General features: G+C 41.4%; 2 protein-coding genes across 4 annotated transcripts; one reads left to right on the top strand and one right to left on the bottom strand.

Annotated features, from left to right (window-relative positions):
• Positions 1–65,411: 65,411 nt before the first annotated feature.
• Positions 65,412–127,548, bottom strand: FGF9 (fibroblast growth factor 9). 3 transcript variants are annotated; one of them, XM_063331180.1, is made up of 4 exons: positions 97,984–98,284; positions 96,996–97,259; positions 90,306–90,409; positions 65,412–71,204 (listed from the first exon to the last, which is right to left on the bottom strand). In XM_063331180.1, exons 1-4 carry the CDS (start codon positions 98,123–98,125, stop codon positions 70,959–70,961), a joined length of 756 nt encoding a protein of 251 aa, XP_063187250.1. In that variant the 5' UTR covers positions 98,126–98,284; the 3' UTR covers positions 65,412–70,958. The 3 variants fall into 3 exon arrangements, with proteins under 3 accessions (XP_063187250.1, XP_063187262.1, XP_063187257.1); XM_063331192.1 differs by lacking the exons at positions 96,996–97,259; positions 97,984–98,284 and adding an exon at positions 127,371–127,548; XM_063331187.1 differs by having other exon boundaries at positions 96,996–98,115.
• On the top strand, positions 127,547–279,940 carry MICU2 (mitochondrial calcium uptake 2). Its single transcript, XM_063331170.1, has 12 exons — positions 127,547–127,834; positions 211,296–211,443; positions 237,706–237,737; positions 237,852–237,927; positions 242,945–242,992; positions 247,072–247,154; positions 252,986–253,048; positions 263,299–263,396; positions 272,401–272,572; positions 272,858–272,966; positions 276,710–276,867; positions 277,155–279,940. Exons 1-12 carry the CDS (start codon positions 127,547–127,549, stop codon positions 277,257–277,259), a joined length of 1,380 nt encoding a protein of 459 aa, XP_063187240.1. The 3' UTR covers positions 277,260–279,940.
• Positions 279,941–288,358: the final 8,418 nt, after the last annotated feature.

The raw sequence follows: 288,358 nt of genomic DNA, 5'->3' as shown, positions 1-288,358 counted from the left end.
GGTCTAGTGGGAGGTGTCCCTGCCCAGGGCAGGGGGTTGGAACTAAATGATCTTTAAGGTCCCTTCCAACCCGAACCATTCTGTGATTCTATGAAATAAGGCCTATATTTGAAGTTACTAACATTTACAAGGGATAATGTGAATACCTTTCTCAGCCACTTTCCACAAACTCTGGATTCCCACTGATACATAGTTTAGTGTCTTTTGTTTGCCATTTTTTGGTAAGAACAACAAGAAAAGGGTGTTTATGTAAGATAAGGCACCAAATGGCTAAAATGTAAATGGTTCTCTGTCCTGTAATGAACATTAAGTGGTGGCTAATTTTCAAAGGCTGTAAACAAAATATTCCATATTCCACAAACTGCTCTGCAAAACCCAATTCAAGCAAAAAAAAATATGATGATCATGATCATGCTGTTAGGTCCTCCAGTTTCTCCCCCCTCCCCTTTTAGATGCAAAGCATGTAATTCCTGAAAGTCAGCTGAGACACCGAGACACTTTACCCTTTGGTAAAATCTCAAAGTCCTATATGGGGAAAGTATTTCTACCTGAATATACAAACCTGGCAAACCTGTGAGTAAATTGTGAACCCTGACTCAGGGAAGCCTCATACTGGATTAATTTAATGTGATGGGATAGTACAGAAAATTAGTGAGCTTCTACTGGAAACACAGGAACCCCCATTTAATCCCGGGTTGGGTAGGTGGCCTGTGCTCCCATGTATCTAAGCCAGCAGCCACAGTCTGAAGAGAGGCGGTAACAAATACATCAGAGGCAGGTGCAGTTATTCTTATTATAAGTAGTTATGAAGCAAAAAGCCAAAGAGAACATTTCTTCGTAGCCCTGTTCATATTTGTATAACTTTAAAGACTTTAAACCACCTGAAATCCAGAGACCATGGTAATAGGGAAATACATTCTTTGTATGATATTTTTTAAGTATTTAATATTATGCAAAGATGCCAACATTCTGGAATTATTTTTACGAGTATATAGAGGTGATTACTACTTACTAGAGTCTACAGGTTTTTTCCACAAGAGGATCTTGGGCTGAGCAAATTAATTCCAAAGTCCAAAGTTTGTAATAAACAATGAAATAAACCAGTGCAATGTTACTGTGAGACCGGTGTCGGCATCAGGTTCATCACTGATAAATCCAGCTTTAACATGCTGAAAACCTCTTAAAGAAGGCAGATTGACTTGATGATTTTGCAAATATTTGCATTAAATGAACATCACTACTGACAAAATTGTTTTGTTAATTTATTCCAACTTGTAAAATCCCTTAGGTATTAAAATGTAAATATTTACCTAGCCAGAAGTGCTTTTCCTAAGTCTCTTTTCTGACAAAAAAAAAAAAAATGTGCCCTTATACATTATTGTTTCTTATAGAAAAATAGGAAGCAGGTTGGAACGTTCAGCAAACCGCTCTCAGTTACCCCACTGCAGCCCAGTAGGTTTAGCATAAAAACTTTAGACAGGAACTGGCAGGAGATATTTCATTGCATTTGTGTGACATTCTTTAACTGGTTTTCATACATTCCAGTTTCATGTAAATATATCCATGTAGAGCTAATGCTGCGGTACAGGTAAATGTTTGAGACTCCACAAAGATTAAAGGGATACCATTAACCTCACTTTTGCCTTTAGCTGGAATATTTCCTGAATTTTTGGAAGCTTTTATGTATTTTTTCTATGATTCAAGAGCAAAAATAATTAAAATTACTCTTTTTCTGGAAATGCCTTGTCATTTGAGTCCTAGAAGCCACAAACATATTATAGGAACCAAGTAGCCTTGACATTGTGATACTGAGAGTCTTAAAATAAAGGAGAAAGGAATAAAATAACCCCTTGAACCTCATTTCAATTCAAAAGAGAAACAACAAAAAAAAAATCCCAGGCTTGTTAACATAAATAGTATGTGCAAATATGCATAAGACAACAGCCCCTTGGTAACATTTTTCCCACAGGAGGGAATTCCAGCAAAATTGTAGGCTATGTGCAGATACTTTATTTTCTAAACAAAAATTGCATTACGCCAAAAGACATATACATTTCAACTACTATTAGAGTGTAATTAAATTATGCTAGTTATCTTTGTTTGTAATACAAGGAACAAGATTTCTGTTGAAAGCACAAGGCGCTCCTAAGTTAATATCCTTTCATCTCACTAAGTGTCACACTGTAGGTGGTCTGCAGTGCTTTCTTTATACAGAACTTTTCACAGGATTTGCTTGATTCAGTGCCACTTTTTAGCTTTTGGGTCAAGTGAAAAAAATAGCAGAAAAGCCACAAGAGGACAAATTCGCCTTTCACTTACACCGTGTAAATCCTGCTGAATGGGGAAAGCAGGACAAAGACTGAATACTGTGCCTTTGACATAAGGAGAAATACAAATATTCCATGAACGGGGCAACAAATGTCTTTGAAATTTGCAACAAAGTAACAATTTCAGTAAAACTGCAGAGCCTATTATTTCCTATTCATTGAAAACATATGTTGATGCTGTTGCACATCAGAAACAATCAGAAGTCATTTTATTTCTTATTTCAAAGACTAAAACAGTAGCTTACTTTTTAATACATAACCAATTGTTACAAAACATCTGGTGAGCTGTACCATTCATAGTTTATAGACAAATTCTTTCTTTAAAGGCAAATTGGAAAATTTTATGCTTTCTTTTCCCTATAAATGTAGTATTTCCTTAGCCCCTGTAGAACACCTTTGCCTTGCTTACTCACTATTTCCATGCTGCTGGTGGATATGGATATTGTATATGTCTTTAAAAAGAAAAAAACAGATTTTCTAGGGCGAACTCTTCCTCTCCGCCTCTTCGCTTCCCACCTCCCTCTTTTCCTTGCACCTCTCCATGTCACATTTTGCTCCCTCGGTTGATTGCCCAGGATGCCACACGGCAGCCTCGCCGGCGTGCACTGAACGGATATTAGCACAAAGTCTTCCACGCACAAAGAAAACTTATGCCATGCCAAACACTTCCAGTGTAAAATGTGAAACCTCTTTTCTTTAAGAAGGGGCTGCTAACTTTTATATACTTCGAGGTCATAAATGCTAAGACATGTTACCCAGGTCTCTCTTAGAAAGCTTTCTGTGATATTGCATTTGCCTCATAAATCTCATCCTGGAGCCAAGGATTCTCATATCAGATGACCCTACTGCAATTTCAAAACTCACCTGCCGACTCACTGACATACCGAATTTGAGTTTCCCGGAGGTTTACGCAACACGCTGAGGCCAGATGTGCCGAAGTAGCAGCCTCCGAAAATGCAGAGCAACCTTTTTGATTGCTAATGATGACATAAAACTAGATTATCAAGGAATAATTGAAGATGTCCGGCCAAGTCTTTACAATTGCCAAGGCCAGAAGGGCCAGGAGGTACAAAATATCAGGTGTTTCCGGACGAGAGGAGCTGCCATCGCAGTTTACTGCAGCAGTTCAGGGACCCCTGGTAGGAAAGCAGCAGGCAGGGAGCAAGGGAGAGAGCGCACACTGTACAGCATCCATCTGGCAGATAACCCAGAACAGCGCAGAGGAAAGCAGATCCACAAAGTGAGAAGTATGGGCTGGGTAATCCTCCAGCAGCAGAAAGAAAAAATCCTGAAGAAAGATGTTAAAAATTATTCCTAAACAGGAAAGTGCAAGTGGCACCAGATCCATGTTTAATTGTAACATGAGCAACGACCAGAGGATGTGGTTTTAGTAAAGACAGACGTTACGTAGAAGGATGAGGCAATGGTTATCTAAATACAGCAAAAGAATTTACATTTCCCGAAGGCACAACATACACCAAGTTGTGCCATAACCCAAAACTTTAGCAATCAGCTCAGATATGAAAGAGCCCTACTATTGACAATTTGCTCTTGGTACCATTTGAAACAGGTACACATCAAGTAATATTAATTACAAATGAGGGAAAGTAGCAATGTAATCTGGAATCCACAGACATACCACAGCTCATAAAAATATAGGTACATTTGTGGTTTGCAGGAATACGTGCTTGATAGATTTGAATGTAAAAACAATGAACATGGAAAATAACAGGAAATTATGTTATAGGCACCTTAATAGAAGAGGAAGACCTTGGAAGAGGTGGTTCAGCAGAGAAGGAAAGCATTCAACAGATGACGCCAAGAAAGGCCAAGCATTTTATGTCTTTTTGCTTTCTGTTGTCACTAAAATGGCAGCTGGCACAAATACAACAACTGACAATGAGGAATGAAAAGTACTTAGGTAACTTATAAATCAATGGGTCCTGTGAAAGTCACCAAGAGATGTCTGGAAAACTGATTCATACAATTTCTGAGACATTATCGGTTGTTTTTGGAAAGCTGTAGAGGACCAGGGATGTTCCAGGTAACTGGAAAAGGGCAAGCACAGTGCCTATTTTTCAAACAGGTGCAAAAGAGCAGCTTGGAAATAATAGGCCAGTTCAGTTTTTAAGTCCTCTTACAGTAATGAAGCAACTAATTTCCTAAAAATACACAAAAAAAAGAAAAAAATTACTAAAAAAAAAAAGATAAAGTGGTAACATCAGACGTGTTTGTAAACTTCCAACCCTAGTAACAGTAAACGTCACATAGCTTAACATTAGTTAACATATAGCTTGACAGTAGTAAACATTTTGATGCTGCCTAATATGACATTATAAGCTCAGAAATGGTCTACTCTAAGTGCTACAAGGTGAGTTCAAAACCAAACGCAGAATCAGACACAGAGCAATTTTCAGTGATTCACCACCCAAAAAAAAAAAGGTGTATTGAATATGGTCTAGTACTATCAAATATCTTCCTGAATGACTTGGATGATGGAGTAAATACACATTGCTGTATTCATATATACAGAAAAGAGAGATGCAGATACATTGATATATTATGTATGATGTGTATCTGAATTAACTGCAGGTAACAACAGTTGCAAAGAGCTGGAAGCTCAATTAGGGACAGGACTAACGTCCAGAATGATTTTTTTAGAAACTGGGTACAGATTGCAAAAGATCAGAATGTGATTAAATAAGGACAATTACAAAGTTTTACAGGTAGGTAGAAATAACTAATTACACAAGTACAAATAGTGAGTGAAAGGAAAGCATGGTTACAGGAAAGCAGAAGCGGACCATGAGCCACCATGCTGACTTTCTGCCAAAACCCAAACCTCACTCTGGACGTACCGGCGGAAGAGATCGCTCCAAGGCATCTGAAGTTCTCCCACCCTGCTTGGCACTGGGAAGAAACCAGGCAGAGTCTGTGTTTGTATCCGGTTTGGGGCACTACTTTTCAAGGAAAACATCAGCTTTTGGATAGATTATGATCAGAGATCTGCCCACAAAAGTGGAAGAATTGGTGCTATTTTATCTGAGGGAGGACACAAGACATCATAAATTTCTGCAGAGAAATTTCTGAAAAAAAATCTAATGTGGATTACTTTGAAAGGTTGCACTATCCTATCACTGGAATTACTCAACGCGTTGGACATGTATCTGCAAGAAAAATTTAAGCTAATTGGTGCTGCCTTTGAGTAAGGGAATGGACTAACTGACCTGTTGACATCCATTCCAACCCCACTGTCTGGGATTTTGGACCAGGGTTTGACGGTAACTACTTAGGTGGAATTGATACCTTCTGCCATATCTGTGAGTGAGTGTCTGATCTTGCCTGACTGTTAGTTGGCCCATCTCTTATTTTGTTAAAACCTTGGCAATTTTTTCTTTGGTATATCCATATACCATGTAGACAACCTCATGGACTCCCTTGTTCATGGAAGAGTAACATCTTTATTGACTTTTTCAGCCCTTTCCAAAAGAAGTCTGAAAAACAAACTATGTAATCCAGAGCATCCCCTGCAGGACCCATGAACATCTATCTGGTCCTCAGCCTTCATGAAGGAAGGCAGCCAGTTGTCTGATGTGCCATGAAAGCAGCTGATGGCTCCATGGTCAGTGCCCACTGCTATCCCATTTCCCTCTCACCTGCTCCTTGCCTGCGTTCGTCCACCATCTCCATTCCTGTCCAACCTGCAATGAGTTCTATGGGGTGAATCTGCGTTTTCTTCTCTTTGTTCACACAGTTGCTAGCAGGATGACTCCTGAGAGAAACTCCCATGAGCTACAACTAATTCATTATTGTTGATTGTAGTAGCATTAATATTTTCTGTTTACAATTACTCAAATGTAGTAATTACATACATTCTTATTTTCAGTTTGTACAAAATATACATTGAGAGAGAGAGGTTATATTTAATCTTTTCTAAATAATCTATTTGCAAGATTCTTTCAGATTTTCAGATACAAAATATTGTGTCCATTCTACATGAAATACAACATCGATTTGGGGAAAGCAGAGATAATGGAGAGGACAAGCCTTAGGTCATTTGTTGTCCTTCTTAAGTCTTCAGTGAACTCTTCTAGGGAAATATTACTTTGCTTGTTATTCTTATAGCAGACAGATATTAATTCTCATCTTGCATCCACCTGCTTATCTACCACATTACAGAGGGGTCCTGCCCACATTTAATCTGCTGGTTAAATGCCAGTTTAATTCTTCTATGCTGTAGGCCACAAGAAATGTGTTCAAAGGACAGCCCCTCATATACACACCACAGTATAAACATTTTAATGAAAGAGAATTTTTTGTAGGAGGAAAAAAAGTTCCTTTGCTTTGAAAATAATGAATAAGCTCTCATTGAAATGAACTCTTTATGTATATCTTTATGTTTCTGATCTGGCAGCTTTGAAGAGCTGATATCATCAGTTTTAGAACCTGGAGTCTGGCCACTATTCTCTGAAACATGCTTTACAATGGAAAAGACCATTTGAAAGCAAGTAAAACAATACAGAGCAGAAAATTCAGGTACTTTTCAAAGCTTGCAAACTTTTTATTACTTTGCAAACTTTTTTCCTAACATATGAACCGTTCAGTGTCTCTCACTTAGCCACACCACTGCCCCGCTACTCTGCAGCTGCATTTAGGATACTAGAGCTACCAACAGCAGAGTTTAACTGCAATTTTACTTTTCCATTGGAAACTGTTTGTGTAATTCCCACTGCATGATGCTGTGCGGTTGTTCTTGCCAGAGAACTGCATCGGCCCAAGCAAGTACGTACTTCTTCAGTTCCTCTCATTTGTAAGCCCAAAAGCACACTGGTGTAAGTCTGACTGCACTGAAACCAAAAGCAAACTCAGGCGTGGGCTTCAGCAGAGATGGGAAACTTGCTGTAATGGTGCTTATCATTTACACAGCACTTCTCACAGGAGCCACCTCAGTTCATAAATTTACCTCTTTTCTACAGACAGAGGAACTGAGGCAGAGGGCATAAGGATCAGCAAGCTTCAAAGGCTGACCACCGAATTCAACGGGAGCAAAGACAGTGCTTTTAAATCCTTTCCTCCCTTGACCCATGCAGTTTACTTAGCTAAAGCCACAGCAAGAATCAGAGCTGGAGTCAGGATTAAAGTACATGATCTTTCCACACACAGACTGTAAGCCATGACTTATTACATGCACCCAGAGGGCAGCTTTTCAGACTTTCAGCCTCAGCCCTTTCCAGCCCACCTCTTGTGCTGATAGTCCCCGCTGGTCCCTGGCTGGGCCGAGGGGAGCCAGCCTGCCCCCCAGTAGCCCCCCAGCACCCCTCCTCCCGTGGGAACTCAGCTTCCTACCGCCACAGGGCTCCTGTTGCTCCAAAACTGCCCCAGATGAAACCAGGGTCTCTAAACATAAGAGTAGGTTTAAACCATCCAAAAATGCACCACAAACTGAGCTGCCACTAAGGCTTAAATCATCCAAGTATTAATAAGCTTTTTGCTTATAATGAAAAATTAAAAATCAATTTCCTTCTCCTTTTTTAATCATTTCACAGGCTTCCAAAAGAGGAAAATCTTTATCAGAATTTGCTCTGGATACTCTTGCAGCAGGAACTCATTTGGAGGGTCCCAAGTCCTGAAAGGCACAGCTCCTTTTCTGTACATACTGATCAGATACATGTCAGAAGACAGACAGAAGCTTTTAAAAGTAGTCTGTAAATCTTCTGTGGAGCCAAAAGAAGACAAAAATTGGATCCGATGTCTGAAAACAAAATCACAAGAGGCTGAAGAAAAACTTCTGGGGTAATCCAAGGAGACACCACTCACTCCAGCAGCCCACATTCTCCAGTGAATCTGAAAGGCCCTGCGACATGGACCTTCTATCTCTGCCGATAAACTGCTTAGTTGCAGCAGAATTTAGGAGTACTGAAGGGCTCCTTTACTTTCCACAATCAGCCTTAGCCTTGCAAGTGGAGCTTGTGCAAGTGGGGCACAGCTCTTCTGAGCTCACACACTCATTATCCCACTCTCAGCACATCCCTTCTTCCCACTTACTCCAAGGGGGAGGGAGCAGCAGGCAGAGGAGGTGGCTCCATAAATTCAGTAGATCAGAGTATTCATCCCCATAAGTAGTGTCTGGATGTGTAATTACAAGCAGCATCTAGCCTTTGGACCATAGGAATTACTCTCCAGGGTCTGCAGTCCCCAAATTTCAGAATTTTGGTGGGTTCACTTTCATTATGCTTAGCATATAATGGACACTGGATTATTCCACTTGCAAGCAAATTTAATAACAACCCTCTAATCTTGACAGCAGAGATCACACACAGCAGATTGCAACATGTAATACTGTTCTCCTATACATGAAGTTGTTTTGTGTAACCAAGCTCGGCTCTGAGGCATCAGGCATTCTGCTGTTGCCCAATAGTTTGGTATGAACCCAGGGATGACCCAAGGATCCCCGTATTCCTTCTGTGGCACATCCCACAGCAGTTCTGAAATATGCAAAAGCATCATGTACACTGACAGAAAGGTAATAGGCCAGACATGGCTGTATTCATCTCCTATCATGGTGCTGGTCTCTCCATCTCAGCCAGTCCCATCTGCCACAGTCATAGAGAAGACCAGGCACTGCCAGAAAGCTATTCGTCTCATCCAGAAGACATCTAAAACTGGCCAGATATGTTTCTGTCTTGAACAGAAAGAGAATCAAGGCTCAGGTGCTGACATCAACATTTGACCGTATGAACCCCACACATTCTGTCTGTGCCCTGACCTCCTGAAAGCCCCATTTCCCTCCTCCCCTTTGCTCCTCCTTCACTCAACAGCTCCTGCAGCCTGTAGAAGCATCAGGCCTACAAACACTGCAGCATGAAAAACCCAAATGAACATGTAACCCCTGCATCTTGCAAGTACTTGGTGATATTTTTTTCCACCTCCCGTGGATAACTCACTGCAGGACCACTTCATGCACTGTTCAGCTCTTGCACACAATCCATGTTGCCAGAGGATTATGGCCTTTGCAGGTAGCTTGTTTGCTACATGCATCTCTATGTAGGGTGGTTGACAGGCTCCAAGCAGGGAATAAGACAGCCTGTAGTGCATCAAAGTCTGCTGGACAGCCTCCAGGGTTTTGCTTCAGCCAAAGTTCAGTGTTACTCACTCATTTATCTGAAGATCCCTTCTACATGATCATGAAGAACCAAATCAATCTCTCAGTTTGCGGTAGTGAAAACTATGTCAGTAATGGATGTGCAGTGAAAAGGACAACCAGGGCTGTGGTGCCTGCTGGAAGAGCAATCGTGTTGGCCATCCTCAGACTCCCTGCATCTCTGCTCCCTGCAAATGGGCGAGGCAGAGCAGCCCCAGAGGTAGACCCAAAAAGCAGGCGCAAGAGGGGTGCAGTCCTCCTGTTAAACATGGACTAAGCAAACATGGCCCTTCACTCCAGCAGAGAAAACATGTCTGAGAAACTGGAAGGATCTGCACAAAAAACCCATGACAAGTCAAGCTGCCTCAAAACGTCTTCTGTGATTTTCCAGAAAGAGAAATTTTAAAAGTCCATTATGATTCTGGTCAGTTATTGCTTTTTTTTTCTTCCATTGTTCCATTGGCCTCACTCAAAAAATTTCTTCTCCCAGATCTCAACTAAAAATGCTCAACCATGCTTTTCCTTTAATAATACTTACTTTCTTTTTTTTCTTTTTTTTCAGAGCAAAAGTCTGCTCTTTTTACACTTGCTTTACAAGGCAAATTTGGCATACAGTTCAGTTGCGTGTCCTGATGTTGGCTTATTGAAGGCAGGTGCACACTTTAATATATATGGGCACAGAGACCCCCTTCCAGACTATAAAAGAATACTGCGCATGTCCTCATGTGCAATATCTCTAGTTTTTTTATTCATAAACCTAAAAATATGAGCTGTTCTTTTGCCTATACGCATTACAAGTGAGTGCGAACAGGCAGGCACCATATTTCTATACTACACGGAGATGGTGTTAAAATGGCTCCATTAGCATTTTTTCCAGCTTATTGTCTTTATGTGACAGTAATGGGAAAAGGAAATGTTACTGTAAAGTTGCACTTTCATTGCTAACAAGAGAGAATCATGCAAGAAAGTATAACATGGCGAAGTAGCTTCGGCTCACCCAACTGCCATCATTTTATTTAGTCTGGAAAGAGGTGATACAGCACGCTGTCAAACAAAAATCCTTCACTTACTGGTTAGCATTCTTATTGCACTAATAATATGCACTGGACAGTAACAGAGCACAATTATTCTGTCTGTAAGGAAATAAACATGGTTCACATGACGCCATCCTCCAAAATCTTTAGTGTGGTGTCTTTTTTATTTTGATAGATCTATGTGTAAAATGAGTCCACCTGTGGATGTTAGAAGATTTTTTTATTTTCAAAGAGCCAAAGAAAATAACAGAGATCAAATGTTTTATATCATTTCATTCCCATTTACTTGTTTGTGTTCACTCAAACTTCTCTAAAGGCCAAATCTACGCAGGTTGCAACCTCATTCAGCTGGCATTGTGGCTGTGCCCTGTGCCAGGCCATCTCCTGGTCACCTAGACCTGCTGAAGCAAGGAGCTCTTTGTCTCTGAGGCACTTGCTTATGTTCCTGGCTGTGAAAAACCAATACACAAGGAAAATGCAAAGAGGCAGTGGGGCTGTGCCCACGCAGGCCTTCCTTTAGTGTGGGATTGGGCTGCAGCTGGAAACAAGGAAAGCCCCAAGCTCAGATAAATCTAAGGATATTCAGCAATATATTTCTCACCAATTCCCCGGGCATCTAAATAATTTTGTGAGCCTCTAAGGGCATCTAACCCAGTAACTGAAACAGGTCCACGGCATGTCCAGGGGCACCACAATTCAATTGTCCAACCTGCTAAATTGTTAGCATGGACTCTGATACGGATTCAGTCCATGCCACCTAGCTGTCCCCAAAAATTCCCTAAGTTTGGGAGTGAGTACGAGTCAGGGACCGTTCCCGGGAGGGAGCAGGAAAGCAGCTTCCCAGGTGTGGAAGAGAAGGGAGCAGAACCACATCTGCACCTGCCCTTCCGTGCCAGGTATCCTCAGGCCCAGAGCGTGGCCCTAAGCACAGTCACAGCCTGAGAAATTCAGGAGAATCTGTTCAAAGGTGGTTTTGTTTCTCAATATTTGTATCTAATTTTTTTTTTTTTTACTGGGGATTTGTTTGAAAGCCAGGAAGTGTGACTAACCAATAAATCCCTACCATGGAAGAAAACGCTCAGAGGACATGGGCAAGGACAACGTGCCCATGAAGCTCAGAGAATAATGCAAAGAAGCTGAGTATATCTCAACACAAAGGGGACTGGAGAGGACCTTTGTTTTAGACAAACAGCTATCAAAAGTTGAGTGGATCAACTAGTGGTGTAAATGTCTCCCTGAGTTGCCCAGACCAGCATGGGTGGAGTGAGCCCAACATAGAGTATAAAAACTAATCATCTAACAAAGGAATTTAAAAGACACCAATGGGCTCGAGCTGTCTTCAATCCACTTTTTCCTTCCCTGTGACTGGAGACACTCAGAGTTGTGACAGTGATTGTATTATAGACACGAGTAATGGGAATCATGCGGGTATTTTGACCAAACTCCATATTGCAATCGCTGTATTTCGCCACATTTGACTTACACTAGTATTGTGCTTTCAGTATAGTTTGTACCACTCTGCCAAATGAGAAATCCCATGTAACATTAACTATCTTCAAATAAGTCATTCAGTATTAAACATTACGCCCTCCACACGTGCAATATCTAAAAGAAGCTGGTCAGAGAGTATTGGACTCGGGCAGGAAGACCGTATTTTTTCCTTTCAAGTAGCAAAGACTGCAGTGCCATGGAGCATCCCCTCCGAATTTGGGCTTATTTGTATCATCTGCCAAGATGTTTACGCTCCTTAATCCTTACGTCATACTAAATAGGGAACTGGGCTTGTAAGTACCCTGTGCACAAATACAAGTTATACCTATAGTCTTTGATTCAATCATCTCCTGATTCCAGTCAGTTTGCCTATGGTGACATCAATGCCTTGTTGTGTTCTGGTTCAGATGGTGATTACTTTTTACCACTTTAGGAGGTTATTTTTCCCCTTCTCAAATCCAAACCTACCGAACAGCACATTTCTCTTAACTCATGGGTTCTAAGGGCAGCCCATTATAAAGTCCCATACTCCGTGGAAAGCACAGGGCTGTACACAGCAGACCTGCCTTGGATCTCTGCCAAAGAGCAGCAGGCCCATGCTCTGGCTTAAAATTTGTGCCTGAGCACAGACGTACACCCACGCAGGATGGACAGGAGATGAACTTGGGCTCCAGCCAGAGCTCAGACCCAAACCGGCTCCTTAGCTGAACATGCCCATGATTACCACTACATTAGATCAAAACCAATAAACTTCAGCATAAGCATTTCATCCCGTTCTTAAAAGATTTGGAGGTCATCTGGGGACTGAAAACAGGCAGAACAACCTACTCATCTAGAAAACATATGGCAAAAACTGTTGCTGTACCACTGTAAAACTTCAAGAGTGTGGCTGTGATGCATCAACTCAATTCCCTATTACATCACTTCTGTGCTTAAACCTCCTTGCCCGCTGTACAACCCTAGAACAATACTAGACTCCTCTGATAAGCCCTTGATGATACCAACTGTCAAAGAATAGGCTTCTTAAAAGAGCTATGTAGTTCAATATTTGTTCTTCCACTGAAAGCTGCAGCATTCTTGTTTATGTAGCGAACACACACAGTGAACTCCACAAAATTTTGTCCCTTGCTTCATTACTATTGCATCACAGCAGTCTGACGGGAATGTCTGACTCAAAAAGCTCCATTATACCCATATCTATTTTTTGCCTTCTTTCCTAGACCCATTTTTTTCACTGGTAACTGAATAAGCATCTGTAAACAACTTGTTAGCTGCTCCAGTGCTAAGTTCTATCACTCTTCCAGACCTTCAAGTGTAACAAAGGGAATGGCAAAGACACAGAAATTAAAAATCCTTATTTTAAACTATCGGTCTGAGGCTGACAAAATCAAGATTGGAAAACCTGTTATTCTGTACATGCATAATTCATGAGCCAGAAAAAGTTGCATCCTTGATCTCTCACCTTTGATACAAAATGCAGAAAATATTTTGTAGGCAAGGCTACCTTGTTGTTATCTGTGCTTTTTAGCCATGTTAGAAACTTGTCCTTTGAAATCCCATGAATTCTCTATTTTAAACTTTGTGCTAGGGGGGAAAATGCATTAAAGCACAATTTTACTCATAGAAATCTTGGAGTGCTGTAAAATCAGCACCTTTTCACTCTGTTTATCTTCCCCATGCAGGTATTCAGAGACATCTCTTCTTCCATTAGTGATAATGGGAGGGTTTTTCTATGCTTTCTTCCTTTTATCACTGCAGAGGTCATACTGGTAAGATAGCTATACATCATTAACAGCATTACAAAGCCAAGCACTAGCTCCCACACAGAGTAGAGAGATAGAAGTACAAACTGGAGGCAATGGGGCGACATAACCCAAGTATCTGAAAGGAGAGTTATGCCTGATCAACATATGTCCTGCAGCTGAGGAGGTTCAAGACAACAGGACTAGTTTAGCTTTCTCTCCTCTTGTTGGGTTTATAGATCATTTGTCAGAGATCTCTTGTCAGATCTTGATCTCTTGTCAGAGAGAGCAAAGGGAGCAGAGAGAGATGGGAGGGTTTTGAATTAGAAATATATGAGTTACGATAATATAAAAGCCATGAAATCCCTTTAATCATTTTTCTAATCAAAGCTGAATACTCCCAACTTAGACCCAAGACTGTCCTTGTCACCATAACGCGCTCTCTGCTTCCAGAGATGATCCCATGTCTGAGCCCGGCAAAAACATCAGGCAACAATTTCATGGGCAGCTGACCCAGTGTAACATCTCGTTTCCACTAAAAAGTGGGCATTTTGCTCTTCCTCTTTGTTCACACTCCTCTCCCTTCCCTTGTTTTACTTGAATGATTTTCCACCAGGGTTTGGTTAAATCAGTTCACAGAAGGCCCTGATGAGCTGGCACAAAGTAAACAGCAAGAAGATGACCAGGAGCGATAGAGGAGGGTGGAGGAAGGAGGGACCTTACCCTTTCAGCAACAATAAGCTGTTAAAACATTCACCACCTCCCAGGGAACCACAGCCTAAATTAGATGTGAAGAACTGGGCAGTGCCTGTCTGTTTCCATGGACTCCAGGCAGATCCTAGAGCACTGCCTTAGCTCAGACATCCAGCTTTTAGACAGCTACGCTTAGGTGAGATGTGTCCCCACCAGGAGTACTTGAACTGCCAAGGCAGGGTGGACGTGCTTCATTTTTATCACATTTCAGTCAGGGACACATCTTTGGGTCCTTTTCAGTCTGTACTCGGGAGCACCGCAGTGATGAAGAGTAAAATGTAAGTAAATATTTACAGAGGACCCTGGGATTTTAGCTTAATACTGGAGCACTCTGAGTGCAGGTACAGGCGTCTCTGGTAAAACACTCAGACCATGAACTCACATGTATTTTCAGTTATTTCTATTTTCATTTATATTTTTAAAGGAAAATTAAGTCCATACATTCAACAGAGTTAACAAGATAAGAGAAACAAGTCCACTGTTTCAAAGGAGAAGGCCAGTGCCAGGAATGAAGGCATGCTGACTGGCATAGTTTGTGGCAGAGCCAGATGTTCAACAATATTTCCTCACTGAAAGCAGGTCAGATAACCTGTGAGAGATGAAAATTTGTCCTTTTGACTTCTCCCTTCAAAACCAGTGGTCTGTGTTTACTGATCTGATTCAAGTGAAAATTCTATGAAAGTATTGGTGGAAAATAAGGGAATGAAATACAGCAGTTTTTATAAGTACAGATTCACGTTACAGACTTGGATTTCGAGAGATAGAAGAAGAAAGAACTGCATGTCAAACCTGAACCTCCTGCGGCTGCCTCAGCATAACTGCCTCTAACTTGCTGAGGATCTTGGGAACTTGGACTCATAAAAAGATGTTCAAGGCATTTTTATGCCAATACAACAGTAGATCCACAAAAAGACTAGCGTGTCGTTTTCATGAAAAGGAAAATACCAAGAGTTCAAATATGAAAGCAATGGAGTTCAAGTGAGCAGCACTAGAAAAGAAAAAAATAGGTCCAGGAAATACAACAAGCACATCTTGGAGAAATCAGTCTTTTTATTCTCCATGGTCCAAGTGCAGTTAGACTGACATTTTGAGGAGATAGACAGACACTACATGCTGAAGTGGATTGACCTGGAAAGCCTTGTGTGGTATTTTGTGTGACCCTCATATGAAAACTATTTGCAGAACACTGATTGAAAATCTTCTGTGCTGTGGAAGATAGTCCCAGGGTTCCACAATTCAGGCTGTACGCACAAAAACATTTGTGATTACCTGAATCAAAGGGGACCATTCTTTATTGAAGCTATTTGATTTGATGCTAATAAACCATCGATACTTTTGTTGTTGAACACTGCAAATATCTTTTCCTTTTAAGCACAATCTTTTAAGGGAACTGTTCACAACATGCCTCGGTAGGAAACATTTTTCTTGGGTTTTCTCCAACCATTCTTGCTAATGTGCTAAGTTCTTCCATCCATTACTTTAGGAATAGGCAACACGCTTTAATCTAGAAGGTGGTTTCCTGTCCCTTGATGATCTGGTTCTTTAGCAAATCTTTCTGTGTTAAGCTTTGTTTTTATTACTAACCGACTACATTAGGACTTAAAAATTTTGTACAGCCAAAGTAGGTGTGGTACTATTTATAAATCAAGGGCAAGTTATGCAGTTTTCATAAGGTGGTTTATATTGCATATTTGAAATCTGGAGGTGTTTCAGGAATGTATCATAAAACCACCTTCCATAAACTGTCTCTCAGGAAACAGTAATGATAACAGAGGCAGACAGATCTCACTTTAAACAAGTTACCTTGTACCCTTGATTCACTAAATTTCTGGAATTTTTTTTAACCAGATTGAAAATCTTTCCAACTTTTTGAAGTCTTATCAGCTGAGTTTTCAGAAGATTCACTTTACTACTGAGGTTTTCAAACACTCAATAATGTGAGGCTATATAGCCATATAAATCTTGCCTCATAAGTTTTACAGATTTATGAAAATCCTAATTGTATACCATGTACTGGATAAAAGTAAAAATAATTCCATATATAAAATAATAAAACTACGCATATTAATTAAGCTGCCAGACCCCAAAATGGTGAATTTATAACAGCCAGAAAAAGATTTGACATCTGTGCAATTTAGTGAACATGAACTGTAACTTTTCTGAATTTTACCTCACTTCTTATTTTCACAGAAAAATGTGTGCAAAGCTTCATGGCTGACAATGTGGGTGTCAGAAGCCTGAAAAGGGTGAAAGAAATTGGAAAAGTAGAATGAAAATATATAAAAACCTGTAAAATTACTATGTTCCCGAACTGTAGGCAAGAGCTATATTTAGATCTGGTAACCATAATGGGACATTGGTTAGAAGATGAAGGACAAATTTCAATACATGTTCATTACTTTAAAGAAATTACACCTTGGAGTAAGCCTTTTATATTGAAAAAGTACAGTAGTAAAAAAAATAAAAATACAGTAGTAAAAAAAAAAAGCTTTTTAGCAGAAAGTAGTTTATCTAGCCTATATTCTTAAGTGTTTATTTTGCTGTTATTGAATATACCTGTGTAAATAAGAAATGCCTTTCACAGCTGAGATTCTCCATCTGCTCCAACCTTCAGTGAAGTCAGTTCAGAACATAACAACCAGTTCTCATGTGAAGAAGCCCTGGAAGAGAGGCTTTTTGTTTAGCCATCCCGAAATATTTTTCTTGCTTGTTCATTACCCAAGATCTAATAAAATCTACTGAGTGCACCATCAGCAAGTTTGCCTATGACACCAACCTGTGTGGCGCGGTCGACACACTGGAGGGAAGAGATGCCATCCAGAGGGACCTAGACAGGCTTGAGAGGTGGGCCCATGTGAACCTCATGGAGCTCAACCAGGCCAAGTGCAAGGTCCTGCACAGCAATCCCAGACACAAATATAGGTTGGGTGGAGAATGGCTTGAGACCAGCCCTGAGGAGAAGGACTTGGGGGTGTTGGTGGACGAGAAGCTCAACATGAGCAGGCAATGCACACTTGCAGCCCAGAAAGCCAACAGCATCCTGGGCTGCATCAAAAGAACCGTGGACAGCAGGTCAAGGGAGGTGATTCTACCCCTCTACTCTGCTCTCATGAGACCCCACCTGGAGTACTGCGTGCAGCTCTGGAGTCCTCAGCACAGGAACGACACGGACCTCTTGGAATGGGTCCAGAGGAGGGCCACGAAGATAATCAGAGGGCTGGAGCACCTCTCCTGTGAAGACAAGCTGAGAGAGTTGGGGCTGTTCAGCTCCAAGGAGACCTTATAGCAGCCTTCCAGTACCTAAAGGGGGTCTACAGAAAGGATGGGGAGGGACCCTTTATAAGGGAGTGCATCAATAAGACAAGGGGTAACAGTTTTAAACTGAAGGAGGGGAGATTTAGATTAGGTATTAGGAAGAAATTCTTTCCTGTGAGGGTGGTGAGGCACTGGAACAGGTTGCCCAGAGAAGCTGTGGGTGCCCCATCCCTGGAAGTGTTCAAGGCCAGGCTGGATGGGGCTTTGAGCAGCCTGGTCTAGTGGGAGGTGTCCCTGCCCATGGCAGGGAGTTGGAACTAGATGATCTTTAAGGTCCCTTCCGACCCAAACCATTCGATTATTCTAAGATTCTATCTAGCAGCTGATATTTATTTCACTTGGGGTTTTTGTGGAAGACCTTGAAGGCCCAGAGGAGTGGCTAGGAGACCACAGGTAAAACACTGATTTTTCACAAAGGAGCATTTCTTATGACTGCTTCCTAAGTATTTGAGTTTAAAGAGTGTTAATTGAAACACAACACACAAATAAAGTACAAACTAAAGTATTTTATTCCTCTACACAATTCTAATTCCCTCTTTTTACACTGATGTCATAATCATACTGACTACACCAATATCTATTGAAAACTATCTGGATTTGTAACATTAAATACAAACAAATACCCATAAACCAGAAAACTAGCAGTAACAAAAATAAACCTTTCCAGATTCTTTTACAACAAACAGGAACTACTCGTTGAATGAACTCTTTCTGTGTAATCGTTTAGAGAAATGATATTATGGACTTTAGATTATAATGAGAAATGGTATTATTGACTTCAAATTGTAATATATATATATGTCAATACAGCTTGAAATTAATATGTTATGAAAGACACCATCTGATAGCTGCTTAAAAACACTAATGAGATAGAAACATAAAATAAATAAAAAATCTTCACTGGAACTGAATCTGATCCAAGAGGTTCAGTTTTCACAATGATGCACTTGACACGAAGACAGAACAAATGTCCAAAATGAGGTGGTTTGTGTCCCCGCCCCGCTGGTCTCCCTCCTCTCCCTGCTCTCAGCCCTGTCTCCCATGGATCAGCTCTGAAGTTGGTTTAGTGAATTAAACCAGAGGGGTCTGACAGGTGACAGAGCCATCTTAAGCTAAAAGTCAGGAGTGGATGGCGAAGACCAAGGGGGCAGCGAGGAGATGAACTCCTGCCTTTTGGGTAGGGTGGCCGTCCTCCCCCATGAAGCAGTATTCTCAGCTCTCTTATGCACTACTACACCAGACCTGAGGCTTCAGAGCATAGTTCCAAAGTGAAATCACAAAGACTTCTAAGATGCATAACTTAATGAAGTTAAAATGCACTTCAGTCTAAATGTGCCTTACAAAGAATTCGGTAACCTGACATCTCCTTACAGATCACAGAATCACAGAATCACAGAATCTTCATGGTTGGAAAGGACCCTAAGATCATCGAGTCCAACCAAACAACCTACAATCTCTGCCACTAGAGCATGCCCTGAAGTGCCACATCTAGATGTTTCTTAAATACCTCTAGGGATGGTGACTCAACCACCTCCCTGGGCAGGCTGTTCCAGTGCCTGACCACTCTTTCAGTAAAGTAACTCTTCCTAATATCTAACCTAAACCTCCCCTGACGCAACTTCAGACCATTTCCTCTGGTCCTGTCATTATTCACCTGGGAGAAGAGGCCAACACCCACCTCTCTACACCCTCCTTTCAGGGAGTTGTAGAGGGCAATGAGGTCTCCCCTCAGCCTCCTCTTCTCCAAGCTAAACATGCCCAGCTCCCTCAGCCTCTCCTCATGTGACCTGGTCTCCAGACTCATCACCAGCCTGGTAGCTCTCCTCTGGACACACTCCAGCACTTCAATGTCCCTCTTGTACAGAGGGGCCCAGAACTGAACACAGTACTCGAGGTGAGGCCTCACCAGTGCCGAGTACAGAGGCATGGTCCTGCTGTTGTGACAGTGAAGTTGGGTAGGGCTCCTGGTTACAGGCGAGCTTATGTGTGACTGACAGGTTCCAGCCTGATACGTTCCTCTCCTGCCTCTTACTTTTGTGCAATGAGACATCAAAAGAAACTACACAAGATCTAAAGTGATGAACAAGAACCAGGTACTCAAAACCTGGAAATCCTTTCCCAAAGTTCAGTAAAAAAAGTTGTAAGCTTCTCCAGCTTTCACATGATGGTTTGCGCTCCCTCTGGAGAGCTGAGGAGGTGGAGGAGGGAAAATCACAGCTGGATGTCTTCTCAAATCAGCAGTGCCACCCTACCACACAGCCGAGGGGACTGTGACTGCAGTCTTCCTCCTCACCCTGTAGCTATGTGGAGGACAGGTATCATGCAGCCTGTCTCTGTTGCTGCATCCTTGGCAGAGGCCACCCAAGCTCTGGGTACAGTGAAGGACTCACCCCAAGTCAGGTCCGAAGGAGCTGGGGTTCCCATAAAAAGGCTTTAGAGTATTTTCTGTCTTGACGTCTCTGTATAACTATACCGTAAGGGCTGGTTTCTTCCAAGGGGATGAGGAGCTGGGGGTTAAGGGGTGACCCTGGGACTGGCTGTACCCTCACTGGTAGGGTTCAGCCCCACAGGAGTGAACACAGAGGGCAGAGCTGCAGGCTGGTAACAGGGTCCACCAACAGCCCCCAGCCATGACCAGTGATGGCCTGACAGTCCAGTCAGGAGCAAAAGCAGATGAGGCCAGAGACAGGCTGGAGACAAGTCTTCAACATCCCATCCTATACAGTAGGTCTGAGGTCTGTGCTGGGGCAGTGCCAAGGACAAGGCTGGAGTCTGCTGTGGTGTTGCTGGGGCAGGGGCTGATGGCTCCAGAGGGGTGAAATGGGGTCCTGGGCCCTGGGTACGGCTGTGGGGAGGGACACACAGGGTGCTATTAATGAGATCTCTGTGTAGCAGACCATGGCTTGTCACCCACAGATGGGGCATTCCTGGTCACAGGAGTCATTTCAGATGAGCAGCTGATGGAAGACATAGCCGTGCACAGGGTGCTTCACTGCAGAAGCTGGTCACGGCTGGCCCTATGCGAGCTGTTGGGGCTGGGTTGAGCTACTGGTGGCTGCAGGCCTTGCAACTGCTTTCTTTTGGCTGAAAACACAGAAGAGAAAAAAGGAGGCCTCATAGACAGCTGAATATTTTCTGAAAGTTTTCAGACCTAAGGTCCCATAGGCCAGATTGGTAAACAAGAAAGGTGAGCATAAAAGCACATGATCTTGAAGTCTAGGGCAAGGAAGCAACTGAGGTAACAAAGAAAAAAAACTCTTCAAAAAAAACCCAAAACCTTTAGTTGTACAGGAAAAGCAAAGGCATAACAGGAAGAAAGAAAAGACAGGTATGCAGGGATGAAAGGAAATGTACCGTGTCTCAGTTGAAGAAACACTGGAGACCACCAGGCCCAGGAACCCCAGCAGAAAGAGGTCTGCAAGAGAGAGAAGACCAAGGAAAGGTGACAAAAAAAACAGGATGTAACACAACATGGGCAAAAAGCAGAAGCATGTGTCTGAGGACTGCTCACAAGGAAAAACCATTAATAAGCTTCTTAAGAGAATAGATCCAAAAAGCAGTGGTGTGCCAACTGCCTCGCAAGGAGCAGGGTATGACATTAGGCAGCTCTATTATTATTGTAAAAAGAAAGAATTCCAGAAGTGTGTTATAAAGCTGAAGTCAGAAGGACTTCGGCCTTCAGGTGCACACTGAAGAACAAATGTTCCCATCACCTGGAGGACTCAGATCTTCTCAAGTGAACAGTAGAGGGATTTCTTCACTAAAGAGTTACTCCACCAGCAAAGCTGATTATGTTTTAAGCCTAGAGAAGAGCTTTTCATAGACATTAGCTTGGAAAGTAGCACTCATGAGGCAATTCTGTTTTACATACAATGCGACTTTGAATGCAGGTCAACAATTCCAGTGTGGCAGTTTAAGAGGGAAGAATGATGAACCTTACATCTCATCAGTCTATAACGTTTTAATAAATGGGACGGCTATTTTCAGGTTGTGTCTAAAGGGGATGCCCTTTGGAAAAGCTGGCGTGTGAATGGACAGCAGCACAGGCAGAAGGCCAGCAAACTGCCTTAAGACAGGTCCCAAGCCACAAACTGAGAGAAGTCACATACGGAGAAAAAGCCTGCGATACAGTGAGGCCACTGCATGGAGGAGGTGCCTATGATCAGGCAAGGGCTGAGGAGGGGGAACAGCCCAACAAAGAAGCAAAGCGTTATAAGAGCAGAAGTGGCTGTTTAGGTATGTTGTGAATAAGAAAGCTGAAGATGCTGACTTTGACCCTAAAGGACTAGTGAACCCTTGACTGTATCATCCACCAGGCTTCACATTTTTGTAGGACTGGTGAAGGGATGGGGCCCCAGTGACAGAGATAACAAAAGGCAGGAATGCTAAATGCCAACACCGGGCAAGGGATTGCTTCACCTGCTGATGGAGAGTGTGAGGCATCAGGAGGATTTTAAAGAGCCAAGTTTGGGATACCAACTACACCAAAGAGGAGAGGGGGTGCATGGTCATCACAGAGATTTGGATTATCCATAAATCAAGGAGCAAAGGGAAGAATTCCCCAGAAAATGCATCCCAGCAAGTGAAAAATACCCAAAAAAAAACTGTAAAAAAATGAAGAATCACATTAGAAGGATATTATTAGGAGCAAGGAGAGTGAAAAGGAGGTACAGAAAGCCAAAAGCTCTCAGAATAACAAGGGTACTGTCAAAGTGCAAGTTGAGTTTGAGCTTGCAAAGGGAAAGAAAGCAAATGGCCAAAAAAATTATTTCTACAGTAAAGAAGAAAGAAGTAGTTGGCTCTGCATTGAGAGGACAGAGTCAAGATAATCTGTATATTGCCCAGAACTACGTATCTTGCCTTCTTTTCAGTGCAGCTGTCAGTGCAGATCTGCTCCATGATCAAATGGGGAGATGCATGTGGTCATCAAAGTGGTGGCCTCCACAAAGGACACAGTTCCAAGCACTGAAAACACCCCTTGTTATTCAGTTAGGAGCAGGGATGTGCAGAACCTGACAATCTGTCTTCTGTTAACATTTTCACTATGCTGTGAAAAGCGGAACATAAAAATGCAAACACAGCATGGGATTCTGGTAAATCCATCATACCAAAAAGTCCAAGAAAGTAGAAGGGAGGGAAAAGGAATGATCTAGACATTTGGAACCTGATAGTTTGAACTTAACACCATGCACAACTTGAAAACAAAATGTATGAAGGGAATAATTAAAGACATAGAGATAAATAGAAGATGGGATAAAAGGTTACTGAAAGTATCATACCAGATTCAGAAGAACTCTTGTTCTGAGAGGTTAAATTAAAAAAATAAATTTATGTGGAAGATGTAATCTTTCTTTGTAAAATTAATCTGGAATAAATGGGGATTAATACAAGAATTGTAAGGTGCACAAGGAACCAACTAAAGGCAACCAGTAAGTGGGGAAGTACCTTGCCACAAAAATGTTGGCTTGCTAATGAAATTTTCTGATAACAGAAATTTGGAAAGCATTCCTATTAGGGAGGAGAATCTGAATAAACAGGAAGAACTAGATGACCTTAAGGAGTGAAGCAATTGAAATGGGATAACATTTAATGGTATCAAACGGCATGCTCTGTACCTAAGGATTTATAAAACAGATTTATGCAATAAACTAGGAGCACATCAGTTAGAAAGGTGAGGAGAACACCCTGAATGTGCTAACTATCCATGGGATCTGTTGCCAACGTAATGCAACTAGGACAAAGGTAGTGCAAACCTAAAACGTACCAAAGGCAATTTCTAATATAGTCAGGAAAGTATTGATGCTACTGTTAAAACCCAGGGAGACCTATTGTATACTGTCACAGGGAAAAATTCCTCTACCCTAGATTAGGCATCTAAAAGTTAAGTATGTTAGTATGAACAAGTCATCCAAGGCTCCTTTACATACGGTGACGAGAAACCAAGAAGGCCATTAATCTCAGCCTATAGTAGTGTCTAATACAAGTCTAATGCAATGGCTTCTGGAGGTTTCTCTCTTCTCTTTCTCATCTTTGAGTACAAGGGTGGTCAAGGCTGAACACCTTAGACATGTGAAAATAGGTGAGGTGAATCCAGATCAGGAACAGAGGCTAATGAGCGCTGTCCGACCCATGGGATGAATTTCGCCAGGAACAAAAAGATATAAATTGACTCGATAAAGTCTGAAAATAAGAAGGTATAATATCACAGCCATGAGGGTTTACAGCCGTGTTCAAAAAGATCTAACAGGTTTTAAGATGAAGACCAGAGCTGAAGAAGACTAGCAGAGAAAGAAATGAGATTGACTCCATTCAGTCCCATGGTGCTACATTTAAACCTTGCTAGTTATCATTGTTTAATCAAATTTATGCTTTACCATCTATTTAGAGATAGTCATTCAATAGTATAGACAACTTTATAACTTCACAGTACTTGCAGTATATTTATAGCATACTCCTTCCTAAAGTAAAACACTACGTAAACAAAATTGTCCTAGACTAGCCTGTTTGTATTTGCCAGGGGCTGGCAAACCACAGTGTTTGTCAGTTCGCTAAAGTCATCTTTCTTTTACCACTACCTTTCTTTGTCTCTCCTCTAGTCTCAAATTGGCTAAGATTCTGGATGAAGTTAAGTATCAGTACTAAAATGTTGTGAAAAATACTGCTTAACACACTCTAAACAGACATATTGTCCATGTCAATAAACGTAATTTTTTTCCAAATAAGCAATATAAATCTTTGAAAACACCCTGCAGAGTAAATGACGGATCTTCAAATAAAAATGTCCTGCCTGGTATAAGGCTATTCCATTATTATGAATTGTGTATGAGCACATATGTTTCTCAAATACTCCATGTTTCTGCACATATGTTTCTCAAATAGTGTGTGTTTCTGCATTATTTTGCAATCCTGTGACCTAGTCTAGCATTAAATCATAACAAGTTCAGCAGCTGAGTTTTATCCTTGCCTGTAGAGTACACATACCATTACTGTTTCATAAATAGAAATAAGGCATTTAAACCTCCACATTATATATCCATACACTATTTATATTTTGCCTCTTTCTTAACTATGACATCTAACGTGTGACATTAAGAATCATCAAATTCATGTATCCTTTCAACATCTCATGATTTTTAGCAAGAATAAAGGGGGCAGTAGAAGATTTGCTTATGATCACATCCTTCCCAAGCTCTAACCACAGAACTATCCTTCTTTGGCCAAAGGACTGGGCTTGAATCTTTTACCTCCTTTACTTCTTTCTTTCTAATGCAAGAGATACAAAACCAAGGCTAAAGCTTTCTTTCTAGGTATACGGCAGAGCCCTTATGAAGACACCGGGGCAGGGGGAATTGCCAGCAAACACACAATGTATTTGTTGCAGTAGCTTCAATATTCTGCCTGAGGGTTCCCATGCCTCCCTGTAATGGCTGAAAAAAGTTTGCCAACCGCTTACAACTGACGGATAGTGGAGCTATTGCTTGACCTTAGCAGTAACAAGCTGCAAGGTATTTATCCTGATTTTTAAGAAAATCAAGCATATGTGACTGCAGTGTCAGACTCCTCTGGTAACTCCTGAAGCCACTGGCCAACTTCAGCCAAATCTGGAAGAGCTTCAAAAACAAATTAAGTTCCTGCAAGTCTGTGGGGGAGTGGTGATGAGATAGAGGAGGGAGAGCCCCAGGGTCGTCACTCTAGAAGGGCAGGAGGGCAGTGCAGAGGAGCCACAGCATTTGGTACCATTTGCTGGAGAGCAGCAACCTCCAGACAGGTCTTCTGACAAGCAAAGACCAGCATAATCTTTTATTCTTGGAAGCCAAATTTGGATCTGATCTGAAAAGATGCACAACAACTAGTGAGCCAGTGGAAAGATCTGCTTAGCTAAAATCCCCTACAAATAGCTCCAGCCCAGGCACAGTAGGCACTGGCACCTCCAGGATGGCCCGTTTCTCCTCCTCGGCAGCAGTGGAGGAAGAGCAGATAGTGACCTCCCTGTCTTAGCATTGCTTTTTGGCATGGCCACAGACCTGAACCACAGCAGGATAAATAAATAGATAATATCGTGACTGCTTTCCTCTGTTGTTTGCCAAACCAGAAACAAAATCCATGCCCTGCTGATGTGTCCCCTCAAGAAATAACTCTCACTACACTATGAAGATTGTAACTTTTTCCAAAACTGACTTCAAATGTTAGAACATATATTAGTGATACCATTTGGATAATGGCAATCATGGTAGACTTCTGTGGAGTTCTCTAAAAAAAATAAATTAAATCATCATAAATCAACAAGGTCTAAGCTTCAGTATAAATTTGGACCATAAATGCAGAAGGTGAAGCTTTCTGTACTTCTGTTTTTAATGAACAGTCACACATCTTCCCTCTTTTATGAACGACTAGGAGGCAAATGAATTGGAAAAGTTCATCATCAGTTTTCGGAAAATGTGGTACAAGATTTTTGTATTTTTGTATGTTCAAGATAACCCTGTTATACAGCATCACCAGCGAATGAGCAGATTCTGAGGAATGTTTGAAAGAAGGATCCTTAATTCCATCTCCAGCTTAATGTGACCAGCTCTTGGATGCTTATGGGTGTCTTTAAATTAAGCAGAGCACTCCAGACCTGCAATAAAGGGAATACTCTCTGAATACTTCTCTGTCAGCTGGATTCCCATATGATCAAACCAGGGAGGGAGAGAAAATCTTTCTTTCTTTGGAAACTAAACATACATGGTTTAGCAGACTGAAATTGCTATGGACACTTCCAGTTCAGGGACAGGATTGGATTGGACTCCTGAAATTTATTACAAATACCAAAGGCCAAAGGGGGATGAGCTGCACCTCAGAGGTGGAAGGAAAGAATCTCCCAAGAACAAGCCACAATCAACATGTCATCTAGACAAATTAATACCCCTACTGCCAGACAGACAACTTTTTTGCAAGGGAGGGAGAAGGGGTGCTATTTTGATTTATAGGGATACTTCATAATTCAGGGCTTAATTGTACTTTAGCCATGCAAGCTTGTTTAAGATATCACTTCGTTCAAATATTTCAGACCTTCCTTCCTTGAAAGCTCCCATCTTCAACATGACACCTGGTGATGTCCATAAAGTACACAAGAACAAACTGAGATAGAAGTCCAGGCTGCAAACACTGAGATCAAGATCATTAACACGAAAGAAAACATAAAGCGTGTTCCGCTCCCAAACAAACCATTTATCCTTTTTACTTCCTGATTCAGCTATCGAATATAACTGGGGGAGGGGGGGTGTGGTGTGTGAAAACAGCCCTGTTTATACCTCCACACTGTATGCCGCCCTCTGGGCGAAGGCCCGGCACCTTCCCACAGGTGCCACTTTCCTGGACCCGTGTCAGACCCTGGGAGTCAAAAGGAAACCCTGGGGGAGAGGCAGGGACGGGGCTGGCACTGGCACCCGTCTCTGCGCCCGCCTCGTACCCCGGCACCTCTCCTGCTCCTGCCCTTTGCGCGCCCCAGGCGTGACTGGCAGGGGTGGTTTTCTGAGCAGGTTGTACCATCAGCGTTGGAGGCAGAGATTATTTTTTTCCCCGACGCCCGTTTGCACAGCACCCAGCAGATGGGGTCTCTCTATCAGTAGGGCTACTGGAATAAAAACTTGAGAATCACAAGTAGCAATAGAGCTGCCGATACTCATCCAGCGCATTTGCCTCCTGAGGCCGGCAATGCTGAAAGTTCATTGTGTTACCAGAGAGTTCCTTGAATGTCACAGCTCCTTGCTCTGATAAATTAGTGTCTAATCCTAAAGGTGGCTCATTGGTTTTCAGTATTAGCCCCTTAATCTCCTTCCCTAGCTCAGGAATCTTCTCACCCTGCACCCAGAGAGATCATCAGTCATTCCTTTGCCCAGAGTTACCAAACAACATCCAATTTTTTAGTAAAAATGTCAAAATGTCTGTCTAAACATCTTCTGGTTTTGGCCCGAGACTGATACGGGTTGAAAGTCTCCAGCTCTTCCCTAAATCCTGACAGTTAGCTAACAACAAATAAAAAACAGCCCAGTGATTTACTGTGTCGATCCCACATTGTTGTGCTCTGTGTTTCTTTAAGAAAGGTGTGAGTATATGTGTAAGAGTCTTGAAATACAGTGGTTGCCATGGCAATTATCTGTGTTTAGAGAGCGGAGGGGAGTAAAGTTCCATGTAAGTGGCCAGAGTAGAGTGCAAGTTAAACATGCCTCTTTGCAGGTCTAAATTATGTACTTTTCTCCACCACCACCACCCCCCCCTAAAAATATTTGTGAAAATATGCATAGATCGTCTGATGAGCTCCAAACTATTCTTGCAACGATGCCAGCTTTTTTTTTTCCCCCTCACTATTCCCACTCGCCTGTAAATCCTGGGAGAATAAAGCATAAGCCCGTGGGGCAGGGGAAGGAGGAGTTTGTCTGAGCACAGACTTTGCAGAATTGCCCGACCGCGCTCCCATCCAGGAGTTTGCTTATCTGGTTCATTTCTCCCTAATGGGACTGAGTGCATTACTCTTACAAAACTAACAGATCAAAAATATAGGTATAGCTAAATGGCTGTAAATGTAATTGGAAGGGAATGTCATATATGTATAAATCATCAGGACAAATATCCCTTAGCATTTATATTGTGCTTTACGTTTTCTAACTACTCCGCGGATTTGCTGCTTTTGAACAAATGTGCATTGTGCCTGGACCTGGAAAGGCTGTACTTCATAAATCTTTGTCCTCGCGTTCTCTCTTATTTTCTTTTATCAACCTAGATTTTTCCCCCTTTCCTCACCTTCACAATAAGGGTGAGATTCCCATCCTCCACATGCATGCGTGCAGTTTGTGTATTTATTTGCCAGGTGTTCAACTCTCAATGCTGGCCTAGGGCCCCACGCGGGGCTCTTTTGCTTTCGCATTAGAATACTCTAATACTTAAGGACAGAGATCATGAACAGAAATCGCGCAGTCTGATGGCTGCCTGCTTTGATTTCACAGGGATAGTGTTCACCTTGGACCCCACAAAATGAATGGTGATTTTCAAATTAGCCACAGGCAAGACTCCACTTTCTTACTTCCTGCATGCCACTTCTCCCAAAAATGGGCTGTGGTGGACACTGGCTGGCTAACGAAACTCGAGCACACGCTTTGCAGTAGGCCTGTGTAAAGAGCAATGGTAACACTAGGAATAAGTCATTTGTTAATGCTTATTGAGGACTCACATACAACACGTACATGCTCCACTTGTGTACCTAGCAAATTCAGCAAAGGAATTGATACCATGACAGTTTGACACAGCTGCTCTTGAAAATGTGTTGCTAGGGGCTTCTTTAAATATTAATGGGTAAATTCCAAGGTGGAAAAACATTATTAGGTGATTTTGAAAAAATGGATCCTGAGGCTCTGCTGGTTTCCAAGCAGCTGTCTGTACAGGAGCCATGGGTTCCAGCAGCTCTGAACTAAGGGAGGGGGCTGTATTTACTCCTAGATCCAGCGGTGGCGTGTTGGATGACACTGAGGTCATTTCATCCCTCTGTTCTCTCCTTTACCAGTGTTTTAAAAGTTATAATAATCTTCCTCTGCAAAAAAAATGGTGAGTATTTAGTGAGCTCAGGACTACACTTTACCAAAGAACCAGAAATTATTTGGTCCTTGCCTCACTGTGTTTAGTCTTCAGCTTTACACATGAGGCAATTGGTGGCATTGATAAACAATTCAGCTGATGAGGCAAAGAAAGCCAAAGATTACCAAAACACGATCACAGTTAATTAAGGTGCATGACCGGCATGATGGGTCCACAGCAAGGTGGTTGGTTTGGTAAATATACTCCCTTCTGGTAGGCAATGTGGAAGGGTGGCATTTTAGGAGGGATCTTGGCAAGAAGAGGGTGGTGAACAGGTGGAGAATAGATGTGGGAAAGGTCTTTCATGATTACAGATGTACTACCGTCAGCGGTAGTACAGAGGTACTACCATCAGCGGGTTAATTGTGTCCTTTGCCACTACAATAGGTACTGTATTTCCAGACCCTGAAGAGTGGCAGATCACAAGCGTCACACCATCTACTCACTTGGAAAGAAAGCACTGCGCCAATATGAACTTCCCTCTGAGCTAAAGTGATCCAGTAATACCCAATGGAAAGGCTCTCCCAAAACCGCAATGTCAAAAAAATCACATTTTACAACTAGGCAATGTGCTCTCTTCACTACCGTCTGATTTACTGCTCAGCTATTGCTCTTCAGATTATTCTTTTGATATATCTAGCTGATTCAATGAGTGTGGAAGCATGACATAGATTCACTGGACAGTCCCAATGAGGCTGGGGCTCATTGCTCAGAGTATCTCAAAGCATGTTAGATGTTTCTCAGCCTTGATAAAGACCCTGCCCAGTAGATCCTGCTGCCTAATTGTTCTATAATTATGGTAACCTTTATGAAAGCTTAGCAATAAATAGCATTTTCCATGAGGCTAGTTCTGTTTCAAAAAGTAATCGCTTGCATATGCACGGTATGACTGCTTTCTCCATACGCCGAAGTCACATCGTCTCCTCCGCTTTGTTCCCGTAGCAGTGCAGCGCAAGCAGCCGTACGCTACTCTGTGGTTTAACCCACTTTCTGAGGACACGGGCTAAATCTGTATTGTTCTGCTCATGTATATGCACAGGGTCTGAAAATATTCGAAGAAAAAAGTGCAAGAGCATAAGATCGGTAGAAAAAAACAGTGTGGCAGAGAATAAAATGGGAAAACTGTCCTGGTAACCAGGCAGTCCCCCTCCCATTGCCTGGGGGTACCTCAGACTTACCAGTTCCATTTTAAAGAGGCAAGCTAGAAATGCAGAAGGTATCTTGGAGAGGGAAAAAAGTCCATCTCATCTCAAAAGTATTCTGCACATTAGTGTGATTCAGTGAAAACATGTATAGCCACTGTCCTCTTAGACTCAGGAAAGAAGGTTTATGAAACTCCAGATGACCACGTTAGCACAGGGCCGTGTGTGGTCTGGCCCCTTCCACCACGTGCCTCCCGGGAACGCCATCCTGCCACGCTTGCCAGGACTGTGGGTCAATTTTAACTTTAGTTTACCCTCGCACCTTCGCAGCACACCCGAGGCAGGGATTAACCCTCCTGTGGGTGCTGTGTTGGCAGGATGACCCTGTTAGATGGACTCCGAGGTTTCCTTGCTCCTGGGGGAGCCTTGGGAGCATTTCTTATGGGCGGTTCAGCCCTCCCTACTCCTCCAGACATGAAGTGATGCACAGACTGAGATATGGCCCATGTGCTCCTCCTTCCTAGACCTCAACACTGCTTTAGCTTTATGGAAACTACTAGCTATTACAAAATAACCTGCAGATGAGACCATGACATAAAGAATCTCATAGTATTTCATTAACTATCGGTTTCATAAAATCCTGAGCATTTTGGCCCAATCTTGCAAAATACCTACAGTGAGTTCTGCAAAAGACTTGCAGCCTTGCAGGATAACCTTTTTTTTTTCAAGACTATTTGCATGCTTGCAAAGTGCTTTGCTGGATTGGGCCCCAGACACTCAGGTGCTCTTTAGCTCATTCACGCGCTATAATGAGGTAGTTTGTACTAGACTTACAATTTAGTTGTAGATCTTGGTCCGTTTCAGTAAACTTTCTTTATGAAATAGGTTATATAAAGCGAGAAGCATTACAATACCGTGACCATGAAACACCGAGTACCTGCATTTCAGTCTACTTTAGAAAAGAAATAGCTTCTGTCAATTGTAAATTTTAAAATAAATTAACTACAGTGAGGAAGGTATTAAAGAGAAATGCCTTAAAAACAAGTGGGGAAACTCAGTCGTCTTCATTCTGTGAAGAGAGTGTGACAGCATATGGTACATAGTGGGTGGTTGTTCTAAACATAACATGTATGTGTTCGACCTAAAATGTTTTATTGGTTCCTACTTATGAGACCAGCAGCTAAAAATGACTGATGACTGTTCTTTCTATATCAGCAGTGTGTAAAGGCCCAAGGAAAAAAAAATTCAGTCTTTATATTCATAAACTTTTTTAAACAGACACAAAACTCTGTTTAACATAATGTTTTCTCCAAGGTACCCCAAGTGTAATGTTTCCTCTTTGTGAAACCGTAACACTACAGTATTATTAATTATTACTATTATTTCTTGATCATCCTAAAATATGTCCAAAAAAGGGGGAATAATCCTCCCTTCCCCCAGAGTTACTGTAGCTCTCATGGGGACAATATCCTTTGAGAGTATAGGTATCTAGCACTACATAACCAGATAAGCTTAATACAAGGGAAAATGCAAGTCACAACTACAAGTCTCCAGATCTATGGGAGAAAACAATTGCATCCCCATCATCACTGTGACCAAGCACCTTATAAATGTTAAAAGTTGCGCAGAGAGCAAAATCTCACCATTGTCCCCTCCTTTCTGCCCTCTGAGAGTTATTATCATGGAAGGAACTGAAGCTGAAACTGGGAAATCGTACACTCTGCTCCAAATAAGGCCTGTTTGTTACTAACCTGTCCTCCTGTGGCAGCGATTCCTGCGTCTGAGGCCAGCTGCCAAGCATGCTCCCTCTTCCTCCCACGCGAGTTTCATCCTTGTGGTCAGCTGTTTCTTGGAAGCTGAGGAGCATAATTGATATTGCAACTATCAAGCTGCGCGCAGAATGAGCTTACACAACTTTGTGAACATGCTTTTCTTGCCCTCTCCACCCACCTTTCTCTAAAGCTGTGTGTTTGTTGGTAAAAACAGGATTCAGGTGTCAGTTTTATGGGTGGAGCTCAGGTTCTTCTGCAGAAGTGTGTCCTAATCCCACTCCGGGAATCGAACTGTGCCCGGGTGACTCTCTGCTTTGTGTGAGCTCAACCCAACGTCACGAGGGGCCCGATCCTTGCGCCCTGCACCATCAGCAACACCAGTGTTACTGGCTGGCAGGGACCTCTCAGTCTAAAGGGAGTCTCAGCAGGTAGCCCGCTTGGTGGGAAAGCAGAGATGATGTTGGACACGTGCCTTCTGAACCTGTCTTGTCTCTGAATTTCACCTCCCATGTAGCGGTCCCAGTGTCTATAGAGTCCCTTGGATTACTTGGGGTTCAGAAAGCCAAGTCTGCCCCAGCGGGTGCGGGATAATTCCCTAAAGCGCTGGCTGTGACAGAGATGAAGCACGTTCTGTGACTTTGTCCCAAAGCGGCACAGCAAATTTAGGAGGGGCATGGGCTTTGGAACAAATTCAAAATTGTCTGTTTGGGTTTTGTGGCTGGTTTTGTGGGGCGTTTTTTCAGTTGGGTGTGGGGGGGGGGGTGTTGTTTTTCACCGACATGACACATCTGCAAGCCTTTCCAAGGAAAGGAGTGCAGAGCCGACTAGCAGACGGTGCTTCACCCTGGGTAGGACCGGCCCCTGAGAGCTGTGCAAAAGGATTCTGGGGGAAAAAATCTGCTTTGTGTTTGCACAGTCCTACTCCTGAGAAAGGAGAAAACTCACCCAACCTGCTGTAGTAATGAATTTTATCAGAATTAGAGCATGAGAAAATCATTCTGGTCTACCCTACTGTGATTCATCCAAGTCTGGAAAAGGAGACACCGCTGAGATATTATGTCCTTTAAACGTTACTGTCACAAGAACCTCAAATCTTCGTATTCATATACAAACATATGCAGCCCCACATTTAAACGCCTGTGCATGGTGCTTGAAATGCCTGAGAGATTCTTGCCCCAGAAGATGCTAATCTATGTAATCCACAAATCTCTGAGGGAAGATATGCAGATTGTTGTGGGAGCAAAAGCAAAAGAAAAACAGTCACAACAAAGACAAGTGTGGGAATTTGGTTGCAATAACATTATGTGATCCCTGGTAAGACACACATCCTCTTATGTACTTCCCCCAAATGAATTAAATAAGGTTAGGTTTATTATAACCTTTCAATTATTTTACTGATGCTAAATATGTTTACACAGGGGATGTCTACAGAGCTACTTGGGAAACTTTACATAGCATTGCGGTACACTGGGGAGATAAATCCTGAGTATACAGGGCCAGCATTATCCCGGCCTATCGCAGCGCTGGGAAATGAAGTCACTTATGATGTAGAAGGAAGGACCAGGTCACAGAACACCTCAAAAGACTGAGGAGACAAGAAAGCTTGTTAAAGAGTATTCATCAACTTAGAAACTAATCCCCCAGGCTATATAATACTCAGTGATAGTAAAAAGAATCTTTTTTTTATAAAATACACTATATTAAGGCCCTTGGTAGTGCAATCATGAAAACAGACAGAATTCAGACTCACTTTATTATAACTCAAGGCGGTTAATGACAAAATTTCCAGTAGTGTTTCAGAGATGTTGTCTGAGAGTATTTCTGGCAAAGAGTTTCCTCCAGTGCTTTTCTTTAGTGGGATTAAAGGAGTTCTTCCATATTAAAAGTTTTATATTTTGATTAATACTAAAATTAAAGTCATACTTTATTTAATCACTGTAATATAGTAAATGTAATGAAACATGTTTTACACTAAATGGTTTGGAAGGAAAATCTGTGTAACCATTGTCAAACAACTTTCTTTTCAAAAGCAAAACTGCAGTTTAAATATACAGTTCTTTCTGAGCATTACATGAATAATCCAATTTTTCTGTATGAAAATAATGAAGAAAGCTTAGAAAGTGCTCAGGTGGAAAGTATTCTCTTTCGTTGTTTTTAAAGCATTTTTGTCTAACTAGTTCAAATACTAATTTAAACTGCATAAAACTGAGAGAAAATCATTGAACATCTGCAAACAGGGAAGAACTTGATAGGTGACATTTGTTGGATGTCCTCAATAAAACACAATTATATTTTTCAATGGAAAAGATTATGAAGCAGCTGAAATTGCCCACTGAGTGAATGCAGTCCGCTTCTCTTGAACCACTCACAGTGGATGAGGCCTGACGTAGATGTTTGTTTTCTTTTAATAGGTTTCTCCAGGATCTAATCATGATTTATTTCAAGTGGGAGTACTGAGAGCAGTTAAAATGAGAGAAAAATCATTTCACAGTTTTATTGAATGGACTCCATCAATAACATTGGGAGAAACAAATTAATACAACAGGCATTTAAATCTAGTGAAAACAAACTATGCACCAAATCACAAATTTAATGATTATTTAACGATACACTGCACAAACAAAATGTGCTGTATTTCTTCTGCCTGGTTTCCACTGGGGAACCTGGTGTAGTGCCACACTGGAGATGCTACACAGATGGGGATGAGCACAAAGCCCTTGAGATGGGTGGAGAAGAGGCTTATGGAGGTGTCAGTGGGTTATGCAGGTCAAGGAAGCTGCAGACCCAAAGGATGAGGAGATGAGGAGTGGAGCTTTGCTAGAGCTTCTTTTGGGACGTATCTTGGTGCAGCAGTGCCAAGGATGGCTTCAGCATAGAAAGGAAGAGCATGTTAATGAAATTCACTGCTGACATGATGCTGGGAGGCATCTCACGTGCATAGGAGACTTCCTCCTTAAAGAGGTGGGGACCGCTCAGCAGGCCTTGTCTCCAGCTGTGACAAACATGGGCACCAGCATTTATAGCAGGCACTGTGGCTGTGTCAGTGGCTCCACACTTCCAAAATGTGACTAACTGCTGCCCCGGGGATGAGCTACCTCCTGCTTGTGCTTCTTTCTTCGGGACCCTCTGTGATAGACTCTGTCTATCACAACACCAATTCTTCCTCTCATCTTTGCAGCCTGTTCGGTCAAACAGCTCTCGGACATAACTGACGCACACTTAGAGGAGTGTTTGTGTCAGTACTTCCCAAGCCCTCTCCTTTATCAGGTACTCAAACTTAAGCACATGCTTAAATATTTTGCTGGATCCGGGCCCATTCTCACGCACATGAAAGTGGTCAAGAAGTGATGGGACGGTGCTCACCAGGAAAGCACATGAATTGCCATTAAACAGGGGATAAATTGCAAGAATTTTAAAGAACACTGATACCGTAATCCAGCTGTTGAGTGACCAGGTTCCCAGTGTGCACAGAATTCCAAGAAAAATTATAATATGGACATGAGGCAAGCAGTTGCCTAGTGGACTGCTGAGTGCACGGGATTTATGTCTGAGTAGTTAGTATTATATTACACTCACAAAGTAGTATCCAAATATCAGCAGCTGTGTCTTGTATCCATTATTTCCCTTCTCCCCCAAATATAAACCTTCCTCACCTTTTTAATTAGAAAAGCTGTTTATTGACTATGACATGGAAATATTTTACGTGTTGTTGTCCAAAAATGCCATTATTAAGTAAGCAGGAAAATATGTTCAGTGGTAAATAGAGATGACCTTTAAAACAATGTCAAGCCCACACACCCCATGATTTGTGCGTAGGTATGTGTTACTTTAAGTCACTGTATATTACCAGTAACGTGACATGGAAGGCTGCTATGGAAAGTATCTTCGGTTAAAGAACTGTAGGGTAAATAAATAATTAAAAGCTAAAATGCATAGCCAATTTACCTAGTAAACTACCAAATACAAACATGTTCATGGGAGGCCTGCCTTTATATTCACAGTAACATGGATAAAGATTGATTTGGTTTTTTATCTTGAAAAATATTTTATAGCAGTTAACTGAGGTCAGGACATCTCTTACTTTCTTGGCTGACTCATTCATCACTCACGCAGCAGCCTTCTCACGTGTAACAGAGAAGCACCGGTGTCACGCAAGGAGAGAAGTGGCACTGAGAAACCGAGGAAGAGAGGCTGAATTCACCTCTGTAAAATAATGTCATTTTTCAGAAAAAGTCTACAGAAGAAAAATTAATTAGGCATGAGTGCACCCTATCCTTCCCCCATGCCATTCTAGTGAAATGCAGGGGCTGGGTGGTTCTATTCCAGGAAATCAGCAAAGATTTTTGCATTTATTATTGTTGCTGTTTACATTTGTTTCCATTTTGGTTTGTATTTGGAGGGAAGGGAGACGACACAGAGAAGGAAGAGAAAGGAAAGCTGTCTTTATATAAGACAACAGGGCAAAACACTTAACTGTGAGTGGCAAATTATTTCAAAAGTACTGTGAACTTTTACCGAGAAGCATCAGTAATTTGCTTTAATATAGACACAAATCTGACTGGGTAAGAGACCCTGAGTCTCACTTCTCACGTTCTGGTGGCAGCCTGGGTCTATAAGAGTTTTCCAGGAGTCACCGCAAGGATATCCAACCACAAAGTCTATGCTGCTAGGCATCTCTGGCAGCACATATTTCTATCATTATCAAGAACACACTCATGTAACTTCATGGGCATCTTATTTTATTATTTGCAATTTACATTACCTCTTTCAAAAAGCAGTGGCTGGGTGGGAGAAGCAAGGTGGCTTTTTGCCTTGGTCTGTGTAGGGCTCAGGTGAGGAAGAGGACCTCGTGCCTTCCCAGGAGCATGGGGAAGGCAAAGGGATGAAGCTGCAGGAGTGTGGGTCAGATTGACCTCCAGCATGCTTGGGAGCTAACCAGACCCTTGTTTAAGGAAAGGAGTGCCGGGGTGTGCAGGTCCTCACAGACAGACTTTGAGCTTGGCACAACTGTGATGCAACAGCTGAACGTTTCACAGGATACTTGTACCATGGGAACTGCACATGGAAGGCAAGGGTTGATAGAAAGAGGCAGCAAGATATAAATAAATAAATGCTCTTCTTTTGTAAACATGAGAGGTCTGTGGAAAGAGGGGCGGGAGGACTCTCTCACAAGGGATAAAGTGGAGGGCAGTGCAGGTCTGTAAAGGCAGCCCCTCTCAGGTACTTACCCAGAGATTTGGTGGAGAAATTTCCAACTGAGCAATTCTTTACTGGAAAATAGTGATTCAGCAAAATCACCAGTTTTCATGGAAACTTACCTGTTCTGATCAAAGTTTATTCAGAAAGGGTCTCTGAAGCACTAGATGAAATATGGGGACAAAGAAAAGAAAAGAGCCCTTGCAACATGTTGGTATTCAAAGCATCCAGTTAGGAGGGAAAAAAGATTTCGCTTAGTCTAGAGCAGAAGTTTGAGCATAAGTTTTCCTCCTCTTGAGTGAGTCCAGTGCCGACCATGAGATCCAGGAGAGCTCTTTTTCTGTGCTTTTCCCAAGGAAAGCAACAATATATCTTGAGGATATGTCAAACTGGAACTTCTTTTAAATCTCAGAGCTTCACAGGGTAAGAAGATAATTTCCCAGAAAAGATATCTGATCTCTGGTAGTTTTCTTTCCACACTGCAGTGTGAGCATCTCTGAGCGGGTATCCGAAAGCCACAAACTGCCTGTTCCCATGCGAGAGCGTGCTGTCTGGGGGGAGGCCACGCAGACGTTCCTGAGGTGCGTGTCCCCAGGTGCCTGCTAGTCTCCAGGTGCAAACATAGTGACAGGAAATTTCCCAACAGCTCTAATTGGGCATTTTTGACTGGCTGCAGGTCATGAGGGATTAAGGAGAAAGAGTTTTAAGCTATAGGCTGCATCTCAGCACAAGGGACAAGGGAGCTGCTGGTACTAACCCTGAGACAATGCAAAATTGCTCCATCTTTCCCAAACTCAGAAGGGAGTTTGGGGGGGTGGTTTCTTGGTCCCACAAATGGCCTGCATTTTGAACTGCCCAGTTCTCTCGGTGAGTATCGTGAACTACACTTAGATGTGGATGAGATGAGCAGAAATGAGCCATCAGCACTTGCTGTGCCACTCTCCTGCTGAACGGCTGTTGCAGTGAGAATCGCCAGCTCAGGAAAGGGCAGAGACATGGGAGCAAAGGCCGGGAGCAAAGGCCATACCCTCCAATGCACAGCTCATGGGAAATCCAGCAACAATACAGGAGTAAAGACCAAACTTTGGACTCCTTCAACAGCACAGACTGTGAACAACGACACAAGGATGACAATCCGTCCTCCTGTGTCTGTGTGGCTGTTAGTCCTTCACTTACCTGAAATGAGTTTCAAGCAGCCCTGCGGTCAGACCATCGTGGTCTTCAGTTGATAAATAGAAAAGACAGAGATCCCACAAAAGAGATAGAGATTTAAAATATTGAAAACCAACTGGACTTAAATCCTTCGTCCGCTCCCCATCCTCCTGGGCACTTGGTTCTTCATCATATTTCTTGTCTCAGTCACCCCACAGATCCTGGACAACCCAACCATGTCCTCCTACCACCTTTGTTGCCTTTGTTCAGGACTTTACTCCTTCTGCCTCCCACCCTGCCACCCCCACCCACTTCCAAACACCCCAGTCTTGGTCATCCTTTCCAAGCTCCACTTCCCAGAGAACAGCCCCACCCAGCCACTGAATATCATTGCTTTTCATCTAGAAAAACGACCTCCTCTGCAAGTCCTTCACATCTTTGTTTCTTCACCACTGCTACTTCCACACCTGAATTTTTCACCCGTTTTGCCTCTGCCTGTACTGAATTACACACTCTACAGTGAACAAGGCCTCATTTTATTTGCTTTGTAAAACATCCACATACATGGATGGAGCTGTATAAATAATTAATACATGCCTTAATTTAAAGATTATGAAGAAGAAGGTGGTGATTGCTGCATAAAGATTAATGCGAATGAAATAACTCGACCAGACTATAATTTTCTCTGGCGACCCATGAAAGAATTAACCCAAAGGAGGCCCCCTTAAGTACTTTTGCAGATAGCCCAATGAATTCCAGGTATGACTTCGCTTTGCATTTTTCATTTTCCTCTTTCTTCCAAGATATATCTGCCTATCTTTTATGCAAGCATACACATATCCTTGCCTGCTCCTCTGTGGGTAGTTTCTCCAGGTCATTTCATGCTGTGGCTCCTCCTAAACAGTGTAATTCTTTTCATGGTGCAGGCAGGGTAGCTGAAGAGCAGGAGGGACAGTTACTTACACACGTTACGGCAGAGATCTCAAGTCGTGCAGTATATAGCTCTTGAAACAAGGACTCAGAGCTGGAAGCTGGGTGCAGAAATGCTTTTTGGTCCTAGGCTTCTCATTTTCTAAATATATCGTCGACCCTTGAGGTCAGTTCCTGGGAAGCAGGACAGGCAGAGGTCTGTCAGAAAGCTGCACAGACCTCCCCAGGATCGTTTGGTCAGCCCAGCATTTTGCCCAAGGTAATGAATCTTGCAGAGGGATTCATTAACAAGGAGTAGCATGGTGCTAGCAAAGCTACACTGCTCCCCAGATCCCAAACTCAGTACTCCTGTACCTACCAGCTTATTTGGATTCAGCTCAGATGTGCCTGGCCCTTAGGAGACTTGAGACCCCTTGAGTGGGTGGGAGGGATGTGTGTATCAGTGTTTTACCACCCAGCAAGTAAACCTCCAAGAACCCCCAGCACGACTGCCCAGCGAACACCAACGGCAGCAGAAGCCCAAGCCTTGCTTTTTTCCTGGGATCAGCCCAGTGTTTCTTTTGCAGGCCTCCCGTTCTCTCTGTCCTTTCCTCCAAGAAGCTGCGCGAGCGGAGGAGGCTGGATGGTCTGAGGGGACTGTGAAGAGGGAGGGGGACACAGAAAGGAAGCACCGGCAGCTGGGGCAGCTGAGCCCGAATCCATCCAGTCTGATGCAGCTGTGAGGGGAAAGGTCTCTTTTCACCCTTCTGCCTTTCTAGCAATGCCTTAGAGGGAGAAAGTAATTTTATAATGGCTGGAGCTTTCTGATGCCAAAGAGGAATGAAGGAAAGTTACTTAAAAGCCAAAAGCAGGCTTGCACCAGACTTCATGGTAGGAGCAGCCGACTGGAGGATGGATACTTTCCACCCATGGAAAAGCCTTCACAAGGAGCAGGACAGGAGTGGTTTGGGTCCTCAGAGCTGGCAAAAGAAGCTGAGCACATACAAGTCTGAGGTTTTACGCCTAGGGTGGGATCTCGGTCCTGTTAAGGACTGCAAGGTGGGAACCTGGGGAGAGTGTACGCAGCTAGATTAGGTGTCTCGGTGAGACACAGCTGAGTGTCATCTGATCACGATGATGAAATGCAGAGGTCAGGTGAAGCTGGCACAGAGAAGGACCAAGTCTGAAAGGCTTTTAGGTATCCCACCAGACACTTGCACCTCTGGGTCCCTACATGAGCACATCACTGCCAGCTCCTGCCTTTCTCTCCACCAGTGCCAGCTTATGCCATCTGGAATAGTGAAATGTGAAACTAGATGCAATCGGGGACCACAGAGAATAATGCAAAACATTGTGGGCTGCTTCCAGCTTTGCTTAAATTCATTTATCTGCTTTTTTCAGGGTGAGACATTCTGCAAACTCTGCACCATGTGGCATTTGCCCACCTTCTTGGGCAGAAGCGGGGAGCAGATCTTGCTCTAGGACAGGCATCTGCCCACCTACTGGGGACATCGTCACCACAAATCTGTCCCTTTCCTGGTCTTTGTGAGGACAGGGAGGAAGCCCAGAGACGCCACAGTGTGGTTCCTGCAAACCCTCCTTCAACTGGGCGTCTGGTAACTCACCCTCTCCCTTCCTGTCCTTTTGAAGCTCTCGTTGCTCAAATGTCACACCTTGCTTTTTGTCTCACAAAATTTTGATTTTCCTTCCAGATCTTTCTAGAACTTTCCTCTGATGTCATAAAAACACCTGCGCTATTATGAATACAATAAATTACCTAAGCTTGCTGACTCAGCTTTTTGCAGAAGACATTCAATTTCCACTGATTTCAGTGGGAGCTGAGGTTATTCAGTGCTTTCCAAGATCAAACCTTAAAAGCAGACTTAATGGTAGTCCCTCAAGCTCAGCTTTCCCCTTTGGTTTACATCAAGTGATGGTTACCATTTGTTCTCGTTATCTATAAATTTACAACTCTTCACCAAAGATGCTGATTTTCTTGCAATCTACCACATTCCGTTTATCAACCTATTAAAAAAAACAGATGGGTACAGTAATTTCTTATAAGGATTAGGTGTCTCAGATAATTCCCAGATACTGCTTTTCTATTTTGCAGATTTCTGTGCTCACCTGCAAGCTCTGCCTTGATTCTTGTCTCTGCTTGGCTCCTGCACATAAAAAGGGAGACTCAATTGCCCGAACACACATTCCTCAGTAACGGTTTACATTAACGTCTCTCTGCTTATCCTGTAATTGCAGTGTACGTACTCTGGCTCTTTGCATTCATGTTTGTGGAAGTAGATGTATCTCGTGTGTATCTGTTTTATCTATCATAACACCAAGAAAACAGAAACGCTTTTAAGTACGCATTTGGAAAGTGAACAACCAAACTGTTCATAAATATGCTGGTTAATCACTTCATCCGTGGGTGAAAAAGGCTGTGTTAGTCTTGAGAAATGTTGGGTGTGGGGAGCATTCTGTGTTACTACTTTTCAAGGTCCAGAAGACAGATTTAGCTGTAAAGATTGTTCTTATGTATAATTTTGGCCTTCTGGTTTACAATCAATGCCTGGGGTACAAAAGAGTCGCCAGCAGTAACAGTTTCTGATGACACAATTAAGCTCTCATGACTATACAACAGCTGAACCGTGTTGCAGTTTCAATTAACATGATGTTCTCTGTCTCCAATCCAAATATTTTGTCTAAATAGTGGTGCATTAAGTTAACTAAATTGAACAAATAGATAATGGCATTAAATAACTGCTCAGGTGAATAAAACGCCTTTTAAATGAAATGAGGGGATCGATGCTGCCTATGCGTTTGGCTACGCTGTGCACTGCAGCATGTCTATAGAACAGTTTAGGATGGGAAGGTTCAATCCTGCAATGTGCTATGTGTTCTGGATGCTCTCCAGAAAAGCCCTAAACGCAGTCTTGATTTCAACAAAATTAATAGGCCCCCAAAAAATACAGCTATGTGTGTGCTCTTAAGGATGAAGGCCACGGTTCCCACAGCATTGCAGGATCCAACCCTTGGGAAGGAGAAATTCAATATGCAGCAATAAGCACCACAGGCAAACATCACAGGGAGCCGGGGAGCGGGAGGGAGGGAGGGACCTGCTCCCAGAAACAGCCTGTGCGCAGGCTCCCGTTGAAGTCAGTGATTCGGGATCAGATCAAAAGGGATTTAAGCTATAGCTGAAAAACAGATGGGGAGCTGGTGAGGTGGAAAGAGAGAGCGAGCAATTAATCCAGACAGCTGGCACGGCAGCGAGGCGGGCCTGACCACCAGCGGTGGAAGGGAGCGAGGGGAGAGCCAAGGGACGGCTGGCGTGGGAGGTGCTGGGCAGCACGGATGGGCTTGCACAAGCATGCAGGGTACGGACACGAGAGGCTTCAGAGCGAGATTTTTAGAGTAGAAAATGAAATTGCTAAAGCTTATACTAATTCTGCAAACCTTGTCGCACTGGCAGTGGGAACCTCAGAAACCAGTGATCCCCCTAACCAATGTGGGGAGCCGCCGCTTGGGCGAGCGGGGAGGGATCCAGCAGCATCCGCAGCAGCCTGGCGTTTGTGGGGCTCTGGAAAAGTGCCCGGGGAAGGAGCAGGAGTTACGAAAGCATGAAGCGTCCAGCGTTCACGAGTGATCAGCAGAGCATGCTTCCAAGCCAGGGAGCTGGACCTGCAGAAAGGCAGCTTGCTTTGCAGAAAACGAGTCCGTCAGTCAAAGCATCCTGCTGTCACCTGTGTGCTGGCGCTTGCACAAGTGCCACGGACACTGCAGCGGGGACATACAAGCAGAATATATGTTAAGTCCGTGCTGACATAGGGATACAAAACACTGGGACCAAAATCTCGTGCAAGAACCTCTCTGCCTCAGGGAGCTGCCTGGTGTGCCAGGAAGCCTGTGGTCTTTCCTGGCCTTCTTGGGATAAGCTTTACGTCCTGACACCTGGAGTAGTTTTTATACATTAGAGTCTCAGCCTTCACTTTCATAAAGAAGACAGTCTGGAGCCCTACTAGTTACGGAGAAAAGCTTGAAAACTCCACATGAAGAGCTTCAGAATCCAAATCAAAAAATGGAAATATTTACTTGTATTTGATGACGCTATGGGGCTTGTGGCAGTGTGGGAGTGCTTGGGACGGGCGATACAGCAGCAGCAGCAGGAGGCTGAACCACAACCTCCTACCGCAGGCGTGTGGGCAGCGCGGCTGCGCTCCAGGGACGGTGCCTGGTCATCTGTGCACAGCACGGGTCTGCGAAGTAGCTCCTGTCTTTGGCTGTCCTGGGCAACAGAGCAAGCTCTGATTAACCACGTTTTAGTGGGTGGAATGATGGTTTCGGCTATTCAGTAAATATTAACTTCAGTCAGCGAGGACTTTACTGGTGGTTTGGTTTTTTTTTTTCTCCCTCTCTTTTTAATCAGGAATGTATATGCTATACAATTAGGCTGTATTCGATATCAAAGGCCCTGCAGAGAGGAGAATGCTTTCTGAAGACTTATGAATCCCTTTTGAAGGGGACCCTGTGATGTGGTTGCCTGTGGTAGCAAAGACTGGATTCGGTGACCTTAGAGGTCCCCTCTGGCCCTATCCATTCCTTCCTCCCTCCACACAGCTTCATTCTGGGGTATTTTATTTTAAAATACCAATTCTTAAGAAGTTTTTGTGCAACATTTGAAAGCTGCTGAAAAAAATCTATGAAACTGCAGATTGTGATCTAATTTGTGAAGCGGACTTCAAAATATGCACTGATCCACTGATCATCTGATCTGCTAAACCAACCCAGCTAATTCCAGTCCTTCAGCGGTAGCAGCAGAGCACTATGACACTGTAAAGGCATTAAAAGGTATCTTCTTGCCTCATAAAATGACGTGCCAAAGCTACAGAGAGTTGGGAGACAACAGTACCACGAGGTTGCAGTTAAGCACAACTTTGCCTCTCTAGCACTTTTTGCAGCAACACTATAGTGAATGTTAGATCCAAAAACTTCAGCAAAATAAAACCAAACTACCTGTTCAAGCTTCTGGTTTCATATGGCTGCTTTTGATAAAACTCTCTGGAATTTCAGGGTCCAAACACAGCTAATTCCATTCTAACTAAGGTTTTTACTGGCTGAAATTCACCACATAAATCTAAATGTTTGGTTACATGTTATTTTAGCATTCTGCAGTAAAAATAATTTTTTGGAAATAAATTAAACAAAACAAACCCCATGAGTCTAAATTATTAATGGTTTATGCCAGTACAATTGCTGAAAGCAGTACAATTAATCAAATTTTCAGCAGTTGTATGGTGTGAAGCAAAGCATATATTCTAAGCCGTAAAATCCTTTTTAGTAGCATAAAAATTAAACTTAAGGAAATTTTCTTTTGTGCCACCTCGATGTAGAAATGCTTATTTTAAATTAAAGCAGCTAAATTCAACATTGGAGGTTTTTTGATATGTAACTTAATTCCAATAAATTATAATGGCTGTTACTTTTCATACATAGCATGTGGAACTTGTTAATTAAAAGCTACTTCCTTGTGTTAGCTCTTGATCATGTTCCAGAATCTCATACTTAATGTGCTATTAAAATCACTCTTTGACAGCCCAGACCTGGGAGGCACCAAATACCATCAACTCCCAGTGAACTTTCTAGGTTGCTTTGCACTTTGGAGGTTTTCCGTGAGTTAAAAGTCAGGCTGGACTGTTGTGATGTCCCAGCTGGCTGAACATCTACCCCCTGGCTCTGCAAAGCCCGGGGGACCTCAAGTCCAGGGCTGTTCCCTCACCAAATTTAGATTTTGAGTAGTTAGGAGTGGGCATAAAGCACACACAAGTTAGCTACACTTAGCTGATGGCTCCCTGTTTTGCTCAGGGACTCCTAACGGAAGAACTGAACTCGGACCTCGGAGCTTTCAAAAATAAAAGTATTATTTTATTAACTGTGGAGAAAAGCTTGGGGGGAAACAGGATACAAAGAAATGCAGTTCCCCTACCTTTCTCCACTGGTAGTCTGAGAACATTTATTTCCTTTGTCTCTTGCAGTGTCTTATTGACATTTTCTTGGTACCCTCTGCCCATGTACGTGTAGGTCCCCAGCAACTGCTCCTCCTCTGCAGAGACAGGGACTCTCTGGTCAGAGTCTCCTGACATTGGCAATTCAGATTTAAGTCCTGACTGCACAAGCCAATGAAGGGGACTCAACGTAAAGTCTAAACAGGTTCCCAAGATGCCTCTACTCCATCGCTGCCTTTCCAGCACTCACTGCGGCTTCTGCTCTTTTTGCATCCTTTCCTTTCAGCTAGCCCAAGGCTCTGCCAGAGGCAGAGGCAAAGTCAGGCTCAGGAATTAGCACGGCCAGGGCAGTGTACAGTGTTCCCAGACCATGCCAGAGTAGCCCCAGCTCTACCGCGCTGGACGTCTAGCTGGAGTCCCTGTGTAAAGCTCACCACAGAATTTACCCCGATGTTTCCTCAGTCAAGAGCAGTATCTTCCTAGGAAGACCACAGACAGTGTTTTAAGGTTTCTAGTCTTGATTAAAAGCCTTCAAGTGATGCATTCTACTACATGTCCTTCATGAGCTTTTCCAATGATTAATTGCCCGTGCCATTAAGATGCTCATCATGTGTATGTGTTGCCTAACAGTTTTCGTCTTTCCATTTCTCAACTCTGCAACCTTTAATAATGTTTTTGTTGTATTTTTCTATATGGCTTCCTTGCCATTTGAAAAAGGAAAATCAAGTAGTTCTTTATCTCATGCAGCTTCTTCCACTTCTCATTCACCCTTGAGGATTTTCATGTTTCATCTTCTCTATTGACCCTCAGCCATTCTCCTTTCACCATCCCAAGTAGTTTTCACCTCCCCTTTTTTCACTGCAAACTGAGAGCTCGGGGTGTTCATACACAGTACTTTCATCCTCAGGTCCCATCTTGAACTTACAGGTACTACCAGTGGGGCAGTGAGCGCTTGATGTGCAGATGTCTGAAATACGACTTTCCAGTCCTGCCTCATACAGCTACTCCATCCTGTATAGTCTAGTTATTCCTCGGGCTGGAGAAGTGTGGTTATGACCCTGCAACCTGGACTTAGTGCCCTTGGAAGCATCGAAAGCTAGATTCAGTTTCTGCTCTGGTGCTACCTAATGTAAAGCTATGGAATAGCGAAACAGAAATTCAGATCTTTCTCTCAAATGTCTTCCTGCACAGGTAAATAGCTTCCTCTCTAAGGAGAGAAATGCTGCGTGAAATCTTCTTTAATTACCTCAAAGTTGGAGGTAATCTCAATTCATACCAAGGACTGAATTAAAGACTCTTTGCCCTTGCAATTTGAGGAGAGGGGGGGTCGATCAGCATCTCCTCCCTCATTCCTGCCTTCCCTCGCTTCTGAGCGGCTTGGCTTTGTTTAGCCAGATACTCGCAGAGCTGGAAGACCAGCAGCACCCGGCATGGCCAGATACATTTTGTAAAAGCCCAGATCTGCGTGTGGTGGTCCTCGGCAGCTGGCACCATCCCTGGGTGGGTGCCTGCTGGCCTCTGCGCAGCTCGGGAGAGAGTCTGCTGCAATGAACTTCTTAGAGTCAAACCTGCGGATGAGTGCTAAAGGTCAGGATGCTGGCAGGGACAACATATAGCAAAGCATAAAGGAGCTTTTCTGCGGAAGTGCTCTTGGATAAATATGCTTAGTTCTGAGGAAATGCCGGAGTAGGCAGCGAGGGGATTGAAAGCCATCCCATTAACCAGGGAAGAGGCAGCAGCCACGCGCCTGCCTCCTGACCTGCCCTGCGCCGGCAGCACCCAGCTGCCCCCATCGGCACAAGGATAAAAACTATCAGGAGAGCTTGAAAGTGCCAGTGGGATCATCAGGGATGTGCTAGCAAGTGAGCTCCCAGGACGGACTCGTTTTGCTCCAGCCACTTAGCAAGTGTCATCAGATAGCAATGATATGTGCTTACTACTGAGCTGTGGTGGATTCAGACCCTCCTCCCAGCGCCTGCGGGCGCTTCCCCCCACCCGAGATCATTTTTTTAAAAAGGAAAGTAGTTACCAAGATGTATTACACGTGGCAGGTTAAGATTAACGCTATCGTTTTTACCAAACAAATAGCCATGCATTGCTAAAGGTCAATAAACTGGCAAAGGAAAATGTACAGCCAGTCATAAAGAAGCTTTTCTGTGAAAGTGTTCTTGGATAAATAAACATGAGTTCTTGTAAACACTATGTACTCTCCAGATGTAAATATTCAGAAGGTGTGCTCAAAAAGCCTGAGATGGTTCCAGCTCGGCATTTTATTAATAGGAGATGGTGAATTTTTGGTCAGCTATTAAGTACAACTTAATGTGAAAAAGTGTTTGCTTGCCTAGCAAGACTTACTGCTTACACCAAACTGCCTCCAAGATTTTGATAAGAGTATTCAGAACAGTAAAAGATACTTTGGATGTTAGCAAACACCTTGTGCAATATAGAGAGATTAGATACGGAGCAGGTTGCAGGACGTGGGCTGGGACGGAGAACGGGGGGGGCGGCGGCAGTTTACAGAGTCCAAACAGGGGTAGGAAGGGTTTGGTTCTGTGATATTGTTTCATATTCTTAGAAAATTACAGGCTAATTTTCTGTCTTTTCCATTTGAATTTGAGCTTTACTCAAGCCTGGGAGTTGTTTGAACCCAGGCTTTATACTTGCTGTACGAAAGATGGAAAATTTGTTCCCAGGACAGTAACCCTGCTGGGCTGGGAGGGTGAGGTGAGGTGTTGTTCCAGTTCAAACGCACACCTGAGGGGACAGGTTTAAAAACACTGGGCATAGAGGAGGTCTGAGGCATCACCGGAGCAGACCAGCCCCTGCTATCGAAGCAGCCGCCTCTCAAGGGCTGGCACCCTCGCCACGGCCCCATGGGGAGTTTCAGGAGGCGATGCTGCCCCATGGGCAGAAGCACAGTCCAGCCTTATTAAACCCTGCAGTTGTTTTCCTAACTTGTCCTCAGAGTCTTAATTGCTGTTGCTCTAAGCACACCACCACCCTCCTTCCATGAAAGCTGGACAGAAAGCACCTGCTGGGGTCAGGCAGTTCACCTCCCTCCTGGTTTGGGATTACTCCTACTGTACCCTTTCTGGCTTTTTTTCCCCCCAGAATAACTCCAAAACCTCTAAGCAGCCAGGCTTCTGCTCCCTCCTCCACAGCCTGATGCTGGGGGCTGGGAGGGCGCACTGCCCTTCTCTCCCCATGCAGAAGCTGGGATTGCCCATCCTGTGCACTCTCAGCTCAAAAGTGTATCATGTCTCCTTCTCCGACAGGAGGAAATCAGCACACACGACACTGGGCTCACCCTGGGACCTGGAGCCTACTTTTCCTCGCTGAGGAACACACAGTGGTTCCCAGCAAAGGCGCTGCTGAAGGGCTGAGTCTCAAAGGGGTGGGTTTTGGTGGGGCGTGAGCCCCTGGGGAGAGTCCAGCTGTGCCCAAAGCCCTTTAAAGGGGCTGGATCGGGTGTCATAGAGCAACATATCCTAAGGCAACTGCCTCAATGCCTCTGACCCCTCTGCTCTGGCCCCCATCGTAGCTGCTCTCCAAGCCATGCACAAGTCTTGGAAACCAGAAATAAAGAGGTCATTATCCTGTGCTGTAGAAAGCTCTGACAAAAGACCAACACACTGTGTAACCCGGTGCCGAGGACAGCCCAGAACAAGACTCTGAAGATAAGGGTCCCACTGATGCCCTTGGTGCCCACTATCCAGTTTGGCTCCTGCCAACACCAAGCTGTGCCACGGCCCTGCTGCTCCTGCAGCAGCAGCTCAGGTGTTGCCTCAGGCCCCTTGCTCCCATCCATGTGTCCCCAGGTGTCCCCAGGTGTCCCCACATCCATCCCCCAGGTGTCCCCACATGCCCCCATACTGCCCGTCCCCATACCCATGCCGGGGCAGAGCCAAATGGCAGCAGTCTCCCCACCGAGCTCCCAGATGCTGTACTGCTGCATCCTGTGAGCATCCACACCCGGACGGGTGCTGCTCCTGCTGCTTGTTAGCTGAGGTGTGCTCCGCCACTTCTCTCTTTATTTCCTAAAAAAATAGGGAAGGAGGAAACTAGTACAATTTTAGCCACAGCGTGAAGGGTTTTGTAACGTTGTTTCAGAGTCCAGGAATTTCCCCCAAACACACTTCCACACGGAGGAGTCCAGGTAGGGAAAGCATGCCTGGGCAGAGGAGGCTGAGCCAGCGTCCCGGAACAGCAGCCTGAGATCCCCATCATGGGTGCCACAGGAGACACAGGAACGCACCCTGCATGGGTGTCCAGCGGGGAGGCCAGGGGTTGCTGCGCACAGCTCTGAAGTCCTCGACCATCGTTCCTGCTTAGTGCTGCAGCAGAGCAGTGTGGCTCTGGGGTACCTGACGTGCTGCAAAGGGCACATACTTGCCAGGAAAGGTCTGAAACCATCTTCCACTCCTGCGGCATAGGCCAGGTCTCCTTTGCAGTCATGGTCGATCTTGGAGGATGGAAGTAGGAGGAAAACTTGATAGACGTGAGATGGGCTTGCTTTTCTTCTTGCCATGCACCAGAGTGACTTCTTAAGTTTTTTAGTTCTGTTTTATACCAGCCAGAATGGAGATTATTTCCTTACTGCTTCTCTGCTGTAAGAAAAACTTCTCTCTTCTCTTCGTTTTAGTCAGAGACCAAAAATATTCACCAAAATCTAAGAAGAAACTCACTGTACTGTTTGATAGAAACGCGTATCTCTAGCTTATGAAGGCTCATGCTACCAGGGGTCCCTCTTCAAGGTAGGATGAATGTGTGATACTGTCCCATTTGTTCCCATCTTTGTTCCTAAGATGAGAGGTCTTCAGCCTCAAGGCAGGCTCAGCATAGGAAACTGCTGAAAAACGGAACTCTAGCTCGATCTGAAGACTTAATGTATTTGCAGAAGTCCTCTTTCGCTCACAAGCTCACATTTGAATTGAAATTAATTATTCCTCTCTCTTTTCCAAGACTAAAGCTGAATTTAGGGAAAGCCTGAAGCGAAAGTGTAAAATGAAAGAAGTAGAAGCAGAGAAAGCACAGTCCTCACAAAGAACAGCGAAAGCTGGAGAGAAAAACGGATCATTTCTGAAAGCCAGATAGCCTTCATGCACTGGTTATACATTTGGTCCCTTTATCGATAGCTACCCCCATCCAGCTCACGGCTGTTCACCGCCCACCTGCGCATTATCCTCCCCCTCGATCTGGGGGACATTCTGTTTCTTCCTCGCCAGCACAGTGACATGACCTTTCATCGCCAGGACGAGCTGCCTTCCTCCATCTCACTGCAGACAGAAACCACCGGGGATATCATCCATTAGCCGAGTCTCTCCTCCCCTCCTCCTCCCCAGAAAGCTGGCAGGGACGGCTGCCTCCATCCCTTTCTCCAAAGCAGGGCTGTTCTCCAGAAAGGGTCTCCATCTCACTTCGGGCGTGCCCTGGAGGTACCTGCCTGGAGCAGACTGAATTGCACCTCAGTCTGAAGCCTGACATAGCCTAAAGCAGACAGCGTGAGCCACCTCCCTCCTATTTTTTCCCCTGGATCATATATTGGTAAACTCCAGACAACCCTTATTATACTACTTTAAATCATAGCATTCAAGATTTTTTAGTTTATTGACTGCTGCCACAAATCCTTTATATACTGTGGCATTAGAGGCAGTTTTTGGCTCATTCCTCACTTCTTTATGTTTAGAGCAGAGAAACAAAGGAAGGGGAGGGTGGAGTAATCTTTACACCATCTATTTAAAGGCAGTGATGGCTGCGTGTAAACCAAAGCACACAGCAATGGGAATTACATGGCTGGAGAAAACAGTTGGATGGGTGTCTTCTATGACGGTTTTTTTCCTAACGCGTAGTGAAGGAAAAGAGGCGCAGAATTCGCACATCATGCAAACTACAAAAATTGTCGAGAATGTACTAATGAGAATTAAATGCTGGTAGGTGCTCTCAGATGTCATCTGAGAAACTGAAGTGGTGAGTACCAGAAATAGGTTGCCAGCTGTCTCTGGTCATATTCTTTGTACAAGAATGCTAACAGTTCCCCCTCCTATACGCCCAGGGACAAACTCTGCCATCGTGTAAATCCATGCAAGCCTCCAGCTTCTCCAGGACTGCACAGCTGTAAAAGGAATCTCACAGTTTTATTAAAGGCTGAGAAATAACACTTGGCACTGCTGCCTGCTGTCAGCTACCACCTTTCTGGGAAGCACTAGCAGTCCAGCCCGGCTTGCAGCATCTCACCCCCCACGGCAGGATTAGTACATTCAGCATGTCAGGATGGCAGTATTTTAACCCACCACGATATGGGCGAAAATGCCCCGCACAGGGGGAAAAGCGAGATGGGTGCCAGGTAAGCTGAGTGTAAGTCAACCGGGTCACTCGCAGGTGCGTTTTCCCTGTGCTTGCTCTCACCCTGGCTGGTGCAGCCTTCCCTGTGCTGCACTGCAGCTCTCTGCTGCGCTTTGCTGCTGCATGGGGGAACCCATCCAGCTCCGGCAGAGCGCAGACCCCGCTGCTGCCTTCCCCGCGACGCCCGGCACAGCGGACGGAGCTGTCTCGAGCTGGGCATCCGCGGGACCTACACCCACACGCGTCTGAGAAAGTTCTTTCCAAAAGCCCCATCGTTCTCTGTGATGACAGTGCCAGCTCGACTCTCACTGTGACAGGCCACATATTTCATTCTGGAAAAGAATACGCTCTGATTGAAGGCAGAGCTAATTATCTTATGAACACCATTTTTTCTTACAGACTTACAAATGTCTCCACAATAATTGTATCTGTGGTTTGAAAACCGGCTAACTGGAATATCCTCTTGCCAATAGCTTGGTCACAGCTCTCCTCTGTGTACAAAAGATACAGGAATGATTTTCAATTTTACTTTATGGTTAACAGTTACTGGAAAAAATTCCCCTTCCTCCCCCGTAGATTCACTATTTCTGCTTCACACCCCATTTCTAAAGAATTTGCCATCTCTGAATATCCCCTTTCCCTCCGCTGTTGTTTTGTACCCAGCCTTTTTGCAACCCAAGTAAGTAGCCAAATTTCAGCATCCTGCATGTTGTTTCCATTGGGAGGAGAATGACGCAAACAAGGATTTATTTTATTTTCTGCTGTAATCCTGTTTATTTAAAGACTGTCCATAAGCCCTGCTGCCCTGAACCCAGCAGGACTCAAACCTCAGGAACTGGTTTCTTTGGTCACTGACCCAGTGATTGTTCCATCCCCCAAACCACCCCAAAGTGTGTCTTGCCCCGGTCCCTCGAAGGCTTCCCCACTCACCCACAGCCCTTGCTCCCTTCTCCACTTGCTCCCCTCCAGTTTCCATTCCTTGTCCCATACAGAGAGCTCCCAGCACACAGGTTTGCCTAACGTCAGCCCCTTCCCACCAGCCCAACAGGGACGTGGAGCCTCTTGGGCAGCTCCTGGTACTTTAGCAATCTGTAAGGCAAAAGCGACTTCGTTCTCACGTTAAGCTTGAATTACACCATGTTACACCCACCAGGAGCAATGAGGCTTCTCCCAGGTTATCAATCTAAAAAATATTAAACTGGACTGTTCGCCCACATTTCTCTGGTGGCTCTTGGCTGCTTTTACAGGAGCCCTAATGAAGTTCTCAATACTTCAGTATTTATGGCAAAGGGGATGGTGTTACTGCAGCTGGGTACAGGCCGACACTCTGGATGCTGTGTCAGCTCCCCTGGAGTCAATCTGACATTTTTAGAGGCAATGAAGGAAGCTTGTACTGGGCAAGCTGTGCACAACAAGCAGGAACCTTTTCTTTGATAAAAACCTCTAACAAATGGGAATTGGAGGAAACGTTGCGGAGATGCTCTTTTGAAGGTGGAAATTGCTGCCTCCTAAAATTGAATTACACAAAGCTGGACAAAGAAAGATAGCAAACCACGTGCCAGACAAACTGCCACTCGGCTAATACATTACTTTCTAAATATAAAAACAACCTACTGCTTACACTGACAGGTCAGCACATAAGCAAGAAGGGAATGATGTATAACACCAGACTGAGCTGATGCTGCAGAAGCACATACTCATCTTAGTTTCCTTTCTGTAATTATTTATGAAAGCGTGCTGAGGAGATAGGGGAAAGCCTGTCCAAAGAAGAGGAGCAGCAGCACAGAGGTTGCTCAGCTGAGCCCCTTTTACCTGCAGGGGTTGTCCAAACCCACAGCTGACACCGGTGGCAGAGGGACTTCTACTCCATTCCCTCCCCCCCAGGATGATTTCTTGCCTTGTTTCTTTATGCAGCTGCTTAGAAACACTTAGGGAAAAAAAGTGCCTACAAACCACTGCAGTAGCTTCTGACATGCTTGGCCACAAAGACAACACTGGGCTCTCCCCAAAGTCATCCTGGAACCCATTGTGGAGAAAAGCAGGATGTAAAATGCTCAGATGTTCGTACCCTTCGTTATCCCACTCGGCTCATTCAGCACTGCAGATAAACCTCTTCAGTCTTAACCAATGTCAAGTATAGGACACCCTGCAGATTGACAGGTTTCTCATTTTATTCCAATTCCCTAGTCTCATGCAGCCAGAGAGTAAGACAGTGAGGAGAAGAAAGGAGATGATAATTTTCTTACTCTTGGTTCTGTAACCTTAATTTCTCATCTGGCCAGCCCCACCAGAATGCCATTCCTACACTGGGCTTCTCTTTCCTTTTCAAATTATAACACCATCAATTCACTTGTGTATGAAGTTATTTTTAGATCTAGTTAAAAAAATAAAAATCCATCTGTAGCACTTCTTTGTAGCTGAATTTTATTTAAAAACAGCTTTCTGAGAGACCATGATTCATGATACTGAAGCTCACATATAAAATTCTACGGATTACCTAAAAACTTATGGAATTATATGCACTTTTGTTTGAAATTTAAAGCGAAAATTCAGACCTTGGGAAACCTTGAAGATCTCTGATCAGCTATAAGTAAGTTGATGCAAAATGAAATCTTTCAGTGGAGAAAATGGATTCACTTTGGCCAGCAGTTCATGAACTACCAGTTTTTACCCTAATCCTGCTCCAGCATCATCGTGCTTTCTCCTCCAAGCTTCAGATCTCAATACATTTCCAAGGCTGCACCCTGAAACTCCGAACTAGAAGCATCGTGGTCAGTCCTCAGCTTCAGAGCTGCTGCGGCAGCTAAAGTGGAGTTAAACTGAGAACGGGAGCTGAGAGCATTAAGGGAGCTTGGAGGAGTCCTACTTTAAAGTGTACGCTCTTAACAAAGGAATACATTAAAATAGATTTTACATGGTGCAGACGGTTAGTGTTATAAACATCCGTAGTTCACAAAACCTAAATTAGGAAGGTTCCTATTTGTCCTTTTTTGTGTCCCTATGCCAGTCAAGCACAAAAACCCAGGTTCCTGTGAACTTGAAGAAGCTGAACATAAAAGTTCTCGCCATGCCTGCACTTCAGTGGCCATTTGCACAGGCAGGTTCTGCCTGCAACGGGGTCTCGGTAAAGCCACTTAGATTTGGAGTGAGAGGAAACATGGCAGCTTTCTTGAATATTAATCTTTCTAAATTCCAGGAAATTGTTGATACTTGACACAATTTAACACGACAAAAATGTTGAGAAATTATTTTGATTAATTAGATATCTCCTGCATTTTGAGGTTCAGCATTGCATAACCTGTCTGGGCTAGAAATATTTTGGTACATTGGGACAGATAACTTTCATGATCAGTTTTGACAGAGTAGAAATGAAAAATCTGCAGCACTGACTTTCTAGAACTTTGTCTAGTGAACAAATCTGAAAAAAAACCAGTTTGGTTTCATGGGTCCTTTCAGCAGCTGGATCCCCAGCCAGCGTGAGTGCTTTGTATTAATTTCAAACGCCTGCATCATGATTCGAACGTGTTCCTATGCCAAGTGGTTTCCACTAAGTTAATAAACAGAAGTATTCAGCCCCGTGCTGGAAATCTATTCACATTCCAGAGGACTTGAGTAGATGGGCATCGGGTTGTCACTCACATACTCTGTCTAGCAAAACAACGTTCCCAGCTTACTTACACAGAGCAAAAGTGTTCTAGGAATTTGCAAGTGTGGTGTTCTTAGAAACAGCGACCTGCCGCCACTTCTCCTGAAAGCATAAGTGTTACTGGTGGTTCGGGGACAGATACTCTCTAGGAGGAACACTTGCATTGGAAAGGTCAAATAAGTAAGGGGTGAATAGCTTCAGGAAAGTCATCGAGCTACTCTTCCCCTGGGGAAAATCTCACAGTGCTGTAAGCAGTGGGTGCAGGAAAGCTTTCTTGATTCATATCAGGATGAGGCAGGGGGAACTCCCACCCCAGGTGTCCATCTTTCTGTCCGTCTAGCTGGAGGTAGTAGGTGAACAGAGGTAAAACTTGATGATCCCATAGAGGAAATACCACATCTATGCTAACAATAATCTAAAGGTAGAAAGATGCTGTCAAATGGAAAAATGAAAGAAGATAAATCAATCTCTTCCAGGGAGCTGGAAGGAATGAACTGTTTGTAGCACTGAACTCTTTGTGTAACTCAGGCTCCAGACGGGCAGGTATCAGCTCCCTGCATTTCCGTTTTTGCATCAGAAAAGGAATTTCCTTTTTTGCCTTTGAAATGGCATCAAAGTAGGACACATCAGATGCGCCGCTGCCATGTTCAGATGGTTCCCATCTTAACATAACTGTTCAGCCTGTGAGGGGGAAATGCCACCTCCTGTTTCCTCCAGTTTTAAAATAACATCGCTCAGCAGCAACAAGAGTTATCAGACTCATAGATTTGCACAGTAACTCACTCTGGTCTGCCATGATAAGAATGACAAAACGATTCAACATTTTGCCACTCAGTCCTTTGGGCCTCCCTGTGGGCTGCAGGAGCTCCCTAAATCATGCCTTGAATTTCTCCATCTTGTTTTGTCCCCTGTGGAAGAAAAAGGTATGTAAAATGGGAGTAGTGTGCATGGCCTTCCATGAGCTCAGACTCCAGTCTTACTGAAAATGTCTAACTTAAATATCATCCAAATGTTACGTATCCAAAATCTATTTTCCACACAGGACTCTCTTCTTGAACTGTCTAGCTGTGCTGAAGTTTCCCCATGGAAGATTTCGGTTACTGTTGTTCTTCCACGAATAGCAAATGAGGACTCCATTGCCTCTGAGATGGAGCTTTTTCATTTTAGAGGGTTTTAAATGTAAAAAATGTAAGAAATAATCCTAGTTGCTGCACAATGTCCTAAGAAGTTTTTTCACATCTGTGGTACGCATTTTCAGATATAGTGCGTCAAGTTCAAAAAATATATGCACCAGTTTGAAATAACAGCCTGACCTCTGTGTATATTTATAATGAAAGTATTTAGTAAAGTAACCTGTACAGCTTCCCTCTTTTTAGACACAAAAGGAGAAACTCAGACCCTGCTGAAGCCAACAGCAAAATTCTGATTGGCATAAACAGCAAAAGGCGATTACCCGTAATCTGTATCATAAAACCATAACTGGCCGTCCCCATTAGGACTAAAGTAAGAGGAATGCTGTAGGTCAGGACGAAGGTGTATTTGCAGCCTGCATAGTTTCTGCACACATTAATAGTCCTTCATGAGTATTATGTTCACATTTTTCAGAATGTATTTGTGGTATTTTATTTGCTAAAGCCTGCTCGGGTGGTCACTGCTGTCTGAGGCATAGAATTATGACAGTCCCCGGCCTAATCAACAAAACTAAACAGTGGCTGAGCTCGCCCGGGTTGCCTGATAAGCTGTACCCAGTCAGGAGCGGTGCTGCCCCTCGAGTATGTTTCTCTATCTGTCTTGGTTAGGACACCAGGAATTAGAGAGGAGAAAAAACTCTTTGGGGAGGATGAGAAATGCTGAAAACACACAGTACCTACAGCAGCAGAACTTTTTGCTTAATTTTCCTCTTCCTCTGTCCCAGCAGGAGAGGAAGCTGAGTTTATAGAACGGCAACTACCTAACAGCGGGGAACTTGCTTAGTTGAATCCCGATTCACGCTGCTGGTCCTTCTCGGGGTCAGGAGCTCTGCTTTTGCTTACTCACTGCAGCAGCAGTCAAAGAAAAATCAAACCTGGCGCATCAAACAAGACCCAGTGTTATGCCTGGCAGCTGTCACAATGTTTGACCTCCAGGGCCAAATCATCAGCCTTGGTAGGTAGTTTTTGGCAGCCAAAAGAAAGGCAAGCAAAGGGTGAAGCCCATCTCCAAGCCTGAGGGACCTTTCCCAATGCCCCCACGATGCCACAGCTGCGTCCCTACCACAGGAGCTGCCGGCTCTGCCTCGGTGCTCCTCTGGGACTGCTGGTCCAGGGGGGCTGGGTGTTGGGGACCACTTTGCGTGCTGGCCTTCCCTGCATACCAGTGAGCCTGTTTCACTCCAGCAGGCTCTGAGAGCAGCAGCGTTGCCCACCTCGGTGCCACGCGCTCAGGCTCACAGCTACTGCCTCCCCACCAGCTGCAGTGTGGAGCGAGCAAGTTTCTGTAGCATTAAAGCAGTAAATGTCACATGAAGGGAAATTATATTTTGATCTATTTCTCTGTACTTTGCTTTTCAGATACATTTTCATGCAATTCAGACAGGTCAGTCGACAAAGCAGCACTTCAAAAACTCCAGTAAAACCAAGGCAAGTGAAATAAAATGGGAAAAATCCCCCTAAAATCCCCCTGGTCCAGTTTCCACGGTAAGTATGGACCCTTTTTCAACTGCTTCTCCTCCAATATGTGTTGTCATAAACACAAATTAAAACCAAGCCTGCTAGCTGTAGATTAATTAAAATTCCAAATGAATGTTTTTTGTTTTCAGAGAAAGGATTTTGCTACTGAAGGTCACTTTGCTCTGAAGGGGCTGGGAAGAACACACTCTGCTGCACCACGCTCTGCAGCAAGTGCAGAGATTTAGTCCTGTCAACCAAGCACTTCTAGCAGATCTCCACCTTTTGATATGCTTAAATAACTGGACATGATGCTCTAATCTAATACTTTAAAGCAGGGACAAGGAGGAGGATGAGGGTTCAATAATTGCATCTCGTGGTATGAAAGGGACTTGGCTCATTGGAGCCCTTTTATTTTTAATAAAGGAGACAGGGCATGTCTGCAGTGCGTAAAAAATGAGAAATGCTGTGCCCAGTTTTGCACCACACACATACAGTTCAAGAGAGATAGCAAGAAACCAGAGAAGGTCTAAACTGGAGAGTTACCAAGACAGTTACAACAAATGACCTGCAAGGGCAGATGAGCATCCTACAGCGACCTGAAGGACAGGGATGATGAGACCTGAGCCAAGATGGGTGCAGAAAATAAATCAAGGAGAAGCCAAGGGGTTTCCAAGACTGTGTAAATAAAATAGCTACTTAGTGAGCTGAAGCGGAAAGGTCCAAATGGCAGAGTCGCTGTCATTCAGACCCTTCCACTTCAGCTCACTAAGTAGCTATTCATTTTACTGGTTGCGGTTTAAGTCAATTTTCCAATGACTTAGAGACTTCAGGAGCAAGTGAGCTGTTTTTTACGGATCTTACAAGAGGTTTGGCACTGAATGCTCAGCCCCTAAAAGATTAGGGAAAATTTCAAAGCCAAAACTTTGAAAGGGCAATAACTCTTTCCAGCACTTCTTTATTTCAGTACCATAGTTTGGGGTGAATTTTTTAGATTTATTTTCAGAGAATCACAGAATGGTTCGGGTTGGAAGGGACCTTAAAGATCATCTAGTTCCAACCCCCTGCCCTGGGCAGGGACACCTCCCACTAGACCAGGCTGCTCAAAGCCCCATCCAGCCTGGCCTTGAACACTTCCAGGGATGGGGCATCCACAGCTTCTCTGGGCAACCTGTTCCAGTGTCTCACCACCCTCACAGTAAAGAATTTCTTCATGATATCCAATCTAAATCTCCCCTCTTTCAGTTTGAAACCGTTACCCCTTGTCCTATCATTACACTCCCTGATAAAGAGTCCCTCCCCATCCTTCCTGTAGACCCCAATTTTGTTTAGCTTCAGAAATTGAATAAGTTTTCATTAAGCATATAATGTTTTTTTCACATTTTCATTAAGCATATAGTCAAACACGGACTGTGTGGTTGCAGTTTTAAACAGCTGCCTCCCAAAATTACAATACGCATTCAGGTACTGGCTCATCAACTGCTGTTCCAGTTGCCTTGCAACGATTCGGTTTGCGCAGGCTATTTCCAAAACTCCTGTATAACTCACTAGTCACGAAATGGGAACTACTTGTGTGTTTTCACACTTTTTGGAGATGCCCCCATCCATGTCTTTCCGGAACCAATGACTAGTGCAATCCTTCCTCCTCGAAGTGAAATGGAGCAGGCAGTTGCATGTGGTTCCCTGTGATTTTCAAAGCAATTCAGGGCCAAGTTCTGCTCCAAATCTCACAGTCTGATATACTTAAGATTGCTATCAAAACAAATGTTTACTATTAGAGATCAAGGGCCCTTCAGCTCTGTTGCTACACAAAGAGCCTTAGCCTATTTAGGCAGGGTGACAATCATCTATTTTCAAGCGTATTCACGTGGGGCAGTTTGGTGGCTGCATTGTGACTTCGCTTCCCAAGAACGGCTGCAGGTGAGCTGCTAAAGCACTGCCAGTTCAGCCGAGCTGTGTAGAAGACACAGAGCCAATCCCAGCCTTTGAGTTTGATTTATCCTGCTGTTACCTCAGCGGAGTGAGTTTGTATTTCCACCAGTTTAAATGTCAGACTCTTGGCCCAGGCTTTCTTTGGATATTGGGGAAAGGGAAGAAGAAGGTTCTTGTGCATCTCAACAGGAGCCGTTCTGTTTGGATGAGCAACATCTTTGCCTGCGTCATGGAGAACACACACCTTTTAGCCAGGGCAGGAACACAGCGTGAAGCTTCATGGTCAGAGCATGAGCAGCAACATAAGGTTCAATAGATGAATTGCCTGCTCTTACAGGAGGTGAACAGAGGGGCAGTGAGTACTACTAGATCGATGTAAGCTGTGGCTCCTGATGAGGAAACAATACCAGAAATGCGACTTTTCAGCTAATATCTAAAGGTAGTTTCTTTGTTTGCTTTGGCCAGGAGCATCAATTTAAGAAAGGTGAATTCATTGTCTGGATCTTCTATAAAACACAACAGGTGACAAGCTCTGTGCTTCTGATATTTCCCAGCATCATAGAAAACACCTCTGGGAAGAAGAGGTGAAAGCAGAAGCATTTTCCTTCCAGCTCAATAGCCAGTTACCACCTCAAGTGATAAGACACTGATGTACTTGATAGTCAGTGTTTGGAGATTATAAAGGGACTCTTTCTGCCCTTTTGGGAGGCAGAAGCAAGTCAAAGTGCCAGCTTTTTTCCTTAACCTCTCATCTTCTGCCTTGTTCCTAGAAGAACCACACTGCAATGGACTTCTGTTAAAGGCCCTAATTTCGGCATTAGTCTTATGGACTTGATTAAAGCCCTGTCCACCCTAATTACCTGCAGACACACATTTTCAGTTTGAGACTGGTAAGGAGAAGAGGCAGAGACAGTTCATGGAAAGCTGCTGTTTGGCTGGTTTTCACTAGGAAGGGTAAGATACAAAGAAAAGAGGAAACAACTCCTTGGTCTGGAGACATGCCTGATAGCTTGAAAAAATAACAATGATGTGACATAAAATTGCCTATTTTTCTTAATCAAATTTTAACTCTAAGAGAAACCCTCATTTTAAAACTGGATGTTAATTCTAAAATCTAGGGAACTTTTGCTGAGAGAGAGCTCAGGCATTGATGCCAGCATTGAAATGGCCTTGGTCCTGCCCACCAGTGCCACTCCAGTGCATGGAGGCTGGGAGAGCTGGTCCTTGGTTCCTCTGATGCACAGGTCCACCGCGTCCCTTCTGTACCAGCCAATACCCCCAGCACACCAGGAGGGGTGAGTCAAGGGCAGGGAGAGTGTCCCCCTCTCTGCTGCTGCCCACAGAGACAAGCAGCAGGTCCCAACATCAGCAGTGGTGGAAGAAGCCTGAGGTTACTAAGATGTCCTACTTCAGATATTTGATTTTTGATTCAGGCCAATCTAGAACTAACTGTATATTATTTTTATGTTATTTTCACCCTATGTGATGTTCACAATGTTGTTTTCATCCTGTGTATTTATTTCTACAGCAGACTATAGCTCAAATAATACATCTTAACTGGCTGCTGGAGACCAAGCACTGAATGAGCATGACCCTAGCAAGAGGAACACCTCTCCAAAAACCATTGATTCATGTCTGTGATGAGCAGTACTATGGAATAAAGGAAAACTTCAAGGCTATCCTACCTTCTCTCACTATTAAACCTGACTCCTTAGTTGCATCAGTTATACTGATCGTACAGATTTTTGTTTCTTCCAAGCCAGGGCTTAGCTCTAAACTCGTTTATCTGACGATAAATTAAGAACAGATTGCCCGCACCTTCAGTAGCTGCCTTTGGCCACTTGAGGATTTTTCAAAGAAGGAGCACAGATGCGTCCTGACATCAGGCATGGCCCCTGTTCAGCAGACACCTTTGTTGCCACCACCACTGCCCAGCACACACCTCCGCAGACCAGGCTCTGCAGTACCCGTTGGTGTCAACTGCGAGGCTGCTACAGACCTCGGCATATGGAGGAAGGGCCTTTTAACCCCCTAACCCCCAATGCCAGCAAGGCAGGCCTGCTTGCAAACCAAACCCTCTTCCGTGTTCTGAATCCTTTTAGTGCCACTTGAATTATGGAACTAACCCTTAAGATGGATCACTCATGAAAGGTGCGCAATGCATGACCTCAAGTTGCATCAGTTACTTCAACTACAACTCATGATAGCTGGAAAGTGAAGAAGAGTGGGTGCGCTTAGGGGAAAAGGGGCAGCACACAGGCAAAGCAGGGAGAAGAAACAGAAAAATCTGTATTTCTGTGTTATGTATGTCTGTGCCCCTGCTTCCAGCCTGCTAATTTTCCCCTGGCACACCCAGGACCTTCCTTGCACCCCTTCTTAGATGAACCCTGCTTTCTCCACTTCTCTCTTTGCTGCCTCTCTCTCCTCTCCAGAGGGACGTGGCTTCCCCTGTTTCAGAGAGGCTTTCCCTGCATGCAGACAAGTGCCTCAGCCTGTCGGAGCAAGCACTTTGCCCCGGTGGAAGTTCAACCCTGCAGCTGGGCGACAGGCAGCTGAGGGGAACGTTTAATGGGCATCTGTAGCAGGTGGGTAGTAAGCACTTTTACTGTGCATTAGAGGCTCTACATACCCATGTAACAGCTGAATATGGTCTCCAAGACTACATTTCTGCGAACAAATCACATTTTCCATCAAGAAAAACATGGGTGTTCAGCGGCACATTGCTTCATGAGCTGTGGAGCAGTAACCTGATTATTATCAAAACTGAAACTATGACTACAAGTAACACGGCTTCGAATTCAGATTTTCAGCTCAAGACTATCTATCTCAGCTGATTTTTAATTCGTTATTTAAGTAATGCAAAAGAAGAACTGGAAATAAACTGGTTTGCAGTTACTCTCAAGCCTGTTGTTCATCTAGATTTTTTTTATTTTCTTTTTAACATGTCACAGCCACCAGGTTTGTATAATGAAGAGAGTTACTGACAACTGAGACAAGAACTTTGCCTGTTTTCCCTGATGCTGCTGCAGGAGACTGGGGATACTCCTGGGATGGGGTATCCTACCTTAATCTAACCAAGCAGGCCTGTTTGTCTTAAAGAGAAGGAACACTACGAGATGCTTCTAGCCATCCTTGGGAGAAGATGCAGTGTACCTGTGTGTGTATGTACCACCACGAAGATAGCCCAGGAGGAAAACACCAGTCTGCTCAGAACAGCCTTCTGGCATACACCAGCAGTGCAGTTTTCAGATAGATAATAAGGCCATAAAAATAGAAACATTAATTAAGTGCGTGGAATATGGGCTGAGGTGGGAAAGATAAGAGGTGCAAATTCTACTGAAGCCAAATATGAATTCCTTCATGTAGTCCCAGAACAAGGAACATGGTCTCTCCCTGAAGAAACTCCTTGTGAAGAAAAACAAACCAAGAGACAGCATCTTCCTTTCTATAGCAAGCGGCAGCCTGGCAGGCACACTGTTATGGAGGCTGAAACAAGCAGGAGACATTTGGCTTGGAAAAGAGCAGGCTGATCTCAAGAAACAGAAGTTGTCAGTGGCCATGGCAGTGTGTAAGAACATGCTCTTAGCAGAGCATTCAAGGAGTTTATTGTACATGAACTTCATAGACATTGAAAAAAGCTTTTGCTAGGATGGCAGATAATATCACTTGGAAAATAACAGGACATTACAGAACCCCAGAAAGACAGTTAAGAGTATGGAAATCTCTTAAGAGGGATCTCAGCATGAGCAGGTTCGCATTATGTGTCCTTCAAACCCACTTGAGATAAGGGATAACAACATGCAGTTTTCTTTTCCTTCACAGTCTCTTCCAATTTTTTATTTTTTTTTTACTGGATAAAGACTGCCTTGATTAGTAATGAGAGTACACTGGACCTAATCACAACAATTACAAAATACCGGTTTCATTGACAGTATCTGCCTCAACACCCAAATACCACAAAATGATATCAGGGAGATTAAGGTGATAGGAAGAACCAGCTAAAAGAAAAATGGTTGGAAGAGGGGTTTTTTTATTAAAAGGAAAAGAGCTAATACAGGAGAGCAGGTGATACAGCAGGCCATTTGGGAGCAATTACCATGCACATTAAGGAGGCCAAAAGAACTGCTTTCCTCTGAAGGACAGTGAGGTGGGCTGGCACCAGTGAGGAAAATATCCTTACTGGAACTGGGGACATGTATGTGACTTTCCTTCTTCAGAGAACAGTTCAGGTCTTACAGCAAAAGTGATTGACAACCAAACTGCACCTTTAACACACATGTCAAATCATTATGATTAAATGAGTTGCAAACATGAAGTAATACAAAGCGGCGGATGAAGAGAATTCAGGTTAATCAGGTGATGTCTATGATGGACTATAGATATTAACTGATCGTAATGGATAGCAATGAATAACTCTGTGGAAGGAGAAATGGAAATGGATATGCCACATCTGAATAAACTGAGATCATATACGGAATAACCTTCTAATTATCCTATTGGGAAAATGGGGGAGATACAGACCCAAACACCCAAACCATCCTGAAGAGGAAGATACGAGCACTGATCCCATCTGGAACCCAGACAATGTCTCAAGGACAAAAATGCACAGAGGATCATTACCAACAAGTCTTCTGCTTCTCTGGAATGAAGATAAGACAGGATGCACAGCCTTACCGTGCAGGTTCTTTGTGAAGGTTTGTGAAGATAACTACAGTCCATAAATAAAAAAGACTGACTGCGGCATGAAGAAGGGAAAAAAAAAAATAAGGACCCTAGCTGAGAAGTTACTGCCTTGCCTGCCAAAACATAAGAGATCCAGAAAGACAAAATTGGCTTGACCAAAGAAGACAGAGGTACATAATTCAGCTGTAACCAAGTCGATGTTTGTAGGACATTCATAACAAGCATAAAGATTTCTAAAAGGCAATATAAATTATATTACATAAAAAATATAAAAGAAAGAAGTATGTATTCAAGAGCACAGCTGTGAGGGAATACTTGAAGACACTGTTTCAATGTTTACATCTACTCTCTCAACAAGGGTATTATTATTAACAATAATAATTTTAACTAAAGCTACACTTTGCAGGGGGAGGGGGATGTTGTCAATAAAATGAATGAGTTACCATATTACAGAAATGCTCTTTTCACCTAGACTTACTGCCTCCAACAGTAAGATATACCTAAATTCAGGCCCTCTGGACATGGAAAAAAAAATCTACAGGGCATTTTTTGCATATCACCATAATTTGATGGTCTGCGATTTCTCAAGAAAACAGAAATGTGAGAAACATGTTGACAGTTCAGTCTAATTCCAGAATTCTTTTCACTATGTTGTAGTTGCTACTTGTGAGTACTGCACATAAAAATAACTTCCCTCGTCCTAAGGGAAAAGGGAATTATTTTATTGTTATTACTATTTTTTCTATGAGGTGAAACCCCTCTGCGTCATCAATGGAGCTAAAATTTACTTTATACACTGCTCAGCAGAATATTTGTGAGCGTGTGTTCAACAGGCAGATGTGGGTTTAATAAAGCCAGCATGAGTTGAGAATAATTTGAAAAGGATCTCTCCCATGATAACAACAACATACAATGTGTTAAGGCACAAATAATGTTGCAGGCCTCCGTGTGGCAGCTACAATAAGACAAGGTCGTCCTATGGACTACACCAGCTATGCTGAGCACAACAGCGGCATTTTTGTAACACGTGCGATCCTCTGCCCGAACCCAGGATCACATGGCAACTTTCCTGTCCCGGGGTTCAGACCAGAATAACTCTGAAAAATTATACAAAGACAGCTGGACTTCAGAAATAATGAATGAAAAACAAAAGAATCTTTTCCAATATCGTCAGGTAGAAGAAAATGCACACAAGCTATTAAAGATATATAACCATTGGGGAAAAAGGCAACAAGACTGGGTTTTATAAACTCCTTTGCAGGTGGAACTTGATTATTATTCTCATTTTACATTTCCTGAACACCAAGAAACATTTTCTGCTTTCAAACTTCATGCAACTGATCTGCCAAGACACCTTCCGCAATATGTGCATTCTTTGTAACCACTAATTGTCTTTCTTATCCTTGACGGACAAATTTTATAAATCCTAAATTTAAGATGCTAATTAGCCGTGCCCTGCTCACTTCACAATGCCAGACTGTTCCACAACACACTCTAGGGCAGGCTCTTCCAGCTTCCTGACAAAAGGAGACGAGGTTATACTACTGGTACTTACTTAGGGGCCGGATGGCAAAGCCATCTTGTAGTGTTTTGGTAAGGTGAAAGATAACAGCAAGGCAGGACAGAACTGACCTGTGAGCAACCCATGCAGAGCTCTAACAGTTTAAGAACAGAGATAAAAGTCTGGAAAACAAAGATTTCCTGCTTTCTATTCTCAGATGAGCGAATGATGTACCGTGTGGAAAAAAATTCAGGGTAACATTGTTGGTTACTTCTTCCCCCGGATTCCCTACCTAGAAGTACGGCTGCCTACACATACACAGCTACTTGAGCAAGGGCTGGGTCTCAAAGATTTCATCGACATTTCAAAGAATCCCAAACCTCTCATTTCTGCAAAAGAAACACCAGTTGTTAGGAGCTTGTCCATATCCCCATCTCCATGTTTGTTAACGTACCTCTTGGGGACCTTGTGAGAATTCACTAGCTGGGACAGGAGTCCACACAAAAAGGCATTCAGCGTGGCACTCAGACCATCTATTTCTACTCCTATAACCATGGGTAACAGAGACGGGCCTTATATTCACTTTTTTACTTTACACAAAAGTGTGCAGAGTGGAGAATAAGCTAAGAAGCTGATGCAAGGGAGCCTGAAAGACATGCTACAGATGCATCTTCTCTTACCTCCTGCCATATTCTGTCTCCCAAGAAACATAGAGACTGCCTTGGAAGCAACTCCCTCCTATTCGTATGTTTATTAAACACATATTTATCTTTTTCCAGGGGGAGAATAGCAATGCCTAACTTTTTACACCAAACAGTCCCATTTTCAGCCTCCACATGTTACACCCAATCATTTACAAAAAGCATCTTTTTTTCCTTCCAGCTGGCAGGCAGGCAGTTTAAGTTCTGCACTGATTGGTGACAATTTAAGACAATTTAAGACAATTTTTCCTCTGATTTTTCTCTTTCCACTCTCCGCACTGCCCAGTTTTGCCAGGTTTCATGCACCTCACCTAAGTTTGGGAGCGCTGCCTGACACGTTACCAGATGCAGCTCAAAATCAGCCCATACAATAACACTGCTCTGGATCTCCATCACCTTTTTGCCCACGCTGCTTGCCCAGACAGATCTGCTTCAGGTGAAATGCTAATGCAATTCTTGCCAAAAAGCTATCCCCCTGTTTTTTTCCAATTTAGCAAAAAGACATAGAAAATATTGATGGTTCTGGTCTTTCTGGAATTTTCTCACACTCTTTCTAGGAATGAGAAAGGACATCTTTTTGCAATCCCGTTATTACACACGTGCATGGTTATAAGAAGATGCTCTGAAGGGACATCAAGCAAATAATACCAATTTTCAAAATTCTATAGCAATGTATTTATACAAATTACAGAATTCTGTATGTATTTACACACCATTACAGAATATCAAGTAAATAACACCAATTATTCTTTTGTTTTTCCCTCAGATCTTTCTTCAAGTGAATTTTAGTGCTCGAGGACACTAGATGGACAGCACTAGATGCACAGCACTAGAAAATGAAGACTTCTGTTTGTCCACAGCACGGTAGGAGCGGCACTGCAAGCCTTCCGGCTCTGCCGGGTCAGCTCTCTCCGGCCCTGTTTTAGCAGGATCACATAAGGAGCGGGATGGCATCCGTACCCCTTCACGCCCTGGCAAAGGAGCTAAGCAGCACCCAAGTGACGATGGCTTTGCCCATCCCCCACCAGAAAACAAACAGAAATAACTCATTTTACACAAGTGACTGAACAGAATCTGTTGTTCGCTACCCAAAACAGGCTGAATTTGACCCAGTGAACCTGCAGGGAGTGGCAAACTGCCAGCTCCTGGACCATCCAGTCTTGCAATAATGCCTATGTTAAATTACACGTTTCTATATTTACATAAAGTCAGTATTTACACACCATTATGGGTTATTTGAGTAAATCGGTTACAGTTTATTTATATGGACTGCCATAAAGTCATAACATTTTTCTTGGGTTTAATCCTTTCTTTAGAAAAATACAAAAAAATAAATTAAATAAAACATGTTAACTAGTAGTAATGATTTGCCTATGACTAAAAATCCAAGTCGATTCAACGTTAAGACTCAAACCGTGGCCTAGTATCGTGGCCTCAACTCATAGTATTTTTAACCTTTGTGGTTAATTTCCCGGTGTATGTCAGATTTACTGAAAAAAAAAAAAAAAAAAAAAAAGCTGTAACCTCCCTTCCTCTGCGGTAGGTTTGATCTGTTTAACACTGAGCAATGAACCCTAGTCCTCCCCAGAAGCTCGCTTTCTTCTCCTGTGTTCCAGCACGGCTCTGTACTGCCCAGACAGATGGTTCGGCACCCGGTTGACCCGCAGCAGCCAAACCAGCCGCAGGTCTCAGCGGCTCCGAAGGGTTAAAAACAAACTCATGGTCTGCAGTCGAAGGCTGTAAATTCCCAGGCAATAACAGTCCCTAGACAAGTATGTCTAACTGTATCCTACAACTCGACTAATGTAATTTACGTATCTTTATCATCCATAAACAATTATAATAAAATGCCACATTTTATTTAAGATTACTGATATCGCCGGTTGAGACGTGGCCCCTCCTACCCGCCCGAGTACGGAAAGGTCACGTTTGTTCAGGACACCAAGCCACAGGTTATTCCAGAACAGAATTACGTTTCAAATAATATATATCACATGGACAAGAGTGTCTTAGAGCAAAGATTACTTAATTACGAAAGGGCGACAAACTTTTACGTGTAGCTGCTCCAAAGTCTGTCGGCACTGAGCCTCCCTGCCTGTGCGGACAGCCGGGGGAGTCAGGACCAGCCACGCTCCCGACACATCCAATGGCAAAGGCTACACTCAACTTAATGGCGCTGAATTCAAATCCTAAGGGATAAAACAACTACAAAACGCATTTGTCATATGGACCTTACGTCATTTTTCTCTCTTTTTTCCTTCAGGGTACTGGGGAAAAATGCGTCTTTCTAAGGGTTAATTCCCAAACGGTAACTGCTAATCAACATGTTTGTGTGTTTAACATAACATTCCTTAATATTATTAATTCAATTCCTTAAATATTACATCACTGTCAGCTCACTTACAGTTCATGAATATTTGAACGTATTTTAGGGAAAAAAAAAAAAAAGTCTAATACTGTCCCCCTCATTGTCATTATTGATAGAGATTTATTAGTTTCATTTTGCAAGTTTTACTTTAGGAAGGGTGCTAATATGTATTATGACAGTTCACACTGAAAGCAATTTTCCATAAAAGATGTTACAATGACCCCTATGGAACTTGTATATTTTCATAGTAGATAGTCAAGTGCACAAATAAACATGTTTACAAGAGTGATCCTGTTAACCTGGTTCTTGCCCTCTGAAACCATTGTGTCCTATTTGTGGAATCGTAAAATTAGTACATTTGTTGATATTACTTATGTTGTTTCTGTCATTCTGCTTTAGGAAAAAAAGAAAAAAAAAAGCATATTTATCATTTAGCTTTGGTATAATCTGCAATAAGTTTTAACAAGTAGAATATATTCCAACCCCTATATTTTCCACAGCTGTGAAGTTTACAACAATGTAAGAAGTCACATTATCAGAGAGGAAATATTACAGACACAGAAAAAAAGTTGAAGACCCAGTTTTCTCTTTAATCCTCTGGGGGGTAAGCTATGAAACAAGCAGTCAGAAGAGTGAGGACTCAGTGTCATGAGTGGTGTGCATACTTGTACAATAAAACGGGCACAAAAGAGATTGTCACCTTTAGTACATGAGGGTCACTAGAATTTATTATTATTACCTTTTTATTGTTGGTTTTTTTTTTTTTATCCATGCACCTTTATATTTACTTGCATGAATTTACCACAGGTTCATAGTGGCCTTTGCCATTTTAATGCTTACAGAGCCTAAAGCTTCCAAAATGCCTATCTGGCCTGTACATATTTCATTAAAAATAAACTCTATATAATAAATAAATATATAAAATAAATAAAATGTTGCCTTTGGAATTTCTATAAATAAATTTAACTTTTTATTTTTATTTTTTTACTAAGAGGTCTTTGCTTTAAACTCAGTGGGGCGAGACCCAGAGAGCGATTAACTGAAAAGTCTCTTGTTTAAGTAAGACTGCACCCTCCATGCCTTTGTAAATGCAGCGTACACTTGAGCAGGCCACCAGCCAAAAATCCTGATGAATCAAAGTATGGCAGCTATGCTGATATATGACGAAGTACAACTGATCAAAAATTTAAAAGCGTGTCTATTCCCCAGCATGCATCAGGCCTTCCTCCTCCTCCTCCTCCTCTTGGCTCCTCTCTCTCGCGCTCTCACTCCCATTCATCCCCTCCCTTTCTCTCTCTCTCTCTCGCACTCATTCTCTCGCGCTCCCTCTCGTACTAAATCAAGCGAGTGGGCATAGGCTCTCCTCCAGGAGGACAAACCTTTAAGTGCAGAACAAAATCAGCATGTTCCATCCAAGCCTCCATCATACATTATGCATGCGACAAAGTTTGGCAACAGTGGAGCTGATGTGATGACACAGCTAATCAATAAGAACCCACCGCATGAAACCTTTATAGTGGTTACTTTTTAAGGGCTCAAGTGAAGGAATTGTCTTTGTCAACTTTGGCTTAAAATATCCTTATATAGTTCCGGTACTTTCTCAGGGTCCACTGGTCTAGGTAAAAAATGTGTAAATTTTTGATGCCGTTTAGTCCTAGTCCCTTCTCTTGGAGTCCCATCTTTATTTAACGCAACGTAGTATCGTCTTCCAGTGTCCACGTGTTTATATAGATTTGATGAATATGTGTTATACCAGTTTTCTTCAAATTGCTCTCTGAATACACACTCCTGGGTTAATTTTTCCTATGGAAAGAAAAGAAAAAGCAGTAAGAAGATAGATAGACACAAAAATAATTTTTAAAATATTTTATAATTCATATTGTGTTATATATAATACATAATTTTAAATATTTTTCGAAGAATTACTATTTTCACAACTTGAAATCAGTACCTCCTTTTTCAATTAGCAAAATGAACCGTTTCAATAATCCCAGTTTTAGCTAAGTAAATGTATTGCTGGGTATTTCATTAATCAGTCCCGAGGGTGGATAACTCTATGTGAAGCCAAAACGATTATCCAAAAGCCTTGTTGCCCAAATCAAAACAGCAATGGGGCTTTGAGCAACCTGGAGGCGGAAGATATCCCTGCCCATGGTAGAGGGGTTGGAACTAGAGGCCTAGAATCTTTGAGGTCCCTTCCAACCCAAACCATCCTATGATTCTAAAACTGAAAACAGATATTTTAATTTCTGATCATTCCCAAGCAGCTCACAAGATATTACGGGACTTAAATCACTAATTCAAACCAAGAGACATAAATAAAGAAAACTAGAACTGGTTTGCAGGGCTGTAATGCAATTTAGGGCCTTAAAATCTCTATGTCCTTTCATTGAATGGAGAACTTGATGCATTTCACTAATTTAAAAAGATACGATTTACTACCCTTTGTTTGGTTCATTATTTGTATCACAGAACCACAACCCAAGAGAGCTTCAAAGAGGAACACAAACCCTACGTGCTGAGATGAAGTTAGGCAAGGAAACTCCTCCAGGCTTGCTTTACTAGGGTTGTCCTTGTGCCTTGTCCTACTGACAGGACCCACTGAAGAATCATAGAATAGTTTGGGTTGGAAGGGACCTTTAAAGGTCATCTATTCCAACCACCCTGCAATAAGCAGGGACATCTTCAACTAGATCATGTTGCTCAGAGCCCCATCCAACCTGACCTTGAATGTCTCCAGGGATGGGGCACCTACCACGTCTCTGGGCAACCTGTGCCAGTGTTTCACCACCCTCATTGTAAAAAATTTCTTCCTTATATCTAGCCTAAGTCTTCCGTCTTTTAGTCTAAAGACATTAAAGACATCAACTATTCATCAAATCCTCCTGCCACAGACTCCCACTCCTTCCAGTTCACCCACTCATTCAGTCTGTCTGTACTCCTCTACATCCGTTTGGTCTAAATAGACGGCATTTGCTTAAAAAGCAGCCACTTGATAACCATATTCATTTCAGGAAGGAGTGCACAAGTGACTGAGCAAGAAGACTGGAAAAAAGGTGGTGAGCTCTAGCATGGAACAGCTGATGGAAAGCTGGGAAAAATAAGCCTGGAAATAGTCTTTTCAGCTGGCACCAAAAAAAATTTATAATGATAATTTAATACATTTTTTTGTAACAACAGTTCTGACTTGACTAGCACTCATACCAACCAAACTCAGCTTCTAGGTGAGGATCGTTTTCTAATTATTACAAAGCTCTACACAACGCAGACTTCTGTGCATGTGTTTTACAGACTTTAAATCTTAAGAGAGTCCTTTTCGATAGATACACAGAGAAGGGAAAGCAGAGACCAAGGCCCAAATGCAGAAAAGCATTTACAGCACCTAAGTTGTAAAGGTGTGCCTGAACACAACTAAAGAGACACAGCTTAAGCCCCAGTGCCCCCAAGAAGCCACCATCCATGGCTTAATCCAGGAGCTTCCCAAAACCCACCATGGCCAAAGCTTGCACCTTGCCCTGGGGCTGCAGGTGCCTTTGAGGCCACCTCTGCTGCTCAGGACTCAGCTCACGGCCCTTTCCCAAAGCAACGTGCTTCAACCCAGCTCTTTTGCTGCTGCTTTGCACGGCAAGCATGCTGCTCTCAGGGCAGAGCTCTGCAGCCTGATGGGGTTGGGGTCCAGGGTCCCAGCCAGGTCCAAGGAGCCCTACGCACCTTACAGGAGTCACCCAGGAACCATCCCACGTGGGGAGAGCAACCCTTGTGCAAGTGGCAAGAGCAAGACAGCAACCCTCTGCACCCCTACAAACTGGGCACTGGGCTGCAAAGCCAGGGTCCTCCTCGGTACCTCGAGGTTTGGCATTTAGAGGTTTCTTCTAAATTCAACCTCTGCCAATTCCAGTAGGCAAGGCAGGCAGCAAGTAAGCAGCTCCTGACTTTCCCTTTGATGGGCATTGGGAACCTCATCACCCCTCAAGAAGGAGAAAACCCCAACAGGATCAGGTTTCGGATGTTGGACATTTGAGTATTCACTACGGCAGCGGCCATGTCCCTTTGTGGACCCGGGTGGCTGCGGCTTGCACAGCGGCAGAAGGAGCCTGTGGTGGAGGAGAAGATGGCTGTGCCATCTCTCACACCCTCTCCTGCGGTTCGACCAGGAGACTTCCCTCCCTGCGGGTCCAGCTGAGCCGCACGTGTGGAAACACGAGCACATGCACAGGCGGGCTGTACATAACAATTTATTTTAGAGGCGTTCCTGATTACCACATTGTTAATGTGCGAAGAGGCTCAAACATAGCAACACTCCATACTGGCTACAGGGAAAAGCAGCACAAATCTGTTTGCATTAAACCCTTACCTATGGGCAGCCTCCTATCGATAATCACCTTTATGTCCTTTGACAGCTGGAAACTGCAGCAGCAATGAATGTTACCGGACCTCAGCAGCAGTCGAAAGTTACACACATTGCAGTAGCCCCCTTGTACAGCCTCAGAGCGCAAACTATTATAACTATTCAGCTGCTGTCAAGGTTGTCTTTAAGTACAGCTTTCGTTAGTGTTTTATTTTGCATGAGGTTTAAAATCACTTTGTTTGCTTTAAGGCAGAAACAGATGCTAAGATGTATTATATGCCAGGCCTATAGGTCCATGGGGAAAGAGAAACTAATTCAAATTGTTTTCCTGCTCTCAGAAGGCAATAGGATCACATGACAAGCACTGCAGAAGCACTCCCTGCTAAAAATAGCAACATTTTAGGAAGATATTTCAGTCCTGTCTTGAGTTCATTAATTATTCACTTCATCTGCATTTTTTTTAGCATCATCATAAATTTCTATCTTTGCAAGAACAGTACTTCCCCATGCCCTGAAGGAGAAATTTTTAAATAGCCTCTCTTTATCCGGCAGGTTTGATGGATCACGACAGTGCTGTGGTACACTTAACTAGCAGACCCTGAATAAGGGGGTTTGCATTGTGCTGTGCTCCGGATGAGTTCAGTGGATTTCAAGCTTACAAATTCAATCTTTATTTGAAAAGCTTATCCCGTTTTTATTTTTCATCCTCTCACAACACAGCTACATCTCTCTCGTCCTTCAGCAAAATTCTCAGAAATTCAGGCAAATACTTCAACATGAACTTGACAGAGCAATCGGGATGCGGGTTCAGATATGTAGGGGCACTAACAACCACACTTTCAGACAAGTGAAATAATTTCTTTATAAATTCATCAAACCGTTTCCTTCCAGGACACCTAGAAGTTCTGGTTGTAGACAGAGACTCCTGCAGTAAATCCGTGTCGGTGACCTTGGATCAGGCCCTGTAAATAATGTGGGGACCAAAACCCCAGCATATCCTTCTTCCCAGGCCCTGGGAGATCCTTACGACAGTGGCTCATCAAGTACCAGGATGGACAGAAACCAATATCCACCAGGACAGTCATCTATGTAGAATCACAGAATCGTTTAGGTTGAAAAAGACCTTTAAGATCCCAGAGTCCAACCGTTAACACTGCCAAGTCCACCACTAAACCACGTAATACCACAACACTACTTAACACTAGCTTACACTCATGTTTTGAGCACACGTGCCTTTTTTCAAGCCAGAAATGAGCATAATACAGGGGTGAGGCTGGTCCATCCTGCCAACAAGTACCTTGTTGCCTCACCAGCTCAGGATGGGAAAGTCTTGCTGAAAGCCAGCTCTCCCAGTATGGGAATGAGATGGTGTTTCCTGATCACAAGTGGCTTACATTTCCCCTTCTGGCTATGACTTTAGAAAGTCCCTGTACACCCAATCGAAAAGCAAGATATCGCCCTAGAATACAGCATTTTTTGCATACTTTTATTCTAGCAACTGACTTCTCTATCATTTTTCCAGTGACAATATTCCCTTGCACCATACTTCATGTCACTAGACATCTTTGTTGATGGCCGACACAAATACCAAACATACCCAACTGGAACAGCTGTGGAAAGTAACCTGCATTCCTTTGAAAGGGGAGGCTGCCTGTCTTAATCAAATCAGTTAATTCAGGGGCCAAATAAGGAGGTGACCTCAAAATGATATAAATTATATGCTGCACCACATACCACATGTTTTCTGTGAGGACTGTTCATGGAGTATTCCACTACAAAGTGATTGATTCTCATTTTATGACATTTCCACACATTACCTGTTGGGTTTTTTTAACCTGTTATTTATCCTGGAACATACAAGTAATTGAACTGTGAGAAGATGCACATATCACAAGGGTGGAAAACCCAAGGCAGATTTAGTTCAGAAGTCTGCTAATTCCTGGTCAGTGTTGGCAAACCCAGAATCCCTTTCCCTTTCGACTTTCTCCAGCATTTAACCAGGGAGAAAAATAGTTATGTTAACCTATTTCCAGGCAGATCAATTAAAAGTGAGATTGTAAATTAATCAAGTAGGTAGTTACAGCCATCACAACAAAAAATTTGCCAGCTTGTTTAAAAATAGAGATCCCTGTGAAGCAGCTAACGGGAAATAAGTGGAAACAGGCAAAATACAGGTGCGCTGCCCAGAGAATGGTTTCATGACTCTGAAGAATGGTAAGACATTTGTGCTGCAAAGTAGTTGAAAGCACACTACAATGTCCTATATAAAACACATCAATATTCTTTTTTTCTTTTAAATAACCTTACAGAGCTAAAACTCCAATTTATTTTGTAACCTGACTATCATTCCTAAAATCACAACAAATACATTTCACGTCTAGCAAACTATTCTGTTCTATGCCACGTATAGCTTTCGCTTTTGCAAACGGCTACACTGGTTTAATGGAGACGCTGCACAAGAAAACACCTACTTGTGAAGTCCAAACAACAAGTTACAAGAAGTATATCTGATGTAGTCAGCACTTCCTACATACCTGCTGCACGTTATCACTGTGTTAATCCACCCTGTCTTGACAAAATCCTGTTTAAGTATACAGTCTCCTAAATAAGTTCATGCAAATCCCTCATTATGGCTACATGACGTTAATAAAAACTGCATATGTAGTGAAGAGAAACAACCGAAAGAAAATGCTACTCCCTTCCAAAGTGGTTTTCTTTGCTGTTCTGCCTACAAACACGCACATTTTACATGCAGTTGGCCCTTCCCATGCTGTAATGCAAACAGCTTCTAGAACATACTACGTTCAGCTAATAATTAACACTCATCCAGAGTTGTCATAAATAAAGGTGTAGTTTAGCGTTTGCTGTGGTGTTGTCTGATCTCCCATGCTGAGCCTGTTTGTCTCTGGCTGAGCGGGCAACCTCCAGCCACAACGAGAAGCCGAACACTGGTGTTGGCATCCGAGCAGTGCCATTTTCCTTTCCACGTTAGACAGCAGTGCCAGGCAAGCCCTGCACACCCAGTATCTGACTTGCTGAATGTCACAGAGTTTTCTTTGAAGAGTTTCTCCAAGCAGTGGTTTTTTTTTCAGAGGGCTTTGTTTAATAATTTGACAGAACATGGAAAAAAAAAAGAAGGGTGAAGGAAAAAAAAAAGTCTGCCAAAAGGACTAGCTGGTTGGTTTTTTTGTGTTTGTGTCAGTGTTTCTCCATGAGCACTGCAGAAAGACAGCAGGAAACCCTGCAGGGCCAGAAGAGAGACCAAGCAAATAGCCAGGCACCCACGCTGCCACCCACGCTGCCACTCACATGCATTTGATATTCCATGGCACTTTTTATAAGAGGAGGGAAATTAGGCACGGTGTCCTGGCAAAAACACAGTTGGGCAATTGCATTTTCCCCACTTGAGGTCACCTTGTACTTTCACAGAGATGAAGTATTCATCTTAGTTTCTCCTCCTAAACTTCTAATTAATTTGTATAAAGTTTTTATTATACATAAATCCCCACTTGCCAAAAAAAAAAAAAACACCACAACTGTGACTGTTCTGTACTGCTGCCACAGAGCAGTTATGAGAGTGCTTAAAGATTACTATCTTTCATACAAAAAGCCTGTTAAGCTCCCAAGACCTGGCAGAACCTGGTCTCCTTGGGAGCATTATCACCAAAAGCCGCAATAGCTACACAGATACAGCCACGGTGGTGCTTCCACGTCCCGATGGAGGCAACAGAAAAGCAGAGCTTCCTGAACAAAGCAAGCAGACTCCAGCATCAACAATAGAAATCCCCAGAGGGTGTCAGTGCAACAAGGATTTCATTGCTTCGCCCTTTTGCCCCTCTTTTCCCACCCCATGCCCTCCACACCATCATGGACCTTCTTTGGAGGCACCAGACTGGGATCCAGCACTGTGCTGTCCCAGGGTTGTTTACAGAGCTCTTCTGACATGAGCCACAGGAGGATGAGATGCCAATTAGGCCTCCATCCATTTTTTTTGCCACTGCCAAATCCACAGCTCTTGCTTTTACTGATATCCACTCCTCTGAGATTTCAAGTTTGCAGCATCTGTCAAGCTTTAAGCATGCCCTCCTTGGACATGAAATCATTATAGAAAGAGCAACCCCACTGTGCCTGAGCTCGCATCTGCCAGCACAGGCTGCCTACCAGCAGCCATGCTTATGTCCATAAAGGTTTGATTTAGATCTGCCCAGCCAAGTGCATTAGAGGAAAACTCATTTTCACCTAAACACCCAGGGTCTGCTCGTGCTGCGGCTGGAAGTCGTGACAAAGCTCCAGAGACAGGCCTCGGGCCACGTAAGCTGTCACAGCGCCATTTCTCTGGAAGCTGAAGAGCTTCCTTCTCCACGCCACAACGGAGCAGGACCGGGACGAAGTCAACTCTTAAAAACCAAGCAAATAAGAAGCAGGTGTGTTCCCCTCCCTTCCGCGCCAGCGGGACCGGGCTCATACTGTGCCATTTACTAGTCACACTTCTGACCTCTATTTTATTTTTGGTTTCCCTGGCACAATCAAGAACTGCAGTCATCAATGTTATCTAAGCATCTAATTCATAACGCTTGGCTGAACCCTTCCAAGAATCAGAAAGCAAGGTGGTATGCAATCTGATACGGGGGCCGGAGCCAATTTTTAAAGAAGACAGGAGAAAAGTTCCCATCAGCTTAAATGGAACTTGGATCAGGCTTGCAATGATAAAAAGGCAACAAATATTTTAAGACACTAAAAGAACCATTTCAGGCACGCTCAGATTTACTGAAAGCTGTAACTTGACCTACCCCGGCTCCCCACTCCACAGATTCTCTTCTATCAAAAGACAACATGTATGTCAAACCAGGGCTGTTATCCTACAGTTACACACGCACTCTATAGCCTGAAATACTAGTTAAGCTTTTTTTTAACCAAATAGAGATTTTTAAATAAAACATGCTTTCCTTAAATACAACTGAGATGGAGCATAGCACCAAAGTGTTTTGTCAGTATTCTTTAATTTGGTTTGTGGTTCTCTAAGCACAGAGTGCAGGTTCAAAGGAAAGATAGTCCTCCTTCAGCAGAAAGTGCTGCCTTTTGCAGGAGCAGTTAAGCTTAAACTCTGTAAGACATTGTAAAGTGGATGATAAAAATTACTTAATCTGCATGAGTCTCTACACTCTGTGAGTACCCCCCAAACTGGATTTATCCATCACTAGAGAAGCACCTTATTCCTCAACTAGAAGGTGTCATCATAAAACCAGCAGAATGCTCAGGGCCCTTCATAAAACACTTTGTAATTATAATACATATGTAATGATAAAAATGTACACTGTAGAAGTACTTCATGTTCTGTTCTTTCAGCAAGATGATTTGGTCAAGGACTGATGAACAAAAGCCTGTCTCTATATTTTGTAATTGATTTTATGTGAAGCTACCTGCTAGTTACTGTCTCAGAGGACAGGGACATTACTGACCACATTGTCGTTCTGGATGGGGGTCTCCAAACAAACAATGCATCACAGGCCATTGCATTTTGGAAAGATCCAGTCCTCCTCGCTGAAATGCCAAACAGCCACTGGAGTCTTGGAAACCAATAAATTTGCCAGAGGGATTTTAAAATCTACAGTGCTTTGGCGAGCAGTACAGCAAAGGACTGATGGTGCTCTAAGGCCTTTACCCAGCAGGACTTCATTGCATATTCAGTTTAAGTTGTTTAAAAATGTGGCCTTTTAATTTCCCACCTCTTTTGGTCACAAAGGAAGGCCAGCATTTCAAAGAGCTGCTGCTGAAGAAAAGATGTCACGTTTGCCCTTTTAGACAGCAGTGCTCCTCTGTTGGCAAACACTCCTTTTAAGTGGTCTCTCCAGAGATGACTATTTGGGCATTTCCCCCATTCCTTTTCCTAGAGGCAATCCCACCATAAAGTAATGGATCTAGACACAAAATTTTTGGTATTTCACTTTCTAAGTAGGACAAAAAAGATTTCGCTAAGATTCCTCAGAAAATCCGCGTATCTTTGGTGCTGCTATGCCCTGAGTTAGGTTTTCAGTGACACAGCTGACCCAGCCTTTGGAAAACACCGGAGGAAGTCGTGTGGCTCTGCTCCTCCGCGAGCCCCCTACTCCTCACACACACATCAGTGGAGCCTGTCTTTCAATGGGTCAAACTTTAGCCATGCAGTTAATTTCAGCTTTGATGAAAGAAGTTGTCAATCTGCCTGAAAAAAAAAAAAAGATATATAATAACCACTTCAACGGAATTGGTGATTGAAGAGCTCAAAGACCCGGCAGTTGGTCTACCAGGTACCAGCTGCACACGGACCTTCCAAAGAATTCAGATTTTTAAAGTATAAAGGAGAAAAAAACCCCAATGATTTGAGTTAAGCTTCACAGCATTTGTATTTTCTAAAATGACTCAAAGGATTTTCCTGAATTCTTCCCCAGTAAATTTTCTGTTCTGAGTCCAAATTATGCACTAGATGCTGTCCCTAACGAAGGCATCAGCAGGCAAAAATTCCCTTGCTATTCAAAGGTAATAAACACTTACATGTTAAAAGACTGTCTTTAGATTGCGGACTCTTATGAGCAGAAACCCTGTCTAGATTTAGGTTTTTAAAATGATGAATACAGTAGAGCTCTTATCTTGATCGGGGTCTGCTGACACAACCATAAAATTAATAGGTGGTTTTACAGGAGCAGGCCCAATCCTCCTTCCAGTAAAGTCAATGGCGTTCCAACTGTAATAGAATCAAGTCAAAATTTCTCCTGAGTCACAGTTACAGTGTCTCCATAATTGTGTTGAATTCAAAGTGTAAATTTTAGCAGATTAAACATGCACAGCCTGGCCCAGACCTCAAAAGCATGCAGCATCCACACCAGGAGCCAAGTTTTTCCTCAGCAGCAGTCGTGGAACACAGATATAAAGATCTTCAAACCAAAGTAACAGTAGAGGTTTGCCTTTGTGAAAGGAATGAAAAAGAAACCAAAGGGCTTTATAAAAGGGAAAAAATGGATTTGCACTGTAACAAGCTTTATTTCTTAAGCTTTTTGAATGTGACACAAATTAACTGTGTTACTGCACATCACCAAATCAGCCTGGGCACATTCAAACTGCAAAGCAAATCTCAACCTAGACAAAATCCCTAATGAAGTCCCCGCAGGGCAGACTTTTTCTACTCTGTCTTTGAAAATGATGAATGGGAAAGTGGGAAAGAGTGCCACGTTCACATCCCACTGGCTCCTGAGTCAGAAACAGAGCACATCAGATCTTTATCTGATGCAGCGAATAATCCCCAAGCATATCTCAGTATGTCACTGCTGATGATGCTCTTTTAGCATGTCACTTCAATATACTATTCTCAGATCAACTGAAGACACCGAACCTTTTCACACCTCCGTATGGTTAACACGGCTAGCTCCAGAAACGCTCAGGGCTGCGGCGACTGGGGAGCTACACAACCACAAAGAAGTGAATCTGAAGATATCCAAGATGAACGTGCCCCATGCTTGCTCACTGGGTAGGATTTGGGTTTAGGATGCAGTGATGCCACTGTAACAACCACCTGCTGCCGGCGGCGCCGTACTCAGCCCGTCTCCCATCCCACACTGCAGCTGACTCCCCCACTGAGTGCTTGCCCAAACAGGAAACAAGCCCGTTCAGGGAGTAAACTGGCAAAGAAGCAACCCGACAGGAAAAAAAAAAAAAAGCCAAGTTTTCTTCCGTGGCTTTAGATCCCTAAATTAGCCTCCTGATGGGTCAGATGAGTGCTGGTGTCGGAGCAAGGAAGGAAGCAGAAGCACGCAGCGGAGGCAGGGAACCAAGACTGCCCTTTCTGGAAGGGGGTTTCTGCAAGGTGTTAGATCTCCCATTTTTCTAAGAATAGAAAATTCCATGCGTCTTTAATTAGGGTTCAATATAAAGGTTCAAGTAAGATCTTGCTTTAACAAAGTTTAGCAATATGTATATATATATAAAAGGTATGTAGGAGATATTCTAACATTTTCCTGTCCCAGGCATGTGGTGAGAATCCAGGTTGAGCGCAGAATCACAGAGACCAAGGTAAGGAGATCACTGTGGGTTTTCTCTCTTATAAAATTATCCACAGACCTAGTAAACATCTGGAATGAAGTCCTCTGAGGAAAATCAAAGACATGAGGAGTCGTGTAGTATCTATCCCACAGGACACTACTAATAGGTGTTCCTCTTTGGTGACAGGTGTTGTAATCTGTGAAATTCTGATCTAAAAAACAGACTGAAGTCTTAGTTTAATAAGAATCACGGTAGTTTCAGTTTCACCCAGCTTTCTCCCACATTACCTGTGCTAAGCGTATGGATTCATCTATCAATTCTTCCCACAGCAGTACTCACATCTCAAAAGACCTTTCTTTTCTACAGAGTCCTTCATACCTTGCTGTCATTTTACTGACTGGTTCGCGGTTTCTGGTACCCACGAGGAACATCATTTAACAGTTCCCAGCTTTCAGCAAGGCTGCCCATCCAAATTCAGAGGCAGGCTATCAGCAAAGGTGAAGCAGACGGGGTTGCAGACAAATCTTGCCAAGGAACTAACTAACGTTTCAGGGCTTTTCTCAGACCTACGCTTTCCACAAAGAACACATCCACAATTACAAAGCTGTTCCTGTGCAGAAAGAAGTTGATGCTTCATTTCCCCCCTCCCTGAAAAAATTGTTCAGATCAGCTCAAAATCTCACTTTCTCATGATCTGAAACTTCCTAATTATCCAGCCTGAGCTTTCGTGTGTCCCATTCAAACCAATTTGTTCTTGTCCTCTATTTCAAGGACGCTTTTTTCTCTCCTTGGTGTTAAACCTCAATGTATTTACAGAGACCAAGCACGTACCCTCTCAGTTTTCATTCTAGATAAGCCAATGTCTTTAGACTCTGTCATTTTATAGTCTTTTCATCCCTTTGATCATCCCAGTAAGCCCTTTCTGGACCTGTTCCAGTTTCAATTCACCTTCTGTAACACAAGTGACCATAACTGCATTTTGCATTCGGACTAGATCCTACCGGTGCCATACGCAGTGGCACCAACAGAGCTCTCCATAAGCCCCATGCATAAACATTTTGGGGCACTTTAGATCATCAAATCCCTTCTGCAAGACAGCCTTCTATGCTGAAAATACTTCCCAACTTTGCAACATCTGCAAATTTCAATAACACACTACTACCTTTTTTATGACAAGATGTTTAATGTCCCTAATAAAAACAGGGAATAAAACCGGCCCAAGGACCAATCCATAAAAACTCTACTAATAGCTTCACTCCAGTCTGATGCTTTTCAACACTCCCCATTGCTGTCTTCTCTTCAGTTCTTTCGCCATCTATCATACAAGCCAACTACTAGCACCCACTTTACCTCCTGTAGCAAATACTCTCTTCTGATGGGTCATACCTAATGCAGCCCTGCGGATCAGTACAACCATGATTCCCATTTCTAGAAAAAGAAATTCCTACCAAAAATAAAATACTAGGCTTGCCTGAAACTATTCATCCAGCTTCAGTACACTCATCTTGCATGTACTTACAGACCCTCCCCTATTCCTTCATACAAAAGCACGTTCCTATGTCCCAAGCACAGCCCAGATCAGACTGGCAGCCCTGCTGCTTCCCAGGTTGTGCTCCCGGCCAAACACAAACCACACGGCCAGAGGTCCACAAACACTCAAGGCTGGCAAACACCTGCATTGCCTCAGAAAGAAGCACTCCCTCCCTCACCCGGGCTTGCTCCCACCTTTGCACCACGTCTTGCAGTGACCTGGAGGGGAACCACTGTGGCTGAAGACAGCCCTTTTGCTTGGCCAGGTTGTTTTCCAGTTCCCTGCTTCAATTCACCGGGAGCAACAGAAGCTTGTGCCAGCAAAAGGGAGGTGATGGATGGTTGGAGGGAAAATAGCCACTTCTTTTCGCAGTGGCGTCAGCTGCCCCCACTCCCTTTGTTCATCACACGACAGGGAATGCCCCAGCCCCGTGGTACCACCCCAAGGAGTCTGTCAGGAATACTGGCTAGCCCAGTTAGCACGTTGTGCAGCCACATTCAGGCTATATTACATTTACACTCCCACTTGAATACATGGTGTTTATAAAGACTCTTGTTCCCTTTTCATTTATACAGCTTTAAAAATTTTTGCCTTATATTTTAGTATACATTTCAGGGCCCCAGTCAGCTTCATTGCAGCAATTTCCATTTTATCCCCGTGCTTCTACGCCGCTAAGACACGTGCTCTTCTGCAACCTGCCCTTCTCCCATTCCTTGCAGACCCTCTGCCAAGCACCCACAACCCATTAGACTACAAGTCCTTCCTGGTGGTTTCACCCTTGCTGGGGTACCATTTCCACAGGATTTCCATATCTCTGACAAAGTTTTGAGTTTCCTTCACATTCAGAGCCATAAGTACTTTTATGAACTGGTTCTCTTCAGATCGCAAAATTTGCCCTTTCAAATTAGTTCCAGGCCTGCTTCTTGCAACTTTTCTGCTTAAAGTGGATTTACTCAGGAAGATGCAAGTTGCTGTTACTGCTAAAAGACACCATTGGGGTTTTTATCAGGGGAATGCAAGGTTTTTCAGAGCAATGCTGCTCATGTGGAAAGCCTGACTGCTCCTCACAACTCAGCCACCCCAGCAACTGCCCTCTGCCTTCCTACCATTGGTACCATTGAGCAAAAGGCACATTATTATTTTACACACAACAGCAGGGTGTTAAGCCTGCCACCATAGCCGTTACTCCTCCTGGGATTTGACCACTCTCATCCCAGAAGTCTGCGCCTTCACTCACAGAAATTGCATTTAATTCTCCCTCCAGAAATTGTTCTGGGCTGCAACTTTCCTGTTTCCAGGCTCACCTCAACCACAGACGCCTGCATGTACACTGACGGACAGATAATACAGATTATTAAAAAAAAAAAAAAAAATCAATCTGAAGCCTATGGAATTCCTTTAGATTGGAGGTGTTTAACACTAACAGGAAAGTGTGAATGATACTGCAGGGTAATCTATTTAGGTATCCTATTCTCAGATATCTGCAATGACCACATATTTGACCCAAATGCTGTTCCCAACATGCACCTTCAACCTGTTTTTTTTCTTCACATTGCTTCCGTGCACCTTGACCTACCATTTGAAGGGCTGAGCAATTCCCTTCCCTTATTTGCACGGAAACATAAAAGATATTTTTAGAATACAGCAAAACAAATCCTTACCTACACCAAGCAATTTTCAGTAAGCTACAAAAAATTGTCCCTTTTTCCTCAAAAAAATTCTGTTCTCTCGTCTTTATAGCTGCATAGTCCTTGCAGGACTGCGGAGACCCAAACAAAAGCACAAAACACTGCAGGTGCAGCCCTGCTGGGACAATAAAGAGGCATATCGTCACCTCCCCACACACTTACTGGGAAAACATGTTTCTTCAAGGACAGTAGTCTCTCTCCCTCCTCCCTCAACCTCTCCCCACTAGTTTTAGGAGCAAAAGGCAAGTTTAGTGTCCCAAAAACATTGGGACAAACAACCTTTCAGGTAATTCTTTGAAGGACAGCAATTTATTACCCTGTTATAAGCAGTCCTAAACCTCACTTTGCTGCACACACCCTGTAAGTCTGAAACCCAGAGGTGAGGAGCCTCCCTCCCTGGCTCCAGATCTTCCCTCTTCAGCTCTGTCCCGGCTGCTCTGTGGGCACACGAAGCCCTTCTCTCTTCCTGCCTCTCTCCTTCCAAACACTCCTAGCCCTCTCCCCCTTCCTCAACAACTCCACCATCTCCCTCCTGCCTTCCTCCAACCCCTGCACAGCTCCCCTTGTAGCTGCTCCAGATCTTCCAATTCCCAATTTTCCTCCTGAGCATCCAACCTGAACTGCCTTTTGCCACCTGCCAAGGACACAAGGAACAATGAAGACACCAACATTTCATAGAGTCGTAGAATGGCTTGTGTTGGAAGGGACCTTTAAATGTCATCTAGTCCAACTACCCTGCAATTAGCAGGGACATGTTCAACTAGATCAGGTTGCTGAAAGCCCCGTCTGACCTGACCTTGAATGTTTCCAGGAATGAGGCAGCTACAACCTCTCTGGACAATCTGTTCCAGTGATTCACCACCCTCATCATGAAAAATTTCTTTCTTATAGCTAGCCTGAGGAGTGGGGCAGGTCCGTGCCGATGGGAGATATGTGGGGCAGGGATGCCAGCAGTGGAATGTAGCACACCTCTCTGCTGCAGGAGAGCCGGGAACAGTGAGGGCAGCTGAGGTGAGGGTGTCCCATGGTCCTGCTGTGCTCAAGGTAGCACTGGACTGACTCAGATGACAGCCTGGGGTGGGAATGATGGGCACCCCATGGTGTGGGTGCTCGTCACTGCCTGCCATGTGGGTGCCGACTGTTGATATTCCCAAGGGCAGAGATGCAGGGCAGCATGAGGGTGGGGACAGCCCATGAAGGCATGAAGGTCGTACAACTGATCAGAAAGGTCTCCCTCAGCATGGCACTGAGGAGCACAGCTAAGACACATTTGCTAACACTCTTGCCAGAAGTGTTGGCAAGAGCCGTTTAGCGCTTGGGAAGGAATAAGGTCTTCGTGTCTCATCTTAACACCCTTCGGGACCTGTCTGTAGTTTGGATTTTTGCTCCTCTCCAGTGACAAGCACAGTAGCTGCTGTGAAACACGATGAGTCATAGCTGCAGGCTGCAAGGGGAAACCAAGGTAAAGGGAGAGCAGGAACAGAGCAAGACGGAAGGGAAAGCTGCTGTCACTCACCAGCCTCCAAGTCATCGCTACGTAGCTACCACTGGCTTCTCCACAGTACCACACACATATATCTTCAGCTTTCCCTGGCTAAATCTGTGCGATGAGGAGGAACTTCAGAACAGCCACCCTATGCTATACGTTGCTGCCTGAGAGCAGCATGAGCGTCACTGGGCTTTTTTAACCCGAAGATGCAGTGGGAGCTGCTCCCTGTAATAGTGGCAAGTTGGGAAGAGTGTTTGTCAGGCAGCTAATCCAGGAGGAAAGCAGCACGTTGAGAAGGCCAAGAGGAACATGTCTGGATCAAGATACGCTGAAACTGCCTTTACCGTTGCCTTTCATGAAAATTGGCAGCGATCACCCATCCTGGCTGCTCTGCTTCACCATATGTCCCATCTCCAGTGGCACCACAAATACGCTGGGAAAGATCTTCCTGTGCCAAATGTTTCAAACACAAATTTAGAAGGATATAAGTCTTTTAGGTCGCTGATTTGATTCACACCTAATGTATTTTTCATGCAGTAATTTGAATATAAATACGATACTGTCATAGACACGGGGCATCTATTCCGGCAGTGCTGCAGTACTGATGCTTGCAGAAATATGCCTGCTTCGGTCCACAATGCTGATGCAGAGCAGGACCAGGTATTTCTTAGGTTGCTATTCAGTTGTGTGTGGGAAACAGTTTTCCCACCTTAGAAAACACATTTGCAGCCTCATAAGTGTACCTGCTCCATGACAAAGACAATGCTATTCACAGCCCTGAGTGAAGAAACCAAGACAGAGGGACCCACCTTCCAGCACAGGCAATGCAAGGACAACCTCCTGGTGCTACAGAACAGTCCAACTCCAGTGACCACCCCGTTTAATTCAGGTGAAAAACTTGAACCTCGGTCTGTCACGTATCAGCCTCAAAACTAATTTCAGTTAAACTGATCTTCTCTTTCACCAGAAAGATAATTCTGTGATGGATTATGACTGACTTCTGGTTCAAATTGTGACATTTATTCCCAACAGAGAACTTCATTTTCGATTAATTGTGCTTTTTTAACCAAAAGCAAAATGCTGTCACTTAAAAATGCCCAGCCAATTCTACACAAAAATCTGTTCTGAGTCCTGCTTATCTCAGTGTTTCTACCAGAGCTGACAGTTGCTGAAATATAGGCACTAGGATTGCTAGTGTTGACAAGGCTTTAAAGCATCATCACACTGAGTAGCCATTAGAGGCTGTATTTCATTGGAAGTAATGTAATTCAATTACCATCACTCTTTAGTATGTGCCATCTCTGGAGGCTGACAGTAAGCCATATCATCCATCAGATTTTAACCTGAACTTCGCATTCTGGCCCTATAGATTGCCAGTTCTCCATTATGGATGGCTTCATATTTTTAGTGTCATTTCTTAGGGAAAAGAGGTTATCCAATTATACTGTACATCCATCTGCCTGCCTGTCCGTCCTTCCTTAGCTTTTCAACCGGTTTCAATCAGGAGGCAAAGGTCTTCAAGAAAATTAAGTTCCTATCAGTTTTGCAACTAATCAGAGGCAGGGTAAAGAAGAGAAATCATTTGCACGTCCCACTTGGGAGTGGTGAGCTATGTAATCCCTGCAAACTGACAATCCAGTGAGCACGGACAGATAACACCGTCTCTTTTTCCATGCAAGAAACACAAAAGGCCAGGGAATTTGTGTTACTGAAGGGACAGAAGGTCAGGGAGACCCATGTCTTGGACTGTGAGACACAAACCCCCAGGAAAGCAGGCTTCTTTAGAACTGCTGTTCAACTATTTTATCAACGCAGCGAGCTTAGTAATTTACAAAGAATTTCTTGTGCATATTTCTTCAGCAAAGAATGTTTTGAGAAACTCACTCTGACAGTCAAACATATTGCAAACACAACATATAAATTGCACAGAAAAGTGATGTAACATTTGCGTTCCCAAGTCTATGCATTATCAATAACCACATTTTCTTTTCCTGAATATCTGAAGTGTAGAGTAACTGATTCACTATGTTTATCTGTTTAAACGATTACTTTTACTGATGATTACCAACATTACTGATTCATATTATTGTTGTTGTTCTGCCTTTTTGCTGCCTAACTGAACCATAAAAGTACTCATGACTTGCCCAGTTCTGTACATCATACATCAGCTGCGCAAGTACTGGGACTTACAACAACTTACTCACTCCTCACAGGCAAGTTGTTTACACCTGTCATTGCATCCCTTCCCTTTCCCTCTTCCTCGCCATCCTTCCAACCTTTTCCTCCCAGTATTGCCATTTATGCTAAAATCCTTTCCTTTGGCCGTTCCCACTCACTGTTTCTCACCATCTCTGCATCTCCCGTTCTCCTCCACGTTGATGTATTGTCCATCTCAGCCTTGCCCCTCATTCTACCACCTCCTTTTTCTGCCTCCCACATACACTGTCGTGATCTGTACCTTCTGGCTTCCTCACCTAGCCTGCTCTTTACTCAGAAGATAGTCACCTTCCCCTCTTTACCTTCCCTCTCTCACACAAAATGTTACTAGAAAGGGTTCAGTGAACCTGGACCTCCTCCAGAAAAACACTTCCACTGAACCTTCCCAGTCTTGCTTCCTCACACTCCTCTATGGATCCTGTATTGGGAAGGCAGACTTCCCTCTTACTCTCCTGTTTTCACCTGCACACTCACCACCGTCTTCTCACGTTTCCTCCCACTCTCACTGTTGTCCCACTCACTTCCCTCCTCACCCTTTTCCCAGTCACCATTACTCCCCCCTGACACAGGTATTTTCAGCTACACCCAAAGCCACACGCTATCACTTTAACTCCTTTTTGAGTGTCTCTCTTTGCAACGTTTGTGCCAGCGGTTGATTACTGCCATCCTCTCCTCCATGCTTCTAACGAACCCCAGTGAATACACAGCCTCTCTTCACATCAGACATTTGCTTTCCCTTCAAACCTGCCATCCTCTTCCTCAGAGACCACTCCTTCTCTAGACCTTGTCACCTTTGGAGGTTGATACTTTACTGCTAGAAGAGGTTGCCTTCTACTATATGGGGAGTTACCTGCTCTATCTCAGGTACCCTGCCCACAATCTACCCAGCATGTGAACCCCAGTGTCCACCAGATGTCTGAAGTATTCCCAGGTAAGGGCCACATCATGTGCGCGCACACACACACAGAGTCCTCTGCTGCAAGACAGCCCATGTTGCCGAGGACGGTCACCCACCAGCTGCAGGCAGGCTGGTTTGCCAGCCTAACTCCCACATCTGAAATACCAAGTTTTACCCCTCCCTCACACCCGTTACTCACTGCTGCTGCCATGCCGCAGAGGGCACCAGATGAACCTTCAGGATAAGACCACCAAGCCTCTTGCCCTCATTCCCGTACCTTTTATAACTGTTATCCGCTCCTGTGTCTCATTTCCTCATCCACATATGCCACCATTTACCTCCTCCTCTACTTTCTTTTGTCAATTCCTAGAAAGCTCTCTGCCTACGCACAAAAGGCAGCAACTTTGTCTCATTTTGTGTCTCTCCTGAAAGGAAAGGCTTTACAAATCCTACAGTACATCCTTTAGCCTTCAGTGACCACCTCTGGCCATCAATCTCCATTGCTTGTATCTAAATTTTCCATCTGCATTATTACCGATTCCTGATTTTGTCACCTTTTCCCTCTCCTGTATTCGTTATAGCACCCATAGGGTCTTGTTTCCAATTCGACTGCAAGATATTTAAAGCAGAAACAGTGCAACAGGGGCTTGTAGGAGCTAGCAAGTATTTTTCCCACAGAACATTAAGGATCATGACTGCCCAAGGCAAGTGGGAACTTACCGAGCCGTACAGTTCCCCTTTCTCATTCATTCCAAGGTAGAGTCCACTGTCGACTCCTCGGATGCTGACCAAGCCCACTGCTATACTGATAAATTCCAGTATACCTATAAAATGCAGGAAAAAACAAACAATGTACATATTGTTTCCATTGAAAGGTGTTTTTTTTTCAGATGTGACTGATTCCTGAGCAACAGGCAACTATTTTCAAAGGTGCTTTTCCATTTCCAGAGTTGTTTAGAGGAAGGTGAGGAACAAATGAATATATCTTAAAGTACAATACTTCAACAGTGAAGTTGCTGCTAGAATGATGCATTGCAGACAGCATTAACATACCAAATTAAAAGATCGCTCTCAATCTTCCTTGTCATTTCTAAATACAAATCTAAAGCTCGGTCATATTCTGATTTGCACAACAAATATTCAAAGAAAATATTCAAACATTCAAAGAAAAAAAAAAAAACCAAGTTTTCAGGTTGCCAAAATTAGCGGTACAGTATTAAAGAACTTAAGAAATTTCTCTCACAAAATAAATTTGGAAAAACCACACTTGAATCTGAATTGTGAGATGAAAACAATGTTACACATGGAAGCAGAAGATCTGCTTCCAGGCGTCAATGAATCAGGAATATGGGGAAAGATTTACTCACAGTATGATCTTCCAGAGGCTCAAGAAATGAAAATCATTAGTATAGGCCAGTGTCTCACACATTTCTGTCTAGATATTAACGCTTCTGTCCTATGTGTTATTTCTTACTCATCTCAAATTTGCAAATGAAAATATCCTAAAGCTAAGTAATAGGGTGTAATTGATTCCGTCTTCCTGTGCACATAACAGCAAGCTCACACAGACATTTGTGCCCTAGAAATACGAACATTTTGCAGAGAAGCACTGCTTCTGCAAAGCTCCCAGGATCAGCGTCAATGGGCACGGTACAGCAAAGATCCGTATCAAATATCAGCTCGTCTGGTTCTGAGGGGTTGGGGTTATTTTTGGCAGCCTTCCCTGCAAAGTGCTTACCTCTTCAATGAGGATGCTACCAGCCAAACCTCGCATAAACCTACAAGTCTTGTGTTAAAAATGGAAATTGCTTCCTCTTTGGGAGCACTCGTGTAAGACTGTAATGATCTCACAGGAGTAACCCAGCACCGTTCACTTGCACGCTGCTGCGTTATGCTACTTTCTGAGCCCCAAAATAAAGCACAGAGTAGCATTTTCAATATATTGGGTGAATTTTCATGTCTAAGCACTTCATGTAACTATTTTTAAAGCCTATTGGAAACTGTATTTACATTAAATAATAAAATAACAGTATAGTATGTGTCGAGCCTCACGTGGCCAATAAAAAAGCACTTTCATGGATTTTTTGAACAATTAATTTGGCATCTCCTGCAAAATAGTTGTGCACTAATCAATAACAGGCATGAATCACATAAATCTAACACAGCACAAGTTGAAGCCAATAGGGAAAATTTATAGCCAAGCTAATGTAAAGATGAAATGTATTCCCTGTAAGGGACTATTGATCATTACCTTATATATTATTCAGCACTACAAACACCATAGTCTTATTGTTTTGATAACCCTGTTTTAAGGCCTGGGCATCTTAAATTATTCTCTACATACGCACAAATAAAAAATACTGGGAGGAAATATTTAGTAACTATGGAAAAAATTTTTAAGTAATAAAAAGGGGTAGCATGCTGTTTATCTGGTATATTTTAGTATCTCAAATACAATTGATCCATTGAAACAATTTAAACCTTCCCATTATATCTGGACATGCAATACTTCCAGATTTCTTACTCAGGCTTTTGCTGTAAAGCTTTTACCAAACTATCATATTACCTGATACATATTACCAAGCAATTTTAACTGAGGTTAAATCTTACATTAAGTGTGTATTATGCCATACTATAGCTAAGTTAGTAAGTCTGGCATCTTTCACCTCAGTATAAATGTGGACTTTAATTGCTGTCCTCATTTCAAATATTTGGGTGCATGCTGCTCAGTGCGTCAAAAGAACAAAAAAGCACTGTCACATCCTATTGTAAGTGCAGAAGATGAATTTAAGGTACTTGGCATAGAGCATCCACGTATCTGAGATCAGAAGAGAGGCTTCTTCATTTGAAATATTCAAAAGCCTATTCACAGCAACTTTTATGTGCCATGCTGTTAAGTCCTTCAAGAGATTATCTGGGGCCAAGCATGCAGTCTTACACAAGTCTTGCCAGTTTAAGGATTGCAGGATTTGGCCCAACACTCCTGTGAATATTTTCACTGTATAGTTTCTATAATATACAGATAGTACTTAGGACCTGAACCAGATATTAAAATAGACATTCCTCTTCAAAATGAGGCTGGACCAAACAAAAATCAGGACAGAGCCAAAATTTAAAAGCTAGGGCCCTATTTATAGCTAAAAATGGGGAAGAGAAGACAAGGAAAGAGGAAATAACAGTGTCAGTACATGGGATGCTGAGTATTTTCTTGACAGACATTGAACATTTTCTTTAATGAAACCACTTCAAGTCAAAGACCCACTCCTCCACAAAGAGGTTAGGGAGAAAGTTTTGGGGAAAGTTATTCCTTTACACGCCTGTATCAGCCTTCTTCCACATGATCCAACTCTGACCCTGCTGAACGGCAGCAGGACACCAGGACACTGACCGTGAAGACCAGTCCTGCTCTGCTGCCAGGCTCACAGGGGAGAGGAGGTGGGTCCTTCACACAACGTGAAATTTTAACTTTCGCCTAGTTTAGCTCTAGTGAAGAATAGACTCACAGAAGCATTTGCCTTGGCTTTAAGCAACGAACATCTCTGCAACTACACATCTTTTTGTTGATGCTGTTCCACGCCTTGCACATTTTTGTCTTTGGCTATATATAGGCTCTCTTTGTATTGCTGGGTTGAAGCAGTTTAGCTTCCACCTAGCACCCCAACACACCATCAACGAATACGGTAAACGAGCATCTCCGCCAGCCACTTCTTTGTACGAGTTCCCGGGGAAGCAGAGGGAAGGGAAGCGGCGCAGGACCCGCAGGCGGAGCGCAGGTCGCCGGGGCCGTGCCGCCGTGTATTCAGCAAGCCATCATTCGCGCAGGGACAAGCAGAAGGGTGAGGAAAGCAGAGCCATTCGTGGCTCAGAAGCTCGGTGATGGGGCGAGGGCAAGGGCTTCCCCGGCGTCCCCCGGCCCCTGACGCCTCCCGCCCGCCCGCCGGCCGGGGCTGCGGCGCTCGGCCGAGCAGAGCGCTCCGCCGGGATGCGTCCCGCCTGTCGCAGCTGTCACCGCTCCGCCCGCTCCCCCACATGATGCCAATTAAGAGACGGGAGCGCAGACAGCCACAGCCCCCCAGGAGGCAGCAGGGCCCTGCTTCGGTTTCAGGCTCTTACAGAGCCCTTGCCCACCCCCCTAACCCCCAGCCGCCCCCCGCATCCCCTCCCCTCTGCAAGGCTCGATAGCGGGGGAGATTGTGGGGGGTGCTAAAACCTGCCCGCCGATTCCCACTCCCGGGGGACAGAGCCCTCCCCATGCACCACACAACCCCCCCGCCCCGGTTTGCCGGCTCCCCCCGGAGACAGCACCGGGGGGGAACGAGCAGCGCCGGCCCCCCGGATCCAGCAGCAGAAGGGACGGGCGGCCGCCGGTGCCCCCTTCCCGCCCCCGCCGGAACCGCCCCCCGCGCCCTCCCGGGCGCTGAACCCGCCTCGCCAGCCCGGCCGCCGGAGCGGGCAGGGCGCGGTGGGGAGGCGGGAGGGCGGGCGGCTGCGCGGCTCCCGCAGATGATGAACGCAGCGGTTCCTTGTAGCAGCAGGTCCCGGGGAGCGGAGGTCACCTGCTGACAAGCTTTTTTTTTTTTCCTTTTCCTGCATGCTCCTATTTTTTTAATGCTGTGCATGCAGTACTTGTGCTGACGCACAGAGGCACGCCTCTCCGCTGTTACAGAGTTCCTGAATTTACAATGACTCCACTGTCTAGCAAATGCCCTAGACTAAAGGAGACTGCATCAAAAAAAAAAAATTCTTTTGTCACCCAGGAGAGATAAGGCTTTGATCACCTGAGATCGCATTATAGGGGGGGAGGTGGGGGGACCGAGCCGGGCTCTCCCGGGGAGCTTTTATTTTAGAGATGGACATCTTGCTGCAGGAATTGCGAAATGCCAGGGCTCCCAGAACCGGGCGAGTATAGACACACAATATGGCTCGGTTTATTGTATGCAATAGGCACACATCCAACATAGCATCACAAAAGAATTACTCTTATCTGATGTCTCTCCAGAGGTGTGTGCGTGTGTGTGTGTGTGCGGGGAGGGGGATTCCCACAGGGCAGAGCCCAGAGAGGAGTTTACGCGCAGCCCCCGGGGTTTTCTCTTTGTCCTCCTTATTCCTGGAGGAAAACTTCCTTCTGACTCGTCCCCCCACATCCACACACACAGAGGCAGGTTTTCCCTCACACGCTCAGAGGAGACCAAGTTAGCCCGCTCTCCCCCGGGCGGCTCCCGAGTTGGGATGCAGACCTTCCCAGGATCATCAGAAGACTTTACAATCACCAAAACCCTAATAGCAGCTGCTATTCGGTAACCTCCCGACAAACACCACAGCAATGTCACGGCACCGATACAAAAGCACCGAGATCCCTTCCCCACCCCCAAATAAGCTGGCGCATCCCATGGCTTTGCCGTGCCCGGTCTGCCCGACCCCGGACCGAGCAGGGGCATCACCGGTGCGCTCCATGGGAGAAGAGTTATCGCAAGGGTGCATCCTGGGGACGAGCGGGCGATCAAACCGAAAAGGGGAAAAAAAAAAAATAAATCTATTTAAAGCCCAGGCGCTGCAAGGGCTGGGAGAGCTGCCCCTCGGAATCGTCAGCTTCCTACAACTGCGGCTGGAAAGCCATTTTTAAAAATAGACGCCGCGAATAATGTGGTCACCGCCGCCTTGCGAAGGGAACAGCTGGCGGCCCTCCTCCGGGGGCGGCGGGGCCCCGCGGGCTGCCGGCCCCCCGCAGCCCCGGCTGCCGGTGCCCTACACCTGCCGGCGGCCCGCACCGCCCCGCACCCCCCCGCCGGCCCCGCACCGCGCCCGCCTCTCTGTGCCCGCAGCGGGCAGGGGGGAACCTGCGGCCGTAGTTCAGCAGCTTCGCACGGCGGCTGCCGGTGACAAGGAAAATGCCTAGATGCACAATTCCCCCCAGTCCCCGCACCGCGCGGCTGCCTAAAAACACTTTCCGCACTTTTTCTCGCTAGCAAGGGTGGAGGCTGCGCCCCCCCGGAGAGCCGCGACGCTCCCCCCCCGCCCCGTCCCCCGTGTGTGTCCTCCCCCCCCGGGGACCCCGGGCGGGCGGCGTGGGAGGGAGGCAGAGCCTGGAAGCAGCGTGAGAGTGTCAGGGAGCAGCGGCTGGCGGGGGATGGAGGATAAACCTGCGACCGTGCGAGCCTCAGCCCTCTCCCTTTCCCTCCCCCCCCCCGCCCCTTCCCTTCTGCGCCCTTTGGAGATCATCTCCTACAACACCGGTATTATCTAAACAGCTTCACAAAGCAATAAAATACAGTTTAGATATGGTTCAACATCTGGCATGAAAATACGAAGAGAGGAAAGAAAAAAAAATCACCACAGGACTTTGTTTTTACGAGCGAATTTAAGTGCTGTCAGGTTGGTTCACTCACAAGTTAACTCCTTCCAACAGCTGGGAGCGTGGCGAACTAACCTGGCATATTTTCCTCACCCCTCCTTAAAAAAAAAAAAAAAAAACAAAACCAAAAAAAACCCCCAAAGAATCGGCTCATCCAGGCTGGTTTAGTTACTTTGGTACATTCAATCTGCCGGGCCTTTAACAGTCTCCCTGGCAGCAAAGAAGCTCCAGGCCCACTTGACCCGCCTGTGCGTGTGTGCGGGCATACGCTCTTCGGAGCGGCCGGAGCCATGAGCCCTCCAGCCCCCGGCTGCTGAGTCACAAATAGCGTCCCCTGGAAATGAAATCCAGGGAATGCTCTTTCACATTCCCTGCCAGCTCGACACAGCTGGGGAAAGGCAGGTTTTGGGCGCAGGCGGGTGAGGAGGGACCCCACCTGCGCTCCCTCCTTGCCCGGGCGCCGGGCACCGGCAGCGCCCCGCGGCTGCGGCTGCGGGGCCGGGCGGGCGGCGAGCCCCGCTGCCTGGGAACCCTCCCCGAGCAGCGCGATCGGCTGGGTTTGCAATTCAGGCAGTTAGGAGGGCAGGTAAATCGTCAGAGAAAACGAAAGAAAAGCCCTCGTTAATTTGCGTACAGGACGACAGCCACTCCCTTCAGGAAACTCGGTGAATTTTAAATTGTAGTGGTTAATGATTAAAAACCCTTTAAACTCGCGAAATCAAATCATTCAGCAGAAACGTCCCGAGCAAAAATTCCACCACCGCCACCACCACCTCCCAGTACGTGTCTGCTCTGAAGCAGAACTTGGGGCTACACAAACGTCGCTACCGAACACCCGGCGACTTCGGCGAGGGCTCCTGGCCGCTGCGGTGGTGCCGCTTGTGTCCATCTGCAGTCCCGGACACATGCATTTTTTTTCCCTCGGCAGATCAGCCATCGGCACAAACCCCCCTCCCCTCCCCTCCCGCCTCGCACCCCCCACCCCCCCCACCCCCCGCCCGCAGTTCTGCCCCATTATTTCATCACATGACCACTAAAGGGTTAAGGATAATACCTACCAAATCTGCTGTGGTCTTGCCTGGTTCCCTGGATAGTACCATTGGGGAAGATTTCTAAATGAAATCCAGTCCTGCAGTATAGCTGCCTCCGCCTGAGGATCCCCTTTAAATGGTCCAAGTCCGTGACCGCAGGCCCCCTGGGTAGCCCACCTGCCTCAGACTGACCCAGGTGGTCACTTAACAAAACCGGACTATCCACCGGCAAAACGGGCACATTCCCAAAGGGTACTGCATCCTGCACACCGAAATAGTTCCCAACTTCACCTAAGGGAGCCATCAGAAGATTCTGCTTTTAGAGAATAAGAATAAACAATAATGATGGTGCCAAACCCAGGAGATATAAGATTAGGTATATTCCACTCCTCTCCCCTCCCTAGCGCAGTTACAGAGAAAATGTTCTTTCTTCAATCCATTAAATGCATAAATAAAAGTAATATTCTGTTTTGACTGGTACAGGTTCAAGGTCAAACCAGTTAGTCTACGAAACCACCACTTTATACTCACACACTGACATATTTATAAACATATAGATGTGTATATCTATATAAATGCATATATCCCCAGCTCTTAGCAAGCAATACGGTCTTCAGCCCATCCAACTGTAATAAAGAAAAAAATCCGTAGTTTCTCCATTTGGTTTAAGATAAGAATGACCATAGCAACTTAAATACCTAGGCGTTATAGGGATTTTTTTTTAAGATGCACAGGCTACGTCAGGATTTATGGATTCTGACTCCAGAAAGGCATGCGCTGTTTTTACTCTATAACAGACTGCATACATCAGCATGAATCCTGCAAAGGGGGAGGGGGGAAATCTCACGTTGTTGGCTGAGATAAATCCAAAAAAAAAAAAAAAAAAGGAAAAAAGAAAAAGGTAAAAAAAAAAAACTTTTGACGTCCAAATCTATTATCCAGAATTCTCAGGAGGCTCAGCAGATGTCCACTGGTTTAGGATTATTGACGATCCACAAGCAAAGCAGCAACATACAAGTGCTTGTGCCTTTCTTGGCTGGCTCGAAACAGGTGTTGCTTCTGCAGGGCTCCCTGTGAAATGTTGTACTCCAGCACTGAGCTGCAGCTCTTGACTGTGGATCTCCATCCAGCACGCAGAGTGGCGCAGGAAGAGGCATTGGGCTGGGTTTAAGGTAGTCCTGATTGCTGCTGGAAGGATTCTCCGAGGTCCTAGCGCTCAGCCCTACCTGCTGCAATACAGAGCCGCTTCCAGCGCCAGGCACGGCGCGGAGCGGCTCTTACTGCTCTGCGGCAGCGCGCCGCACGCCGGCAAATAAATAAATAAGTGGGCGAAACTTTGGGGGAGGGAAAAAAAAAAAAAAAAGGGAGAAAAAAAAAAAAAAGCGGCGCGATGCTAAATATACCGAGCCCGCCCGCTGCGGCTGGGAAGCGGGCTGTGCTCGGGAGATGCCCGCATCGCCCGAGTCCCCCTCCCCTTGACATTGGCGGGGGGGGAACGGGGCGGGCAGCCCCCCGCCAGCCCGGCCCGGCCCCGGCCCCGCCGCAGGGGGGGCGGAGGCGCGGCCGCCCCGCAGCGCAGCCCCGGCCCCCGCCTCAGGTAACCGGGCTGCCGCTGTCCCAAGCGGGGGCTTGGAACTCCGTTCCCACCGGCGGGGTCGCGGGAAGTTTGGGAGCCGGGAGGGGAAAAGGTGGGGGGCGTCGTTATCGCCCACGCCGCATTTTTTCCCTTCTCCACTCCGGCCCCCCGCAGCCCTACCGCTCTGCCCCTGCGCTGCCTGGGGCGGGTGGATGTGGACGGGGGAGGGAGGGCAGATTCGGGGATGCCTCCGCGGGAGCGGGCAGCGCCGGGCGCCGCCGCCGCCGCCGCCCGGGGCGCTCCGGGGGCGAACCGCGGCTCCCCGCGCCCGGGATCGGCCCAAGTTTTTAAGAGCGTGGTGGAGGGAGCGGAGGGGGGGCGCATGATGGAGGCGGGGGTGCCGATGCTGAGTACGTGTTCTGCCTCCCCCCCCCCCCAAAAAAAAATAAGAAGTTATTTCACACCACCAGGAGAGACCCGGCGAGGGGGTGAGAGGATTTCTGTTTCTTCTTACGATGCCGAGAATTGCTGTTCTTGTGGTTTTGCCGCGCTCTGATATAGCTGCATTAATTAGCAAAGGGACAGAAGGGTCCCCCGCTTTTGCAGAAGAATTCTTGTGCAGAGTTCAAGGACCAGGCACAATGCAGAGCTTTGCATGAGGGAGAGGACGGTGCCGGCAGTCCCTTGAATTAAGTGCAAAACCTAAAGACAGGCTCTTTTTGGGGTGATGGGCGGGAGAGAGAGAGAGAGAGACAGGGAGAAAAGGAGAAGAAACATAATATCTTGGGGGCTGGGGGGAGAGAGTGCATGGTGTGAATGATGATGTGCACCGCTGAGGTGGAGGGGGCCCAGGAAGGTCATTGGTGTATGCTGGAAAAGAGCTCCGGAGAAGAATTTGGGAAGGGGGTTAATTAAAAATAATAGGGTTACCATGTCCTCCTGCCCAGTGGGCATGCAGTGGAGGGGGCGGCTCTCCTTGCCTTCCCCACCACAAAAGCCAGCCGCCCAGTTCTGACTGGTGCAGCCTTTCTGCATCCCCCCACTTGCCACCATGACTTAACACTTGAGAGGAGGGAAAGAGATTTCTAGTTTCCATGCCTAGTGGGGAAACTGCAGCAGGGAAAGGCCATGTCCTGAATCCCCATGGACCTTTAGGGAACTGACACACTCCACGCGACTGGTGCATGAACCACCTCCCTTTCATTTGACTCCATCGGGCTTTATTACTATTTGAAGGACAGGATGCAGAAGCTTCAGAGCAGTGTCCCTTGTGTCAGTTCTGTACAAACCCACATAAAGAAACAGTTGCTGCATGTTAGTCCATGCATTTCGATATCCAAGAGCAGACCAGCCCCCCAACACCAAAACAGGAAAGCCAGTGCTCTCTGGTGAATAGTTCCCATAGCATTTACCCTATATACTGGGTTTAAGGGCACTGCTCACACACACACGCTGGTTATATCAGTGTGAACAACTGCAGAATGACTTGGGAAAAACTGCAGAACTCACCATGTCAAAAATCATTATTCTTTATCAACTGGATCACGGCAGTACCCAGAGGCCCCGTTGAGGGCTCACAGTCCCATTGTGTCAGATACTGTAGACACGTGTAATAAGAGAGATGGTCTATGCCCAAAGAGCTTATGATCTTAACCCATGATGAAAGACAACAGGTGTATACTACAGACCCATGGGGGAAGGATAAGGGAAAAGCAGCCTTGAGAATAAAAAGCAACAGGCCTGGCCAATGACAAGTGTTTGGTGTCAGAAGGAAGTTTTAAGGAGATTTGAAGGAGAACAATGAAGGAGCTTTATGGTTATTAATGGGAAGGTTTTTCCATGCGTAATGGATAACTTGGAAGAGAACATAAAATTGCTTGTTAGGAAACTGGACTGCTGAAAAGTGAAGGTTTATGCCACTGGCAAAGCAGAGGGAATATTGCAGAGTGACTGAAGGGCCTGGTATCTGGTGTGCTCTCAGTCTAGAAACAACTGTGAAAGAGTCTCCCAGCTCCTTTCCAGTGCTTTAAAATCCACATTTCTAATCCCATTGAAGAGTTTTATATGGAATTTTATTTATTTTTTTTCTCTAGTCCAGGTTTTAGTATTTTCTATCTTGTACTTCACACCAGTATACCTTACGAAAAATATCTGAAGGTAAAGAAGAAAGTATTGGTATCATTGCTTTTTTTTAAAAAGGAACTTAAATGAAAGCCCACAGATTATTGGCTATAGGAAGTTTAGTGTTATAAAAGTGTTATCTAAGTTGAGGCTTTGATGTCTGAATTACTCATAAGTATCAAAGCCACACATGAATTATGCAGGACATCCCCAAAATTATACCCATCTGTGAGTAGGTGGTGTTCCAACCCTGCTTCACATAAAATCTATCTGTGATGTATAATGTCAAACTTACCCCTTACAGAAGTTTGGCTTTACTGATAGCTGGGGCTGTTTTAAAAACCTACACTTTTATCCCCAAGACACTGAGGCAGGAATATCCCTACCCCTAGCTCCCCTCTACTCGAGATTCACACCCACTTCCCTTATACCCTCCTGGAATTAAAGACTGCATCTGCCACAGTGAGTCATCAAGAGCTTACTCATCAGCTTTATGCAGGATTTTAACTCCTGCGAGCAGAGCTGGTCAGAAGGATCCTGCATTTCTTGAGGAGTTCCTGGCACACGTTCTCCTCAGACGTACCGCACTAATGTGACACCTCTGGCGGGTGTTAGACATCAGGAGTTTGTTTTTAAAAAAAACCTGTTTCACCTGTACTCTGCCGATCAGTTCGGCTTTACATGACCTTTCCATATATCAATTTTTTTAGTGTCATTTAGAAAAATAAATCAGCCTGCCATGAGAAAATGTTTGGGGTTTTTTCATTCCCCTAGATTGCATGATTTCACCAAAAGTACAGGATCCTATTCTGGACCTACAACGTATCTACCTTGTTTATTTCCCAACCTTGCAGACAAAGAACTGGAAGACTTCAACTATTAAAAAGAGAGGTGCTACAACTTTTTCATGAAACACGTGGAATTTGTCATTTTTACTAAAATGTCTTGAGTCAGCAAACTTTTAAAAGCTGCTTTTTTTATAAATCGAGAATAATATAGAAAGTAAAGCTCTTTTCAGTTTTTATACAAATAAGACTTTTTAGGGTACTTTGAAGCATGATGTAAACCCAGATATGATAAAAGTATTAACTCATCCCACCTCACTCGAGGCTGCTACAACGGAGGCATGGAGATCTAAACTACTTGTTCTTTAATGCAGAGAAATAGGAGCAATTTTAGGGCACAAATCATCTGACCTATTCTAGGCATCTACTTTAGGATGACATGACTCATGCTCTAAAGATGCTTAATTCTTCCTCGTGTATGAAGGGAGCCTATATTAGATGTAGACTTCTACATGACAGAGGTCTAGATAGGACTAGATGGATCCCACCTGCTGCACTATACATGTGATTCAGCATTTCCCCAGAATGGCTGGTGAGGGCACTAAACTATTAATATATCTGCACAAATTAATCCTCCAAAGAAAACTCATGTCATCTCACCAATGAAAAGTTACTGAAAGTCATGATTACGAAACAGTAGATTGCCTGGAAATAAAATATTTGTGAAAACCTATTAACCGTGTGATTCAGGTTGATTGGATTAACATAAGAAGTACCTGAAAGTTTAGAAAAGTTCATCTACAAGAATATATTTGCTTTCTCACTTCAAAAACTGTAGGAAAAATAGAACTATTTATGACAAAAAAGATTACCTGTAAGAATCCCAGAAGACAACACAGAAGGGACTATTTCCCAGTTCACCAAATTTTCAGACCAGAGGAGTGTAAAACATGCAGTTTAGATGGAAAATGCAAGAAACCACCAGCAGCAGTGTCACCATGCGATCACAGCCGCGGCAGTATAACCGACATGGATTTCTTACAGCGTCACGGTATTTTGCCGCATTTACAAATTAGTGAATCTACATTAAATAAGCATCGGCAGAATATGATCTTTGTGACTGTCCTAGGGAGGGAGTTATCAGGTTACATGTTTTAAGATATCTTAATTTAAGTACAACAGTAATAATGCCATTATCGGTCAGCTACAGTCGAGAGCATTGACACAGGTGTTGATACAGTCTTTTGGAATGCGCGTCCTTGTTGGTGATACTTGAAGGTAGATAGGGTGATGTAAGTGTCAAAGCTGCCAAGTATGTTTAAAATTTCTCTGCATGTATTTGTACATGGCTTATATCTGCTGTTCTTAGTAATTAACTGATTTTCCATGATGTTGCAAGTCTCTCCAGCTCAAGAGCCAAAGTGCTGTTGATTGGAAGGTGAAACGGGGAAGAAATGAGAGTTGCCATGTGTGCAGGTGACCGCAGAGGCCTCTGAATGGCAAGTGATTTGTGTGGCACGGCTCAGAGAACCGCTAACTGCGAGAATGGGCCTGCCACTGCCCACCCTTTGCCCCCTGCGCTTTTCCTGCTCAAGCACATGGTGTGTATTCGAAGAGGTTTCTGCCTTCTTCATGCTCCCATTCTGTTGGTGCGCGTTTGCGACCACAGGCTCGGCAGGCTTTGCCGGCAGGCTGCAGGGTGCCCTTGAGGTTCTTCCTTTGCCCGATAGACTTCTTTATGAGATAGTTTGCTGCCTGAAAGGCGGGGTGGCATTTGTACGCCAACCAAGGCACATACCCGACCACCAGCTGGACCCTACTTACCCGTGCTAGGCCAGAGCTGCGGCCAGCAGCCAGCTCCTCGTCACCTCCCCTGGGGCAGGGAGAAGGTGCCCAGCATGGCAGGAGCTGGGTTCGTGCCTCACTTACCACTCTGCGTGCACTGCGGCAGGCGTAGCAGCCCGGTGTGCCTCCACCCCAATGGAGAAGGTGGTCCATGACAGCTCCGTGACGGCTCCATGCCCAATTTCTGGAATGGCCAAAGGCCTCGCTAACCTTCTCGGTGGAAGTGATTACCTCTCCATCTACGGCACGGTGGCCACCCAGGACGTTTCCTCCCGCACCGCCCGGAGCCCAGGCGAAGGCCACGGGCCCGCTGGCTGTCGCCACCTCCAGAAGGCACCTCGGCGAGGGCTCCTGGCCCGGGGCGCGGGCGGCGGGGCCGCGGCTGGCTGCCCGCTGCAGCCACGCCGGGCGGCTCCCGGGGGCCGCGGCGCCGGAACCCCCCGGTGGCAGGAGCGGGGCAGGAAGGGGGCCGTGCGAGGCGGGCGCCGAGGGCTGCGGGGCAGGGGCAGCCGCCCCGCCGCGCTTGTGCGGGGCTCTCTTGCCCTCTAGCGGGCAAAGCCAGCGGGGCGGCCCCGCCGTGCCCCCCGCGGCCTCCGCCGCCGCCCCGCGCCAGCGCTGCCCGTGCGACGCTCGCCCAAGAGCTCCGGGTCCCGGAGCTGGGACAGCCCAGGCACCCCCCTCCGCCGAGCGGGCGGACGGGGCAGGGAGCCGGGGGGCGAGCCCTGCTGGTCCCCTGGCTGTGGTGGGCGGTTGTGCGGCGGGCGGTGGATGGGCTGGCTGGGGAGCGCAGCGAGAGGAGCACGCCGTGGCCCAAGATGCCAGCACCATCACTCAGCCAGCAGCGGGGAGAGGGACCCAGCGCCACGGCCCCAGCAAGTAGCATGAAGAGGTGATGAGCGAGTCCATGATGGGGCAGTCGGAGGCACCATTGGTCTCTGATGGGTGTGATCCCCACAGCTGGTCGTGGTTGCTGACTATGCCCCCATTGCTAGGACCACAGCTGGACAAGCAACAGACGGGCCCTGGGGCAACCATGGGGCTATGCACCCCCAGTTGCTGGGCAGACATCGGGTGCCCACAGCTGCTGCTGAGGAAGGGAGCAGTCGCTGAGGACAAGGGTGCCCTGGGCATGGCCCTGCCACACAAGGACCTGGAGGCAGCTCTGCAGTGAGCCCACGGCTCAGTGGGGATGGGAGTGGAGCTGGAGGCTGTGTTTGGGGAAGGGAGGGCGTCCATGCTCGGGCAGGCACTTCTGGCGTACCATAGGAAGACCAGTTCTTTAAGTTGTCCCGCCTGTGTTTACTAAAAATTCTTTTTTGCTAAAGAACTAGAAAATATTTCAGTATCGCCATCTCCATCATCTTCTTCCTTCCCCGATCCAAAACAGTAAAAACTTTGTCCTTTCCTACATTATTTTAAATGCACTCTCCATCTAACAAAAGATGGAATCATCACTAGAAATTCATCATCACTAGGAATTAATGTTTTACAAATGTTTTAGAAAATTTGCATTTCTTTTTAAACCTGCCAGTGGCTGTCTTCCTGTAGTCTTCAGCTTGACTTTACCACTTTTTCCCATTTTGTAAATCAATTTTATACTTCTGCTCTCTCCCCATTTTAAAAATTATTTTCAGTATTATATATTGCATTTTTGCTCTGACTGCTGTTGTAACCACTGAACCACAACAGGCTTAAAAGTTATCCGTTTTATGAAATATGGCTTGTTAGCCATCTAACAGAATTCAGAATTTGAGTTTGTTTTCTTCCTCTCTAAAGCTTTCCTCCTGTCACTCTCATTTATAATTTCCCGTTCTTTGGGAAACCCTGATACCTCTGGAGTGATCATCCCCTCTCATTGTGGTTTCTTGAAGCAGGGTAGTGATGAGAAACTCCTCTGTTTGCCAGGAGTGAATGTAGTTGGGTCAGTTGGAATGTAGTCACTTGGAAACCTCCACTCTGCTACAGTTACTATAATCCTTTGTAATATTTTGCATGCCTGTGTCTGTTTCATTCGCTTAAATGCTATCCAATTACTTTGTTGATAACTAACATATTTTGCATGGTTTTGCCTGTTGATTTCCTTAATCATTCTGCTGTTATTTCACCAATAACTCAACAGTATGTAACTGCACTCCGATTCAGTGATGTGAAGGGACAGAAAATAATATAACCATTTTCTTTATGTAATTACCCTGGGTCTGTACTAATGTCTTCCTTTTGACTGGCCAAAACAAAAGCATCTCTGACTAGAATCTCAGCTTGTTTCTCCTGAACTTCCTGCTTTTACAGCAAGACCGGAGATGCTCCCCTCTTGTACAGGGAGGAAAGGAGCTGCTCCGGAGAAGAGAGTAGTTGTGGGGAGCTGAGAGACTGTAAGATTACTGAACCTTTCCCCGTGGAGGACTGCTGTCTTCTGTTTAAGCTATTTTTGTTTGCCCAATCTGCAGAAGTTTACAAAGGAACTGGGCAAAAGTATGAGAATGAATGCTTTACATTTTGGAGAGGGTGGAAGGTCATGGAAAATGCACACCATCTTTTTGGTTTTGGACAGTGTCTGATCTGTTTGATTGTCCAGTTAACGTAACAACATAAAAACATGGTTATAACAGACCTGTGTACAGCTACACCACTGCCTTCTTTCTGTAAGGCACTGGCAGTGGGGAACACCATTTAGGGAGTACAGGTGTTCCTGGTCACTGTGTGCAGTCTGTTCCCCTTGTTCTCCCCCAGCAGCCACATCACTGGATGAGGGATGTCAGAGGGTGCTTCCCTGCATACTGCCTTTAGTTTCTGTCAGTTTCAAACCAATCTCCTACTAATTTCATTGAATACCGCTTAATCCTTGTGCTATAACTGTTGAATAACAGGTGAATAATAGTTGCACATTCACCTTATCCATTCCCTTCATGATTTTGTAACCTTACTCTTTGCTCTCAGCCTTCTCCTCTCCAAACTGAAGAGTCACAGTTTATGTGGCCTCTCATCAGGCACTCAGGGGTGCAAGGGTCTTACTTTCCCTTGAGGAGACGATAAACATCATAAACATTACTGGAAATGTAGGTAATCAAGCTAAACGAAGGGGTGATAGAAAATGGGCTCCTTGAGAGGGCTCATGCGACATGTTACGGGCAGCTCACAAGGCAGGCAATCAAAATCATTTCAGCCAGAAGAATCCCAGGGATGTGCTTTTATTTGCTTATTGCCAGGTCAGTTCTCCAGGAACTGGTCAAGGAACCAAAGTTTTGTATACAGTATGTCAAATGTTTTGTGGAACCAATCAATGCTAAATTCCTTGACAATATCTGCAATGTGACCATCATCACAGATACAGCAAGCAGTGGGCCTTTCATATCACAGATCTTGTAGTATACCAGAGAATTATCCAGGTGTTGACCGTTATACAGCTCTGGCAAATACAGTTTTTACCATAGAGACTACATCAGGAGCTTATTGCAAGTCTTGATTGCTTGGCTAACTGTGCTAATGCTGTGTGCAACTAAAAATGTTTATGTTTGACCCTAGTAGAAACCTAGAGTGGTGGTCAAGACAGTAACATGGTGGAGCGCTGATCTGCAGACAACAGCAACGTTACATGCCATTAAATGACATCGGTTACACTTTCTACGTTTGATGGTATTCACCATCTTGAGGCATTTCAGTGCTCCTTCATCAGTGGCCAGACTACAGTCCCAACACTGCCAACTACTACTGAACTACTACACTGATTAGGTGAAGGGGGGAAGAAGGGACTGCACTGTACAAATTGCCACCAGTGTAACCTTCTCACGTGCTGTTGTGAGCCACCAAAAGTATTTTATATATTATCCCATGTGCTGGTGAAGAATTGGAAATGTCTGTGACCCAGCAACCACTAAGGTGTTTCAGATAAGGAGTTTTTTCTCCTCTAGATCTTTGCCATGCACAGCTGCAATCGACATTTGATGTTACGCAGAGAGTTAACCAACATAACAGTGGTCTCTTCTATGTTTAAAACGTGAAAAATAGGCTTTCAAGAAAAGGAAAAAGAAACCACCAGCAGTGGTTCTGAGCTACTACACAGCCCTCAGTGTGACCCTCCCTCCCTCTCTCTGGCTCTCAAGGCACTGCTTTTATGAGGGTCACCAACGCACTTCTGAGTACCAGGCTTTATCTTTATCCCTACCCAGAATACCTCCCTACGGAGGAGCTGAACAGAAAAGAGTCTCTCCTCCTCTGCCCTCCACCTCTCAAAATTCATACTGAGTTTCCACATCCTACCCTTCATTTCTCAGAAAAACGGGACAAGGAGATGAAAAGTTCTTTACTGACAGGAGTTTGCTTCTCTGCCTTCATAGCTGCTCTTGATAAAAAACAGCTTTCCCACCCTGTTGTTTAGACATTTCATCAAGGTCTGTGAACCTGAAATCCACCGTGGGGATTCCAGTCCCCTCGCAGCAGCTGTTATTCCAAGAGAGCTTAGAAATTCACCAGAGGGTCTGAAAAATACATCAGCACCGGGAATCCACAACTAGGATTTCACACCAGAAATAGATGCCGTCTGAACGGCTTTGCTTTTTCTAGGCATTGCAGTGAAATCACTGACAGGCAATTGGGGAAGAAACCGTTCAGGAGGTTCCTGTGCTTCCTCCGCTTTAAACACTGCTCTAGGTTTGAGGAGGAGAATTACAATTACCATCAGGGATTCTCAGGGACTGGCTTTACAGCACAACCAAGCACTGAGAACTCACTTCTTCTGCAGACACGGACAAATTGGCTCTGACTACCTTCCCTTACTGCAGCAGCACTGCAGCCAACAAAACTTTGCGTGCAAATGCTGAGGCATCAGGCAGACCTCTAGTATTAGGTATCCCGTTTTTAAAGGGGGACAGACTTGTGAAGAAGCACATGGCAAAACTGAAGGAAAATTATCTTGCCAAGCCTCGTGTTACGGTATTTGTATAAATCTTGATATGAATAAGCAGAAGAAGGAATTTGCTTGAACTTTCTGGAATTCATACCTTATATTCTTGTAATTGTCTGATCGTTCCAGCTCTGTATTTGGGAACCTGGTTCTGCTGCCCTGCTGAGGGCTGCTAAGGAGAGCTCTGATACAGAGCTTGTAAGCTTGCTCCCTACTTTAAAGTACGTGTTTTCTGGTTGTGTCTTCCATTGGGTAATGGTGATGACAGTGCAAACCCCAAACCTCCAAAAAAACTGGAGCAGATTCTCAGCTTGGTAAATTGTCACAGCACCACTCCATTGCTGGAGCTCTGACAATCGATATGAACAGAAGATAAGCACACTTGGGTCTTTTATTTCCTCAGACAAAAAACTCTCTTACAGTTCTTCATTTCAAACCCTCAGAATTTGAGGCCACAGCTTCTATAATAATGGAAAACTGTGGAAGTCACCACAGAATGACAGACGAAAGCAAAGCCTGGGTACACCAAGCACAGGGAAATGAGTAAAAGATCTAACAACTGCTTAAACATTTACAGAGTCACTTTGCAAATTTCTGGAAAGGTTGTTTGCCATCCAGCTGCTCAAAATACTTGACTCTCAACTGTAAAAGTGTGAGGATTGAGTCCTTAGTAAATGTTCTTGAATAACCCTTTCTGTAGATTTGGCTGTCACTAAGTTTTTCCCATATGCAGATTTTGGTACAGTAGTCCCCGTATTTTATTCATAACTTCAGTCATATGCTGCTTTCATAATTTTTTGTCTAGTCATTTTAAACATCTTTGTACAGTATTCAGACAACAAGAGCAAATCTTGTAGCTATTATTATATTTGCAATTTCCCTTGGGTGTAAGCAAAGTCTATATAGTGCAGAGTCCATCAAATATTTTAAATTTACCGCATTTCAAAGCTATTCAAAAGTTGAGGCATTAGAGTTGTCTATTAACAGTCAGAATTGAGTTTATTTTTTAGCATTTCTGAAAGGTAAAAAATCTCTAAGACACACAAATGCAACACTTGAAAAATAAACAGCATACTGGTAATATCCTTGAAGAGAGTCGGTCATTTATAAGGATGTTTTACATGTGGAGTCTCTCCTCAGGAACAGAGAATCAAATAACTTCCATTACTTAAATTATTTGAAAGTATGCGTTTTACAAGGCCAAGGGCAAATATTCAAAAAACAGAGCTGAAATTAATACTGAAAGGCTAAGATTCTCAGAAGAGCTCTTTGGTGTCTGTTTTGGGGCAATTACATTCAAAAATTCTGAAGATGCCTCATACGAGTGCTCAGTAAGTGAACATCAGAAAGTACATACAGAAAATTAGGTCCATTAAGATCTCTTCAATATCTTTAACTATTTGCTTACTTGTGTCCTAAGTAAGGATAAGGAGTTCAGTGCCTGATTTTAAGTTCCCACTGTTTTAACTTCCTGGCCTGATCTTTCTGTAGGGAGATTACACTTCCATTTATCTGTGGCATTTTTTTCACATGTGAAAATTTAAAATACTTGCTTTACATCACTTCATACCTCCTTAGCACTTCTGAAAATTATGTCAACCAAGTCTAAAGCACTAAAGGTTTCCTATTTCATGGGATATACAGAAATCACTAAAGGTTTCCTATTTCAGAGGATATACAGCTATGATCTTTGCTTTAGAGTATTTGGGTAGTCACTGGGGTAGTCCTGGCAGGTTATGGAGAACAGACGTGAGCTGCCAAGAAGGTTGATAAGCACAGTACTTTTTTATTCACGGTACCTTTTTATTCACATGACTCTTCTTAAGCAAACTGAGAAGAAAAGCTGATGCAGGCAACAAGACAGCAGCAAGCCTGTATGCAATATATACACATGAGATAAAGAACATTAGTTTTATACTAAATTCTGCCTGTAACTGGCCTTCCAGCATGATCTTACTAGCAATTCCTTTCAAGAGTAGTCCTTAGATAAGCTACTTCTGAGTAGAAGGTTGTAAAATGACTTTTTTTTTTCCATCTTTTGAACAGCATTTAACACAGAGATCACAGTCTTTACTCCTTTCCCTGTTAAACACGGAGCAGTCTGCCTCCTCCCCCCTCGCTTTAGATGGGCAGCAGAGGCATAGGACTTGGAGCTGTTGCGTGTTCAGGGACTCTTCTGATGGGCTGAATGTGGGTGCTTTTGACCCTCAGGACTTCAGCCACCCTTGGCAGGCTGCAAATTCAAATCCTGCATCTGTCCGCTGGGCAAATATTAGGCAGCAACCTCAAACCTCCTGGAGTGAAGCTTCGCACAAGTGGCTCCAGTTGCAAGCACTCAATGGTATAGAACTCCATGAGCTTAACCAATTTCCAGTCTTACTCCACTGGAGAAGATAAACAGCTCAACCCAAGGTCAGTTATACCTAGATCATGACAAAACATGAATCAATGCTGAGCTGGAGAGGAACTGTTCCTGACGTTGCACTCCTCCTCGAATATATTCACAAATGCAGGCACCTCTGCTAGCCCTAATGCTGATATTTAGAACATTTAGAATGGCTGAGAATTAATGGTCATTACGCTATGCTTACAAAAAAGACTGTTCCAGCTTCACTGAGGACCAGACTGGGTATCCATTGACACAAAAGAAAGGAAAAGCTAAAATTCCTATCTAATAAGAGATATACGTCCCAGTCCACAAAACAAACCATCAGTTTAGACCGATAGGCAAGGATTTCTCTCACATTGCAGAATGCTGTCTCATGCTCTTCTGAGGACATCTGTTCCCAGTCACTACAGCCTAGTTGGTTCCCATCAGTTCCAGCATTTCAACAGTACTAAGTGCTGCCGCATGGCAATTACTGTTGAGTCTGCAGAAATTAATCCAATCTCTTTTTGCTGACAGCATAAGCTATAAGATTGCAATGTCATGTGAGCTGCTTTCACATCTTGTCTTCTGGGTTTTGTTTCTTCCCTCTGATTTCTTATAATTATTGAAAGGTTCTTATCCTTCTCTGCTGTTTTACCTTTCCAGGAAGGTGCAGTCAACTCAATTCAGTCATCTTTGATTTCATCTCCAGTTCTACTCTTAGTATGGAGCTATCTCATCAGCTCCACATTCCACCACAGTCTTGCCTTTCATCTTAGACATGCTTTGGTGTGGCTATTTGATGACTGGAGCAAGAAATACTCATTCATGTATGGTGTCCTCAAGCTCTTAATCACTGAGTATTTAGAGCAGAAATTGAAGCATTTTGCCCTTAATAATAATATCCAGTGACCTTGCACTGGGTATTATGACATTTCATCTTGTTCCCACCCTCTACTAAAAGTTCATTTAGTTCTTCTTGCATAACGATCTGATCCTCTTCCATTTTTCTTATCAAATTTTTCATCCTCAAACTATGAGATTCCTCACAGAACTATGCGTGAGACTAAAAGAATGTGGCATTTAGGACGAGACCCTGTGAGACTAAAAGAATACGGCATTTTAGGTTCGTACCAGCTACAGCCCCTGCGCCATAGCTTCTTTGTCAAAGCTACCTTCAGCCACAAGGGCTCTGCACTGTAGCATACGCATCTCCTGACATGCCAGAAGGAGTCATCCTCCTCCTCCCCTTCCTGATATGAACATTCTCAGCTGTGGAGGGTTAGAGTCAGGGTAGAGCCAGGTGAGCTGCTGACTTACTCTGTCCTGCCGATGACATGCCACATCCATGCAGAGACAATCCCCTCTGTGCAAAGAGCTCAGTAGCAATGCCCAAACCTCAAGCTCTTTCTTCAATTAAGCTTTTCAAAGTCAAGCAAAATTTCCTAACCCTTTTGGATTTTCTTTTTTCTATTTGCAGGACCATTATTCTAAGTGTTTGCTAGGTGACAATGTACCCTCAGGAAATAAATATTTTATGGTATCCTGGTTCTCTGGAATACTGATTTTTATTCTTCTTTAACTCCTTTGCTAGTTTTAGTACAGACAACATTCTCTAACACACAATAAATCAAAGAGAACCACAACTTCAGATTTTAAAGATATGAAAGTCAGTAGAAGTCCTTGGGAAAAACAAAAACCCTGCTTACGCTTAAATTGTGTACACAAAAGCTGGCAGCACCTTTTGGAATTAAAAATCTCCACAGTACAAACGCAACTAATGTGATCGCAAAGTAACAGGCCACATTAACATGTATCTGTAAATAAAACATGATCTATGTCACGGACTTGGTTAAGGGGGTTGGGAGACTGTGACTCAGAGGAGACTAATGTCAGCAAGAGGAAAATACTGCTTTTTGTTGGGGTTTTTTCTTTGTTTTTGAACAGGCCTTTTATTGAGCTCTTTCTGACATGAAAACCTTGATACAGAAGCCTTCCAAGCACAAACCTCCCCTAGAATTCAGCAGAAATTCTGTGGATGCAGAACTCGTGGGATGACATATACAGTGGCAAGTAGTTCATATATGCACATAAACCACAGCATCTACTTCTCTAGCAGTAATTTAGAGATTTGTAGGCAGAATTGCAGTGCTAGGTTATAAAGGCATACTTTAAGTCACAGAAAAATCTAAAAAGAGGACACTGAAGCTTTGGGCTGAGGTTGTAGCCTTCATTTCAGCTTGCATGACGTGTAAAAAATACAGAGAAAGACAAACAGAATTCCTCATCTTTCTCTCATCTTCATAACACTCTTGATCACAACATTATTAGACATTTTTCAGGCTGCTCATTCAATGCCCACTGGCAGTTCTGCTCTTTCCTCTTCAAGTACATTTTAATGGTATCTCATTTAAAATTCAAGTCTGGTAAATATAATAAATTCGATTGCAACTTAGATTCCCTAGTTATTAAATTAGCTTCTTTTCAGAAAGTGCACTGCATATAAGGGAGAAAAAGCTGCAAATTATACCTGACAGCTTTAATGCTCTTATAACTATTTTAATAAAAGATGTTGTGATTCATCATAGATAATATATCTTGTGAAAAAAATTTGGGTGAGCTGAGAACATAATGCTAACAGCTTTGCAAAACTACTTACAATTTAAAATAATTTGGGTGGCGGGGAAAATGTGCCTGATTCTGAAGACTACAAAGTGTTCCAAATTACATTAAATTTTCTCTTGCAGAGTCTCTGTTTTTGTGTGAAACAATAGCAGCAATTTCTACTTTCATAACTGCCAAGCTAATATTAAGTAAGGAGAAACCAGGCAAGATACCTTTTGTGAGTAAACATCTTACCATTTTTCTGGTTTGCTAGAATGAAAGTTGTGGTTGACGGTAAACCCTGATTTTATATTCATAAGCCTAACAGATAATATTATTACCTACATGACAATAAGGTTGTGTATTGTACAGTATCAATATTATAACTCCAGGATTCATAGGAGAAGGCAGGGCAGATGACTTTAATGACACATTGAAGGACTCAGAGAAACCAGTGGAAATTTAAAGTACAAATAATGGCATTCTTGTCCTTTGGCCCAGAACTAAATCACCTGAACCAAGCTGCATCACTTCTGTTTATGGATGTCCTTGAATTACTTACAGCACACCTAGGGGGGCAACTTTTTATTTATGCCATTTAGATAGAAAGCTTGAGATAAAAAATAAAAAAAATCATATTTATCTAGCAACAAAAAAATAATTAATATTCTAATCTTCATACTTCAAGATTTAATATAAGATATTAAACTAAGGGCTAGACTCTATCCATGAGTTTTCAAAGATATCCGAAATACCTGGAAACGATTCAGTGCTTACTTGTGGTAGTTCCTGAATTACTTCAGAAAGCAGATGCAGGAAATGTGAATGCATCTATCTTACCCAAGTATCTTCTCTTTCTTAAAAATTGTTAAATATCCAGACACCAGTAACATTTCTTCTGAGTTTTGAAGATTACCTAACATTTGAGAAGTGTTGGAAACTTTGGCTTGTCCACATGATATCCAATAACATTTATTACATGTGGACATGAAAATTAGCCAGATATGTGGTATGCTGGCTAATGAACAAGTTTACAGATTTGAAAAAAGTAAGTTACAGGACGACACTGCTTTTGCAGAAAGAAGAGAGTAACTTTATGGAATCTAAACCCACTTCTGCAGGACATTCACTATTTGTTCTGGCTAAGCTATTTCTAAGGCTAGGGGAAAACCAAAGCTGATGAATAAGGCGGGTTAAGTTTTAGGCTATCAAGTCTATGTAGAAGTACAAAAGATAAGTGCTGGAGTCCAGAATAGTTTTGCCGGTGACTTCAAGTAGATTAAAATCTTAGAGATTGTCTCAGAGTCTTAGGGAATATAAGGGACTTTTAGCTTGTGTCATTTAGATACCAAGGAACTGGAATAAGGTGCACTAAATAAGGCATAAAATTAATGGTAGAGGTTTTCACCATGCTTTAGCCATTGCGTTCTTACATCTGCTTGTTACTTGCTTTTATTGGACCATAGTCTGTCCTGTCTCTTCAAAATGTAAGTTACAACAAATTAGAATCGGTGGAGTTATGGCTAGGAAAATTTCAAAATTACGTGTAAGGTGGATGTAAGATAGTAGATGAATAGCAGCATGAGACAGACAGAGACATCCTTGGATTTAAAATCAAACATGGACCCCAAAAGTTCAGTAATGCAGAAATTTTTTTATTATTATTATTATTATTTTTTTTTTTTTTGATTTGCAATAATCAACTGGAAACCACCCAAATAATGCAATATTTTCAGAAAATATGTTACAAAGAGCTTTTGCCTTCAGGGATTATTTCTAGCTCTGTCACCACCTTGCTTTATGATCTTAGACAAGTCATTTCAGCTTACTGCGCTTCATGGTACCAAAAGAAGGCAATCAACCTCTAGTGACCCTCCACAGATACTGTAATACCTAGTTCTTGACGAGCTACGCTAACCCTTCAGAGCAGCAGAGTCCCCTGTTGCTCTCCCTGCAGGGAGCCTCGTACCTCCACAACCATCAGTGGTAGCTGAGTTTCTGGTGATCAGCAAGTAAACCTAGCTGCTGAATACACGCAATATGACTTATAGTAAAACAGAGATTATATAAAAAGAGATTAAGGAGCAAAGTAGACTAAAGAGGAGAAAAGAACAGAGATTGCATAGGCATTAAGTCATTTAGATCCTACTTATTCAGTAACTGCTAACCTACAATTTATGCAATATAAAAAATGCAATACTTATCCCTCAAACTTGCCTTCCACTTCATTCATCCAGGTCTAGTAAGAGAAGTGGGCTCTTTTGGGTGCCCAGATGTTACCAGGTGTAACAGACAGCTGTCATGGGTAGATCTGGGGTAAGTTCACACCATGGATGGTCCCCGGTTTCCAGCAGGTGGTCCATAGGCTCTGCTGGTCCTCAGTCCTCCACTGCTGCCACAGCTTCCTGGAGCTTCTCAGGGCTTATGGAGCGGGAGGCTCCAGGCTGGCCTCAGGTCCTGTGACTCAAAATGGCAGTCTCCCTGGCTGCTGTGGAGGACAATAAACAGCTTGCTTTCATCAGTTGCCCTCTCCCTACTCATAGAGCCCCAACAAGCTGAGGTTAGGGCAGCTTAGCATGGTAAGCCTAGCACTCCTAAGTGCATTCAAATACCACAGGCAAGTAGGCAAGTAGCCTCTGCAACACTGGACCATGTGCCTTTGTGAGCTTTCTCTGCAGCAGATGCCAGGAGTGATATTTGAACTGACAGAGGATATGCATATTTTTCATACAAGGCAAGACTCAAAAGAGACATAAATTCTAGTGTTCCTGAATACAGATGTTCATAAGCCTAGTAACAAGTTGGTACTTAGGTAGGGTATCACAACTTCTCACATGCAACAGCAATAAGACATTCTTCCCTCAGCTGCACCTTGAAGTAACACACCCGTGCTTCCACCTGTCATCAGGGTTGCACCCCATAATCAAATGGTGCCTATCATCTCCTTTGTTGCCAACCCCAAGAGCGCATGTGCCCAACAAGTTTGATATCCAGACCTGCAAGAGTTCCTCTTCAAGAATCTCTCCAGGAACAGCAAGCAGTAAATAAAAGCAGCTTACATTGTAGATATTTACTGCTGAACTAAAATGACCGCAGTTCTCCTTACAGCCAGGAAGAGTGAAATGGGTATTTCTTTGGTTGAGATTCATTTGAACCACTTTAAACATCTCTCTTAGGATGAGATGAATCATGACGCAGAGATGCATGCTCCTCCCTGTTGACTATAACAAGAGTGTAATGCAATTAATTCAGGTGCAGACACCTCTATGTAGACATTTATTTTCAGCCAGACGATTCCTAGCCATGTCTTACATACCCTTGCCATTCTGCGCAAACCTTTATTACACACGGGTTAGTCTCACCAGTCCCCTTCCCTCAGAAATCAAGTTACAGCTGATTTGCTGCAGATCCTGACCAATACTGTACGGGTACAACTTTTGTGCTATATAAAAGGGAGAGCGGGACTGAGCTCAGGGACCGGAACCAGCACCATACAGGTGTCCTGGCTGTGCTCTGGCTTGCTCCAACTAAATCTCTCCACTACAGACCAGACAGAGAGAGGCCATACCTAAGCTGTTGAACATGAAGACCCATAAATGCCATGAATGCCATGTGAACAGAAGACCCCCTAAGCCTTGTGAGCATCAGCCAGTCTCTGTATCTTGACTTTCTTGGTACAGCTTATGCCTGCTTGGACACATGCAATTCAGATATTGCAGCATACAAGCTCCCTCAAGTTCCCTCAAGACCTTTCTCTTTCCTAGAGGAGGGTCCTGTAATTGACTGGAAATCCTCTCTGGGTGGGTGTACTCAACCAACAGCTCCTGCCTGAATGGTGCCAAGAGGGGAACGTTCCCCAAAGAGCAGCTTTGTCCACAGTTTCTTTGGGGATTTTTATTAGTGCCATTATTACTATGCCTTTTGTGAGTGGCTCCAACAGTTCCTTTTGATGTAGCTACAGACTAAGGAACTCCTCACTAGCAAATATACCAAGACTGCCCACAATATTTACACAAGTAGCTATTTTTCAACTCTGTAAGAGCCAAATGCAGACATCAGTGGAAACAGAACAACTCTGCTGACCACAATGAACTTTGTATTAGGACTTTCTAACTTTTTTTATGCAAGGATCGCAGGACCTTTTGTACTGAAGGTATATGTCTACCACACACTCAGCTTAGATCAGACCCTATACTAATTTTAGTTACTGAAGAACTAAACAAACATATCTGGAAAATAATCATGTCTTCCTCTGCTTACACAAAAATAGGTGCAATCAAAGATCATAAATGGTACTCTGAGCAAAAGATGTAAACACTACTTAAAATAATGGAATACATTACAGAAAACAGTAATTTAGTTTTAGAATTCCATTATTTTTCAAAGAAATAATTATATACACTTCACCATCTTCAGCAGTATTAAAGACATTATAATTTAAGGTAGCTTTCATTAATAAATCACAGTAGTACTGCAAAGTGTTATTAATAGTAGCTTTAGACAGCAGTCTGGAAAAAGAAACACGAAAGAAGGTATATGATGATTCCTCTACTTCAACATTTCCAGAAAACATATGTTTTAACAATATTTTACAGGTTGAAATACTGATAATTCTATATTTGTTTCTTTAGTAATACTGTGAAGTAATGTCTTTGCCATCTTTATTGTATTTTTTGAACTACATAACAATAATTATTTAAAATTATATCAGTCAACATTCCATTTAAAAGTATAGAGTCTGAGTCCCTAATAAATCCTTCTGGTTTTTCAAGTAACATAGATAAAATCAACTTTGCTAATCTTGACTTGTTTTATTGTACCCTTATGTACAATTTCTGTCCTTCTCTCTTTTTAAGTACAGAATCTATACAGTGGAAAGTGTTAGGCAACCTTAACTATAGGTATTGCTGCCAACTCTTCCTATAAAACTTAGGGTGAAATACTGGTATGAGTAAAATTGATGGCAATGCTCACACTGATTTCAGAGAATGAGAGAAAAGAGAAGAAATGCTCCCTGAAATACAGTAAGGTCCCCACAATAAAATTTTATATTTATATGGGAAGCACTAGTAATAAAATTTCAGGAAATTCTACAATTAATATATTATAGGCAAAATACATATATAATCATAGAATCATAGAATTGTTAGGGTTGGAAGGGACCTTAAAGATCATCTAGTTCCAACCCCCCTGCCATGGGCAGGGACACCTCCCACTAGATCAGGTTGCTCAAAGCCCCATCCAGCCTGGCCTTGAACACTTCCAGGGATGGGGCATCCACAGCTTCCCTGGGCAACCTGTTCCAGTGCCTCACCACCCTCATGGTAAAGAACTTCTTCCTAACGTCCAGTCTGAATCATCCCATCTCTAGTTTTAATCCATTCCCTCTAGTCCTACCATTACCCGACATCCTAAGAAGTCCCTCACCAGCTTTCTTGTAGGCCCCCTTAAGATACTGGTAGGCCACCCTAAGGTCTCCTTGGACCCTTCTTTTATCCAGACTGAACAACCCCAACTCTCTCAGTCTGTCCTCATAGGAGAGGTGCTCCAGCCCTCTGATCATCCTTGTGGCCCTTCTCTGGACACGTTCCAGCACGTCCATATCTTTCTTGTAGTAGGAGCTCCAGAATTGGACGCAGTACTCCAGGTGGGGTCTCACGAGAGTGGAGTAGAGGGGGAGAATCACAGAAACTTCAGAGTTGGAAGGGACCTCTAGAGATCATCTAGTCCAACTCCCCTGCTAAAGCAGGATTGCCTAGAGCACATCACTCAGGACTGCATCCAGGCGGGTCTTGAAAGTCTCCAGAGAAGGGGACTCCACAACCTCCCTGGGCAGCCTGTTCCAGTGCTCTGTCACCCTCACTGTAAAGAAGTTTTTCTGTGTATTTGAATGGAACTTCCTATGTTCCAGCTTGTGCCCGTTGCCCCTCGTCCTGTTACTGGGAACCAATGAAAAGAGTCTGGCTCCATCCTCCTTCAGCCCACCCTTCAGATACTTGTATGCCATAATAAGGTCTCCCCTCAGCCTTCTCTTCTCCAGGCTAAAGAGTCCCAGCTCTCTCAGCCTTTCCTCATAAGGGAGATGCTCCAGTCCCTCAATCATCTTAGTTGCCCTACGCTGGACCCACTCCAGTAGTTCCCTGTCCCTCTTGAACTGGGGAGCCCAGAACTGGATGCACTATTCCAGTTGTGGCCTCACCAGTGCAGAGTAGAGGGGCAGAATGACCTCCCTTAACCTGCTGGCCACACTCTTCCCTGTGCAGCCCAGGATTCCATTGGCCTTTTTGGCAACAAGGGCACATTGTTGGCTCATGGATAATTTACTGTCTACCAGGACCCCCAGATCCTTCTCCTCAGAACTACTTCCCAGCAGGTCCACCCCTAACCTATACTGGTGCTTAGCATTCTTCCTCCCCAGGTGCAGGACCTTGCACTTGCTTTTGTTGAACCTCATTAGGTTCTTCTCTGCCCAGCTCTCCAGCCTGTCCAGGTCATGCTGGATGGCAGCATGGCCCTCCGGAGTGTCAGCCACCCCTCCCAGTTTGGTATCATCTGCGAACTTGCTGAGGATACACTCTGTCCCATCATCCAAGTCATTAATGAATATATTGAACAAAATTGGACCAAGTATTGACCCCTGGGGGACACCACTGGTTAGAGGCCTCCAACTAGACTCTGTGCCGCTGATCACAACCCTCTGAGTTCTGTCACACAGCCAGCTCTCGATCCACCTCACCGTCACCTCATCTAGCCCATACTTCCTCAGCTTCCTAATGAGGATGTTATGGGAGACAGTGTCAAAAGCCTTGCTAAAGTCAAGGTAGATGACATCTACGGCTCTCCCCTCATCCAGCCAACCAGTTATAACATCATAGAAAGCTATCAGATTGGTCAAGCATGATTTACCCTTGGTAAATCCATGTTGACCACTTCCAATGACTTCCTGTTCCTCAACACGTTTGGAGATGACATCCAGAATGAGTCGCTCCATTACCTTCCCAGGGACAGAGGTGAGACTAACCAGTCTGAAGTTCCCTGGGTCCTCCTTCTTGCCTTTTTTGAAAATTGGAGTGATGTCAGCCTTCCTCCAGTCCTCAGGCACCTCTCCTGTTCCCCATGACCTTTCAAAGACGATGGAGAGTGGTCTAGCAATAACATCTGCCAGCTCTCTCAGCACTCGCAGGTGCATCCCATCAGGGCCCATGGATTTATGAATGTCCAGCTTGGCCAAGCGGTCTCTGACCCGGTCCTCCTCAACTAAGGGAAAATATTCCTCTCTCCAGACCTTCCCCCTTGCCTCCAGGGTATGGGATGCGTGAGGGACGGCTTTATCAGTGAAGACCAAAGAAAAGAAGGCATTCAGTAGCTCTGCCTTCTCTGTGTCTTCCACCACTAGGGCACCCGTCTCATTCATCAGTGGGCCTACATTTTCCCTAGTCTTCCTTTTTCTATTGATATACTGAAAGAATCTCTTCTTGTTGTCTTTAACTGCAGTGGCCAAGCTGAGTTCCGATTGAGCTTTGGCCCTTCTAATTTTCCCCCTGCATAGCTTTGTTATATCTTGATAATCCTCATAAGTTGCCAATCCCTTTTTCCAGAGAATGTAAGCTTTCCTTTTTTTCCTGAGGTCCAGCCAAAGCTCTCTATTTAGCCAGGCTGGTCTTCTTCCCCATCGGCTCGTTTTTCGAGACATGGGGATGGCCTTCTCCTGTGCTTCTAAGAGAACCTGCTTGAAGTATGACCAGCCTTCCTGGGCACCTTTGCTCTTCAACACTGCCTCCCAAGGGACACTCTCAACCATGCTCCTAAACAGGCTAAAGTCTGCCCTTCGGAAATCCAAGGTGGCAGTTCTGCTGGCTCCCCGCCTTGCCTCACCAAGAATTGAAAATTCTACCATTTCATGGTCACTGCGCCCAAGACGACCTCCAACCTTTACATCCCCCACAAGACCTTCTCTGTTAACAAACAGTAGATCCAGTAGGGCACTTCCCCTAGTTGGTTCCTTCACCAGCTGTGTTAGGAAGTTGTCTTCCACACACTCCAGGAACCTCTGGGACTGTTCCCTCTCTGCTGTGTTATATTTCCAGCAGACGTCTGGGAAGTTGAAGTCCCCCACAAGAACAAGGGCAAATGATCATGAGACCTCTGCCAGCTGCTTATAGAATACTTCATCAGATTCTACATCCTGATTAGGGGGTCTATAACAAACTCCCATCACGATGTCCGCCTTGTTGGCCTTCCCCTTAGTTCTTATCCATACACACTCAAGACTGTTATTCACACTGTTAAGTTCCAGACATTCAAAACTGTCCCTAACATAGAGGGCCACTCCGCCACCTCTCCTTCCTTGCCTATCCCTTCTGAAAAGTTGGTAGTCATCGATTACCGCACTCCACTTGTGTGTGTCTTCCCACCACATTTCTGTGATGGCAACTATATCATAGTTTCCTTGCTGAACAATGGCCTCCAGCTCCTCCTGTTAATTCCCCATGCTGCGTACATTAGTGTAGATGCACTTCAGCAGGGCTAACTGTCCTGCTACTTCCTTGGGGGGACAAGCCCTAATGCTAACACTTTTACCCAGAAGCACTGGTATGCTCCTCCTGGGCACCACTTTTGTAGTCCTGGTTTCATCCCCATCCCCCTTCAAACCTAGTTTAAAGCCCTATGAATGAGCCCTGCTAATTCTTCGAGGAATCACCTCCCTCGACCTGCTGCTTTATATTTATAAATATAAATTTATGTATATATCTGTATGTATATAAAGATACAGGTAAAAAGTCAAAATGATAGGATTTCACTTAGATACAGGCCTATCTTTATAATCAGTGCTAGTGGCACTACAGAAGAATGTTTGGAAGGGAAGAAAAATGAAGTATAACTTACTCAGCTGGAACCATGAGGAAAATATTAACCACTAAAGCACATAATATAATTCCATTACTTAAAATGTTTTCAGGGGACCATGGGACCTCTATTATTGTTGCAGAAGTGCCATGGGATCTTATCATCAAAAGATAAAACAGCAGTTGAACCACAGTTCTCATCCAATAGCACGCAAGTCCCCAGTCTTCAAAGATTTGTGTATACAGTTAATTTTACGCAGTAGGAGTAGTCTTGCTTCAGAGCACAGAACTTTTCAAAATGCTTAAAATTAGGAATAATATATGTAACTCTCCACAGAATTGAGACCTACAGCCTAACTTGGAGAGACATAACAAATATACTTTTCAAATTAAAAAAAAATGCATGTTCCTTCACAAGAGAGTATCAGTTTTGACCTGCATTTTTTTTATTCACATAAAAGCAGTATTTCAACAGTCTGCGTACCATTTCTTTTATGAATCAAATATTTATGTGACAAAAAGGTTATTGTCAACTTAGAAACTGTATTTTAAAATCTTTCCAATTCTGTTACTAGTACGTTAAATTCTCAAATTTATTTTTTTAAAAATAAGAATTTTGCTTTCAACTTTTTTCTCTGATTTTTCAACTTGACTTTAAAAAGTAATTCTTCTGACCTTTGAGGGAACTTGTTACATATGCCAGCAAGGTGTTTTTCAGCTAACTGCACAGGAATAGTGTGGGAAGACAGTTTTTGTGTTAGAAAGGTCAATATAAATTGATGCTATGAGAGGTATTTGGGGACACATATCTTAGATAAATTTTAATTCTTTTCCTTTTAAATGGACTCTATCATGATAAGCTTTCAAGTAACTGTAGCAAGTTGAAAATATCTGAAGATAAGCTATATTTATGGCGTAGGTCCTAAATGCAAAGACTGCTGTGAACTCTTATTTATGAGCTGAACAGTGTTATCTAGCCACAAAATGTTCACATTTATTTTCAGTCTTACTAATGGATGAATGTTGACTGTCTGGTAATTAGTTCCATTTCCATCATCTCCAAAGCCTATAAAGTAACTGCACTTTCTGTAAACTAACAGCACATTGTCATCCTAAGGCTTCTTCATCAGTGGAAGGTATTTTAGCTTCCTTGAAACTGATCTCTCATCTGTTTGTTGTTTTTTTTTCTTGTGGAGGAGGGATGGGTAGAAATTATGGAAACATTCAAGGTCAGACTGAAGTGGGCTCTGAGCAACCTGATCTAGTTGAAGATGTCCCTCCTCACTGCAGGGAGGGTTGGATTAGCTGACCTTTAAAGGTCACTTCCAACACAAACTATTCTATGATTCTGTGAATAATAGTCTCTCTAGCATACAAAGCAGCTTTGGAAATCCCTGAAGTCAACTCCCAACCTTCACCATAAACAACCTTAGTACAGGACCTTTGAAACTCTGGATAGATATCAACGTATCAGCCGTCCAACTTTAACGACTGTCCAGTTTTATCCAATCACTCTGTAGTTTTCAAAGTGTGCTAGGATTATTTCATTTTATCACTTTTAACAGAACTTGTCTTCCTTGTGTTTATATCCTTATCTGCTTCAGAGTGTTTTCTTTGTAACTGTAGGCAGACAGATTGCTCTCACATCTGTTAAAGTAAAATACAAGTGATATTCTTAAGATGACCAATGTAATTTTGAAGGGGCTAAAGAAGACCTGGCTTTGTGAGACCTTCCATTTCAGTCTTCTGTGTGACTTTGGGCAGAATTTAATCTATGGTCCAGTTCTTCACCTACAAAACCAAGCAGTGATATTTCCTGTCTTTCAGTTAGCTTGTTCATCTCCTCTAGGAAAGTCTCCAAAACTTTGTTAGCACAGCACCTAGCCTACTAAACTCTTACTTTTGATTGGTGCTTACTGTCAAATGTACATACGGTAAATAAGTCAGACCACCCCCATGCTATCTCTCATCAAATGGAGTCCTATGTATATAAAAGGTAGCTTGCCCCCCCTCCCTCAATTCACAACTGGCTGGTCGACGCCTTCTCCAATCCAGTTTACATAATATTTGAGTCCCGGAATACAGACGAGCACGATGGGTGGCCTTCGGACTGGATGACTGAATCCATCTCTCAACTCTTATTCTATTTAAAATAGTAAGAAAGGGTTTAGATTGAATGTAACAGGAGTTAATTTAAGCTGTTACAAGAGTAAATGAATGCTGGCCCTAAGCCTAACGCTCTTGAGGGGATTGAGTTCTAGCAGCGACTGAATCCCTGTTGGAACTTGGCCTAATGCTCCTAAAAGACACTGAGACATGGAAATGGACCTTCAGGCATGTGGAGATGTAGTTTTACTCGGTATTTTTAATTTTTACTTTTGACTTTGTAACAAAACTTGGAAGAAATTAAGTTTCTGCCAAACATGATTTCCTAAGCGTCACAGGACTCACAAGGGGTTTATTTCATGGTAGTGTGTTTTCACCTTTTGATGTGACTTCACATTATGTTCATTATGCCTAACAAGAAATGACTGCATTTGAGTATTGTTATGTAATGATCCAGTGGAACATTGCATCTTACAGGAAAATTACATTCTTAAACATTTAGAATATTTTATTGGGCTTTTCATTTGCTTTTGCATATTTTCAGCAATGCAAACATCTCTAGAACAAAATCTGAAGTCAACATGTAGAAACTTGTTAAAAAAGCAGGTAGGTCAGCTTGCTAAATGTAATGATTTCTGCTTACAAGAGCCGAGGAAGAGCAAACGGTGCAGGATGGGAAAGGGAGCCTCTGAACTAACATTTTAGTGCCACAGGGCATAATAGTTGATGACATTTGTCACCACGTAGCTCAATTTTCCTGATGAAACTCCTGTTATATTTACCAGACTGTCAGTGTCATTTCTATAGACCACAGAGATCTTTGCCTTCTGTCATGAACTACCCGCAGTGATAATGTATGAGGTGAAACAGCACTATGTCTTAATCGCCAAGGGTTTTCTAGCTACTTAGGCATACGTTCTAGCACCCACAAACATACCAGGCTGGTTACTGCAACGCAGGTGTGAGCCACATTAGCGCAGCAGTAGCTGTGCGCTGCTGGACACTGCACACATGGGGTGAATCTACTGCAGGGAGAGAAGGGGTGACTAAGGACACTTAACTTCCCCATCAGCATTGCGTGCATGCAGTCATATGAGAATAGCTCTCCATTCAGATTGCAGTTGTATCTGTTCCAGTCAGGAATGTCATCTGAGGAAAGACAAATGACCTACTTACTCGTTCTTACTCAAAGAAAAACTGAAAATGCCTGGCAGAGTGCTGAACTAAACCTGTTTACCTGTGTTGTGGTTGTGTGTTCAATATCAAGGGATCTGGCATTAGGAATTCAAATCTCCTTTTCTGGGATGTTGCCAGCATTCATGAAGCGCTTGTTATTGGCTGGCACAGAAAGGGAAGTACTCTTTATGTGTTTGTGCAAAAATTCTGTGTCAAACTACAAGACTGGGGAGGAAAATATTTTGGCTGTCTAGAGGGAAGTAGAAATAGGGGACAAGAATTTGCTGCAAGTTTTACATCTCTACAGTAGAAGTGGGATTTTGCAGTGTGTGTTTGTGTATGACAATAGAGGGATTTTGCTGCTGTGTTTTACAGTATCTGGGGATTAGAAAGGATTTTCCTGTATGAGTTACTTTCTAGGTCTCCGGGGACAGGATAAAGATTTTGCAATGTACATTAGTCTGTGGAGATGGAAACCACTCACCCTGCATGTTGCACTCTTGGGTGATTTTGCAATAAGCAGCCATTTGTGTTCCCCAGAGAAGGTGTTTTTGAAGGGTTTGTATCCCGCTAAGGACTCAGGTGGCACATTCCTGAAGATGTCCCAAACACTTCACAGAATGACACTCAGTGTACAACACATGCTAATGGAAGACTGGATAAATTCTGAGATGCCATTAGTTAGATGACTGAAATTACCATCTATGAAACTGAATTCATGACTCCAAATTCAGGTCAGGGAAGGAAAGTAAACTAAAATTACTTCAGTGGCAGTGATGGATGATCACCATTTATCAGTGGATAGAGGGCAAAAAGGCATTTCCATGTTTCAGAGCCTGTACTACAGCATTTGTAATGCTGACAACACAGTACTGGCTGTCATATCAGAAAGAGGTGAAAGATACAGTTTGCTAAAATGGACCGAGTACTTTCTGAAGGCCTTTAACTAAAGACCAAAATAATGGGAAATTGCATGCAACAGTTCTCTCAACAGCCTTTTCCCACATTCACATGGAGCCACTAGGCGAACTACTCTGAAAACATGGACACTTGCAACCTACAAATGACATTTAGCTTCCTCTCCGTTTTACTTCATGTGAGTGTTATCATTAATTCTCAGATGGCCCAGTGTTTGAACATGACTGACTAACCACTGTTTGAGTGTGATCAACCAACTCAATCTAACCAAGGCCTAGAGAGCTTTGTTAAAAGTATGGTAGTGGACAAAAAAGCCATTTGAAGCACTCGCAGTCTTGACACCAGTGATAACTGCTGGTCAAGTCAATCTGTGATGTTTTTTGGTTATCACCTCCACCATGATGGCCTCTGTAACCAGCATCTTCTGTCATCTGTATTTCATGAAAAACTCTACTCTGCCTTTGAAAAGGATGTTCTAAACTTATTCACATGCTTTTGTTGTTTCTTGTGTGTAACACATGCAGAGCAACGCATCCGTACGCAACGTCTCCAGCACTTGGAAAACCCCAACTGCACGGCACATGACGCCAGGTCAGCCCTGCTAGCATGAGCTCGCCAAACCTCTGCACACTGGGCTTCCCGAAAGGTTTCAAGCCCAGTTCACGACCCATTGCCCTTCATGTACTCATGGTATTCCAGAGCTTAAAGCTCTGGAAGAAGACTCACCTCGGTGAACACCGTGAAGCTGAGCTCTGCCAGGGCACCCTGGGGACCAGAGGGATGTTACAAGCGTCGCCGCTCTTCACTCTCTACTGCCCAGGCACGGTGGTTCCTTCCCTGACACAACCAAAACGCTTGGCCCCTGCCACCGCCTTCCCTCTCCGCCAGGAACCCGCCGGGACAGCCCGATCCCGGGCCGGGGCCTCTCCCCTTCCCGGCAGCTACAGCCCCCGAGGCCCCGGGCGGGCCGCGCAGGGCCTCTGCCCGCCGACCGGCCCCTACACTGGAGCCGTTTCCAGCCAAACGCTTGAAGCGGGGGCCCTGCCGCCTCCCCTCGCCCCTGAGGGGGCTGTTCGGCCGGGCCCGGCGCCGGGCACGTCTCCACGAGGGGAAGGCGGCCCTGCGGCGCCGGTGGCTGCCGTGAGACCCTTGCGCACCTCTGCCTGCGTTACCTCTCCGCCAGGACCGTCCCCTCCGGTTTGCGGGTCGCTTCCCTCCCGCTGCGCCCTGGCAGGCGACAGACAGCCCGATCCCCAGGGGACACAGCCACCCCCGCCCCGCCGGTTTGCGGGCAGCGGCGAGCGGCCCCGCGGCCTCGGGCCCGGCGCTGCGCATGCGCCCCGTGGCGCCCCGCGGCCGGCGGCAGCGGCGGCGGTGGAGGGGCCGGTTCGATGTCGGCGGCGCCACGGCGGCTTCCGGGAAGATGGCGGCGTGGAGAGCGGCGCTGGCGGCGGGCGTCCGCGCTCCGCTGAGGGGGCGGCTGGCCGGACTGCGGCCACCTCGGAGCCAGCGGCGCCCGCCCAGCTGGAGGGTCGCCACCGCCGCCGCCCTGCTCGGGGCAGGCTCCCTGGCGGCGTGTTACAGCGCGCGGCCGGTGGTGTTCCCGACGGTCCTGGCTCAGGTAAGGCGGCAGCATCCCCGCGCCGGCAGCCTCGCCTCCCGCCGGCGGGCAGGGCAGGGCCGGGGCCGGGCGCGGGGTTGCGAGTGCCCGGGGCGGCGGTCGGCGGGCGCGGAGGAGCGGGCGGCGGGCGGGCCGGGGTCCGCGGCGGGCGGAGCTCGTCCGCCTCAGCGCCGTGAGGCGGGACCCGGTGGCGGGAGCCCTCGATGCTCGGCAGGTACTGAGGTCCTCGGCCCCCACGGCAGCGGCCGGGATCGGCGCTGTGTCGCTTAAACCGATCCTGTCACCTCGTTGGAGGGAACTTTGTGCCGTTTCCTTCAGTGGAAGAAGGCAGGGGGTTGCCGTAGCACCGAGCGTTTGCCCCGTTCGCTTGACAGCCCCATTCGTGCCACCTGCTGAAGCTGTGAGGGGTGGCGAGCAACGGCCTGCACTGGGCTCCTCGTTTCGCCGGTAACTTCCAGAGCTCGTCTTCCTTCCACGGTGCCCACTCTACATGTCAGGTGCTGTTAGACAGTTGTGCACCTTTTTTCCCCCTCAAGAAAATAGTATTTTGTGCACATAGTGCTTTTATATCTCATACTTTGTCTGAAATGCATCGCATGTTGACATTTAGGATGATTTTCCATCAAAATGTCTGTTATGTGTCTTAAAATGTAGTTTGCCTTGGAGTATCAGTGCACGCTCAGGAGGTTGTGTTCCAGGGCAGATAGTCGTTATTTACAAAGTAATCTTCACAAGGTCCAAAATACCGTTATGCTTCCCAACTTTATTCTTTTGATGGAGGTAGCGAAATTTTTCCCCTTCTTCCTGTGGAGAAGAAGTTACTGTCCATTAGAGCTGGTTAGGTATTTCAAGACTAGAAGACCTAAATGCTTTTTAGGCCATAGGGTTTTGGGCGGGATGGAAGGAGGAGGTCAGCGTATACTTGCAGTACCATTCATCTACTATGTAGGAAACTTTGGAAGTATTTAACAGTTTGTATGGCTTCGATATTCTCAGATACTGAACAGACTAAACTGCAGGCAGGTAAATACTGACCTGATTTATGCTTGAATCAAGAAAAAGGAATATTTTTTTTTTTTTCAATTGTAGTCTTAATTGGGGAGAATTTCTAAGTTGATGCTTCTTAGGAAACTACAATTTTTCTGTATAAGCATGTTTCTAAATAGATTTACCTATTAGGCCTGATTCCTTGGACAGCGCATGTTAAAACTTTGGTTTTCTCTATATAGCTCCCAGTGAGGAAGGCATCCATTAGTCCACTAGAACTCCTACTGGAAACGTATTTTTTTCACTGTAAAGAGCCAGAAGAATACGATTTTACATTTACTTGTGTGGTGTTGCATTATGTTTAAAAAGTCCTGTCACTGAGACCAATTTCATATATGTGTGGGACTCTTGTGTAAGTAGCTGTGTATGTAGGTATATATAAATGTGTAAATGCAGGGAGTAATCGCTTTTAAAGGGTGTTGAGTGAAGTGATCCAGTTCTAGTGCCGATGTGTTCAGGGAGCAGCTTCCATGTCACGCGTAGACAGTTCTACAGGTACACTTTTTAATTCTCTGGGGGGACTCGGAAAGCCTACAGCTTATTCAATTGATTAATTTTTGGGGACAGTAAATTGAAGGACTCTGCAAAACTTAAGTAGTTTATTCAATTCAAACTTTTCAGTTTTCCAATAAAAAGACTGGTGGAGACGCTATAATCTACCGTTAGTTGATGATATCTATCAGTTACAGGCAAAAGTTCTCCATATGCCCTGTACTCCGTGTTGCTGCAGTTAACATATTGAGCTTTCTAAAACTATGTAAGAAGTGGCCATGCAGAACATGACACTAAAGCCTGTAAGCTGGAAGTGGAAGTGGATTGTAAAAGCTATGAGGAACAGAGTGATAGAGCCAAAGTAACGTGCTGCATTTCTTTTATAGCAGTATAGATGCTTCTTGTGGCTTCTTATTGACAGCAAAATAGTCAAAAACAAAACAATGTTGAAACAAATATGTCACCTTTAGTTTGTTTTGGAGGGATCCTTTTTCAGTTCAGAGCTTGTGCAATCCTGTTACATTGAGATGCTTTTCACATTGTAGCAGTGGATAACTTTACTTCCTATTTTTGTTCTTTTTCATTATAATTGATTTTAAGCAGCTTGAGATTGTGCTTGCGAACAGTTATGAACTGTTTGTTCATCTTGCAGTATGTCATGTAGTGGAAATGTTTGCAGCATAGGTATATGAAATGCTATAGATTAAGGCAAGTATTTTAAATTAAGCAGCATAACTTTCATTGTCATTGTGGCAATAAAAGAATATGTAGTGGAAATGTTTATACTTCTGTCTCATCAACCAGGCCTAGCATTTGTTCTTCAGAATCCAATGAGATTATGTCACAGTGCTTCCCTGTTTTCTGTGGTAATACAGTCTTTACTGTTGAATCGTAAGAATTGATTTCTGCAAAATGGGTAGTAATTACTTAAAATACTTGACAAAGTGAAGTTGATAAAGCAGAAATGTATCACCATGCTGTAAAGAGCCAACAGAATATGATTTTATGTTTGTTTGTATGGTGTTTTTCAGAAGCATTGCATTATGTTTAAAAAGTCCTGTCATTAAGACCAATTTTGTATAGGTATAGGACTCTTGTGTAAGTAAACATGTATGTAAGCATATCTAAAAAGTGTTACATTTTAGCATAATTTAAGCCACTGAGTAAATTCTTGTTCTTGTCTTAAGTGAGATGTAACACCCATTGATAGCTTTGTTGTAGAATCAAACTCTTCATTGTAAATACTTACTCTTTATTTAAAGTACTTGAAGTTGATAACTATTCAGATTTTTCTTTAGTCTTGATAAAACTAATCTCTGTCAAACTAGTCAGAAATTTTTCAGCTATACCTTGTTCTAGACAGCTTCAGAGATACAATTTACTGTTGAGGCTGGCAAACCACGTGTCAAATCTAAAGTTCTGTAAATCCAGTATTTATTCTTTTTCTTCTAAAGCTATCCATTATTTTAAAATCAAATACTGATACCTTTGGCACCTAGTTTCTTACGTCTTTGTTTAATTCCAGTCCTCGTGTGCTGCTGCAGTGGGTTTAATCCTGCTTGTATTGGTTGTTGTCACTTCTGACTTCTGCTCAGAGTGCTTGAAATCAAGGCTGTCTACAAGTCTTTGCAGAATCAAAGGTCCTGCAGAGTCAGTTAATCTGTTTTCCTTTTGTAAGTTGTATGGCTACTGTCTGTTCTATTTTGTAGTGGCTTATGCTTGGTTACTGTGTTCTAATATAATTGTTGTTTATTCTGGCAATAGATTTTCAATTTTGGTGTTTTTAAACTTTTTTGGCAGTGTTTTATCGGTATTTTCACTGCCACTTACCTGTTCTGACTTCATACGTTGAGTGGGGAGCATATTAATAATAAAAATTTCTATATATAAAGTAAGATTACCTCAGATGTAATCTTTCTTACTAACTGTCTCTTCGGAGCTTCAGTAAGTGATTATTTTCATTCTCTCTCTTCATTTGCTGACCTAATGTTTAGAAACATACAGTTAATATATATTGGAATAAGTCCTTAGTGCTTATTGTAAATCTCTACTGCACAAAGACTTTTATAACAAAATCAATATAATTTCTTTTTTATTTTTTATAGATACGAGGTTTTAGTTCTGTCTGCACTTGTTAATTACCAGTGAAGCTACACTGACAATATCCTAGACCAGTTATAGCCTGTGCTGGGAAAAACTAGATCAGTTTTTTTAGATGAAATGAGCTAGTCAGTTTGTATAATGGGTGGGAAAAGGTGGGGTGGGGATGGTATAAGAGCTTTTGTTCTACCAGTGTAACTTAGAACGGGGATTTATGTTGAAGTTCACTGAAAGTCTTCCTTCCTAACCAACACAGCCAGGTCAAAAATTGTGTAGTACATGCAGCACTACACACTGCAGTGATACCATACAGGCTGCTTTTCTTCTCTAGTAGTGTAATTCAAATGACACAAAGATAGATGATTTGTAACCTTGATCAGACTTGCAGTATTGCCTACTGTCTCTTTATTATCTCAGAGCTTGCAGTTTGCAATACTAACGTGGCATTATATGGCCTAAAGCTGTTGGAATTCTTTGGCTAAAGTGTGCTTGTTGTGAGTCAGGCTTGCAGTCAGTTAGGTTACCTTTTTCAGGGTCAAGAATCAAGTATGTGATAGCCAAAGAGCGTGCAAGTGAGTTTGGAATGGCTGTAGCATTTTGTGAGAGACAATGACTCCTGCCTCCCCGCTCCAACAAAATTTGGAACTTGCCAAGCGACTGTAGCGTTGATCTCATACCCGCACATACTGCAAATTATAAGGAAACTCAGACGCAGCAAGCTGCCAGAGGCAGCATCTCCTGCCCCTGCTGAGTTTTTTATGGACGTGTTTAGTCCCTAGCTTCAGAAAGAAGAATATAATTTGATTCACCCTTGAAAAGTTGCCATCCCTGCAGTGTGTCACGTTTTGTGTTGAGTTGAAGTCACTGTTTTCCAAATGATACTGACTGGAGTTGTTGTTATTAGCACATATGTGAAGCACATGTGTGCAAAGCCTTGTCTGTTTGCTGATAAACGTGCTTTTGTTTCAGCATTCTTTTCTTTTTCTAGGGGTGTAGGAACATTAGTTGGTATTTACCAGTTGATACAGCTTACCTGAGGTAAAGAGGAAAACACAACTTCCTACAATGGGCTACGGTTCTTCCAGATAAGAAGAGACTTGATTCCTGTCCTGGAGGTCTTAAACAAATACATATTTATCATACAGAAAATAATAAGATAATTCTTATAACAATGGTTAACAAATCATTTGTGCCATTTTTATTTTTTAGTGTCTGATATTTCTGAAATTCTCATTTTATTTAAAATGTGTTTGTTGAAACAATCCTCTTTTGGACTGTGTTAAATGTTTTATTTCACTTTAAACTTTATTGAGTGTTTCACTGTTTTCCAATGTTAACGGTTATTAAGAGAAGCAAAGATAGCCAGACTTTGTGTGTCGCAATGATAAGAAAACTACTACTCCAAGCAACTGGGGCTTAAATTAGTTTTCCGGGGCTACGTGTGTAATCACTACAAAAAATTATTTTGGAACTATAGCCTTACACTGTTTAAAGAAACCAGAATACTCTAAAGGATTTTCCAAACACCAGTTTGTTCAGGGAAGAACCCTTTGGTTCTGCCACTATGGAAAAGGCAAAATAATATACTGGAGGACCTCTTTACAAATCCTACGGCTATGGAGAACTCGGAAAGTGCCACACTTCATAGGATAATCTAGGGAGAGTGCTTGAATTATTAAATATAACTCTTAAGTTTATCAGGGGTTTGGTAGATGTCTCTGGACTCTCAGACTTGGAAGCTGATAGCTAAAAATGGTTTTAAAAAGTTCTGAAGTCCTGTATGTGTTTCTTGGTGACACTTTTAAGATGTGCACTGTGTCTCTAAAGAGATGAATGTTGGGCTAGAGTTGTTTTAGACAAGTTCTGATATGTTGTGCGTGGTTTTCACTCAGGTAAAATTTCCAACCCAAATCAATAGATGATTTGCAAAATAATGTCTACTATAAACATGTTACCTGTTTAACTTATTTTTATCTGATTGGTAACTTCTGGCATAAATGAGTGTAAAATATATTCATGTTGTTGTCAGTGTCCCTCATTATATGCTTCCAAAACAGGTGTTGTCAGCTGCATGCATATCAAAAGCAGCGTTTTGTTTAAATAATTTGAAGTAATTTCATTAGAGCAATGGAAGGAAGAAGTGCTTAGCTCTGGGATTTTAACATTTTTCTACACATCCTTTGTATGCAGGGTCACTTTGTGACTTAAGTTATGCTTATGCTACTTTTTGCCCACACTTTCTCACTCAGTATATTTCTGAATATTTTTTGTAATAGATGATTTTTTATTAGGAAGACAAGCTGTGCATAATAACTGCATGATTTCTGGTACTGGCAGATAAAAGGTATATATGGCATTTGAATTCGGTCACCAAATAGGAAAAAAAATTAGTGTATTTCTTTGTAGGAACCATTGTTTAATCTGTAAGGTATGTGTAAATGCTTTAAATTGTGAGACACTGGCAAATCTCGTTAGAATGGGAGTTTTTGTAGGGTTTTTTTGGCAACCTGTTTTAAAAGCCTGGTTCATGCTAAGCGAAGAACATTACTATTCAGATGAGGTGTCTTAGTAAATATAGAACACAGGATAAAATTGCATAAGGATGTGTAGTGATGTATGGAATTGCCTGGAGGGGAGGAATGAGGTTCTAAAATAAAACCAGAAAGAATATGTGCAGTCTACTCTGAGAAATATACAGGAAGATTCTTGTGCTTACTGTGTCAGAAAAATATTGCCTGCCTTTGTTGGATCAAAGATGCTAGAATGGTTTCTGTGTCCTAAGTAATATTTTAATGTGTTTATCTCCGAGTCTTTATTCTATTAGAAATGAATGGAGAATGCAAATGTAGCAGCACATATAATAGATTGCTAGGATGCTCACAAAGTTAAATTAAGCATGTATAAAATAAAAGTCTGCAGCATAATGCTTTAACAGGTTTTTGAAACTTAATGCAAATGTTTTTAATCCACATCAAACACGCTACTCAGTGGTAGCTTGCAGGCTTTAGAGAAGCCTCATACTTGAATTCCACTGGTGCAAACCTGACTGCATGGTCAAATCATTAATGTTTAAAATCAATGTAGTAAAGCAAGGCCATGTAAAAATCACTGACATTACCATTGCTGTTGTGGGTTGGAGCGTTTTTAAGTAAGGACTGTATTTCTTTATTGTTTTTTTAAAAAAATCTCTTCCCTGCTTTACCTTGTCCCTTGCTTAAAATGTTGTACTTCCGTTTTTTTGCATCTTATTTTGCTGCTTACAGTTGTTCTCTCTGCATGAGAGAACGTATTACGCTGTATGGAGTGGACCGGGATGCGGAGCACGGAGCCAGGCAACAGTCCCCTGCATGGACTTAGATTTCTGTTCTGGTTGTAGCATGGTTGGAAAGGTGTTGGAGAATTCCTTACAGCATCTTCAGGTTGGCTCCCTGAACCATCTGCAAGATGGTGCCTTTAAATCTTCTTCCTGCTGCAGAATCTGCAAAACTGACAGCCTTTCGGGGGGCGGGGGGGAGCAGTTTGATTCGAGGTGCTTTTTAGTGTGGTGAGTAGGACGAGGGAAGTGATTGTCCCCCTGTACTCAGCACTAGTGAGGCCCCACTTTGAGCACTGTGTTGAGTTTTGGGCCCCTCACCACAAGAAAGACATTGAGGTGCTGGAGTGTGTCCAGAAAAGGTTGGTGAGGGGTCTGGAGAACAAATCTTATGAGGAGCAGCTGAGAGAGCTGGGGTTGTTCAGCCTGGAGAAGAGGAGGCTGAGGGGAGACCTTATTGCTCTCTACAACTACCTGGAAGGAGGCTGTAGAGAGGTGGGGGTCGGTCTCTTCTCCCAAGTAACAGGCAATAGGACAAGAGGAAACATCCTCAAGTTGTGCCAGGGGAGGTTTAGATTGGATATTAGAAAAAATTTTTACATGGAAAGGGTTATCAAGCATTGGAACAGGCTGCCCAGGAAAGTGGTTTGAGTCGCCATCCCTGGAGGTATGTAAAAGATGGGCAGACGTAGTGCTCAGCGACGTGGTTTAGTGATAACTTTTGTCAGAGTTAGGTTGATGGTTGGACTCAATGATCTGAGAGGTCCCTTCCAACCTAGGCAATTCTGTGATTCTGTGAAGCCGTGATGTTTCTTTACAGCAGTGCCCAGCCCTGGAGAGGCTCATTATTGAGGTGCAGTGAGCTGCGAGCTGTGCTCTTGTCGGCGTGTGGTTACATCTTGCAGCCAACTTCGTGGTTTACTTTCCGCTGAATCTTTACTGCTATATTTACTGTCTTGATAAATATTACAAAAAAACATTGTCTTAGATCATGACAAGGCAGACAACTCTGTAGGAAAACACCTTAAATACTGCCTACTTTTAAACAGGAAGTGGGTAGTCAATTTTTTATTACATGACTGAGGTATCTATAGTCTGTGGCTACATAAGAGACAGTTTAATGCAACTGATGCATATGCTTTCTAACTGTGGTATATCGTGTGAATGTATTCCTATTCAGTTTTTTCTTTTCCATGCATTTAGAAGTAAACTGAAGTACTACAATATAATTGGCTTGGTTCTGTGCGTTTAAATGCCTTGGTAACATTGTTGCCTCTTAGTCATCTAGAAGGAATGAATTTCAGTTAATAGTCCCAAAATAAGAAAATAGGACGTGTTGAAAAAATGCATTTTAAAACAACATTCCTCCAGTTTTTAAGCATCAGTAAATATGCGTCTGCCCTGCAAGAAGAGCTCTTTGGAATTATGCTTTCAGCTCAGCCTACCCTAATCCTTTCTCTTAAGTATAGGTCAGTCTTTCTGAAACCGTTCCTCTTGTGCGGCCAGTCAGGGTAACCTTAGCTACCTCTTGTTTAATTCTGTATTTCACTGTGTTATGGAAATACTGTGTGTATCAGGTATCCACCAAGCAGTCTAAATCAATAACTGAGATATTAAATATATCACAAACATCATTCTCAGCATTAGTGACATACAGACATTGTCATGTTGTGTGCTGAAAATAGCATGTGGTATAGAGAGTATGGAATCTGTAGGACCATGATGTTATAATTAATTATAGACTTAAATATTACTTACGGATGTGCATTTGTTTCTCAACTTTAAATATACGGTATCCTTTTCAGCTTTTTGAATGTGAGATATTTATATCCTGAAGTTTTTGGCTTTGAAAATATTTACATTTATTCCCTTCTCTGTGGGCATGGAGGTTCTTTGTGCAGGTATCTTCATTGATACTAAAACAACATGAAGTCAAATGTAATCTTAGGGGTCAAGGTTAAAATTTAACTATCTTTCATCCGATCTGTCACCTTTTACTTGAATTCACTCTTGCTATATGACAGCGATGAAACAAAATCTAACAAACATTCTTTCTAGGCGCTTTGACACATGTGAACAGATGGGGTGAGTTAAGCTGCATGGTTTTGTTGTGTTTTTAGCTACTGTTTTAATTGCAATGTAATAAAAGGTTACTGTGAGAGCTTTTGGCTGTTTCTGTTAGTGGACAAACATAAACAGATAAGAAAATAGCTTGCCTGAAAATAAAAAAATACTCTTTTGAATAGAAGGAATTGCACAAAATAATATTCTGATTTTTAACAAAGATCCCAGAGAAGAAACTAATATTTTTTTACTGGATATACAAGACGTTTCCTTCAGTAAATACTCTAGACGGTTTCAAAAGAGGTACTATAATGTTTCTTTTTTTATCTGCTTTCTTAGGTGAAAGCTCTGTGTTGGTTTGTTTTTTTCTAAAATCTTTGAACATAGTGATAATTAGCTTTTTTTTTTTTGTGAGAAATGATCTGTTGCATACAAGCAGTAGCATCTCTTCTCCTGTTGCTGCTGTTTTGCACTGTTTTTCAAATGCATTTGCTGGATTAGTGTGAGTGCTCTGTATTACACTTCCTTGCAGACCTTTGCATAAAGACTGTGGCTGGCTGAATATGGCTATTCCTAACAAGTGGTCAGCACCTTGGAAACACACGGTAGTCAGAAAAATAAGAAATAACTCAGAATCTAGTTTACTTTGTGCTGTGGATAAACTTATATAGACTTCACTGGTGATAGCTGTAACAATAGCATTGGGTCTGTTTATTCCATCTCCTGATTTTCTGCATTGGATGCTTTTAGGTCACTAAATTTTGGTACATTGCAGTGTTTAATTTTCTTTTTACTATGGTTCTTTATTATAAGGTTACTCAACATAACTAGGCCTCAAATAATATTCCAAAAAGACACCAACTAAAATAATCATTAAAGATAAATGACAGATAAAACTGTGTGAAATGCTCATTCAGAATACATGTAGTTGGCTGTATCTCCTTACTGCCGCTCCTGGAGGTTATTATTACACTATGTACTGAAAGAAAAGACAAGGGAGTCTAGTCAGCTTTGAACACCAAAAAGCATTTACAGTAGTTCCTCAAGGTTTGTGTCCCTTTCAGGGTAGGAGAAATTTCAAGAGTGACTGTCTTGCACTGATGGAGTCTATAAAAAGCAGTTATAGCAGATGTAGCTAATAAATATTATCTTATCAGCACTGATGCCTTCCCTGCTCCTTTGCCAAATCAGCAGAGAAACTCCTTCGTCTGCCTCCAAAAACTGCAAAGACTAACTCTAGCATAAAGATGAAAAATTGACATGAAATGAAGAAAATCAGTGTTTACAGAAATAATTTTTTTCTTAATCTTTATTTTTTAAAAATAGGCATTTTCTTTGATAATGCCTATTATTGGAGATACTGCTATATTACGTTAATAATCTATTAACAAATTATAATGCAATATTAAATAAAATACATTGAACTACATATAAAGCTGTGTACATATACATTTATAATCTAAATTTATACTTTATATATATTAGTAAGAATATAATAGTATGCATGTGTATAAAATATACTTAAAAAACAGACTGTATGAATGCAGTAATAAAAAATAAATATAATGCTCTGTTAATAATGAAGTTATGGGTTTTATTTTGAACATTTCTAATCTAAATTGTCAGATATGCCCAGATTTTGAAGGATGGATTCTGCCTGAAGTTCCGTCAAAGGCTCCTTCTGGTGGCCCTGTAAGAGGCAGAGGGCTGTGTGCTGCCAAGTCAGGTCAGGCCTTGAACTTGACTATGTGTCATGCATGCCGGTGTCAAGTCTTGCCAAGGAGAAAAGTGGAAAGTTCTAGCCTGTCATATTGATCACCGTGGTGAAACGGACTTGGTAATTGTATTATATTCTCTCACAAAGTTGGCAAAGTGAAATTTATTTTTCAGTACAAAAGTCTTAATGGTTACGTATTGACCACATTATTTGACGGTCTGCTTCTCCTTTTTTAAAACTTTGAAAATTAAAAGACACCAGAGCTAAATGCCATAACTGACAGAAGAATTGGCTTGGGGCTGCAGTACAGCTTCTGTACCAGTTCTCTCTATGTTTGTTTTTGAAGCAGCTGTGGACTTGTCTGGTAATTTGGTGTTTTTAAAAAAAATGCAAAATCAAAATGATACTTGACATGGAGACTAAGATGCTGCTTTTTACCTTTACTTTATAGCCTTAAATGGTTTAAAAGCAAAGTGACAGTGGTCTTGGTAGCCTGGAATTGTCACAAAATTCAATGTTTTCCCTTGCTCATTTACCTGAGGGGAAGGCATTGGAGTATGGAATGCAGTAAAGCTGATTGATAAAACATGTGTCAACCTTTTGTACTGAAAAATATGCTTGATGGTCTTAAACATAAGGGAATACAGTAGTATCACTGCTGTATTTGGGAATAACTAAAAAATGACAGGATTCTGCTGAAGATGTGAAACAGCAGGAATAAACATTATGATAAATGTTGTGATCTCCAAAAGATGCAAATAACAATATGAAACATGCACCAATTTAAAAGCAGGGTTTCCCAGAGGAATTTAGACACTTTTATCTAATGTAACGCAATAATATAAAACCTGTACTTTTCAATCATGTACAAATGAGGGGAATTTATATTTGATTTAGTTGTTCACATTAGAGGGAATTCTGGTTCTTAATGCATAACTGGTCTTCACGAAATCCATCTCCACTTAAGATTAGCTTTTCTACTTTTTGCAGTGAGTTGCGTCCACGGTAAAACATCCTGGGGAGTCGTTTGTTTGCTTGTTTGTTTAAAAAAAAGAGTTTTGGTAGTAACATGCATAGATCAAAGAAAACATTTTTTCAGTGCTTCAGACAAGTGCAAGATCTGGTTTGTCTTTCTGAAATTTGTGTCAGTACTGTAATTTACAGGAATTTTTTTTTTAATGGTGCAGTTACAGCAGCTACTTAGAAAATGTAGACATGTTTTAGTAAGCTTACAGTGGGGGAAACGTAGTCTTTCTTTGGTTAGGCCAGGGATGTTTATAAGCACATGAAAAACAACTGTGTTACACTTCATATATACTGTGTTCCCTGTCATCCTGGAGGTCGTACCTGGGCTGTTATTGTCCTGCTTCAGTACTGCAGTTTGTCAAGTTTCCCATCACTGCGTGCTTGAGGGACACTTCTAGCCCATTTAGTGTCCCTGTGAATGCATTTGGCAAAACAAAGTTGTTAGAGGTAATATCCCCCTGCTGTAACTGGGAGGATTAGACAAGCTTTTGGTCACCGCACCAAGCTGTAGAATGTGTCTCCTCTGTCAGTAAACTTTGAATAGACAGATAGTGATGATGATCGGGTTATGTTGAGGTAGCCATGAGACAACAGTGATCTGCTTTCGATTGTGGATAGGTTATTGGTCCTAGAGGCCATACTTTGCAAAGAGCAGAGTCCATGAATAGTTTTATAAGAATTTGAAGTTAACATGCTAGCAACACTCGTTCCTATAAATCAGCTGAATAATTTTTCATATTGAGATATTTTGCTGAATGTGAGAAACTTCCCCTGTAGGTAGTTCAGAAAAGCAGTTGAACTTCATGGTGGGGTGATGTAGTGATCAGAAGTGTTCAGAAATCATAAATCAAGCCTTAAAATTGAACTGGCTGAAAATGCAAGGTTTTTATTTAAGGTCATGTGGATTCTTTTTATTGATTTTTTTTTTTTTTTTGAACCTCCAGGCTTGAGACATCTGAATTGTAAAGCCTAGAAGTTCTTCAGTGAAAGCTGAGATACTTTCTCAGTATTATGAACAATAATGTGACTTTAATGATACCAAATACTTTGCTAGTATTCACGATGAAACTAAGTGGCAGGATCAACGTATATATACACTTTGCGTACCCTTGACTTGAGAATCAATAGTAGCAAGAGTCTTGGTGAGTTCTTTGGTGGCATTTGTTAAATCTTGAGGTGAGAAACTTCCTCGAAGAGCCAAATTGCACTACTTATCACAGTGAAAAACAAGCCTTTAACAACAGAAAAAGGGCTGTAAAAACTGATGCCTGCTTTCATCTTGTGGAATTCCTAGTTAGTTATCCATTTCATATCCTGTCTCCTTTCCTTATACTAGAGGTTTGCTCTGTGTCACTTATTTTCTTGATTTGTTGAGGGCTAGTGACCTTGAAGTTCCTCCAGATGGAAAGGGGGAAAGGATCCCTTCCCACACAGAGGAAACTTGAGAAAGTTGTAGTAGTTTTGTTTTTGTTTTTTTAAAAAAGGGGAGGGGGAAGGAATTTTCATTACATGGAAATAATTAATCTAGCAAATATAAACTTGGATTATCTTTGTGTCGATTGTTTTTGTACGATATCGTGTATGTTGAGATCGTTGTTAATGACAGGGTTCTCATGCACTGCAGTCAAACAGATATAAGCATATGTTACCTAAGCTATGAGTCCTGGGTTGGGTTTTGCTGGGGGAGTAAAAGCTTCCCCCCATATTTTTTTTTTTTGTAGGTCTGTGGGAGTGTAGTGTTGCAATTCATTTTTTTCCAGCTCTCCTCTTTATCAGCATGGGAATAGCTGTGTTCATAATGCCAGGTTTGATACGGAATTTTAGCAGCCTTGTGTTAAAAGTAACAAGGCCACACGTGAGCATAATGATAACTGTGCTGGGAAATCCTGGGCATCTGCATTTGTGTACAGAAAGCCTCAGACTTTCCTGTAGTAGTAAGTTTGCTGGAGAAGTGTCACAGGTATTTTTTTCAATTATTTTCTTTTTTTCCCACTGAAGACAAAGCAGGTTGTTGTAATCTACAACATAGGAATGTGTCTGTGTGGACAATATTAGGAAGATTTCTACTGCCTAAGACAAGAATAGGAGAGGTAATTTTTTGGAATAAGGAGAATCTGAAGGTTGGGATATGAAATATTTAGGCTCAGATCCATGATCTGGATAGAGCACAACACAAAGCTCAGTGTGCATCTTTCATATCATAGGTTAAGAGTCTCATCAGCCAACTTATTAGGTGTTCTACGATGATTTTTTTTTTTTTTGATTGAACAACAAAAAATCTCGGTTGTCCTGAAACTGTGATCATCTTCTCCTGTCAGTCCAGACCCTTCAGGACTTAAAACCAGTCTGTTGTCTCGTCATTGGCCAATCCAAACCATGACACAGTCTTATATTAAGTACATATAAGGCAAATTTATAAAAACAAAAAGCTTTCAGGAGAGTTGTCTTTTTCCTTTTTTATTTTTTTAAGTAAAAGTATGTAGATTCTTCTGGTGTTGTTTATCTGTGATAAAAATATGATTCTTTTAGAGCCAGACTGAAAGAAAGGCCCAGGATTTCAAAGGTATGCTATTTCTCAACCAGGTTTGGATATAACTGGATACAGCAAATACAGCTGAAGAAAAATCAAATCAATTTTGAAAGGAGATATATCATCAGCTTTTCTCTATCCTCTCAATTTACCAAGAACTTCCTGAAGAAGGGCTAAGTTTCTTCTAAGACTTAGAGTCAAAATAATTGTCTTTGTGGAGTATTTAAAAGGTTCACACACAGATAACTTGGTATTCAAAGTATAGTTGGTTCAGTGTAACTCACGTAAGCGTCTGTGTGAACTGTATCATAAGTTTAATTTGCCTGTTTTAAAAACAGTATTAGATTAGAGTTGGAAAGATAACGCAATAATTTACCAAGTGCTAAATTGGGTTTAAAATCCTCCTTAATGGTATAGCCTGAAGTATGTATCTCAGTTGTGTTAAAGATACTATAGTTAAAAATAAACGGGAGGACGAAAGGCCTATCTGTGGTGTCAGCGAGGCATGTGGTAAGCTGATGTATAAAGGGAAGGTAATGGATCTGCTTGGATTCCAGCCAGCGGTGCCGGACGCGGGCATTCTGCCGAGGCACATTCCGGGGCATTAAGTGCAATCCCTTCCCCAAGCGTGCTGAGCCCTCTGCATCATTCATCTTCCCTGTGGTCCGCTCTGCCGGGGGCTGGGCACACAGCTTAGCCCCTTCCATTCCCTGTGCAACTTCTTGGTAGTCGCTCTTTCAGTTCTGGGTGGTGTTTCACTTATGAACACTTAAACATGGGTAACTCTGTTTGAATCTGCTGTGCAGGCACTATCTTTCAACTTGCTGTTACTTTGAATAGGGTATTGGAATCTTGTTTCTGCTCTAAATTTCTGGTTGTAAGTCAATCGTCTTAAGATGCCTTTTTAACGTACATTTTTACATTTATAAGCCCTATTGGTGTTAGCATGCAAAATTAAGTAGTGGTGGAATTTCCTTTTAACCTCTCTGTCATGTTGGCAACTTATTCTCATACTACAGCTGTTTGCTACCTTATAGCAACACTGGAGGAAAAAATGGAATGATCTGTTTTTGTGAACACAAAGAAGAAGGAAAAAGGAATTCTTCATCAGTGGATGACACCCGTATATTTCAACAACAAGTAATTAAGTGCTGCGGTAAAACTCACTTCCTAAAGGTGTCCAAGATGGAAGTTTACATCCTCCAACCTTTGAGAAGCATCATTCCCCACCAGCCTAATTTTCCACATTTTCCTATTTTCTTGGACATTTAAAAGCAAGATGAGTTAGGCATACAACTCCCTGTTATGTCTCCTAGAGTGAAAACTTTAAAGACATTCAGAAATGTATTTAATTTGCAGGGTTGGCCCTGCTCCTTCCTGTGCTCAGAGGCATGGGTTACCTCAGGCCTCCTGATGATAAGCATGCACCATTTTGTGAAATTAATTCCTCCAAGGTTGTCTTTGATGAGTAGGATTATTTGGCCACTTGTTTTATGGAATGAGCAGAGCAAGCCTGAATGTATAGACCGTAGTTTTGTATGTTTGGTTGTGTGCAACCCATTTATAAAAAAGAAATGTTATGAAAGCATTTAACAAAATATAAATGTTTATAATATTATAGCTTTTAATATCAACTTTTCATGCTAATGGCTGTGATTACTTTTCATTGTTCTTGAAAAGCTGTTTTGTAACAAGAAGTTTGAAATAACTATTTAATGTCAAGCTGGGCTGAAATCAATCTAAAAGATACTAATATGCCTAAGGTAACTGTGGCCTGCACTTTGTTGAGTAGCTGTGCCTTGAAAATATGAAATGACCTGCGCTTCTAGTGTGAGTGTTTATGTTTGCTTTTTAAGAGTCTAATGGCCAAAATCTATTTTTAAGATACTTTGTGTTTCTGATGTGTTGATAGCAGTTAATCCTTATTCAAAATGTACTGTTACAAGCTAAGCTCGTTTAATTAAACTGATTTACCTTTCACTTTTCCAGACCCTTTAGAAAATCTTCGTACTTTTAAGTGCTACGTAATATTGTTGAGTTGTGGATGCACAGAACTAGAAAAACTGGACAGTGGAAAGCATATAGAAAGGGATGGCATTTTCATCCTCTAGCATCAGGAATGTAGTGCACTGATGTCTGTCCTCCTTCATTCCCGCAGCCTTGCTCAAAAAGAAGCCAAAGTCCAAAAAACTTGTGTTGTGTGTGATGCTGTCATTTAACATTCTCTGTGCTTCTGGTACAAAGCTATTTACGTGTGGGACCTAAATAGCTGTTCACAGCTGCTGCCAGCTTATACCCTGGTGATGGTTATAGCTGCTTGCCCTAACACTGGAGAGACTTCTTTTAAATATAGTATTTTGATGAACAGTGTGTTTCTTGGTTAGAGCCCTTGTCTAACCCTGTTCATGTTTCACACATTTAGGAGAACTGACATTAAGCTCATCTCTGTTACATATAGGGAGCCATAAGCACTCAAGAAGACAAGAGTTTTTACGAACAAATAGATGTAATTCACGAAAAGTAGTGTGAAATGGTATAAAATGTGCCTTACACTGGACAGTCTGTTGTGCAAACAGGAGAGCAGTGCTTCATTTTTGGCAAGTTCCTCTGGTTACGGTAGTACACATTTTTTGTTGTTGTAGTTGAACTACTCTGTGTCAGGTCTTTAACTATACTTTTCTAGTAATTTTTACTGAGCTTTCCCAAACATTTAGTGTTGGGTATCTAAAGAGAAATTAATATGAAGCTAAAGCAAAGGCAGCAGTGTTTACATTGAGAGGAAAAAAAAAATGTAACACTGAGAAATAGCTTGTCATCTCTTTCTCAACTCTCTTATCTATTCATTCCATAATTCTATCAAAATAAAGATAAGAAAATAAATATCTTGATCTTATGTTGGTGCTCTTGTGTAGTGTAGAGTGGGAAAATGGCCCACTGGAACTTCTGACCTGCTGTTCTCTCTTCCCAGATAAGAATTTTCTGGTTCTTCCTTCCAGTTGACTCTTATATTGCCTTCCTCTTGCCTCTGAAGAGCATCCTCAGCCACAGCCTTCCCAGTTTGAACTTCCAGGCTCTCCGTGCATTTTGATTTAAAACAAGCATTTATTTGAGGAAGAATGAAGAACAATTAATAGTTATTTTTTAGTTTCAGAATAGATAAAGTGAGAACTGGTTTCTTTCTACATAAAGTAGTATAGCTTAGTATAATTTTAAAAAGCCAAAATATGTGCTTCAAGTTGTCCATGTAGTAACCAAAGTAATTAACTTTTTAAAAATTCTTGCAACTAATTTGTACAGATATTGTTGTACCAGCCAAAATGTAGTGTTATGTGATTTACAGGTCAGAAAGTTTACAAAACCGTAAACTTCAAACTTCTTTTATGATGGAATGAATAATGAGCAGTTGCGTATCTTAGTAAATAGGTGCAAAATGTTGAATATAAATCATGAAATTATGCACAAAATATTGATTGGAAAGGAATGGTATTTTTTAAGAGTTACTTTGTGTTGACACTGAAAGGAGTTACATACATTCTGATTAGCTGCCTTCTGTAATGCATTATGGTTTTTTAGCTACTGTATTAAAGATAGCTTGGGCTTCCCTCAGTAGAAGCTTTAATGACTAGCTTGAAGCCATTTTCCTTTAAGGAATTAATATTTAGACATAACATTAGCTATGGAGGTAATTAACAGGTTTAGAATAATTAATGAGTAAAATTGCAAGGACTGTAATTTGCATTGCCTAATATCAACTTTTAAAGCTTTCTTTAAAGGTTTCTGCTCATTAAAATGTTAAATTGGTTTTATTTCATGATCAGGATATGAAAATATATTGCTGTAATTTCTTTTTAGGCTCCATTTGACTTGACACTTCATTGAAATCAAGCCTGGATTAATAATTTACTCTTTTCTCCAAGCAGATACACTAGAGGTTCAAAAAAACTCATTTGGTATTGCTTACCTCTGAAATTTCACTTTATTTTTTGATTGGATTTGCTTGGTTTTATAAGAAATAATTATTTTGCCTTTTAGTGTGTGTTGGTGGGGAGAAGGGGAAGGAGAGAGAGAGATGGGCTTTTACATGGGCTTTTGAGTTCAGTTTTTTTGCCAAAACCAGTTCCTCACGAGAGTGGAAAAAAAAGCCCTTTAACTGGGACATCAAATGCTTGCATCGTGGTTGTCACACTCTGTTGATGTTTGAATTGACTAAGTTGATAACATTGATACCTGAGAAAAACTAGAAGCACAACAGATATTTTAAGCATGCACATTGTACCTAATTCTCTGTAGTTTGGTATTACTCCAAATGCATAACTGTACTTAGGAAGTTCCTTTCTGGTCTTCCAAATCAGTATAAAAATTGGACATTGCTAACTGATGTGGGAGTGGCATCCCGAGGCTTCTGATCTCTGGTGTTAAATCTTTTGAAGTAGAAAAAATAATAGCTTAGAAAAACTTGATTGAAGATTGCTTCAAGAAAAATGTGTTTAGTAAGTGGTTGCTTAATTGACATGTGACCTGTACGGTTAGAGATGCCAGACAGCAAAACTACAGTGAAAGAGCTGGGCTAAACTTTATTTAAATAATGCTTTCAGATGCTATTATACATACAGATTGTAATCAAAATTACTATTTTATCTAAAGCTCAGGCTGAGACTGTAAGAATTGCTACTTTATAATTATCAGTAAATTGCCCAGGCTACTGCCCAGCCCAGCTAATTGCTTTCCTTTTTGTGCTTTTTTCTAATCAAAGAGGAAACAAAACTATGACCCAGCTTAGGAATGGCCGACATTGTGTATCTGCTGTTTCATCAGCGAAGCAAGTTTTGTGCTTCTAAATGAGGTGGTTTTGGTTACAAGGCAATTATGCTCCTTGAATATTGCTGGGTATGGCAGGGCCTTCAGCGTTTATTGGGGATACCTCTTTCCCGTTCCTGACAATGACCATTTGAAGTTGCTTCATTTGTGGAATGCTTTTAATTTCTACATATAAATGAAGTAAATTACCAGGGGTTTTTTTCAATCTTTTAAGTATTGTCATACATCTAAAAAATAATGGTGAGTTTTTACTGTCATTCATGGTTTTACTTCAGGGATAAACTAAAAGTTCTTGCTTTTCTTGAATTACTTCGTCCATATGTGTCTGTACTTGATGCTTGCATCTTAAAAAGGATAAGGCTTGATGATTACTAACATTTTATTAGCATTGTTATGTGATGTGATGGCATGTAGCAGTTGTGAGAGAAGATATTGTTCTCTGACACATTAATCCTGTGTTATGCCAGGCCATTCACAGACCATTCACATAGTCTTCATTACTTATCATTAATCTTCCATGTCATATTTCTGCAAATCTTTTGCCTGTGATCATTCCTTACTTGGAGTCCATATTTAAATGTAAGGAATGTGGAATTCGTGAGCAATGTGGTGCTCAGGGAAGATAAATACAGCACTCTGTTTCTCTTGATCTGTTTTCTCTTCTTCATCATTTGATTGTTTTTTCAGACCAGTCCGTCCAATTTTATTTCCTAGTTTTCCACATAAAGTCACAAATAATTGCAGGCTTTCCAGACATCACCTATAAAATTATTTATGAAAACACAGTGATTCTTATCAGGATTGTATGTGTTTAAAAACCCCAAACCTTCATTGGGGTTGATCACTTGTTCTACTTCACTTTTCCTAGCAACAGTTAATGGATTTAATTGGAATCTGTGAAGTCATTTGAGGTTTTTCTGAGCCTGTTTCTCATCTATGCAAAATGACTAGGAGATGGAAAAAAATAAAAATAATTTGTGCTTATGATTACGTATGGAAGAATTAACGTGTATTATATCAGTATCTGTATTGCATCACTAATACTGTGATTCTCTGGTGATTAAATAGCTCTTAGTGTGTTAGAAGTCAAGAAATTGTTTTCTGTGTAATAGTGCTTTTATGAAAACATTAATTTTCACTCTAGTACATGTGTTTTTCAGTGCCTTTAAATAACCGTGTAGATTGTTTTCTTAAGCTGTGATTAGCTTAAGTTATTTAAATAAAGAGAAATTATATTATATATAATGAGAAATTAATATATAGGTGGTTTAATTTTAATTATGAGTAAAATTATAGTACTTTAAACTGGTATGGCAGAAAGAGGCCAAAATTGGTGCTGCATGTCATTCCAAAGGACAAGAAGAACCATTGATGCTGTTGTGTTGTGTGTGCTTGGGAGGGAGCAAGACCCTTATGCAGAGCATTGAAGATCAAACTGGGGTTATACTTTTGTTGTGGAATTGGAGAGGGATGAGTTAGTGTTTGTGTGGTGTGTGGGTTGGGTTTGTTTTATTGTTTGGGTTTTTTTAATGCAGGGGCTTTTACTCCTAGTTTTACTCTTAGGAAGCAGTTCTAGTCATTCATATTTTTTCTCATTGACAAAAAAGACCTGCACTTGATGAGCAACTGTAAAAATTAGATGCAGAGATTTCAGAGGACTTAACCAAATGCTTGCTATTAAAGGCACATTTAATTTTGCTGGTAACGTTTCTAAGTATTTATAATTTTTTCAGATGCAATAAAATATGTAGATAATTAAAAAATAAAAAATATTTCCTATTGTATATATGTAGAGACTAGTTATTGGTAAAGTACCAATGGTAAGTACCATTGATGAGTAAGTTTAAACAAAACTGTGGAGCAAACCAAAAAGTAAATAGTATGGATAATAAAATAATAGCAGTCTTGAGGTCTGCAATTCTTTCACGGATTAGATACTTGATATTCTGCTGGCATTAAGTTCAAAAACCTGTTCCTTTACTATTTGTAATTTGACTTCAGTCATGCATAGACTTGTTGACAGCTATTTACTAGAAGTCTACCTTTGCAAAAGACTGGTACCCTGCTGTGTAGCAATAAAAATATCAACATACCAGCTGCAAGAACTATTTTCCAGCTGTATTAATATGTAAGCATTAGAAAATGGGTAAGACTTGCACTTTGTTCAGAGGTGTGCAAATACACTTAATTTCTTATATTAATTGCTTGGCTGCTTGATGGTTCTCTTTTCATTAGAATTGTGCTTTATCTTCTGTATCTTTCTTAAATATCAATATTCAAATTACTTTTTCAAGTTATCCGTATTAAAAAAAATGGTTCTGCCTCACAAGTCCCAAGCTATGTTTGGAGCCTGTTTAGTGTATTAAACTCTGTTGTTAGTAACCTGAGAAGACACATTCAGTGTAGTTGTGTATTTGACACAGCACAACTCATGGCATATACCAGACGATGGTATTTTGTAAAAGACATTAGCGAACCTCTTGAGTTGTCAGCAAATAAATGAAAAATATTTGTTTATAAGCTTCTGAAAGTTGTAATATCACCATTAGGAGAAAGCTGTGCTTTTCTTGCCTCCTGCTACACATGTATTTTGAGGGCATGCTGATAACTGGGTTCACTTTCTCTGCCTTTCTGCTCTGTGAACTTAAATTTTAACCTTTCCTCTGAGCACATCAGTCTGTTTTTGCTGTAGCGCTAAACAGTGATGTTCAATCTAATGATTTCTTTTTTGGCATTTGTAGTTGAATTGGTTTTGGTAATTAGTAGAAGTTAATGTTCTCGTTTTGAGGCTGCAGCTTTTAAAAATTTACCTATTCTTTTTATTGTAGGTTCATAGCTAGGAACAGTAAATGTACTTCATCTGACTGTTTCTGTCATCTTGCTCTATTTGGTTTGTTTGTTCTGTGTCTAGAAGCTAAGCCATACCTGTAATAGCTGTTATCTTCTCTGTGTCTTTTCTGTCTCTGTGTTCACGTTTTTAAGAAGAAGAAGAATGGTGAGAATTGTGTACAGTATTCAAAAATGTTGCTACACTAGTGGCACAGCGATTTTCTTCTTTTTTTATTTTTTATTTTTTCATCATTCTCTCATTCTTTCCTGATATCCTAGCCTTAGATTTGTCTTTTTGATCACTATTGGGATTTAGCTGATGTATTCAGAGAGTCATGTCTGATGATTCCATTTTACGCCCCTCTCCCCCCCCGAGTAGTAACAGAACTGGTATAATTCATCACATGTAACTTCTTTTTCTACGTGCTTTCTTTTGTATTTTACATGGAATTTTATCCTTCAATCATTTATAACTTTTGATCAGTTTATTTTTGATTACACCAAATAATTTTACATAATTAGTAAGCCTTTTGACTTTGTTTTTTTTAAACCAGCTTTCAAGATCTTAGATGTGCTGAACCATATTGGACCTTTAGAAACTTTACTGCTAAAATCTCTGATATGAAAAACTATTTATTTCTGCTCTTGCTTTGCTTTATTTTAATGAGTTATTTAATTCTGTAAGGACCTTCTCTTTTGTCCTGCATTAGCACAGTTTGTTTAGGAGATTCCTTACCATTTGTTAGGTAGCTTGCCCAAACTTCTTGAAAACTCAAATCTGTTCTGTCACTAAAATCACACTTATTCACCTGCTTGTCAATCCTTCAGCTACCTCTAGTAGTAGTCACTTCCCTCTACAAAATTTATTGACTCTTCCCATATATTTATCCATATGCTTAGTCTTGCTGGTTTTGTTTAGTTTAAACTGTTTGCTGTGGTGCCTGACTCATCTGTACCAAAATTCCCTGCCCACTCCCAGAAAGATTTTTTTGTTTTGTTTTGTTTAAATGTACAGTATTTGACTCTGTCATTGCTGTCTTATAGAGTAGGTTTAAGGAATAAATTTCACACCATGGTTGTTAGATCATCGGTTTCATATTTTGCTTTGTCTGTAAATTTTGGGTAAATACTGTCCGATCCTGATGACTTGTTGTTAATGGCTTTACCTAGATTATCTGCTGCTGCTGGTTGCTTAAAATGCTTTTTGTGTTCTGTTCCTCTGGAGAAAGACTCTGTTGCAGCAGCTTCCATCAGCTCTTCTATAGTGAGCACTGGGGAGGGGGGTGGGAATCAATGTAGCTTTTCTGGTACTTCTGCTTGAGCTCTTCCTTCATGTCTCAGTCATCCTACTGATTCTTTCTTATCATTGTGCTCGTTCTTGGAACAGGTATTAATTGCAAATTGAGCGAGTTAGTAGAAAGTTGTTTTTAAAACTTATTTTTGCTCTGCTTTTTTACAGTTTCTAGTTAACTAGCTGAAGTTTATGGGGAGTCCTCCCCCCCTTCCCCCCTCGTCTTTTCACTGGTTAGGAGCAACATCCACTTTTAAAAAGATGCTTTTCTACCTAAAATAGCCTTCTCCAATGTTGTTCTTAATCAGGCTGGCTTTTCTGGAGCTTTTTTGTTATTTTCTTCTTGTTTTCAATAAGTGATATGTGTTTACTGTGAACTTCTAACCATTTTACAGATGATCCCTGTCACACGCAAACATTCGCTCTTCGAGGTGCTCCTTTTAACTAGCCTCTTCATTTTTACGTAGCTTACTTTTGTGAAATTTAACTCTATAAGAACAGATATTTTTTTTTGTTATTCCAAAGAGGTTTAATATGAATATATTATAATTATTTATTATTATTATAACAGTTATTATTAGTGGCCCTTTGATTCAAGGTGTAACTGGCTTTATGAACTGTTTGTTCCTGCATCAAAAGTTGTTTCTACGTTTTATGACAGCTTGCAGAAGGAATAATTTACGGTATTTAAAATACTACGGTTCTCACAGTTGTGTAATATTTACATCTCTAGCAGTGAGAGATTTCAACTACCGAGTAGTTGCTTTTCTGCTTTCATAACTTCTGCAGTTTTTGTTAGTGTGTACTATTATATTAACTCTTGGTCACATGATTTATAGTACTGCTTTTAGTTTTTTGCTTGGAGGATGCTGTGCTTACAGACCTATTGGCTTTCCAGTGGATTTGTGGATAAGGGGAGAACAGTGGGAGCTATTTACTTCAAATTTTTGTGAGGCCTTCAGCACTGTCTCTCACAATATTCTTACCTCCAAGTTAAGATACTACAATCTGGATGGGTGGATGAGTGAAAAAATGGTTGAATGATCAGCCTCAGAGGGTAATGGTTAATGAGTCATATTTGACCAGGAGGCCAGTGAAAGTGGAGTACTGTAAAGGTCTGTCCTAGGACCCGTTCTGTTTAATATCTTCACCAATGAACCAGAGGAGGTGACAGGATTCACTTGTCAAATTTGTAGACGACACCAAATTGAGGGAAACCAGTTAATACACAGAGCTGTCACTTGTAGAGACCTAGATAGGCTGGAGGAATGGCACAACAGGAACCTCACGAAATTCTAAAAACAAACGCAAAGGTCTACACCTACAAAGGAAGAATTCCTTGCAGCAGTACTGTCTGAGGAGCAGCTCTATGGAAAGGGATCTAAGGGCTTTGGTGCACAGCAACCTGAACATTAAGTTAGCAGTGTGCGCTGTCTGCAGAGAGGGTGAACTATCCTGGGCTGTATTAACAGTAGGTTGAGGGAAGGAAAAGGATTACCCATTCTTTAGGCCATATCTGGAACATCACTTCTAGTCTTGGACTCTCCAGTACAAGAAAGGCATTGACGAGCTGGAGTGAGTTCAGTGGAGTGCCACCAAGATGGCTGGAGGCCGAAACATTTGCCCTGTGAAGAGAGGCTGAGGGATCTGGGCTTCTTAAACCTGGAGAAGAGGCAGTTTCAGGAGGATCTGATGCGAGTCCTTCCAGTGCCTAGGAGGATGTCATTAAGAAGATAGAGCCAGGTTCTTCGCAATGGTGAATGGTGGAGAGGACAAGACACAGTGGGCATAAATTGAAATAAAGAGGATCTAGCCAGATATTTAAAATAAATAAATAAATAAAAATTAACAAACATAGTGGAGGTGCACAGTGGGATTTTATGGCTCTTACATTAATGTTAAATTTTGTCCCCTTTAACTTTGAACTGGTTGACTTGGTAATTGTAACGTTCTTTTAATATTGTATTTCCTAAAAGGAACAGGTACTGGAAAAAGATAGGAATGTTTTGGGCTGCTGCTCTTGCAACTAGATGGTGTTCCCATTCCACAGTACTTGGGTTAGAATGCTGTTCAAGATGTACAGTCTAATAGTGGTGTTGGATTGTATCTGCTCCTGTGGTTTTTGGGTTTGGTTTTTGCAACTTCTGTCTTGATGCAGAGTAATAACATTTAGAATTATGGAATCCACAGGTAGTCATTACTTCAGCGTTAATGTTCCAGCTATTCAGGAAACAGAAAGAGTTACAAATGCAGATGTGAAAACAAAATCTTAACAGAAAGTATGTATAGGTAAAAACAATTCCTTTCAGGCACTTCCAGACTTGCAAAAGTGATGAAAAATATCATTAGATCTCAGTAAGTAACTTGGAGACACCAAATACACAGGAGCCCTACCTTTATTTGTTGTGGAAAATCACATAATATTTAATCTCTCATTTAATGTAGAAACTTTATCCAGACTATTAGTGAAAACTTGCTGTTGTCTGAACTGTTCATAACTTGTAGAGGCAGTATTATTTCCTCCGTTATCCTGAAACACATTTATCAATTGGAATTTGGTACTATACGATAGAACCTCCTGAGGAGGCTCTCTTAACCTCTGATTATAGTTGCACTAAATAGTAGACTTCTTTTCTTAAACTTGGAATAAAAAAGTAAGATGGGTTTCACTGTTGTTCTTGGTTGCCTTAGCAAAAGTCTATCATCACCTGAAATTTCTCTGTAAGACATAATTTGATTATTGATAATTTTAAGAAACTGACTTATATAGCTAGAGTGTATCAAAGCTTTTTTTTTTTTTTTTTTAATTTGTGCTCTGCTAACTGAAGTCCCGCACATTTCTGATTTCTCAGTTGAGAAATGATCCTTTTCTCATAAAAACATGAGAACAGCCATACAGGTTCAGCCAAAGAACAGAGAATTGGGCAAGGGTGTATGGCACTTTTCTAGTATTGTGGCCACTTGTGGTTTGGCAGCCTAAGCAGAAACCATCTTTGGCTCAGGATTTACTGGCTTTCAGGTTTGTTTGGTTTTGTGGGTTTTTTTCTTTTCAATGAACATCTCCAGATTTCACTTGAATGCAAATATTTTCAGTGTCCACAGCATAAAATGGCAGCATTTAACAGCTGGTTATGTCATGAGCCGTCTCCTATTGGTTTTGAGCATTTGGTGTCCAAATCAGCTGCCTCTCTAACGTTTAAGGTATAAATCAAAGTAGAAGCTAGAAATAGACTTTAGTGTTTTATCCAAATTCTGTATTTGCAGTTGAATATAATGCAAAGTATCTCAAGTGTATAATTAACAACTATAAAGTTAAATTAAAAGCTGCTTTGTACAGGAATGTTACCTTTCACAATGAATCCTATTTGTAATGACTAATGGAACTGTGAATACAGAAATCTTGCAGAAATCTAGCACAACTGATTGCAGGAATATGCAACAGCAGCTGTTTATGCAGCATTCCTTTCTGTTTGTGAATATACTTGTTCCATACAGGTTGGTTGAACATCATGATGTGCTTAGTCATTTCATTCTATCTTCAGCAGTTTTCTTAGAGCAAGAAATAATGCGGATTGCCATTGCAAGACAAGGTCACTTCTTGTGTTCTTGACACAATATAGAGAAAATGATGGATTTCTTGAGGTTGGTGTACATTGTGATCCCAAAATTGCAGACTGAGATGCAGAAGCGAAGTTTAAACTGGCTCTACACTACCCTAGGAAAAGGGACAGCAGTGAGCACACTACGCTGAGCGTGGCAATTGAGTCTGTCAAGCTGTGCTGGGCGTTAGTAGTATATTCTTAAGGGTATTTTAGAATTTGAGCTTTCTCTGTTGAGTATTATGTTCTTATGTTGGTAGATGTCAGTAATGCTTTTATGTTGTTGAATGAATGGTCTTTCTCAATAAATTCCTGTGAGCAATTTTCTCATTTTGTTAAGAAATTAAAGTTCTCTAATGTTAAAAGTGATATTCTGATGCTAAGATTTCCTCTTTTCTCCAGTTTGTCACCATCTATGTTAAAAAAAGTACTTGTAGGGATTAGGGCTACCGGTATGCTAGAAAATGATTATATTAATGAAAAAAATCCCTGCCTTTAAACAGCTTTTTTACTAAAATAACTTACCTGTCATTGTCTATATACCCGTCTATAAACTTACCTTACGTTATTTCAGTACCCAGCAATCTTAATGCTTTTACAGAATGCATTGGTTTGTGGGGGGGTTTCTTTGTGTTTTGGGGGGGGTTTTTTGCAGCCCAAGCATTGCCTTTTTTATTTTGCAAAGGGTCTTTTCTGTCTCCTGAAGCATGCTTTTTACATTGTTCTTGTTTCCCCTTTCAATGGCACTCCTCAGTCTGGCATTTGCTGATTATCAGTCGCATTCCAAGGCATAACTTGTGAAGGGAAGGAAATGCACTCAAGCTTACCTCTCTAGTACTGTGCATGATTCTGTGTGATATCTTCTTCCATTTAATTTGCCTGGATTTTTTCTTTTGTCAGTGGTATTTAAAAACAGGCTGTTGCTTGCACCATTTTGTTGAATGTCAGAGCTATGAGGCTGCTGCTGCTATGCTACAGTTTGTTTGTTGGTGGATAAAACCTGAAGCTCTTCAAAACAAGATATGTCTTGGGGTGATTGTTTTCTTTCAACTAGGGGGTCGTTTGATCAGAAGTTGGGAAAGGAATCATAGTTCACTGTGAAGCAATCAGCTCCTGAGGTCTGTATGTCCGCGCTGCAGTAGTTCTGGTCAGTTTGAGAATACATTTGAGAAACCTTTGTGGATCCTGATTAGTTGGTAGTGTAAAACTCTAAATAATGTGTTGCACCTCTATTCTGTTTCAATAGAGAGGTAAACAAAAGAATTGAATTTTCTACTTATTAAATTTTTTTAGTTAACAACGTAGAATGGTTTGGGTTGGAAGGGAACCTTAAAGATCATCCAGTTCCAACACCCTGCCATGTGCAGGGACACCTCCCACTAGACCAGACTGCTCAAAGCCCCATCCAGCCTGGCCTTGAACACTTCCAGGGATGGGGCATCCACAACTTCTCTGGGCAACCTGTTCCAGTGTCTCACCACCCTCTCAGGAAAGAATTTCTTTCTAATACCTAATCTAAATCTCCCCTCTTTCAGTTTAAAACCGTTACCCCTCATCCTGTTGCTACACTCTCTGATAAAGAGTCCCTCCCCATCTTTCCTGTAGGCCCCCTTTAGGTCCTGGAAGGCAGCTATAAGGTCTCCCTGGAGCCTTCTCTTCTCCAGGCTGGACAACCCCAACTCTCTCAGCTTGTCTTCATAGGAGAGGTGCTCCAGCCCTCGGATCATCTTCATGGCCCTCCTCTGGACCCGTTCCAACAGGTCCATATCCTTCTTATCAGTCCTTGGGTACATTGTTTATTAATTTGTATTATTAGTGACCACTAGTGAACATTGCTCTTCCAGATCACTTAGCATCTCCTTTTCTTTGCTCTTTTTATTTCTGTCTGCTTTTATGCATGACTTCCATCCTCTGTGGTTAGTTTACATTGAGTTTATTTACATTGGATTTCATCTGTTGGAAACTTTTTTTTTTTGCTTGATGTACAGTTAGCTCTAGCTTGTGGAGGACATTTGGAAAATTCGTGACTCTCAAACTCCCTTGTCCTTATTGCAGTCTAGTGCAGAGCTTATTTTTTGTCAAAATTATCTGAGTTGAAGAACATGGCTGAACTTACAGTGCTGGTAAGGGCTATGACCTGTGAAATTTCAGACCTTTACATTTCTAGTAATATTCTTCAACCATGAATGCCACTCGCTATCTACAGCTTCTATTTTTCTGGTATCCCTCTTGTGCCATACAATGGCACGATGGCTTTATTTATCATTTAAAACTATTGTGTTTAAAATTTTTATGGAAAAATGTGTATCAGTGTCCATGTATTTCTCTACTCGTTTTCTTCCTATATAGAATCTTACTGTTCACTTATTCCTATTGCTTGCATTACTTTGGGTGTCTAATTAATTAATTTTTGCCTTGTATTTCCCTTGGGATCTGCCCTAACATTTCTGAAGATCTGTTCTCACGTTATAGCGTATTGTGTTCCTCAGTGACTTCTGTTCTTTCCACTTGTCGTCTTCTCTTTCTAGTATTGTTTGGTCTGATTTACTGCCTTTCTTTATAGTTTTTGGAATTGTAATTGCCATTGCTAATTCTGTGCTCCAGCAGTTCTCTCTCAACCATGATAATGGTTTAATCAAATTAGAGTGGATAACGTTAATAGGTGCACTCCCATTGTTAGAAGTCAAAGAAAGTGTATATATCTTTGGAAAAAATCATATGTAAGTCTATAGTTTGGGATGTAAGATTGTAGGTTTGTAGCAGTTAAAATATGAAAGCTGCTTGGTCCTACAGTGAAGTGGAGAATACAATAAACTATACAGGGAGATCCCCAGGTTCGTGGTTTATAAAATTATAAAATTGCCTCTATGGGATTGTGTGTTTGCTGTTTGCTTGGAGGTATGTTGCTGTTCTAAGCTTGAAATATTCTGAAAAACAAATCGTCTGTGAGTAAAAAATTGCTGGTTCTCTTGAACAAAAGGATGAAAAAATTTGCGATTTGCTTGTCTACGTATGCCAAAGCAATATACATAGAGTCCATTTGAAAATCAAGTGCTCTATTGCCAAACATCAGTCGTAAATAAAAAGTATCAGTATAACCTCTCTCTTTTTGCACTTTATCCTACAATTTTTATTTCTAATAGAATTTTACTGCTTTGTTTCAAGGCGTAGTTAGAAGGCAAGTAGATAATTTTAAATATCGGGTTTTTAAATTTTCCATCATATGGAAGAAATTCTATTCTATTAAAAAAAACCTGCACACAAAAATACTTGACACTATGTACTTCATAACCTCCTTGTTTATACCAGTGCTGTTATTTTCCAGTTAACAGAATGCTGTGTACAGCTGTTTATCTGTAGGTTTTTGTTTAAGTGTGCTTGTGTTTGTGCATGTACACACACACACAGAGAATAAGATAACTGTGATTTTTTTTTATTTTTTTTATCACAAGAAAGGGAAATCATTAATGATTGTCATTTTGAATGGAGATTGCGTTGCATTTTATTCTTATAAGCAGTTCTGACCCCAGGTTGGGCCCCATGCCCTTAGTTCCAGAAGTCCCATCAACTGACTCTATATTATGTTGATAGTTTTCACACACATAAGCACTCTACTTTGCCAGATTTGAGAAAACACAGGTTTCAAAAAGTCTCTTGTACACTGTGAGAGGGAGAGAGGCATACTCCCAGGTAAGGTAGTTCACGGCTTAAGGCAGCTGCCTGGTGTGGTTCCAGTGTGTGTGTGTTCAGCCTTTAGGCGGATAACGTCGGCGTTGCGTACAGTGATCGGCTCATGTGCATGAAGCTTGATGTTTCGGGCTCCTAGTCCTGGGCAACTAGTGTGCATTAGCCTTCTAGATGTATAGGTATTTTAGGACCATAACCTGTTCCAGTGACGGTCTTTTCCAGTGTTACTTGTCTTAAATTATTTCTGCAAGAGCAGAGCAAGGTATATATTCCCATCTTAAACACCTTTCTTTTTTTATATGCTTGTTTTAGAGCCTGAAAAAGCCATCTTCACGGTTCTTACAGATATCATCAGTTCACCTGTTTACTGTTGTTGTTCGTGCTGCCTCCCCAATCTGAAACCTGCATCTTGTTGTTTAGTCTTGTTATGCCTGTATATTACACGTGTCAAAACAAAGAACCTTTAATATTTTTCTAGGTAAGAACAACAATAAAATAAATTATTCTCTGATCTTTTTAGATGGAAGAAATAGATTGAGCTCTATATGTCTTTTACAAGATTAAATCATTCTTCTAGCTCATCTTCGAACCTTATCTGCTCCTGCTTTTTTTTTTTTTTTTTAATTAGTTCCAAAATTAAACTCAAGTGTTTGTGGTTTCATGAGCTCATGTGTGAAGGCAACATGATATCCATACTCCTAGGCAGGATTTTTCTTGTTTAATTCCCATTGGCAAGGAATTTTAAATGTACCATGTTCGGTAAATACCTGTAATAAACCCTGAATCAAAATGTCAGATCCTGGCCAGGAAACTTTTCAATATGAGATATGAAGAAGTGAATGGATCTAAAACTTAAAATCAAAAAGCTATAGTGTTTGTGTAGAGTGAGAATAGTATATGTGGACATAAGATGAAAAAACCATTGTACTATGTGTGTGGCGTGGAAGTCTCTTAGTCAACTTTGCGGTGACAGATGACACTGACAAATTTCTGCTGAAGTGATGAAGCAAGTCAAGTTCAAGGTGTGGACAATGGTCAGAGGCAGATGTTCTGGTGACTTTCTGTCCTCCTCCATCTTAGAGAAGGAAGGTAAAGATGCAACAAAATCAGGAAGTTGTTGGTGGTAATGATGAAGGTTTGGGGCTCCGCAGTTATTCAAAAGCAGTTGGTGGAAGATGACTTTTTGGTGGATGTGTCCCAACTAAATGCCTGAGGCAAATTGCTTCTGGGTTCTGGGACAGAAGGTCCAATATAAACTAAGAACAAGGAATAAGTTGAAAGTTTGAGAGAAAGACACAGAAATTTCTTTGCCTGGTCTTTGTACCCTGGAAGAAGTAAAACGAATGAGAATATAGCTGTAAAGGAAGAGGTGTGAATAGGATGCAAATGGCAGAAAGCAAGGAAAATGTAGAAGCAATAGGTAGGTAAGATTTACCTCATGGTCAGACTTTCTCTTCTGTACTAATGTTGTTGAAAATGTGACCACTTTTAATCATTTTTTCACCATTCATCAGCTGGTGATTGCTCTCCCCGCAGCCGAACTGTGTGAGCATTCCCCATCCTGCTTCAGCCAAAATTGGTTATAGTAGTGTATATCACTGGTGATAAAATGGTAATGAACGGTGAAAAAGAGAGAAGGAAAATAGCCTCCTTTAGCTCAAACATCTGTTTGTAGAGTGGATGCCTCTGATCTTAATGAAAGGGCACTGTATCGGTTTCAAAAGAGAGACCCGCAATATCCATAGGGCAAAGCATGGAGTCAAGAAAATAGATCTTGAGCTACTGGATCAGGTAAAAAAAGAGATGCTAACGGTACACAGTGAATTTATCTTTTGTGTAGGAGGCACAAACTGGGGAGAAGGAAAGGGAATGGCAGAAAAGTAAAACAATTTGGAAAGATCAGTAGGTCTTTAAGAACCTGTAAGCTGGGTAGGGTCCTTTGGGACCTCACATCTAAAACCCTTCTGTAGCAGGTAAGCATATCGTATATAATTCCAGTCACAAATTGCTCACCCTCAATTTTAACTCATTATGGCTTATAGCTTTTGTTTTTCTAATCTTTTAATTGGAAGACTGTTCCAGAATTTCCTGTTGTTTGGGACAGTCTTATTTTTAAGCCGCCTTCATTTCTGGTCAGTGTTTTGCCCTCACGTTAACGTTTTTTAAAACTATAATGATTCTTATTAATAATTGATACCTTTCCCTCACTATTTGATATTTTTATATGGAACAATTTTATCTCTTTTAGCCTTTGTTTTGCTAGGCCAAGGAAGCCAAACTTTAATGTATTTATCTCTCAATACATTCTTTGTTCTCCTGATCATAGTAATAGCTCAGCTCATCACCTATAACATTAGAAAGTGTGCTTTAGACCCTCAGATTTTTATTTGGATTTGAATGGAAATATCTCTTTGAGAAATGGATACTAACAGAAATCATGATAGAATCATTTTCCCAATTATAAATTGGCAGACAAATGCTAATAATAATGGTAAAGCCTGTGTGTTCCTGTGTGTAACAGCTGCCACGTTTTTTTCACAAAATAGCTGTGTGCCCACAAAGGAATATGCTAATTGTAGACTAGAGCTTGGTCAGTGAGGACATTTTAGAAGCTTGACTAACAGTATATAGATGTAAAAATAAGTCTGGATGGAAAATAATAATAATAATTTTTTAAAAAATGCATAAGAATTTTGGTGTGATTTATTTTCTAGTTCAAACACAAACTGTGAGAAATTAAATAAAGCAGTGATTTAAGAGCATAGGAGCTCGGTTATAGAGGAAGCGCAGAAAATAATTGGAATTTTAATACCAAACAAGAAGGAGAAACCTTCAGGGAAGGACTGCAAACCTAAGGGAAAATCTAAGCACCTCAAAAAACAGAAGACTAGAGCAGGAGCTTTACTACATAGAAGGTCAGAGGGGTTACCAAGGCATGCTAGAAATCAAGCAAATTGAGCTTTATGACAAGTATTTAAAGATCCTCCTATCTGAAGACAATGAAGAGGCTGGTGTTGATATTTAAAACATTGAAATGAAACATGGCTAAAACTGAAGGGAAAATTCTTGTCTCAGTTTTGGATTAGAAAAGTACAATAAGGTGTGATAGAAAAGGCAGAAAGTCTCTATATGCATTAGCACCTTTTAAGTGGAAGTGAAGTTCGGATCTTGATATGCTCCTAACAGAATTGTCTATATCCGAATGCACCTGGTACCTGACTTGTACGCTCCTGGAACTTAAGTGGAAAAAGTGGTGCAGGTGTTTATAATCCTGTTGGATTTACCTCACCAGTTTATGATTTTCAGAAGAAACTTAAGTGGAAAAAGTCATTAAGGATATAGATGCAGGTGAGACACATGACAAAACACAAGGAACTCTACTGTATTTAGATGACTTCAGACTAATGCAGTATTTTTACAGGGGCTTTATTGGGGGTACAGCAAATACACTGCTCCTTGGAAAAATTCTGGCTTCCAGATTCCCTTTTTTGAGGTTTTTCCCAGTTTGTGCCTACATAGGAAATATGAGAAGGAAGTAAAAAGCCATATTAACTCATCTGGGGGCAGGGCTGCCAACATTTGCTGCTTGAGTTAACCAGATCACCTCCTAAGTCATCTAATAGCAGCCTTATCTTTGAAAAATCGTGCAGGATGGATTAAATACTGGAGGACTGGAAAGGATAAATGTACCAGTTGTCAAAGGAGGGAGAGGAGTCAAGGAGAGAGAGTGCAGTCATCTTAATATTGACACTCTCCCCACTTCCCAAAAAAAAAAAAAAGTTTATCAAACAGTTTTTATTTATCTGCAAGGTAATGAAGAGATTAATAATTGCCAGCATGGGCAAGAATAAATAATGTCAAAGTAGTTTAATTTCTTTCTATGATAAAACAGTTGAACCCGAGAATAGAAACAAAGCAGTAGCTGTCATGTATTTAGAGTTTATTTAAAGGCTTTAATAAGACTGTCTTTTGGGACATTTTCATAAGTAGTGCAGAGAAATGGTGTCTAGGAGAAACTAGCATATCGTAAGTGCAAAATTGATTGGATTGGTATTGCTGTTGGTTAGTTTTCGATGAATTGCTCTCAAAATGAAAAGGTATATTGAGCAAGTTTTCTTTAGAGACCTGCCTGGAGTCTGGTGGTTCTTTCTGTTTTTTTACCTCGTGAGCTGAATGATAAATTAGAGAGTAACAGGAGTCATTCTGCAAATGACACAAAACTGGGAAGGGACTGTGCTAGAGATCAAGATCACATTTCAGAATGGTCTTGCAAACCTGGAAAAATAATCTGCAAGCCAGTAGGTGAAATTCAGTGGAGATGAGAAGATATGATACTTATTAATGAATAAATCTTAGCAGTTCTTCAGAAAAGGATTTGAACTTTTTTTTATTTGATAGCACTATACTGTATGAAAAGGTTACCCTTCCACTGGCATATACAAATAGAAGTGTAGCCAGTAAAATGAGCAAAGTCAACCTTCTTCTTAATTCATCATCATCGAAGTCTCTGCTGGAACACTGTATTCCACTTGGGGAGTCACATTTCAAGCAAGACTTTGACCCCTTGGAGGCTGAACAGAGGCATCAGAGGTGATCAGAAGCATAGGAAGCATCCCTTGGAGGAAGAGTAAACCGTTTTTGTTTGTTTAGCCTGTAGAAGAGAAGACATAGTGGAGTGTCGTTTTCTAACATGTAAAAGGCTGTTGGAGAAGAAATAAAGGAATTATCTCTTGTGTCACTGGTGACAATGACAAGTAAAAGCAGTCCAAACTCAACCAAGAAGGACTCAAAGGAGATATTAGAGAAAGCTTTCTAAATTTCAGTTTAATTAAGTAATAAAGCAGATTGCATGAAAAGGTTTTGAATTTTTATCATTGCTAGGCTTTCAAGAGCTAGTTAAAGACACGTAGCTATAGTTTTTCCCCATTTTTGAGAGTAAGGTGGAAATGCATTTTTTTAAAGAATTTTTTTCCTTAAACTGTATTTTTTCTAAAAGTTTCTGACTGAATGGCTGCCTGGAACAGAAGTATTCACGTTGAGGCAAGATAACATCAGCAGTTAAATTTACATGGCCCCCTGCTTGAATTCACCTTCTTTGAGAAGGAAAGTGAGGAAACCTTTTCTTCGTTATAGCGGGGCAAGGGGGGGAAGTTGCTCCAAACTGTAGAAATCTTCTTTCTTTCAGGAAGATTCTTATTCATATCAGCCAACATAATATATTTGATTCAAGAGACATTTTGAAAACTATTATTTTGAAATATCTTTCTAATGCTGTAGTAGGAATTTGAACTGTAGCAGTTGCTATCTTCAGATGAGTTTTAGACAATATATTTTTGTTTGTGTAATCGTAGCTTTGTGGCAAAAGTCTGTCCCTCATCTTTCTCTGATTTGAATTTGAGACGGATCTCTTCAACATGACTGTCAAGATTATTTTAGCCTTCTAGCACTAGCTTTACTTTCTCCATTTCTTCAAGGGTGGTCATCTATGTGCTTTTTTGCTGTAATCTTGTATATACAAAAGAGGACCTGTGTAGCTTAATTAAAAACTCATTGCCATTTTATGTTTGACAAAAAGCTAAACAATGCATTAGACTAAATTATCCATTACACTTTTATACAAGGCAGTGTAATTACCTGAAAAATAGCCTTAACAGTAAGAATAAAATTTATCATAGGATAGTGCTAATGCATTTATATGCAATGAGAGTAGGTTTAATTACAGTACATTTAAGATTGGTATGCCAAGAGCAATAAACTTTACAACAACATTCAAAAGTTTAATAAGCATGAAACATCATAAGAACAATGTAGACTAAACCTTCCTTCCATCCGAAAAGCTGAAATGCAAAGAAGTTTTTATTTATTGCCTCAGGTAAAAAAGTCTGTAGAAACAGATAAGTGATGACAAAGCTTTGATGTTAATAAACCCAAATGGAAGTCAAAAATCAAAGTGTGTAAACGGCTAGGTTATAAAAAGAAAGATGACAGAGTTATACCCTGTAATTAGGTGTAATTTGTGCTTTTGGCACAGCTATTTGTCCTGCATGAATGAGAGGTTGTCTTAAGTTTTCTTGTCCCTGTATAATAGAATTGCAGTACGGGCACATCCCACTTCAAACCTCCCTAGGTTATTTTTTTTCAAGAAGTATTTGAAAGCAGCATGCATATTGATCTCCTCTTACATGAGTACTATACTCGGTTTGCCCTTCTAGTACTTGAAAATAATCATAAGCTGAATGTTTATAAAACACAGCTAGAAACAAAATAATCATTTTTTTAAAAATGCAACTAAATCACAAAACGAGTTTATACCTTGAGTATAAATCACAGATTTATGTCATACAAGTACATTACATCAAAACTAGAAAATTAAGAACTCAATTAAATTATTTAATGAGTTGTTCTGTTTAGCAGCTGCATAATTGGCTGTCTCATCCATATTTTAAACTGTTGTAGAACAAATTGCTATTAATTAAATAATTTAATGTAATTGGTTCCTGTCTTTGTTTTCTGGTATCTCTGCATGAGACATCACGTTTTCAGTGCTGAAACCCATTTTACAACCATCTCTTTCTGCCTTGCACTGTGAAAATGTAAAAGAAATCTTTTCTTCCACTTTCTATGTTGTGAAGAAACTGAAAAAGTCTATTGATTCAGGGAAAACTGCAGATCTTACTAACGGCTAATCTGTACAGGTATCAGTTTTTAAACTTTCCTGTTTAGGAATAATTACTATATTTTTAGACATGCTAACTTCTCTGTGTCTTTATGAAATTACCTCAAGGTTTGGTACTGATGTGTGGGTTTTTTTAATCTCCCTGATGTGAAGTTCACAGTTCTCATCTGATGGGATGTGAAATGCCCTCGCAGAGCACCTTTTGGTTAGCTGCGTTACATGTTTAAGGTTGTAAATCCATGACATGCAATGCAAGAATTGGCTGCTCCAGCAGTGCAAAGCCCTTTGCCAAAGCTTATATTTCTCTTATACATGAAAACATGTGAAACAAAATAAAAAATGAGTATGATTCCTTTTTATCCAAAATTTATCCATTTTGGTAAACTAAAAAAGTTGGCTAAAATTTCTGGAAGCCTACATGGGATGTTATTTAAATAAAATTTTAAAAAAAGCAAATCTCAGACAGTATTATTTCAACTTCTGCCCATGCTGTTGGTACTTCAAAATCTCTTCAGAAGATTTAAGTGAAAAGTCATAGTATATTAATAGAATGCTACTGAAGTAACTTCAGCTCTTCTGTCAAGATTGGGTGAGATTTAGTAGAATTGCAAACCCCTGGGGGATGTGATGAGAGCAGAACTTTCAATAGAAATTCAGTAATGGCCAGTGATTTAGTAGTTATAAAAATAAATGCCTGTAGACAGGTTTTAAGCTAGTTTTCCACTTCACCACGGGATATCTGCAGCGTCAAAACTTCAAGAAAAATGTAGAAAACCCTGTTTGCTCTGTATGTTCAAAAATACATTTTTCTACCTTACCTGTAAAACCACTAGTGTCTTTTAAATGTGTTCTGATCATTAATGGGTTTATCTTTTCTGATAAAAGTGATATTGTTAGTGACACGCGGATGAATATTTCTTGTATAATCTCAGAAAGTTAGAAAATTACGATGTCTAGGAGAGTTCTGTAAGTATGGTTCATGCTGATTGGTTACTTAAAGGCTTTTTGTTTTCCTCTTTTCCTCCCACTGAGATCCACTTTTTAATTTTGTCTGTAGCTTTTAAGCTGCATTTTCTAACTGCAGTGAAAAGCAAAGATGTGACCTCTACTTTTCTCGTTAAGTCAAGTGGTAGAGCTGTGCTCCAAATGGCTCAGCTCATTGTCTCTCCTCCTGCTAACATTGAGAGTTCAGCTTTCCCAGACAAACTGGTTTAAATCTGTTTCTTAGACCCAAATACCTGCTCACAATTGTTGCTATTCTTGAAGCACTGGTGCTTGTTGAAAACTACCATGATTTCTGAACTGCTGGCACTGTTCGCTCCTAACCAGGTGACAACTCACGTTTAGTTAACAAAATCAATTCTAAGTTTTCTTAAGCCCACAGTCTATATTCCTAACAGTGTATCCTAGCTTAGGGTTGGTCTTTCCTTCTGTGTTTCTGATCGTTATTTGCTTTCCTCTTCTGTTTCCCCTTTCGCCCTCAGTTAATTATAAATTTCTTTCATGTCTCTCAACTTTCCATATGTGTCAGAACTCAGGTTCTTGCTTTCTGGACTGTCCCAAGCCAGGTTCAATTTTCACTTCAACCATCTCCCACACCAGCCAGCAGGGGTGGGGACATGAGGCAAGGCTGTACATGGACCTCCTCCGAGCCCTGAGCAAAGCTGTGACCCTCAGGTCGTGCCAGCTGCCACCTTTCTGTCGAGACAGTCTGGTTCGCAGAAGGACAGAAGTGCATGGAGCGTGGCTTCCTAGCCAGCCACCATTACTCCACAGCTCTTCAGGTCAAACCCAGCAAGTCTATATGACTTTGGGAGGGATGACTGATAATTTATTTGGGAATTCCAAGTAGTCTCACTGTAGGGAATTTGATTTGCCTGAATTCATTATGTTGTGGAAAAAACCCTGAAAATTCTTTTTTCTAAGTTTTTTGTCTGTTTGAGGTGAATGAGTTTGTGAGATTTCTGTCTAGCTCCCATATATAAACCAGAACTTTTTTGCTGGTTTTTGAGTGGAGCTGTTTCAAATTAAAGCATAATTAATTTTGAATTAAGAGTTGTTTTCTTTCAATAATGAGGGTATAGAATGGGAATTTAGAAGCATGCTTTAGTATAACTGCTGCTGCTTGGAAAAAAGGCTAGTATATACATCTGGAGTGTTGGTATTTGACACCTGTGAAATTTTGGTGTGATCTCTTCCTAAATTGGTCAATACACAGTATAATAGTAATGTACTCTATTAAAACTAATTCTTTCCATTGTCCTCTTACTCTGTTGAGGTGCTGCTACTTGTTGAGAACTGGGAAGATGCCTTAAGGTGAAGGGAGAATTAGATTCCCTGTGTGCAGAATTGTAGCTTTGCTTAGAGACTTATGTTAATGTTCTTTAAAAAAAAATAAATTGTAAGATTAATCTAGATGTGTGGTTACAAAGATTTTTTTTGATGATGATTGTAAGAAGTGTAAGTAGATTAAAACTAGAATAATGGACAAATCTTTTTTAAAATATTGAACTGTATTTACGTTAGATTTATAGATAGGAGAATATTTCTTTCTACTTGTTCTCTCTCTGGAGCCTTTATCAGTTCTGGAGTTCTTCGTCTCTTTTTGGTGGTCTGGGGGTTTTTTTGAGTAATTAATTTGATGGATGTCAAAGCCTTGCCTTTGTTAAAGTGTAATAACATCTTTATTTGAGAATGTATGGGGATGTTATATCATCTGGAAATGACGGAAGACAGATTTGTGTTCTTTAAAACACTTTTCTTCCAAATGACAATGACTTTTGTTCTAAATGGTACTTGCAGTGTGTGATTAAGTCAGTGGCTACAATCGTCATAGCAAATAAGTTCCCCTCAAAAGATGATGATTGCTGTAAATCAGACCTGCTTAGGTCATCATATCAAATACATGGGGACTGCAGTCCCTGACCCAGTGTAAGGAATTAACGTTATTCTTTGCCGGGGAAGCCTTAATTGTTTTAGGCCCAAGAATGGAAGGTACGTATTTGAGACTAGCAGGAGTTGCAAAGTGTTGTTGACTTACTGATCGTGACTCAGTAGTAACTTATTTTTACCACTTCAGATAGCTGTGGATTTGATGAGTACAATTTGATGTCTGATGATTAAACTCAAATTTTTGTTAGGATATTTAATGTGTTTTTTCTTTTCATTTTTTCTTCTCTTCTGTAATGCTAGGTGCACATTTGCCTTACCGATTAACTAGTAGAGAAAGTGCAGTAAAAATTTGAGTAATGATGCATTTGTTCCTCTTAAAGTTCTAGGTACAGAGTTTTACAGTTGAGTTTAGTTTTTCTTAAGTGTACTGATTTCAAAAAAATCAAAATACTTTTTCTGAGGCAGATAAGCATTTTTGAAACTTTCTAGCAATATATTGAGAATTTTGGGTTATGTGAAGGATTCCTCAAAATGTGTTGCAATGTTTTAATTTTTTAATAAAATTAGAGATTTGAAATGAAATTGTGCAAAACCAAGGTGAGATTAATTTCAGAACATTGATATACTAAAGTGTTTGAGTACTATATAGACAATTCAGCAAAATCAATAAACTTAAATATAAAGCACATATGGATGTGTATTTATATATCTGTTGGTGCTTCCACATTGAAACCTGCTGAGGAAAAAAGGCAGGAAACATCCCATGGCATTGTTGCATTGTCCCAGTAATACACCTGCCATGGAGGAAGCACCTACCCAATTGAGGATGGATCAGTGTGGTTGTCTACCCTGCTCCGCCTCCGCCTTTCCTGTTGAGAATGTGAACAAAAGAGCTAGGTTTTCTTTAAGTAAAAATCCTGTCCTGTTTTAGAAATATAAACTTCTGTATGAAGATTGTACCATAGTTTTTTCAGTAGGCTATAACTTGGCATTCTCGTGCTTTGATGTCAGTGTTTTCTGTTTCCAGACTGTGACCCTGAATGCAGAAAAAAATGTCCTGATGGTAGTCCTTTCAGAGAACCTTTAATTTGTTTGGGTTATGAGAATTTTTTCCAGAAAAGAAAGCACCACTATTCATCTCTGTCATTTCACCTATTCTTGCAGTTCTGTAATTTATGTTTTCCAATGTCTTTTGATAGAATCCTGGCAAGTTGTCATGAGATTTTTGCATCTGAGGTTATGATATTTAGGTCTTCTTAAAATCAGCTTTCAGAATTATCATTTTACTGAGTTACTTGTATCTCCAAGTATTAAGTAGGCCATAACTAATTCTATTGTGCTTTTTAAAACAATAACAAATTTTGTCCTTTTAAATGGGAGTGAGAACAGCATTATATAATTGCTGTTGGTTTTAGCTCAAATTTCTGGAGTGCACCACAAATAAAATCCTAGCTTTTCTGTGGCCATTGAAACTGTTGAGGAAAACGTAACAACCTTGATGATTTCTGACAAACAAATGAGGGTTACTTATGGCAAGCCAGCATTGTTGAATTAGAAGCTATATTCCAAGCCTGCTTGTAAGTCTTCACAAATCCTGTCACAATGGAAGCCATGGAGTAACAAAAATATTGTGAAACAAATGCCTCCTGGGTGGCTAATTATTGGCATTCTTTCCTTTTTACTCAAAGGGAAGCTCTGTATCTTCCCTGTAAAATGCTGTCTGACTCGAGAGCAAGAATGCTTTGGGGTGGGGAGCTGGAATCTCTTCAGTGGTTTATTTGTGAGGGATTTCTTATTTATGCTTTCATTTTATCAAAAAAAAATAGTTCTTAAAAGGAACCGCATTAAATCCTTACTGTCACAAAAGACTGTTAATACCTTGGCTTTCTCTATTAAAATATCATGTAAACAATTATTGCATTGTTTGTGCTGGTTCATGGGTGTTGTTCCAGTTTGAAATAAATGTTGAATTCAGAAGAACAGTTAATACACGATCTTAATTTAACATATTTTGTTTAGATGAACTAATGGAGTGAGAGGGCTTTTCAGTTTGTTATACTTTCTTTTTAAGTGAATGCCAAAGCTTTTCTGCCGATTTGAAGTAAGAACTTATGATCATATTACTGTTTATCATGCGCTGTAGAGGTTGCAATTATTTCCTTTCTCTGAGCATTACTGTATCAGCTTGATTATTAAGAGCTTTAGACACCATAATGTTAATTAGAAAATGACAATGGTGTAATTGCATTCTCATCTTCGTGGAAAAGGGGCAGTTCTCAGAGAAGGGAAGAATAAAAGGCCAATATATGCCTTCCTGTGTCTGCCTGGAGGTGGTTTGTGTTATAGAACCTTTTTGATGAGCATGAAAAATTAAAGCCTCAAAGATGAGACAGATTTAGAAATGGTACAGAAAATAAACTCTCTAGGAAATCTAAATTTGAGGGAAGAAAAATAAGTTTCCCTAAATTATGCTTTTATATTGGCCGGCAAGTCATTAAACCCTTTCTCACTTAGTTATTTTTAATTTTATAGGCCATTGCTTGTGTTCCATTAACTTCAGACCTTTATAGAATGTGGGGGAAGGTTGCTGCGAACGTGAACAATAATCATCTCTGGTGATACCTTGATGGCCTGACTTTCTGTTTTTGGCTTTCTTCAGTTGTGTTGTGCTTCCTAGGAGATTAGAAATTCATTATTGTGCATCTGTTCTTCCTTCTTTGTGAAAGCTGTCAGTCCAATATTTTGATTAGGGCTATGATTTGGGGGAAGAGAGGATTTATTGTTAGGGAAGAGAGAATCCATTCTCTTCTGACCATGCTGCAAACAGATTTTGTTACAGCATTTTCCTGTCATGATTTTCTAACCCCCCTGGAGAACTAAAGCAAAAAAGACAGAGATCCAGCGTCTCTGACATTAGAGAAGTGAAGTTTGTCTGTGTTTCACATAGCTTTGGTACTTATTCCCAGCTTTCAGGGAGCTTTTCATTGTGTTACTTTTCTTTGTCCTAATGGTGAAAAGTAGAAGAGTTTTCTACTGCATGGTAACAAGTGTTTTTCTTGTTCCATGAACATGCAATATTTGTCCTAAATCTGTTTTAAACAAAAAAAGAAAACCCTCATTGGTTTTATAAGAAAAGCTTAGTGACACAAGTCTGATCTCGCACCATTGGCTTGTTCAAAACTGCACCAGGGAAGAGAATTTAGTTGTAACTTCACAGAGTGAAATAACTCGCCTCATCAGCAGAAAGCTCTCAGAGAGCAACAAAAACCTGTGTCAAACAGCTATGAAAAATCTTACAATTTCTTACTTCCATAGTTTTGGCATTAATGAAGAAACAGATTTATAATTTAAATATTAAGAAGTAATTGAATAGTTTAATAATGAAATATATAAGCAAAAAACCCCAAACCCTCGTTAATTCAAACAGTGGCTTACGGTATTTATTTAAAAACCCATAATTAATTTAACGTATTCATTTTTTTAAGACTATTAGGATTATTTTTCTTTATTCCCTGAACACTGTGTACCTCTGTGTGTGTGTATATGTATATATTAACATGAAAGCATCACTATTTGACCAAATATATGTGTTGTAGCTAAGGCTGGTGCTTACTAGTCCCAGAGTACTACTACAAAATCAGTCAGGCTTGTAATTTTTTTATACAATAATAAAAATGAAATAGATTCTCTGACCTGTAATCGTGGTAAATCCACTGACTTCAGCTGAGTTTTCTGATTTATACTAGCTTCACCTGGTTTATTAAGGAGAAAAAATGAGCAGTGACTAGATAGCAAGAAGTGGGAGAAGGCACGTGGGACAAAATGAAATTGTCCTACAGTCACTTAAAAGATCAAATATAAAAAAGCAGAAAGTCGAGTCGTGAAATCCTGCTCCCTGACTTAACCTTGGAATGCAGAATATGGGGAAAATGCAAAAATGGCCTAGGAATTTCTCTGGGCTATGTCATTTAGAGAGACTGATCTGTGTGTATACAGAGCATAATTTTTATACTTAAGTTTCAAATGTGGTAAAACAACTGAACCAAGAAAGCAGGCTAAAGACTTATTTGAAAAAGAGATCTTCAAATTATACATAATCCCCTTTTGCTTAAATTCTCGTTAAACTAACTGAGCATAAATCTGTCTGTAAAGCTGAGCACGGATTTAAGTGTTTTGTCAAATGGAAAGAGACTTAAACAAGTTTTGCATGTGTTTAAACGTTCTGATCTGCTGTGATCTACTGAGTGCTCTTACCTGTATTCCTGAGTCTAATAAAAACGTGGTCTGTTAGGTTAGAGATGCAGGGTCAAAGATGTTTGGCTTTAATGTCGTATGTTCTCTTCACAATCTAGCAGTAGGCTGCCTTGATAGTATTAAAAAGCAGAAATGGAGACCTGGCAAAGTGTGTGGTATTCCTATAAACTGCTGCCCTCGACACTTCTCAACTTGAGTTATCATCAAACATCAGTATTTACAGAGCTAAGTACAAAATAAGTTATTGAGTGAAAATAGAAGAATTTAATATCCATTTTCAGCCCATTTGATATTTAAATCCTTCTCTAAAAGAAAATTTAGGGAGCTGTGATTGCACGCAAGCATGAGAGTTCTTGGTGAAGCTTGGTATGGGCAACGGGTCCTGCTGAATTGCTTGGAGAAATAGGGTGAAGAGTTGGCACAGAGTTGGGATTACATTCACAAGAAACGTGAAAAACTGTAATTTCAAGTTCAGGTGAGTCATACTATTCCTTCAGAAATTAAACTGATAAAATGATACCCTGTATCGAATGTTTCCCCTCTCTTTATCTGTGTGTGTGTATATACGTGTGTAAAATGCAGTACATATGTAGTATTGTATGTGTGTATATGTGCACACACACACACACACACACACACATGAAAATCCCAAACTGGGTATGTGGGGTTTTTCTTCCAATAATTAAAATTCACCCTTCTGAGTCTTATTTTATCTTCTCCTTCCCGCCCTGACAAGTATTTTCATGCTTCAGTATCACCAAATGAAATGTATCTAGTCCAAGAAAGGTGTAGAAAGTAGCATAAGTAATGTAACTGTCGAAAGTATTAATAATTTGTGGAGTATATCAGCTATTTTTGTATTTATTTTTGACCTTTGGAAGCAAGAAACAGTGGTTATTCTGAAGAAGCATGTATTTTTAATGGTAGCATTTTCTAGACTTGAGAGCAAAAGCTCAGTTAGGAGCAAGACTTTCAGAATATTTTAGTAGAAGTAACTGATTCAAGTGGATACATAGTGGAAATGTGGTAATTTCACTGCCTCCTGGTCCTGCTTGTAGCTGCTGTTGATCATTAAAATTTATAACAAATTTGGCAGCTGCTCTTAATGAGTTAACTAAGGTAATAGCCTGTGTTAAGCTGTAATTGGACTCTCGCTGTCATCTTCACTTGCAAGGTTTTGAATTCTGTTAAACATTATTAAACTTGTGACACCCTGTGGTAGTGGTGAGCCATTGCATATTGTGTATTGCTGCAAAAGATGTGTTTTGGACACCCTTTTGGGGTAGAGCCTTCGCTTTTCAAAATTAGAGTGCCTGCAGCCTACTTTTGGTCTCCGAAAACAGACGCTCCCCTCCGAGGTAAGAGTAGAAGTCATGCTTATTTTCAGCATCCTGCGTTTTACAAATAAACTTATTTGCTGGACCGTACAAACCCATTGTGTTCTGCCTGTCTTATTTTGAACTTGCCTCTTTATCATTGATGTTTCTGAAACAGCCTTCTGTCTGTCTGCACAGCGGCAGTTCAAGAAACAGCAAGGACAAGCAAGTATTTCTGAAAGGCATGGGCTTCTCTGAACCTACTGTCTTTGTTTCGTCTTAAACCTTTGAATTATTTTGTAAAGCAGCTGTTAACAATAGTTGTATTATCAACTAATCAAGTAAGGTAGCTTATACAAACAGTGGTGTGTGAACTTTTAAATCATTATATTCGCAGTGCTCTTCAGGGATTCATGAAAGAGATTATTACAACCACTTATGTGTGGCAGACACTAGAGGATCTTGAAGTATTCACCGTAATGTTTGCACCTCTCCACTATAAAGAAGTGTTTCCCCACAAAACCATGTTTTACTGAAGCAAGTTAGTTTGTGAAAGCATTGTATCCTCATCAGCTGATAACTATTTACTGGTGATTTAATGACTTTGCTTTATATCACACCCAACAGAAATGGGAATGGGATGCGCTTTCAGTGCCTCCATGGTTAAACCCTGGTCTTCTGATACAATGTGGTAAAATACTTGACATTTTTTGCCAATAAATAGTTGTCTTGGATAGAGGATAGATAAATTGTGAAATCTTATTTATATATCTACGTGCAAACAGATACATACATGCACATATATGTGTGCTTTTAGAAGTTGGGGCAACATAAAGTTTAATGGGCTTCTGAAGTTGCAGGTGCTTACAGCTTCCAGGTGGCTCCAGTAACTTTGCTGATAGATAAAGTTACTCAAACTTTTTCTTTTTTGCAAGTACGAAAACTGAAATTTTCTGTGCCAGGTGTCAGCCTTAGGCTGAATTTTTCTGAAACTGTTCAGTGGAGATAAAATGGAAGGTACAGGCGCTTTCAGGGAAGTGTCTTAGGTGCAGGAGACAGGAATGGGGCAGACTCAGCTCAGGAGATGGAAGGATAAAACCAGTTGCCGAGGTGGTAGCTGCAGGGTTGGTAACGGGATTAGCAAAGGGGAGACTGAACAGTTGAGGGACCAGGCGGTGGGGATGGGGCACTAACTGGGGCAGGACAATCTCTGCCGTGTCTGGGTTCTGGGAAGTCTGGTCTTGGTACGTTCCTTTGCTGTCTGTAAAATATGAGGTGTGGGGTTTTATTTCCCTCAGTCAGTCAAGATAAGATCCTATTGAATCTCCCTCAGCTTAAACGGTGGAGCCACACGCTGTGGTGAGAAGTGTAGTTAGAGAGTAAAGATGATGCCATATAACAGAACTTGGTGGGCTTTGGTGTATTTTAGAGCCCTGAAACAATTGAAAGACCTTTTAGAGTCATATCACCACCCTACAGAATCACAGAATGGTTTGGGTTGGAAGGAAGGCTAAGTTATGACTGAACTAGTAGTTATAATTAGGGCAGTCCTTGGTTTTGTGGTTTTAATGTTCAACGTAGTGGACTGTTTGAAAACAGCGCCACTAGAAAGGTTAAAAAACAGTTACGGTATAAAATGTAGTGAGCAGAAATGTGAAGTAGTCCAGATACTAGAAATTGAGGGCAAAGGTTGAATTAGTTGTGGTGGGTTTTGTTTTTTTTTTTTAAAAGAAGAAAACAAACACTGAAGAGTTGAGGAGAAGATGATACTAAACAAAACATTCAGCACAATTTCAATGTCTTCCCAGTCATTTTCCTGGAGAAAAGTTGGGCAGCTCTGGCTGTTAAAGCATAAAGTCCTCTCTAAAGTGTATCTATGTAGAAAGAAAAAAAAGAAGTAGCAAAGATAGTTGCATTACATGAAAGGTGGATCTAGAGGATGACTCCTTGTTTGAAAATTTGAACAATGAGATGGTAACAACAATGCAAAGAATGAAGTACAGAGGAGAATTCATATAAAAAGAGAAGGAGATGGGTCTGAGTCATTTCACCTGTAAGGAGATGGGTCTGAGTCATCTCACCTGTAAGGAGATGGGTAGGCATCCAAGATTGGCTGTCAGAGATTGGAACTGAGCTGTGGATTTAATTAGTCAAGGTTAGTGGCAGAAAAATAATTTATGCATCATCAGTATACCATGATATTTGAAGGCACAGCAGACAAAGAGTAGCTCAAGCATTTAACTGAAGAATAGTGGAGGGACGCAATAACTCAATAGTGACAGAGGAGAAGTGTCCACCTTGCCTACATTGGGCAGACCTCACCACATGGGCTGCACGCAGGAGCCTGCTTGTTGCCTACAACTAACATTGCAGATAGTACTGAACAAAGCAGCTCGAACTCTTGAGACTGTTCCAGGCTCCCCAACTTGACCTTTGCTTACAGAACAGCCATTATAAATGTAGCTTTTTATCATTTTGTACCTTGTCCGCCTGTCCTGCTTTGTCAAAAACGTTAATACATTATTGATATGAAAATAATTGTGTGGTAAAAACAGTGTTTAAGGAGCAAAGGCCACTCCACATTAAGATGTTATTAAGAATACCTTTCAGTTGGTTGTGTCTTTCTGCCTTTTGGGATATGATTTATACCTCCAAAGAGTAACCAGGCTATTAAAACCCACATTTCTCTTTCAAGAATACGTTCTTATGGTAATTACATTCTGTTCCTAGTTTTGTCAGCTTAATGCTTTTTATTGAAGCATCACGCTACAAATCTGTATTTTCTATGTGTTAGTACGCTGTTTTAGGCAAAAGACAATTGTAGGCTAAGAGTATCTAAATGTTCAAATAAAATGAGACAACAGACTTCAGTTGTTAAATGCTGTACTTACAAATCCTTTCTCCTGTTGTTAGCTGTGTTTGGTCTCTACTCTTTCATTTGGTCCTCCTAGTTAGAGACCTGTGACCAACTCCATTAGGTTGTTGATTCTCCTTGTTCCTAAGGCAAAAGTTGTAGGTTAGGCCTGCTACGCTAAAAGAAAACTTTTGGGAGTCTCATTTGTTGTTTTTTCATCCTGATTGTAGACTGATTTAATTGCCTTTAGGATTACTTTTGTTCCATGAGCAGAGGAGCGTATTCTGTGCCAGGGATATACAGATTCTTCATTACAGTGATGTTTTCGTCTTACGGGGTTACCAAAATTGACAATCAGTGTTTCTGTTAACACAGAAAAATGAGAGGATTTTACCATTTTTACTCCTAAATACCATTTTGCCTATGACAGTGGGTGTACTTATAGGTGCATTAGCTAATGATATGCCTGTGTTTTGTCCACTTTTTCATGGGATATCTTGATCACACAAGGCGTTCTTCAGATCTGATGAAAACGAAGGATGACTGAAGAGCAGTTGCTCTGAATGTAACGTTAAAATGTTGGTTAGACAAATTAAAGTGAAGGGTGGTTGGTACCTGCAGGACAGAGACGTTTTGACAGGAAGAACGTTGTTGGCCAGCTTTGAACAGAGAAGCAAGCAGTGAGCTACAGTTATGGCTAACACAACCGTGAGTGTGTGGAGGATTGTAAGAGTCATAAGACCAGTGTTGATATCAACATTGTTCTATTTAGTGTAGAGTAAAATTATAAATTTTAGTTTGCAAGCTCACTTTCTGGAAATATTTTGCAAATCTTATTTGAAGGTCAGAGGCAGAGGGGCTTCTGTTTTGTTTTTGTTTTGAGAAATGGTCTGCTGTACATCGGTTAGGGATTTGATTTTTATGGTCTCCATGAAACAATTTTTTGCATCTGGTATGCACTCATATAGGAAATGCGAACTATGAATCTGCATTGGGAGGCATTTATAGTGATTATTGTGGAGACAGCAACAAGGATGGTTAACTCTTGCAAGATCTTGTTCCATTCCACAAACCACTGGAAAATTGCTACCAATGATGAATCAGGTAAGGCTGAGAAAGTCATAAGAATGGGGTTTAGAAAACATACCTTCCATTATACACCCTTTTCCAAGTATGTATTGGTTGTTCTCTGATGCTTTTTGCCCTGTATAGTTTCCAGCACAGGGCAATTTGACAGGTAGGGACATGTTTGCTGGAAGGATGTGAGGCAGAAATCTTACTGTACTCCAGGAACTTACTAGCGGTATCTGTGACCTGTTTGAAGACAAGATCTTTTCCTGCTGGAAGTATTTTTGTTGGTCAAAGCTTATCCTTAGGCTGGTTAGGGTGTTATTGTGGTTTCGGCTGGGATGGAGTTGAGTTTCTTACTAGCAGCGGTTATAGTGCTCTGTTTTGTGTTTTGGATGGGAATGCTGTTGATAGCGCACTAATGTTTCTCATGGTTGCAAAGCCTTTTCTGCTCCTCATGCCGCCCCACCAGTGAATAGGCTGGGAGTGAACAAAAAGTTGGTAGGAGACACAGGATACACAGGACAGCTGACCCCAATTAACCAAAGGGATATTCCGTGCCATGTGACATCATGCTCAGTATATAAACCTGGGGGAAGAAGAAGGAAGTGGGGGATGTTTGGAGTTACAGCCTTTGTCTTCCAAGTAACCATTATGTGTGATGGAGCCCTGCATTCCTGGAGATGGCTGAACACCTGCCTGCTGATGGGAAGTAGTGAATGAATTTCTTGTATTGCTTCACTTGTGTGGACAGCTTTTGCTTTACCTAGTAAACTGTCTTTGTCTCAACCCATGAATTTTCTCACTTTTACTCTTTTAATTCTCTCTCCCATGCCGCTGTGAGGGGAGTGAGTGAGCAGCTGCATGGTCCTAATTGCTGGCTGGGGTTAAACCATAAGAGGTGTAATGAGTGTCTCTACTTGGAGCAGAAGTGATAAAGTTGCTGGTTTTATGCAGGCAAGTATATTGGGCTGTGGGTTCTTTGCTGGTGGTAGCAAGGTGTATTTTGCATGTCTGTCGTGGTGTCTTGGAAGATGACCTTAGAGCAGGACCGTACCAGAGGGTGATTTGGTGAAGGGAGGAGCTTGATGTCTTTGCAGTAGAACTCAATGAGGAAGTTTGTGGGTTTTGAGTCACATGACAGAGAAGTAATTTTCTGTGTTCTGGTAGAAGTGTAATTTTTCCAGTGCAGTTACATAGAAAGTCATTCTTGAGGTGGTCCATCAAGAAATGGCATATTGCAGGTTGTTCTGGGATGTGTGTGGTGTGAAGAAAAAAGACAGTTGTTAATCTGATTGAAGTACTGATTTCTGTGCCTTAGGGTGTGTGAAAAATAGTTTTTGCAGATGTGATAATAGAAGCTGGCCGTAAGTCTTAGGTGACTCCCACCCATGAGTCGCACTCATGTACTACTGTAGTGGAAACCATAAAGCAACTCTGATTTTTCTGAACCCTGCTGGAGATAATCTGTGTAGCAGTTCATTTTATTAAAATCTGAAATCACAAAGAAAAAATTATGAGTAAGGTACAATGTCTTTCTCATCGGTTGCATACTCTGTTCTTGCTTGAAATATCTTTAGCTTAATTCCTTTCTTGCCAACTCTGAAGACCTGTCTTCTGTTTCCCGTCTACTCAGGGAAAGTTAGGTTAAGTTGCAAGGCTTCTCTTACTTCTAGGATTGACTTCCAATTAATCGGTATTGAACAAGATTAGGGGCACTGATTCTGCTGTTGTATAGTTTCAGGCATGTAACTATGAAGCTTAGAACAGGTGAGCATTGTTAACTGATATTTTACTGTTTGCAGCTATCAAATTGGATTCATGCTTATGGCTTTAGTTTAAGTACTGATTATTTTTTTTTAATTACTTTGTAAATAGCTGTTAGAGTTGAGCTTTTCTGAAGCCTTTTTTGAGTGTCTGAAGATTAATAATCACAGAAATTTTTAAAATAGCTAGCTGGCTTATTTCTAGCATGCTTTCTTTTGCAGATGGCTTTTGAAAGCACTCTGTATTTAAAACCCTAGCATGGATTTAGAATGGCTTTGAAATAGTTTTCAAGGTGGCAGAATAGAAAGAGTGTGACATGATTACTTAATCTCTAGCTGGGGCCAAGCGTTCTTTTTACATAATCCCATCATTCTTACAATATGTTAATGCAATGGATGGAGCAGCTGACCAACGGCTGCAAAAAAAATTTACAATACACCGATCCTCCATAATTTGTGACTGTAGTATACATGAAATTGTTTTTGAAGAGCCTTGTTATTGGTGAATTTAAATGCACTTGTTCTTCTTTATTATTATTATTATTATTTACTTTTTTGTTACTGATTACAATTAGGCTAACGTTGTCTTGAATGCTATATATATATATTTCACCTTTATGTTCCTTACACTAATTTTTACAACGTGGTAGCATAAACCGAACCATCAACAGGCTGTATAATCAGAATACATATTTCTTTAAATAATGTGTTGTATCTGCTATTCTATCATAAACAAAAGATTTATTTTCCAGTATAATTGTGACTATAAGCTAAAATGTAAAATACTTAATTTTACACATTTGTACGTTGGCATTCCCTTTAGTTGTGTTTCATAAATATTTGATTTGGTACAAAAGTCTACACTGCAGTTTTCACCATACCTCAGTCCTCACTAACTTTTATTAAAGTTTTGTTTTGTCAAATCATTTCTGTGAATCTAAGTCAGTATGTTGAAAATTGTCTAAGGAAAAGAAATCCACCTGAACCTTAAAAATCAATTCTACAAAGGTGATTGAGTTTTTGCTTTTCCTTTAAAGATCAAACTTCCTGTAATAATTCCCATATAATCCCTGTGTAGTTAAATAGCACAGTAGTCATAACATGCTTGAAATGTATGCAAGGCATCAGCCCAGAAGTTTAACTCTTAATAACAGAAGGATCAAAGGACTTCACTGACACAATTTTATTTTAAAATAAAACATGATACAGACATAAATGTTAGTCTGAGTAAAAGGCTTTTATAGCATGCATTTTGGATATTTTATATTGTAGATTAAAACCAGTTCTCCTTGTCTCAGCCACAGAAAGAAATCTCACACACCTTCATCGTCCTACAGCAAATGCTGTTTCAGTTTGTTCACCAGTTGATGGGTCTGTGCTGGAGAACGATGCTTCTGAGAAAAGGGAGACGACCTGTGACATGCGTCATCTTTTCCTCTGTGCAAAAGTAAAGTGTGTATGTTTGAAAATGTGCTTTGATGTCTTAAAAAAAACACTCTTAACGGAGGCGTCTTATATATTTTTAACTTGCCATGTAACTCAGAATGATTAAGTAAACTTCCTTTGAAAGTAACTATGTTGCTGTAGGGTACTGAAAATAATGGAAGCTACAATATCCCAGTAGTAATTTGAGTGAATTATAAAGACAGCTCAATGGTTTTTTCCTGTACAGAAATTTGTCTTCAGAGAGCCAGTTGTGTGGCTTACACAGTTGGCTTCTGGTCTTTAGACGGCTCCTGCTAAGATGAACTAAATCACAAATCTACTTAAAGAAACTGATTTTAATCAGTGTTCTTTTTTTGGCTTATTAAAAGTAAGATGCTGTGTTTATAGGACATTTGCATCCACTGTCACAAGCTGTTCAGAAATGTCAAATTGTGAAATAACTTCTGCGGTGAAGTATATTTTTTCCCAATTCCTAGAGATTTAAAATTTCTATAAGTTTTCTGCATCATTTAAAGTAGACACTCTTTCAAGCTAATGCAGTGTCAAGTTTACACTTTAATATTAAAATTAAATACTTCCTATAAAACATTCAGAAAGCCCACTTTCAACATTGAAAGTGGGAACTCATTAATCAACGCAAAGATTCGCTTTACTGTTGATGACAAGCAGAATATTTTTTTTCTGTTTTACAAAAGAGTACTTTGCATATGCAGAGTGATTAATGGCCAGCTTTTGTAGTTCAGTAAGTTTTTATTCTGCTAGAGCACAGCGTATTATTCTTGTAAACAGTGGTAGTATGTGAAAAGAGTCCTACAAATTCCCAGGTACAAAATTAGCTACAAGTTTGCAAGGAAGGGAGGAAAGGAGTGAATCGCTTGGAGTTCTTTGTATATATTTGAAATTATACTGTGTTTTTTGATATGTACAAGGAAACACAGTGGTGTCTGTCAAGCACAGGAGTCTGATTTTTATGTTTATTTTTTAATTTTCCAAGCTGGGGCTCTTCTGACTGTCAATTTTCTTTTCATAGTGTGTTTGAAAAATAGCTATTATTTTTCACTCAACTTAGCTTCTTATATTCGTCAGAGGCAGAGACAGTGCTATGTGTCCATCAGAACTAATTTTTTAAGGTTTTTCTTTTTCCCCCACTTGCAGGAGAATAAAAATGTGTAGAGCTGATTCAGGGGATGCGCTGTGCCTGTGAGGTGTGCTCCTTCTCTGGACCTTCTTCTCCTGAGCCCTTTTTGGCCCAGAGCCGCTCTCCCCCACCTCGGGCAGTTTGGCCTCGCGGCTCTGCCCAGCCTCATTGCCTGCTTCCATGTAAGACCATCTCCAGCTGAACTCTGGTCCGGGATTTGCAAGTGTGCAAGGAGAAGGACCTTCTCACTTCTTACAGTATCTCTTACTAACAGGATTAAAGCCTGGCTCAGTCAGTCCCTGGGAGGTTTTTCCCCTGTGTTTTATAAACAAAACATTCTGTCTCGGGATGTTACAAGCATAACCGTTCACAAATTTAGGAGAAACTGCAAATGTCAAGAGACTTTCAGTTATAGATGAGAAAGCCTATTGGGCAACTAACACTTGGGAGGAATGGAATTAATAAAATAGAAAAAATGCATTACAGTGTTTCTGATACATAGTATTTGCCTGCCTCTTCTGTGAACCGCTGGTAGACTGGGATTGGTTTCTTCTCACAAGACAGGAGAACGATCAAAACGGGGGCCTGCAATGCTTGTAAAATCTGCTCTCCTTCCACAGCTGAAACCACTGGCACAAGAAAGTTGGGGTGAGCTCTCCCTGTTCACCTGCGCAGGCAGGTTTCCACATTTCCCTGGGGCCCGTGGCAGTGTGCTGCTCAAACCAAACTCTTGTTTGCAAGGAATGCCTTCTCTACGCTGTCACTATGTGTGAAGTTCAGTCTTACGTGAATTTTAAAGAAATTAATCTTTCGGGCAGGATATTACACTGGTTTGATAGTTTGTTTTCTTTAAAATAATTTGAATTTTAATTAGCCAAACTATACGGTCATTTGGAGAGTAATTCACAGTTGGTGACTGGGCCCTTAGAAGCTGGTAAAATATGCTGGGTTTTTCATAATGTAACTTCTAGTACTGGAAACTAAAATAATCCAGAAAAATGGAATTTCATTTTCATTTTTCAATACAATGTTTAACATCTAAGACATGCAAAAAGAGATTCTGTGTTCAATATAACAAATTTATAATATAAATAATAAATTTATTTTTTCTCTCTTGAGTAAAGGAGACTCTCTTTAGTATCCCAACACAGTGTGTTCCTAGTGTCTTTCTAGTAGGTCAAAAAAAGGTGCAGAAACTTTTCCATAGTTAATAGAAATTACTTCCCACTTGGAATTACCGGAAATTTTATCTCATTCAGGGTAAATGACAGTGAACTGAATTTGGCTGGGTTCAACTTTAACTTCCTCTCAAAGTGGAACGGAGCAATGCTTCACAAGAAAGACACAAAAACTTGAATCATTTTTAGCAACAGAAACAACATTTCTGTAGTCAAAAAATATTTCCTAAATGCTTTTGTGATAAATGAAAGATAAGTGAATTGTTACACCAAACATTATTTCAGTCTGTTGTCATATTATTATTCTATTGAGTTATATTTGGAATATCCACTATGCTGTTGTTTAACATATTCTGTTTTCTTCTCATCTCACTACTTCTCCAGGGTTTTTATCCCTGTGTAAGTATAGCTCCTTTTCTACTAATGAATTAAATACCTGTTTCAGTTTGAACATAGTGGGTACCTTTCTTTAAGGTTATTATGTTGGAATTGGATGTATTCTTGCTTTCTTGTTAAAAAAAAATAAAATCAAGTCGTAATTTGAGATTCAACTCCTTGCATTTCAGCTTGTGTACTTTTCCAATCCAGGAAATAACTATCGAGTTTCTGTTAGTTTGAATGTTTGCAGCTAAAAAGGGAAATTGAGGCACTTCAACTATATGTGCTCTACTGAAAAACCCAGCAGTGTGTGTTGAATACTGAGATTTCAAAGTATGACACAGATAACGTGTTCTGTAATAGGGAATTGAAATAAAGCTTTAGAAAACACCACAGAGAAACACTGCTTGGAGAAGTCAGATGACAGGATAGGGCCCTTCATTTCCTAAGCAGGAAGACAGAGGAAAAAAATCGGCATAGTGCAGGGTCTGGGCATTGTAAAGGATTGTGCAGATAATGTGTAACATGAAACTGTTTCATTTGTATTCTCAGAGAAATCCAGGGGTGATCAAAACTGCTAACACAATGAGTTTTGTTAAATTTATTAGAAAAAAAGAGTAAGAGCCCTTAAGACTGCTTTGAAGTTTTGCTCGCACACAGTATAGCGTTGTGATAGCCATCAGGTGTAATGGGGACAAAAGGGACTTTGATCTTCTTGTCTTTCCAGAGCGGACCACCTTTTGAGGCAGGATCTCAGCTCTTCTAGCTAACAGATGCTCAGAAAAGGGATTAGCTTCAAATTTATTTCCAGATTATGCTTTCTTGTTTCAGACTTTGTGCATTGTAACTGCATTGCCAGTTTTGTAATTGAAGACTTAACTCTTTGCTAAAATAAAATTTATCGGTTTCTGTTTTGGTTGCACAACAATTTAATAAAGGAACTGTTCTGAGAGAAGCATAATATATGACTGATGATGTAGCAGAATCTCTCCAGTAGAGAAAAGCTGAAATAGCTGCCTGACACACTGTACGTCCGTTCTCAAAGTACAGTGTGCAAAACTCAGCAAAATTGCTTTTCACATTCTCAGCACTCACACTCAGGGTCGTATCTATCACAAATGGTCTGCTGTTACCTTTCCTATCACAGAGTGAAATTTTCTTTGTTGCAATGTATGAGAAATGTTTGCTTTCCTTTTTGCTACATTAAAATATTCAAGTAGTGACCTGCCAGTGTCTTACAATATAGACTCTGCTACATGGAGGGTTCCCAAAATTCATACAAGTGGAAACTCAGATACCAGTGGCCTTAGGAGGACTTTCTGGCTTTGTACTGCTCTGTGGGCATCCGCAGGAGGGACTTGTTACTCCATCCCATCATCATCCTACCCTCCAAACTCAGGACTACGAACTCGGGCACCTGTACTTGCCCTGATTTGTTGGCGGGTGGTAGCTGCCAGTGTGAAAAAAGCTTCGGCTACGCACTTCAAGTGGTCCAGCTACCACTTGTGCTGTACATCTGTCAGGCTGGGCCCTTCAGTACTATGTGGAGTTAATTGAGTTAATTCTCATTTAAACATTCTACCCTGATGCCAACAAATTCTGAATCTACAGCTCACCATTTTCTGTTAAACGTCTCACTCCCTGGCACTACCAGAAGTTGTATGTGGATGCAGAGAAGCTTATCGCAGTCCATCTCTTTCTGAAAATGTCTCCTGATACCAATTCTGGTAGCTCATCTTTTTTTCCTCCTCGGCATGTTTCCTTTAACCTAGTCACTTTTTACATCATATATTGTGGGGGTTATCTGAGATTTATTTTGAAGTCCTGATACTGTTAGAGTTTGTAAAGTATTGTTTACTCCTCCAGATAAAGTTCTTTAAAATAAAGTATGGAAGCCGTAGTGTCATGGCTTTTTCATGTGTTCAAATAGTGAAATGTTTATTACGTTGTAAGTAGCAATTTGTTGCAAAAGGTGTAGCATGACACCATCTCTGTCTTTTCAGATGAACAGTCAAGGCACCTTTTCCATAGATAATGCAGAAAGTCTATAGCATTCATTTCTATCTCCTATGACTGTGAGGAAAGTCTCCAAATATAAACATAAGCAATGCTCTGCTTATCTTTCATTTTTCTAGAATTTCTGAAAGCATAAATCTGCAGGAATGGTTGGTCTCTTTTAGTCGTTTAAATGAAGTGCTGAATGCCGAAAATTTAAGTGTGGGTGATAACTATGTGGTTGCTGATCAAAGCAACTGAGAGAGAGTTCAAGTCCTGTAATGACTCCGATGATTTTTTTGTTATAAAGTCCTCAGGAGCCCTGGGCTTAACCATACAAGATAATTGTGCTTTGAACACATGTAAACTCACCCCGTGTTGTCCATTTTTACTTTTTCTTCAGATCCAGCTAGTGGTTCATGAAAAAGATAAGCAAAGGTCTAGACTTTGTGATCTTAGTGGTTCTTTCCAATCCTGTATGTTCCTAATTTTTCTATTACTCTCTACTGTTAAATTTTTCTCCTTTGTCATCTTTTGCTAGAAATGCTTCATAATGGAGATTTCTCCCCCATCCCCCCGATCTTATGTCACTGTGCTCCTTTGGTTCTTTGTGGGGTTTTTGATTTTTAAGACAGAGGTGTGCTTGTGAGATATTATGCTAAACAAAGAAGGAGTTCCTCTCCAATTTTTTTTTTACCCCTTATAAAACATTAATTGGCTACAGAAAGGAATTTAAACACAATGAACATGTCAATCTCAGCTTTGCCCCTTGGGACTTTAGAGGAAGGCATGCTTTCTGCACTAGTCACAGTTTGTCAGATTTTAAAAGTTGAAAATGTATTGTCATTATCAAAGATGAGCTAAAAAGCAAACAAAATGTGCTGTTCACGATAATCATTATGGTGCATCCTAATACATGTCCTCAGGTATTGTTCATGAGAACAATATATGTTCATACTTAGTAAGTAATCTTTAATGAAATTGGGTATACTTTTAGGGGCTTGGTAGAGGGCAACATCCTGCAAAGTGAGGTGTTTCAAAGACAGGGTTTTTTGCTTTCAACAGCATCCTATTCAAAGCAGTTGATTCCTTACCAAATAAGCTGTAAGCACATCTATTTTGATAGTGACATAGGTGTAACAGCAGAATATTGTCACTGCTTTTGCAGATACCATTGAAGTGCCCTCGCTCAATAACCGGACCTGAAAAATCCCTTCAATCGTACCTGAAGCTTGAAATCTGTAGAGCTACTTTGTTCATAGTTAGGAAATCACAGTGTGAAACAGCGGGTGCAACCCAGTGCCTGCAGTTTGCGTGGTTTCTCCTACAGTTAAGGCGGGGGTAAGTCCTGTGGGACAGTGAGCCCTGGTACCACCCCTCCTTCAGTGGGTCTCTCCTTTCATTGTCCGGGTCCCTGGGGTGGTAGAACTCGTCAGGGTGCAATGATTTTGTGTGCAATGGCAGGCTGTTATTGTGTCAGTCTGCTGACATCCTCAAGTTTAGAAGGGCAATCCTCATCTGCATATTCTGCTGAGATGTGTTTTTACAGCGGTATAATGGGTCATCTTCACACTTCCAGCTACACAATCAAAAATGGAACATGTCATCGTCTAGCACATTGCTTGGAGCTGCAGGTGATGGACGTGATAAGGGTTGTATTTACTCTGAGTTCCAAACAAATAGTGTGTAAAATAATGAAAATGAAGGTACCTTTTTAGTCAGAGACATAGGGTATATATTTATGATCAAGCATCTGAATTTCAAAAGAGCGAATGACCTACTATTTAATTTTAAGGCAAATAGTCATAGTGGTCAACATATAATTTTTCATATCTTTATTTCAGACTTTTAGAAAATATAGCATGTATATGACCTTAAAAATAATAGTAAAGAAAACATACAATAGTTGCAGAAAAATCAAAACTCTGTTTTTCTCTGGATAATTAGTGTAGGATTTAATGCAGGATTTTTCTGGTGTTTTTTATAATTTTGGGATTAGAAAAGTAGAGCATGGCATTAATTCCTGATGCAGTTCCTTTGGGTTTTTGACCAAATTTATCCATAATGGAATAGTGCTTGCTTCTGGGATGCATCCACAATTTACACTTCCATAAAGAAAAGCAAAACTAGTTTTAATATGGGAACAGGTTGGAATAGGCATTCCCATTTTCTTCCCTGCCAGAGAGCTACAACTGCTGTGATTGCTGTGACCTGGGTGGGCATCTGCTGTTGTCTAGTCTTTTTCCTGAGTTATGGCAAGAAAGTGATAGTGCTTTGCATTTTTATTTTCTTCCACAGAGATCTCCTGCCTTTCCCAGGCAGTTGGGAGTTATTCATGTGAGCCGTAGGCTACATATGATTATTACGGCCAACTTCCATGTTCCGTCTCATTTTTTACTACACCTAGTTAGGAAGGAGTTAAGTCAGACATAGATTTATCAGAGAATAAATCAAATTTTAGGTATCTGAATACTATGAGGAGAGAGACACCCATCTCTCTGCTGAAGCCAGAAGTCTCAGGTAACAAAGTTCTCACTTTTTAGGCTGTATCTAGGAATTTGTCACAAATGTGTAGACAGTGATCTGTGAACTGGGTTCTGGGGGCTTTGAGCTAATGACGTGACCATCATCCCAGATTTACCTTGCTTAACTATTGTTTGACATCCAAAGAGAAATTTAATCTAATCTCAAACTAACTCATTTCTCCTTGTTTGCTACAGTGGCCACAAATTACTGGCTCTGCCTCCTTTCTTTATACTTCATTTTCTGAGAAATGAATTTGTATCTGTCTTTCTCTAGAGAGGCTTCTGTCTCAGTATGGCTTTCAACTCGTTTTTGGGAATTCTAGCACTTTAACACCATAAGTGATTTAAAAAGTGACACTAATATAAGACTTAAGTGACCCTTTCAGGGGAAATGGTCTTTGCAGTTTTGTAAACTGAGATGGATTGAAAGGGAGATGTTAACCAGTCAACTTCTCTGGTTATTGGTGTTCTCTATTATAAAGAGTGGTTGAACAACAACTGTTTGGAGATAACTTATACTTAATGGTTTCTAATAAAACATTGAAATGCCAGCTCATGTTTTCCTGCGTTTAAAAAAAAAATCTAATCAAAACATGCTACTCAAATTTTTTAAAAAAGAGGAGAAAACTGCTTCATCAAATACCAGACAATTAACAAGAATTACAGTCAGATGGCTCAGATTCTGTAGCCTTAATGGATTTCTGGCAGAAGCCAGAAGTAATAATTAAAGTTAAAACCTTAAAATCTTTTTTTTTTTCCCAGTCTGTTTAAGCACAGCCTGCTATTTCAATAACAGAGCACATTTAATTTGGTAGCTGAAGATTACTATTCTGCAGCATTTCGGTAGTGTCGGTAGAACTAGTGTGTTGCCAAATACTGATGCTCCACCGCATGCAGTCTTCAAAGCTAATTCATACCCCACACCATTTTTGTCACCAAATCAGTACAAGTTTATATCAGGTTTTAGATCTAACTAATATTTGTTCTTTTAAAATCATTTTCTTCTAATGCCACAGGAATGGCATTGTAGACATATCAGTTATGGTTCTTTAAAACATGTTTTTGATAGTCTCAAGTGTAAAACTGCAACAGTGATACTGCTTTATGAAAGCGGAATTAATGGCAGAGACCGAGGACTGGATGGAAGAAATCTTGGAAACCTGCAAGTTCTGTTAAAGCTTTCTCTGAGCTGATGGCACCGAGAGTAACAGGTGCTGTAGCACTGCGAAAATGTTCCCTGACTTGATAGCCTGAAGAGTAGCAGGTGCTTCAGCTTCATTCTTTCATGCTGGAAGAAAAGGGTGAGTATACAGCCATGCTGGAGGCTTTCAGACACTAGGTGCATTCAGTAGACCTGCCCATTGAGGAGAAGGCGGTAGGGCGTCATTTATGAGTTGTAACTCCACAAGCTTTGAAGTGGAAATATTTGTTGCACTAATGCAATGCAAAGTTCTGCATCAAGCTTCCAGAGTTTAAAAATTCATGAGGAAGTGACAATTTAGGACTTTCTTTATAGGTGGAACAAATGTATGGAAAGACTAGGTTGTACAAGTTCTCACAATTTATGTGATTTATCTGCCGTCCCTAGCTATGCACACTTAGTTGGGTCAATGTCCTGAGTTGCTGCTGGTGCAAGATGAGCAGAGACTCCTTTAACATTACATCAGTAATATAATTAGGAAGCAAAAATAAAATCTTTAAAATACTACTACAAATTTTCTTATAACACACAGTGTTGTTATTTAAACTCCAATAGTTTTCTTGCAACTAGAATCTGGAAACAGCTGTTGGGCATATCTAAACTAGGCAGAGTTTGTGGAAGTTTGGCAAACCTAGTTTCTACCTCTATCCTCAAGGGTTCACCAGAAGAAGCCACAAATCTATCACAGACAGACAGAATATCACTGACTATTCAAGACTGAATATTGAACTTCAGGTAAGCGTGATTTGAAGTGTCAGGATTACATTTGGGAAAATAAAAGGGGGTTTTTGTGGCAGGTTTTTTTCATGGCAGCTGTATGAAGCTGCTCAGAAGCGTGAGTGTTCGAAGTAGTCCCAGCAGAGATGGATTATTGGAAAAATGCAAGTGAGGTGGGCAAGGCTGCCTGATAGATTGCAAAACCATATGATAAATTACACTGATCACATGCAGATGGCCCCCATATAAGTAATGTATATTTGTGCGCAGAGATTTATCCTCCCCACCACCTTTTTTTTGTAGTAAAATTCAGAGCAGTAAATTAGGAACGATACAATCAGATATAAAAGGATTTAGAACTGTTTAGGTGACTGGGCCAACAGCTGGCAAACACGGTTCACTGTGGAAAAATGTAAAATAATTAGTCTGGGAGCAAGGAACCAAAGGAAACGCAGTGTGTGCTGCAATGGAACAATCATTCAGCACACTGACTAGAAAAAGGATTTGAAGGTTATTGTGGAAAAATCATTGAAACCATGAGGCTTTTGCACAGCTGCAAGAAAGTAAGTTACTAGGTTGTATCAGAGGGATAAAATACAAAATAAGAGGCGATACGGTTACAGGAGTGTTAGGCTCCATCTGGAATACTGTATATAGTATTGGTCACCGTGCCACACAAGGAAGATATTGTCTGGGAAAGAGTGCAAAAGCGGCGAAAAGGATAAGTATTTTATGTGTAAAGATTAGGGAAGATGATCTAGTAAAATGGATACATATCCTTTTCTCTGTACGAGATTAAAAATTAGGAGTAATCTTAAAATTGGGCAAATAGAAATGGACAACTTAGAACTGCATAGAAAAAGTGATAAGGATCTGGAATTAATTATTTCAGAAAGTCTCTTGGTATACAGAATAAACACAAATTCTATAGAGTTCATAAAGAGAATGGCAAACAGTGATAAATCTGTGATTGATTTTTTTAAATTTGAAGGCCGGCATATTAAGCTGTTTTCCCTTCCCCTCTTAAAGGTTCGTGACTTGGATGACAACAGTTTTCAGACTTACTACAGCTCATAACTGGGAGGGGGGCACACAGTTTGTATCTAGGAATTATGCTTCTGTGTCTGATAAGACTGTGTTTAAGTACATTGGGGAGCACCCAACTTCTTCATGCTGTGTATTAGGAATAACGTGTTCATTCTGCCTGTGCTTTTCCGTATTTCAGAGTCCTGCGATTCGAAGTTAAGGCTGACTGCCTGGTGCCTCTGTAATGCAGTTTCGGGATAGTGATACCCTTACAGTGTGCCATAGGTTTCGAAATGTGTTTTTGAGCATTTGCTTTTTTGTCAACCTTGGTTCTTCCATTGAAAAAATTGGGTGAGAGAAAACCAAGCATATTAAAGGGTATGGCATTCAAACTTTTTGTAAGTGGTAAAATTATAGTTAAGATGAGAAAATACGCTAAAGCAATTAAGCTATTTCAGGTGATAAAACATTTTTTTTTCTCAGGATTCAACACTTGACTGGGTGAAACGCTTAGCTCTCTTTTTTTTTTTTTTTTTTTTATTTAACGCCTAGCTGGCTGTTGCAGAAGCAGAAAGACAGCATGTGAATAATATAAGGGATAACTCCGTAGACTTCAGTTCTGGGAGAAAATTGCTCAACAGATTTGAGCTTAGCTATCTGCATCTTTGTATCTAAACGAAATGCAGTGGATCACCGCACTGATGTTTGAGAAAGCAACTAGTCAAACTTGGTGTAAATTGTTAACTCCTCCTGGGAACCTTTTCCATTTTGATACCCTGCTTTGAAAATTTTGCAGTTATTTGGCCCCAGCTACTTCTCTGTTGTCACACGGCTGCAGTGATGAGGACAGTTCTGCAATAATCTGTGTTCAGTGTGCTGGGGATATTTCTCTCTCGAGACTTCTGTGGAGGTTCACAACAGAGCCCAGCACTCGATATTTGATGTTGTGATTCTACTTTTTAGGTAGATACTCATGAGACTGGAATAGACTACCTCCGAGGCGGGCGCCTAAATTCCGTATACGTTACATATGCATTACCAAGTAAGTGGAAAAGCTCAGAAGGGGGAAGCCTGGGAGCTTTGTAGGCAGCAACATGAAACCAGGGTGAAGGGCAGTAGTGCTTCTGCCGTTAACTCTGAATGATAATTTAGTGTATGGTGGAAAGTAGCCTCTCATTAAAGCAAGCTGGTGAGTGTTGGGTAGTATCACACTTCTGTGAAAGGCACCTGACTCTTTCTTCTCAGCTCCCACAGAATTCCAGACCACCAAAGAGCCTGCCGTACGCATACTGCTGACATCTAGCAGCGTGTGTGTGCATGTTAAAAGAGATCTTGTGGGGTCACGGAGCTGCTTCATCTCGCAGCTCTATGCAAGTCCTGCCATGTGTCAGCAAAAACCTGGCCAGGTGCTGCTCTGGTTGCTGGGGTGTGACATTGCCTCTTCACTCATCTCAGCTGGCGTGGAGTGGCATAGGCACAGACATCGATTTGCTTATGACAAGGCAGATTTAGGTTTCTCCTGGCAGCATGCGCAAACAGAACTTGAAGGACTTCAAAAATTAAATACCAGCCTTGCTATCTGCAGTATAAAGGCCTCTCTTCAGCTTTTCCTCGTAGATCATGGTTTCTAGACATATTACTTTCAGTTTTATCTCCCTTTCTGTTTCCATCATCCAAGTCACTAATGAAAATACTGGTTAGAACAGGGCTTAATGCTGACACAGACACAGACTTCACATATGTCATGAATGACGTTGTCATCTGTATCATAAGTACGGTGTCACTTCTGCAGTAAAAAGCTGATTTTGACTTTCCCGTAAGCTGAGTGTTTTGCGTACCAGTGTTGTTGTTCTGCCATGTCAGAAACCTGCTTTTAGTCATCTGATGTCAGCAGATTAGTTTGTCAATGGGAAAAACTTGGTGCTGCATATTAAGACAGTCTCACCAACCAGGTCATATTTACAGTAGCTTCATATGTACAAATGTTTGGTTTTAGGATTGAGGTTAAAGTTAATATAAACCGAATTCCTATTGCATTTTTTTCTCTCATTTTTTAAGCTAGCAGCTTTTACAATATGGATTTCTAAATATGGGTAGAATCATTTTAAAGCAGGTCATTAAAAACTCTGTGACTTGCCAGAAGCAAAGTCAAGCCAGTGGTACCTTTTTTTAATTATTCAGTATCTTTAATGGTATGTCAATGGGACAGCAAGTCAAGCATGGTCTGAAAGGGAACCGTCTGCAGCATCTCCTGTAGGAGGCTCCACAAAAAGAGCAAACTGACTTTATTTGAATAAAAACTAGAAACTTAAACAGAGAAAATTCAAGCAACTAGGGGAGACAAAAGGCAGGTATTTGTACACAGATCTCCTCAGCCTTCTGTGTCCTTACCAAGAGGCAGCGAGTTTGCCTCTTCCCTGCTTAGTCCTGAGGAAGGTCTATCCAAATGGCCGGAGCCATGCTGTTTGACTCTAATTACACTTAAAAACTTCTCTGGCCAACAAGAATTTCATACATGAGCACTTGAGCCCTTCTGGGAATGTGTTTTTCTGTTCATGCTGTTGCAGGCACAGTGTTGAATTAGATATAGTTCCCTTTAGCTATAGTTCCCCTAGTGAGTGTGTCTTGGTAGCCCAGAGTGTAGTCAAAGCCTTGCAGAGGTTTATAGTAAACTGGTACTGTGTGAGAGATTCATGCCACTTTATTCATCTGCATTTATATACCTTTAGATATCTAACTGAGGAACTTGGTCTTTAAGTCACTCTGGAATTAGTGGGAAGAAGCAGTTTCCGGCTGAGGATCTCTGTAGTTTAGATACTAAAAAAGTATTCTGTTATTAACAACTCTCCCAGTTAGTGGCTGAATTTGGGAACAAATCTAAATCAAAGATATCTTTTAAAATCTTAATAATTACATACAAGAAAACCTGCTTTTCAACCACATTGCTTTTAACCCACTTCTGAAAGCAACATCACTCCCAATTGTTTCCAAAAGCTGGAGAAGAGTGGCATGTATAATCGTTAGACTCAGGTCTGAAGAACATCAGATGTTACCTTAAAAACAGTTTGGCAATCATAAAACTGCTCTAGCAGGATCAATGAGATCAATGAAGTGTGAGGAAATAGATCAGTTTTGAGTACAAGCATGTATAGTTTAATTTGAAACGTGCAGCTGCAGTTTTGCAGAAAACAAAATATATAGCAAGCACAATGCTTTTATTCAACTTAAAGTTCAAGCATTTTTTTCCAGCTATCAATTTACAGCTTAAGATAATGGATTTTGGCAGTGTGCAGAGCTATTAAGTAATGTTTATTAAAATGGATAAGAAAGAACTTAAGAGATGGCCTGTAAAAGAGAATTTTTAAAGGACTGGTTAGTGGAATAAAGAAATAGCATTTTCTCCTAGAAGTAAAGTTTTATGTCCCTAGATAGATCATTAATGAAAAAGATTGTGGTGATATCATCTTATTATTTAGTACAGTTTGTGAAGTGATATGGAAACTGTACTTACGGAGGTTTTCTTTTACCTCTACTGTGAGGCTGAAAAACTTACATGTGTTAAACAGCTATCCTGGAGAGAGAAATAATCAACTATGTTTAAGTTTGCCTTAGTCACAAAACTAGCATATAATTTGACATGAACTTGACATTCTCAGCATCTATTATCCATTGTGCAATTCTTCACAATAGGCAATAGATGTGTGAAACTCCATGCCAGAAGTCATTAAAGTCACTAAAAGTTTGCATGGACTCAAGGAGGTGTTGGGTAAGTGCCAGAATGTGATATAACCAAGGGTTGTTAAATACATGGAAACCACATCCAGCTCAGGATGTCCCTGAGCTCAAAATAGATTAATACTGAGAGAATATTTTTATTCCTTCCTAAGCTTTTGCTTATGGCAAATGCTTGAATTGATGCAGACACACTGCTGTTGAGTGCAATGTCTGACTCATTCAGATGCTCCAACCTTGCAGCCACAGACCATAAGGGCAGAGAAGAGATGTTGGATGAGGTGGACCTTTGTTCTGGCCCAGCTCAGTCATTCATTCCTTCTTCTGAGACCATCTCTGACCAAATTCAGGAAGGCATTTAAATGTTTTTGAAATACTTACAGGATAGGGCTAGACATATCCATGAGTTCAGCTCTGAGCATGAGCTGAAGTCTTACTGTGTACGTGTGCATTTATTTGTTTTTCTGAATAGAATTGCTTTTGAAATCTGTATATCTTCTAGCAGGTCACAAAACTAATATGTCCTGACTGGGAAGCCAAGGCTATGGAACGCTACAGAGCCTTGAACAAAGGGGTGCTAAGGCACTTCTTCTGCGGTTAGAAGCGGGGTATCTGTGTAACTACTTTAAATGAATATTTTATAATGGAATAAGTTTTAATGTCATATACATCCAACAAAGATTTCCCCATTTCAAAAATCTAAATATTACGAAGTTTACCAACCGACTTTTATTTGTGCTGACTTCTCTCTTCACTCTATTTTTCATGAACAATAAAAATATTAAGACATGATGACATTCAAGCTAGCTGTGGATTTTATGCAACCCCGCATGTCTGTTTGCACTAAGGGGTACCTTGGGACCCTCTTCTTCACTGCAGATGTTCCCCAGGGGTCACCGACGTCAGTGCAAGGGATGGGAAGGAGAGTTTGAGCTCGGCTGAGCCCATGCCCTAGATGCAGTGGAGACCTAAGAAATGTGCAGTTCTCTTTCATTGTCACTGGGAATGAACAAGGTGTTTCCTAAGCACAGTGAGAACAGCCCTGTAACTAGTTTCTACCCATCTCACTCCTGGCTTCAGTGCTAATTCTCCCTCCCACCCCAGAAGTGTTTTCAAGTTTGGTGGTTACAGAGTAAATAGTGTCTCCATATTCTTGACAAAAACGAGTCACTTGTGATCATCAGCCATCAAGAAGCAGGAGTTGTAGATGAGCAGAGAGTAGGGTGGGGTGGGGGGGAGACATGGCATGACCAGATCTATCTTCGGTTTTGTCCTTTCTTCTTCCATTCAGTTGCTGCGCACATGTGGCAGACCAGCAGATGTGACAGAATCTGCATCTCTGACGCTTGGTCTCAAGAGCCCAGGTTTTGGTGATACTTGCCTTAATATCTGACTGAGCACCAATTAGCTTATTCTTTTTTTTTTTTCTTCTTCTTTCCAGTAAGCAGATGGTTGGTAAAACGCAGAAAAGAGTGGAGCAGAGAAATAGTTACTTAAAGTGAGTTACACTGTCAAACCTTTGGCTAGCTGTTCTTTCTGTCCACAATTAATTCCTTTCTTAGTAATAAGCCACTTAACAAAGGCTAGAGCTGGATTTGAAGAGCTGTTTGGTGGGGTTGCTGATAACATACTGGTTGCATTGTCACATTTCAGTATTGTAAAAATCAAATGGCATTACTATCTCAGAGGCTACAGATAAATGAATAATATCCCTGTTTTTAAAATTAAGCCAATTCTGCATTTTTATGATTGATTCAACTAGCCTGGTCTTAACCTGTTCAGGGCTCTTATCTGTCATCCTGGAATTTTGTGGCAAATGCTGAATTAGCACATGAAAGTCATTCTCTCTGAAAAGATATTCTGGAGAATTTCAGCAGTGTCTTGAATTAGAAAATAAACATTCTGCCTTCATTGGTTATGTGCGTTATTTCCAACGTAAGTTTTATAAGACTTTAATAATCAATGAATGATTCAGTTTTTACTTGATGCGTGTTGGAATGGGCATCCAGCTACAGATCCAGAATGAATCTTTTTTGTGGATGATGTTAGTACTAGCTAGAAATCAAGTCATCCATTCGTGCTTTCAAATCATTACATTATAGTGGTGGCTAGTGAATCTTCTCCAGCAGAGCACGAGAAAACTAACTTGTGTTATTTTTAGTTGCTAGTGTAAACATTTGCAAATAGACAGTCTGTCTTTGAAAAATGTAGGAAGTCCGAGAAATTATTTTTTATTATGAGAAAAGAGGTTGGACAAATATAGCGTTAATTTGACTCAGTCTAGGGTTTACACACTTCCGTCCTCCTTGAATTAGAGGCTGTAGTCAAACTATTTCATAAAAGAGGCTCAGATAAAGATAATCTTAAAAACTTTGAAGAGGAGAAGAGAGAATTGCATCAGATGGAGTTCTGGACCTCCCAAAGAAATGTGATGTTTGTGCTAATAGCACAGTCTGCTTCCAAGAATATGGCAGCTTTGATAAATGAAGCAACACTGATAACCACGGAGGTCTTGAAAAAGACAATCAGCAGATGCTTGATGACCTGCTTAAATGGTACTACAACCTCTACAAAAGCTGTTTAAGGTGCAGCCAGGATGACTGAAAACAACTTTATCTCTGGTGCGGAGGAATGTAGCACGGAGAAATGGATGACCTACCAGGTACAGGGTTTTGCTGGATTCAGATGCTGTAGAAGAGAAAATTGTAGTGCTGCGTTGTGACCTTGCAGCCTCGATGAAGGTGCTGCAGTGATGGGCTCTGAAGGGAGGACTGAGAAAACATACTTGAACTTTCATTACAGAAGGAAAGTTCAAAATTAGAGAATGGAATTTGCAAACACTAGTAAAAAATGAAGGGTCATTACAACTCTGCTGTAATCAGGAATATGCTGGTTTTACACTCTGTAATGGCTCCAATTAAAATAAATATTTGTGAGTGTTACCTTATTGACAGTGTTTCATATTGAATTCGTTTCGACTTTCAGGATAACTGTTATTGAAACTGCTGAACGTAAAAGAGACCTTTTTAATTTCTCTGATGTAAATCTAATATCCTGGCCAGTCATCTCCTTGACGCCCAGTTTAGAGGTAGTAAGACATTTTCTCTTTGCAAAAAGTGTGTGTATACATTTAGTACAAGCTTCTGTTACCTTCTGCTGGTGCCCGTAACTTTGACTCATCTGTTCCATTTTCCATGATTTGCTTGTTAGAGGCTGTCAACAACTGATTTTAAAAGTTCTGATCTACACAGCAATCTGCTGGAACATTTAGGATCATTCTTACCAATTTTGAATGTGATGCATTTTGCAATCTGTTGAAAACTTAACATATTACACAAACCTTTGGTTAAAAACTGTGTGCTTAGTTCAAAGCAAATATGTCCCTTTGAGTAAGTGAAATTCTAGATTCCTGGATTCTTGTTTCAAATATTTTGAATTTATTGTGAATGGTTTAGTTTTAGAAAAGAATGATGATGAAAACATTTAATTAGTAAATGGGAATACCAGAATTTAGGTAAAACTTTCACTGTGGTTTCTGTTTTTCTGGACAAGTGACCGTCTAAGCAGAACTGTTTGAGCTGTCTCTCTTCATCCAGTCTTTCCATGGGTAATCTTTGTGTCAAATGAAAAGGCTTTAGAAGAAAAATTCCGCATAGGTAGAAAGTTTAAAAAAATAAGCAAGACGAGGAAAAATATGTCTGGTCATTGGAAAATATAGTGTGTTTTAAGACATTCAAGTTTTACACATAACATTGTCACAAGACCAGTGGCTCGTACAGAAAACAAATCATTTGTTTAGAAGTGAAGTCAGCAGCTTTATGGAGAAATAAATATAATTTTACAACTTAATTACAGTATAAACATTTCTTGTGTTTGCAATGACTTTGTTGTTACTGTTATATTAATCTTACAGGACATATGGATGTTTGTTCCGAGTCCCTGCTGGGACCTGCTAAATCCTCTGAGCGTAACTCTGACCTCTCTTCTAAAGAGCTTAACGTGATAGCCATTTTTCATCTATGTGACTAAACCTTTAATAAATAAAAAAAAAAAAAGAGAAAGAAAGGAAAGCTTTAAAGAGATTCTGTTTTCTTTCTTTTACATGTTGTTATTCTCTGATTAATTTACCACTGTGGAAGTTTTATCTAATAGTGTTAGTTCACTGTATTTAAAAGTGAAGAATTTCACACTTCCCAGCTGCTGTTGAATGCTTTGGGAGGTTTGGTGGTGGTAGTCTTTTTCTATGGCAACCTAATCAGTTAAGTCCCCATCACTTATGGCACCTTTTTAAGTACCAGGCTTTCTGAGAACTGAGAAAACATTTTCATGTAACATAGGTAATAATGGGGTTTAAAAATCTGATAAACTTTTTGTAAAGAGTATATTGTGACAGATTCAGCTAAGTATTTATTTTGTTTTCGATCTGGTTGGTTATGCAGAAGAACCTGGAGCATATCTGGCTTCCCCTCCCCACCCCTTCTGTCATTTCTTTTTGCCATTTGCCTGTCTTTAACTTGGAAAATTTTGTTATAAAAGGGCTGAAGAAAAGCTTGGAAAACATTGTTTTCCCCAGGAAAGTTTCAACCTTCTGGGGAAGCAGTAATGTGATTAGCTTTGTAATATTCACATTCTCACAGAAGAGGATTCTTATATATTTGTTCTTAAGGTAATAATATTTTTTGAATATTGCCTACTATTTGGGCTCTTCTTTATTTCAAACATTGATTTTAACTTTTTTTTTTTTAATTTCATAATATTTATAACAACTGCTTGTGTAGTTGCGTGCCCTTTTCTGTTTTCTTGTGGTTTTTACCACAAACTGTAAGATTCCTGATTCTTTTACCGGTAAATCTTTTTAAGTAGCTTTGCCATCGTACCAATGTGTACAACTGGTGTGTACATTGGTATGATGTACAATGATTTGTGATACTGTTAAATACATGTGTGGATTAAAACAAGAGTCTTAAAGCACTACCTTGTAGATCTTGTGACCAAGATCTCTCTTTCCAGGAAGAATAAATTCAGGGCTCCTGTCTCAGTTGAGCACCAGCCAATAAAACATTCTTACGAGATTCACCGCATTTTTGAACTACCTGAGTTTTCTTTATGTCAAAGCCTTCAAAAACGGGAGACGCTGAAGTTTGGATAAATACATAACAGTATTTGCGGGCTGACTAAATAGAAGCACTCACTTACAGAAACTGATGACAGCTAGCATGTATTATGCTTGCATATTTAAGATTGTCTTTTTTTTTCAATCTCTGATAGTATAAAGTAAACGTTTTTAAGCCTTACGTAGGCATCCTCTTTGGTTTGGTTTGAGTTGCGTTTATTCTTCTATACAGAAACATAGTTCTTAGTCCAGGAAGATGAAACCACAGGATATTTCTGCCTTGGGGGGGCTTGTCCTTGGTAGAGAAGTAGTTGTGAGTCCATGGGTTCTGCCACTGCGTGGTTGGTTTTGATCAGTGCCGTGTTACCCAGGTCGGCAACTGGAACACGGGGTGTTATTTCTTGTAATGCAATCCCAGCGTTGTGATGTAAATTCCCTGGCAGGGCAAGTCCAAAGTACCTAGGTTAAAAATTAACAGGATTCGCATTTTAACGTGTAATTATATTTGTCACGCGGCGTGTTTCAGCGAGTGATACAGAAATCTAAGGCTGTTCTACATCTACTTTTATGGAAAGCACAGTGCATTCAGCCACTGTTTAAAACATTGTGAATGTGCAAACATGTTAACAATAGTGCTTAAACAAGATTGGTATGCTGAAACGCGTTTCGAAAACATGCAAGCGACAGTCTTCTCTGATGACAGGGAGGCGGTTTCTTTCACAGTGTTTCCCTTGAAGCACATACATTGTCTGTAAAATACCATGCCGGTGCAATGCCTTTTCGGGAATGCTTTTGGCACGTTGTTGCAAATGTAGGGTGTACAGAACTATTGGAAGTGTAGGTAACCGTTGACAGAGGCACTTTGAAGTTGTTTTAAAAAGCTTGTAATACCAATTCTGGTACATTTCTGGTATTTATTTGTCTTTTTTTAACTTTTCTCCTTCCATTGTCACAAAACTCCTTACTATCTTAATTCCCATTCCCATTATTTACCACTTCCTGCTCAAGTCCTTACATGGATTGTGGTAGCCATCTTCTTTCTAGTCTCTTTTATTCATACATGGACATGGATATATTTAAATCTGCACAACCGTTAAATGCTAACACAATACATCTGTGTAATTACCAAAAAAAATCTTAAAAATCTAACCACTTTGGAGTTTTCTTATATAACTCTTGACTGTCTTCTTACATACTGATACATCAAATCTAGCTCCCTTATCCTCAGCTTTTCATCTCTTTAATTTTCTTTTGAACCTGTACTGCTTATTTTACCTATTGAAAAGTCATCTCCCCTTTTTGTCATCTTCTCCCAGTCTTGGTTTTGGACATGCATTCTCTTAGGTCCTTGTGCTTAGGTCAGTCTACTACATCTACCATTAAATAGCTTGTTTTCTCCTTTAAATTCTTCTTTATAAGCAATGAGTCCAGAATTCGTTTGTCTTCTGATCCAGAACAAAAACTGGTCTAGCATTCAACTGCCTACTATTAAAGCCAATTTTTTCTTGCCTGTACGGTTGTTACACGACCAAGCGCTATGATACTAAAAAGTAAAGCTGTAAAGCCTCAAGTAAATATATAGCACCATGCAATTGGCATGAGTTGGACTGCAAGAATTCCCACAGTTTGTGGTTGCACTCCTCAAACTCAGACGTACATAGTCCCATTTTGCAGGGCGTGCAGTTAAACTGAACCACCATGTCATAAATGGATTATCTCTTCACATGGTTCGAAACAGATCGGGTAGAGCTACTATTTGAGCTACACAACGCAAGAAGCTATTTGAGAAGGGCATATGGTTTCCTTCTACAGCACAAGCCCACGTAAGAGGTAAACTCCTATTAACTTGAAAAGTCCTAAAGATCTGCAGGGCCAAGGTAAGCAGAAAGTTCAGGTGGCTTAGAACCTCTCCTAGCTCCTCCCAAGTGTGCCGAGAGACACTCCATACATCATTTGAGTTGAGAAGGAGGAGGAAAAATAAAGATATTATGGCATTTTAGAGGCATATAGTTAAACTCTGTATGTCGATTGTACATTTGCACGTAGCATCTTTCAAAAAGATCTAGCTTCTCTTACCTTTAAAGATAAATGTATTCATGTCTTCACAGTTTGACTGCACTTTAACGCGCAGTGATTGACTGAAAAAGATCAGTGAGAAGAAGGTGCAACACATTTTTCACTTAATTCCCCCGACTGTCGGATACAATAGCAGTGTGATGAGCTTTCCGAGACAGCTGGATGAACGTGTTCCCTGGGCGCGTTGCCTTTGTGGTGTCGATGTGGTCCCCCTGCCGCTCTGTATCTACTTAGTACTTCTGCACCCGTGTGCTGGGGCGGCGCGTCAGCCTCCCCAGGGCAATGTGTGAGCAGGGCGGCGTGATAACTTGCAAGTTGAGGTGTAAATGTATGGTTTGTTAAATGAACTGGTTCTCTGGCTTGTTAGAGCTTGGGCACCTTATCTGCCTTCGTTACGTTTTGTTAGTGGAAATGTGTTAGTTTCCAACTTCTTTTTAAGTTTATGTTTAAAAAGGAGCTCTGCTAAGGCTGGAATTTCTAGAATTTTAATAGTGAAATTAAAAAACCTTATCAACCGAGGCTATTTGCTGTATTATCCTTATATTTGGTTTAATTCTTCATGTGGTATGGGTTCTAGTAACAGAGTGGAAGACCTGCTCAGTGTGCACCAGTTTAGTCTGAACTCAGTGAAATACAAAGAGTGGGAGAGGAAATTAAAACCAAAAATGTCAGGGCGTTAGATGCAAATAAACTGTTCAGCTGCTGCTTCAAATGTAACCATCACTAATTAGTACTACCACAGCAGAATTGTCTGGAAGAAAGGAGGGGAGTGGCACCTGTTGGTGCATAGAAAGGGCTTCATCTAATTTTGGAGTATTTATATTCAGCAGTGTTGAGAGTAGCCAGACGCAAGGCTATTGCTTTCTCATTCTCCACTTGTCCTTCTTTTAGCAGTCAGTTCTCTGTCTCTGAAGCAGCTCCTGAGAAGGTATTTCTATCTTTTGGCCGTTTTATATTTAGAATCATATTTAGGGATTTCAAAGCTGTTAGGGCTTTTAGTAACATAGTTGTTTATTTAGTTTCACATCACTAAACAGTCATTCGAATACTTAGAATTTATTTCCAAACAGAAATCAGTACTTTTTATCTTCTTCTCTCCTGACTTACTTTATGTCCAGGCTTGCAGTTTGATCTGCAAGGTCAAAAAATATAATGTTGAAAAAAGTAATACAGATCAATTAATTTCATAAGAACATTTTGCTTCTGATCTTATGTCTTCAACTTGGTGTTGGTTTTGGTAACTGGTGCATTCGACTGAGACACTGCATACTACATGGCTCACGTTCTTTATTGTGAAAGCACAAACTACTTTTGCACATACTTGCACAAGCTTTCTTAAGTGTTACAATCTTGAGCTTTCTGTAAGTCACAGATTTCTATCAAATGGATTTCTTGCAAAATCCTTTTTCATCTACAAATTATTGCATCATATGAAACTTTCAAGCCTTGAGCCCCAAGCGTTATCCTCTGTGCATTCAGCATGTATGCTGGGTATGTGCAGCGGGGCTTGAGGTTAAGTTACATTTTCTGTTATTTTGATCGTTTCAAATTGGATTGAGTTGAAATTGAGACACAACAATGACACGACCTAACTGCAAAGTTTTCATCAGCCTTACAGAAATTTGATATAGAGTTGCTAAATCCATCTGTAGATCTAGTGTGAATTAATGGATCCAAACCTAAGGCTCCTGGAGAGCCTGCTGGCACCAACTGGATTTTAATTACATCCCACACATTGGTTTAGTTATCCTTATAGCAGGTAAAATGAGTGGTGCGAGTTAACTCTTCCAGATCAGGGAAGAAAAAAAGAGCAGTGGTCCTCTTTTCAGAAGAGAGGGGGAAAAAAGTTCTACAACTTTTTTTTTCCAAGGGAAAGTGGAAGAAGGTTTATAGATGATGGAGGAAAGAAAGGCTATGAAAGGATGCAAATAGGCAAAATAAAGTAAATTATATGGAAAGGAATAGAGTGAAGAAAGAAAAATTATGCTGGGAAAAAATGAACTGGAAAATGTAGACTATTTTGGAAGCAGAACAAATTAATCTGGCAAACATACAGAAGGTGCAGGCACATCAAAACACCAAATGCTGTGCAAAGGGAGGAAAAAGTAAAATGAAAGAAAGTGGAAGACATAATTTTAAATTTAAAGGGAGAAATAAATCTATATGCTTATTTTAAGTAATTTCTGACTCATAATCAGCTGGAAATATTTGAGTTTGTACACAAGCACTTACGTTCTGAATGGGTGCAGAATTTGCTTAGCAGTGTTACCAAAATCACATTGCAGTCATCAGCAGTGTTACCAAAATCGCAGGTAAGGTTTGTCAAGGTTTTATTTATGTAACCCTTCATTTTTATTTAGTGGGTTTTTTTTAAAGTTCAAAGATACAGTAAATATAAGGTTTTTACTTGACTTAAGCTTGCTATTTTACATACCAAAAAAAAATCAAAGCCAAAAATTGAACCCCATGAATTTTTTATTAACGTCATAAATTAAGATACTGATAAACAGATTCATTACACCAATCTGAAAATTATTTGTAAGAAGTAATGTTGTTGGCCTTAGGCATTTCTTAGTGGAGGAAGCCAAGAAGGAAACGATAGTCTTCGGTAATGCTTACAGACGCCAGCGGCTGGTCAGCCGCTGATCCCTTGCCATGTCGACTGCAGAGGAAAACACTTGCATCCTTCTAGAGCCCTTTTTATGTCATTCAATTCTAATTTGCCATCAGCAATCACAGCTTTACTGTGGACATTCTCAAACTGGCATTGAAGGCTTGACATAAAACCACAAAGGGAACTAAATTCCAAGTTAAAGCTGAAACTTCATTCTTAATTCACTCGGTTGCGCGGGGGTGCTGTGGAGCATGTGGGAACACCCAGCGTTTGAAGCCCCGGCTGTACCCACACACAATAGAACAAGTTAAGGATGGAATTTCAGCCCAAGCCTTAACGTTAATGCAGCATAGCTCTTTGTGGTTTGATTTCTTCTTATATGGCACTGTTAAAGACAAAAATAAGCCCAAGACAATCTCAGAGTCATTTTAAATTATGCTTACAAGAATCTTGTGCAAGAAATAGTAATAGATTCTTCTCACCCATTGCCTCTCAGTAAATTTGAATTTTTGTATCCTGCTTGCTCTGAATTTGCACTGTTGGAAGCTGCTGAGGTGTTAGATTACAGATACCTTAATTTCTGAAGTCCAGCCTTAAATACATAATTGTTTCCTACAGTATACCTGTCTTTACTTGAAACTTATTTTGTGGAATAGAAATAAAGAGGAAAATTCTGCTTTTTGCCCTGTACACGCATTTTTATGAGCAATATGAGACACTTTGACAGCGTTTTTAGAAACAACAGGAATGTCAAATCTTTTTTATCTGAAGGACTCCTTGAATGACTCAGGAAAAAGTACTTGGAAATTAGTCAGGGCTTAATTGAAGTGAGAAGGATACTGAATTGTTGAGAGAGAGCCTGCTCCTGTATGCATACTTTAGATTGGTACTCTAAAAGAAGATCAATCTTAATGTTAAGTGATTGAATCAGCCTTTCCTTCAAAACATAATTTTTATTCAATCTTTGGTTAGGCATTTGGAATAGTGATTAGAATAGTTATTCGGTCATTTATCCCATCTCAAAGCAAATGAGAGTTATGCTTCTAATATTTTTTCAAAAATCTATAGCGCTCTACTTCTTCCCATGTATTTCCGTCCTTTACTAACTGTCTTCAGTGGGTCCGGCATCCCTGCTTGCCGGAGACATGGAGAGAGACGTATCGGTGAAAAGAACAACCATGAAGGAGAGGGATGCAGCTTTTAGAAGAGCATGTAAGCTGCTATTGCAAGCTTGTTTATATTTTATACTTAGACACATGACATGGGCATCCTGAAGCAGGTACAGGCTATGTCCCCTTTTCTGAGCCAGTAGATCTGCGTTTGCTCAGGATTAGGGACTGTCCTAAACCATAGTTTCAGGAATAACTTGATCACTGGTAATAGCAGTCCAGAAACAACAAACAATTTGGTGGAAAGTAGTGTTATAGTTAAAGCGAAGAGTTTGGTAATTATGCTCCAGAGCATCTTAGAATCACAGAATGGTTCGGGTTGGAAGGGACCTTAAAGATCATCTAGTTCCACCCCCCTCTGCCATAGGCAGGGACACCTCCCACTAGACCAGGCTGCTCAAAGCCCCATCCAGCCTGGCCTTGAACACTTCCAGGGATGGGGCATCCACAACCTCCCTGGGCAACCTGTTCCTGTGCCTCACCACCCTCAGAGTGAAAAAATTCTTCCTAATATCTAATCTAAATCTCCCCTCTTTCAGTTTGAGGCCATTACCCCTCATCCTATCACTACCTGCCCTTGTAAAAAGTCCCTCTCCAGCTTTCAGTCCCGCTCCACCTTCTGAAATGATTCTTTTGATTTGGAGAATAATCATAGGAAAGTGTTATGCTTGTATTGTTTATTTAGGTTATGAGAGTGGTTTTGTGTGATGAAATGGGGAAGAACTGAAGCAGTATGAGGGCCATAGTTGGCAGTGTGACTAACGAAAGTGTGATGACTAAAATATGAGAAAGATGTCACTCAGAGTGTAATTAAATGCTGGCAGTATGTTTAAGGAAGAAATTAAGAAGAGTAAGCATAAGATCATCAGTACTCATCTTTAAACAGCAATCCAGCTGCATTCAATTTAATTAAAATTGCACAAATAATTGTATTGAGGTTTTTTGTCAAATTATAAATTATATGACTTACACCTGAAGTGTCATCACTTTTTCGATGTGGTTACAACTTGATTGTGAATTTCTAGTCTCTGATGCCAAACGTAGCAGGTTCAAGTCCTTTAGTGGTATTAAACCAATTTGAACAGTATTATTGTTGGTTTTGGAGAACATTTTGAAAGATGACAAAAGGCCTTGTGTTATCATGATGTGCTATTTGAGTATGTGGCCACTGATGCTACCTCCCTTCACTCTGGACAACAAAAATCTCCATATTCCTTACACACTGTCTCGTCTGGCTGAAGCATGTTAACACCCCTGCAGCCACCCTTTCTCCTCCGAGCTTCCACCTTCTGGTTACATTTGCCCAGATTTTCAGCCATTCATGCAATAAAATTGTGCAAACGTGTTTGGTGTGAAGGAAGGTCAGCTTGTTTTGTGGTGCTGCATCCCTTCCTGTATCTTCTGAACTGTCTGTCCAGACAGCTAGGAAAAGTCTCTGTGATTGCACTCCAGAACTGCCATTCTCGCCGCTGGCTATAAAGGGAACCTGGATTAACCACATTTAGTGGAGGTGCTGGTGCTGTAGCTGTATGAAGCTCCAGCGCAGAGCCCAGCTCAGTCATCTTGGTAACTTCCCCATAGGCACTGGCAGGTTGCTGTTAGGTCCCCCGGAAGCTTTCTCTTCTCTGGGTTGAAAAAGCCCAGTTCCCTCAGCTCCCAGACGTTCTGTAGTAAAAATGATCTTAATAAAAACTTAGAGATTATTTTTTTCTTAGGTGTTGTGCAGAATGCACAGCCACTTGAGGAAATGTCAGCCTTTATTCTAATAACTGTCGAGGGGGGTAAAACTTATTCAGCATTTTTGAAATATTTTTATAGGCTTTTTATTTTGTCTGTACATGTTTCTATCCCAGACCTTCATTGAGGTCTGCCTTGTGCTCCTTCATAAATTAAAGTGCAAAATAATGGGATAGGAGATAATTGCAAATATTTTGCTTTCATGTTATACTTCTGCACTCCTGATTGTTGCACAGTCTTTTTTTTTTTTTCCTTTAACATTAGCATACTTGGAGTATGCTGTAGAGACTGTCACAATAACCATGCTAAAACATGGGGGAAAACAGAATAAAGATACCTGTCATCATCCAGATGGCAGGTCAGCTTTGTAGCTGGTATAAACTGTTTTACTGCCCTGGAGTGCCATGACTGTTCAGTCTGAGGGCTGTATGCTGGCGAGAAGTGGTAAGCAGTTGCACGTGAGCAGCTGAGGTCTAGCATCGCTCTAGCCGAGCTCCTGCTGGTGTCCAGAGGAATCAGAGTGCTTTCAGCAGATTCTGAACTTCTCATACACTGGCAGAACGTCAGGAATTTTGCAAAAGCTTTGAAAACGAAGTAGGAGATGGCACAGCTAATGCATTTCATCCCGTAAGGTTTGCTTATCTCATTTGTGCTGGTATTTGAAGCTGACTTTCATGAGAATTGATCCATGTTCCCAGGGCTGTTCTGCAAATCAAGGATGCGAGTTTCATGACAAGAAAGGGGCTTGATGAATCTGTAATTCTGTTGGGAATACGTTCTCTTCCAAATAAGGCTCACTTCAGACCTAATATGTGAACTCGCACTTGTTTATTTCAGTTAAAATTGTGGATTGCTGAAATTCAGTGCTTTGATATCAGTAACAAGTTTAGCTTTGGACAGAATTCAGATAAATACTGCAAGACATAAGAAACTTGAAAATCCAGTTGAAGATGTTGTAGGATTAGTTGTTTCCTTCTTGTCTAAACTTTTTTATTTTGTATTTGTGCAGAAAGATTACTTTTCATTCCCTAATTTTAGTCAAAGGACAACTGTGAAGCAATTTTCCATTTTTTTTTTAAATTTGCCATTGGGCAAAAGTTGCTCATGTTATTATGAGAAGGAGATGATTTTAATAAGAATGCTGCACATTAATACCCAGCAACTATGAACATTTGATATCTGCAGTGTTTGCTGAATCTTGTTAACTAAGCAGTTACAGAGTCACTTGTCCCCCAAAGTTTTAAAAAGAATAAAGCTAAAGTTCTCATTACATTAGATTTAGTTTTAAACAGTGTTTTCCAGAACATACAGATCTGAATCATAGAACAGCAGCAGTGCAGCTTGTGTTGTAGGCCACGATGAAGCTCCATACTAGGTAAGAAGGTTAGAGCAGTGATTTTGATACCAAATGGTTGTATCTAAAACAAAGCAAACCTTGGCTTCAGATACTTAGAAGTACCCTCATTCTCTTTGCATATCAGAATATGACTGTTTTGATTGTAAATTATGAGTATTTTGGGGTTTTTTCTTCTTGTTGGTTCTCTCCCCCCCGCCCGCACCTGAGGTTCGAAGGAAGCAAACACGTTACAAGGGTAAATTAAAATTGACTATAACAAGGTGCTTGTATTGTTCAGTGCTGTGTTTTAATGAGTGCTTAATACCAACACAAAGGTGCAAGGCATGGAATTAAACGGCAAGTTGCAGCCTTCTATTTAGAACTATAACTAAGTATAATATAATAAATGGCGGTAATAATTGTATCCAGGCTCTGGCTGTAGGTTTGACGGTTGTACCCCTTTTGTTGAGATCCCCAAATTCTACGAACATTTGGTCCCCATATCCCCATATCCAGTTAGAGACCGTGGCAGGCAGAGAAAAAGGAAACCTAATGGCGCAAATTCAAACGCTCCATCCTCTTCTCTGGTGTCTCATTGCCCGCTGAACTGTTTCTTCATGCTTTCTTCAATGGGCTGGTTATTGCCCACAGCTGGAGGTCCACCCTCCTGTTCCCAGAGTGCTTCACCTTGAAGGGGTTGGTCGTTACTCTCAGACCACGCTGGGTCCCATTATTTGGAGTGGCCTGTATCAATATCAGTCCTCCATCTCATTCCTCTACCTCGTAAGCCTGACACTAAGCCTAATGTTTTTTTTATTTTAACTTCAGGGCCCTGTCTGAGAGCTAGAAGCTATCATCCCAAAACAGCTTGTATGTCCATCGTATCAGCTAGCTCCCCTCCTGTCTTTGCCACTTCGTACCTGAGTCCTGGCGTGTTGTCAGCTGGGTGGAAGAAATGTAACTGCTAATGCTTGATTCTGCAACACAGCAGAAGAGACTGAATACAGAGCAGAAGAGACTGAATTAGCAGTCCCCATCCTGGAAGAACAGCAAGTTAAAACTAAAGTGTCAGAAATCTGATCGCAGCTTTTAAGTGGTTCAGGGAGTCCCATTCCCTTCTTGCTTGTCCACTCCCTGGATGTGCGCACACAAACACATAGGTGCCTCATTGCCTGCTGTGCTATTTGCAAATATCTCTGTACATTCCCAATTTTTGTAACAACCTCATGCAACCAGGTGCCTGTTACCTTGCGTTTTGCTGTAACCAGTGCTGACTTCAACAAAACCAAGTGAGATGTTCCCAATGGTCCCCCCTGTCTCCCTGTCTGTGCCCCACCGTTCGCCCCATCAACCCACTCAGCATGGCAGACCCTGTGTTTTAGCATCAGCTGGTGAGACCCTCACTGCACCTACAGCTGATCTGAGTGTCACCAGGAGCCGCTTACGCTGCCCTGTCTCAGGAGTAACCCAGTTTGCAAAACGTGGCGTGGACCAACACTATACTGGACTGCTCAAATGCCAAGCAGTCCATAGGAATGACCCAGGAACTAAAAACTGTGTAAATGAATAGTGATCATTTGCTGGAAGACTTGATACAGCACCTCGGTAGGCCATGCCCCAGGCTGTACCTGCTCATCTGCATCACACGCCGAGTGATGCCACGGGCACCCACCTCGCTGCAGATCCATCTTGCTGTTTACTGACTTGCTTCAAGTATGTTCAAGTTGGGATCTTGGTACTTAGCCTTTGATTTTCTTGCTTTTCCTTCACTTTCTCACATCTTTGAACAGTCCTAAAATTTGAGTGATGCTGCTGGTGGTAAAAATTGTTCCATGATTAATGTTCAAATACATACAGCGTGTTCTGAATTTTACAGTGTCTCATTTTCCTGTTGCCACTTACTGTCTCTTAAATCCTAAAGTGTAAACGTCTCCCTTTCAGTGTCTGTGTCCTCCCTTGCTACCAGTAAATGCTGCTACTGCTCGTCAGAGTGCTGTCAACTTGTATGATTTTGATCATGCGTCTCTCAAATTTTAAGGGGGGGGTTGGAAGTTTTTTTGATTTCTTGACTAGTTGAATCTTTGGAGCTGATGATACAATCTCTGACTCTTTTGTTGGTGTTTTCATTGCTTTTCCATGTTTCTGACTTCTCTGAAAGACAGGCCCATACTTAATAGTTTAAGTGTGGAATAGTTTTAGTTAGAATGTCATTATACACCCACCTTAGGAATTGCTCCAGAACTTGATAATTAACTTCAGGAGAAATCATTTGCATGGATGCAGAGCACATTTCAACCTTTGCTGAGCCAGTCACTAAGCTGGCAAAATACTATTTGCTGTTTGGTCAGTTTAGTTTTTTTGTTGAGTTGGCGAGCTGAATTTGGCTCAGCAAGAGACTGACAAGTAGCAGAGCTGGCACATGAGGAGATGCAGGACCACCATATGGCCAAAAGCAAGGGAGTGGGAAGCAAGGGCAACCTTTGGTGACAGCAAGCCATTAATTTGGCTCAGTTGTGTTGTTAAGACATGCTCTCAGTGAAGCCAAAAAATACTGTGGATGTCACATGAGCATGTCATTCATTAAGACCATGCCATAAAAGCTTTAATTCCTGCTAGTCTCTTGCTCTGGCTACCCACAAAACATTGAGGTTAATCAAGATCGGGTATAGGATTCTTTCTAATGACAGAGTTGGTCTACAAATGCAACCATCTTTCTGCATGGATTTTTTTTTCTGTTTCAGAAGGAAGATGTCATTAATGAGGAAAGGGACGAAAGACTCTTTCTTCGGAAGCATCGCTTCATGCATTTTGCATCATTGGAATATGAAGGAGAATATTACATGACACCAAGAGATTTCTTGTTCTCAGTAATGTTTGATCAAGTTGAACGTAAGTCGTTTTCTCATCATTGTATTCGTGAAGGAAAAGAAACTTGCAGGTCCCCTTAAAGATGTAATTTGCAAATCACTGGGATAAGATCCTTTATCTGACATATATCAGCAGAAGCCGATGTATAAATGTTGTGCATATGGATTCTCAGAGCCACCACCACCCTTTACGCCAGTGAAGTGAGGCTGATGATTTAGAAATTTGGTGACGTGATGATGACATTACGTCTCTGCATAATTTGCATGTCTGATGAGTATGTAGTTCCTTAATTACTTACATGCCACAGAAAATACTAGGACTGTAATATAATAGTGTTCATACCATTCCTGGCCCTGGTATCTGTCCATCGACTCCACCAGTAAGTACTCTGTGACCTTTTTTCTTAGAAGAGCCAGGGATGGGAGTGACTTGAATGAGTGTAATGAAGCATTGAGCTCAGTTCGAGGTTTCTGGTTTCAAATCTCTTCGGGTTTATGTAAAATCTAGTTAACAACAAATAAAAATTGTATGAATGTTTTCTAAAAAGTACTTCTAAAAGCACACTTTCTGAGGAGAAGATAGGACCAGGACGCAAATAAAAAGTGCAGAGGTCGTTGTCCTCCTTTCCTCCTGGTTTTCTGGCCACATTAACTCTGCCTCATTCCTAAAGCTTCTTTTATCTGTCTTTGTATCATCCGTAATTTCCACGTTACATTAAATTTTTAAAATGATATATGTTTTTTTCTCCAAAAATTTGGCTTTTACAGCTTTCCCAAGAATTTTTTGCTTTGGAAAGGTGAAGTTCTCCAAATTACAGAGAGGATTGTCACTCGGAGGGCAAACACTATAGTAGTACATCTGCTGAAGGAAAGAGGAGGAAATCCCAACTTTAATTATTGTTGGCCGCAGCCTGCACATACTGACGAGGGGAGCATGTTGTCTAGCAAAAGCCATTCAATGCCTGCGATGCTCTGCCCAGCTAGCAGCAAACAGCTGAGTGACTTGGGGGTATTGAGCAGGAAATACAAAAGGGGTTCAAAGTAATGTGGCAGGGCTTGAGAGACAGCAAGGAAGAAGGAGACCTGAACGCACTGTGATTCGAGCCTGTGGGGAGCCTGGGGCAGAACTGAGTTCACTGACCTGCAAGTGGTCAAAGAACAGGTCACGAGAATCTGTAATAAAAGAAGATTTCTTGTGTCTGCCAAAAATCTATAGGTGATAAGGATACACGGCTTCGCTGCTGACACACAACTTCTAATATTATACAAAGCTGAATATAAATCCTCAGAAGGACTTTATGACCCTGAGAGTCATGGAGACTTCTCTCAAAATAACTTTTTTTATAGATATATGGCTAACGGAAAGAGTTCTTTCCCCTTCAAAACTTAGGTCATGACGCTAAAAACCTGGAAGGGATTTTCTTTTGAGGTTTCCAGCCTGAAACATGGAAAGACAGCGCATACTGAAGTTTTCGGTTTTGAAGGTGTGGGTTTCAGACAGTTGTCTGTGAAAGCAAGGTTAGAGAAATAAGTGGTTTTCAGTCTTAGCACTTCATACATATTAATTGGTTACTTCAACTATAATAGTACACATGCAGATTTTTAATGAAGTGGTATGCGGGTAAGATTTATTTGTAATGCAGCCAAGTTAATTTCAGTTATTTGCTGATATGAGTAAGAAACCAGCGTTAAATAGCAAAGAAAAAATAATTACAAGAAAAAACTCATGAACAAAAAAAATCTTTGCACGAATGCATATTTAGCATTTCAGATTGAGGTCAGGTGTACAACAATAGCATCATAGACAATTCCTAGAAAAATGTTAATACTTGAATCTAATGCTTCTAAACATTTTTTTAACCATCATTGGTGTGGGTTCTTTGGCCAATAGCATAAACACAACAGTAAGCAATTCTCTTCAAGTCATAGTGCTTGGGATTTTAGGTTTTCTTGGAACTGCAAACAGATGTGGCATTTGTTAGCAGAGAAATACTGTTTTAAGTATTTTCAAGGCAGTGGTTTGTTATTGTATTTAGAAGAGTTTCGTACAAGGAAAATAAACAGACCTAACTCAAGTGTCTGCACCGGTATACTCAGAGTAGATCAAGATAGCAAAGCAGCAATTACTTTTGGAAACTTTCTGCTTATATCATAAAATTAATTCACTTTCACCCTGAACAGTGGTTTTAGAAAGGAAAACAGGCATGCCACCACTAATCCTAGACAGCCCTTCACTTACTGGCATATTGAGATGCAATTTTAACATGTGATACTGTATACAAATGGTGAGTCTTACAGTGCTGACCTTAAAGCTGTAATGATATGGTTATTTTCTACCTATTTTTGATTAGTCACTAGTTAAAAAAAAAAAAAAAAACTCTCAGAAAAATTTGAGACACCCTGGCAGTAACCATTCATCTTCATAAATATTTGCTTGGAGTTTGCCAATTGGTTGCTGCATATAATAATACGGAAGGCTTGGGGCTGTTCTGAAGTTTTGTTTCTGCTGTCTTTTTTACAGATAATAGGCAGAAACGTATGTCCAGCCTCACGAGCAATTTAGCTGTGTACGCCAAGAAATATTGCTGATGTTGATCACAATATTCGGTTGCTTTGTTCCTATTCAGAGATAAACACTCCCAAAGGAGAAAAAGGCAAGTGAAAAGAGGGAATGAGAAGCAGTAATGGGTTGAGAATAGGGGTCCTTGTCCAGCAGCCTTGGGGGTTTTTGCTCACTGGTGATTGTCATTGGAGAATTACTTTGAAATCTCCTGTTATTTTTTAAGCATAATTAAATTTAGAAGAAAGTAAATGTGGTGGTGTGTAAACCAAATGAGTTGTTGGTAGTAGATCAAAAGCGCTGACGTTAGAAAATACCGAAATATTTTAGCTATGTCCAGATTGTCAAGTGAATTCCTGTACACAGTTGGGTGGAATTTATTACCAAAGCAAAAATCTTAGGTGTGCCCTTTGACAAGGTTGCAAAACATGCAATAAATTATAATTTATTATAGAACACATTTCCCAGATAAGAAAACAGATGAACTGTAGTGCAAATATATCAACTGTCATCCAGCCCAAGTGATCTTGAACCCTGCTTCATAGACCTTGGTTCACTAGTTCTGCTCATTTGTTTCCTGGTGCATGGGTTTCTCTATTACTCATTTTCTTTAAGGTAGGCCAAAAATTGTGAAATCTTGGCATACCTGTTGATTAAATCACACCTGCAAAGTTATTTACTGACAGGGTGATAATGAAGAAAAATATTTACAGTCCTGGCATCTAAGGAGAATGAGCTGATAACAAATGCAGAGTTTCCTGACAGACTTTATTTTGTTCTGTATATTGACAAAGCAAAGAGCTCTATAAAGGAAGAAAGGTGCCGTCCAAAGAAAATTTGCTTGCTTTTAGATGCAGTGTTTCACACTGGATTACCTTTGTAAATATTTGCCTAATTCTATTACTGTTAGTTATTTTATGGAAGGAAGCAGCCTTTATAAACAGTAACAAACAGTAAATGAGATGTGGTAGTGTGGCTGTGGCACAGCATTTGTGTCAGCGTTTTGTACCAGTTAACATGTTTTGTACCAGTTAACGTAGTGCATACCAAATGCACCATTGGGATTTTTGGTTTCGTGGCTATATGCCATGTAATCTCGTGTTGAAACAATGCTACCACAGGGATGTGTGGCAAGTCACTGCAAAACCAGGCAAGTTCTTCTGGGTAATCTGTGGGTTGTTCATCTAAACTATCATACCTGATGCAATGATAGTCTAGTGAAAAAGTGTTTTCTATTACTCTTCTCATCGTGATGTAAAAACTTCTCAATGCCTAGTAATATCTAGTAAGAATAACACGAACTTGCTGTGTTGCATCAGAAATTCTAGCATTTTTAAGATAACAGGTATAAGAAGGACAAAGCTCAGCTGGCTGACTTACACTGAATTTTCATTGCAATGCAGGAGTATTTTTTAAAGACCCTTCCAGCTTCATGTAAAACTTTTGTTTTAAACAGTTGTGCATACTTAGGCTCATATTCCAGATTATACAGACAATATTGTGTTAGAGCTTCTCCATGGAAATTCATGACTGGTGTGCTGTTGTTGTAGAACATATAAGAAAATCTGTATTAAATTTTGAAAAGGACTACAAATACAAGAATCCTCCAGAAAATTAAGATTTTGCATTACATTAAATCTGGACTGTGTTTATGTTTATTTTTCTGGAGAAGGTTATGCTATTCCAGAAATACCTTCCTCTTTCAAGTAGAAGACAAACGTTCAGGTTAGCTTGTCTGATAACAGTTGATACCTGGTAAATAAACATCTTGATCCTTCCATATACGCTCAATCCAGATTTAAGGTTTTGTAGCATTTTCATGTCCCGAACCACTCCTCTATCTGTGGTAAACCAGATTTTCTTGTGTTCTATAGCATCAGGGTGCCTGAGGCGGTATTTCCACGGTAGAGTCCTACACGTCAGTGAGTATTAGCGCATTTTAAGTTTGCTGGGAGAAATTGTTTAAATTAAATTTTCTGTGAAAACATGGTTGGTACAAGGTTATGGTATATTTGCAGGTTTGGTAAGGTGTGTGACTTCGTGTTGCCCCAGCATCAACACGGTCATGAATGTGAATGAATCTGAGGAAAGGATACAGTGCAAGGCTGCAATGGATGGAAAAATGAGTTCTCCATTGTCCTTAGCAGAGGCCAGCGCTGGTGCAGTCGGTGGGGTTTGGAGAGCCAAGAGGGAGCAGCCAGTAGATGGGCACTTTGGAACGAGCTGAGTCAGTCTTTTTGTTTCTGTATCTTGAGTTTTTGCCTTTTTTAGCACTGATATGTTGTTGTCGCTCAAACCCTCCAAACCCAGTAGAGAATTCTGCGAGCTGGGATATGCAGGACAGAGATGACCCCTTGCCCAGTGCTAGATGGAAGGTAAAGTGAAGCAAAGGCGAAGCAGCAGCATGATGGTTTAAGGTCATTATATCAATCTCTTCTGAGTTTTAGAAATATGAAACAAAATCAGACATTTCTAGCCAAAACTTCTTAGTCATCTTGTTTACTCATTTCTTAAAGTGGGGTTATAAGTGAAGGAAAGTAATGTTCCTGTTGAGGGATCTGCTCACATAAGCAAAGATAAGCAGATTGCTGAAAATGTCTGCTTCTGTAACAGCCCATACTGTGAATTTTTCATCTTCAGCTATCCTTCATCACCCAAACAGCATTAGGAAATCCTACCACAACCCTAAGAAGGTCTTTAAAGTAACATATTGTATACATTTGGGTGTTTACTTTGCCCTAACTGTCTAAATACAACATTGAAATTGATGTTCTGGATAAAATATTAGGTTGTTTTGGATAAAATGTTGTACCTCAGACAATTGTTGGTAAATAGATAAGGTAAATTAGATATTTTTTTTTCCTTCTTTCCCCCTCAGCAATAGCATATTAACACTGATACCTTAGTTAAATAGTCTGTCTGATGCAACACCGATGATCTTCATGGGACTGGTTTATCTAAAAATTAATTTGAAATAGTTCTTTATCTAGAAACAGTAGAATACTTCAGAAAATCCTGTAATCTTTATAATGTGTATTTTTGTTTGGACATAAGCTTTGTTGTGAAATCAAAATAAAGACTAATGCATTTTCATACTGACGGTATCACAAGGTACTATGTAACAGAATTGGAAATGGGATTCTTGAGGGGAAATGGGGGTCTTCCACCCTGCAGCAATCAAATCTGGTCTGTGTGCCATGCTGGTTTTTTGGTATATTAACCACTGTCCACTGCACTGACTTATTTTTTTGTTCTCGTTTTGCAGAAAAATTTGTTAGGTTTAGAGTCCGAAAAATAGATGGAAGGGGTGCGGGGATCAGAGCAGAGGTGTTAGGCGAGAGCTGGCTTCCAGCGCTGTAGCTCCTGCAGCTGCAGCCGCGAGGCAGAGCGCACGGTCCAGTGGGGAGCAGGAGGAAGGACTGAGCACTGGAGTTCGGAGGAGAGGGAACCGTGGAGCAAAATCACGAAGGAAGCAGCAGGTTTTAGCGCAGGGAGAAGGTGCCCTTTTTTTGCTCCTATTCCATTTCCATGCCTTGAACCATGTTACGAGACAGTGCTGAAGGTACCTGGGGTACATTCCCTGTAAGGTCAAATAGGAAAATATATTTTTGATCCTTAAAATTATACTGACACTGCATTAATTACGTTTGTACTTTTGTGGTTATGTCTTCATGAGACGGCAGTGAGGTTACAATAAACTCGTGGCTTTGCTGAGATTAATTGTTATTTTTCCCTTTGTGCCATTGCTGACTAGCTGCAGAATGATGCAGATCAGAGTTCTTATCTCGACTGACTGCAGTACGTACTGATTAAGTAAAAGCTTTGGCAAGATGTTATGTTTTGAAAATACATTACTGACTATTTAGCTTTCTGAAGAACAATTGCTAATGAGAAGATACATTGCAACTTCTCAATGAATGAAAGCAATTTTTTAAAACTCAACACAAAAATAGTACCAATAATAAAACTGGTCAGGCTTCATCAGAGTTGCAAGCAAGAGGCAAGTGGTCTCAACACACATCTTGAAGGATTTAGTTATTTAAAGTGTGAAAGTTATTGGTTATTTAATGGCGTCTGAATGGAAAACAGATTCCTTGAAACGAATGAAAATGTATTGTGCGCATACAGAATACTTGTAGTACAAGTAATGGAAAGATCTGGTTATTAATAACAGGAGTCTGCTTGTTGTATAAACATCAGCTGCCTTAGAATTTCAGAAGTCTCGCAACACTTTCTGCTTTATTCAAGTATTCCAGTTTTGTGACATGCTAACATGATATTTAAATACTTAACAAAGAAGTCACTTTTTTTTTATACATATGAGCAAATTTCAAGAACTTGTACAATCAGTCTCTGAATATTTTTCCTATTTGTAAAGTGTTTTTTTTTTTTTGTAGAACACCACACACTATTTCAACTACATTTAGAACATACTGTCGGCATACCACAGAAAATATCTCTGGGATTTTTTCTGCCACGGGTTCTGAATGCTTTTTGTCAGATTGCTTCAGTATTATTTTTTTAATAAATTCAGTGGAACTTAATCAGTTCTGAAACATCCTGCTTAACTGACAATTAAGTCTTAACAGATGTAGCGTGAAAATCAGACTCAGTGAATTTTTATCACTCTTAAATGTATTTTAATTTCTTGCAACGTATGTCCTTAACACAGACAGGTATTGGTTTGTACCTAAAAAGTACAATCTGTTTTTAAAATTCCTTGGGTTGCATTCAGATATTTAGAACTGATGGGGATCTGGCGGACCCTCAGTGGACAATAGCAGGTGCCAGGAGAGCAGGTGAGGCTCCTGCCAAAATCTAGCCTCACATTTGCAGTTGTTTGTAACTCTTTCGGTGCTGATGATTCTGTGCTTTTCCTTAGGCCAACACTGAATTCTTTGTTATATTAGCCATAGGATTTATCCTTTTTTGCATATTCTCGATATAAACTGATTTTCTTTTTCACCTGCATGTTCTCATAAGAAATGTTACATTGTGAGTTTTTTTTAAATACCTAAGGTGGAACCATTGAGTATCAATCACTTTCCTTCTAGGCAATAATAGCAGGCAAGGTGTGCAGCCTGTTTGGTAGATGAGAGGAGTTGTCCTTACTTGCCAAACGGCTGGGGTCTCCGGGGAGACCTTTGAGAAGTTCCACTGCTCCCTGTTTGGAAAACACCAGCATCAATTTCCTAAGGGAGAAACTACCCGGGGAATGCTCCCTTTTTCATTCCCCAGCCCCACACCTGCAGGAAGTTGTAGCAGAGATTGCACTCAGTACCCTTTCTCAACTACTGTGAAACAAAAGCAAATACTGAGCTCCAAGAATTTTTTTCCATGTGTAAAACACACAGGTTTCTCTTGTTAGAGCCACCTGCTTGCATGGCGGTGCCCTGCCTTGTGCTTACCAGCTTCATTACTGCAGAGGAGAATACAGCCGAGAGCCAGCTCTTAGTAATCAAATTAATCTTCCAACATTGTTCAGTCCGTCGGAGAGCTCTGGTCCTCACGCCACCATCTGTAATGCTGGCAACCACCTGGTCATTCTGCTGGCTACATCTTTAGTTAAATATCTTTCCTTTTCCTCTGGAAAAGGCTTGTTCACCTGAAAGCGTAAGGATTTTTCAGCCATAGCTAATGAAAGATGCCACGTTTTCTAACAAATCCTGTCTTGGTTCTTACCAGATGAGAGGTAGTTCAGCATCGTTACTAGGTCCAAATGCATCCTAATTGGCCATTTTTGGTTTTTTCTAGTTAGTTTATCAGTATAGAGAAAATGTGCCGGTGTCCTGGGACTTTGTTCACTGAGAGCTGTGATCCTACCTGGCTTAATAAAAATTTTAAAATGGGCTTCTTATATGGAATTTGAATATAAAACACGGCCAAGCCAGCTGCCATTTGACTTTTATCCTGACTCTTTCAGTTGTCCTTCAGAAGAACTGACATTTGAAGTCTTCGGTATGATACAGCTTGTTTTCCCAAGTGCTAGCTGCCTTTCCAAACCTTGAATTCATGTCCTTTGCACCAATACCTCTGATACTGCTGGAACTACTGGGACAGTGGAGTCTTGCTGCTGTATTGGTATTGGCAAGCATTAAATCAGTCACGTTTCCCACCGGAGAAACTGCCAGTTCCAGAAAACAGACAACTTTTGTCTTTTTTTGTTCCTCTCCAAATGTTTTTTGGGTTTGCTTTTGTTTTTCCTGCAGAAGAGTGAGGTGTGTTTGTTCTTAACTGTGGGCTGGATCCAAACACTTGTGAACCCTACAGAGCAAATTCTTAGGATAGAGAATGCTAAAATTAGTCATTTTGTCTCATGTGGATGGACATCTGCTTTTCCATTGGGACTGTATTTGTTTACTGTGTCCAGCAACTGCCGAACAGTCACCCACACCCTGACATAGCAATTATTTCTTCTCCATGGATTTTTTGGTGATAGAGAATGTGAGAGCTCACTTCTGTTTTGCTGTCACTTTCTTGGGAGAAAGTATAAAACCTAATGTTCAAAAATTTCATCTGTTTTTCTGGCTTTGTTCAAATTGGCAAAAGAGAATAACTACTTAGGAGAAAAGAGCGACGCGTTTTGTAATGTTTATAGTGGTAAAGGCAGTCTCTGTTGAAAAAGTAAGAGGGGCTTTTAAACCAGTATGGTCAATTTAGAAGTACAGTGGGCAACATAAAATAACTTTACTCTTATGCTAAAAAAAAGCCATCTATTGTTTTGCTTTTCATTTGCACCCACTTCGAGAATTGTAAAAAGCCTACTTAAAATTTGATTAAAAGTTCAATTCAATCTCTTTCCTCTGCAGCTAAAATAAATGCTCATTTCAGGAGGACAGTCCCTATTCTTTATGTCCAGTACTGCTATAAGGAGGAAAAAGGACACCTCCTTAGTTGCACCACTGTAAGAACACTTTCAGTTTTTACCACAGCTCGCCTAAGTTAACATATAATATCTTGCAATGTGTTTTTAAGGATTTGTATCCTCTGTCAGGGTGATACATAATGGCTTAGCACTTGGTTCTAGCATTTCATGGCTAAGTATGTCAAAATTTATCACGTATATTCTAAAAGTCAGCTCCTATTTTAGCAGTTTACAAACTTAAAATAGAGACCTTTTATAAATTTTTCATGCTCAATTTAAAATCATTTGTAACCACTGCTTATATTGGAAAATGGTGACACAGCATCTCCTCTGTTGCTTGAAAACTCTTCTGATATCCAACCTAAAATTAAGCACTATCTGTTTAAACCCACTTGCTCTTATGCCAACATTTCCCATTACCTAAGTTTGTTTTTTTTTCTTTTGAATCTTAACCCCGTGATGCATTATAGATAATTATATTACCACTCAGCACTGGCCTTGTTAGGTTAAGCAAACCCAGCTTATTTTTATCTCCTCTGGCTGGGTGAGGCCATCCATGCTGCAGCTTCATGTAGGTAGCTTTATTCCATGCTTTTCTGAATTTGATTTCTTTTTGTAAAGCCAGCTTCATTCCCTGGCTCACAGCACAATCTGCTAGCAATCACTATGGCCTAAGGGATGGAACAAGGATTGAAGTCAGGAACTTTTTAAATTAATGCTGTTGCTGAAAACATCTGAATTATCAAACTACAGCTTCAGTCAAAGAGAAAAATCGTAGCAAGCAATGCTCACTAGCAAAATGTGGACAGCAGGTCGAGGGAGGTGATTCTGCCCCTCTGCTTCACTTTCATGAGATCCCACCTGGAGTACTGCATCCACCTCTGGGGCCCCCAACATAAGAAGGACATGGACCTGTTGAAGCGAGTCCAGAGGAGGGCCACGAAGATGATCAGACGGCTGGAGCACCTTGCTATGAAGACAGGCTGAGAGAGTTGGGGTTGTTCAGCCTGGGGAAGAGAAGACTCTGGAGACCTTATAGCAGCCTTTCAGTACCTAAAGGGGTCCTACAGGAGAGATAGGGAGGGACCCTTGATCAGGGAGTGTAGTGATAGGATGAGGGATAATGATTTTAGACTGAAAGAGGGGAGATTTAGATTAGATAGTAGGAAGAAATTCTTTACTTTGAGGGTGGTGAGACATGGGAACAGGTTTCCCAGAGAAGCTGTGGATGCCCCATCCCTGGAGGTGTTCAAGGCCAGGCTGGATGGGGCTTTGAGCAGCCTGGTCTAGTGGGAGGTGTCCCTGCCCATGGCAGGGGGGTTGGAACTAGATGATCTTTAAGGTCCTTTCCAACCCAAACCAGTCGATGGTTCTATGAAGACATTTAAACTCATTCAGACTGTGCTTTGGTCACAGTTGCTACATTCAGAACAGTTTCTAGCACCATTGGTGCTTTGGTCCTCATTTGTAGCTCCATGAGTCTGCTAGGCTGAGGGTAGTGCAGTAGAGCAAATTACTTTCTATGTTCTTAGGTGAAGAAAGCTTTGGTGTAATCATAGAATCATGATTAAGACACAAAAAGAGATCTCTCTTAAAGAACATCCTTTTAGGAGGTTAATGGCTTGATGCCCTCAGGTAATGTACACCTTTGCACAGAAACAGGAAAAAAGGTTCTTTTTTCATGAATTTTTTTGAATTCATGGGAATTTTGATGTAAAGTGTGCTTTTAGATTTGTCTTGTCTGTTATCTTTACTGAACAAATACTTCTGTTCTATTTCTGTTTTAACAGGCCTAATGCAGTGTTTCCTCTGGTGCCTAATAAGATCAGAATTCTTTAGAAAATCTGAATATAAAATTAAAGCCAGGGTAAAGGCAAATGTCTTTTGGAGGTTAGCTTCCTCAGATGATTTGAATTCAGGGGAGAAAGTTTTTTTCATCAGGAAGTAAGGCAATTCTATAAGAGAATAACTTTGTTTTTTTGAAAGAGACTATTGATCTTCTTTGTCTGGATTTTTTTTTCTTTCTGCCAAACTTTTTCTTTTGGAATGTGAGACATTTGAAGTCACAGGGTCAAGAGATGGCTTATCTTTGCTTCTCTTATTCAGTCTCCAAAGTTCACCTCTTAGAGGGGAGGAGGTGTTCTAGGTAGTGCACAAGACTTTGTTTTCTACTAGTAGGGAAGGCCAATGGGCATCATGTCAGTAATTTATCATTAAACGTACTACTGGCAGCATTCATTTTTTTCTAACTTGTAAATTAACCAAACTGTTTTGGCCACTTCAATAAAGCATGATTAGCACCTGTTTTTAAGCTTTTCTATGATTTCTCATTACTTTAGTTCTCTCTGATCTTTTAGGGGAGTTCTCGGACTTTTCATGATCCTGCTCCTCTTTCCATTACCACCTTATCTTTTGAATAAAGACAACGTTTCAAATAGGTTTATGTCATTTTCTTCATTCTGGTACTCTCAGAAACTAGCCAAAACTGGATTGCTCACTAGTCTTTTTGTGTGGAGAAAATAGGATAAACCTTTCTTAGCTTAAAATAGAGGAGCATTCTGTTATCACTTCCATACCCTTGGAGCCCCTGCTGTAGGAAAACTTCCCAAACATCTGTTAATTGCTATGTGACAGATGTTAATGATGTATAAACAAGTCAGACTCAGCAGGGGCTGTTACTGGTTTGCTCAGAGCTTCTGTATGTGCTAATAACAGAATGAGCTAATCTTAGAAGTAGAAACTCCTGGCTAATTTAAAGGTAAAAGCGAGAATGACGTGGACCATCAACTGAAGGAAAGCAAGTCAGCCGCTGAAGGGAATTCTGATTAAGCATAAGAAGGAAGAAAGAAAGAAAAGCTAGAGATTGCAATAATGCCTGAACCTGGAGAGTTATGGAAATAATGAAGTAGGACTGCATGGGATCAGTAAAATACCCAAAGCATCAGACAGAGTCTTCTGTAGGAAAATTCCCAAACATGGTCATTAGAATGTCTTTGTCTTCTCACGGTGGCAATTGGAAAAAGTAATGTCATCACTGGGGTCATCTGCATTAAAATGTCCTTCCTAAAATTTTCATGTAAGGTTGCACTTCAGAGCCTTATAAAGGGAAAAGGTTCCTTCTGGAAATTCTGACATGACAGGATCGGCTTAATTCAGCTCCGAATAGCAATTCCCTTTATCACTAGTTATCCTTGTAATCTCCAGGAATCTAAAATATCTGAAGTTAAGTGCTACAGTACTGCACCTGTGCCAAAAGTTTCTTCCCCTAAAATAGCACTTTTATTCTTTTTTTTCTCCTTATGCAGGTTCACTAATCACTAATGGGAGTTAGTTGCAATTATTACAATTCTGCTGAAAAAGGAAGTGATGCATTAGGTTCTATTGGAGTAGACATCTGGTAATTCAATTCATCCTTTTAATAAAACTAATAGCAAAATAGATGTTTCTTTGAGTGTTTATTCACCCTTGTCTTTCAATGGATGGTGTCAGGGCAGTTTGGGAGGATGAAGAGCAGAATGATAATATCACCAATTGCAAAAATACAAATCACAGAGTCACAGAATCTTCATGGTTGGAAAGGACCCTTAAGATCGTCGAGTCCAACCAAACAACCTACAATCTCTGCCACTAGAGCATGCCCTGAAGTACCACATCTAGACGTCTCTTAAACACCTCTAGGGATGGTGACTCAACCACCTCCCTGGGCAGGCTGTTCCAGTGCCTGACCACTCTTTCAGTAAAGTAATTCTTCCTAATATCTAACCTAAACCTCCCCTGATGCAACTTCAGACCATTTCCTCTGGTCCTGTCATTATTCACTTGGGAGAAGAGGCCAACACCCACCTCTCTCCAACCTCCTTTCAGGTAGTTGTAGAGGGCAATGAGGTCTCCCCTCAGCCTCCTCTTCTCCAAGCTAAACATGCCCAGCTCCCTCAGCCTCTCCTCATGTGACCTGGTCTCCAGACCCCTCACCAGCCTGGTAGCTCTCCTCTGGACACGCTCCAGCACTTCAGTGTCCCTCTTGTACAGGGGGGCCCAGAACTGGACAGAGGACTCGAGGTGAGGCCTCACCAGTGCCGAGTACAGAGGCACGATCGCTTCCCTGCTGCTGCTGGCCACGCTATTCCTGATACAAGCCAGAATGCTGCTGGCCACCTTGGCCACCTGGGCACACTGCTGCCTCATGTTAAGCTGGCCATCCACCAGCACCCCCAGGTCCTTTTCTGCCGGGCAGCTTTGCAGCCACTCTTCCCCAAGCCTGTAGCGTTGCTTGGGGTTGTTGTGACCGAAATGCAGGACACGGCACTTGGCCTTATTAAACCTTGGCCCATCGATCCAGCCTGTCCAGGTCCCTCTGTAGAGCCTTCCTACCCTCAAGCAGATCAACACTCCCACCTAGTTTGGTGTCGTCTGCAGACTTACTGAGGGTGCACTCAATCCCCTCATCCAGATCATCAATAAAGATATTAAACAAAACTAACCCCAAAACTGAGCCCTGAGGGACACCACTGGTGACCGGCCGCCAAGAGGATTTCACCCCATTAATCACAACTCTCTGGGCACGGCCATCCAGCCAGTTTTTAACCCAATGAAGAGTACACTTGTCTATGCCATGATTCGCCAGCTTCTGCAGGAGAATGCTATGGGGGACGGTGTCAAAGGCCTTACCAAAGTCCAGATAGACAACATCCACAGCCTTCCCCGCATCCGGAAGGTGGGTCACATGGTCATAGAAAGAGATCAGGTTGATTACGCAGGACCTCCCCGTCCTAAACCCATGCTGGCTGGCCCTGATCCCTTGGCTGCCCCGCGCTTGCCGTGAGAGCTTGCTCAAGATGATCCTCTCCGTGATCTTTCCTGGTACCAAGGTCAGGCTGACAGGCCTGTAGTTCCCCAGATCCTCCTTCCAACCCTTCTTGTAGATGGGCGTCACATTAGCCACCCTCCAGTCATCTGGTACCTCCCCTGTTGACCAAGACTGTTGATAAATGATGGAGAGAGGCTTGGTGAGCTCTCCCGCCAGCTCCCTGAGTACTCTTGGGTGGATCACATCCAGCCCTATAGACTTATGTGCGTCTAGGTGCAGAAGCAGATCATTGACTACTTCCTCCTGGATTATGGGTGGGTTGTTCTGCTCTCCATCCTTATCTTCCAGCTCAGGAGGCTGAGCACCCTGGTCTGACTATTGAAGATGGAGGCAAAGAAGGCATTAAGTGTCTCAGCCTTCTCCTCGTCCTTGGTTGCAACTTTCCCCCCAGCATCCAGGAAGGGATGGAGATTCTCCCTGGCTTTCTTTTTGTTGATGTATTTATAAAAGCTTTTTTTGTTGTCCTTAATGTTAGTGGCCAAGTTGAGCTCTAGCTGGGCTTTTGCCTTCCTAGTTCTCTCTCTGTATAACCTAACGAGATCTCTGTACTCCTCCTGAGTTGCCTGTCCCTTCTTCCAAAGGTGGTAAACCCTCCTTTTATTCCTAAGTCCCATCAGAAGTTCCTTGTCCATCCAGACTGGCCATTTTCCCCGCCCTTTAGACTTGCAACACTTCGGGACAGCTTGCTCCTGGGCCTTTAAGATTTCCTTCTTGAAGAGCATCCAGCCTTCCTGGACCCCTTTGCCCTTCAGGACTGTCTCCCAAGGGACTCTCTCAACCAGTGTCCTGAACAAGCCAAAGTCCGCCCTCCGGAAGTCCAAGGTGGAGGTTTTGCTATCCCCCCTCCTTACATCGCTATGAATTGAAAACTTGACCATTTCATGATCGCTAAACCCAAGACGACCTCCGACCGCCACATCTCCCACTAGTCCTTCTCTGTTTGTGAACACTAGGTCTAGCAAGGCACTTACCCTGGTAGGCTCCCCTACCAGTTGTGTCAGGAAGTTATCTTCCATGCACTCAAGTATGGTATATCTTGAGAAAACCATAGAATATTAGTGAGTGGATCCAAAATGATCTTGTGTATTTTCTTTTGTTTAGAAACATTTATTTTTGTTTGTCATATTTTTCAGAAGTTCCACTTACCCACATTCAACACAGGTGGTAATTAATTTACTAAAGCATTTCCAAATTCTAGTAAAGAGGGTGATTTCATCCATTTTTGTCCTCTTATACCTTGTTTCGTCAAGAAAAGTCTGCTGCAAAGCAGAGGTGAAAAGGAGCTAGAGCTGTAACTAGCCCAGGTCACCCCATGCAGTAACTGAACACCATCTAGTGGGTGTTCACTTAATCCTTTCATTCCTAAACAGAATTTATATTGGTTATAATTTACAAATTAACTGTTCTGTAAACTCAATAGCAATGCCCTCAGACATCTAGTCACTGTAAATTGCATGTTCATGAATGGGTCTCGTGTTCTGGAAGATAAGCATAGTAAGGTTCTGAATTTCTTTGGTGTTTACTGTGCTCTGGACAGTAAGACAAAATGTCCCAGTCCTTGAGCTTAAGCACAGAGCTCTCATTCATGAAATGGCCAACACAGAAATGTTTCCTTTCAATAAAATGCCCAAATTCACTGTCAAATCCAGTACTTAGTGCTCTCATGTCTTGACAAATAAGGGAAAAATGCTGTCTCCTCCTTCATAGGTCGTCAGTGGGAGTTGAAGCCAGGATACAGTCTTCAACTGCATAAGAATGTCGTTGCCTTTGATATAAGCAAGGGGGGGAAATCCTAAAGCTCTATATGAAACCTACCAACTATTGCTTGTATTTGGTGTTAGTATAGGTTACAAAAGCACCTAAAGTGATATTTTCCTATTGCAAAGTTGGTCAGGTGACTGTATTAAATTAGAGATGTCTTGTACTCATAGCCCTTCTAGAAACAAATGTCTGCAAGCATATTCAAAACCCAACTGGACGTGGTCTTGGGCAGCCTGTCGTGACTGACCCTGCTTTGAGCTTTTTCCAGCTGTCACCGTGAGAAGATAAGGACATTCTAATTACCACAATGATCTGCAGAGCTGCCTTCCAACTTGAGCTATTCTGTGAATGAGGCAATTTCCTGTAACCGCTTCATGGGTCTTCCCACAAGCTTCTCTGAAGCTCCTGAGACCATCTTTCACAATCACCAAAAAGGTGCTATTTGTGCCATATTCCCTAGAATTGTTACTACTGGGAAGGAAAGAACAATAAGATGTTGGAAAGGATGTATTTAGTCTGTGTAGGATGTAGGGCAGCCCTAAAGAGTTAAATTCTAGACATTTGATGGAAGGACAAGGCACTAGGAGAATGAAACAGTTGCAACGATTACCACCACCATTAGAATAGTGCAGCAATAGAAATCGGGCATCCTGATGATGAGATTTCCAGATTTCACAATAGCAGTGCAGAAGGACCCATATCTCTTTTTTTTTTATTATTTTTTTCTTCCAAAGGTCTAACTAGGGGTTGCTGGGATATGATGAACGGGTTTCCCAACCTGGTACTTCTAGCAAAATTCCATTGTACTTTTCCAATCAACTGTCACCTCTTGGAACATTTTTTGCAATATTTCTACGGACTTTTACTGCATGTTGCTGTAGTGGAAGTAAATTAATCTTCAAAAGAAAAATACTGTTTTAACAAAAAAGAAAGCATTAATGATAGTATAAATAATTTTGATATGTGATAGGGTGAAACAGGAAAAGAAGTGAACTATTATATAAACTGGATCTAAACAGCTTTTTATATTTACAGGACTCTTGAGAACCCATTCAATTTATGTGAAATGTCAGTGCTCCCGGTTACTTACCCACTGCAGTAATTTAAATTGGCCTGATGCACTAATATGTCAGCTATTTACTGCTTGGACACAAGTGCTGTAAATGCCCTACGTCTGAACAGAATTATGGTAACAGCACTGCATTTTTCATGCTGATATCATGAATAACTTCAATTTTTTCACAAAATGTTTCTAGTTTTAGTTTTTAAATTATATCAAGTTACTATAATATTTTTTTTATGCTTCCCTAGGAATAAGCAATATCAACTGTAACTGAAGTTTGTACTTGGCTGAGTAAGTGTAAGAAAAAGCAAACTATTTCATTAAAAAATCAGTTGAATTAATGTCACTATTGTCTTTTGAACCCCAAACTACAGTTTAGTATCAATACTATTTTCAAATGTGCGAACACGTATTTGTGTGCACATAAACTGATGAGATAATACATGAGCAGAAGTCTGTTGGGAGCAATAGGACAAAGTAGGTGACCCACGTGGTTGTTTCTGGCCTCGTTATCTGTAATTCCTACATGTTGGAGTGTTCGTTATATATCAAAGTGCAATAAATAAACCATACAGTTACTTCATATAATTTGACACAGTTTGATATGATTTGCAGTTCCTATTCGGGATAAATTGCATCAAAGCAAGAAGGTGAAAAAGATAGTCCTCTCTGACACACGCCCTCTTTTTCCTTGTTCCAGGGTTAGTAAGATAGCTTTATGTTAGTGATAAATTCCCGTGTGAAGGATGAGTTCTTCACCTGGCACTTCAGTTATATTTGCCAGCAAGTGAATCCAATTTGTAATAATTAACGGTCTTTAATATTTTTGCACTTAGTCTTTAACGGTATTGTATTTTTTTGCACTTTGTAAGATGCATGTGAAAAGTAGCCGTTTGTCATGGTAGGGAAGATCTTCAGATATACGGAAAAATACAAACTGTGAAGGAAGTGACTGAATGAGATATGATAGGGGTAGTTGCCACGGTGGTGATGGTGGCTTTATATTGAGCACTTAAGCTTAAATCATGACTTACGCAGTGAGGTGAGAATCAATTTCTGGTGCTGTTTAGGTGTTGACCTTTTCTTCCTTCATTTTGATTGTGGGATGATTAACGTGTACACGTTTTCATTCCAAATCCAAATTAATCTCTGCTTACAATTAAGGTGCAATTTGCTCAGGTTGTGCATGCAGTTAGATTTTTAACTGTGTCATTTCATTGTTGTTGTTCTTATCCTACTTTATATGTTCTTCTAATTTTTGTTATACTTATCTTCTTTAGCCATAAAGTAGATTACAGAGCCCTTAGGCCAGGGATCATGACTTGTAACACTGTCTAGGAGAGAAACAAAATTAAACCTAAGAGGCTACGAGGCTATCATAATAGTTTATCTTCATCTGTTGTCAGTACCTTAAACTAGCATGTGCTCCGGCACTATAATATTTAAAAAACTAGTCTTTGTTAGCAACAGGAGATAACAATATAAAGCATAGCAATGCTACAGAAACCATCTCTTCTGTATTTCAGGTTAGGATCAAAGTTCATTAGTTGAATCTTCTTGAAGTCTTAGTCTAGCTTATGCTGTTCTCTTTGCTAGAGGAGACTGACTGCTATCTCAAGCCTAGTACTAGTAGTTCTCTTCAGTTGAGACTCTGCCTGCTTACTCCTTGTGGTAGGTCCATGGTTTTGTGCAGATTCAGGAGGTGCCGTCCATCCCAAAAGTCTGAACTGCATAATGTTCTCTACCCTTCAGGTCTCAGAAACATGTATTATGGATACAACTCCTTCCAGGTAATCTTAATTGTCCTTTCTAATACTTTATTGCTCCAATTATGCAGCCACTCTGCCTCTTGAACTGTAGTACACTTTGCCCTTGTATCTAATTAAGTTCTTAATAAAACAGAATACATGCCCTTAGCTTTGCTAACATTGGGCTGATAGATGAGAGGTTGAAAAAAACGGATTACAGATATAACAAATACAAAAAGCAGTCATCGTGTGAGTTACCTGGTTGTGTGCAGAAGGATGCATCTACTCAATTTAAATATATAAAAGCTGAATGTCAGGTCAGAACGCGTGATTGTAGCATCTCTTTAAAGTTAATGGAAGCAAACAGGTGAGTCCAAAGCCTGTACTAGACACCTATCTTAGCCTGGAATAAATTGTTCTTTTGCTGTGTCTTTTTCTCTCCCTTGACTGTAAAGGGAGCCTGGGGTCATTAGTCAGGATGAGGTTTGTAGACCGAAATAATGTCTTTTATTAGACCAGCTGCTGTAAGTTGGAAAAATTAGACAAGCTTTTGGGCATATGAGCTCTTCTTCAGATCAGAAATAGGAGCAGCAGATTTCAAAGTTAATTATAAACCCTTTTCTACGTATGTCCTGACACCATCATAGTTACAGCAAAGCACCACAGAGATCACTAACTCAGATTTAGGCATCTAATTTTTAGACCTCTAAATGAAGCCGGAGGAACGAAGCAGGAGGTACTTATTTGGGAGTCTGAGGACTTGCGTTTCACATGACACATTTTTCCTCTGGATGCTGCCTGCAGTCCTGAGCTGAGAACCAGCCCAGAGGGCTGGCAGCCTCTCCTGCTGGGGAGATGCTCTCCTGCCATCGCGCTCTCTGCTTGGCTTCTCACTGCTTACGTGTTACATGTGAAGTCTTAACTTGCACCTCATGCTCCTTTTGTGGCCAAGGGTTGTCGTTACACCCCGGTTAGATTTTTCCGGTGTTTTGGAAGAAGTAACTTCCTGTGTGCGATATATCGTTGCAGTGCAAGGCTTGTGGTAAGCTTGGAAGTTTGAACCTATTCTCAGCTTTTTCTGTCTGCAGTTTGGATATGTTATTAGAAAGAGAGCAGATCTGGGAACAAGTCACTTTCTCTGGATAATACCGAAGGAAAAGCTGTTCCTCTGCTCTCCCTGACATCCCCCCAGACTCCTGCTACACTCCCAGTGAGGACTGAGCTGCTCGCGTCCTCTGTAGCGAGCACCACAAAATCTGCTTTTACCCTGATGCCTTTGGTTATTTTGGAACTCCTGGCACCACTGGTGACTCGGTGCCATGGTCTCCTTAGCAGGTCTTGAAAATTGGCTTATCTTAATTTTTCAGTCTGTTTCAGTTTCCGAAAAGACTGTGTCATCCTTTGATGTTTTCTCCCTGCATCAGCATCCCACCCTTTTTACCCCGGGCTGCCTTTCTCACAGAGAAACCTTCCGGTATTGACTGGCTCTGATGCAACTCCCCTTCTGAAATGGAGATTTGCCAGCCCTGGCCTCGGCCCAGGACTGTATATTTCTCGTTTCCTCAGAGGAACGATTGCTCTAAATAAAGAAGGACAGATGCAAAGCTTGTTTTGTAAAGCCTATCAGAAGCTTCAATTATTGCAAATTGCCGTTTCCACTGGGAATACTTTGATTTTAATTCAGGTGGTTCAATTCACTAATTCGTGTGATTGAAATGACTTTTATCAATTATCTTTCAATGGAGCAATGCACTAGTTCAATAAAAGCTTTCTAGCTGAAGTGGATTCTTAATTCATTTAAATGGCACGCTCATTTATTATTCAGATATCGGTTTGCCAGGAGCTCTCATAGGAATCTGACCACTTGGTTTGTCATGCTTTCAAAAAGCCTTAAATTATTTTGCTATCCTTGATTTATCTCCAGTATCACCAATGTCACCAATATTTCAAAAGGAGGCCTTAAAGAACTAATTACTGGCTTGAATTTTTGCCCTTTACATCATTGGTTTAATTAGCAGTAAGTACTTTATAAATGCATAGAAGAGCTTTAAAGAGCTGAGAACATAAATAAGGTGGGTAAACAAAGAACACCTTGTTCAGATAAGGTACTTGTCCAGAATCATAAAAAATATCTGAGAGAGAGCTGGGAATGAAATCCAAGCTATTGAACTTCAACGATCTTCTATTTTAGGGTAATTTAAACTAAAATTTTAAAGGGGTCTCCCTAAGGAAATCAACATACATGATTCTTATCTAACCCAGCTCACCAGGGCGCAGGGGCAGGATTCTCAGAGTTCAGCTTGTGTGAAAGGTGTCAGCCGGCTGAAAGGGAGGAATACAAATCCCTGTTCCCACGGCAGGCAAGGCTGCAGGGTGGGCTCTGCTGTAAAGGCCACGGCATGAGCTGCGCACAGGGGGTTTGGGTTCTTAAATGCCCTGATCCTGTCCACCAATTGCAACTGTGCTGAAATCCCATCCAGCTTAAAAGGTTTGTTTCACTCATCGTTTTGCAGAATTGGAGCTTGGTTGAACTGTAACATACTTAATGCTATTCTATTATGTTTTTTCAGGAACAAACAAATGGTTTCCTACTACCCCAGTATGACTTTGAACTTGCCAAGCTTCAGCAAAGATAGCATGGTTGCCATCTAAAATTAAAAAACTGCGAGGACAAATTTCTGTATTTTTTACTTTTATCACTGTGTCTATCTGAAATGGAGCTAAAAAGGTGGTCGAACCGTCTCAGTGACTTTGCTGATAAAGGGGACAGGAGTTTGTTGTCCTCCTAGGGAAAAACAGTCATTTTATACTGTTCTCATTTGAAGTTAAGGTTGTGGAGAACGGTTGTTTCAAATATTAATTTTCATTTCCATTTTACAAAAATAGAGGAATCTTGCAGACACGTAAAATTGTGCTTTCTTGCAGGTAGTAGTAACTTCTCTACTTTTGCTTTGGCATCTGATTATTGTTGTTATAATGGTTGATCTCAGTGATTTTTTTCATTCTTTGCCTCTAAACGTCTTTTGTCAGATCTAAGCCGTTCCTTGGCTGTACAGGTGTAAATGGGTATTACGGAGTGCAAGTGGGTACTTGTTTAATTCAGCACTTTCCTAATGTTAATCCTAACATTGATGTCGGGTCCATTCTACGTCTTAGTGTAAAAAAACTGGTAGATGATGGAAACACTTCTATTGTAAGAAATGTATGTGGCAAAATACCCAGGTTTGCTGAGGGCAAATTAAGGCTGACGTAGCTGCTCTAGGCAGTGTTTTCTTAATTACAGTTGTCAGCTAACTTTCTTGGCTAACAGCACAGAATTTGTGTGCTTCTAAGTAGACTCGGTATTCATTCAACTTAAAAAGCTAAAACGGCTTTTTGTCCATGAAAGGTGTGTCTGTACCTCATTGTTGTTTCATGGATCCGCTATAGATGGTGAAAAGATGATAGCATCTGTAAAATATGTAGAGACCCTTGAAAATATTCGCTGTCCTTTAAGCCAGAATTCCATCACAGTTTTGGCAAGCCTGTAGGAAAATTAAAAAAAAGAAAAAGTTGTTTTTCTTCTCATTCGTTCAAGTTCTAAACAATAAAATTTCCAAGTTTCTTTTTCTGATACCAAAGTAAGACTGTTACTACTACAAACAAGTTTTCTAATATGTCATTAACTTCCCTATTAGTGAGAATCTATCACGGTAAAAGAATAAAACTATAGAAAAGTGCATCATGCAGATGTTTTACTTAGTAGATGAAATAGTACCATTGCCTGTATTCCTCTGAGAGAGACTTAGATCCCGATATATTTGTAATCGTGTGTCAGGAATGACAGCACCAAGATTTAATTGATAGAAAGGAAGAGGTTGGCGTTTTTTTCAGTGTCCGAACTGGCTAAGAAAACTGTTCATACCTTTGCAGTGCATTTTCTGCAAAGAGGAGTTAGCCTTCTTTTCCTAATTGTTGTAGACAAGGCCTTAAAAGACCTGGTTCTTCAGAGGGCTGCACATTTTGTATGGTAGCATGCAATGTTAACAGAGCTTTGCCTGTAGGTGTTTAAAGGGATCACATTGTTACGAAGTGAATAAATGGAGAGAAGAAGCACCAAGAGCTAAATTAGTATTCAAGGAATGTTGTGAGTGCTCCAATAAAAGTAGCTAATGTTTCCAAGTGAAAACTGAAATTTGAGTCTTCACAGATGATTTTATGTGGTGACCGTACCAACAGAATATAACTGGATTTAATTCTTAGAAAATATTCAAATAATTATTGGAGGAAACACATTCTACGGTTTATATTATTACATTATTATAAGATTGTGTTCTAATACTTTACACAAATGGCAATATGAAAGATAACACTATTGTTCCAAGTGTTGTTTGTTGATTGGGTTGGGTTTTTTTTCCAAAAAAATTCCTGGCCTATCAGTACACGTTTGCTGACATCTCTATGCCATTTTCATTTGACTAGGTTATTAAATTTTTTTTGTTTTGAAGCCCATTTGAGAAGACCACCATTAAAAGGCTACACGTGTATTACTCTGCTGTATTTACTACTTAGAAAAGAGGAAATGCCTTTGTTTATCTCTCACTCTGTCCCTTTCCCTCCTGCTTTTTTTTCCTCTTCTGTTGTAGCAGCGTCCCCTTGTGCAGTTAGTCGTGGTAAGGACCGACTCTCACCCACCTCGTTCTGCCCCTCGCCACATCCTGGGGTGATGTGACTGTCCTCCTCCTCCTCTGCAAAGGCTTCCTCTCCTCTGCTAGTCCTTTCGCCCGGGCCGAGATTCCCCAGTCAAGGGTAGCATGAGCACCTCTGTATCGTTGTTGTTACTGTCTTTTCATCTCTGAAACAGGTCAGTCGGCATGTCAGCATCTTCAGTGTCCTCTGGAGGGTGGCCATCACTGAATGCAAACGGGCAGATGTTGATGGCTGCCGCAAACGTTTGTATGAGCTCTAGGTAGTTGCAGTTGTGACTGCGGGCTGGTGAAAAGAGTGTCCGCATGTTCACAACAGACTTTCCTCCCTTTCTTAATTTTTATCACGGTAGGGTAATTCTTGTTGAGGATATGTTCCCTAAAACTGGGTAGCTGAAGTGTTTCAGAGTTACTGTGCTGAATACAATGTGAAGAGAAACACAGACTTAACCAAAGAAGAGAACAATGTGAAGAGAAACAAAGACTTAACACAAACTTGGCCAACTAGTGTCTGAGCTGTAGCTCCCAGTGCTTTCTCCTTACCTTGCATCAATTATTTATGGCTTTGCTGTTCCAGCTGACAGAGTTCAGCTTGTCTCCCTTCGTCATCCTCCTGGATGCTGGCAAAAGACTGCTGCCCAGTGCGGTGGCAGTTGCTGTCCCAGATGTGATGCGCTTGGGGCCACCAGAAGACAGGAATGAGTGGGGCCGCTGGTAACGAAATAAAAGTGCATGACTGGCTTCAAAACAGACAACTATGGAGAGCATTTGCAGTGAAAATCACTGCAGGGTGGTTTTCCCTTTTTTCTTTCAGATACTGCTTTTCGCAGACCTACAGCCTGACTCATTCCCTCTTGTAAGGCATCTCGCCATGTGGGTCTCCCAGAGCCGAAAGATTTAGTTTAATTCCATGTTGAAATGCACTGTACGGAGGAGGTGACATTTCAAAGCTGAGATCTGAATCACTTAATTTGCTAAATAGCCATTCATTAAAATGCTCTGCAGAAGTGAACAGTGTTGAACTGCGGTGTTACATGGCACTGCTCAGGACTCAGCCTTGCTGAGTGATTTTTACTTGCTCTCCCAGACTGTTATTAGCCTGACTTCTTTTATCTCAAATGAAGCAAAATAGAGGATTTCATATTTCCTCTGAGCTAGAAGGTATCTATCGGTGAAGCTTTATATATGTGTGTGTGTGTGTGTGTGTGTAAATACATGTACAGGCACTGCACAAAAATGTATTCATCCACAGTAACAGGTGGTGCTGGCAACACCTGTCACTGGGGTCACTCAACACGCCAGTATTAAAACCCTAATTTTAGTTGCTTACAACTTTTGTCAAACTTAAACATTTGGGTTGCAATGTAATGTGCCAGGTGTCTGCCTTAGGCTGGTTTGGGGGGAAGGGTGCGGGAGAGGAATTTATCAGCAAAAGCGTTACTGCCAGTTGAGGGAGCAGAGGCCAGGGCACTGCTTTGCCTGGGCTGAAAAATGAACTATTGCTGGCTGAGATGTTCCAGCAGCTTCCCTCGTCTGAAGCCAGAAGCTGCCAGTGGAGACCCCCTGCAGCTGGCCATGTCTTTTGCCAGCATTATGGAAATTCGCTGTTTTACTAAGAACGCATCTCTGTCTGGCTAAATCATGGGCCTGTGAAAATGCTTGGTAGAAGTTTGTTGACAGCTGCCCACCAGGCTGTCTCCATCCTGTCCGTTTCCAAAGAGCAGGGATGCACTGGTGACCCTCCAGATGCAAGATGCCCGAGAAGCAGCAGAGTAAATAAACCTTGGAGTCTTGAAGCATGGAGCAAAGCAGGCTGCTGCACGCAGGGCCACCATCCTCACAGCCAATGCAGGCAGCTCGGCTTGTGCTTACACAGTGTGAATTAATAGGAGGGAATGGCTGGCTGGAATCCGGAGGAACTGGTGATGAAGGAAGGGAGCCATGGGCTGAGAGTGGTAAGAGTGAAGGACACACGGTTTTACAAACCGTGTGAGGAGAAGTGCTGAGGAGACAGACCGGTGTGATAGGGCAGATAGGCCGAGAAGGGATGGAGCACAGCTCCTGCCAGTCCATGACGGCAGGATTTCCGTGGGCCGTGCCTAACCAGCTGAAACGTTCCACTGCTACTACATCACAGCTCCTCAAATGGGTGATTTATACAGGAATACAACATCCGCTGCTGCCTGTGGCTCTCCTATTCGAGCGTATAGACTTGAACCTACTCATAAAGGCTTAGGGTGTTTCATCTGATGGTGTTTCAGGAGGCAGAGTTGTTCTATTTACCTCTGCTTAATAGAAACATCAACGTTTTCATTCTTTTTTAGTATTTCTTAGCTTTTGCATACTCAAACTGCACTTGAAGGATTATTATGTGTGCATGCAAATCCCTTCGTAAATACTACAGTTGTTTCTTACTGTGTAATCTTGTTTTGGAATCTGTACTACGTTTGTAGCTCACAGAATGCAAAATCACACGAGTAAGTCAGCCATAGATAACCAAAGTGGGCTGTGGTTTCATCTAAGTTGCAAGACCATTTGAACAGACTGCTTATATTATTTTTAAATGTTGTCTTTTCTTGATCGTTGTGGGAATTAGAAACAAACTGCCTGTTGCAAAATATTCTGTTTCATATTACTTAGCATGTTCCCATAAAAATCTGAAGAAATGCCACAGAACCTGATCAAAGTTTAAAGTCAGTTTGTTATTGAACGATGATGATTTTTTTTTATTATAGGTAAAGCCTCAGCCAAGAAACTGACAAAAAAGGTAAGCAAAATGTTCCTTTCCTTCTTCAAAAGAATTTGCATTCTTTCTGTTACTCAACTGAATAGATGTCTCTTTCAAAACTGGCTTTATATTTTCTTGTTTGTGTCTTCAAAGGAGGTAGATGCTGCACTGCTGTGTGTTGCCAAAGCTAAACCAGGACCAACCTTTTTTAGAGACCTTGGTGATAAAGGTAACGAGCACTTTTGATTCTGAAAAATACATCTTGCTTTACATTATATGCTAGGAATTTAATGTATTTTTAAAGAAGGTTTCACGGATTTGACTCCGTCCCCATCTAGCCAGTAGCTGCCTCCTTGGCAAATCTCTCAGTTATGCAAGAGAGAGAAAAGAGGCAGGGCTGGGAATTGAAAGCCTTCTGAGGTGCAGGAGGAGACGTGAAAGAAATCAGAAAGCTTACTTGGAGAAGAGAAAGGGGCTAAAGGGGTGACTTCAGCACAGAACTGGTTTTTAAGACTTCTTGTTAATAAGCTGCTGTTTCACTGTATAGCTTAAATGCATGGAAACTAAGAAGAAAAATAAAATTTGTATCTAGTTATGTAAAGTGGCATCCCCGACTCCCAAGAGCAGTTGAACTTATTTCTCCCTCTTCAGAAGCTCGGTGGCCCTTCACAGCACCGATGTGCTTTGTTTCTTTTCACCCAGCATTTCCACCTTCTATCAGGCTACATAAAGAGAAAACTGAGAGCTGGGATATTGTTTGTATAACAACAGGGAATTAAAGAACACCAAATAAACACCTCATTAGCATAAATTAATTGAAGGGAGAAAACAAACAGGAGGATCAAGGAAACCAAACAGATGAGTAATTAACCATTTCACCAGTAACAAAGACTGACATCCCCAAACTAATGAGAAAGGCCGACAGAGTCTGTTCACAAACTTTCTTTTTCAGGCTGAATCCCTTACGCCGTGGACGTTTCTGGAAAATAAAGCTGCCTTTGCACTGCTGCAGTTCCATGGCAAGCGTGAGCCACGCTCTTCCCATGCACCGCAGATCCAGGGGCATGGCTGGCAGCCTGTGCCAAGAGAGCAGCCCTCGATCTCAGCCTGCAGCCCTTTGGCCTCATGGCCAATTCTGCCTGCGGTTCGTTTCTTGCGTCCTTGTGCAGATGTGGAGGGGTCTTCAGCTGGTGCCTTGCTCCTGCAAGCCCCGGCATACCCCAGCAGCCCCTGAAATATCTCTGAACAAGTTGAACAATTTTTTCCTATCCAAGGGAAGGCTGGATTTTGTATTGGATAGTCATTCCCTGCCTTTTCAAATTACTGATCATCATGTGCTTTCCCAGGATTCCATTTAAAGGATTCCCAGTCTTTAATTCTTGGATATTCTTTCTCCATCCCTGCTTTTTTAGAGCCTTTGTTTTTCTAGTGGCTGACACTGCAAATCCCCAAAGCACTCTGCCTGGGAAAACTGTGAATCATAGAATCATAGAACGGTTTAGGTTGGAAGGGACCCTTAAGATGATCTAGTTCCAACCCCCTGCCCTGGGTAGGGACACCTCCCACCAGACCAGGCTGCTCAAAGCCCCATCCAGCCTGGCCTTAAACACTTCCAGGGATGGGGCATCCAAAACTTCTCCGGGCAACCTGTTCCAGTGCCTCACCACCCTCACAGGAAAGAATTTCTTCCTAATATCTAATCTAAATCTACCTTCTTTCAGTTAGTAAAACTGTTACCTCTTGTCCTGTTGCTACACTCCCTGATAAAGAGTCCCTCCCCATCTTTCCTGTAGGCCCCCTTTAGGTCCTGGAAGGCAGCTATAAGGTCTCCCTGGAGCCTTCTCTTCTCCAGGCTGAACAAACCCAACTCTCTCGGCCTGTCCACCAAGAGAAAGTGAAAACAGCAAATCAGCGCAGCCTCCTTTTATTGCACCTCTACCAGCTGACTGCTGGGCAGAAAGTGGGCTCGTTGGTACGCTCAGCCTGACATCTTTTGCATTCTGCACAAGGCATTGATCTCCCCGTGCTTAGGGCTGTGGGTCCGTACACTCTGTCATTCAAAGGTCAGGTAGGAGTTTGAGGTGATGCAGGAACATTCAGTGCAGTCGTCCATATGTCTCCACAACACATGGAGCTTTTACAGTTTTGGGTCATGATGCCTCTTTAATGACTTTGATGCTTTTGGTTTGAGATGCATTATTATTACATTTTTTAAATGTAAATATTTATGTCTTAAATATCACTTTCACAAGTACCAGAAAACTGAATCTACACCTGTTCCACTGTTTAGCTGAGATTAGTTTAACTGTGTTCAGATTGTTCCTTAAATATCGAGTAGAGGGAAAACTGTCATCTGCCCAATTGGTAAAACATAACGCTAGGGAATTGTGCCTTCTAGTGGGCAGTTTTAAAATTCATGTCATATTTTGTGGGTATACTTATGATTTATTCAGGAACAAGAATATTGTACTTGTCAGCATTTGTTTGAGGGCTGAGATTTCCAGGGAGGGATGGGGAAGGTTCATTTAGTGTTAGAAAAGGACAGTATTTTGCCAATGCTAACTGCAAATACATGGCTGCAAGTATGCTGAGTCATTCAAGAGTATGTGAAGCTTTTATCTTTTTAGTTTTGCTTGGACATGAATATAATTTTCTGTGGGTTTTTTTTTTAATTTCTTTTCATTTGAGTAACTTTGTAATGATTACTGTAGAATAAAAAGAAAATTACCCAAATACTTAATTTACTTTATGGATAAGGTAAATTGGCCATTCACTGCAGGTAATAAAAGGACAATGAAATTAAAAGAAGAATTTTTTATTTAAAAATAAATCTTATCTCAAATTATTTTAGTATAATCAGTCTGCCAGAAAGTGTCAGACAGGCTGTGGATTTGCTTTGAGGCACTGAGACGGGTTTTAAAGAACAATCCAGAAACTTTTGTACATATTTTTATTATATTTACCTTTTTACCTATTTCACTATAGCGACTTTTCAATCAGCTTATGATGATGAAAACAGTCTGTGTCTCACCCTTGCCATTTCTTGCAAAGCTCTTCTTTCCAGCCCTCTGCAACTCGAGTGAATAGAACTTCATGCTTCTCCCTTAAGCCAATAAGCAAGGTGCTGTCTTTAAATTGGTCTTTTCTTTACATCCGTCCATCTCCATATAAATTTTGCAGATTGTTTCTGCAAAATTTTATAAGGTACAATGTTTCCTGTCAACCCATATAGATAAAACTCTCTAGGTGCTCAGCATTTTGTATCTCAATTATTACAACTTTTTTTTTTTTCTCTGACTTTAACAGACGTAATCTGCGTTGTTAATATCCTTTCAAATGCTTTGATAAATATGGTTTTTCTTACATGACTCCTCTGAGTGTGTCATCTTTTCTTTTGTACCCCAACACTGGGCTCTCCTGGTTCTGTTTTATCTAGCATAAGCTGCTTGTCTTCACTTTCCCGGTCTTCCCTCAACTATCCCTATGCAGCACATCTCAAGACAACCAAGAGGCAGACTCCCGCTTCTCCTTCATCGCTTGTGGCTAAATTTTCAGGCAGGGACCCTTGTGCTGATACCATTGCAGTCCATGACTGGGAGGCGTTTTCTGTATACACTTGAAAAGTTGACTCCTTGTCTTCCTTTATATTCTTCCTTTAAGCATTATTTTGCTGTGTCACACACAAAACCAAATTAGGGAACAGGAATCTTGATCACTGCCTGTCACATTATTTGCTTGATTTCTTTTCCTCCCCTACTTGTTTCTACCCATTTTTTTCTCTGGTCTTATACTTAGGCACATAAGCTAAAATAATGGGGTAGGAGTTCTTTCTGTTTGTTTGGTTTCGAATTTGTAGAAATCCTGGACACTTTGTCTAGGAACACGATTCCAAGTTTTACAGCAATGCAAATAATAATTTACATTCTTGCAATGGCAGTAACCCTAAAACTTGTAAGCAAAACTAAATCTTTGAGATGAAAGTATTTTTTGTTTCCACAGTGTACTCTAATGACTGTAGTACTGTGCTGATGTACACGTGGCAAACAGCCCTATTTTGATGGAGAGGAGAGCTGAGATATGGAACCAGAATGAATTGGCAACAGGCTCAGCATTAGACCCGCCTTTAGCTAAGGCTTGTTCTTGGATTTTCAGACTCTTGTATTCAGCAATTTAATATTGCTAAACTCTAGTACTTAAACTGTTAAGTCATTATCTGAGGTCAAATACAAATGCTGTTGGCTCTGCATAGTAATTTATCAGAAGTTAATTGTTTATCACTGAAGCTTAAATGGATTCCTTATCTATCAATTAACTAAATATAAATTATAAAAAATAGTTTATCTTTGCACAGATAGGCATGTTTGAACTTCATTATTTTAAGCAGCTTCAGCATTATACAATGTTTAGCTCACGAGTTAAAAGTAGCTCAGTTATTTTGAAAAGTGATTTATAAAAAAGCCCTTTACATTTTTTCTCCGAACATTATGGCAGGGCAGATGGTTCAGATTCTGTTGTTTAACCACCCTGGTTATGCACGCGCTATCTTTAGCTTGTGCGCTCTATTTTGACGCTATCACATCTTTGTGTTTGTTCAGGCTTTTCACTTAAGGCAGTGTTTCAAAGGAAAACACTGGAATTTTCCTTCAAAAGGGGGGAAAATACTTTCACCTTGTAGAAAGGACATGTTCCTATTTTTAAAAAAAAAAAAAAAAAAAGCAGCCTCCTGTTGGCACGCGGCCCAGCAGTACTATCAGCACAATCTCGCAGCTTGGCAGCTTTGCGTGTTGCCATGTTCCCCTTGAGAATTAGAGGGAAGCTATTCTCCGCCTTCGCGAGCCTGCCAAAGGATGGAGGACTTTGATCCTTCAGGGTAGCGTTAGAGTAGTTCTCCTCCCAGGTACTAAATGCGACAAAGCGCGTTTAATTTATTTGCCTTTTATGTAAACGTTGAATGTTTTCAGCGAGAATCCAAAGATTTAGTGCAGGCCTTTTATTAATACCAAATAAACTGTACTTTCTTGATTAGACATGAACGTTGATGAGTCTGTGGATAGGGGATTTTACCTTCAGAGCACTAAAAACAGAAGCAAAAACTTTATTAAATAATAATGTGGCTTACTTTAATAACCTATTTAATATGATGTTAAACTACATTTTTTGTATTTATAAGATTTGATCTTTCAAGTCTTGCTATAAATTTTCTTGGGGTTTTTTTTGCAAGTCATTTTTTAACTCTTTTATTTCAGGGTTGATATCCTATGCAGAGTACCTATTTTTGCTGACAATCCTTACGAGTAAGTATTACATATTTAAAATACATATGTATAAATATTCAGCTACTAACAGCTTTCCAGGAACTTTTTCTGATATTTTTTAACTTTTAAATTTCCTCATTGTAGTAAAACATAAACAACTACGGTATAAAGAATGATAAGGCATTAATATAAATGGATATAACTTTAATAGATTGCAGCTTACTTCCGTAGTGTCATCATTGGTCCATAGCGGTACTTCAAAAATCATGATAGTCCTTGCACCATGGGATCAGTAAAGTCTTTCAAGAGACTTTGAGGGAGGGGAGGCATTGGTTACAGGACTATATAATAACGGGAAGAAGAAAGTGGGGGAAGATAAATAATTTGTCTTCTGGATAGTAGTTTTAGTCATTTTGGACAACAAGACATTAACATTATAGCTCATGTAGTGGTGTCTGAAAGGTTGTTGCCTATTATCCATGTGTTCAGATATGAAATGGTTGATACACATAAACAGCTGACTTCTGCGGGGTCTTTTGTTCGACTTTTCAATCCTTTTTTTTTTTTTCCTGCTTTGTTCCTTTTGACTTTATTTCCTCCAAGTATTTTGCTTGTATTTCTGCCCCCTCCTTTGCATCCTTTTTTCTCTATCAGACAATTTTTTAAAAACCTTTTTTCTTTGGTAGTTGCTTTATCTGCAAACAAGCATTTTTTGTTTGTGTGTGGAAGTGATCTTGGATTTTCTGGGTTTCCTCACCCATACTTATTCTGTGCCATGCTTGCCACCCCCCTGTGCTGTTGTGATAAAGCATCGGTGATGCTGGAAAATACCAAGATTTGAGATAAGGTGTGTGCAATGAGCGTTACGCAGCAAGACCCATAGAATAGTAGCAAAGTAGTCCACATACATGTCCGTGTAATTGTCCACATGGAGTCTTGTTTGACCGACTTACACAGGTATAACATTTTAAGGAAGGGACAGAACCAAGCACACTGGATCTCGTGGTATCAGTGGATGGGGAAAGGAGAGAAGGAAGCAGTTGTTAACCCAGTGGACTGTCGATGCTTGAGCCTCAACACTTCCATGTCTGCGAAGACCATGGCAAGGGCTTAAACAAATTGACAAGTTTTCCTTGCTCTAGAAATCCGTTCTGTCATGGTGTAGTAAGAAGAAGTAGCATTGGTCTCCAGAGTCCAGTCTTCACAGGCAATGGCTGTACGCACCTCTCGCACAGTTTTGGTAGGCCTTTGACAGCTTATGTCATTTCTCAGCCGAACTGCATTGGTTCCTACTAGGAACTTCAACTAGTACACAATATTACATAGTTTATATAAATTAATGACTGTCCAGTGCTGCAAGCAACTTGAACATGAGTTATACCATGTGTTCAAATGCTTTTTAAAATCAGAAATAATATGTCTAGCCCAGTTAGAAAGCTGATTTAAAAATATTTGTTGCAACTCAAAGAAGAGGGATGATTTTAAAAAATAAGCACAACCACATCACTTCAGAAGAATACCTTAAAGTTGCAGAAATAGATGCCAAAGATTCTATTTCTTTAAAAGTCCATGGCAGCAGAAAGTAAATTCATGCTGATTTATTGGCTGAAACAATTAGAAACTTGAAGCAGTATCAGGGCAAATTGTTCCACTTCTCCAGACAATCAAGTAACATTATTTTTCACAGAATTTATATAGGAATGTATTGAACCGCAAAAACAAAGGCGCCTTTTGATGCAGGATAAAAATGCAGTGCTAATGTTGCTGCTTTGGTTACACAGAGGGTTGTCGTACCCATCAGTTTGAAAGCAAATGTCAACAAGTGTTAGTGCCTCTGTCTTTGCCTAACAAGTATCCCATGTCACTCAGCCCCCAGTTACACAACGTCTCTCTCCCACTAGTGAGAATTAATGTGAAATTTCTTAAAGCAACCATTAATATTTAAATGACGTCTTCTAAGTCACTAATAGAGCAATAGGGAAACAGGAAAAGAGTCACCAGGCTTCCAGAGGCCCGGTTCCAGGACTCTGCTGACCAGACCATACTGCCTGTCATACAAAAGCACTGTCTGTAGCAGCACTGAACTTGAAAATGTAATTTTGCGGCAGACAAAGGTTTTATTTTGCCCCCTGTGATCCCCTTTTCAGGGTGCCTTGTGTCATTGCTGTCTTTTTTCTTCCAGTGCTCTATTGAATTTAATTTCCAGCAATTGGTTAATGGAGCTTCTGGTAAAGCCCTGCCTGGTGAAGAAGCCCAGGATCTGAAGTTGTCACCTTTACTCAAAGCTTCGTTTCAATTAGCCAGTCACACAAGCTGACAGCTTGGTCAACGTAGGAATAGTTGGAGGGGAAGCACCTAAGTCTAACCTGCACTCACAGCCAAGATGAAGCTTTCCTGTTCGGATTTTGGAATTTTGCCTGATTCTAATTAAATACAAATATATCTGAGGTAGTCTTTGAACTGTGCTTATTTTACGAACACATACCTTTGGGGTTACATCATATCAGATAAGTATGTCATCTCTGAACAGTATAAGAAGCTTTAGGTCCTATATTTTCAGTAACAGCTCTCTTATGTGAAAATTGTAACACAGATGGTATGAATTACTGTTAAATACATCAATTACTTTTTTTCTCTAACCATGTTATAGTATAGGCTCTTCATGCTTTTGTACTAGTAACACAAATGTAGCGTGTCACATTTCCATGGAAAGAAAGCCAGTTTTGATTATTACGACCCAGTTTCTGGGGAAGGGCTCTGCTATGCAGATTGCAGTGGTATTTATAAAATATCCCTGCATCACAAGGTTGCTCCACAGGGAATGTTAGGTGGCTGCTGAGGATGTAGTTATTTCTAAAATGTGAAAATAGTACTTTCTTTAACCGTATTGTTATCACTTAAAAGGAACGGGCTATTCCTTTAACTTGTTCCCTTTGCAGAAAGATTCTCTAAAAAAAAAAAGCAAGACTTAAAGCTTTACAGGATGGGGCTGGAAGAATATATTTCCAAAAGAAAAGCTCTGAAGACATTAGAGTTTTTTAGAGATACTGCTTCACTGCCCTCGTGAGTCCGACATTGTTCTCAGAAACATGAATATATTCTAGAGACGATAAGTCCGTGGCTTTCATATTAATGCCTGACTTGACTGGGTTGTGGAATTAATTCACCTGCTCCAGAAATTACTGGGATAAGTGCTCGCTACTGCAGTGAACTGTAACTACATTTCAGCGGCATGCTGCTCCTGTGTGGGCTTGCTAATGCGCAAGGCCACCTCCTGTAAGCAAAGTAAGATCAGGAAATTGTGGGAAGGAACTCAAAACACACTGCGTTTTTATAGCGCCTGCAAGATTCAGAACTCATTACGTTTTTGTGTTGAAAAGAAACATCCACTCGGCGAAGGAAATGCAGGGTAAAATTGTATAAAATTCCTGAAAAAATCAGCTTGATGGGAGTCATACAAAACATGCTTTTGGCCAAAAAGGCCAGAAAGAGTGGTTTATTATATCTCAGCAACATTTAAAGACATTGTTTAGGGAGGAAGGAGAAGGGAAGGAAAAAAAGACTGGGGGCTAACACAGCGGGAGCAGGAGCCGGGAGAGCTGGCCACGATTACAAGACCAGTCTGTTTGCTGGGGAAGACGAGGGAAGAGTGCAAATGCTGGCGTACGGTAATGCACGCAAGAAGTACCTGAGGAGTACACTAGCTCTTTCATGCAGTTTTGGGAATAGTTATTGGTTTCTCAAGGCACTTTCTGGTCTTCTTACCTGAAAAGCAGCTCTAATAAACAAGGCAGTGCTAGACTTCAGAAGTGGCATGGGATCATGGAGACACCTGTAGAGAGTATCTAAGAATATCTAAGCCCTGTACTTGGGCACTGCTGGCATTTTCTTGCTTTGCCATGGCATTAATTTTTCCCTTGAAATGGTAGTAAAAAGGTGTTTAAAAAGCTTGCTTATATTGGAGGAGGTACATATGGTTTACGGGAAATATCATGTACATGCATAACAATGGAGAACTGAACCATAGGCAATATTCCTTTTGCATTAAATATTTAAGTACTAGCGGAACCCTGTGTGTGTGTGTATTTACAATAAAGTTCTTTCGCAATTTGTTGCAGAACCCCAGACTGGATTTCGGATTGCCTTTAAAATGTTGGATACAGATGGCAATGAACAAGTTGAAAAGAAAGAATTCTTTAAGGTATGTGCATTTATATGCATATTAATTTTAAAGCATTTAAGTAGTTCCATGGGTTATATTTGCTAAATGAAGATTCATCAAAATCTTCAGGCCTATTTTTCAGTCCAATCTATGATCACATACTTAACAAAATACTTTATATGAAAGGAGTGCATACCAAAGCATTGCTATAGAAGTACGTCTCATATTTGAATCCACTTTTGGATTCAAAGTTACCTTTGACTTGTATCTAAAAATCTGTTACTGGGAGGGTAGGAGTTGGTGTACATCCCTTAATCCCAGGAGCCAATTTAAATAATCATCCATAAAAGTCTTTTATTTTCTAATTGTTTTTAATACTTTTTTTAATTTACCATCCTCTCTTGGTTTTTATTAATTTTGTTTGCTGTTGCACAGGTTTTTTACCAATTCACTCGGAGAGTAACAGCAGTTTTTCCCATATTTTGTATAAAATATGAGGGAGAAAGGCAGATGCTTAAAAAACAAAGAAAATCTTGCTCTGATGTTTTAAAGAAAAATGGGCTTAATTATATAGCTTATTCAACTTTTAAGTATTTAATAGGAGACTGTTGACTACATACTTCTTGTCAAAAGTCAAATGCAAAATTAAAAAACATAAGTTTTAATAGACTCCCTCAGCTTTATTCAGATCCTTCATTCATATTGGAGGTGACTAGAGAGACAATATTGAAAGAAGCTGAAATGGCTACTGCAATTGTTTTCCGTCACTAGGATAAAGTTAAAGATGATAATGCCACAATTCTAGAGAACCGTAGAATCTAAAACTTACAAAGATGCACCTCTTGATAGAGAAGGTACCAAAAATTAAAGTGTACTTTCATAGCCTTAAACTCTGAATTAATGATACAATAGCTGGTAGCGTGTGTTTTGCACTGATAGCCATTTTTTCAGTGAATTGTCTCTTTGCAAGATTACAGTTGATCAGTCATACTTAAATATATTTTAAAACACTGTAAAAATACTTTTAGACTTAGTAGTACTATTTGAAAATATATACTTGAAATTAGACCATTTCCCAATACAATATTCCCAGAAGCCCCTAACTGAGCCTGCAGATACCCTACACCCACTTGTTGCTTCACAAAATCTTTTAAGCTTGGATAATTTTCTCTGTTAAAATGCTAATTATTCTTCTGATTAAAAAGAAATAAAATTCTAACTAAAGCCTTTATTTTTAACCTACTAAACCTGATACAATCCTGGTGAATTGCTATCAGAGTAGCAGTGTCCTGATCACCGAAATACGTCTGTTATGGCTGTATTTTTCATCTACAAAACAGTATGTTACGGGGGAAAGTAAGTCCATGAACACAAGTGAACTCTGCCTCTGCACCAAAATGCCATGTTAGCAGTACTTCCTTTAAATAGGTACTGTGCCAGTTAAGCAAATAAGGAGATTCTTGCAGAAATACAGCACTCTGTGTCCCCACTCTCCTGGGGAAATGTAGAGTGTGTCATATATGTAATATCTATTACCCATTTCAGGTGATTCTAATTGAATCAGCCAGTATGAACAAGAGAAAATCACCAAAAGCAGAGGTGAAAACACACAAATCATTAAAAATAATTTGATTTCTGTATAAGGCAATCATATTAAATGAAAATTATTCTGGTTAGATAGGTTGTTACTTTGCATTTCCTTTATGGGCTTTATTGATAAATTAATATAGAGTGGTGAAAAATCCCATATAAATTGCTATGTCAACTCACAAGAATCATTGAATTCAAAGGAGTCCCACAGGATGCAAGCTAGTCAAAAGATGAATTTTCTGACATAACTGTTTACTGAACATTTATAAGCAGTGATTACTTTAAAGCAAAACTTGATTTTTATAGGTTAAGTTTAAAAATAAAATTTTTTGAATGTAAGAATCTATAAAAATGTGTGTGCGTTAATCTCTGTACACTCTCAGTCTGTATGCTTCTGTAAAGCATAGATAGCTTCTGTATATCTAAGAGATTAATAAATTGTGTTGCTAATCTGTCATTTATGATGGTGTTATGATAGGACACGGGATAATGAGTGTAATGAGAGTTATGATAGGACACGGAGTAACGGCCTCAAACTGAAAGAGGGTAGGTTTAGATTGCGTATCAGGAAGAAATTCTTTACTCTGAGGGTGGTGAGACACTGGAACAGGTTGCACAGGGAGGTTGTGGATGCCCCATCCCTGGAAGTGTTCAAGGCCAGGCTGGATGGGGCTTTGAGCAGCCTGGTCTAGTGGGAGGTGTCCCTGCCCATGGCAGCGGGGTTGGAACTAGATTATCTTTAATGTCCCTTCCAACCCAAACCATTCTGTGATTTATCTTGTCCCAGTTGGCATCTCAGGAAAATACGTCTGAACTATTCTATAGCTATTTCCACGCTATATTTGACAATAACATCAGGAAGCGTATGTAAGGAAAGGGCAGTGGGAAAGAGTAGCAAAGAAAGAGTAATTAGGAGGCAGTCACTGTAAGCAGGATGTGATGGGGAAAGAAATGTCAGTGCTACTTCATTCTCTTGCTTTGTCACCTCTGCTGATTAGACATCTATATATGTCTATGTTATCTGTTGATCCAGACTGTAAGTTCTTTGAGGTTTGCCTTTTTGTTTGCAAAATATCCATCATTCTTGGAATTGTGTATATCTCAACTCTCGTGTTACTGGATAAACGGGCACAAGATGTGTCATGTGAATCATTCAGGAAAGGAGAAGGGTGACAGACAGACTCAACAACCCAAGTCCTTCTCGCCTGCAGCACGTGATGGAGAGAGGCTGTTCAGACCTGTATAAATCACTGAAAGAGTGTGAGATGCAGGATTTCCCAGTAGATTCAGTGCTCTTCGCTAGCAGAAATGAATGTCCAGGAAAGGAGATCTTGAATGCAATTCCATGTTTTGAAGGAGGGAGTTTATCTTGTCCTCCGTAGCCTTTCCATTTCTGTGCCCATTTTCCTCCTTTCCAGTAGGAGTTAAAATTCTGTCCCTCCCTAGGGACAGACTCTTGTTCTCTCCCGACTTCCTTGTATTCAAGCCAGTCTGTTTTTAATTTCTGCTTCATCTATGTTTCAGGGGTAAACATTCACAATACAAGAAACATTTCAGTATATAGGGCCTGGAGTCACAGCAGTCTGTGTTTTGAGGTGGGCATGTGTGAGGATTTGCTGCTTTGCCCTGCAACTCCAAGACGAAGAAGACGTGGTAGAAATGACATGTTTGCAGACATTAGTTGCCATCCTTTAATCAGCCCCTGCCAGAGTGCCAATAATTGTTTCTCAGAACCATATTATCTGCATCTTTGTGAGAACAGTAAGATACTTCTGTGAATTCTGCACTTCGAAGACATTCACATGAGACTTGGTGAGGGGGATTTCCAGACATGTGCACATAATAACCCATGCACATTAATCTGAGATCTCCCATCAAGAACAAGGCTACCAAAGATCCCAAAATCCCCAGCAAGTGAGGAAATTCCCTAGCTCTGTTCTGATGAAAGATTTCTAAGTAAAATTAATGACAGTTCAAAACTATCAGAAATGGAGGTAGGGTAACTCTGATGGGACATGCAAGAGCTATGTGATTTAGACTTTCTAAATAGACTGTCTTTATATGCTTGTCCTGGACAGCAGATACCACAAAAAACTCGTAGAGATTCATCTAGGGCTGAATGAACCAGCACCCGACACTGTCAGGAGCTGTGCTGGTTTGGTGCAGAACATCTCCGCAGTCCTAGAACATCCACAAGCACTAACCTCTCTTAAACGGCTCTAAAAAAAAAAATTTTTTTTTAATGACTGATACAGCCTTTCTGCCAGCTCTTGTCTTCAGAAAAGATTTCTTCTTAGTAGTCTTTAGTAAGGAGGCATCAGTTGTGCATAACAATTCTCATTATCTTTGAATTAGCCATTAGCATCTTCCAGTGACGAACAGATATAAATATTAAATACAGATAAATGTCACATGGAGCAGTTGAGTAATAGGGTCCATTTCTTGAGGGCAGAATTCTTCTCCCTCTGTGAGTAGTTGCTGAACTATGCTGGAAAAAATCTGCAAACTACTGGCAATAGTTTCAAGCACTATAAGGATTTACAGACGCTATAAGCAAACAATAAACTAAATCCTCCAGAACACTTGTGAAAAAAAAATTATACTGAATGTCTGTGCTGTTTAGTAGTCTCTGCAGATTTTTTAAAGAGTTATTTAAAAGTAAAATACAAAAGGAAAAAATCATATTTTCTCTTGTTTGGAAAGTGTTTGCAGTTGTATTTCTCATGTGAGAGCAAAAGATGGATTTTTCAGGTAAGAAAGAATGTAATTTTTCAGTCATTTTTCAGTGAGAATATAAACAAGCAGTTGTGTTTTTATCCAGAGCTCTATATTGCTGGTTTGCTATGAAGAAATTCATCGTTTTTACTGTACTAATCAATTGTTTTGTAAGTGCTCAAAAATAAAAAGAATTTGGAGAAACTTGGAAGAACTAGTACTGTTTAACTGTCTTGTTTTACAGTATTTATTTTGATAAATACTATCAAGGCATGCCATTCAAAAATAGTAATAGAAAGTAACTATCTTGAGGAACTCAAAAACTGAGGCTATAAAAAAAGCAGCACAGGTGAATTAGTGAAAATTTGAAGGCCAAGGGAAGACCTTTGGCAACACGAACAGTTGGCACTTCTTTCCTACTCGCTACTTACAAGCCAATACTGCTTCTCTGAACAATAAAAAAAAGGAAAAAAATAAAGGCCTAAGAGAGATGTGAAAACCCCACAAAATCATGGCTATGCACATTTTGTTATGGACTTTTTTCCCAGTTTAAAACTCGGTTGTCAGGGTGAGGAATCACTCCAGAAATGTTTGAGAAGCAAACGTGCAGCTCGAAAACCCTGAGCTTTAAAAGCATCTTTCCTAAAGTCTGCAGATCCAGACTGCTTGCTGTAAGTCCATATGTATACCTGAAATGTCATAAGTCCATTTTTCTTTCATTTTTGCTGTCCTTTTGAGGATTCGTGCAAATTCGTGAAAGGTAGGTATACCTTGTGCTATGTTAAATCACTCATTCTTGTGGCAGTGTTGACCTCCCAAGCTAAAATACAGTCAAAGAAAGAAACCTTGCAGCTGAGATATACTTGAGGTGCTGCAAATTAGTGAACTTTCTATATTACCTTAAAGCTGTACTTGGGACAGTGGAAGTTATGTTTTTAAATGTGAGTCATTTCACTACTTCTAAAAATCTTCTTAGCTAAGACATTCAGAATTCATTCATCTGTGGGGTGGAGAGGAAACTCAAATCACGTTCTGCTTAATGCCAGTGCTGAAAATACATTTGCTTATTTAATTAAATTATCCCTTGTTGTTAGTTGTATAGCACCTCATTTGAACAGGTATGCTTTTCATGTCTAGAAGATCGTGTCTGTAGCAGAACTATGTAAAGCTGTCTAGGAGGACAGCATGAAAATCACAGGTTAATTTTTATTTCCCAAATGACTTCTGATGCTGTACCCCTGAGTTTCAAAATCTTACGAAGTGAACACTAAGCTTCTAGTGCAAGAAAATCTTCTAAAAATAGAGTAAGCGCTGGGTTGCAATAGATAGATTCATATGCTCTGCTTGGCTATATTAACCACAGCAGATAAGACTTTCCTGGGAAAAACTGTGCCTGAACAGCAAAATATCCTTAAGTATGCAAATATTTTGTCATGACTAGAGCAGCTTGCAGAAATGTGATGACTTTATAATTAAGAAAAGGTGAAATTAATGCAATTTTCTGAAAAAGGAGACTCTTGTAAAACCAAATGAGTAATTTTATTGTGGTTTTTTTTCACGTTTAGCTACAGAGAATCATTGGGAAGGAAGATGATGTGAAAACAGCTGGAGAGGAAACAATATTTCGGGTATGAAATAGAGATACATTTTTCTTTGCAAAAGCATTGTCATATTTCCCATGAACTTTTATTTTTTCAGAGTTTTTAGATAAGTATATAAGCATCAGTATTAGTACTTTAATTAAATGGAAGTGCATGATTTGTCAACTACTTTCTAACGGGGAAAGAAAAACGTTTGTAATTTCTGGATCTCCTGATGAAATGTATGCAATTTACCTATTTTGTTACTGTGTGGTCATTCCATTATTTGGTTTCTGTAAGCCTGTGTTTCAAAGTAACTCTCTTCTATTTCTGAAAAACTCAGAAGAAACTCTCTATCCCCATATAAGAGAAGATGGCCTTGCAAATAGAAATTGATACCTTAAACTTACCTGAGTGCTGCTGTTGCAGTAATATCAGCTTATTCTGAGTTGGTTTGAAATGTCATTGCTGTTATTGAGGTGACAAAGGCAAGGATTACTTTAGTTGGGTCCACTTCCAGAAAGAAATGTCTTAGATACAGACCAGAAGAAGAAACAATCTCAGAGTATGATCTTCCCAACTGGGTTGGAAGTTTCACTGGACTGCAGACCATTAGCAAATGGCAAATATGGCTCATCAGTGAAAGGAGAAGGTAAATTCCTGCTCTCATCTGTTTGTTTTCCCCAGTGTAACCAACCTTCTTCCCCAAGTGGTGTCTTGGCTAGCTGCCATCTCTTCTTCAGTCTCTAGTTAGCACAGAGACAAGATACTCTGTAGCCTGGACGAGATTGAATGAGACTGATAACAGAGAGGGGGAAGCCCTGACCATACTGAGAACGCCTCAGAAGAAGCTGATGAACTGGAGCAAAAGAGGGGGAGAGTACAGATGGATTATCTCCAGCCGTTACTATAAGGTGCTGCTTGCATCAGCAGCACTGCTTTTGTTGCATGCTTAAATTGGATAGTGTAGCTGAAGGATATTTTCCTCACCACAAACTTGCTTTCAGCTGTAAACTGAAAATGGGTAATTAGGCATGGGACAGCGACTGCTCATGTTGGAAGCATTCAATAAGAAATTTATACAGGGCTCTGCTTTATAAACCTATCGTGCATCAGCAGTTTCTACAAGGAGTTGTTCCAGCTTGTGTTCTTTACTTTTTCACCTGCCTGGGGAAAAAATGGAAGTGGCCGTATTGCTAACACCTTTAATATTTACTAGGCATAAACTAAAACTGTCTTCTGATGCATAAAGGTTTTGCTCCCTCAGTATGCATCCAGAGTTCGGTTAAAAATCGTTTGACTGACTAACAACCATCTCCCTTCTTGAATCTTTTCATCAGTCACCAGATTAAAATAGCTAGGATTAATAGGGTTGTCTGCTCCTCAGAACCAATTTCAATTGATACTTAACTGCCATGACAGTGAATGAAAAAGGATCTTTATTCCGCATGAATGCACAGCTGTAGTATAAAATTTCCAGAGAAACTTTGATACAGTTGGACAGATTTAGTTATAAACACATAAGCTTATTGGGAGCTAATAAAATACCTGAGCCTGAATGTCTCTATTTTGTTTTTTGTCTTGCTTCAAATTTTGTCTTCAGAATTCTCCGTTGAGAAAAATCTGTAGTTGTTGTAACCAGAAAATATTATCTAATACAGTTTCTTAGCAGATTATAAATGGAATTGTAGTCTGTTCAAAAGAATTAAATAGCTTTGGGGAGTACAGCTATCTTGAAACTCTTCTGGTCTCTGTATTTCTACTTGGCAAAGTACAAATTACTGCTTTTCTTCTAATTTTTTTTTTGCTGTTTCTGTCTCTCACAAAAGAAGTTGATGATAGAATCATAGAATCATAGAATGTGTTGGGTTGGAAGGGACCTTTAAAGGTCATCTATTCCAACCGCCCTGCAGTAAGCAGGGACATCTTCAACTAGATCAGGTTGCTCAGAGCCTCATCAAGCCTGGCCTTGGATGTCTCCAGGGATGGGGCCTCCACCATCTCTCTGGGCAACCTGTTCCAGTGTCTCACCACCCTCATTGTAAAGGACTTCTTCCTAATGTCTAATCTAAACCTACCCTGCTCTAGTTTAAAACCGTTCCCCTTCATGCTATCGCTCCATGCCCTTGCAAACAGCCCCTCCCCTGCTTTCTTGTAGGCCCCCTGCAGGTACTGGAAGGCCGCTATAAGGTCTCCCCAGAGCCTTCTCTTCTCCAGGCTGAACAACCCCAGCTCTCTCAGCCTGTCTTCATAGGAGAGGTGCTCCAGCCCTTTGATCATCTTTGTGGCCCTCCTCTGGATGTGCTCCAACAGGTCCATGTCTTCTTGTGCTGAGGGCTCCGGAGCTGGACGCAGTCCTCCCTGTGGGGTCTCACGAGAGCAGAGTAGAGGGGGAGAATCACCTCTCTGGATCTGCTGGCCACGGTCCTTTTGATGCACCCAGGATGCGATTGGCCTTCTGGGCTGCAAGCACACATTGTTGGCTCATGTCCAGCTTTCCATCCACCAGTACCCCCAAGTCCTTTTCTGCAGGGCTGCTCTCTATCACGTCATCCCCCAGCCTGTATTGGTAACGATAAATTATCTGTGTAAGCAGTGAATCTGACTATACAATGTAGTCAGTGCATATGGTTTTACCCCTTATTTTTAATAATTACGGTAGTCATAGTGTTACTTTCAAGCAAAGCAGATGAAGCATAAAAGCAAAGCAGATAAAGCAGTTAATTTACTGTATGCAAATGCCACTCAGTACTCACTGAGATGCTGTATTAGGAAAAGAAAAAGTAGTTAGTTTGCTGTGCTCTCAGGGTGCTTGTATCCCTGCCTCTTTTACTGAGACTTTGACTTACATACCTAAAATTCAAAATTTCGCCACTTAGTAATGGCCCTTGAATGGAATGGCAGTGGACTTGGTTATCCAGACAAATATGTTTCAATTGAGGGATATTCTTTTTCCGTTATTATAAATGATGCTGGAAGAAAAGCCAAAAAAAGTCTGCCCGGCCTTAACTGGCCTGGTCTTTTGGGAAGTTGCATGCTGACTCTTACAGAGCGGGCAGTCTCATTTACTCATAGCGCAGGCGTGCATGCAGACAGGGAAGGGGAGATGCAGGCAGACTTACAGGACTGGCGACCTGGTTCTTTCTAACTAGACTGGAGAAAATGGTGCAGAAGTCAAGAAGAGGCAGTGACTATCTCACCTCACCCATCTTCCCATAGCCCAGAGGAAATCCTGTGCCTGCGCCTGGCTTCCTAGCACAGCTGTCCTGCTTCACGTGAGACATCCAGCACAGCTTCGCGGAAGAGCATGCTTCACGGAAGAGGGGAAGCAGACTTCTTGCCTGGCAGTGGTGTAGAATGTTATAGGAAAGTGCATGGGCTAGAAGAATTTCTTGTAGCCCAGTGAACAGCACTAGTTGCTTTTGTATTAACACCCTGAGTTCCTTAAAAGGATACTGTAATAGCGACACCTGCATTAACGTTCTGGTGGTGGAAGCAATACTAACGGTTGCAGATATCTACGGTACAGCCCAGTCATCTAGATCAGGGACTTTGCTCTTGGGGACTTCAATTTAGATTAATGTGTTATCAAGGAGTTTCAATACCTCTAATTTAATATGCTTTGTGTAGTGGCTAAACTTAGAAATTAATTTCAGCTATTGTTAGGAAAGGAATGACAATACAGAATGTTCTATATTTGTTCCTAAAATGGAATTCATGTTGGGAAATAATATGTGCATTGTCTCATTCCCAAATGATTAAACATATGCTTCTGGATTCCATAATGAACACATTATCATACAAAGTATCTCATTTACATGGGTTTTTTTAAACATTTAACTAGTACTTGGGGACACAGCTATTAATCTCTTTTAAATAGAAAACTTTTGAACTAAAATTCAGTCTGCCTGTAAGCAGTATACTTTTAGATCCACACATGGATATTTTCCTATTGATTGTGGATCAGTTGTTTTAACGCGTCTATTTCTCTTCCTTTCCTTTTTTTTTTTTTTTTTTTGTCCTAAGAGGTGTGAATGACGTTAGTCATTCACGCATTTATCACCACTCAGCTGGTCAGCACAAGGTTTTACACGTGGACCTTCAGACATTGCAACATTGCAATGCATCTCCTCAGCCACAGAGACTGTGCAGGCCACCGTAACCTGCCCATCTGCTCCCTAGAATTTCTATTAATTTAAAGGTTTCTATCCATAGCTGCAAAGTCTGCAGAGCCCTGGGCCCACAATAACCAAAAACTGCCTAAACTGAAGGGGGGAAGATGGCGATTGAGAGCTATGCTCTTGTAGTGCAGTCATACTCTGCAACAGGGGTGGAGCACGTCGAATTTTGCAAGAATCTGGTCCAAGACTAAAATTAATATCCCTCCCCAAAAGAATGTGTCATTAATCTTGTCACCTCTCAGTTCAGATGGAATGCACATTTTTTTGTTGGTCTATCTTCTCTAACACAAATGTGTATGTTTTGTATCATCAGACTAACATTGAATTCTGTTGAAACGCTTTTAGATACTTTAAGTCAAAGAGCACTGCAATGTTCCTGCATGCTTTAAAGGAAACTCTTCAGGCAGGTAAACCCCATAAAGAACCAAGCCATGTGTCATCAAAATATTAAGCTATTAAAAAATTGTTGGGTCATTGTTTACCTCACGGAAAAGGAAATTATTTTATTTTTCCACATCATCTGATGACAGCATAACCCCAAAAAAGACAAAGAAACATGCTTTCTGACATCTTTCTGGGTACCTGTTCTGCAAGTGTGTTAAATTTGGCTTGGATATCAAAAGTGTCTCCCACGAGGAGTTCATCTGGAAGCCCCTTGTGGTCGCAGCGTTGCTTTCTATTGCACAGATGTGTGAGGCAAGGATACCCCTTTAGGCTCTGCAACTTAACGTAGCTTAATTGTATAGCTAGAGAAGCCAGATAGCAGTGTGAGCTCCTGGCAGGCCAGGGAAGACACACAATTTGGCTTTGCACTAACAGCTCTAGACCTTGATTCAAAAGAGTAAGAGTCTGGTTATAATCTGTGAAGGCTACCTAGTGCCTTTGCTTGTAAAATTAGTTGGGATAAACTGGAAATGGTGCACATAAGCATGCTCAGTTGGCATTTGTGATAACTGAAACTTGTGACGGCAGCCCAAACACGGACTGCCTGGGGACATGTTTGGACAGAGGGGTGGGGGAATTGGTCACCGTCCATCTGAAGTGGTTTAGCGCTGAGACCAAGGATGTTTACACATGCTGGGGTGTGCTCTGCCTTTGAGACCAAGTCTACATTAATCAAAAGAGCATTCTTCACTGAATGTCATACCTCATGAGGTGGGTCGTCATTATGGATTCTCTGCTTTTGGTGGAAATGATCTGTACGAGGGGACTGAGTGCAGCCTTAGTAAGTTTACAGTTGACACCAAGTTGGGTGGGAGTGTCAACCTGCTTGAGGGTAGGTTGGCTCTGCAGAGGGACCTGGACAGGCTGGATCGATGGGCCGAGGCCAATGGTATGAGGCTCAACAAGGCCAAGTGCCGGGTCCTGCACTTGGGTCACAACAGCCCCACGCAACACTACAGGCTTGGGGAAGAGTGGCTGGAGAGCTGCCTGGTGGAGAAGGACCTGGGAGTGTTAGTGGACAGCCGGCTGAATATGAGCCAGCAGTGTGCCCAGGTGGCCAAGAAGGCCAACAGCATCCTGGCCTGTATCAGGAACAGTGTGGTGAGTGGCACTAGGGAAGTGATTGTCCCCATGTACTTGGCACTGGTGAGTCCCCACCTCGAGTACTGTGTTCAGTTTTGGGCCCCTCACTACAAGAAAGACGTTAAGGTGCTGGAGTGGGTCCAGAGAAGGGCAACAAAGCTGGTGAGGGGTCTGGAGAATAAGTCATGAGGAGCGGGTGAGGGAGCTGGGGTCGTTCAGCCTGGAGAAGAGGAGGCTGAAGGGAGACGTTATCGCTCTCTACAACTACCTGAAAGGAGGGTGTAGAGAGGTGGGGGTCGGTCTCTTCTCCCAAGTAGCAGACGATAGGACAAGAGGAAATGTCCTCAAGTTGCACCAGGGGAGGTTTAGGATGGATATTAGGAGAAATTCCTACACCAAAAGGGTTATCAAGCATTGGAAGAGGCTGCCCAGGGAAGTGGTGGAGTCGCCATCCCCGGAGGTATGCAAAAGACAGGTGGACAGAGTGCTTAGAGATATGGTTTAGTGATAGTTTTTGTCAGAGTTATGTTGATGGTTGAACTAGATGATCTGAAAGGTCCCTTCCAACCTGGGCAATTCTATGGTTCTATGATTTTTAAAATAGGGCATGACAGGGAGGCAGGGCCTGAATTCTTATAAGGGACTGTCCCCCACTGTGTCTAGAAGCTGCCTTTCCCAGCTGCCAGCAGGGCACTGGTCAGGCAGCCTCAGGCTTCGCAGAGCCACAGTGTCTGCTTCCAGATTACCTTTAGCCCACTTGGCTGGAAACCATTTTTATTCTGTACCTCCTCATGAATTGATGCAGAACTGCAGGCAACACATTGAAAGCTGAGGACGTCCATGAAGTTACATCTTCCTTGCTAGAGGCACTGACGGTACAGCATAGCAATTCATGGCATTAGTTGTAGTTAAAAAACAACTAATCCCCAGGTAATGGGAATGCTGGATGTTGTTGAATGCTGGATATAAGCTGTCTATTGCTTAGAAGATGCTCCATCAGATTTCTTCTCAGGTATTGTTGATTATACCCTCTGTAGGAAAAAAACCTGCAGAGTTTACCCTGTCTGTATCAGACCTGATGTAGTCTTGAGTCCTACCTCTTAAGAAAGTGCCTTGCAAAACATTAAAAACTTCAGTACGCATTGACACGATTAAAGCTGATTCACCATCAAAAGGATACATTGTTCATTCTGGTGTGCACTTGAGGCTGTCTGGGCTTTGACAAAAAAGACTGCTTTTGGAGATCTGGATCTCCTGGTCCCAGTAGCCTGCCTGTTCACAGTTCTTTGGATTAGCTGTACCTGGCAGGATTAATTTCATAATGGACACAACATTTAAACCTTCTTCCTAGAGCTGAGTTGTAGGATATATCCCAACATCTTGGAGACTCTCAAAATGACAAAAAGCTGGATGCTTTTGAGCAATGTTTGAGGCTAGACTGCTTAGATTGAAGTCTAGATTGGCTCCAGGGGTAGAAGCCTGGCGTGATGAACCAACTGACCTAGCAGATGAAAAATAAAGCGCATTTCAGAGAAGTGGTCTCAGAAAAATTTGCAAAGATTTAGTCCTACCTTTGCAAAGATTTGGGACATCACTAGCAGACAGAAGCTAAGGTATTGTTCTCCCTGACCCTTCTCTCTTTTCAGCCCCTCTTCTTAACCGTAAAAAAAAAAATATCCAAAATATGTATTATTTTTACAATTTCTATTGAAACAAGACATTGCACAGCAAATACCATCTCCCACGAAGCAAGTTAAGAGAACAAGGAGCGTATTACAGGTTTTAATCATGATGAATGCTTTCCAGTCATGCCTCAGGCAAATTCTGCAATGAAAGGTGGTAAGAATCTAGAGACAGTAAGTCTATTAACATTTCAGGTGAGTTTTGAAAATCAGTTAGGTACGTTATTCCGAAAATCCTGTCTCACTCTGTGATAAGTTTCTTCTCAGTGGCACGTGTTGCTGCTTGCTGCAGTATCAGGTCCTGTGTCAGAAGCTCAGTGGGGAGCTACAGGATTAGGTAGCTCTGTGCCCGTGACTCAGTGTTTGCAGCATCAGGCTTCCATGTTAACAGTCTGTTAAGGAATAAGGACTAAATGCTGTGTTATCTGATCTTGCTTTAAAAGGAATAATTGCATAATTCATCAGTTCATGGTGCTTTTGAAAAGTGTACGAGGTGTTAATATTACTGTAGGAAAATAAGCCTGTGTTTCTAATATGTACACACATATTAGTTCGTATAGACTTGTGTGGCATCAGGGCATGGTCTTTGGGATTCTTTGTGGGAATCAGTGGACTGGAACATGTCTGAGTTCCCCAGTTGAGGTACATGTCCCTGCCCCATCCTGTGCTTGTATGAAGATGGGACTCAGAACATCACCGTCCTTTCTCCACTCTGTGCCTCTGCTTTCTGTAAAGCACACGCGCTCCTGCGCTGACGCCACCAGGTACACCGGAATACAAACTTTCACTCAATTTAGATAGTAGCTCTGTGACTCAAAGCTACCAGTCTGGTACTTTTTAGAGCTCCAGGATTAGGTTACCATTTCATTCTCATTGCCAAGAGAGACATTCCAAATGTAAGTTATTCTTTTACCTAAGCTTAGGAGGGTGAGGTGTTGGAAATATTAACAGAGCTCTCATTATCGTCTAACAAAGATTTGTCATGTCAGTACTAATTTATACAGTTCAGCAGCAAAAGCTCCTAATCATTCTGTGGACAAAAAGGAATTATGTACTAACATGTACTTTAATTTAATAGCATTAACTCTAGGAAAAGCAATTTTTTGAAATTTTACCCTTAAGCTGTAGTCTCTGTGGTCTCCTATTGCATATTCTGTTTTAAAGCACAGTACTGTTTTGTAGTTTTAAAATACACTTAACTCTCACTAACATAGTGTTTGGATATCTGCCAAGTCCACTTTGGAATTTCAACTGATAAAGAGGGTAGCCAGCAAGTAGGTGCATATTTGTTATAAATCCAGGGATAGGCTTTGTCATCTTAGATAAGATGAGACAGGTATTGTTTGTATGTCTTCTTCTAGCTTATAACTAGAGAAACATGAATAGAAGAAAAAAACTTTTTCTGTCACAGACTTAGTTTTTGAAAGGTTATCTTAAACTTAATTTTTCAGTCTGTTTTCAAGGCAACACTGATTTTAATATGGAGTAACTGAATTGGAAGCATTAAATTGCGTAATCATGGGTTCAGTTTTAAAAATTACATCAGCAAACTTACTTCTTGCATTTCTCAAGTCTTCTTTAAACATGTAAGCAAAAACCACAAAAAGCAAATTAGAATCTTGCTGCAGTGAGAAATATGTGGATTCTTGTCTGTTTCTTCATGGAAAACTTTGCATTCTGGCATAAATAGTTTGGGTTTGAATTTCAAATAAGCGTACATGAATGTTTGACTTTTGACTTTCAAAAAAGCATATAGCAATGTTTATGCATCAGTCTTCACAGTAATCTGAAGTGTTTAAACTTTAGAAGGATGGATCTTGTGGGTATTTAAATATTCTTTGCCTGCAGTTAAATGATAAAAGTTCAATAAGTACAGTTTGCATATGGCTTGAAAAGGTTTTTTTCTAGATTCACTCATACATAACTCATATCGCTGGCATTTAGTGAATTGTAGCTGGCAGTAGAAATGAGGAATGTTACCTCTTTAACTATAAAATAACTGTGTCACATATGCAGTAAGCATGAAACACACAGTGGACTAATGGGACTTGTTATTGATGATGCTGAAAGCTAAATAACCATTAGTATTAAATCTTATGAATAGACTCTTGTCTTTCATCTTACCTCTTCAACCAGATAAAAGACACAGAGGCTATTTAGATGTCATAAGAATAGTTTGTTGAAATCCCTCCGGACTTACAAAAAAAAAAACTCTCTTCATGTTGCTCAGTGTTTTGTTGCGTTCAAAGAAATGCCAGTATGCTAGTGCTGAAAGAAGAATAGAACAGAAATCCAGCATTATGTGTGGTTTTAGGCTTGTTAAAGATGCTGTTGAGTTGAAATAACATGCATCCTTTTTCTGCAGAATCTTTTAATCAGATTTAAAAAATATATGGAAAAGTCGCTAACATTGAAAACTTGCAAGAAGCCTTGTAAGACTATATTATAATAGAACACTGTGAATGTTTGTATTTTTCTAGTTTTTTTTCTTAGACTATCATGAATTTTTTTTGAACAGCTGTAACAATTTAGATATATCTGAATAAAAACTTTTTTACAAAGATGTTAACTTCATTTAAAGCCTCTACTCACCTAAGCATAAAGTTTTTTAAAGATTTAACTAGCAACCTCTCAATTCTAATAATAAAATACACAGAAGGTGGTTGTAAATTGTACCCATCTTTCATGCAGAGTATTTAGAAGCAGAACATATAATGCAATGTTACCAGTTGATGTGGAAGAGTTAGTCAGGTCTGAGATCCTGGGTGATAGCTTTGGGAACGGTAATTAAATTGCAAGTGTGTCTTGTGAAATTCTAGTTCAAACGAGTATTTCCAGATTTGTCGTTAATAGATGTTAATAATCATGCAATGCATAATAATTAATCATGCAATTTTTTGGTTTATAGGGAGCAGAACTGGAAAGCTGTGGTGTTAATACCATGTTGCTGGTACACTTCTTTGGAAAAGAAGGAAAGGAAAAACTTCGCTACTCTGAGTTTTTCAGGTACTTTTTCAGCTAGGCGAGCCTAACAGCAACCAGTCCTGTTCTGTCCCCTCTGCTTTGCATCAACACTGGCATTAATCTGACCTACACTGAGCTGATTGAGAAAATCAAGCAGGTAATGAAGCAGGAGATGATTCATGATTTTGCATGAATAAATTTTGAGGTTAGCTCCTGGGGTCTGCTGTCTGCAGGAGGAGTTGAGCACCGTGATACTCCAAAGCAGCAATGGGCCTGGAGGCCATGAGGCTTGAGACTACCGTTCTTGGCAGCTGTTTGGTGGCATACCTTAAGCCAATATGAATTCCTGAATATTTTTCTTGATCAAATCACGAAAAAAGTGACTGCTAATCAATTAAAAAAACTTTTCTGAGCTGAGACACCTCCCTCCCCATTGCAACTGTCATGGTAGGCTACAGGCAACCTCTCTGCTTGCTTCAAATTCCAGCTTCTTTTGAAACTTTACCTGTGCCTTTTCCTTTACCCTTTGATATACTTTTGCAATGGGAGTATGCAGATACTTCATGGCACTTATGTCAGAACTGAGAATTGAGCCAGACGGTAAACACCAATTCAGACTGAAACTGCCGTGGAATACCGAATGGCCATTACTCCTGGAAACGTAGCGCTGTATTCCCGTCTGTTTCACCATAAGCTTTGCAAAATCAGAATTTAGTAGAAAGTTCTAAGACTGGTGTAGGGAATCATTCAGTTTATACATCATATACATGTCAGAAAGATGGTGTGATCCTTGCCTGCATCAGGGCATGAAGTTCAGCTGTGGTGGCTTTCGACTTGAAACCCCAACCGGGTATCAACTGTTAGTGTTTTAATTGGATGAGATTCTTTCTTCCAATGTTTATTTCAATCAGTAATGATGGCCACCACCTACACAGAACTCCACACACACCTCCACCGAGTTCTGTGAACTTGGGCCCAGAATCCAAATGCAGTCTTTCTTTGAGATAAATGGAAGTTAGTGCCTAAATACCTGTGTGGACCTTGACACACGTCTTGCAGCACGACATGAAGAGAAGATTATCTACATCAGTTTTACCTTTTCTACAAAAATAATTAGTCATTTACAGACTGCAAAAATAAATTGGGATAATATGTTTTACTTCAGTTTATGTTCAGAAGCAGAGAATCTGTGTACGCCCTCGTAAAAAAGAATGTTGTTGCAATCAGTAGAGGTTTGGGAAAGCCAGAGTAGAAAAGGAAGAACAGCAATTTTTCTAACACTAAAAAGTGTTCAGCTCCACTGGCTCTGGCACACACCAGTCTTCAAATAAACAACCTTTCTCTTTTGAAGACCTTGACTCAATAGGAATTTAAGTGAGTAAAATAAGTTTAAGATGCCTCCAGCTCCCTTTTCTATAAATACCGTAGATCCTCTCAATGAAACAAAAGGCAGAGAGCACCAGTAAAAGGTTGTGTTTGCACATACAGTGTAAACTGAAAAGCTTCAGGTTTTAGATAAAATCCTGCATTGACCCAGTGAGGCATGACATTGATGAAACTATGTACCTAGTACATTCAGAACGCGTAGGTTAAAGACCTTTGCCTACCACACAGATAGAGGCCTGTAATCAAAATCAAACTCCCACATCTTGCTCTTAAAATTTGTGGGATAAGTGTAAGGTTTAATGCAGGTAATTTTTCAACAGTGGCAGTTATGTTTCGTGGAGCTGGAATGTGGCTCTTTATCACTGCGTAGACACTCCATCTCAGTTGCAACATGACAGTGAAGTTTGTTTAACACACAGAAAGGTGAATAAAAGGATCGCTGTCTTTTTAACCTGTGTGAAGATATCACCTTTCACATGATTTTATTTGCAAGTAAATCAAGCACATCATTTCTGGGTTCCTATTGTTCAGAGAAAATGGGATTTCTATCTGATGGCCTCTCATAACATTTTACCTTACGCGGGAAGCTATTGTTGGCTGTTTGATCAAAGTGCCACGCTGTTTTTACAAGAGATGACTGATGAGCTGTACAGACATAGATCATTGTCAAAAGCAGAAAATAATGATGGTAAATGCTTTTATCATTTTCCAAGTTCTTGCCTAGAAAGCTTTTCCATTGATCGGTGTAGTACCTAGTAGAAAGTAAGGGTGATTAGGCTTGATTAGGAGACACTAAAACTTGTCACATTAGTTAAATACACAGATATTGCTGTGCTTGAGTCCTTGAAACTTAAAAAAAAAAGTCAGGAATGCTTTCTTTGTGAAATTTCACTGTACTTAGATGGGAATTCAGAAAGCTGAGACTAGTTTTCTCACTTCATTACTTACATGTATTTTCCTCATGCTTCCTTCTTTTCAGTTTGGCTGACATGAAAAAATTCTTTTGTAAGTGTGCAACCATCTGTATCTACATGTGCACCAATGTTGTCCAACCCTTTTAGCCCATGGTCCAAACATTTAAAGAATGTCAGACAGCCTCAGTCAATATAGATCAGGGCAATGAATTTGCCATGTTCTCCTTTCTTTGCATTCAGATGGCACAAAGAAAATGGAAACTGTCTACATCTCTTCAGGCAGTGTGGAGCTGATGTAAGCCAGCTCTTGTGCCTCCCTTCCTACTGCCCCGAACACAGGAGGCACACTGATATAAGGAGGGACAATGGTTAAGCATGCTGTGCTCCATCTGTCTTCACCTGGTGCATGGTTCTTGAGAAACCATAGGTAGGTGATACACACAAGGACAATCCTCAGGCTGGTTTTTACCAGACATAAAGAATGCGACCATGAAACAGAATATCAGATCAGTTTTCACCTTTTCTTGGGCTGCTGGAAGCATGGAAGTAAAGAAGTGGCCTTTTCATAGGTATTTTATGACACCAGGCAAGCTCTTTTCTCACTGTCCTCTAGAACATAGTCAAAACAGCAACCAAAGCTGCTCCTTTTTGTTCTCTGCTGAGCAGCAGTGGTGAGACTCCCACTTCATTTTTCAGCTTAGAAGTAGTGGAAGCAATCCAGGATGCACACCATCCTATGTCTTTCCCATAGTATCAAGGTGGTTTCAGAGATCTTAAGGTAGGACTCACGAACACATGTTCAGCTTCAGACTGCTATGTGATTTCTTGCCAGTTGTATTGTCCTTAACATAAGGACAATATGATAATTATTAATAATAAGTCACAACTTCAAAAGCAACAGCTTGTTTCCCTGACAAAAGTTAGGAGATTTAAATCTAAATTATTCTGGAGTATGTTTATGTACATCACTATAAAGGTGTTGCCTCCTAGTCAAACACAGCTGGAATTCTCTGTATCATTTTAAGAAAATATAAGACAATCTGCAGCAAGCCTAAAGTCATGTAACAAAGAAAGGTTTAATACAAGAAGCTGTAACCAGGTGAGACTTTCTTCTCAGAAGACCTGAACAGGTTTCTGTTTCAGATGACCACCACTCAGGTTACACCTCAGCAACAATGTCATCTTCTAATACCAGGACCCATCTTAGAGAATGTCAAATTTCAAACATGAAGCCAGAAGTTCTCTGGGATTACAGGCTTTTTATTCTTTTGCATGGGTTTCCCCTGTTTTTTTGGGACAAATAATTTTTGGTCTTTTCTACCCAAAAAATGTTTCAGTTGTGCTTTAGTTTCCAGCTATATCGTATGTACTATTTTTTATTCTGAGTAGAAAACTGTTTCATTTTCTAGGTATAGCAAATATTTCTTCTTGACAGCCACTGGTTTTTTTCCCTGAAAAAAGTCTGTTACTGATCTTGTTTAAGTATGTCTAATCCCAAATAAAAGAGAAGACAGTAATTCACTCCCTAAACAGTTTACGACTGCTATGATTTTTTTCTGTAATCTGTCCCCAAGCAAACTTAAATCTCTCACGATGTCCTTGAAGGAAAAAAAAAGTGCAGAGAGTATGAAAAGAATATTCAAAAAATTTTCTGATCGTTGTATTTTTTTCTGGGGTGACTTACAAAAAAATACTTTCTGGTATGGTTAAACAATGGGCATCTTTTAGTAATATAAGGAATATTAACATTTCAAATCCAGTTTATGGCATTTTCTTACCTCATTTGTTGTTTCCAAACTTCTCATCATTTTTTTGCACCAGAATTTTGCACCAGAAATATTCTTTAATCATGGTTTCTTTTTTATTTTCTGCTTTAGCTTGAAGGTCATAAAGTGCATAACCATACACAAAACATGCCTTTTCCCTACCTGTCCTGTTTCTTTACTTCAGTGTTTCGAATTCCTTGGTACGTTTCATTTGAAACCTTTCATTTAAGAAGCCAGAATGATGCAGGCTGAACCACGCTGCCAGTGCTGACGTTTGTCTGGTGCCGTTCTGTGTTTGTGCCAGCGCGTGGATGCAGAATCTCTTTCGGGTAGCATCGTCAGCCAGCAGCGCTTGTGCTGTGATGGTAGCTCGTACGTTTTCAGTGATTTTCATCTAGGGATTTGGAAGTGCTTTGCAGAAGTAGAGCATGGTTGCCTCTTTATTTGTGTCTATCCCTACGCTTGTATCTATCTATGTGTGTACATGAATATAGAGCCCTAATACACATAGACCTTACATCGCATGCAACCAGGATCAGAGAGTGAGGAAGTGGAGATGGGAACAAAATCTGGCTTCATGATTGTATATTCCTATTGTAGGGGAATCAGAATATTTCCCAAATGTTTACTAAAGGTGTTGAGAAGAACCTCTGTTTCTTCCTTTCCTGTCTACTTAGCAAAGGAATAGCGTGATTAGTTTCTACAGAATGCTTATAAATGAAAGTGATTCGTTTTGTTTGGTTTGGAAACATTGAGGACCGTAAATCAAAGACGGTTTTGCTTGTAATTCTGAAAATCATGAGATTGATTGATTTAGAAAAGATGAGAAGTCTTGCGGCTTGCAAAACTGAATTTACAAGTGCAAATCTAAATGTTCTCTAAACGTTAATGGTCAAGCCCTTATTAGACGTTCTGTATTCTGTTTCGAAAGTCAGATTGCAAAAGGCAACCTTGCAGCTTGTTTGCAACAGTCTTTTGGTGCAGAGAGGGTTGTCAAGTCTTCAAAAGGACTTCCGCGTCCAAAGAGCCGAAGCAGAGTACAAATGCCAGGGTGGTATTTCCACCACTATCTTTGTTGTTAAGATTCCTTCCTATAAATCAGTGCGACAAGAACTGGTCAGTTCTGTATTAGAGTGTTAAAGCTCTGAACAGACTTTCAGTTCAGGTCAAGAGGTACAGGAAGGAAAACTTTCCCTAACTTTTCCTTTTGTGTTTCATTCTACGGCTTTGTGTGGCATAAGGAGTACAACGCTAGCACTTTATTGCAACATCTCAGGTTGGAGGGGGAATGGCTGCATTCCTGAGGTCTCCCCACTTTTATTACATTTTCACTTCTATTATAGCTGAGTTGCCAAAAAGTCTTGAGAGACTCCCTCCTTCTATAGTAGAACACATTACAAAATGAGGGATAAATCCTGATAAGGTTTCTGGGTACCGTTGTAACACGATAACGAATTTGGCCATTGGCCTTCAACGTGGGTGTTTTATAGAGCATGGATAAAACAGGCTATTTTAAAGAAAGTGCTGTCTGTTCCTAGCCTTTCCCTCATCTTATAAATTTATGATTTACCTTTTCTTTTTGTTATTTGGAAACTTAGCGTTTGCTTTTATTTTCAAGCTACTATAGCATAAGAGTATTCCCAGTGTAATTATTTTTGAATTCTAGAGCACATCTACAATCAGAATCCAGTTCCCATAGTTGAATTCTGGCTCCCTTCAAAGTCCCCAGCCAAGCTCCCCCTGACTTTGGGAGAGGAGGAGTTTCATTCCTGGGCTTGTTTTTCCTAATATTTGAGAAATTGTTAAGGAATTTCCAGCTGAAACTCATCACACTGTGATCCAGAAGATACAAAAGCAAGTATCCCTAGTGGTGTCTTGGCATTTAAGTATCAAGTCTTACTTCTAACTAGAAAGTTATTTTTAATAACTTTTAATAACTTCACTTAAAAAAAAAAAACTCATTAGGATTTTTAACTCTCACATCTGGGAATTAGAGTGACCTAGAATGCTGATGCGATGATTCATAGTATTTTAATTTTTGTAATATGGGAGGCTATCACATATAAATTTTAAATTACACATTTCAGCTGCTCCTCTCAGTAGCATTTGGTATGGCAGGAAATCTTCCCACTCCGGCTTGCCAGGAGCAAGCCTACAAGTTGAAATGAAATATCCGTTAGTTTTTTTGTACCTGAATAAGTAATTCCCGCTCCCCTCCCTAATCTGCGTAGTGCAGCAAGATGCACGGCTCTTGTGCCATGGGAAGGGTGCAGTGTCGTTGCCCCAGAGCAACTGGAGAGGGCAAGAACCCAGGCCTGAGAAAAGGCAGTGGAAAACACACAGCGGGGCTGGGGAAATAAAAAGCTTCATTCGCTGCCCAACTTGAAGAGGGTGCAGAAGCAACATGTCAAAAATGCCACCACTAAACCCTTCACTTTCCTCTTTGGCTTTGCTGCACCTTTCAGCTGGCTGGCCTGTGTGGCGGGTGAGGTGGGCCACCCGTTCTTTCCTCAGCACGTAGAAACGCTTTGTCTTTCAGCTGTCCTGCCTTTACTGGGTATGGCTAGAGGGCAGGTCACTGAGGGTTTTCTGCTCAAGGACATGCAGTGTTTAGAAAAGATGGAAGAATATGTAGTTTGTAATCACCTGTGGCTACTGACCAGTACAGAAAATGACTGAGAGTTAGCTCCCCAAGACAAATAACTCAAACTTTCAGTAACAGGCCTTAAGTCTGTTGCAAAACGTGTCCACCTTTCATAGGTTAAAAGCCAAGAAAATAAAATACATGGTATCTCATTTCCCTACATCCACATTCCAGGCATATTTCTGAAAGTGACCTCATTTTCAGCAGCTTCTCCTCCCCCAGACCAGACGTTACGTGGGTTAGAAAGGACAGCGGAAGATGCAGTTGCTGTTCTGCATGGGCTCTGCTGTGACTTCCATCCAAGCACAAACCACACACCCCAGATACCATCTACTCCTTGCCACTGATGGCTACTCCCAAAATGCAGCCAAGTGGCCCTAGTCGGTCTCTGCTGGACTGACTCCATGCCTGGTCTACATGCCTTGTCCATGATGGTCTCTCTCTCCTATGCCAGGATCTGGGGAGGCTTTTGTAAGTGGTGGAGCAGGACTGCTTCTGCTAGCCCACACTGGCCACTTTCCCTGGCACATGCTGACTGCTGGGCTGGCCAGAGGCAGCAGCCACCTCACGGGTTACAAGGACATCTGAAAAATGCAGAGTGGTTCAAGGTGTGCAAGTACTGACTCTCGCTGGTCTGTAAGACAAGGGGCCTCCCCTTCACGCTGGTGGCACAAACAGGTCCTTTGGTATTTCATTCCCTTGTGAGAGGGAGAGTCGGGGAACTTCAAAGTGAGACAGGTCTTAAGGTGGACTGTGGAGGAATATACCTCAGTGTTTGACTATGTTGTGGAAGCCTTGTAACACCCTTTACTGGACCAGAAAAACGCCCACATAAAATGTGAGAGCATATCATACCCCTCCTCAGTATTACCCTAATAAAACTCTAGCCTGAAACTTAAAATCACTTCCACTGCCAGGCTTTCATTTACCTGCATGTCCTGAGCCATGAAGAATTTGTTGGCCCCTCATTTGCATGTGCAGCTCTAATTATTAGAGGAAGAAATACAAGAGCGAGCTTATGCTGCAACAGCAGTCTTCAGCTACGCCCTTATAGACTTCACAGAGCTTCAAGCTACTAATTGTCCAAGTGATCTCATTAAAGAACTAAAGATAGCTGTGCGGACTAAAACGCTGTAATTTCAGGGGAAAGCACTCAAACCCAGTGAGGCCGTGCAAACACTGATGAGCAAATGAGCCTCTACTGATATTTGCTACATAGACCCTTAGCTGTCCTCTTCTCCAACTAATTGCTTTGTCCCAGTGTAGGAGTATTTCATTCTCTCCTGTCAATAATTTTGCAACTCAATAAAGCCGGGTTCTTTCAGAGTACTAAGGGGATTCTGGCAGGCATCACTGTGTTTTTGGCCTTTATTTACATTTTAAAATTATCACTTGTTTTTGGATTGCCCCATTTCTGAAGTGGAAATTACCAAATGGATTGCACAGTATTGTCTCTTACTTTCTCAAAATTCCTATCAGGCCAGAAGAAATTATAATGGCCATGTAGACCTAATTGGGGAAACTCAAAGCTACAAATCTGCTTACAGTTTTATCTCTCTACTAGTTGTTACTTGCTTCTCCTGCTACTTTATTTTTCTTCCTAAAAGAATGGGCGTCTCCTAAAAACCTTGACGTTCACCCCTTCCTTTTTCAGACAGCTCACTTCTTACCTTCCCAAACACCTGCAACATCGTTTTCTGTGTTCTTCCGAACTCTGTACGTGTCAGTTGTAATCCTCTCTAATCCATCCTGTAGTGAGTGCAGAACTGATTTGCCAAACCCCTCTTCGCAGTTATAATCTTCTACACTTTTAGTCATCTTTTCCTGCAGCGATGATTTCAAGTTTCCTCTTTTCTTTCACCTTCGTGATTATTAGGGTCTCATCTTTCTGGGCACTTTCCAACCTTGTCATTCCTCTCTTTATTAATATGAAATTTCATAAATCATGTGTCAGGCCTTTAGTTACTATGTCCTTTTTCGTTCATTCATTCATTATAATACTGACTTACCAATCATTTTATCTCATTATCTGCACATTTTTGAACATTTGTAAAAGCTATATGCCAGGTAGGTGTGTAAATTATCTTAGCAGCAGCAATCTATGAATGCAGACTTAGAGAGCACCCTACTGGTGTCCTTGTTGAAATGCAGTCTCGGAAACAAATTGCTTGCACAGGTAAAATCAAACCATTTTGATTTTAAAAAAATTTTAAACAATTATGTTGATAGTATCTGTGATTAAGAGTTATTGTCTACCGCACTTAGTAGCTAACGTAGTGGTAGTGATAGAGTGATACAAGTATTGGCTGTTGGATAATATCTGTTTACGCTTACAGATTCATGGAAAATCTGCAAACAGAAGTCCAAGAAATGGAATTCGTAAAGTTTTCAAAAGGTTTGAGCGTCATGAGAAAAGAAGACTTTGCAGAATGGTTACTGTACTTCACCGATGAGGAAAACAATGAGATTTATTGGCAGAATGTGAAAGACAGAATTGAGGCAGGAGAGGTTGGTACATAAAGCGCGCTTTGTTTTGCTTTCTCGTTTGTATGTGCGGGTTTTCATTTGAATGTAAGTATCTAATGATATAACTAGTTTCCAAGTGAATTATTGCAGCTTTTGAATTTTTTGCAAATAAGAACAACATTAATGTGCCAACTGAGAACTACAAATACTGATGATGAGTAGGCAATCATACCTAAGCACTAGGTCCCGCTACATTTAATGAAATAGATCTACTGGTGTTTGAATGTATCACTCATTATGTATCATCTGAATTCTGTGATACTCTAGAATATCAGTTTGGAAGAATTCAAGACTTTTTGCAAGTTTACAAACAACCTGGAAGACTTTTCTATTGCCATGCAGATGTTTACTGTAGCCAATCGTCCTGTTAAACGGGGTAAGTGATGCACACCTTTCGTATGTATTTTTTTAAACAAGAAAAAATGCATTTTTTACAGAATTACTGTAAATAAGTTATCGCAAAGTAGCACTATGGGATAGCACTATGAAGTCCAAAAATAGAATACTGCTCTTTATTCTGAATTAATTCTATTTCTTGAAGAAATAATAGTATAAAGTTCCCAAAATGTTTTGATTTGTAAGGTCTGATGTGCTATCATATGCTGAACCGCTCACAGCAGACTAAACCGTAGAATCATAGAGTAGTTTGGGTTAGAAGGGGCCTCTAAAGATCATCTAGTCCAACCCCCTGCTGCCATGGGCAGGGACATCTTCCAGTAGTTGCTCAAAGCCCCATCCAACCTGACCTCGAACACTTCCAGGGATGGGGCATCCACAACTTCTCTGGGCAACCTGTTCCAGTGTCTCACCATCCTCATTGTAAAAAGTTTCTTCCTTATGTCCAGTCTAAATCTATTCTCTTTCAGTTTGAAACCGTTTTGCCTTGTCCTGTGTCGCGGGCCACATCCTGTCACTACAGGCCTTGGTAAAAAGTCTCTCCATCTTTCTTATTAGCCCGCTTTATATATTGAAAAGCCACAATAAGGTCTCCCTGGAGCCTTCCCCAGGCTGAACAACCCCAGCTCTCTCAGCCTGTCCTCATAGGAGAGGTGCTCCAGCCCTCTGATCATTTTTGTGACCCTCCTCTGGACCCCCTCCAACAGTCTTTCCTGTCCTTCCTGTGTTGAGGACTCAGAGCTGGACGTAGTACTCCAGGTGGGGTCTCACCAGAGCAGAGTAGAGGGGCAGAATCACCTTCCTCAACCTGCTGGCCACGCTGCTTTTGATACAGCTCAGGATACCACTGGCTTTTTGGGCTGCAAGCACACATTGCCGGCACATGCCCAGTGTTTCATCCACCAGTATCCCCAAGTCATTCTCCATAGGGCTGCTCTCAGTCCAATCTAAATTCTAGATTAGGAAGGATTTATTGAAACGATACAGGCTTTAGTAGCAGTTCATGGTAACAAAGCTTTTTCCTCATAATAAAACTAGTTTTCTGAGGAAACTAAACAATAGAAATTTCTTCTTTTGCAGGGTCTTTAGCGACTTGCTGTGTTTTACTTATGCCTCCAAAACGCATTCTCCATATACTCATGTAGCATTATGCAATCATGGCTAAGAAAAACAAACGATGTAATAAAGTGGTTTTTAAAATAAAGACTCGGAGGAGGGAAGCTGCTTCTTTCCCATATAGTAGAAATAGGAGCAATGCAACAAAAGTTTCATGGACATGCAAATGCTGTTTGTTATAATCCTGAGGTTGTTACTTACTTATTATACTTGAAAGGTAGCTCTCATAAGTTATTTGAAAATAGTAATGTAAAAAGTTCCTAAGGAAATTTGATGAAACACTGACATTCATGGAAATAAATATTTGATGGGCTCATGGGGAAAAGGTGAGAGAGATGTGAGAAGACAGGAAGAGAATTCACTGTTCCTGAGAGAGAAATGTTTGGATGGGGTTTGAACCAAAGAAGGACAAAAGTGTGGGGGAGGTTACAACTTGGGACTTTCATCACTAGCTAGTCCAGCCTTCAGGAGGAGCTTCATTTCCACAGCCTCTCTGGATGGCTGTTCTAGTGCTTCACCACTCTCGTCCATCTTTTCTGTGTCAAACCCTTGCTGCAACTTACGATGATTGTATCTTACCTCCGTGCACCTTTGAGAAAAACGTGTCTCTCTTCTGTATAACCCCTTTCAGGTGGTTGAAGGCTGCAGCGAGATGCCCCCTTACACTTCTGTTTTCCCTACCTCCCTCCCCTTCTTTTCTTCCATATGCTCCAGTTCCCAGCTGGGTTCGTGGCCCTCCTCTGTCTGCTTTGACAGCATCTTTCTTTATGGGGAGACAGATTTTATTTGCACAAGGTATAGAAAGAGCAGAAGGAAAGAGGACGAATTAACGGTGAAATAATATAAGTGATATATGAGAGCTTAGCTCGCTTCTCTATTAAGTATCACATTTTTAAGAGCCAAAGGATGATGAGGCCAACAGTTGGTGTTGACTCTGGTAATGTTTCCTTGTAAAAACTCGTTCCGAACCAACAGGCAGTTGTGACTGTTTATGCACGGAACCATACTGTGATCGAAAACAGTCAGCCTCTGAGGTAACTCACGGATATTACATGTATATGTGTCTAATCCTTTCCTGAATCTCACTCAGTTCTTTGTCTTGCTGTTTGCATGTGTGCGCATGTGTGTATTCACACACATATGAATATTCATCTAAAAATCAGAGAGTCCTTTAGTCCTTCCTTTTATTCTAGATGTTTTTTCCTTCTAAGTTAGCAGCTCATCTTTTCTTTCCGATAAGGTGGCTGTTGTTGGTTTGAAGATTATTATGCTCCACCATTTTAGAAGATTTTTCTCCTTCGTTTTCTGTTCCAAAAAGTGCAGTACCAGCTCTGGACTTTTATTTAGCTTTAAGAGCTGAAATAGTTAACATCTTTTTAATGACAAATCAAGACTCTACTATAGGCATCCCAATTTTGTGTCCTTTTCAAATCACGGTATATCCTTTTATGGAAGGATTTTCAACTTAATTATATTTAAACGAACTGTAAATTAATCAACTGCATTTATACAGGAATTGTTCAAAGAGGCAAAGATGAGAGCTAAGTCAGGAGTGCACTTTCCTCTAGTAAGCTTCAAAACTAATCATAATTATAACATGATTTATAAACAGCACTGATTTATCAAAACAGAACCACATCATTACTGTTATTTATGAGTTAGTTGGACAACTTGCTATAATAATCTACAACACTGCTACACGTTAATAACCCCCAGTCCCTCCTTGAAATACACACTTCCGTGATGCCTGCAAAAATCCATCCAAATCATGTGTTGTGATTGTGCTTGCTATAATAAACAATAATAATTTCACTCACTATCTGCTGTTTTACAGCAACCCCACACCTTTCCTCATCTTCCTTGAGTCAGAACTTCTCATTCTTTACATCACAAGACCAGAAGCGGGGGTAGTAGGTATTACTGTAATGCGCGCGGTAGTGTAAAGAGAGAAGGCCAAAAAACTGAAGAGAAAAATACATCTCCAGAGAGGTATGACAGCTTTTTCTGCCAGAAATCCTCATAAACTCTTCCATCGTAATTTAAGGGAAGGTACGCTACTTCTTTAAAAAGCAGAACTACAGGCATATAAAGCCACATGCTGTCAAGAGTGCATTGAGCAGTGATGGTCTGCGTACAGAGGTGCTGAGGGCATTGTTGGTTGAGGTGGAGCCAGTCGTAAAATACTGTTCTCTGAGGAGAAGATTTTTCTTGCAGAATGAATTGGCATGAGACTGGTTCAAGATAAAACGGTAGTATTTTTATGAGAGTGTAGTGAGGTACTTACCATCCATCTGGACAGGTATCAGCCAAATGTATGTAAGTTTTCAGCATGCAGCTATTTCTAGCAAAAATTACCACCCTTACTGTTGCTTGAGAAGTAGTGCATTTCAAAAGTTTATCATACAATTAATAGTGTTGTGAAAGATAAAGCAAGCTCAACAACACATGAACTGAGCCTCCTAATAGTTTACTAGTTCACACATCCCAAATCCTCCAGTTAGGATACCCATGAGACATCGTAAATTGTACAAAATCCTGCTATTTATGTGCTTTCTGATTTCTTTACAAGTTCACGTCACCTGTGGTGTAATATTATGTCTTTCCTAGCTGAGTTCAAGAGAGCAGTGAAGGTGGCAACAGGACAGGAGCTCTCAGATAATGTTTTGGATACCATCTTCAAGATTTTCGATCTAGACGGAGATGACTGCCTCAGCCACAGCGAGTTTCTTGGAGTCGTGAGGAACCGAATTCATCGAGGTTTGAGGGTAACAAGCTAACATTATTTTTTTAAAATACCACACGTGATTGGTACAGCTATCTTGTTAACACCTGTAGAAACAGAAGTAGAGATAGTGAATAGAGAGAAGTTATATTTTAAACTGAAGATTCCATACTGCTTAGGAATCTGGGGAGGAGTGCAGCCACCAAAAACTTGTTATTATACATTTGAACTATGGGAGCAGCAGCATTGCATTACATATTATATTTACACAGTCTGGGAATAAGAGTCTTTTTTGTGTAGGTGCTAAATGTACTTGTACTTTATTAACAGGTACCGCAACAGCAAGGCATTCAAGGTTACTGGAAGTGTGTGAAAAGAGAAAGCATTAAAGGAGCCAAAGAAGTATGGAAGCAAACTGGGAAAAGTCCTTTTTAAAGCAGTTCGTTGTTCTTTTGCTATAAATGTTATGTAGTAGGGTTTGTCTGTCCTGTTTACATAATAGCTGAATCAAAAATACTCTTGTTTTTTTCACTATAGTTAAACTTTAGTTAACCCAGATTGTAATGCAATAATTTTGTATCGTTCTAGTGCAATCAGTTTTGTTTACAGAACTGTTATCACTTTTGACCTCCATACGGAAGTACTCTTGTTCTAGGGAACAGTGTTGTTTACTCCTCTGTGGAGTCTGACCCTGCGCCGCAGCATACGCAGTACGCGGGATTTAATAGTGGCCACTGGCAGGAACGTCACAGCAATATCATCTCCTGTTGGAAGAGTGGACATCATCTCACTCAGCCACTAACACAGCAGTTCTCTTTCCCTGACAAGGGTAGAGGTCCAAAAGGCGAAACCACTTGCACAATCCATGCAAATCAAGTTGTCCTAGATCAAAAAGGAAAATTCACATGGTTCGTGCCCTCATTTCTGTGAACTGCTCGTGTGCGAGTTCCTGGTGGATGATTCCACGAGATCCTGTATGGATGCCTGGTTTGTCTACCTTCACCATGATAATATTAAACTGGAAATACAAGACTCTTGATACAGGCTTTAAAAGTTGTACATTGATTTGTTGATTGTGCATTGAGTCTCTTAGACCTCTTCGAAAAATAGTATAAATGAGAAGCAAAAACCTTCATTTTATCATAAACGGCAGTAGCTACAATTTGGGTCATAACTATTTTGCTTTAATTGTATTGCAGAAGGTGAATGTGTAACAAATAGTTGCTTTATCTTGCTAAAGGTTGTGAGTTGTGACAGGGAATGCTGCAGTATCTCAGGAACTTAAGGTTATAGTAAGTGTTGGGGGTATAAGAAGTCCAATGAAAAGGTAAATAAAAATGTTTATTACTCCAAAATGCAAAGTTAGGTGTAAGATCTGAAACAGTAAACCAAGAAACAGATCAAAATTAATATTTAGCAATTATAGATGAACATTTTTTAACTGCACCATAGTGTGCATGTGTGTATGCACAGGTATGCATGTTACGTGTTTTTTCTTTCTTACAACCTTAGGAGTCAATAGTCCCAGGTCCACATCACTCTTCCTGGTTGCCCACTATAAATAGGAGATAGACTTATCTGTAAAGCTCTCAAGGTTCTTCCTCTTTTCCTCTCCCAGTCGTCTGACTTGACTTGGCTGGGGTGAAAGCTTAACTTCTCAAGACAGGTTCATGATAACAGACTCAAAAGGTGGACTGGGGAAATTCTCAAGAAAAACAAACAAGAAATCTCACCGCTCTGTGAGGAAGTATCCGTCCCTTTTAAGCGTGACACTAGCTGTGTTATTCTCAAAGTTGGATATAAGCTCAACAGGTGGTGTTTTGTTGTAATTTCTTCGGGGTTTAGTGCGGGGAGCCTTGAGGAGAAGGAAACTTCCATGATAGTGGATAACACTCATATGAGGAACAGGAGAGACTGCGTTAGGAAACCATAAAGACGGTACCACCTAAGCAGTACTGAGATTACAGAGAATCTGTTTGGTATGTCAGGAGCCATCAAGCGGGCTTGTGCTGATGAGGAGTCCTCCCACCCGAGCCTTGGCAGGGTGGTCTTGTAGAGAAGTAGAGTGAGAAGCTAGCAAAGCAGCAGCGTGTGCCTGCCTGCTGCTCTTCCCTCCGCGGTCTTCACTGGGAGCTTTAATTTAAATTGTGTTAAAGAGAAAATGTTTGTATTGTTGTCATCTGTGGACATGCACCCAGAGTCACCCAGCAGAACAAGAGCACGTGGGCGTCCTGAGACTGTCTAGAAAATCAGGCACTGGTGACCACCAAGGGTCCCTTTACTTAGAATCATAGAATCACAGAATCTTCATGGCTGGAAAGGACCTTTGAGATCATCGAGTCCAACCAAACAACCTACAATCGCTGCCACTAGAGCATGCCCTGAACCACCAAATCTAGACGTTTCTTAAACACGTCTAGGGATGGTGACTCAACCACCTCCCTGGGCAGGCTGTTCCAGTGCCTGGCCAGTGCTGACTTCCCCAGGAAACTATCAGAATGAAATAAAATGTAATAAACGCCTCAGCCTCCCCCCCTCAAACTGAACTCACAGTTTGAGCAGCAGGCGATTGGATAGCTGGTTTGCTTTGTGCGTTTGGAAGTCGCTTGCGTCTTCTAGTGACGAGAGCTGCGAGCAAGAGATAGCTAACGGGAGCAAACGTGGGGCGGTGGGACTGGCATCAAAGTACCGCAGCCGGCTTCGCGTCACCAAATAGCGAAGGACTCAATCGCGCAAGGCACATCTGTGTTCACCCAAAGTCTGCTTTGTTCCAGCTCTGGCTTTAAATGCAAGGCTGCCTCTTACTTGTTGCTGTTAAAATTTTGGCAAATTGTTTTTACTTTGGAATGGAGATTATTCTTTAACATTTTATGCTGTGTGATGTGAATAGGTTTATAATGTTCTTTATTGCTTTTGTGGTTTCTTTTGTTTACGAATGACTTGCTTCTTACAAGCTGTTTGGTTTTCTTTTGGAAAAATCAATTCACTTAGCTTTAGTGTATCTAGAAGTTACAAGCAATTCCTCATTGCTCATTTGTATTTGGGTTCGTGCAATCGGCAGTATCTGCTTTCGGCAGCAAGTTACTAAAAATGGGATTTCAAGTTGTTTTTTTTTTTTAACAAAAGCTTTGGTGTCAAGTTCAGAGGAAAAAGAAAACGGATATGCTTAATTTTAGATGAACTTTGTGTCTATATGTTAAAAAAAAATTAAATGATTGATTAGGAATTAAAATACAGCTGCAAAACATTTTCAGAAGAAGTTATCCTGAAAGTACAGCCAGGAGGGAGCTCCTTTGAAGGCCAGGGAAGACTTGTCCATCAGGCTTGAAGAATCAGACTCTGCGTTTAATCTGTAGCCTATTTTTGTCTTAACTTAAAGGCTTTACGAAACAGTCTTAAAATAATTTCTCATATCAAATATCTTAGATTGAAAGAGCTGTTTACATAAGTGTTTAGATTGACCTTGTCTTTTAAGGAATACATAGTAGCTTTAGCATTACATGTTGTATTTCTTTTTGGTAACTTTATGGTATTTGCAATCTGTCTGTCAGCATTACTCATCACAATTTAGTTAAAAGTTTATGCCAACTGCCAATCTATCAGTTAAACTTATTAATTATGACTTTTATAATGTTAGGAACCCTTCCTAAAGGGTTCCCAAATCTTCCTAAACAGAAATATATATAAAAACTAAATAAAATTGAATTTTTTAAAAATTTCCAACATTGCGTCTGAATGTTATGTGGAATAAAGATGAATATGTTGCACATTGCAGAAGTCTCAAAAATTGATTTAACATATTTCAAAGGGATACATAAGAGCGAGTACAAGTCATAACATAAAACTCATTTACACATTTGTAGTTGTATCCCCATAACAACACTTGTAAAAAGTAAAATGTAAAATTTTTGCAATGTAGAAGTTCTTTCAGTTTGTTTAGTTTAAGATAATTGTTTCAGAACGTTTATTCTTCATTTCTAAAAGAAGCAAAGGCAAAAATGCAGTGTGATATACTATAACTAGGAGAAACTCATTGGTATTTTTTAGAAATTAATGTTGGTGTCTCAATGTATGCAAGCCTCCTTCTAAAAGCAAAACTCCCTCTGGAGTCAAACTAAGTTGGTATGTTTTAAAAAAATACGCAACAATGAGGAGTACATATTCTGCATATAAGAACTGAAAAAGAAAAGTTTTATCGTGATATTACATGACTATCCTCCAGTTCATTGTCTGCTTTCAGGGTTCAGACAGGTTGCCACCCATCGTGCCTGCAAACGTGCCAGTGCCTGATCTGAACTCGGGTGTCGTCAGGGTGTGTTGGCTTGTCCTGTTGAGCCAGGTGTTATTAAAAGGGTGAACAGTATGGTCCTTCCTAATTTCAAGCTGTCGGTGGAGAATACATAAAGTTTTTTTATAATTTTAGGAATTATAAATGTTTTGTCTCTGGACTCCAAGGTGTCTCAGAGCTGGTGGAATTTTGGGTGGAGAAATCAGACCGTGTCTCGGCTCTGACGAGTTTACAGATTACACTTGAGTTATCTAGAAAGCAGAGATGAGATAATACGAAGAACAAGTCAGGCCATGGATTATGGTTTCATGGCACTTCACGTGTCCAGTGCGTATAACAAAAAAGATCACTGCCCAAGAAACGGCTAGAATAGGAACAAACCCAGGTATTTAGAGGAAGTATTTTAAAATTCAGGCATATTGACCATACTTTGACTTAAGCATAGAAATGGATCAATGAATGTACATCAGAATTTAAAAATACAGTTTTCTTCTCATGCAAGAGTTCTCGTAGGAGAGTGCAAGCATGTCCTGTGCCTTCAGATTGAATCTGTCCTGTAAAACGCAGCTGGGTCAGCAAACCACTCCAATACAGAAAAAATCTTTAGTCCTCCTGAATAGAAGATACACGTCGAATGGATGTTGTGGTCATTATTAGTGAGATCCAAGCTGAACGAGCAACAGCTCCTGTAATGCAGCCAGTGACGAGGGGAGCATGAAGATGAAACTGGTGGACGTAGACGCACCCTGTTGTCCCCAGCTGAGCACAGAAATCCCTCCTAGAGAAACTGAAGATGTCACCCAAGGAAAAGTGGAAAGCCTTGTTCAGGACAGGAAACTGGAGAGGCTTCAGCATCCACAAAATTAATTGGCAAACGAGTGCACGTTTCTTCAGTCTCCTGCTATTTGAAGGTTCCCCGCTGGCTTTGTTGATTAAACAATTCCTAGTTGGTTCAATAATATAAAAATTATGCAACATATGTGGAGACAGATTTCCCGTTAGGCTGGTATTGGCTTAGTTAATAATGTTTTCAGTTCATTAACTGGAGTGCCCAAGCGCAGAGCTCTGCTGGCCGTCCTCGGGAGCCACGATGCTGCTCCTGCACACCGGCCCCAAAAGGGAAGCTCTTAACACTGCACCCACCTGCGCGGGTTCAGAAAGAACGCCTCATTCCCCGAAAAGCAAAAAGCCGTGGTTTTCCACACCCGTGTACCCAATGTGAAGCTTGTCCATTCCTCTTCAGCCCCCCTTCCACACTGACCAGGTGGTGGAAGTAAGATGGAAGGCAACAGGCTTGGGGAGCACAGCCGCCGCACCTTGCAAAACACAGGATTTGTGTCGGCCCCGTTTCAGACACACAGATTTGAAAATTTGGGCAGATGGGATATTCTGCAGTCAATGTAGATAAATATTTGGAGTTTTTTTCTCCTGTGATTTTAGAGACCAGCTAGCTGCTCCGAAACATCCTCTGGAGGACCTGGCCTTTCTCCATGAACTGCAAAGGGAGCACAGAAGATGAGCTTCATTGGACTAAACTTGTGCTTTGTGACTGCCAGCTTTTTTCATCACCTTTAATGGCCCCTGAATACAAGTACTTGCGTTTGGACATTTTTTGTTAAATTGGTACGCTATTTTATGTGAAGGGTGAAAACTCTTAGAGAGGAGCTGTTTTAAAACTTTTATGAATTTGGACCTAAAGGAAGTAGATTCTGAAATCAGAACCATCCAACGAGCAATTTTCTGGGGAGAGGAAGTACTACAGGGGTGTTGTACTGCAATGCTCTCTGCCTCAGGTCCACTGCTTTAGGGGAATTTATCAGGTTTACTGTTTCTCCATGGATCAAGTAGTAGCTCTAAATCACCCCCAAGAAAACAAATAATTTTTAAGACTTGTCAATGAAGTGGTTTAAAATTCTCCTCTTTTTTTCAGGATAAAGGTGTTTGGTTTTTTTTAATTATGTGGCATCTTACTGTGCTTTAACCTACTTTGAAATTGATACTATTAGAATGAGTGAACATTACTACAAACGTTGTGTGCCTCTCTTAAATAATGCACAGAAGGTAATTCCTACAGCAACTGTAGCTGAGTCACAGGACAGATGAAGAAATTCACTGTTGAAAAGGAAGGATAGCAAAATGTGATGCTTTGCCTCTAATCTTTAGAAATTTCAAAAGAAAAGGGGACTAATTAAATGACTGGTTCTGAAGTTAAAAGAAATATAGCTCTTTTAAATGCTATTAGAAGAAATCATAATTTCAGAGACATGAACAAAAGGACACTGGGAAAGCAAGGAATAAATCAATGTGGCTGAAATTAAATTTCTCAAGATGCTGTTTGAGCTAAAGAGTGTCCTCACAATTTAGAAACTTGACCTAATGCAAACAAGGGCAACTAATCACTCACAGTTGGTGCCTACAATCTCAGTTGGTTTTATGTGTATATCAGAAACATGAAGCCTCCAAAAAACTGATTCGTCTGATGATAGTACCAGGAGCAAATGAGATTCCTAATGAGACAAATTATCATTTTGCATCAGTTTCTATTTAAAGGGCTGTTGGGATGCTTCTGCCTGGGGATGGGTTGTTCCTGGAATTTAAGATGAGATACTCTGAGAGGAAAAAATACAGAAGCAAAATGGAGATTAAATCATCGTAGATTGTGAGGTCTAAATAGCATAGAGAGAAATTCTGAAGAACTGGAGTGTTTGGGCTGTCTTGCCCTAAGACACCTTTCCAAATGCATAACAGATGTTGACAGCTGTATTTTTAATGAAAAAAAAAAAGTTGAAAGGGATGATACAGTAATTTACAATGCAGTAAATTTTGCCACCTGTTCCTGCCAACCTGCACAAACTATATATTGCAAATAAACCAACAAACATCTGGAAGACTGTGCCGTAGACCCTAACCAGTGCTGAGGCTGCAGGGGGAAATGTTTCACTTCTGGAGTTCTTTCTGTGGCTAAAGCAGCCAGAAATGGAGATGTGAAATGTGAAAATGGACTGGGGACACTTCGTTTTGGGGGGTTTTTTTGCTATTTGGCAGTTTCAGGATCAGACGTGAGTGAGGTGAGCAGCCATTCCCATGACACGGCATTCTCAGTTGCTGTTCGGCTTCCCAGTGTCTGCTCCCAAGTGTCATCGCTTGTCCCTCCCCACGAGCTGCAGCACGGCCGTTTGAAGCCAAACAGGTGCTCAGTGATTTCTAGCAGAGCTTTCTTCTGTCCTGCTTGGCACCTAGTCAAGGAGCTGGTTTCTGCTCAAGAAGTCCTTGAAGAGATGTCCCAGATGGCTTTGAGAAGTGGAAGATGTTTGTTCCTGCCAGCTGTGCCGTGGGTTATGTAGCTTTGCTTCCCAGGTCCAGCTCCCTTCCCATTAGACTGCAAGAGTACAATGTTTATTCACTGAATTCACACAGGAAATTCCATCCCAACATGAGGAGGAACTTCTTTACTTTGAGGGTGGCAGAGCACTGGCACAGGCTGCCCAGAGAGGCGGTGGAGTCTCCATCTCTGGAGACATTCAAAACCCGCCTGGACGCGTTCCTGTGCAACCTGCTCTGGGTGACCCTGCTCTGGCAGGGGGTTGGACTAGATGATCTCCAGAGGTCCCTTCCAACCCCGACCATTCTGTGATTCTGATTCTGTGAATACACTACTAAGAAACTAACACAGCGATTAAATGACGAAAAGCACACCCAGCTGTAAAGCTAATTACCATTCTTAGAACTTGCAGATTACAGCCAGTGATACTGCATTACAATCCCCTTGCCTCCCCGCTGCTCAGTGTCAGGGCAGAAGCCCACGCCTCCTCGCTCCATCCTCCCACACCAAGTCGTTTGGGCAGGGAGCTGGTGGGGAGTCCAGCAGGGCTGGCCAAGGGGGCTCTGCTGGTCTCCTGGTCTCAGCATCCCTGCAGCGTGGAGGCATTCACGCTCCTACTGTCAGAAGTTCGCTCTCCATTTTTCTTACCTTTCCCCATTTTTTCTATGTCTGGAACCACAGTTTCAGTTGCCTGCAGTTGTGCTTGGTACAATAAATAGCCAGAGATACTGTTCAATTGAATGCCTCGGAGGTATTTTCCATTAAATTGGCAGTCCCCTTTTGCCATGTGCCACTTTTGGCTATGCCAGGTGGTTATTGTTTGTTACTGCATCAGAGAACCACCCCAAGTTTGTTACTGAATTAGTTTGTATGGGATTCAAAATGCCGCCTCCCTCCTGTCCCCACCTTCCTGAGTTTAACTGTGAGCATATCAACATCAAATGCATTTAGGGCTGTTAAATGTCAGCTGTGCCCGTACCTTCTGTATTGCTTCCATGATGTTTGACAGGCAACCAGTATGCCAGGCAAGTTTTGCCAGGCAGGCAGTACGGAAGAGGTACACTCTGAACGTAGTCCAGAAAAATTAATTTCTGACATTCCATATTTTATCCCATATTTCTGCCCTTCCTAATTTCATTCTATAATTTACAGGATTAATACCAGATTTTGTTTGGATATGCTCAGTGTCCCAAACTAACCTGCAGCATATATAGGCTGTATCACTTTGGTTGCAAAGGTACCATGCAGACTCCATGCAGCTTCTGCACCTGTCCCACATTGTGCTCCCATCCAAAAAAATAATTCATTTGTTCTATTTTTTTGTTCATTCCACACCCCTTCAAAGGTAAAATATGTTACTTCTGAGAGAAGTATTAAAAAATATTAATCAGTAGGACACCGAGCATTTAAATCTGTTCCCGTTGTCTTGAGGCTGTGTTAAAACTCCCTTGAGATCTTGATGGAAAGCCCATGCCAGCAGCTATTGCATGTTTTTACACCTTTATCAAGCAGAATGAAGATTAGAGAAGCTGTAATACTTTAACAATATCCCTGATGTTCTAACCAGCACATCAGCCCAAGGTTTTCCTAGCTCACATTAAATCCAAACTGCTCAGTCCTTGTTGGTAGTTCTTCGAGTGACTAGTCCCCATAACTAAGATGCCATCCATGTAACCAGTCAGTCCTCCCAGGACTTCCAGCTTTATCCTCCCCCAGCCATTTCCATTAGGAATGGGCCAGCCCAAGCTGTCCCATCAGCTCTCTCTCTCTCTCCTGAATCCCTTTCGTTAACAGCCTTTGCATTACTATGTACAGTTTTGTAACTCCCTGATCCTGTAAGTGCTCCCATGTTCTAGCACGCCCATATGCCTAGAGTTGATCCCAAACTGAACAAAAGCAAATGGCGGATTCTGCTCCTGGGACAGAGTAACACTGGGCACAAGTATAAATTGGGAGAGGAGTGGCTGGAGAACAGCCCTGCAGAAAGCGGTCTGGGGGTGCTGGTTGGCAGCAGCTCAACAGGAGCCAGCAGTGAGCCCTGGCAGCCAAGAGGGCAAACCTCATCCTGGGGTGCATCAAACGCAGTATGACCAGCCCCTCAAGAGAGGTGATCATTCTGCTGCACTCAGCATTGGTGCGGCCTCACCTTGAGCACCGTGCAGTTCTGGGCCCCACCATTTAAGAAGGATGAGAAGGTCCTTGAATGCGTCCAGAGGGCAACGGAGCTGGTGACAGGGCTGGAAGGCACGTCCTATGAGGAGTGGCTGAGAATTTTTGGCTTGTCTAGTTTGGAGAAAAGATGGCTGAGGGGTGACCTCCTTGCTCTCCACAGCTTCCTGAAAGGGGAAGCAGAGAGGGAGGTGCTGAGCTCTTCTCCCTGGTATCCAGTGATAGGACACATGGGAATGGCTCAAAGCTGCACCAGGGGAGGTTCAGACTGGACATTAGGAAGCATTTGGCCAAGATTAGGAATGCTGTTGGCCAAGAAGGCCAACAGCATTCTGGCTTGTATCAGGAATAGCGTGGCCAGCAGCAGCAAGGAAGTGATTGTGCCTCTGTACTCGGCACTGGTGAGGCCTCACCTCGAGTGCTGTGTTCAGTTCTGGGCCCCTCTGTACAAGAGGGACATTGAAGTGCTGGAGCGTGTCCAGAGGAGAGCTACCAGGCTGGTGAGGGGTCTGGAGACCCGGTCATATGAGGAGAGGCTGAGGGAGCTGGGCATGTTTAGCTTGGAGAAGAGGAGGCTGAGGGGAGACCTCATTGCCCTCTACAACTACCTGAAAGGAGGTTGGAGAGAGGTGGGGGTTGGCCTCTTCTCCCAGGTGAATAATGACAGGACCAGAGGAAATGGTCTGAAGTTGCATCAGGGGAGGTTTAGATTAGATATGAGGAAGAATTACTTTACTGAAAGAGTGGTCAGGCACTGGAACAGCCTGCCCAGGGAGGTGGTTGAGTCACCATCCCTAGAGGTATTTAAGAAATGTCTAGATTTGGCACTTCAGGGCATGCTCTAGTGGCAGAGATTGTAGGTTGTTGGGGTTTTTTATTTGGTTGGGTTTTTGTGTGTGTGTGTATGTGTGTGTATGGTTGGACTCGATGATCTCAGAGGTCCTTTCCAACCATAAAGATTCTATGATTCTATGATTTTTTTACCAAGCGGGTGGTCAAACACTGTAACAGGCTTCCTAGAGAGGTGGTCGATGCCCCAAGCCTGACAGTCTTTAAGAGGCATTTGGACAATGCCCTTAAGAACATGCTTTAACTTGGTCAGCCCTAAATTGGTCAGGCAGTTGGACTAGATGGCCATTGTAAGTCCCTTTCAACCAAAACTATTCTATTCTATTCTATTCCATCCCATTCCATTCCATCTTTCTATGGTCCCTGGGCACATTTGCCCACTTCACAGTTGCTCTGCACTAGTCAAGATCAGAGGTCACTGGTTCCTTGCTCTGCTCCAATACCTGGATGAACACACACAGGCACATTCCCACACGTACAGGCTGCTGCCGCTTGAGCATTTGCCCAGGGCGTCCCCTCCCTGTTAGCTGTTTCAGGCTCATGGTCTTCTGAATTCCTGATCACGCGTCTTAGTATTTTTTCCATCATCTCATCAGCAGGCAAGGCCATAATAATTGCCTTTGCCTTCTGTCAAGGCAATCCTATCACCGTTACCACTCACTCAGCCTCTTCATACTCGAAAGGACTACGTGGTCCCAAAATCCAGGTTCTGCCCACCCACACCAGCCACCCCCCTTCGCTGTTTTTTCCAAGCCTTCTCCTTTTGGGGCACCCCCCTCCCTGTCCCACACTTCTGGGCTGTTGTCCTGGTTTGAGCAACACAGAATTGATTTCTTTTTCAGTAATTTTACTTTTCAGTAAGGTCTCTTCTAATGCTGGGGAAAACTGCATTTTTAGAAGACTCTA

The sequence above is a fragment of the Chroicocephalus ridibundus genome, chromosome 1 (genome assembly GCF_963924245.1).
Source record: "Chroicocephalus ridibundus chromosome 1, bChrRid1.1, whole genome shotgun sequence".
Taxonomy (NCBI): domain Eukaryota; kingdom Metazoa; phylum Chordata; class Aves; order Charadriiformes; family Laridae; genus Chroicocephalus; species Chroicocephalus ridibundus.
The sequence above is the reverse complement of the archived record's forward strand: the minus strand, read 5'-3'. Positions and strand labels throughout refer to the sequence as shown.

Coding starts and splice junctions, on each gene's coding strand:
- FGF9 (XM_063331180.1), bottom strand. CDS start 98,125: ATGCCTCTTCCTGCGCCACTCTGCGTGCTGGATGGAGATCCACAGTCA. Junction 97,260..97,983: donor CAAGAAAGGCACAAGCACTT/GTATGTTGCTGC, acceptor TGGCTCCCTTAG/GTGAAGTTGGGAACTATTTC. Junction 71,205..90,305: donor AAGGGGAACTGTACGGCTCG/GTAAGTTCCCAC, acceptor TTCTTTCCATAG/GAAAAATTAACCCAGGAGTG.
- MICU2 (XM_063331170.1), top strand. CDS start 127,547: ATGCGCCCCGTGGCGCCCCGCGGCCGGCGGCAGCGGCGGCGGTGGAGG. Junction 242,993..247,071: donor TTTGCTGACAATCCTTACGA/GTAAGTATTACA, acceptor AATTTGTTGCAG/AACCCCAGACTGGATTTCGG. Junction 253,049..263,298: donor GAGAGGAAACAATATTTCGG/GTATGAAATAGA, acceptor TTTGGTTTATAG/GGAGCAGAACTGGAAAGCTG.